This window comes from Ceratotherium simum, chromosome 4 (genome assembly GCF_057802395.1).
Source record: "Ceratotherium simum simum isolate JZ-2026a chromosome 4, ASM5780239v1, whole genome shotgun sequence".
NCBI lineage: Eukaryota > Metazoa > Chordata > Mammalia > Perissodactyla > Rhinocerotidae > Ceratotherium > Ceratotherium simum.
Window position 1 is genome coordinate 13086858 of NC_141903.1, and position 288358 is coordinate 13375215.

The 288358-nt window shown below is 36.1% G+C and overlaps 1 long non-coding RNA gene across 1 annotated transcript; it reads right to left on the reverse strand.

Moving 5' to 3' along the window:
• Positions 1-11114: 11114 nt before the first annotated feature.
• LOC147917202 (uncharacterized) lies at positions 11115-183423 on the reverse strand. The gene is made up of 4 exons (XR_015552070.1): positions 183309-183423; positions 150145-150223; positions 56017-56089; positions 11115-11167 (listed from the first exon to the last, which is right to left on the reverse strand). It is a non-coding gene; the product is annotated as an uncharacterized LOC147917202 (long non-coding RNA).
• Positions 183424-288358: the final 104935 nt, after the last annotated feature.

Consider the following 288358-nt stretch of genomic DNA (forward strand, 5'->3'; position numbering starts at 1 on the left):
CAGATCTTTCACCTCTTTGGTTAAGTTTATTCCTAGGTATTTTATTCTTTTTGTTGCAATTGTAAATGGGATGGTATTCTTAATTTCTCTTTCTGCTACTTCGTTGTTAGTGTACAGAAATGCAACTGATTTTTGTATGTTGATTTTGTATCCTGCAACTTTACCATATTCGTTTATTACTTCTAAAAGTTTTCTGGTGGATTCTTTAGGGTTTTCTATATATAAAATCATGTCATCTGCAAATAGTGACAGTTTCACTTCTTCCTTTCCAATTTGGATCCCTTTTCTTTCTTTCTCTTGCCTGATTGCTCTGGCTACGACTTTCAGTACTATGTTAAATAGGAGTGGTGACAGTGGGCATCCTTGTCTGGTTCCTGTTCTTAGACGGATAGCTTTCAGTTTTTCACCATTGAGGATGATATTAGCTGTGGGTTTCTCATATATGGTCTTTATTATGTTGAGGTACTTTCCTTCTATACCCATTTTATTCAGAGTTTTTATCATAAATGGATGCTGGATCTTGTCAAATGCTTTCTCTGCATCTATTGAGATGATCATGTGATTTTTGTTCTTCATTTTATTAATGTGGTGTATTACGTTGATTGATTTGCGAATGTTAAACCATCCCTGCATCCCTGGAATAAATCCCACTTGATCATGGTGTATAATCTTTTAATGTATTGTTGTATGCGATTTGCTAGTATTTTATTGAGGATTTTCATCAATGTTCATCAGTGATATTGGCCTGTAATTTTCTTTTTTGTGTTGTCCTTGTCTGGTTTTGGTATCAGGGTAATGTCAGCTTCGTAGAATGAGTTAGGGAGCTTCCCCCCCTCCTCAATTTTTTGGAAGAGTTTGAGAAGGTTAGGTATTAAGTCTTCTTTGAATGTTTGGTAGAATTCACCAGGGAAGCCGTCTGGTCCTGGACTTTTATTTTTGGGGAGGTTTGTGATTACTGTTTCGATCTCCTTACTGGTGATTCGTCTATTCAAATTCTCTACTTCTTCTTGATCCAGTTTTGGAAGGTTGTATGATTCTAAGAATTTATCCATTTCTTCCAGATTGTCGAATTGGTTGGCATATAGTTTTTCATAGTATTCTCTTATAATCTTTTGTATTTCTGAGGTGTCTGTTGTAACCTCTCCTCTTTCATTTCTGATTTTACTTATTTGTGCCTTCTCTCTTTTTTTCTTGGTGAGTCTAGCTAAAGGTTTGTCAATTTTGTTGATCTTTTCAAAGAACCAGCTCTTGGTTTTATTAATTTTTTCTATTGTTTTTCTGGTCTCTATTTCATTTATTTCTGCTCTGATTTTTATTATTTCCCTTTTTCTACTGATTTTGGGCTTTGTTTGTTCTTCTTTTTCCAGTTCCTTCAGGTGCATTGTTAGATTGTTTATTTGAGATTTTTCTTGTTTGTTGAGATAGGCCTGTATCGCTATAAACTTCCCTCTTAGAACCGCTTTTGCTGTATCCCATAAATTCTGGCATGTCGTATTTTCATTTTCATTTGTCTCCAGGTATTTTTGATTTCTTCTTTGATTTCTTCATTAACCCAGTCGTTGTTCAGTAGCATTTTGTTTAATCTCCACGTATTTGTGGCTTTTCTGATTTTCTTCCTATAGTTGATTTCTAGTTTCATACCGTTGTGGTCAGAAAAGATGCTTGGTATTATTTCAATCTTCTTAAATTTATGGAGACTTGTTTTGTGGCCTAATATGTGATCAATCCTGGAGAACGTTCCATGTGCATTTGAAAAGAACGTGTATTCTTCGGTTTTTGGATGGAATGCTCTGTATATATCTACTAGGTCCATCTGTTCTAGTGTGTCGTTTAAGGCCAATGTTTCCTTATTGATCTTCTGTTTGGATGATCTATCCGTTGGTGTAAGTGGAGTGTTAAAGTCCCCTACTATTATTGTGTTACTGTCTATTTCTGTTTTTATGTCTGTTAATAATTGCTTTATATATTTAGGTGCACCTAGATTGGAGTGCGTAGATATTTACAAGTGTTATATCCTCTTGTTGGATTGTTCCCTTGATCATTATGTAATGCCCTTCTTTGTCTCTTTTTACAGTTTTTGTTTTAAAGTCTATTTTGTCTGATATGAGTACTGCTACCCCAGCTTTCTTTTCATTGCCATTTGCGTGGAGTATCTTTTTCCATCCCTTCACTTTCAGTTTGTGAGTGTCTTTAGGTCTGAAGTGTGTCTCTTGTATGCAGCATATATATGGGTCTTGTTTTTTTATCCAGTCAGCCACCCTATGCCTTTTAATTGGAGCATTTAGTCCATTGACGTTTAAAGTAGCTATTGATAAGTATGTACTTACTGCCATTTTTTAACTTTTTTTTTTTCTCAGTGTTTTAGTAGTCCTTCTCTGTTCCTTTCTTCTTCTATACAGAATTGATGGTCACTTTAGTTTGACCTCTGTCTGAAAGCTGTACTCTTTAACTCCCCTCCTCCCTCATGTTTTTGATATCATATCTAACCTCTTTTTTGTGCATTTGTATCCATTACATTCTTGTCATGGAAATAGATAATTTTTCCTATTTGTGCTCTTCTCTTTTCCCCTTAAATCAGTCCCTTTAATATTTCTTGTAGCACTGGTTTCTTGGTGACAAACTCCTTTAATTTTTGCTTGTCTGGGAAATTTTTTATCTCTCTTTCCATTTTGAATGATAACCTTGCTGGGTAGAGTATTCTTGGCTGTAAGTTTTTTCCTTTTAGCACTTTAAATATATCATGCCATTCTCTTCTAGCCTGTAAGGTTTCTGCTGAGAAGTCAGCTGATAGCCTTATGGGGTTTCCTTTGTATGTAACTTGACATTCTCTTGCGGCTTTTAGGATTCTCTCTTTATCTTTAATTCTGGACATTTTGATTATGATGTGTCTTGGTGTGGGCCTCTTTGGGTTTATCTTGTTTGGAGCCCTCTGTGCTTCCTGTACCTGGATGTCTGTTTCCTTCCTTAGGTTAGGGAAGTTTTCATCTATTATTTCTTGAAATAGATTCTCTGACCACTTGTCTCGCTCTGCTCCTTCCGGGACACATATAACATGGATGTTAGTGCGCTTGACGTTGTCCCAGAGGTCCCTTAGACTGTCCTCAGTCTTTTTAATTCTTTTCTCTTTTACCTGTTCACCTCGGGTAATTTCTTCTAGTCTTTTGTCCAGCTCACAGATCCGTTCTTCTGTATCCTCTACTCTGCTTTTGAGTCCCTCTAATGAATTTTTCATTTCCAGTATTTTATTCTTCATTTCTGATTGGTTCTTTTTTATATCTTCCATTTCTTTGTTGACATTCTCACTGAGTTCATCTATTCTTCTCCCCAGATCAGTGAGCATCCTTAACACTCTTTGTTTGAATTCTCTGTCAGGTAGGTTGCTCATTTCTGTTTCACGTAGTTCCTTTTCTGGGGTTTTGTCCTGTTCCCTTACTTGGAATGTATTCTTTTGCCTCCTCATTTTGCCTCTTTCCCTGTGCTTGTGTCTACGTATTAGGTAGGTCAGCTTCGTCTCCTGTTCTTGGATAGGTGACCTTATGTAAGTGATGCCTTAGGAGGCTTCCAGTGTGCTTCCCTCAGTTCTCAATGTTCCAGGGGTGACCCCTATGTGGGCTATGTGTGTCCTTCTGTTGTGGCCTGTTTGCTCTCCCTGTAGGCGCCCAGGGAGGCCGAGTTATGCTCCTGGCCATCTATTGTAATGCTCAGCTGCTTGTAGTTGTTGTGGGCCCTTCAGTTTCTTTATCAGGTGTGGGGAGCCCCAGCACAGTTGGCTGCAAGTTCTAATACCACATTTGTGTTGCAGTATTTCTTTTAAGTGAGTAGGCCCCCACCGTGGCAGGTTGTTAGGCTCAGGGCCTTACAATTGCTGTAAGCCTCCAGCCTTTAGGTCTCTTGTCAGCTCTCTGAGGATTGCAGCTGGGTGGGGCTGGCCTCAGGCACAGGAGCACCCAATTGTTTCAGGCTTTGGAAGGTGGGGCAAACCCCCTATGTGGGTCTTTGAGAAACACAAGTCTTCTGCAGATGACAAGTCCTGCCGCCCACAGGTCCACACACACAGTCAACACAGTACTGCCCCATGTGCGTGCCCCGACCTCCCGAAGCAGACCCAGTCTCTCCATGTCGGGAGCCCCACACACTCTGCCACCGCCCCACACTCTCCACCTGCTCCTTGTGCCCACCCTGCCCCGCTAAAGTCGGCTCAGTTGCCAGGCTGTAGAGAACCCAGACACCAATCTATGCAGGCCCACAAGTTGCCTGAGGGCTTGTTGTTGGGTGGGGCCCATCTCTAGGGTGGGCTGCCTGCCCTGGCTGAGGTGGATTAAATCGGTGCTCTAGCAGGTAGGACAGACCTGGGCTAGCAGGCCTCAGGGAGAACTCCAATGGCGTCTGTGTCAGCACGCACACACCAGGCCACAACAATGGCCGCCGCCAATGTCCCAGTCCCTGGAGTGTTCTCACCCCTCACCGAGATGCACTCAGGGCCTATTAGGTGAGTCTCTTTTCACCACAGCACTGTGTACCTTTCTTTCTGGTGATTTTAGAAGGCTTTCTGAAACGGGTTAGTTTGCAAGTGGGCCCTTTAAGAGCCGGTTTTAGTTTCTTTGAGAAGCAGCTTTTCTGGGGGTACTCCCCAGTGTTTTAGTAGCAGGCAAAGTCAGATATTATGCCGCTGGTCTCGATTGTGCTGGGTCCACAAAATGCCCACAGCGGGGGGCGCTCCCCGCCTAAGGGCCCTGTGCCTCCAGGGAGGCTGCGGACCTGTGCGCTGCTCCCGGCGGCCGTGAGGCGCTGCGCTTGTGAAGGCAGCGTTTTTCTCTCCAGAAGGGAGTCTCTGCCTCTTCTACCTCAGTTAGGATTGTCCGTTGTTGCAGGAGTTCCTCTTATGCAGTTTTCAGTTCTGTCTCAGGGGTAATATTTCCAGGAGTAGTTGTAAATTGGCTGTGTCCACGGGAGGAGGAGAGTTCCGAGTCTGCTTACGCCGCCATCTTGAGTTCGCCCCCTCCCAAAATTTTCATCTAACTTGTTTATAGGGTTTTTTTTTTATGTTTCGTTTTCCTAATTCATAAAAATTTTGGTTTTACATCTTGTGAGTGAGCACTTGAAATTATTTTCCAATTTTATAGCTATTTAACCAATGCTATTTAATGAAGAATTCATCATTCCCCTTTCCCACAAGTTGAAATGGTTTAAAATGCCACATTAATCATATGTCAGATTTTCAAAATTATACAGGTCTATTTCTTAACTCTCTATCATGCCACTGTTATCTACTTGTTATCATGTTAGGTCAGCAATGTTTTAATTATTATAGTTTTTATAGTACTATTTTGCTATCTTGTATGTCATGCTTCACCATGTTCTTCTTTGTTTTCTAGATTTGAACATTTCTTTTTTTGATAAATTTTAAAATTATCATGTTAAGTTCCACTGAAATATTGGTATACTTGGGATACATACTGGGATTGCACTGAATTTATAGATTCCTATTAATATTGGGTCTTCATATCCAGGAAAATAATGTCTTTTCACTTATTTAAAGCATAGTGGTGAAGAATGCAACCTTTGTCTCTTTCTTCATATGAGATCTTGGGAAATTTATTTAACCCCTCTGTGGCGCAAGGATTCAATAATTTAATCCATATAAAGCTTTTAGAAAAATGCCTAGCACGTTGTAAACATCTTATTAAAGTCTGTTTAAATTTTCCGTTAAAATAAATGTATGTGATATTTGTTTACAGAAAATAAAACAGAAAAATCAAGCTAGTGACCAGTTATGTTCTCCACTAAGCACCTAAATGTTCATTTGTGGAAAGGTGCTGGCAGGTCCGCTGTTTTCTAGTCTTTGGTTGCATGTTATGCAGGAGCAACAGCTGTACTCACGTATCAGCTAGGTGTGGATTTGAGTTGGAGACCTGCTATGGGTCTTAATTAAGTCAGCTAATCCCCTTTCTAATAATAACTACCTTGCAGTGTTTTTGTGAGAATTAAAAATATTATCATAGCATAATAATGATATTTATCAAGAACTTAGCATGTGCCAGACACTTCAGGCATTATCATTTATTATCCCCACTATCCAAACTGTTAATATCCCCATTTTACAGTTGAGGGAACTCAGGCAGAAAGGTTATGAGACGATCCTTTTTTTTTTGTTAAGTGTACAATGCAGTAGTTTTTAGTATATTCACAAAATTGTGCAGCTGTCCCCATTATCTAATTCTAGAACATTTTCTTCACTTTGAAAAGAAAGCTTGTATCCATTAGCAGTCACTCCCCACTCCTCTCTCCTCAAACCCCCAACTCTAGGCAACTACTAATTTGCTTTCTGTGAGACAATATTTACATTATAAAACTAGCTAATACTCTCAACCACTATGCTATACAGCTTTTCATTTTTCCACAGAAACCAAGTGACACCAAGTAGGTGCTTAACAAGTGACGGGTCTTTGTTTTTTTGTTATTGTTGTTATTTTTCTTATTATTGGGGTAGGACCTCAAACCTGAGAGAAATTAAATATATACCAAAGAGCAATAAAATTGAATGAAAGGATACCCTGCTTTGTCTCTGGCCATGTACATGCACATCAGATTGCAGTGTCCTTTTGACTGATTTCATGACTGTGAAACCAGTAACTGGGTAAATGTCCAAAGTGGGTAATTCCTAACTCAGTGGGCTTATGGACTCTGGTGCTGTGGTCTCTGTCATAACAACACATTTATTTATGGCTATTGCCAGTAGACACCAGTATTTTTAGTCTATGACAGCATCCATTCACTCGTTTGAAAAACTCAAATGAAAAAAATAATCCAACTCCACGCTATATGTTTATTACATAGTTGGGTATTTTTAGTTTCCTGTTACCATAGCAGCTATACATGGAAGCAAGGACATAAACTGAGACATTAGTGCTATGATCTACCATAAATGTAACATTTGATTACACTTAGCATTACATCAACTTGCATGATTACTAGTCTTGTTAGTGGTCTTAGAATTATACCCTCATTAAAAATAAAGCAACATAATTTATCATATTGACCTCTAACAGTACATAATTTATTACTCATGAAAAAGCTCCAGATTGACACCTGGTAATGGTGAAGTCATTTTCTTTACATAATAGAGCAAGGCTGTGGGTGCTCAATGCCAAGTATGCAGATGAAGGCAGAGAAACTCATACAATTATCTGAACGTCATGTTGACAAAATCTTTGGATAGGCAACAAATTTCTACCATTTTTTCTTGATGCTTGCACACCATTTAGACATGTATCTGAGACTACGAATTGTTCAAAATGAAATTCAGAACCTTTAAACCTTTAAATGTCTCTGAAAATATTGCTCAACTTGATTCTAATTTGGACTAAGGGCAATTTTATTAGAGGCTATGCTTATAGACACACTCAAATTTGAGAATGTAGAGTTAAAATCACTCAAAAGGTGGTGACTAAAATATTTTAAATCTTAAAATAAAAAGAAAGCAACCCATAAGAAGTTAAAAAAAAAAAAGAAACTTCCACTGAGACATATATTATACAAAATAAGGGTAATACTCTAATAGTATTTCTGGACTGAAAAGTGAAGCACAGTTAAACATTAATGGACCTCTTCTACATGTAAACATGGAGTTTCTGGCCAGAAAAATCAAAGCTTCAGAAAATGTAAATCTTTGTTTGTTTTTTATTATAAGCATACAAGCCTTTTGTTTGAAATAGCACTCTCTTTCTAAAAGCTAAGAGAATTTGACCAATATATTATGCCTTACCAAGTTTAAATACCAAAGGCAAATTCTAAAGTTTTTCTTTTATCTAAAAGTTTACGTGCTTATAAAAACTAAATATACATCTTCGGCAACTACAAGCTGAAGCAACTGGAATAGGAGATCCTATTCCAGATACTGTAATTTGCATTTGTTCGATCATGTCATTAATTTATAACATTTTAAGTATTTTCTATCCCTTCCTTAATGCACCTGGCATCTTATTTCTGGCTTTAACTGCTGACATATTCTGGGCATAAAGTCCAAAGAGCCCACGATAGACAGAATGACTCCTAAACATTTTTCCTCAAAGGAGCTTTCAAACTCAGAGCCCATCAGGGCACAGAAGGATTTCAAGACTATTTTTGCCAATATCCATTATTTTTCACATTATTCTAGGTTATATTTCATGTCCTATCTAATTCCCTAAAGTGCTTACATCCACTTGGAGTTTTTCCAGAATTCCAACTTTCCATCAACCAAAATAATTTAGTAATGTGCCAACATCACTTGCTAGCTCTCCCTGGCCTCTTTAAAGAAAGCAATGACTAATGAGAAGAAAACTACTTCCTATCTCCTCACCCTGTCTCACTCCCCCCTCCTCCCCTACTTATTCAATCCAAATAATTTTATTTTTAAGTATTTGGAGACAATAGTAGGAATTTCTCTATGCTTGAGAATTAAACTAACTAACCATATAGATGATAGACACATTCTCTTAAGTCCTCTGCATGAGCCTTCAAAAGCATATTTAGCTTTTGGTTCACTTTACTTTTTTTTCCTTCAAATGTAGGGCTGATGATCATTCACAACACCTAGTATGTAGTATTTTTCATCAAATATCACCATATTTGGAGGTTAAGTATATAGATTTTATACCATCAGAAATCTTCTCTTTGAATCCTGGGTCTGCCACTTCTTTGGGCAAATTATTTAGCTTCCCTAAGCTTCAGTTTTCTTGTTTGCAAAATGTGGGAAAATACCAACCTCAGAAGGAAAATTAAATGACATAATCTATGTACAGAACTTAGCATGTGGAACATAACTATAAATGTTAGCTATTATTCTTATCATTTCCAAAAATGTCAGGAAAAAAATCTCATTAATGTCAACATATTAAAAACATAAAAAAACTAGATGAATGCCTACACTTGATCTATAGTTTGGATTTATATAACCTCAAAAAATAGTTTGGGTCATATAAGAGACATGACAATGTGGTTTCCTTGAAAGCAGGGACAAGAGTTCATTCATGCCTAGTTCTATCCTGACAGCCCACCACGAACAAGCTAAATACAGTCCTAGATAAAATGCTCACTTGAAATGATAGTTTCTCTTTACATGTGGAATAAATTCTAAACTCTTTAATATGACAATGAAGGCTCTCATTGCTAAGACTCTGGAGAGCACATGATGCTTCTTGCTTCCTCAGCATCTTAGTTCACCTTCCCAATCATATAGCAGCCTGGCCATTTGGAAGGCTTGATTTCACCCACAACTCCAAGGGGGAGGCCTTTATTCACCTTAGACAATCAGTGTAATTCTACCTCCCTTAACACAGCTTTGGTTTAAGGATGAGAGTGTTCAATCAGGCCTAAGCCAATAAGAATGGAATTCCCCAGCTACCACACTAGTTTCAGGGATGAATATGTGACATAAGTCAGCTAAACCAAGATGAAACACATAACTTTGTTTGATCATTGAATTAGGAGGATCTCGCTCGCTCTCAGGGGGCAAAAATGAGAAAGCATGGAACCTTGTTGTTCTTGACAGCCATTTCTGACAAAAAAGAGAGCTCACCAAAGGGAAGCTGATACCCTAGAAGGCAGGGCAGAGAGATGTAAAGAAAGTTTTTTTAATTCATGTTGTCTAATCACTGGACCAACTCTTACCTGTAGTGTACTTGACCAATACATTTCTTTACTTTTTTAGTCAATTTGAGCATTCTTTTACTTGCAGTCAAAAGTTTGTGAACTCACATAGGCACCAACCAGTCTTCTAGAGTAATGTCCTTCTAGATCTTTCATAAACATTATGGTCCAGCTATATTTGCTGGTTTGCCACTCCCCAAAGACCTCCCACACAATGCTGCCTCTGTATGCTTTTTGAAATAGTTTCCTGTATCAAAAATGCTTTCCTCCTTTATTTTACTCATTCTTCCAATTCCAGCTCAAGTATACTCCCACTTGCAAATCTTTTCATAAACTCTTAGATTAGGCCACAAGTATAGTGATTTGTATCTCTCCATTTCCCATTTTCTAACCTGCAGACTGTCAGTCACTTACGGGCAGGGCTGACGCCACGTTGGTCTATGTGTCTCACCACTGTACCAAGCACAAGGTTTACACTTGGTAACCTCATTGACTTTAACCAAACTAGATGTTTTGGCTACATAGGAAAACTATATTAACAACGGATCTATCTAACAGTTGATGGTGAGGAATTAACATGCTTTGGACATCTACGTGTTAAGCACTATGTTATAGAGTTTTACAAATTCATATGTTATATCATTTAATTTTTATCACAGACTTGGGATTCTCATTTTACAGATCGAGAAACTGGGACTCAGAAAGATAAGTAACTTGTCTAAAATCACAAAGTTTGTGAGGGAAGAGGCCAGAATCAGAATTAAGCATCTAAGTTTGCAATGGGATAGGATCACTCAGTGGGCATACATACATCACAGAATTCCAGACCTGGCTGAATTGGTCCATTTAGTCCAAAAGTCAGAGCAAAAGGATGTTTAGCATTATACAGTCCTCTGTAGTTAAACTGGACCTGTTTCAAAGAACTGAAAGTTTGAGAGGAAATTCATAAGAGCCAATGTGTTAATTTCCCTAACTGAAGTATATCGTTTAAATTTCTATTATTCTTTCATTTATTAAACAAATATTTATTCAGTACCTTGTATGTTCTAGTCTAGGTGCTTGGATACATTACAAAGAAAAATTATACTTCAACAAATTTGATCAACTCAGGGTTGGTGGAGATTTCTCCACACATGAAATGCTAGTACATCAAAAGTTAAATAATAACAAAATAACTTAAAATGTGAATATAATTCTTTGATTTTTTTGAGGCCTCTTATTATTTATCTAAATGGAAATAATAAAAGTGGCAGTTTTATGTAAAGACTCCTTACATTACTTTGGGAGAAGTAATTCACAGAGGTTAGAGGTAGAATCACTCGCCATTTTCCTTTCCTACTTGCCAGAAGGAGTCAAATAATAGAGTTATCCATGGAGGATGTTTTTCAGTTATGTCAACCATAGATTAAGGGAAAATTTCAATGAAATAGTCAAAGCAGAACATTCAAATCTATAATATCATTTTGATCCTTACCTGGGGAAAGGTCTAAGCTGATTACTTCTGTTACACTCCCTTTCTTGTTTTTTCCTAAGATTTCTAAGAAGGGCAAGAAAAAGAAAAATCAGTGTCTTCTCAAATTCTCTTTCTTCAGAGAACTTACTACCTGGACCCTCTTTTGAAAATCAGGCTCAAAGTTACAAGGAATGGATTAATAAATGCAATTTAGGATATAATCAAATCTTACATGGAGAAAGGGGAATTGAAGAGGAAATATATTTAAGTCTTGAAATATAAGATTGAGAGATATATGTCAAAAAAAAGTTTTTGAGAAAAAAGTCTATTGCCCTCAAAACATTAGTTCATCATCAATAGGTTTTTTTCCTTTCTCCTAGCTTTAACAGGAATGCTAAGCTTTCATTCTGAATGATTCTGATTGCAAAGCAGCCTTCTGATTTAATCATTTCCTCTGGAAAGATGCCACTTACTTAACAAGGGTCAAAGTGTGATAGGGGAAAGCAGAAGGCAGATCTAGCTAGAAAATAGATGCCAGTCACACACTGCAATTGAGTTTTATATGCACAGATTTAAAACTGAACAAAATTGGTATCTCTCAAAACTAGATTTGTGAAAACAATTTCCTTGCGGTAAAGATACTGGAAGATTCATTGGTCACATCTAAATAGCTTTACCCAAAGGCAGAAATTTTCCAACAACCTTAATATTATATCTTCATGCCTAAATGCACAATTTTCTTGTGGGAAATTTCATCCACGCTGTAATGAACTAATTCTTAAGGGAATAGCTTTGGAATTTAACACGAAAAAAATTAGAAAGAATGCAAAATTATAGTGTTGGTGAGATGGGAAAGAAATGGGCATTCTCAAAAGCAGCTCAAATGACTTTAACTAGAGTACAATATTTGGAGGACAAATTTTCAACACATATCAAAAATCTTTCAAATAAGCCTATCTTTGATCTAACAATCTCACTTCTGGGAATTTATCCCAAAGAAAGAAATCAGAAGAGGGCCTAGCCACATATATATTTCCATTCACTGGAATACTATACAGCAGTGAAGACAACCTTGGTATTGCTACATATCTGGACATGGATGAATCTTGGACCTACTTCTCTGAGAAAGAAGCAAGTCATAGAAGAATACATACAGGATTATTCTTTTTTTTTTTGTAAAATTCAAAAGCAGGCAAAACCAAACAATACATTAGTTAGGGATAACTAGATGGCAAATTATAAATGAAAGCAAAGGATAATTAAAAATAACATTGAAGATAATAAGGAGAAGGAAAGGCACTCAAGGAGGAAACATCTACGCAGCTAAGACTTAGGATACAAATGTGGAACCACCTGAATTTTTTGAACTTTTGATTCCTCTTCCATAAATGACATCACAATTCTGACATGAAATATGCACTCAATAAAGTGGTTTTGAAAACCAACCTTGTCATCTCAAGGTTTAAGGAAAAGGAGATACTCCCTATTGAAACATTCAGGAGGAGTATAATTAATTAAAAAATACTCATGAGGAAAATATCTATTGATGCTATAAATGTTAGTTCTTCCTCAATAGGTTTGCTCTGCTAGCTTGTGACAGGAAGGCTGAGTGATTAGCAGAATTATTCTTCTTACAGGTAAAGGGATCAGAAAATACATATAAAACATTATGGAACATGCAATGAAGAGGCTATCTTGTGGAAATATTTTTAATGCATTGATAGTGTAAATAGTTCTGTGGTCTTTATTGATCTATACTCTAGATATAAAAGACCTAGACAGATTCAAACCTAAAATATGTTTATTCTTATTAGTATCATGTCATTTGAAAGACAGCAATAGATGGAATCAAAGCAGAAAGATCTGAAATAACATTAAGATCAGGGGCTAAGTGTTCCACGTTAAACAAATGAAGAGATATAAATGAAATAAAAGTGAAATGGGAATTTTCAGGACAGTAAAATTAGTTTAAAATAGTCTTAGAAAAAATATAAAAAGAATACAATATGGTAAATTATAATAGAAATAAAATATATGGAGGTAAAATTTGATTTTAAGATATAAGTGAGAAATTAAACTACAAGTAAGTGAAGTTATAACTAGTAAGTATTAAGTATAATTCCATAAAAATTCTAAATTATAACTGCAGTAAGTAAAGTGGCAGTAGAACTCATATCAAGAACAAAGAAGAAGGTGAAAAAGGTAACAAAAACTTGTACAATGGTGCAAATGTCCATATAATTTTGGAATGGTGTACGATGAAAAGCTGAAAATAGAACAGGAATAGATAAAGGAAAGTAAATAATGACAAAAAGAAAAGGAACTTGAGAAGAGTCACAACTTCAGTGTAGCATGAAATTGAAACATGGCAAAAGGATAATATGAAATTCTGAAAAGGCAAATGACAAAAGTACAAAACACCCAAAATGGTTAAAAAACAAGGCAAAGGTGAAAAGATTTTGGATGATTCTGAAGAATTAAGTTAACAATGCATCGACATAAGTTGAAACATACAAATGAGAACAAATGATTGAACTCTACAAAGAAAATGAATAATGAAAAGCTTCAGGAAGATTTTTGTTAAGCTGAATAAGGTGAGATAAACATCTCACTCAAAAACCAAAAAGAAATAAATGCTTGCTTTAACGGTAGGTCAAAGAGTGACAGAGAAATTGCAGAAACGCTTTTGAAAACATAAAAGGCCAACAGAAAGCTGAAAGTATTAGGAAAAAAAAAAGCTTACTGAGAGAAGGAACTGCTGAGAAAGGCACCTTTCTCAATTATGTATCTGCTTTCTGTTATGAGATGTTGGTACGAAGAATACTACTAAATTGGAAACAATACAAAATGTGATTAAAAAGTTTAAGGATATTTTTTAATATGAGCAATAAACAAATTCAAAGAGAATCAGATGCTAAAGAAAATAAAATTCTATATATTTGGATGGCTGAAAAATTATTAAGCATCCCAATTTGAGACAAGTAGAAATCTGGACCAACCAGTCACAGGCAGTACCTAATGCTTCCAGTATATATTGGATACTTAAAATATAAAATAAAATGAATTGCTGGTACTGTTGGGCATGGAGAACTCTAGGCTACTTCACAAATCCCACCCTACCCTTGTATATATGACTGGACTCTAAATTCATATACTGTTATAACTATATTATGAGGCAATCTAAAGATAGCAGAATATAGGGAATTTATATATACTAAAACAGACAACAGAAAAAAGACAACATTGGGAACCAAAAGAAACAAACACCCAAAAGTTTATTTTTATTTGATGAAAAATTTATCATAAAAGTATTAGTAAATAAGAGGAGATTATTATTATTATAAGAGAGATAAATAGAAAAAATAAAAGAGCTGAAAAGAAAAGCATACCTTTCAAATTTTGTTAATTTTTCTTATCAAAACTTGTTAACATAAACTTAAATCTAAGACAGAGTTCTTGAGATATAACTTAGAAAATACTGAAGTCAGTCTGGAAAGTTAACATTTTACAATCCTGGAAATCAATCACTGAAAAACTGCCTACGGAAAGACCACACAAAATAGGAAAGATCACAAAAGCAAAAGATGAAAAGAAATATCATACATTAGTTTGATAACAAGAAAGGCTGATAATGAGAAAGGAAAGGATGGTTAGAAATCATGCCTGAGATGACACAAGGCTGTATTCCTAAGTACATAAACATCGTTTTGAATCATTTTTCACAAGTTTATACCGGCTGTCGAGAGTTCGTCAATGGGATGAGGTCACCCACTTTTAGCAAGTGGTTGGTAGAAACTGCTAAAAGTCATCTTCGAATTTTACAAGCCTTGAAGAAAGTTTTATTGAGTTAACACAGGAGTTGCCTTTCAAAATTTGCCTGAGGAGTTGAGTCAAACCACGTCTTGATTATCATTTAATCAGAGGTATTTTCAATTTCTACTGGGCTGTTTTGGCAGTATGAACTTAGGTCAGACCTGGGACTAGAATCCACGTGGCTTGACTTTCATTGCAGGGCTTGTTCTGCCTTAACACAAATAAAGTCAGGCAACAAGTGTGAAGATCATCCCTTGAGCCGTAAGTCCAGACAAATGTGTGTTTGAGGAAATGAGATTTTAGAGACACATGACTCTGATACCTTAGAAAGCATTCTCATATACATTTAATTTGATCCTTATAACAACCTTGCGAGATATGTAGAGAAGATCTTAACCCACTATCTCCAATGAGGAAATAGGTTCAAGAAGGTAAGAAAGCTATTCAAGCTAATGAAGAATATGACAGTAAAAATTAAAACCTAGATTTTCTCTAGAACTTCCATAAAGCTACCCCAAAATACTCCCAACATTTTCTCATTCCTCTCTCTCAAAGCAGCATATTAGATTCTTAAATAAAACAGTTAACTTCTTACTCTGAAGAATTTGCATTTGCAGTATTTAAAAAGAATATAGAATTGCCCTAAGTACTTGATTTAAATCTGCATTACTAAGAATTGCATTTATGTATCTGGAATTTAACCATTTTTCTTTTTCTTGGTCAAGAAACTAAAATCTCAGGTTGACATAATTATCGAACATTGGGTGCTCCTATTTTCTGAACCAAGCTCCAGGTCCTCCCTGCTCACATTGCCATTTGAGTTCTCATTCATACGCTTTACATTTGGTACACATTGCCATGCTCTTGAAAGCAATTTTCTTATAGCACAAAAGATTTCTTAAAATGTTACAGTATAATCTAACAACTTTACACACTGTTTAAGAAATATAGAAAAGGGCAACTTGCTCTCATTTGCTTCTCAAATGCCAAACCCATATACAGTAATATAGTTTTATGGAGTGTAGTTTTTTTTTCCTTGGCATTAGACATTACATTACTTTTCAGTGGCATAAACTGAAAACAAAATCACATTACCTGACAAATTTTCAGCAATTTGCCAATACTAAATGTTACTGAGTCCATCAGTACTTGTATATTGAGTTTGTTTTATATGAGTTTTTTTCCTCCCCTATAGCCACTGGTAGAAGAGAAATGCAAAGTGAAAGAAAAACTAGTTTAATCAGTTAGCACAGAATGTAGCTTTCAATGTAAAGAGAAAGGCTTGCTCCACACTAGTAATTTTGTAAAAAGCTCATAGAACATGTTTAGGAACAGGTTCCCAAATTACCTCTGGACATTTGGAGGATTTCTAGAGAGCTAAATGTACATAGAGGATTTTTTTAGAAGATCTCCTTAGATAAGAATCCTATATTCTTATATATTTTTTTCTTATTTCAACAAGATTTATCTTCATATGTTGGACTGTACTTAGGAATTATCAAGGATAGCTGTAGGTCAAGAACCTGTGTACCCCAGCAGAATGGTGGCATCATTAATAGAAACAGTTTTAAATTACATTTGGATTAGGACAGGGTAGGGAAGGTTATGTTTTAAGATTCAGATAAAGGAGCCTGTAGCCAGAATATAAGGGAAGTGGAAAATGTGGGCCATATATTTCACCTGGGCTTGCATATGACTGATAATTGGCTAGGTAAGACAACAGACACTCAATGTTTATTGTACAAGTGGATGGATGAATAGATGGATGTGTCAGTACATTCAAAATGGTGAATTCCAATGCGCAGCTAGAGAAAGGAATAAACTAAAGGTGTTTTTCTTCTTTGTTATGATGCTAGGCAGAATTTTTAGAGATGGTCCACTGCAAATCTTATAGTAATCCTCAGACACCATTCTGAGAAGTAGGCAAATAGAAGAGTTCTGAAGGTGATGTTCTAGCAACCATTTTCACTAGATGTGAATCCAATTGTTTAACCTGTATTATCTACCAAGTCCAAGAATCAGTCTTAGAGAGGGGAAGCTAGGTATTTTAAGAGAGGAACTATAAAAAATGTCCTCCAAATACAGAACAGATTCATTGTATATTCTCATTGAGTTGCATAGAAAAAATAATGTTAAAAAATCTTAGGAGAAAACAGTTCAGGTAGAATATAGGTGTTAATAAGACCCACAGGTATCTTCCAAGACCATATGTTCTTTGGATTGGTAGAAAGCTTAGCCTGTTTTTTTTTTTTTTTTTTAAAGATTTTATTTATTTTATTTTTTCCCCCCAAAGCCCCAGTAGATAGTTGTATGTCATAGCTGCACATCCCTCCAGCTGCTGCATGTGGGACTCGGCCTCAGGATGGACGGAGAAGTGGCGCCTCGATGCGCACCCGGGATCCGAACCCGGGCCACCAACATTGCAGCGCGCGCACTTAACCACCAAGCCACAGGGCCGGCCCTAGCCTGTTTTTTAATACTATGACAATTCCAAAGCACCTTCTTTAAATACCATTGATTATATAAATCCAAAAACCGAGTACATGAGATTTTTAATTTTTCAAGAGAAAATTATATTTATATCTTTATGCAATTAATCAGTAAGTGGGCAAACTAGGCATTAACATGGGTCTATCTAATGCTTCAGAAATGGGTACTAAGTGTGATATTTTAATAATCTAACATAATGCATGGCTTATTATTACAGCTATATATCAGAAATAAACCAAATACAATAAATAAACTCTCCCTGGAATAGAATCTGTAAATTAATCTGTTCAGTAAGCCTCTTACTACAAAGATTTAAAGTGTAATTTAAAAAATTGTTTTAAACAATGGCATGTGTATATTTTCATTTCAAAAATGTCAAATGAGATAAACCAATTATAGTCTTTTTGGATTTTTTCTCTTTGTGCTCGAGAAGTTACTTTCTTCACTTAAAAGAGATCTTCTGATTTTTTTTTTTTTAATTACCACTTCCCAAACTGGTTGATGAATCCTAGAGGTGTAGGATAAGAAATCACAGTAAATCTTCAGCAAATTCTGCCAGATGTGGAAGCAGGGAAGAAAGCTGGCTCATATTTTGGGAGGTGGTCTTCCTTCTATCAAGGTTATTGTGGACATGGCTAAGTAATTCAGGTTAGGGGAGACGTATAAATGTTGGAGAATTTTAAGATGGTCTTGCTAAGGCCACGGGGTCACACAACACCCTTGAGGGTGAGAGAAAGTTTTCTCTTGAAAGGAAGGGATTCCACACCATCAATCATTCTGGGAAAAGTTTAAACCCCAAACTGAAACCAATGACAAGGTGTTGGACCTAAAACAATATTAGGAGAAAAGACAGCCTGACCGGGAAGGTGTGTGAAGCCATCCCTGTGGTTGGGAGAAAACTGTAGCTGGTCATGTGCATGCAAGCCAGCAAGGGTGTCTGAGAGCCAGCGGGCAGAGACCCGCATGTAGTACTTAAAAGGGCTGAGCACCTACTCTGAGCAAAGTGAGACAGGAAAGAGCAGCAGGTGCTCCTAGGAGCCTGAGAGGTGGTGCCAGGAGGGCCCCTTGATGAGGCTAGCTGTGTCCAGGGAAGACAAACTCTTAGCAACAGAGCCAGTGTCCTAGCAGTGAGATGAGTCTGCTGAGTGGAACACAGTGAAGAACCTTTTCCTGAGCATTTGTGCACACTTGTCCTAGAAAACTTTTATTTAGTAATAGCTAAGATCTGAGGTAGGGAATGTGACGGGCCATTGCCAGGAATTAGACTAGTAGAGACTCTGCCACAATCACCTGGGTCCAAAAAGGGAAACATGGTTGTAGTTTGTAGCTAAAGCTAAAGCTCCATAAGACCCTGTAAAGAATCCGAGCCTGGATTCTTGTAACCTACTTGCAAGCCTAGTCTATCTTGTTTATTTACAGCGTTCCTTAGGTTACTGCTAACCAAAATGTGGTCTACAGGCGGGCAGCATCTGCATCACCTGAGAACTTGTTAGAACAGTAAATGCCCAGCCAGACCTACCAAATCAGAATCTCTGGGGAATCCATGTTTTAACAAGTACCCTGGGCCATACTTATGCACACTAATGTGTGAGAAGCACTCCCTTAGACCTTAGCACACCGTGGTGGTTTAAAGCAAGACCTCTGATGCCAGACTGCCTGTATTTGAATCTCAGCTCCACTACTTATAAGCTGTGTGATCTTGGCCAAGTTACTTAACCTCTCTGTGCCTCAGTTTGCTCATCTGAAAAAAAAAGTACCTATCTCAATGTTGTTATGAGGGTTGTTCTGAAGGTTATTTTAAAAAGTAAATAAACTGATATTTGTGAAGTGCTCAAAACAGAACCTGACACACAGTAAGCACATACAACAACTAAATAACTACTCAAAGAACTAAGTCTTCAATTTCCAAGGTACCTATTCTCATTACCTTAGCAGTCTAGAGAACTCATTTAACTTAAGTAGACAATCATTATTGTTTCTACCTATTCTTTGTTATGACTAGGAGAACTTAGACACTTTACTTGAAAATATTTTTTTGCATTCTCTTTTTATATTAGATATTCTTAATTGCTTTTGGGTTGTGATTTTTAGAGCTGCTTTTGAAACTCTGGGATCACAATATAGATATATAAACAGATATTTTATTCAGAAAGCAAAATTGTATTCTTTAAAAAGTTCATATATACACTTCATGAATAGTATTTTTTGAATTTTTGAATAGAAGTTTTTGAATTTTTAAACATACATATATACAACTTGGAGGAGAAAAGGTAAAAAGGATACCCCTGACACCTTCATATTACCTTTCTGCCATCTCCAGGGCTATCTATTCATGGTCAAGGAATGTCATCATATATAATGAGATTAAAGCATTAATGAATGCCCCATCTGTACAGGAGTCTTTCCTCCTAATAAAGTTGCACCTGAGGTTTGTACCCCTGGAGACATTCCTTTGAGTCAAATCATTGCTTCTAGAAAGTTCTTATAAAAATGCTAATATGTCACCCATTAATTTTTTTAAAAGCACTCTATAATTAGGAAGTATTAGATAAAATAAAATACTGATCACCTGGCACAGAATGAAGATGTTAAAGGAACAGGACATAATAAAGAAATTTCATCTGTGAAGTGCACAGGACATCAGACATGGCTGCAGTAGGAAGGAAAGCATGAAAGCTCCCCAGGGATGCTGAGATGGGATATTTAAGTGTGTACATATCATGATGTTTGTGATTACAGACCATCTTGACTACTGACAATTCTTCTCTGGCTGGAACCCCTCCTTTCCATCTCTCTCTTTCCCAAAATCCTTCAGCCTCCCTTTCTGGATTGGTACTACTTAAAAATAAGCAGAGAAAAATCTCACTTTCTCTCCGTTTTTATATTATTATGACAAGGCATTTGCCAGCACCTGTGGAATAGCTATTGTTATTGGGACCCATAGCTTTAATACAATTATGGATTTCAACCCACTCTTTACAGTGTCCCAGGGAAGTTAAATATGGTTCAAGAATATTAAGTGGCTCTAAAAAATAAGATGAATTGTGGAAAAAGAATCATACTTTCAAAAAAAATGAACTTCTAAAAATATTTCTAAAAGTGCAACCTTCATTGATTTTTAAGCAGTTTTATTTCCTCTTCAAAAATGCTGGGGAAAAGTCAATTGGTTTTCTCTGTTTTCTTTTACTTTGCAAAATAATGCTGATTTGAAAAAAAGCCTCAAGTTCTGTGAAATAATGATGTGGTGTGGCTTCTAGCTAATGGTCCCAGTACATTTGTAAATCAGAAGATTTATTCTAGAAGTTGTTAAATAAATATCAGCAGGGTAGATTTCTTTCATTTATTTTGCATAATTACATTCAAAATGGATAGATCTAGCATTTTAAACCAATGCAACCGCCTGCAGGAGAAGGTCTTTTTGTATTCATGGAAACATCAGCATATTGCAAAGACATGTCTTGGTAGGTCAAAATTATTTTGGATATCTACTTACCATCACAAATGAGAATTAGGGAAAACAAAATCCTGTATGGATTGAAAATCAAAATGGCACTTCAGTAATGCAGCGTGTCCTCTAAGTGTCTGAAATTTGTTTTTCTACATGCTTTCATTGTCCATTCTCAAAGGAAATAGGAGGATTCATCCTTTGGAAGATACTTACAGAGGACATTTAAAGATGAAAACGTACAGTCAACTTACAACCAACAAAAAAATGTTTTTTAAAACTGCTTTCTATTCTTTTATCTAACTCCACCCCATCAGTTCTCACTCTCAGAGATATAGACCCCTCACAGTTTGACCCTCGCAATCTTTCTTATAATTAATTTATAGAAACATAAATATTGTCAACCTATATGGACAAAGATCAATTTTAAGTCCATCAACAGTCCTCCCCTATCCTAAGTGAGGTTTTCCTTGAATTTCTCTTGAAAGGTGAAACGAAGCTTTTAGTCTCGTTCTTAAGATTTATAAATATGATTCTATTTCGAAAGAAAAATCTATATGATTCAACACTCAGTTGCTGTCAATTTTCCTCTCGATATTTTTCAGAGGACCACAGACCACAGATTCTAAATTGAGGTCATTTATGAAAAGAAGGCATAACATGTTTCTAAAAGTCAAATTAATTTTATCTCAAATAAATGCTAAATTCCGTTTTCCCTACAAAATTTAGGGGGATGTAATCTTTGCCCTGTTGATACCAATATTTGCCCACTGATATGCTGATGACAGAGACTGTCATATATTTCTAAAGTTGTTCATACCCCTTCCTAAAATAATTTTCAGAAAATTTTTTTCTTCATCAACTTGTCTATTAATTTGTCCAAAACTTTTGGTGAGCTTATTTTCAATCCTTAGGGTGAAATGTATTTACCTACCAAGTATACCATGTCTGGGTCCCATGGTTCCAGGCTTCTTGAAGAGAGTATGTAATACTGGATGTGTGGGAAACAGCTGAATGTTTTCCTAGTGCTTACTTCCAAACATACATCTCAGAAAATGGGAAGTCAGACTTTTAATAAAAATTTACCACTAAGTGAAAGTTAATGAGAAAATAAATGGTGTTTTCAAATATTCCAAGGAAAATACTTATAACAAAGCCCTGACAGTCTCACGGTTCAATGGAATCTCTCCTTTGATTTCTTCCTAAACAAGTGCATGGATGTCGGAAATGCTTCCACGGATGTACACATGCAATATACTACCATCATAAAACACTGAGATGCAGAAGTCAAAAGACAGCCTTGGAAAAAAGATGCAGTGGAGGATTCCTTAATTATTACTGAGTATAAATGGTTAGTTTCACATCACATAGTGGAATAAGTTCACTTAAGCCTGCTTCCAAAGCTTCCATTTAATCAAATTTACTGCTGTCAATGAATTTCCTGGCATTCCAGGACAATATTTGCTTAGTTGGTATAAAGTATGTTAAAGTTTTTTTTTTTTGACGTTTATTCAAATGAGAAGGCAGAGATTATTTCATATCATAACTTGGTACAGAAAGTGTGAGCATGCTTGGTAATTTCTGGATAAGCTGGGGATTTTTTCCTGACTGAATTAGACGTGGACAGTCTGCTATCTGGAACACTGCATAAACAGCATCATAAATACCACAATGGCAGCTGAATGCACGAGATTGTTTTACTTCAAGAGTCTACTGTCATCACAAGTTTCCACTATAATGGTTAGAACATGTATACAAAATTGGGTTTCAGAATATTTCTTGGATTAATAAATGAGATATCTAGTTTTCTTTTGTAATGCAGGTGACTTCATTTTAAAAGAGGATACTAATAACGCCTTTTTGTTTAGCTTTCAGTTCAATAAAGACATTTGTTATAATTTAAAACTACGGAAATAAGGAGAAACTGACAACTACTCTGAATACGTGCTAAAAAACAGTTTTATAATATTTCCTGATGGGGATTCAGCTTCAGTGAAATTCTTATCTACTGCAATTTGGACAGAACACTGACAGACAGTAACTGGTCCATGCAATGAGGAAAAACAGCAACCTGCACATTTTAAGAAACCTTCTGTTAAGGCAGTCCCGGTATAACAAACTCCTCAAAAGAGGTAGGTTTTAACATATACAGTATAGCTTTCCTGAATTTTCCATGCTAATTCTGCAGCCCAAAGGTTTATGTATCTTACGTCAGCTTCCAAACAAAAGATCTTTCTGATGATTTCACAACAAGTTTCCTCATAAGTAGCACTTGGAAATGCTAAAATAAAAAAAAAAGGCTCACAATGTGTGTAGATCAGGCAGAAGAGCTAAAGTTTAATATGTTCTCATTAAGAGGCTATGATCTATTTACCCACATCTGCCATTACTAGGAAAACTTGATGTTTAAAATGCAGGCTGTTGGTTTATTTCATTCTGTGCCCATAGGAAGCATTATTGCAACATGTCCAATAAATTGCAACAACCCTATCTTCCTGGGATTATTATCTGTATTACTGTTGGTAATACTCTTGAAAGAAAGAGCAAATGGGTTGTGGTCTCATCTCTCTCCATTTGCCATTCCCATGGTTAGCAGAGTAACACATGCATATAAAGACATCGTCCCTGAAGGTGCTGTCCACACGACAGTTAAGATAATTTAGTAATACTAATAAAAAAGGCTTCTTGGGTAACAATCCCAAAAGGATCTGTAGCAATATTATGGATTCTTCTTGGCATGTTTTGTCCAGAATATGGTCAGTAACGTCTGGTCTGGTTCTCTCACTTAAACTGAGAAGAAATATGGTCTGGATTCTTCTCACACATCCTAAAAGGTTAGTCAGGAAACTCTGCTGTTATTATGTTACAACTGTTCATTTTGTTCCTACAAACTTCCTTTCTTGGGAGATCACGATATAATTTTATCTAATTCTGACTATTTCCCCTAAAACAAATACAGAGCTAAATACGGAAATTCACCTACTTATAGGCCAGACCTCTCAAAGTGGAGAGAACTGTTTATGATATTAGCTCTTAACACAAAATAGGGAAGTAACGGAGTATTTACTATACATCATTGGCACAAAAATCTATTTATGAAGGTAAATATTCTCATTTGATCTCTTAAGACATTGACACGGAAGATTCATACACCTATTTTGTAATAAGCTAATAACATATAATTATGGATTCATAATGGATAGTTATTATTTAGACTGCCAATTTAGTTGAGTAGTTCTAAATTAGTAACTGACACCTTATTCTTATTTATTAATAATAATAATAAACAACTGAAAAATTTAGTGGCTTATGTTGTACAATTTGATTATATGTCAAGTAAATATTTTCATACCAGATCTGACAGATCAAAGTGGCAAGCATTATCATTATTATTACTATTATCATTTTTACATACATTGTAATATAATGCAAACAGGAAATCAGGGAGTTACAATCAGAGTAAAATTGTGAACATTCTATGTCTTCTAAAAGCCTAATTCATGGAAATATTCGTACAATATTATAAAGATATGTGAACAAGAATGTGTGTCAAAACATTGACTGTAGAAGAGAAAATTAGAGACATATGAATGTCATCAATAAGACTGTTGTGAAATAAATTATGGGCTATCTAGACTATATAATGCTATTTGGAAATTGGGAGTGAATGGGCGGAGGTACTTATACTTTAAAATTTATACACTTATATATTTTTGTATTCTTAACAATAAGCCAGCCATATATATATAATCAGAAATAAACATAGAACATGAAGACTACGATCAATGTTACCCTAAGTCCTACTAGTTTAAAGTTAATACATTCAAAGTATGACATTAATAATAGTAAAGTATTTCATTAAAATTTTAAAACTGAAATTTATGGCTGACTTTAACACAATCTTTTTCTTAATTTTCTATATTCATCAGTGAAATATGTTCTATTGTCTAACAGACTTTTAACTCCTGGAATCAAGAGATGAAGTTTCCATTCTCTCAGTATTCTGCCAGTATCTCATAGAACAATGTGAAACCAAAACAAACATGCCTTATATGTACCTTGAATGAATTTCATGAGAGGTTAGAAGACAATTCAACCAATTCCAGCAATCAGCAGGATACTGCGCAAAACACACTAAAGCCTTGGCTAAGATTCCCAAAAGGTGTGCTATTCTTGGTAAGAAGCAAGCTCACACAAGTCACCAAACATTGTGCTATTGCTGTCTTCTCCAGAGTCTATCAAAATAATGAGATCTCCCTCTGCAAGGGCACCTTTCCTGGGAACCTGAAAAAGGAAATACTTTCTGCCCTCCAAGGAATATGAAACATGAAATTGCATCCTATATGCCCTAAGAGTCAAGATGCTTTGGAATGCTTGCTTCTAGCCAAAATGGAGTAACAGAGACCAGAATTACATTCCCTCTAAAAACATCCAAAAAATGGGCAAAATATATGAAACAATGATTTTCTGGATATTCACTGGATACCAAGTAACGAAGGGCAATGCATCCGGAAAGCAAAGTGAGCCTGACAACTGCCACAGCTTACTGCCTTGAGAAAGTTTCCAGGCTGCAGCATAGGGAGGGGAAACCAGGCCAAGCCTTGCAGAACTCATGAGTTAAGGAGATTGTGCTGAGAGTACAGGGAGCCTAAGGAAGACAGAGTTTGCAAATCAGACTACTGTAGGGGAGAGACCTACACAAACAGAAAACTCCATGAAATCTCTAGCAGGTACCCACAGGTATCTGTCAGGCGATGATGAGTGTGTGTATATAAGAAAATTAGCTGTGGCCAAGAAAATAACAGCCTAAAAGGATGAGAGGAACAATACTCAGTGCTCAGACAGGGACAAAAAAACTATCTGTTCCCAAGAAGCAAACTGGGAAAACCTCAAAATTCACAAGGAATTAGGTAGAATACTCAGAAGAGTTTGCTTCTATAGTGGAGAATAATGAGCCCTAAGCTAACAAGACTATAGCCTTATTAGTCTGCTTAACAAATCTTGAAAACAAGACCCAAAAGGATCAAACTGTTCCTGAGTATCCTGGCTACATCTCAGAACAAACCTCAAGAATATTTTATACATACAAAAATATCCAGCACTCAACATGTTAAAATTCAAAATGTTTGACATCCAATAAAAAAACAACAGGCATGAAAAGAAGTAGAACACACGATCCACAATGAAGAGAAAAACTAATCAATTGAAACTGATGCAGAACTGACACAGATGTTAGAATTAGCAGATGAGGACATTAAAATAGTTATTATATACTATATATATCCAAAAAGTTAAGAAGAGACATGAAAGATATAAAAATAGATTTATATCAAAATTCTAGACCTGAATACAACAATGTCTGAGATCAAAAGTATACTGGATAGACACAGAGAAAGACAAACAGTGTATGACTTCACTCATATGTGGAATATAAACTAACACATGGACAGAGAGAACAGTTTGGTGGTTACCGGGGGGAAGGAGTTTGGGGGTGGGCACAAGGGGTGAAGGGGTGCATTTACGTGGTGACTGACAAATAATGTACCACTGGAATCTCACTATGTTATAAACTATTATGACATCAATAAAAAAATTTTATAAAAAAATAAAGTATACTGGGTAGTATTGACAGCAGACTGGATATTGTAGAAGAAATGATGAGTGAACTTGAAAATAGAGCAATAAGGCTATACAAAACTATATAGAGTAAAAAGAATTTTAAAAGTAAACCAAACACTTTTCAGCTGTCAGATAACATTAAGTGGATTAATACACATGCAATTAGAATCCCCTAAAAGCAGAAAGGGCAAAAAAATATTTGAAGAAATAATTACTAAAAGTTTCCAAATCTGATGAAAACTATAAGCCCACAGACCTAAGTTCAACAAATACAAGAAACATGAATAAAATTATATCAAGGTAATTCATAATAAAATTTCTAACATCCAGTGATAAAGACAAACTCTTAAAACAAGCAAAGAAAAAAGACACATTACCTAGAGAGGAATAAAGATAAGGAAGACAGAAGATTTTGCATTGGAAATAATGCAAGTGACAAGACAGTGGAACAATATCTTTAAAGTACAGTCATGCATCGCTTAACAAGGGGGATATGTTCCAAGAAATGTGTCATTAGGTGATTTCGTCATTGTGCAAACATCATAGAATGGACTTATACAAACCTGGATGGTATAGCCTGCTACACACCTAGGCTATATGCTACTAATCTTGTGGGACTACTGTCATATATGTGTTCCACTGTTGACCAAAATGTTGTTATGCAGTGCATGACTGTACCGAAAAACAAATGTCAACCTAGAATTCTATACCCAGCAAATGTACCTTCACAAACAAAATGAAATAAAGACTTTTATGCATACTAATACTGAAATAATTCATCACCAGTAGATTCACACTACAAGGAATATTAAAAGAAGTCCTCAGGCAGAAGGAAAACAAAACCAGATAAAAATATAGATCTACATAGAGGAATGAAGAGTGTTTGAAATGCCCTATGCAATAAACTTTATCATTCTTTTACAAATGAGGAAACTGAGGTTTAGTGACTGCTAGTAAAGAGCAGAATAACTATTAGAACTCATAGAGCTTTTCCAAGACACAGAAGTGGGTCAACAGATTATGCTAAGCATGTTTCAGGTTGCCCTCCATCAAGAAACCAATGTACAGAAATTGCTTTCTGTGTTGTTATCCTTTGAAATGTCATTTCTGGGGGCCAACCCCAGTGTGTGTGATGATTCTCTGTGGTGTGTCTGATTAATAACTATTTGAATCACTCATTTAACACACCTCTAACTGTCTTTATAAGAAGAAATGCATTTCTATTACAAATGTAAAGCACAAAGTGGAATACATATATGCTAGTCATTGAATATATTTGGATTTCTCTATTAGTCTGTGAACTATTTGAAGGCAGCACCCTATGTGTTCATCTTTTTATTCCTAGCGCAATGCCTGGAACATAGATAGTGCTCCATAAATATTCATTCACCAAATCAGTGAATTAAATAAACTATGTGGAGTGGAATTGCTAGAAAAATAGTTTTCTATCCTTCTCCATAGATTCAATAGTTAATATAATCAATGCTCAACAGTTTCCTTCATTTTTCCTCAATTCATTTCTTCCTTCCTGCCTTCCTTCCTTTTTCTCTTCTTTCCTTTTTTCCTGAATTAAAAAAAAAAAAAAAAGACAGATTTTTAAACTCTTTTATCTGAGCCTGGTCTAGAAAACATTGGACAATAAAATTTTCTTTGGCTTTGATAGTTGAACAGGCAGATGTGCTAGTCAGCTGACCTGAGTATCGTGGTTCACTTGAAGTTCTAACTCTGATAGTAAATTAATAAACTGCTCATAAAACTATAAAAAAGATTAATAACCCTTAAGTCTTAGATTATTTAAAATTAAATTATAAGTACAGGTGATTTTTATAATTTACAGTAGAGGTATTGACATTGCTTTATTTCCCCAAACCCCCTGTAGGCAGCATGATGCTATCTCAAGGAAAGGAGCAAAAATTCAAAAGGTAAATGATTAAGGGGCATAAATTCAAGTTGTTTTTCGTTTCAGTTTTAGTATTAGTCTAAAATATTCCCTCAGCAGAGCTTTTGGACAATTATAAAAAAGGAAACGGGTCATCACTACATTAGTTTTTCTAATATGTAGCATGAAACCATCAGCATTAGAGTAATTGAAGACGCTTCTTTAAAATGTAGAACCCAGTGTTTTTCTCACTGCCTGTCCCCCCTCCCAACTGAATCAAAGTCTCTGTGGTTGGGGATCGAGAATCTACATTTTTAACAAGTTCCTCAAGGGCCTCTTACGTGTTGCAACACTTTAGAATCCAAGAGCAACTACTTAATATTCGTGTGGATACCTTTTATTGTAAGTAACAGAAAACCCTACATCTATTTGGCTCACATGATTGAAAATTTAAGGGGCTGTGGTTGCTGCAGAATGAAGTTGGTAGAGGGCTCAAATAGCTCTTGGTTTCTGCCTCATTCTCCTTACATTGAACTTGTTTTTAATTCTCTTTTCAGTCAGGCTTTTGCCCTGTGGTGGCAAGCTGGCTACATCTTCTCCAGACTGATCATATTTGTACTAAGTAGAGTGGTTAAAAAAAAAAAAAAATCCACATGCTCATTTACTCTCATTGGCTCTAAACCAATCACTGGAGTAGGGGATTTTGATGCTCTACATGGCCAGCCCTGAGTCAGCTGCCTAGCTCTGCAGTGAGAGATGGATTTCTTTTCAGTGGGAGCACATGACGGAAGGAATGGTGATCCAGACAGAAACAGTGTTACATTTACAAGAGGAGCAAATATATGATGAGTGGGGAAATAAATATGTGTGTGTGTGTGCGTGTGTATATATATAGAGAGAGGGAGAGAGAAAGACAGACAAAGAGACCGCTGGTTCCTGGGTAATAAATATATAGGGTTCCATGTAAACTTTCTCCCTAAAGAAAGGATTGGGTCCACATTTCATACCATATTCTCATTAGGAGATCATAAATGATTTCAGCATTACCTTGGGAGTTAGTTTGGGACTGTAGAGCAATGCCAGTGTCCCAGTTTTAACTTAGGACCTTTTCTTTTAGAAGAAAATAAGTTCCTCAGAGGATATACTATTTTGGGGATTTCAAAGAACCTTGTAGTTTAAAAAAAAAAAAAAAGGAAAAGGGAGCTTGGAGAAAAACTGATAACCCAAGAAGAAGGAAAGAAAAACGGAAAATAGAAAATAAAAATCAACTCTACTAGATAAGAGGAGATGTATCATCATAATTTCTTCTCCACAATCTAATTACAATTCCCCGCTGTCTTCTCTGCCAATATCAATACAATGCTTTTTATAAAACTGAAAAATTATTTCGTAAACTGAACCAAAGCAATAATAGACCACTTCGAGAAAGGAGAACCGTGGAATTAGTTTACCTAATCTCAACTGTTCCAGTTACCAGAACATTTTGGTTTCTTTAGCAGGCCTCCAAGAGACCTCTGATCTAAATTTCCTTTGTGTTCAAATATTTTGTAGCTTCTATTCTTTTGAAATGCATGTCTATCTTTTCTCATTTAAAAACTATATAGTTTGTCAATTATATTTAACTAATTCAAACTATCAGCTGTGTCCAGTGAGCAATTCAGAGTCTTAAATTGGAAAACAGGCAAAATATAAATATAATGTAGTTAATTTTAAATAGCTCATACATATTCATCAATTTTACAATTTTGAATTGTATACATGAATAATAGTTTATCATTGAAATAGGTTTATTCTCCACAGACAGACTTGTGAGGATACCCTGAAATTTCAGACTGCTATTAACATAATCCATGCCACTTTCATTCAAAATATATTTGGCCTACATCCTGAGATTTCAGAAATGAAGGCCTAGAATCCTATCTTTAGGGAGTTCAGCTCATGGTTGATGAGACAGATAAGAAATCAAACAGTGTAATAACTGTCATGATAGAAGTGTATATAGTTGCAGGAGTATGACATTAGGACTATTATGTTCTGATAGGGCTCAGGAACTGCTCTTCAAGAGAGCACTCCTTAATATGAACAAAGAAGGATATTAGAAATTAAATTATTCTGACAGGGTAAAAAGGTGTTTAATACAAAGAGAACAGCATGTACAAGGCCCTGGAAGGATGAGTAATCACGGTTCATTCAGGGAAATATAAGTCCCTCCATATGTCTGGAGCCCATAGTTCCTAATGTCATGGAAGAAAAATGAGACTTGAGAGGTAAGCAGTGGCCAGATTACAAAAAACGTTGATTACCTACCGTGTTGGATTTTCTTGAGATGGAGATGGGGCGCCAGAAGGAATTTGAAGACGATAGCAACACTGTTGAGTATTTACTATGCACGAGGCATTGTTCTAAGTGTTATTTAATCCTCAGAGCTTTATTATGAGGGAAACTGAGACACAAAGGCTAATACTGTCTCACTACCCTCAGCCGGTAAGTGCTGTGCTCAATATTAGACCCGTTATATCACTCCAAGAGACTGAAACCATACTGTCCCAATAGACCACAAAGGAATGATTATATTTTAGGCAGAAATATTATTATGGTAGATTTGTGAGGGATGAATTGAGAAGGAGGCAAGACCAGAGGCAAGAATATTGCAAGAATAGAGGCTGGAGATAATAAGAAATTAAATGGAGGAAGTTGTTTGCAGTGAGTATAGAGAAGAATGGATGAATTCTAGAAATACAGAAGCAAGAAAATTTGGGAGAGAGAAGATTCTAGGATGATTCCCAGGGTTATAGTTTCAGCAACCAGGAGGGACTGTCAATGGGGAACAGGCATGCCCTTTACTAAAAGGAAAATACAGAAAAAGAAACAATATTTGAGAGAGGGAAATTTATGAGTTCAATTTTTGAAATAATGAATTTAAATCATCTGTGGATATCCAGGCCAGCAACATGTTTTTAATGATTGCTTCAACTTCTCTCTAAGTAATGGCTTATCACACCAAAAAATGAGTGAGAATCTTTCTTTCATCTGTTCTTTTTCCAATTCAAGTTGTAACCAAAATCAATCTATTATGACCCCCACCTAAATTCCCATGCCTGCACTTTTCTCAACTTGGCTTATCACAAAAAGATAGATCTTCTCACTTCTATTCTTGAAGGAAGCATGAATCATACTCAGTGGAAAAACCATAGCATTGGGAGTCTTAAAATGCTGGGTTCCTCATCTCTCCCACATCTGTAATTCAGTGACCTGCTCTCACTTGAAAAATATTTACAAATATGAGATGACTTCCTCTGAGTCCTTTTAGGTTGAAACTCCAGCTTATTTATTTAAAGAGGGTTTAAGAAGTACTTACTATATTTAAAAAAACTAAATAATAGCAATCTGCAAGTTTCTTTTCTAATTTTGGTCCCTCCTTAAGAAAAAAATATATATATTTTCATTATTTCCTCAACATTAAACAGAGTAATTGCCTTTAAGTTAATTTATCTTCAGCCCTGACAAATCTTTCAGGTTTATTTGTAATCCCGGTGGCAGTTTTTATTTTCTGTGCTACAAAACCTGTCCTTAGGTAGTTCTTTTTCAGTATACTTCTAAAACACAAATATGACCAGCCTTTTCTCTATAATTTAATAGTCTTCGATGGTGCCACAGTGCTAGTAAATCAAGTTCAAAATTTTAAAGTATGGCATCAAAGCCCTTCATTAATTGGCCCTCTGTACCTTTCTATTTCTATCTCCAGCTACTCTCCCAAATATATTACATGTTCCTCCATCAGATGTACCACACTCTCTCTCATGCCTTGGCCTTTGCTAAAGTTAGTCCCTGTGTTTGAAGTTCCTGCTCTGGCAACACAAACACTTATCCCACTGGTACTCCATACTTAGTTAACAAAGTCCAATTTAAATGTTAATTGACACTTTCTCTCTGAAGCCTTCCTTGATGCCCTTTAGCAGAATAAATTGTCCCCTCTTATATTCCAATATCACTTTGTGTATATCTCTATGATACCTTTTCTCACACTGCATTATAACCTAGGTTTTCCCAAACCGGGAAACTTGTATTCCCAGAGGGTATCTTGGAATTCTTTTTGAAAATGTTTTAAGTTTATATTTTTATTTCAATAATAATCTAAAAAAATAAATATTAGCATTTCTAAATCATCTAGTTGAGCATTTATAATTAGGTACTATTTAAATGTTGAAGGCTGTGTTTACATTTTTAAACATGTTGGAGGTATCATACTATTTTTATTGTCGTGTGCTAACAAGAAAGGAATACGAAGCAGACAATGTAAAAATGAAGCAATGTAAAATTAATTTTCCTCAAGTGAAGGCCTAACAAATGTATCTGCATTGCCATACAAAGAAGAGTTCACATTTTAAAGGAAACAAAGGTCATTGTAGAATAGTGTCATTTATAATTTTTGTTTGCTTTATAATTGTCCAAAAGTTAAATACTATTTGTCCATTCAAGTTTTTCTTATGTTCATATTTGATTAACCTTTTAACAAAATTAATTTGTCATCCCTTTTATTTTTCTTTTTAATTTAAAATGGGTTTTCAATTACTCGTTTGAGAAATAATATTATAGTTGTCTTTTTATGGTTTTCTTTTCCACTATATTGGGAAAAGTGATATGAAGAAGAGAAGAGAACTTTTTGTGTTTATCAAAGTATTCCTATACATAGCACAATCCTAGGAATAGAGTAAGGACTAAAAACTTATTACAATACAAACATTTTTTAAAATTGTGATAAAAAGCATATAACATAAAATTTACTGTTGTAGGGCCAGCCCCGTGGCTTAGCGGTTAAGTGCGCGCGCTCTGCTGCTGGCGGTCCGGGTTCGGATCCCGGGTGCGCACCGACGCACGGCTCCTCTGGCCATGCTGAGGCCGCGTCCCACATACAGCAATTAGAAGGATGTGCAGCTATGACAGACAACTATCTACTGGGGCTTTGGGGGAAAAATAAATAAATAAAATCTTAAAAAAAAAAAAAATTTACTGTTGTAACCACTTGTAAGTATACAGTTCAATAGTGTTAAGTACATTCACATTGATGTGCAACAGATCTCCATAACTTTTCAGTTTCAAAACTGAAACTCTAGGGGCCGGCCCGGTGGCGCAAGCGGTTAAGTGCGTGCACTCCGCTGCAGCAGCCAGGGGTTTGCGGGTTCAGATCCAAGGCACGCCCCGATGCACCATTTGTCAGGCCATGCTGTGGCAGGCGTCCCATATAAAGTGGAGGAAGATGGGCATGGATGTTAGCCCAGGGCCAGTCTTCCTCAGCTAAAAGAGGAGGATTGGCAGATGTTAGCTCAGGGCAGATTTTCCTCACAAAAAAAGAAAAAAAAAACTGAAACTCTATACCCATAAAACAATAACTCCTTATTTCTCCTCCCCCACCTCCAGTACCTAGGAACCATTATGTTACTTTCTGTCTCTATGAATTTGACTACCTTAGATACCTTATGTAAGTGGAATCATACAATATTTGTCCTTTTGTGCCCTGCTTATTTCACTCAACAAAATGTTCTCAAGATTCACCCATGTTGTAGCATATGATGGGATTTCTTTCTTTTTTACGGCTGAATAATATGCCTTTGTATGCATATACCACATTTTGCTTAATCATTCATCTATCAATAGACTTTTGGGTTGCTTCCACGTCTTGCCTATTGTGGACAATGCTGTTATGAACAGAAGTGTGCAATTAGCAATTTGAGATCCTGTTTTCAATTCTTAAAACAAACATTTTATGATAACAGGTAAGTAGAGAACATCTCCATTTGCTGAAGATCAAGAGGACCACCTTTAGTGTTCCTTAGATGTTCAAGGCGCTCTTATTTTTGGAAGTACTACCCAACATCATATTAAAAATATTAACATACATCCATGTTTGACATTAAAATGATTTTAAATTGGTGAGGAATTATTGTTTATGGTTTTGTTTTGGAAATTATTTGGCTGTATGTCACTAACAATCTATGATTGGCAGTGATTCCTAGTCACTGTGCATACAAAGGAATTCTTATAAAACAAGGCTACTTAACCTGCAAAGTGTTTTTAAATGTTATGAAATTTTAATGATACCAAACTTAACAATTAATGGAATTGATATGCTATATTATGGACATTGAATTAAAATGCATTGATTTCAAATTCAGGGTTTTTCCCCCATATTTGAGACATACTTTTTTTTTTTCATGTTTCAAGCTTTTTAAGACCCTCAATAGATCATAGGCCCTAAGCACTCAGTACTTAATGGATAAAACACACCTGAGGACCAAATATTACACCTCTAAAACTATGTAAAAAGTAAGCCTCTAGGTTTTAATACAGGATATCAGAAAATAGACTTAGAGATGGTCTTTTCTGAGTGCTGTGTGTCTAGAGTATTACCTTGAGGAATAGAAATATTTTAAAGTTAAAATATATGTTGGAGTCAAGAAAATGAGCAGAAAAACTATCTCTTTTAATAAACTGCAACTGTTCATCAAGTTAGGAGAATCAGAGTGCAGAACAAACAAGGTGGGTGACTCCATGAGACTAAAAGCTTCAAGAAAGCCATTCCATTGTGAGGTAGTTTCACAGACATCTTTATAGCAAGATTTCACAAAGATCCCTCTTGCCCTTAATTTATCTGACCTCCAAACCCCAAATTTCACAACTCATTCTTCAGCGACAGAAGAGGGAATCTTTATCTCAAAACAAGAGAAAAACAAATACTGTTCTATGGAATTTCAATGAAATATATGTCTTCAGAAGGTATTTAACTTTTGAAACACCTTGACACATGTAGATACTTGTTTAAGATGTCATGAAAACATGACCTGATCTTCATATCCTAAAAGAATGGTTGTCCAGTAATTAGTGCTGTAACTGCTACTTGCCAAATGTTCTCAACAGAAAACTGTGAGGCTTGTGTGTAAACTAAACTGACTTTCAATGGGAGTCCTTTAAAAACATACAGCAAGCAATCACACCAAATATTAATTTGCACTCAAACACTTGATGCCACTCCCCAAGACACTCCAATTATCTTTCACTGTTTAAGCCAGAAGACTCTTCCAGGCTTTAAACTAGTCTCTGAAGAGATTTAATTCAATATTACTTACCCAAAAGCAGCCTGCATGCTCTTTTTTTGACCTTCAGGTCAATGAGAGTGACCCAACTGAGACCCAATCAAATCTGAATATGTACCCCCCTAAAGAACTATACACAAGGTTAATTGTATCTTGCTTCTATTTGCTGAATAAGGAATCAATTAAAGAGAATAGCAAAAGAAGCCATAAATGGCTACATGAACTATACAGAAGTGAGCCATATAGAGAAACAGGCTTCTCTTTGCTTCCGATCTTCATAGATCTCTACACAGAAGGAAATAAAACGATGGCAGAGGCATTCTTGTGCTTCCTATCATCATTGTAATCAATTATATTTTACTCTTGCATCAAATTTTGTTATTTGAGCGTCCACAGCAGCCAAAACAGATACCTAAGACTATTTAGTTATTGGTCATATGGCAAAGTTTGTTGGACATGAATGCTATCATGGTGTGTTAATTCACTCATTTGTACAAAAACATAATACTAATAAATTTAGTTGTAACAACCTAGTGTGGGGGTGAGAAGAGAAGGTTATAGTGAAAGTACGGCTATGTATTAACTTTCAAGGTTTCTGTGTGGGCACTGAAAAAATACATATCAAAAGAGTACAATTTATAAAGGAAGATAATAGGAAGAAGAAAAAATATTTTCTATAGGCAATACAAAAAGGGCTGGAGCACCTAAGTCCTTAACATTATGGTCAGTTATATTAATGCAAAAGAGAGAGAAAATATTCTTTAAAACCTTAAAATAATGACAATAACCATTTGAGGGCTTACTATTGCCAAATGTTATTCTAAGAGTTTTATAAGCATCTTTTCATTCCTCACCACTATCCACGAGGCTCAGACAACTTAACTTCCTCAATGAGGGTCACAAAGCAAAGAAAATGAAGGAGCTTGGATCCGAAGTACTGTAGCTAACTAATTGTATTTAACTGTATCTTCTATCCATCTATTATCAAAGATAAGACATGCCGACATAACAATCCAGTATAAAAACAGTGAGTATAAAAGCTTAAAATAAAGTGATAACTGGTGTGGAACAGGCAATTATTGAGACCTCAGAGCAGGGCAAGTATTGAAGCTTTAGAAACAGAGGCAATAATAGGCCAGAGCCAATCATTAAGGCCTTAGTCAACTGAAGGCCTCTATGAGCTTGCAAGTGGAGCCAAGTTTTCTCTAGGCAGTTGATATGTGTTGATTATCCAGAGTTTCCAGTATTAGCAGTTCCTTGGCTTACTCTGGACAAAGCAAATGTGACATTTCACCACGTTGCCTGGGAAGAGATGAGGTTGAAGACTTTTGGCATAAATCTTTGTTTCCTGCATATGGCTACAATAATGAAGTGGAACTCTGACTTTCACTTCTAAAATTTACCAATTATGGTATTTTAGTGTCAGAAATTGTGTTCACTCATTCTATTAAGAGGGCCTCCCTTCACCTCTATAGCTATCAATCCACCTATCCTTCCATTAGTCAATCCTTTATGGAGCTGAGCTCTGTATTGGGGCCCTAAACCTGAGCGTGACTTGTGTGTGTATGTTGGAAGAATACTAATAAACCTAAATTGTTGGTTGAAAATCTCATTCTGATAATCTTCTCATTTTATAACCATACCAAGATTTCTCACTAAATCCTTTGCTCTTGCTTAGGTTAGATATCTTGTTCCTTCTGAAAGTGTAAATGTCATGTTCAATCCAATCTCTTCCTTAGAAAGACTTCAAACTGTTTATCCATTTCTTTCAAAAATAGGATCTCCTTTCCTCCCTCCTTATTTTCCCTCCCAAAATTCCACTGTGTTTGGATTAAATGAGGCCAGTACATCTGTTCTTGTATTCTGTGGCATCTCTGATATAGTTTGTCTCACAGTAGTTCTATTGCTTTTCCCATTCAGGAGATACTACTCACAAAGATGTTAAGCTGAGACTTGAACTATCAGAATCAACATTTGAATCAGGATTAGCTATCAAAGGAAGGTAACCATTAACTAGGCCTCATAAGGGGAATTGGCTTTTCAGAACAATTCTTCCCACAAAAAAGCATGACTAACACATTGAAGAGGAGATACAAAGAGGCATAGAACATGTTAGACTTGTTAAATAGTAGTGGTGTGCTATGATCATTGACTATTATGGGAAGGCAAGACAAAAAGATGCAGTATTAAGTGAGGGAGACAGAAGCAGGAACACACCTGTTCATCATTATTGTACAGTCTCCTGAATTCTTAGTAACCAACTAAAACTATGGTACTTCCTTAATGGCATAACATGTCTCTTTTCAGCTTCTTGCTTTCTTAAATCTCCCAGGTAAAATCTAATCATTTTCTATAAGAGAAATCATTATGTTCTCCAGAATTGTTCAAGCTAAAAATACAGGTTGAGTTTATTGAAGGACTTAGCCCAGTAAGGACTTCTTAAGTGTGTCATATGGCCAAGTTGTACAGGTATTAGTGCATCTTTTGATTGCATACTTCTAAGGCAAGCAAGAGTGAGAGGATGCTTACTGCTTTTACTACCAAAGAAACCTCATCTTGTGTTTGCTCTCCCTGGTATAGGGATGCCCTTATCATCATAGAGTTATTTTTATTAAGTACCATTGTACATGACTGTGTTTGGGGCCAAGCAGAAAGTTCATGACCTACACCTTCTTGAGCTTGCTCTTCAAAAGGTTCTATGCTCTTCCCAAAGGTTCCTCATTTGTTGTCCCTTCTATGAAGTATGCATTCCCAAGAAGTAGTTAGCAGCAATTAGCTGTTATTAATGGATTCTCTGAAAGACTTTCCTGGAAACTGGCCACCTACTGAGGTAAATGACTTTCCCAAAGGGAACTAGGCTAAGCCTGAACCTGGCTTCCAAGTTGCATCCTTAAGCACGCCTGAATGAAAAAGAGTCATATACACCTGGGCAGATAGTGCAGCACTGCTTCAGTCCATAAGTAATGGAGCATAATTCAGAGTACTCTCCACAGGCTCAGTCTGATCCCCAAGAAGTACTCTTCCAACTCCGGACAAACTTGACAAAGCAGACATTTCTGACTGTTAATGGATTTCTCTTCTGCTGGGTGACCCTAAATCATGGAAAGAACTTTGATTTTACTCTAAGTGCAATAAAATAATCGTTAAATAATTTTTTTCAGAGGAGCACCATAATCTGATCTTAATTTTTAATACAATCACTATGCCTCCTAATTTGGGGGAGGCGGTTCTCTCTCCATTTCTCCCACTAAAATCCTAATTTAAACTAACATCATCTAATACTTGGACCACTCCACGCTCCTACTTCTTCCATTTCAATAGCTATATTAATTTTTTTCTCAGCATTTTATTATGAAACTTTTCAAACATACAGCAAAGTTAAAACAACTGTATCATAAAAACCTATATAACTAACACCTAGATTCTATAATCAATATTCATATTGATTTTGAATATCTGTAAGTTAGAGCAATCAAACCATTCCCTGAGTGAACACATTCTTATTGTACTCAGACATAATATCCAAATTCTTTGCCATAGTCTACCAGGCTCAGCCTGATTTAATTTCTAGCTACTATATGACTCCCAATATAGTAGACTAATTTTTTTTTTTTTTACCCCTTCTCCTCTCCATTACTGGTATCCAGGAACACTGCCATTCTTCATATTCTTCAAATGCATCAAGTTTTTCCCTGACTCAGGGCCTTTACGTTAGCTCTTCTACTAGATCTTCCCCTGACCATCTCCTTCTTCTCCTTCTAGTCTTAGCTTAACTGTACCTCCTCAGAGACCCTTTCCCTGACATTCCCTTCTGAAGCATATCTTCTGCCCCCAGTTACTCTTTACCACAATACCATACTTGATTGCATTTATAGCATCTACCACTCTATGAAATTCCCTTGTTTGCTTTTGTGTTCATTTCGTCTCTATCTCATTTCATTACAATGTGAGCTCTACAAGAGAAAGGACCTTTATTTATTTCATTAAAATGTGAGCTCTACAAGAGAAAGGATGTTTTATTCACATCCACATCTCAGGAGCTTGAGCAGGTCCCAGTGCCTACTAGGAGTTGAATAAATATGTGTTGAGTGAATTTATGAATTTCATGAGAAGGCAATCCTTCTTTTGCACAGCTAACTAGAATCTACTATGCTGGGGGAAACAAACAAACAAAATATAAACAGAAGAACCCTAAAACCTGGAACACATAGCCACTCATGTAGTAACTGTCTTCAGCAGTTCATGGGGGCACTTCCTAGGCAAAAGAGGCACCAGTTGACAAAGATGATTCATTGTAAATATGGCACCCCAACCACTGTAGACATAGTTGCAATGGACCTACATCTAGGATACTTATCCACAATGCAAAGAGAAAAGCTAGTTACACAGGTAGGAAAGCACTTGCCTTTTCTTTATTGCATGAACTGTGCAATATGTGAAACTGTGAAATACGCAAAGATGCTGAATTGGTAGCATTGCACTTTCTGTAAAATATTTTTAACCTATTGCAACTATTTTAAATATATCCTTTTAGGTTCAGTATGACATTTCTTCCAAATATTTTGGAGGATATTATTTTCTTCTTCATAACCTTCTTCCTAGCACCATGGAAAGCTTCAGGATAAAAAGAGAACTGTGGTGATTTTCCTACTAATTAGTTGCTCTTATTAAAAAGAGCAAGATAATTGATTTTAGGATGCACTACCCCTTATTAAGACCTAATTAAGCTGTATATCAAAGACTAATTAAATGGCATTATTCCATCTCACTGATGAGTCTTGATGCTTGGTGAATAGATTTGGGTGGTAGATGAATACTCTTGGAATAGATTTCATAGCCAGACAGATAAATATAGACTAAGAAGCTGAGTAAAGGGAATTTTCGATTATCTAAACCTAACACACTTATTGGTATTTCTTGAGCCTGACAGATTGAAATGGACAAAATGAAATGTTTAAATACAAACTCAGCACTGTGGTAGCATGAGGACCAATGAAAGAACTTCTTTGGAAAACTGAAAATTTAAATATGCCATTAATCCTTCTAGCGAAATGGTAGACTGGAGAATTGAAGGTATTTGGTTTGTTTTTTTTTTTTTTGGCTTCTTTTGATGAGTCAAGCTACTCAGTCTTGATGAACCTCAGGTAAGAGCTTAATTACACTAGTAAAGAATATCTGAAAACCTGAGATCATTTTTAAAGTTGCCAATCACCATCTTTGCAAAGTTATTCTGTGGATCTCAGGGAAGAGCGCTAAGAGAATATTATCAAGGTAAGGAATCTGAATATAGTAAGAGCCCAGAGATTGATGGAGCTGTAGTCTAGCCAAATAGAAACTGCCCTTAAAAAATATTTGGAGAGTAAGAGCTATTAATAAGATAAATGTTTTCCAGAATTTTATTCTACATCAGAAATGAATGTTTTCAACAGCAAATCAATCTCTGATAAGTCAATATTTTCTTTGACAAAAAAGATCATATACCAGCATTTCAAATGTTATGTAAATCCATTCATTGCTTTAATCCCATCAAGCTAACCTTGTACTGTCAAGGCTGTCTTCAAGGCAGTGTGATTATAACAACAAAAACTCATCATTTCATTTAATCTATGAGGTCACAACCTCCTTGGATTATGGTGGGTAGTCTCTCAAATTCTTTGCTTCATAATGCAAAAGCTTTTGAATAAATCACAAGATATTTGCAGAAAGAAATGATTTCACTATACAGCTGGGCTATATTTGATTGTCTTTAATAGTTACCTTCACTGGCAGTATAATAATTTGCAAACAATAACATCAGTCATATGTCACTTCTGCACTCATTACCGGCCAAGGTATAACCCCCAGAACCAATAATCTATACTACTAAACATCTAAATTAAATGTCACTCTGTACTAAGTGCAGGTTATTCATTTGAAACTGAACTTTTGCAACTATAACATGTATTTTGAATTATCCGAAGGACATCTACCCTTGAACTCTTTTTGCATTAATACACACAGAAGTGGAAATAGCTGCAACATCACTAAGAAAAACTGTGCAAATAGACAACTGAAATCTCTATTACAGGAAAATGAGTAAACAATTTCTTTTTAGCTATCTTTACAGAACTCATGGGCAGGAGATAAAGGGTTTGACTCAAGGATTTCAAGGTTGTCATTCTAAGTACTTTGTTAGCTTTAACAGAGTTTATAATATTTAGATTACCTTCTAGATGGAGCTTCTATTTCCTTTTTCATTTCATATAAAATTATTGATTTTAACATAATTTTGGATAATTATACACTGTACATGATTGCTGAAAAACAATCAATTAGTGACAACTATAATTCTTTCTTTTGTTTTGCTTTCCATGCTTATTTTTTTCTAATAGAAGTGGAACATGAAGGAAGAGTGCGGATTAGAGGGGTTTAATTAATCTCTCAGGCTTTGTGTCTCAATGGGACAAATCTTTCATGAGCCCAAATAATAAATCCATAAATCTAATCAACAACATTAATATAAGAGTACAGAGACATATTCATTAAGTTCTTTGAGATCCTTAAAGAAAAATACTATCGATATATAGGAGACATATCAAGGGATCATAGAAGACAATGGCTCTGAGAGAAATTTTAAGGCAATAAGGAAATAAAGGGCACTTTATGACAACTGCAGACAGCCAGTCCTCTGGCAATTGGTTCACAATCATTAAACTGAACATATCCTCGTCTAACTGCCCAGGAAATGATTGTTGTGCGTTAACCTTGAATCTGAGCTCATTTTGGAAACAGAAAGTCTCAGGATACTAAGGGAAAACACTTCTTTGCACAGCACACAATACTTCAATGTTAAAGACAGAACAGCCCTTTCCATAGCTGATATATTAGAAGATGAGACAGAGGCTTTAAAATTTCAACCTAAGCTTTGAAGTACAATGGTATTCCAGTGCATGAACAACGGATAGTGTGTCACAATAAAATTATCTAATCAAAATATGCTTTGGTTTAGGAAAACTGACATTGATTTATGAGCAATTTGGAAAGTCTGCATGTCCAAATAACAATCAAAGTATAATGTGTATGATCTCCTCATTGCCACTGGCTTCCACTTGGTGGCAGAGACAGATGACAGCAGCATTTGTGCTTGATTTGGGGGGCTTTCACAGCTTGTGCCAAACCAATTCCCAGCTCAGCAAAGGCAAAAACTCATAAGCCTTAGTAACAGTAACTTGAGTGGATGCTTGCCTCCATCCCTGACACTTGAAGTGACTTGAGGCGAGTAATAAAACTATAAAAAATAAAAGATATGATATTAGAAATGCACTTTAATTTCTCTATTTTAATTGCTGAGTAGAATGATATTATTTCCTTAAAAATATGTGAGAAGCATATTCTAGACAATGTCTCCTTTATAAGTTCTTCTTCAATATTTTCCTTTCTTTTCTTTTTAATTACTTGTATTATTTCTTCTATTATTAAACTATGAAGTTGAGTTTTAGAAAGCTAGAAAAAAAAATGTGGTTCCTTAGCAGACACAGTAGTACTAAAACCTCTTCAAAATATGAACTTTTACCTTTATTTTATTTTCAAAATTCTGTTTCCCCCCACCCACTTCCTATGTGGTATTATTCTATACACTAGGTATTGTACTTGACATTGGTTCACAGTGGTGAACAAAATATATATGCATTCTCACTCCCTACAACTTAAAGTCTGAGGGTTGGAGAGAGACATAAAAACGAATGAAGAAAACCAAACATATAATTACAGTCACTCAACAAATATATATTAAGCACTATTTCAATTATTGAACATGTATTTATTTGGGAGGTTAATCTTCGCAGAAATAAAGATGAATATTATATAGCCCATATTTTGAAGAGTTACAATATCCATTGGGAAATATAAAATTTGTAAATAAATTCCATGATAAGTATGTACTTGGTATTAAGAGAATAAAAGATATAGCACAGAGTGACAAAGTCAGGACATTCAGGAAGGGCTTCAGAGCAGAGGTGACATTTTATGTGGAACTTGTGAGTGGAAGGGGTCTGCAAAATATCTCCTGGTATAGAAGAACTTTCCATGTACCTGTGACACTTTTTTAGAAAATCTTACTAAGGCATTTGGGCTTTGAGGCAATTAAAATTATTGAAGTGTTTTTGTAAAAAAAAAAAAAACAGGAGTGTGACATAAAGTTATATCCCTGAAACAACAATAGAATTATGTGAAATTGGTACTACCAGTAGAAACAGAATACAGGTCAGTGACAAATCAGTTAAGTTCTGCAGGTAGCAGTAGGGAGAGATGGAGACTTAGTCCTGATATTTTGGTTATTCTCTAAGGTAGGACTGAAGTAGAAAACTTTAGCTAAACAAATGAAATGAAATGATAATAATTTACAGGATGAGAGGAATCCAAGCAGGGCTTTATATACTTTTGAAAGGATTGTCCTAAATCAAGCATTCACACTCAACTTATAAAACATGCTGCTCTGGAGCCCAGTCTGGATGGTTCCATTATTGTTAAAAGAGTAACACCCTTCTCCTATACTCTACTATTTATAACACAGCAAATGCTGGGAAATGAGACTAACCACAGAAATGTGTCAAGATAAACATCACAGTTTATGCTGTGTCTGTTTATGGGGTCTGTTAGGTCTCTTTTAAAGCCTATTTATCCTTGTTTTAGACACAATTCTAACAAGCTTTCTTACTTGCTTTCCTAACCTAGGGAAAGTTAAACGCACCACATTATGCCTTTCAAACAATGCTACTGTCAGTTTTCAGAGGCTTTGCATTTTATTCTATAAGGAAGAATTAAAAAATTTTTGATGTGGGGAGAAATTAGCTTTATCTATGCTCCACAGAAAAATTCTTAAAACAAAGAAATCAATGTCTCTTCTGGAATGAATTTAATGATTATTTCCAATATACAGAAAAATACTAACTAGTTGTTTTGTATTTGGCTTAGGATACTGTTTTCTGGTGGTACTCTGCTCCTTTGCGACAGAAAATAGGGTCTCATAAAGAATTTTGTAATCATGATCACCTCTAGAAATGATATTTGATGTTACCAGTATGCTTTTGTTTAGGTTTTAATGTTTAGAGAGGTTTCTATTTCCATCTTATTGATTGTTTTTTAAAGAGGGACTATTTTTTACAGAAGGTGGAAGAATACTAGTTTGGAAAGAATCTCTATGTAAATAATTCACATCAAAAATAACCCTGTTAAAAGTTTAACTGAGGCTCCTGTTCGTCCTTTGCAGACCAAAGGCAATTCTAAAAAAAGAACAGCTCTAAATGCTTATTGGTTCCAGTATAATTATTCTTAACATTCAAATATGTTAGAAAGGATGGACTGCTGAATTAGACCTCTAACATCCCAATGTTCAGAATTTTGACCTGAATCAAGAGATGTATAGCTAAGCCTGAAATTCTTTTAAAATAATCCTTAGTTGCTCAAGGCCTCAGGATCATAATTCATTTGATTTTTTTAGCAGATTTTCACTATTAAGAAATGCAAATATTGACTATGAAAAAATGAAAGCATTAATATCATTTAAATTTGCACAGTGCTCTGGCCATTAGAAATTAATCATTCAGACCATCTTATTCTAGCCCACCATATTATTTTCACAATAAATGTTAAAATTCTTATGTCTTATTCTGAATCCAAATAAATGTAGGCTGTATAAAAATGGTCACAGAATCTTTTTTTTTTTTTTTGTCTTTAAGCATAAGTTTATGGACCAAGGCAAAATAGGACACATCTTGACCCAAAGATTGAATTATAACTCAATGTGAAGCTAGTGTAACTTTGTTTGAGTGAAAGAAAATGTAAGGACTTGAGCTCATAAGAGATGTTCTGTACACCTTAATATAAAAGTGTCTTCATCATTTAAATTATATATGACATTTAGTCATTCAATCAAAATTGACTAAGCACCCAAAGCTTAGGTGAAAAAAACAGAAACAAAAAGTAAAGTCGGAGAGAAAAACCTGAGAAGTGGGTATCATACCCATGGTGGCAACAGGTCTCTCCAAGAGAGAGTCTATCGTCTGCCTTTATTATACTTTTATACCAATGGATAATTTGTGAATTCTTTACAACAGTGAGGATCAAATAGAATTAATTCATTTTGTTTATGATTGCTTTGATGTAATTTTTGCTACAGTATTTCTGACAAATGTATTTTTTTTCCTTTTGGAAAATTTACTTTGGGACAGTTGGCAAAAATAGCGTCCCAGGCCTCTGCATCACGGCAGTTCTGCCCTCACTGTACACTTATTCATCCACTACACAGGGCTAGCTAGGAGGTAAAGAAGTTGCATGAATTTGTCTAATAATAAAATTTCTCTGTGTCTTAATTTTCTCATCTGTGAAATAAGTATTCTATTATTTACTTAAGATTGTTGTTTCGAGGATTAAATGGAATATTTGTACTGCACTTAGCAGAGAGTCTGGCACATGGTAAATGCTTTATAGATATTGTTTATTAGTAGTAGTACTTTTTATGATAATAAGGCATCTGCCCTCAAGTAGTTCCCAGTTAGTAAGGAAACCAGGCATGTGTGCAGTGAAGTAGCAGAACCTGTACATTTAATGAAAATGAATCCAAACATACACCAAAGGAGAAAGAGACATCTTTTTTTTTAACTCCACCACTTTCCCTCCCTCCTTTAAATTAGACTTTACTCTCCATTCTTCCCTAAAGGAAAGTCATAGGTGAAATATAAATAATAACAAGAGAATTTAATTTTTGACTTTAAAACTATCAAGGACTTTGGTCTAGGTAACTTAAATTCACTCCCTTTGCCATGTGACTTTTCACTCTTCCAGTTAAAGGAATAGGCCATATTTCTTCACCCCTAGCAATGGGTCCAGCCATGGGATTTGCTTTGGCCAACAGAATGAGGCAGAAATGACAGTGTGATAGTTCAAAGTCTGAGGCCTTAAGAGGCTCCTTTGTTCCATTTGCCCTCTTATAGTTCTGCCATCTCCATGAAAAGATCACGTTTAGCCTCTGGTCTCAAGAGAAGGATAAGAGACACATAGAGCAGAGCCACCACAGCTGAGCTAGGCTTGCCTAAAACAGCCAATGCCCAACCACCTGCAGAATGGTGTGCCAACTAAATGCTTAATGTTGTATGCCACTAAGGTTTATGTTTGTTTGATTTGCAGTTTCAGTGTAGAAAAGCTGACCAATACAAACAGTTCTGACTTGTTAGGGTATTAAAATTAATTTTTACTTTTTTAAATAACTTTTTATTTTTTCAAATCACTGCCTCTAACCATACTGCCCGATGTCTTCTTCTCATTATTCCATTACATATCAGACATCTTAGGAAAATTCCATAACTGTTTTCTTCAGTCATATGTTAAAAAACAAACAAGTAACAAAATAGTGTGGTACTGGCATAAAGACAGATATGTAGACCAAGGGAATAGAACAGAGAGCCCAGAAATAAACCCTCACATACATGGTCAAACGATTTTCAACCAAGGTGCCAAGTCCATCCAATAGGGAAAGGTCAGTCTTTTTAACAAATGATGCTGAGAAACTAGATAGCCACATGCAAAAGAATGAAGTTGGACCCTTACCTTACACCATACACACATATTAACTCAAAACGGACCAAGGACCTAACTGTAAGAGCAAAACTATAAATCTCCTAGAAGAAAACATAAGGGGAAAACTTCATGACACTAGATTTGGTAATGATTTCTTGGATATGACATCAAAAGCATAGGCAACAAAAGAAAAAATTAGATAAACTGGACTTCATCATTAAAGCCTTTTGGACCAGCCCTGATGGCCTAGTGGTTAAAGTTCGGTGCTCACTGCTTTGGTGGCCCTGGTTTGCTTCCCAGTCGCAGAACCACACCACCCATCTGTCAGTTGCCATGCTGTGGCGGCAGCTCACACAGAAGAACTAGGATCTACAACTATGTACTAGAGTTTTGGGGAGGGAACACAAAATTTTTTAAGCCTTTTGTGTATAAAAGGACACTATCAACAAAGTGAAAAGGCAATCCATAAAATGGAAGAAAATATTTGCAAATCATATATCTGATAAGGGATTAATATCCAGAATATATTAAAAAAATAATAAAAACTCTTAGAACTCAACAACAAAGAAAAACCTCAATTTTAAAAATAGGCAAAGAACTTGAATAGACATTCCTCCAAAGAAGATACGCAAATGGCTAATAAACACATGAAAAGATGTTCAACATCACTGATCATTGGGGAAATGCAAACGAAAACCACAATGAGATACCACTTTAGAACCACCGGGATGGCCACTATGAAAAAAAATCCAGAAAATAATAAGTGTTGGCAAGAATGCAGAGAAATTGGAACCCTTGTACACTGCTGTTGGGAATGTATAATGATGCAACTTCTGTGGAAAATGGTATATTCTTCAAAAATTAGACACAGAATTACTTTATAACCCAGCAATTCCATTTTGGGGTATAAACCCAAAAGAATTGAAAGCAGGTACTCAATCATATATGTGCACATCCCTGTTTATAGCAGCATTATTCACAATAGCCAAAACATGGAAACAATTCAAGTATCCATTGATAGATGGGTAGACAAACAAAATGTGGTATACACACACACACAAAGGAATAGTATTTGAAAAGAAGGAAACTCTGACAATGCTATACCATGGATGAACCTTGAAGATACTGTGCTAAGTGAAATAAATAAGCTAGCCAGAAAGGGACAAACATTGTTTGTTTTCACTTATATGAGGCACTTAGAATAGTCTAATTCATAGGGACTGAAAGTCGAATGGTTAACTGCCAAGGACTGGAGATGAGTAATGAAAAGTTAGCATTTAATAAATACAAAGTTTCAGTTTGGGAAGATGCAAAAATTCTGGAAAATTAATGGTGGGGATGATTGCACAGAGTTGGAAATGTACGCACTGCCACTGAACTCTACACCTTAAAATGGTAAATTTCATGTTATGTATATTTTATGTAAATTTTGCCACAATAAAAAACAAAAAACCAAATAAACACCTTATAAGCAAGCAAACTCCTTTCAGACAAGTTTAAATCTTTAGAATCATCTAAATGAACACTGATCTCCTCCTCTCTGTCACTAAGTAAACCTCAAACTTAGGGTTCTAAAGTGGGGGAAGGTCAGGTGAAAAAGGTAAGTTGTGTTTGTTGCCGATTGTTTATTTTTGTTTTTCGTCTCCTCCTATTCTCTTCTAGTTCTAGCTGTCCAGGTTAAAGTCTAGGAGAAGGGAGGAAGGAGACATCAGGTTTGATTTTAATGGAACAAATCTGGCTTGATCTGGTCTGACTGCTGCTGGTGGCCTCTGCTGGCATCTGGTTTCCACGTATGGCGTGCTTGCCCAAGATCTCTCTCACTCCTCTTGGCTCTGCTCCCATTGCAGCCCTGTGGCAAGACTGCTGATTCTGTAACTCAGCAAGTATCCAAGCAGAGAGTGAGATGCCAACCCCTCTTTAACGTTGCCTGTAATTTACTTTAAAATACTTCCGGTATTTTAGACAGTGGGATATAATGGCTTGTGCTCTGAATTCACTCTTTGGAAACATTAGCTTACATTCGACCTATTCTAATCAGAAATGCATAGTCCAATGGAGGCTAGCGAGCATTTGAAAGTTTTCAATTAGAGATCTACAAACGGCTAAGTCAAGTATTTTAAAAATCCCTGTCTAAATCTTCACTAGAGGGTTTGTTAACTAGGATAAAGTGTACGAAAATAATTTTTCATTTATGAAAAGAGTGAAATTTAAAATATGGGAGTGGCTAAAATGTCTGCCCTTGCATAAACAGGGTAAAACAGAATGAATCTGGCTACCCTCACAACCTAACACATTTAGAGAAATAACTTTAGTCCATGACACTCATCATTCTCTCCTGCCCTTCCCCCCATTTCAAACTTATTGAAGTATTCTGTTACTTGATTCAATTAGAAAATTAGGTGATCATGCCATCAGAGTGTTGTTGCAAACTTTCATGCAACCACTTGTCAAAGTACCCAACAGCCAGAGTGGGAATTCCTCGAGATTACAGAAAGAGGTCACATGACTATCTTTGTGTCTGCTGGCTAACACTAAATGAGTTGCATGAGTTGCAAAATTTGTTCCAGGCACATAGTAGGCACTCAACAATGTTTGTGGAATAAACGAATTGCATAGGAACCTAAAAAACCTATTTTTCATTTGCAAAGGAAGAAATAAGGCTGGACTGGGAATTGAGCAATCAGGAAAATTTTTTTATAAAGTGGAAATCTAATACAAAGGGAAAACTGGCTGTGGATAGCTAGCTAACTGAATAAGTAAATAAATAAACGGTTTCACTGTTGCGTATGCCAGTTTGTAATGGTTAAAGGGCTCATCTACCATTCTCTTTACATTCTTAACCTCTTCTTGGAGTTGGGAATAATGCATCCTCTTGTAAGCACATTCTAGGGGACACTAAGTTAAGCATCTCCCTTGAGCCCAAGTACACCCTCTTCCAAATAGGAGCCCTGTTACTCTCAGGAAGTCGTAGAATCTCAGAAGAATAGCAGCTGCAGCAGCAGCTGTAATACTGAATAGAACCTTAAGTAAATAGCCTAGAAGGCCAGTGAACAATGAATTACAATAAACCAACTATAATTAGTAATAAAAGCCTTAAAATAACTTTACTCATGAGATAGTATTGGTCATATCCTTGCTATGTTCTGGAAATAACAGAATCATTTTTTCACCAATGTAACTACAATGGTAATTAAAAGCTGATTTAGGATCAAAGGCAACCTGAAGGTTATAAATGTAAGTAGCTGGCTCTGAAAGTATAAATATCTTGTTCATATTCACATCTTCACCTTTTTTAAAAAAGTGGGAAAGGGTTTTTGGAGGCTTTTATTTTTTTAAGCTGAACAAAATCAGCTGATAAGTGAAGTAAACCACTCAATACAAAAATATTTTTTACGCCTAAAACATTTAGGGGAGAGAGGACACAAGGCAGCATGAGAAAAAAAAAATTGGCTGTTTATACTATGTTTTTTATCTGGATAGGGAAAGTTTTAATTGCTAATCTCATGATATAAGATGTGACAGAAATTCGGAAATGGCGGTGAATAACATAGGCAAAAGTAGTTGCATGACGCTAAATAGAAGAGGTGAGATTTGGTTAGACCCAGAAAGTTTCTACCATTGCTGTGTGGTAGAAACATCTATTTATCGTTGTAGTTTTCTCACCATTTCATAATCACTTATTGTCATAGATTCAAAAATTGTCTATTTGATGAAATCATCTCTAGATATAAGCACAAAACCACAGCAGTGAAAATGTATCAAAATATTTAAGGGCAATGTTAAAAATTTATGTCATATTCTTAGATTCAGTGCTTCAGAATTAGCATAATATATTAACAGAGAGTTTCCAAGGGAAAAAGAGTATAATCCCATGTAAGTTGGTATTGGAAATCACGAGCAAAACAAAGATCGACTAGTCCTCATGGAGTTCACAGTCCAGCTAAAGAGACAGGCATTAATCCACTAATGACACAGATCCATGTACAATGACAACAATGCGAGGTGCTATAAAAGGGAAGTTAAGGAGGCCATGAAAAGTGTAGGACAGAAGAACTAGCCTAGTCTGGGGAGAGTGGAGAGGTAGTCAGAGGATGAATCCCTGGAGACTCCTTTGCTGAGAAATGAAGGATGACCACTACATAAAGGGGCCATGAGGAGGACGAACAAGGGAGCCTATGCAAAAAAGTTCCATGGCTAAAGGTGGCATGGCACATAAGAGGGACTTACAAAAAGCCATTTTTTGCCCACAAGAAAGATATTTTGAAAATGTATCTGTTCTGTTCGATAGTTAAGCAGGAATGGACAATCTATGACATGAGTATTTCCTCTTCCCTCTTCTGTGCTGCTGGCATCTTTTCATGAGTTACCACATAGCCCCAGAATCTTCCTACCATAGCGCTCCACGAATTCACCAAGGCTAGCAGCAACATATTTGTTAGCCCTATCATAGAGGGATGGAAGCAAGCCTTTATTTATCTGCTTGTCCCCAAGATCCAAGTTCCTTTCACATGATAAGTCCTCAATAAACATTGCATAACTCAAAGCATGAAGGAAGATCATGAACTATGACAGTGACAAGATAATAAGGCTGTGATTTATTCATTCATTTGTTAAAAAATATTATTGAGCATCTACCAACTGCCAAGGTCTCTGGGGGGTAGAGTCACAATCAATACAGAAAAAGCCTTTATTCTTATGGAGTACACATCCTAATTGGGTGGAAAGAGACCATAATAATGTAATTAAATCAATAAAAATAATAGATTATGATAAATGCTATAAAGACAATAAAAAGGGTAATGACAGAATAACATATGTTAGTCCAAAAAGCACTATTAGGTAATATCTGAGCTGAGACATGAACGAAGAAGGAGAACAAGTCCACTTTGGGAAGCATAGCTAAAGAGCAGCCAGACACAGAAATCTCAGGTTGAGGAACGGCTGGAATATTCCAGGTAGAGAAGGAAACTCATGCCGGTTGGAGAATGGTAAGCAAGCAAGAACGGTGTGTCATGGGGCTGGAGAGTTAGGCAAGAGCAAAATAATGCAGGGCCATTTAGGTCCAGAAGAAAAGTTTATTTTAGATTGTCTTCTGAGACCAAGGGGAAGTGAATAAAAGGTTTTACGTAGAAGAATGACACCTTTCGATGCGTATTTTACAAAGATCCTTCCGAATGTTTGGTGAAGAAGTGCATTTCAGAGCTGCAAGCAAGAGAGCGGGAAAACATACCTAACACCAATAACCATGAGGCTCTGTAAATAGAGAAAGTGTCTGTCTGTCTTGGCTGCAGGGAGAAATAAAATAAAGCAGAACAAATATGTCAACATACTGAGGTGAAAATGAAACAACTGCCAGAAAAAGATTATGGCATGATCATGTTACCTAACAAAAACAAAATAAATTAAAAAATGTATGAACAAACAAATGAATGAATGAATGAGTGAATCAAACCCAAACATGAACTGAGGCATTTGTTCCTATAAGGCCTACAAGCATCATGGGTAGACCAAAGAATACCTATCTTCAAACAAGTTCCTTTAATTTGAACTATAACATGTAACATGATCCTATCCCTAATTCCCACTCCATCAGGCAAATATTTTCATATTTTATAGGCATATTGCTTTGAAAGCAATATTTTTCTGTTATCTGGCATAAAAAAATTTAATGCCTCAGACTAATTTTTTGCCTGAACTCCAAAGGAAACTCTTGTAATGATATTCTGATTGATGTCAAGGAACACACTGTTTTAATTCGTTTCAGCTGTGACAATGTGTGCTCATTTCTCTTCTCCGTGAAAGTGCACGTTCTGCTTGTGGCCACCTGATTCTCAACACTGGGTTGTCCACTGTCATGATTTGACCTGGATCACTGATTTTTGACCTTGGCCTTTTGACCTCTCCCATTTCTTACCCTGACAGTGTACGCTCTTTGGCTTCTGACCTAAGCTTTTCTCATTAGCAGGCACTAATGAGCACTTCGGTCAAAGCAGAGAGAAGACCTTGTCACACCTCTAGGTCTCTTGGAACTTATGTACTGCCAAGGCCTCACTTCCACCCCAAAGAAGAGTGAGCTCAAAATACATTTACAAACTTGCCATCACACAAATAAAAGGTTCTACTTTGGATATATCTTACTAACTGTACAAGGGCCCTTAGCATTTGAGTCAAACAAATTTCTACCTTTTTACATGGTATCCTCCATAGAGTTATTGGAATAATATGAATATCCAACATATTCAGAGTATTTATTGTGTTCCAGACATTGCTACGTTTTCCACATGTTATCTGATTTAATCTTAATAACAAGCTCATAAGATGGGTTCTATTATAATTCCCATTTTACAGGTTGGGAAACGAAAACTTGAAGATGTTAAACAGCTTGCCAAGATTATACACTTAGAAAAAGGGCAAAGACAGAATTCATCTCAAGTCTGTGTTGTTTAAAAATCCACACCCTCAGCTACTAGCTCGAGTGTCATCCGGGAAAGAAGAAAGTGAAACACTTACTCCTCCACACTATATACTATGCTTTATTCTTATATTCAAGAAAGATTTAATTCATGTCATAATATGAAAATAGGATGTTTTAAGGAGAAAGTTTCATGTATGAGTCAAAAACTTGATTATTATTATACCAGCTTATCTAGAGAAAAAGATTTAAAATATTAATAACAACATTAATTTTACCCACAGATTATTTTGGGATTGACATAATATCAAACAGCAGGCTAGGTGTTCAAATTCTAAATGACCAATTCTTAAGACAAGTGTCTAAAACTCAAGTTACACCTTAATACATTCAACTGAATTTTAGTGTCACAGCTAACTTTTCTCACTCCTGAGTGAATTATTTTTCTTTCTGTCTTTAAATACGAGGGAAAAAATGTGTATTTTCAAACAAGATGCTGTAAAATTTGCAGAATATTGAAAATTCCCCTTCAAGGCTAGAAAACTCAGTTTCTTTAATAATTCAAACCTTTGTCTTCCTAGGTGGGCTTCACAACTGCAATGAAAAGTTAGGAAGCATGAGACTGCCTGACTCCCCCAGGAAGCAAACTCTTCGTAGCATACCGATCAGAACATTTTTCTCTTTGTCTTCAATAGATCAATAATACTGAGGTTGCCAAAGTATCTATCCAACAGAGGACTCCATTTCAGAATTCATCCATGAAATGTCTTCAAATACAACAGCCGATATTATCTGCAACTCATCAATTTCTTAGCTCCTCTGACCATAGCTGACATGTATCTAACATCAAGATTTCTTATTCCAAGTCTTTTACATTATAGCAATTTCCTTTGGGATTATATCGCAGTAAGTAACATGCTCTTTAGGAACTATTTAATTTTTCCTCAGCTTGTTCTTTTTCCTAACCCCAGCCCACCCCAAATCCCACAGACTTGTCATTTTTAGAGTTGAAGTATTAGCTTTATCATGAAGTTTCTTCTCTATAGGAACAAACAAGCAAAATGAAAGTGAAAAGAATGGATTGAAAAGCCAAAAAAAAAAGCACACCTGGAAATGTCTAGAAAGCATACATACACACATAACACACAAGCAACCCATCTTGTATATAAAACAAGAAAAGACCAAAAAAGTCCATCAAAACTCCACAAAAAATACAGAAATGTCTCATGTCACAGGTTCAAAAGTCAGATATTCCCATGTGTTTTCTGTTTTTTTGTGAGGAAGATCAGCCCTGAGCTAACATCCATGCCAATCCTCCTCTTTTTTGCTGAGGAAGACTGGCCCTGGGCTAACATCTGTGCCTATCTTCTTCCACTTTATATGGGATGCCACCACAGCATGGCCTGACAAGCGGTGGATGACAAGCAGTGCGCGTTTGTGTGCGCCCGGGGTTCCGAACCCGGGCCGCCAGCAGTGGAGCGCAAGCACTTAACCACTACGCCATGGGGCCGGCCCCACCATGTGTTTTTTAAAAAGTAAAATGAATGATAAAAAATGATAAATTCCTTTTAGTTGTAGAATTCTTAATAGTTCTCAGAGTGCTATTACATATGTTATCTCACTGTCTTTTTAAAACCTTTGAACAAATCCTAAGTAACGTGCAATTTGCCTCAGTACTATATTGTGTTTCTATTTTATGGAAGAAAACTGTAAATAAGGTTAGAGGTGCAAAAAACCAAAACAAACCACTTACTAAACAGAGAAAAGGTATCCATGAAGGCAGCAAAGACAGCTGAATTTCGCAAAAGCACATAATTAACTATAGCTTGGAACTTTTCCAAAATCTCATTCACCAACTGGCTAACACTTAGACTGAAACACTGGGTGACAGGAAGAACTCTCAGGGTGAGGGCCACCAACTCTGAGACAGTCATACTCATTAGAACATATCAAGTCTCCCTCCACTATGGACACTCTCTCTCCAGTGCAAAAGGTATAATATATACAACCAAGGAAAAGGACACTCGGTTGTGTGCTCATTTAACAGAACTCCCAAGTCAGGAAGGTTGCTTAGATTGAAAAGAAAGATCACACTAGTGAAAAATGTGAACACATAAAATTGAAACTTGATAGAGTCATAGATGGTGGATTTTATATCTACGTCTATACATGGACATCGATATAATTTTTTAAAAGTTTTCTGTTATTAGTTCCTTCAATCATTTAAACAACTTTCTTTACGCACCGACATAGACACTGGGGGTTAAAAAATGATTATGACACTGTCTTTATCAGCAAGAAGCTCCTGGCATAGAGATGAAATCAATGAGTAGGAGAATTATGATAAGTGGTAAATTGACAGTGTAATGAGGGCCCTGGATAACTAACTTAGCCTGGGTGGAGGGAAGAGCAGCTGTTTGTTTTTTCGATAAACACATGCATTTTTTTTTTCATGTATGTGAGCAGCAAGAAAGGTTAGAATCCTGATTAAGAACAAGAAAAATACCAAATGAGGCTATTGTTGACTTGCATATTTACTTAGGAACAAGAATTCACAGACACTTTGATTGAGTGAACACAGTAGCAACTCTTTTGGTTTATGACACACATGCTGTCATTCCTGGTGATTACCTGCAGAAGAGCTTCAACGGGCTGGGCTGCTCTCAAAACACCACACCGAGCCGTCTGGTTGTCTTCGTTGAATCTAAAAGACAAGAAAAGCATCGTTAAAGCTATCAGCTTATGACACAAAGGTAGCACTGAGAATAAGCGATATGAAATATCCACACCAAAAAGATCTGCCCACCAAACACAGAGAACACCAAGGACAGAAGTGGATTAGTGAGTTTATCTCAGAAGTGACAGGTTTCTGCATTTCAGAAGCATCATGCTGGAGTGGGTGATGGAAGAGCTTTATATGAATAAAACCAAGATCCCCATTCACTGGGAAACCTTGGGTTTCTTTTTTGATCTATACCCAGTTTGGAAATCCTAGATTAACCCGATAGAGCCAGTTTTTCTTTAGTCTCAGTTGCTGCTTCCATGAGGATTTGAGCCGATTCTGAGACGCAATGCCTGTCACTATAACCATTAACAAATATGATACGGAAGAAAAGAAAAATATTTAAAAAAACAAAAAGCAAACTAAAAAAAACCCACCTATAGCTTTTAATAGTTTTGATTTCCTACCAAAGGCCACACTAGCTATTTATTTGTCTCTCTGTTGGGTGACTGTATGCATTTCATCATTTATAGAAAGATAATCAGAAAGTCATTATTTGTCTTAGGTTTGGACCTAATTCAATTCAGTGCAAAGACACACAATGAACAAGCTTTAGGAAAGCTGTGAAACAAGACACTTGATATTGTGTCGATATCCCATGCACATGCCTTTATACTGGGTTCAATCTTCCATGAGACTCTTAGAGAACTTACAACAAACAACAATAACACATTTGTGAATTTCCTTTAATGTTGGTAGCACAAGTTAAAAACAATAACAATAACAAATTACATTTGGGCTTTCTCCAAGCATAAGCATGAGAACGAAGGTGACAAGGCAATATTTAGGAACATGCAGAAGTGTAGAGAAACTTGATGATTTTATCAGGTTTTTGCATTGCTTTGGGACTTTTCTCTGAGTTCAATAGGCAATCAGATGAAAACTGTCAATTGTAATAATTGGAAAATATTTACTTCGCAAAATCTGATGTTGGAGCTCTAAAATGTTTCTCATTCTACCTACATTAGAGTTTCTGGAATTACAGTCATAAGATAAACAGTGGAGATGTACACGCAGATGTTTTGGCCTCTATTTCCAAGGTAACTGTACTAACTGCTAATTTTTAATGAATGTCAGCTCTAGAGAGCTTTGCTTCTTGGATCTAGTTTTTTAAGAAAGAACCTAAAACCCTCTGCATAAAACTGTTTTGATGGGCATGATAGTTCTCTTTGCCTTTGAAAGGAAAACAACAATAATTAAGCACTTAAAGCTTCGATGGATGAGAGGGTTTTTTTTCTATTTTTTAAAAAAATCATCAAGCTCTTTGAAACAGGACCTATATAACTACTTTCATCATAATTATCAACCTCTCAGAACAAATTTTGTACTCTTTATGTAAAATCTGCACGAAATTCCCTAAGTCTTAACTATGGAGAAAATTACTTGCCACCAAAGTTTACCAAATGGTACTGTAAAGAAATACTAAACCCATTAGAATGACATGTTTCATTTACCAGAAAATATTAAAATCCTGTCAATGTGATTTTCATCAAGAAGGTTTTCACTGAAATAATAAAAAATAAATGAAGAAAATCAAATATAGTCATCTAGTTAAATATTCATTTTCTTATCTTTAGGGAGCTGTTTATTACACTTTGAAAACCTGGCCTTTAGTAAAACCTTGTCTGGTTTTAAACTTGTTATCACACCACAGCAAATTCTAAGAGGGCTATAAATTAAGCCCATTATTATTAAAAAGCCAAAATAACAAAGTGTCCTCCTTCCCAATCCAGGAATTATCGAAGGAAACTGTGATCTAAGAAAAAAATATCTAGACAGTCCTTTCAGGGCCAGCAAGTGAAGCTCCTACAGCACAAATTTTAAGGAGGCACTCACTCAGAGTTAGACTCTGCACTTGCATGAAGCTGAGAGCAAGGGCCTCCTTAAATTTTGCAGCCTAGGCACCTCATTTATTTCACGCTGATCCTAGCTCTGAGTCAGTCCTCTGGCAGTTGTGGTAATGGTATTTAATTTAAAAGTTTTATTGATAAACATTAAAACAACAACCATAAAAAATACTCTTCATGTATTTGATAGAACTATAAGACAATATGTTCTACACAACTGCAACTTAAATAAGAAAACATGAATTTTGACATATATAATTGAGAAAATCAATGAAAAGATCTAAAGTAGACAGAAAGGGTAAGAAATAATTACCCTCAGGAGGTGCACTGAAGAGAAGCAAAGTCAGTAGTACTAGGGAAAAAACAAGCAGAAAAGCAGTAGAAAAAGAAAAAAGAAACATAGTATGCAGAGAGCAAAGAACTCAATCAAGAAGACACATTACTCAGTAAAATAAAACAAAAACAAACAATCAAAATGCCTAGGTAGAAAGTGGAAAGAAAATGGTTACATAAACTAGGATTTCAGTCCTTGATGCAAACATAAGCCTTGTCATAGTAAGTGAACTTTGAAGCAAGTTAATTTCTGTGAAACAGGTTCCTCGTCCATCAAGTAAGAAGGATAGAAATCAGAATAAGTAAAAATCACAGCAATAGCAACTGTATTTAAGTACTACCCACGTGAAGGCACTTTGAACAAGCATTATCTCAGTTTTACGACAACAGCCCTGGGAGATAGGTATTGTTCCTATTTTACCAAAAAGGAAATTCTGATGATAACATAATGCATTAAATCATACACACACACACACACACACACAGACACACACACACAGCATAATGATAATATATTACGTTAAATATATAAAGCTCTTAGCAAGGCATCAAGTTGTGGAAGCTCAGGGAAGAGTAGCTATTATTATGGTAAATTAAAAACCTATTTACTGAATGCTATTTTAATATAAACAAAAATTTTTTAAATTTCTTATTTGGATCATTTTAATTTATTAGTTTACCTTTTCCCAGATACCATTCCATTAATGCAAAAATAAGAAGCAAAAGAGGAGTCAATAAGCATTGTCACCAATCTCCCCCAAAAGGCATGATTAGATTTGGGGTTTTGGAAGTCCCAGTGAATTCATTAATTCTTATAAAAACAGAATATCATTGGAGTGTTACATACAAAGGGTGAAGAAGGAGTAAATTGGAGGCCATGGATTTTCATAACAATACAAATGAAATGCTAAGAAGCTTAGCAGGGATAGGAGCTGTCACATTGACAAAGCCAAGGCACCCTCTCCTGCCTGTGACAAATCTAGACTTCAGAGGCGGAGCTGGAAAACAGACTCTGGAGGCAAGACAGACATCAGGATACACCTGGGATAGACAACCATCTTTGTTGGAACAACAAATTTCTTAGCAGTTCGTGAGCTGACAAATAGAAACAAAGTCCCCCAAAAGCTGTTAGTAGTTGTACAACACAGAGACTTAGCCTACAGTTAATACTTTTGTCTTACAGGAGCTTCAGGTTTCAGTTTTAAGTGTAGAGCTAAATACTGTTTAGAAATGTTTTCATTTATTTTTTTCTCCACTTTGCTAAACAAGGATGGTGTTTGTCTAAGGATGGTGTTTGTCTACTCAAAAGAAAAGCTTATAGCCACAAGTCTGTTATCTATACATAGAGGTCCGGAACACTGAGAAATTTAAAAGACAAACAAATAAACAACAACAACAAAAACACGACATAGTTTGATAGGAAACATGACTGAGCAATTTCAACTTGCCCTCTCCTTCCAGGAATACGTTCGAGGAAACACATCACTATTTACTGTGCTGACTCACATTAGGAAGCAGGATGTCAACGGGACCTTAGCTGTTAGTGCCATCGAGGCTATTCTGACCCCTAGTAACCTTGTGTACAGCAGAGCAGAACCCTGCCTAGTCTTTCTGTGCCATCTTCTCATCTTCTGGCACTATATCAGACATGCTCCACTGCTATTCACAGGGTTTTCATGGCCAGTTTTTTCAGAATTAGGTGGCCAGATCTTTATTCCTAGTCTGCCTTAGTTTGGAAGCTCCACGGAAACCTGTCCATCATGGGTGACTCTGCTGGTATTTTAAACACTATTGGCATAGCTTTTAGCATCACACCATCATGCAGCCACCACAGGATGACAACTGACAGATGGGTGCTGTGATTCCCTGACCGGGAACCAAACCTGCGCCACAGTAGTGAGAAAATCTTAACCACTAGATCACCAGGGCTGGCCAAGGGGACCTAGCTGATTAAAAATTATATATCTATATTTTTCATCAGCAATCATTTCAGAAAACAACATAACTGAAGCCAAAATGACAGAGCAAATGTAAGATTACCCCATTCTCATTCACACTATGTAGATGCTACTGTATTGGAAAATTCAACAGGTGGAGTCTAGACAAAAGAATCCAGTAGATTCTTAATGGGTCATGGAGATTTGCCTTTGAAGGTAGCAAATATCCCAAATGCAGTTTCTGGCTTCTTGAGGGAAGTTGTTGTCCTTTGTTGTTCTATGTAGTGAGAATGCTTATGGGACAGGCTTTATTCAGTTTAACAGAAAGTGTTACAGCTGAACCTCACCAACCACAGCTAATGACGCAGATGGTCTGAATCTGAAGACAGTGAAGAGACAAAGTGCTGTGAAACCTGAAGGCTCCGGACTCAAAGGTTCTGGGTGGAGAAGGATAGATTGTAGGTGTATTGGAAGCAGGGCTGCCAGGGAGGAGGTTGCTGTTGACTTTGAAGATGCAGATTATTTTGCTTGGGAAAGGAACAAGAGCGGACAGATTTGGGATATATTTTGGAGAACCAATCAGTCTCATTTCAGAAATCACTATAACATTAGGCATTCTACGATCACCCTAACTAGCATTGAAGCCTAAACCCCAGTCAACTCTATCACATTACCCTAATTCTATCTTCTTCCTAGCCTTTATCAATTATGAAAATATCTTGTTTACTTCTTCATTGTTTTCTCTCCCACTAGAATGTAAGCTTCTAGACAAGAGAATTCTGGATTTTCCACCCCTATGTCTCTAGCACCAAAGAATAGTGCTCAACACTGTTAAGCAATAAGCAAAATATAAAAACAATATAGAAATAACTATATCTTAAATAGTATGCCATAGTTCAGTAAAAAGTTTACTATCTGTTAAATAAGTATATATTACTAAATATACATTTTAACATATTATACATAAAAAGTATACATAATATACATACATGTTTTGAATAACAATGAAATGAAAACCCATATGGCTACAGCTGTCTTAAGATATAGAACATTGCTGTTATCTTTGAAGCTCTCTTCCAGACAGGCAGGCCCAGCTCAAACAAGGGACATAGATCTCTTTCTCCATGAAGAGTCTTTAATTTCTTTGCTTTTTTCTTGATTGATCAGATTTCCAAAAGAGAAAAAGTATTAAACAACATGGTATACTGGCTGGAGCTGTGGATACAAACTTTTTTTGATTATATGCCCAGCCATAAATCTTTTTGTGATATGCATTCATTATGTAACTATTTATTTATTCATGAACTATATACATTTGCTACTGTGCAATGTATTTTACACATTATAAATCCTAGAAGATAATGAAATGTACAAAGTGTACTTTTATAAAAAGATGAAATTAAAATATTTCATAAATTTTATTTATATCATCTATTAATTATACAAAATCAATTTTTTCTCATTAAAGATATTATCATTAGCATTATTAGTGCTATATTCCATTAAATGTAAGATGTATTATTATTTCATGTATCACTAGGGAAGAAAAAATACTGCCAATTTAACTATCACATGCTACCCATCAATCATAAGGTACAACTCTAATTTCAGAGATGTTAAAATGCACACTTTATTTATAACCAATGGAAAGGAGTAATTTTTTTTAAGGGAAAATCCAATGAATATAGTTCATTAGTTTTGAAGATTATGTTTTAAAACCATAATACAACACTTTAACTGCCTTGCTATAAGGTTATTTTAATTCTAATCTTAGGTTTCATGGCTGCCATAGCTAGGAAAAAGATACTTTACAAATATATATATGGATCCAAATATAAGAAATAAAACATTGGATCATTTCTCAATAATAAAAACTTTTTAATGCAATCTATCATTTATGTGAAAGGTTTTAGTGTTGTATTTGCAAATTCTCTGGAAGGAGTACCTTTTAAAATTTTTACAAATGACTTAAAAATGCACTGAAACTTCATATGTGGAAGACTTTAATACAAGTTCAATGATTCTGCATCTAAGTTTGTGTTTGTGTGTGTGTGTGTGTGTGTGTGTGTAAGAGACAGAGGTTTATCTTAGACATTTTTCTTCTTATAGCTGACACACTTATAGTTTTCAGAATGGAACAACGGAAGCATTTTTAAGCATCCACTTCCAAAATGTTTTCTTCATAGCACAAAAACAGTCACTTTGACGCTCAATGTTAAAATGTCACCTTTATCTTGAAAAATTCATTTTTAGTGGACAACTTCTTATCAGATCATAATGGTTTTGGCTCATAATGTGGCTGAGGAAGACTGTACTAGCAGTAGGAGTACAGCCAGCTCTGTTATGTTCTTGTTCACTTGTGCTAATACTACCAATATTATTTATTACCTGTATGTCTTTATAGACATCTTTTAATATGAGCTGTCCATTCTCTGACAGTTTATCATATAATCCTTATTTTTAATTAAACTCTAACATCATATCATGTTGAAAGTGACCTAAAAATGATGGTGTAACTGTCAACTACTCCACAATGTGGAAAGCTTACTATTCTCCAAATAGCCCATGAGCCACATAAGACACATCACCATCTGATACATGCAATGAATATGGGCATGATGTCAATGGATGTATTAATTCTCAGCAAAGTACAATTTCTTTCTCATCGTAATATAAAAATAATCATAAGCAGAAGTTCTCATATTGCCTTCTGGAACCTAGTGAACAGTCCTGTGTGTCTCTGGGATGGGCACACCCTCTGTTCGACAGCACTGGACCAACACTGGATTTTGAAATGGGTCCTAGAGGTGGCAAACTTAAAAGCCAATGGGTGCCAGTTTTACAATGTAAATGGGAAAAATGGGCTGGATTTTGGCAAACTAGACAGTGCATGGCTCATCAAAGGAGGCAACTCCTATAGATAGGCCTAGTATTGCTAGATCTGAATTTTAGTGAGAAACTGGATAGCCACATGTTTACATGAAATTTGTCCATTTGCAAATGCTGAAAAGAAATTCACAGTTTTTATAAAATGCTAGTGGACTAAACCAAAACCATATGTGAGCTGGATTTATCCATGGGACTGCCAGTTCATTTTTTGTAACTAGATATAAAAGAGAGCACATAGAAAAAAGAATATAAAGAGCAAAAGAACAAGAAGAGGAGGAAGAGGAAGAAGAGGAGGAGAAATAAGGAGAAGAAACACATTCTGAGGAGATTACTAAATCAATTATCTTAACCTCTTGAAATAAATGTCATATGCAAAAGGCTTTTTTCCATTTTAATTAAAAAATTCCCCTTAAAAATAAAATTAAGGAAAAATTTCAAGAGCTTCATCTCAAACTGCACTTTATTGGAAGCTGATCCAGGATATATATCATGCAAAACCTTGTAAGCACCAATTTAACTGTGCAATATTAACCATATGTTAGACAGAATAGATAACAAAATTCCTCCCCACCCCCCTTCCCTGCCTGCCTACATTCCTTCCTTCTTTCCCTCTATAATTCTTTCTCTCCTTACTCCCCTGAGTGCCCTCTTTCTCTCTCTCTAGTTGGTGGGAAAGGTTGTCTCTTAAAAGTTATTATAACATACAATGAGCTCCTCCATACAGTTTCTTGAGTTGGTTTTTGGAAATTAGTATATTGAAGGTAAAATCACGTAAAATGATAATAAAATAAACTACTATAGTCGTGCAAGCTACTATTATCATAGACCAGGCATACAATCAGGTTTCAGGCATGTAGTCTTTTTTTGGTGCTAATACTGTAAATCGCTGCTTTATAAAAAGCACTCTTGCCAATAAATAATTTATTCACATTTTAATGTTGTCTTTGCAACACATTCATCATAACAGATTTGTTTTTTGCCAATGTGTATTGGAACATTGCCAACAAGAACTGCTCATAAAAATACGACCTCCCTCATTTTTTTTCCAACGAGATGATGTAAAGAGAGGAACCCAAATAATCCAAACAATGTTTAACACCTTTAGCATATGTTGGAAAGCAAAAATGAAGACTAATGTTCTCCTAGATAGCTCATTCAATGTTTATCTTGATGACTAGAAAACAAGCAGCCGAACAACCACCGAACTGAATTACAATAAAATATACGTTTTTCAGAGAGAGGAGCACAAAATCACTTTTCATTTGGCAGGCTAAGTATGCTATATTTGAACAGAATGTTACATATTCATTTCATTCATCATTTAAAGGCAGATAATCAGGAAGTCATTACGTGGCCTGCATTGGGCAGCTATTCGATTAGAGCATAATCGAGCACTCTGTAATTCAGCCAACGCTGACAGGTTGGGAATGCATAATATCCATCCTAGGTATTTTGAATGTGGGGAAAAGTATGGGGCAAACAGTATTTGCTGGTCAAAAGAGGCCACCAGGATAAAAGAGAAGACTTAAAAAGACAAAAATTTGTTTATTTACTTTTCCTCTTTTTTATTTTTATTTCTTTTTTATTGTTCAGTTAATTTTGCAAACCAGCAATTATAAATTTCAGTAACTTATTTGGGAAATAATCCTCTCTGGACTCAGAAGACTCAACGTGACATTTTGGGTCATGCTGGCATCCTTCTACGGTGCTCCAGACTGACTGTTCGCAGACTCTTAGACACAAAGGTGGTAAATTAAGGCAAAAAACTGCTTTCATCCAGAATTTTATGAAGAGGGGAGCTGGGATTGGAAGTTAGAGTGCAGAAGTGGATGAGAAGGTAGAGTAAAAATTGGATAGATACTGTCAGCACACCTACTTCTTTTAAGTATTGCCAATAAAGGCTGCCATGGCTTTCCACTACTGTACTGACTGTTCCCCGCTTGTCAAGTTCCTCCTCCTCCCTTTACCTTCCTACCCAAATCCAAGGTGAAGTTTCATTCAGAAAAGAAATCTATTATACTGCAGTAGGAAACTTTATTAGGTTTGGAAATATAATCTATTTGGCTGAAGAATTTGTAAAAAGTTACTAATACTTATTCTATTTTTGTTACATTAGTAACTAACTTAGTGATTTTTAAGAGAGGGAGGAGTATTTTATCATTAGTATTTGTATTAGTTTCCTAGTTCTGCTGTACCCAAGTACCACAAATTGGGTGGATTAAAACAACAGAAATTTATTCTCTGACAGTTCTGGAGGCTAGTAATCTGAAATCAAGGTATTGGCAGGGTTGGTTCCTCCTGAGTGCTCTGAGGGAAAATCAGTTCCATGCCTCTCTCCCATCTTTGGTATTCCTTCACTCCAATGCATCACTCCAATTTCTGCCTACATCTTCACATGGCATTCTCCCTGGGTCTCTGTGACTTCATGTGCCTGTCCTCCCATAAGGAACTCACTCATTGAAAATTAGGGGCCCATCTTACCCCAGCATGACCTCAATTAATCACAACTACAACAATCCTATTTCCGATTAAAGTCACATTCTGAGGTAGTGGGAGTTAGGACTTCAACATATCTTTTGGGGGGGATACAATTTAACTCGTAATAGCATTGTTTAGAATTGCTGGCACATGGTAATAATAAAAAGCAGATTGACTTTTAGTTGGTCTTATTACTGTTTTTAAATTGTCTATTAAAAATGCACTCCTTTATTGCCGCCACCTGTGGAAGTGCACCTGGCACTTCCACTGCCCGCTTATGATACCCACTGCCTTGACTTGGTCAAAAGACATATTAAGACACAGGAAATATATGAGGAGGAAGCTGTAAAGAAACTAAATTCTTGTGATCACAAGAATAGAATCAGCCAAGGACAGAGTAATAAAGGTCACAACTAAGAAAGAAGAGAACCTCCCCGCTGCCCTTTATTAACGGACTCCCTCTCCATTTTACTGATATTACAAGGCACATGTCCACATTCAATTAAATATTAATAGAGTCTGGTTCAAAGATGACAACGTAAGAGGATCCTAAACTCACCTCCTCCCATGAACGGACGCAATCTACAGCTATAGTGGAACAACTTCCTCTGAAAAAACACCTAAAAACTGGTTGAGCGACTCCTGTGCACGGGGGAAGGAGACAGGCCCACCTGGAAGGGGGTGGAAGAGGCTGGGACACAATCTTGTCATAAACCCTCCCCCTGGCAGTGATTCACAGTCCGAAAGGAACTCAAAACCTGGATCTTCTCCCCGAGAAGGATCTGAACCCCACATTGTGCACCCCTTACTTCTAAGACCTGCACCTGAAAGATGACCCCCCAAAACATCTAGCTTTGAAAATCAACAGGGCTCATGTCCAGGAGACCCATGGGCTATAGGGATCTGAGAAAAGAGCTTGCCGCTGGGACTCACCTGCCTCAGGCCACAGCGCAGAAGCTGGGATTCTAGGGGCTCCTGCACTTTGCGAGACTCATTTGCTTGACTTGCAGTTAGCCCGCAGGGCAGGCATCTGATTTGACACACATTTGAGGCCTGCTACGGTGCTCTCTCAGGAGCCGACTGGCGGGCGCCATCTTTGCTCTCGTCCTCTGCCTGGAGACGCATGCGCTCTTGTGAGCTTTACCTTACCAGCGAGACCGAGTGGCGTTTGGGAGGAATTTGAGTTCACAGCAAAGCGTGAAATCAGCTGGGGAAGTTGTAGATGGTGAAGAAAATGGAAATGCTGAGATTACAAGTGCAAGAATCTGCTTGGCCACTGTTCCTGTGTCTTCCTTCTCGCAATGGTATAGTCTTTATAGCTTAGAATATGTAACAGTAACAGGATAGTTAGATGGAAGGTTCAGCCAAGAAGTGAAGAAAATCAATACCAAATTCCCAAGTGAGATGCTAAATAAAGATGCATATTTTTCAAAGTAAATTTGTGTAAATCTATGAGATCAGCCTGAATGCCCTTATCTGTATCAAGGATCTGAAAGTACCTGGAGAAGAGGAGTGTTTGTGACTTGAGTTAATGTCTGTGATGAGTCCCACCTATACCAATGAGAGGGACTGGATAAAATGACTCCCACTTCAAGCTTTGTTGGGAGATGCTTCAATGAAACCATTTTAGGGAGTTTGATATGTACCCTTCATGCTTAGGGTGTGTAAGGACTGGGGTCTGACTTGCACCTGAGAAATCTAAAGGTGGAGAAATGAGATGGCTGCTGCTAAATGATGGGTCAGGAATAGGTGATGGCATAAGACAGCCTGCCCTTCTAGTCTGTTGGAGTAAAGGATGTGTAATTTGTCCTATAGATCAGAGATGATCCATGTGTGTGAGAGAACCATCATGGGTGTCCTTATGTCTTGTCCAAGGGATCTAGAGTGGCAAGTGTTGTTCAGTTGATAGAAGCTGTAGGAGGAAGCTCTAAAAGACAGGCTGGATAACAGGGCATTTCCAGCATCAAAAGATCTGCAGGTGAGAGAGGCCAGTGGTGGGGGAGACAAGGATTTCTGTGGAGAGTCCACAAAAGCAAGGAAAAAAAAAAACTATTTTAAATTTCTGCCAGAACCAGGGAATGCGAAGCCACCTCCCAAATTTATCACAGTAAGAATTTTCTTGTCTGTTATCCCCGGCCCCCAACACTCCTCACTGAAGGCATTTCTACCTATAAAAGATTTCACTTGGAGGAGGAGAGAGAAGATTTAACTTTAATCAAATGTAGTGATTTTGTTATTGTAAGAGGATATACATTTTACTATCAGAATGAAAACTGTTTGTAACTTTAAGGACCACAGTTTGGTTGTGTTTTTTTTTTTTTCTTATTAACCCAGAATTGAGCAGAAACTCACGGTGCCTGCCTAAAATTTCACAGAGGAGCAGGGGAAAAAGTAAACCCACTGAGTGAATTGAAAGAGAAAATGAGGCTCAAAAATAAAGTTGCTATATGATTGCAAATCCTATTTGTTCCCCCACCTGATTTCATTCATGTCTATAAATTTATTTTACTTCACCTTTCCTACTTGCTGTCAGTGCTCCATGGAAGGTACTGGACTAGAAGTTGGTGGTACTCTTTCTCCTAGACACTTTTTTAAGTTGCTTGCTAGTAATTGAGGCAGCTAGAATGGGTGAAATAGAAGGGAAAGACGGCTCACTTCCATATCTTTTGACTTTCTTTCTACTTAATATCAGTAACATTCACTTGGCGAATAAGGGTACTTACAAAGGGAATGATCAGAATTTGGGTAGGCTGGGCTGAGCATCCAGCTTATAGAGTAGAAACAAAGTTTTAAAATCTGCCTAGATTCTTCTTCTCTTTGTGTTCTAGCCACAGTCCTCCATGATCAATAATGCTTTGTCTATAACTGTTCTCCTATTTTTTGATGTGCATAATTTTATGATGCACATTATCTCAAAGAAACATTTTAGCCATTTGGCTTTTTGCTTAGAGTTTTTAAAGACTATTTTATGATTAAGACATACATAAAGTACAGATAAATACATTATTTTTACCTCTCTTATTTGTTATGTATGATATATGTAACAATATTTTTATGAGTGCATTCTGGTCCTGGGGCAAAGACACCTTGAATTTTAGTGCCATAGCAAATGCCAAGAAAGTGGCACCTGGAGGAATCCAGAATGTTTTCAGCCTAATTGGTGGTACAGTAAATCAAATATGCCAAAGACCATGAGAAAGTTATAGCTCTGAATATTTATTTTGGAAGATGGATGTTATGGGTTGAATTGTATCCCTCCCAAAATAATATGTTGAAGTCCTAACCCCCAGTACCTCAAAATGAGACCTTATTTGGAAACAGGTTCTTTATAGAGATAATCAAGTAAAAATGAGCTCATTAGGGTGTGCCTAATCCAATATAACTGGTGCCCTTATAACAAGGGGAAATTTGGACACAGAGAAATTCGGACATTCTCGCACAGTGGGAGAATGCAAAGTGAAGACACATTGAAAGAAGAAGGTCTATGTGATTGGAGTGATGCATTTACAAGCCAAGAAATAGCAAGGATTGCCAGCAAAGACCAGAAGTTGGAAGAGACAAGGAAGGATTTTCCCCGAGAATTAACAAAGAAAGCATAGCTCTGCAGACACCTTGATTTCAGACTTCCAGTTTCCAAAACTGTGAGAGAATAAATTTCAGTTGTTTTAAGCCACCCATTTTTTGGTACTTTGTTACGGCAGTCCTAGCAAAAGAATACAGTGGGTTATTGAGGTGCTAGAAGAGTCTGAATTAAAGGTGGAATTCAGAGAAGACATCATAATTTTAGAAAAAGAATTTAACTTATATAAATTTTGGAGAAAATTTACGTCTTGAGTAAGGCCAGGGGAAGCACAACATGTATTCAACAAAATATTCTACAATTCTATGTACTACATGGGTTTCTTTCTGCTCAATATTATCTCAGGGCTTCAAGGGGTCATACTACAGAAGTGGGGTTTGATGGGGGAGCAAGAGTTGAGTGGTGGTAACACATTAAGTTCTCATACAGCTATTATAAAATATCACCTATTTTTATATTTTATTATTACCACTTTTTGTACATTTTTGCCTCCCCAAATTAATTATAGGTTTCTGAGGGCAGAGAACATCCTCTACACTTTGTAAAATCCTCTAAAAATAGGAAATTTCTTTGCACACAGTAGGCACCTAATGAATTCAGAGAAAAGTAAAAATATCAGAATAGTGCAAGACTATGTTTTTGAGTCACACACACTTAAATCCTCTGTATAGGCAGCTACATACTCTCCATTACAAAAGACCAACTTGGTGCTATTTTTTTTTTAATCCACTGCATTTTAATTAGCTTTGATTAACAGTGCGAAGAGCTAAAAGAAAACAGGATCCATTTCTTTTTTTTTTTTTTAGTCAATATGCAGGGGATTTACATTCACTAGTCTAACTCTCTCACATATCACCAGCAGAATTGGGCCCTAAGCAATTTATTCATTTGCAGCCATAATAAATGACTCAGGGGATTGAAATGGTGAAAGAGTCTGTCATTTGAAGATTTGTAGTGATTGGTTACAATAGGAAAATGAATTCCACAAAGCCAACTAGAGTATGTATAATGAATTCATTGCTTCAGTTACCACAAAAACGAAATACCAAAAGGTTTAGTTCCCACATATAAAACAAAAATCACTGGCAATATCATGTGGAAAGCAAAAATGTCAGGACAACTGAATCCAGTGACAGTTACGCATGTAAAACAGTACAGGCTGTTCTGGCATCTTAGGCAGCAAAGATAGTTCATACAACTCCTGAAGATTCTTTGTAATTCTTGTTATTGTCTGTTGTCCCTTAGCTTCACACTTACCTTTTGATACCAATGTTTCTATCCTTGGGGCTGGAAGCCAGAAAACCCTGCTTTCAGATCCCCTTGCCAACTGGTTTCCTCTTAGGTTCTGCCAGTGGGAGGTACCAGTTGCAGATTAGAAGACTACAGCAAACGAGAGGGGTTTTTTGTTTCATTGGTTTGTTTCTCTTTTGCTTTCTTTTTTGCTGCTTATTTCAGTGCCTTTGGCAGTAAAGCAGAAGCAGTAAGGAAAAGAGTGTGACCCCAGGCAGCAGCATGGGTGGCAGGTTCAGCAGCATCGTGGAGTGCAGGCTCTCTTAGCAGCACTGGTGTGGCTCCAAAAGCGCGATGAGCACCTCCAGCACCTCAGCAGCAATTGCAGCCAGATATGGAGCAGCAACTTGAACTTTAAGCAATAACAATTTACCCATTTGCTCCTCCAGCCCTCCTGTATTCTCTCTGCTGCTTTTCCAGCTCCTCAACATCTCCAATTCTTTGTATTAAACCTCTGTCTTCTTGAAATGTCTAGAGTGGTTTCTGTTTTCCTTACTGTACACTAATTGATGCAGCATTATACCAAGAATGTCCCCAGAAATAAATAAATCTGGAATTGGTTACTAATCTGATTGGGCCTAAATGCAGTCATGATCTTATTGCCAGTAAAAAATTGGAACTTGGTAGTCTATGCCATGCAGTGACAACACAGTCATTGAAATTATCCCGTCATCACCTGGGATGATGTACCTATTAATGCTGAGCGTGAAGAGGCCAAGTGACTGCTTCATGGTGCACATGATTACCAGGACTGAGGGAAAGTTAGGTAGCTTCTGATTACACTTGAGAGTTTAAAGAAAGAAAACGCCAATCTCCTGGCTTTAAATTCTCAGCCTGAAATAGAAAAAGAGGTTCTGTGATGGCCCTAATAGAGTCTCTTATGAGGTTGTAGAACTGAGCCACTGAAAATCAGACCCAAAATTTGACCCTATGAGTTGTAGAATAACAACATAAGTTGAATTCACAGCTTTAGCATGTTTCCTATGTAAATATCAGGACAATGGTTAACAAGGAGTAGAACTCTGAAAATTGTCATGAGGATCTCTGAGTGGATTCAGATTAATCTGTAATCTTTGAAACTCCAAATCTCTTTGAGGAAGCAGTCCTTGTTCCCCAAAGAAGAGGAAGGGAAGAGCCTTCCCCTGCTTTAAGAAACTATAATAAGCTCAACTGAGGCAGTTACTTTGCAAGATGCTGCCAATTAATTTCAAGATACACCCTCATCCCAACTTATTGCCTTCCTGCCCCAAATTACAGTCAGATCCCTGTAGGTCCAGGATTATAAAAGCAAAGTTTAGCCTAGAAGGAGATAGCTTATATACTGAAGAAATTGTAAGACTCAGTTAGTTTATATGGGCAGAACTCTGGTAACATGTATGGGAAAGTATTCTGAGATTGTTGCCAAGGAGGACAGAACACAACAATGGATTCAATATGTTAGATTGATCAGGTGGCATGGGTCTAACAGTTTGCTGGGTTGGTTGACTGGAACATTGACTCAATAGTGCTACATAGTTAATGAGGCTGTGATGACAGAACTTCCCTGGAATAATGTTTAAGAAGGAATCCAAAGATTTAGGAGACAGGAGTGCTGCAGTATATTTATCATATGCTACCCACTCCCTTGCCCACCGCCTTCCATATTCCCTGCCAGAGTCCAGAAAATTCTTCACTCACCATGGCATTGAGAAAGCCTGTATGACAGGACTACTAGGATCTTTGAAAAGCCTTATGATGGCTGACCTCTGCAGGTGATTATTATGGAAAGTGACATCACTGAAGGAGCTCCCTGATTTCAGTGGGAATAATGAGGTGGCAGAGATCAAATGGCAAGGAGAGCATAATTACAATAATGGGCAGCAGGGCTGGAGTGGCTGTTAGACTATTTTTTTAAGAATAGATTTTTAGTAGTGGCTAATAAATCAAAGGTCCCTTGGAAGGAAGTAGATTAGAGGTTGGAAAACTATGGCCCGTGGAACAAATCTGGCATGTCAGTCATTTTGTAAATAGTTTTACTGGAATATAGACTTGCCCTTTCACATGTGTATTTGCTATGGCTGCTTTTGCACCACAGTGACAATAGAGATCATATGGCCTGCAATACCTATCTGGTTCATTACAGAAAAATATTTGCCAACACTGAATTAGATGGCTAACCAACTATTGTATTGATTTATATATATAATCAGTCAAACATCTACATCTGGTATACAGAGATTTTACTTGAGTCACTATAAAGGAGATAATGGCCTCTTACCCAGTTCCTAGACCTGAACAGGTGAGCAGATCTGGAACCCTTTGAATGAAAGAGTTTTTGCAGAAATACCCCCCACATGTACACTCCAAGTGACCCAGCCATAGTATATACTGAAAATGTTCCTCTAGACCTTCTGTAAGGTGGACTGCATCTATTTGGCCACATAACTGTGTACTGGGGCAAAGGAAACTTAGATCTTTGGGGAATTACTAGAGATGGGCTCTGAGTTGATGCTCATTCTTGAGGACCCAAAATGCTGTGGTCACCAATAAGACAGGAGATTAGACGATAAATGGAATTTTGGCATGTTTCCATCTTGCAGTTAGCCTAGTGGGGCCACAGACCACCCTGGGATTGTTTACCCAGTTCTTGGATTCCAGTTGGAATAGACATACCGAATAACTGCCAGAGTCCCCGCTTTGACCCTCTGACTCCTGGAGGGAGTGGGTTGTCTTTGGCCCTGGAGTAACAGCAACTTCCTCACCATTCTTTGACGACCTTCCTCAACTCTTTGCTCTCTTTATTTTTTTATTTATTTATTTATTTATATATATTTTTTTCCGTGAGGAAGATCAGCCCTGAGCTAACATCCATGCCAATCCTCCGCTTTTTGCTGAGGAAGACTGGCCCTGGGCTAACATCTGTGTCCTTCTTCCTCCACTTTATATGGGATGCCACCACAGCATGGCCTGACAAGCAGTGCATCAGTGTGCGCCCAGGATCTGAACCAGGCCGCCAGCAGCAGAACGCGCGCACTTAACCACCACACCACAAGGCCGGCCCCTCTTTGCTCTCTTTAAACCTCTTGTCTTAGTCCTTTTAATCTTCCTACTCTTCCCATACCTTTGTATTCAATGCATTGCTTTTAATTCCTCTCTACTTGAAAATATATTACTGATGACTTGCTTACAAACAGCTTGGGGCTTAGAGTCAGGGAGAAAATAATAGGCTCAGATCATAACGGCACCTTCTTCTCAGTTTCCTCATGTGTAATAGGAAGATGTTATACCCAGAGAAACCAAGCTAGTTGCTCAGAATCATATAGATAGTTGCCAAATATGAGTATTAAGAATTCCCGGCTCCTGGCCCAGTAGGCTAGAGATTTTAAACATATCTTAATTGCTTTTTCATAGTTTAGAAAAATATGTAGAATCCTTGGTTGAACTGAGATCTTGTAAAGGTGAATCTCTGGAAAAAGATCCTAGGGTTATGTCTTTTTCTAAAGCCCTACAGTTCCTAGAGCAGCATTTGGGAACTACAGCACGATATATAAGAAAATATGGAGGGATTGCATTACAAGTGCATTTATCTTATGAGAATTCAACTTCATGTGAATAAGGGAGGTGGGGAAATAAAGAGAAAATAAAAACAAATAAATAAAGCTGGTACTTTTGTTTTCCATCCCTTCAATGGGTGTGTACCTTAGGAGCCAGAGTAAGTATGATACTAATTGAATGTTTCTTTGATCAGTCTTAGTTTCTACATGATACTCAGAATGAGAATGCCTTCCTTGCCTTGGGTAAGACCATAAAGATGTGTGATCCACAGAATCAGGCAGAAGTTTTAGTAATATCTTTAAAAGTTATGTAGTTTCACCAGATAGGAAGAATATTTCTTAAAAATGTATGACTCTATCATTCTAAATGTGTTTTTGGAACTATATAGAAAAATATTTCAAAATCTTGAGAGGCTTAAGGATGCAGATTCAGTCAAGTAATGTGGTAGTCTGGGTGGAATAGCAGATTTCTGTGAGATGGTTAGGTTAATTAGGTAGTAATGATATGTCTCAAACTGAAGGAAATGGAGTTTACGACCATCTTCTTTCCTGAGCTATGGAGTTGAAGGTATAGTGACCGTAGGAACGGGCTCAGCCCAGCAACTGATAAAGAGAAATTACCCCGAGTGCCTTCCCATCTACATATCTCTGTTGCTTACTATCTTCTTCATTATTTGATTGCAACTGGCCAAGAAGATATCTCCTAAATTGCACAAGGTAACAATTATTTTCTTAGTGGGTAATATTTTTAACCTTGGGCACATTTACAATGAAATACAAAAATAAAATATTTAAGAGAATAAAACTATAGTATTGAAGAAACTATGTGTGTTTGGTTTTTTCATGTACTTACAATGTATACAAGATTTTGACCTAATAAATTAACTAGACAGTCTTTAAAATGTGAAATTGAGGAATTAATTTAGATGTGTTTTAAGTTGAAATCTTACTGTGCTTATATATAGTATCGAAACATATAAGAAAACTTTAAAATAGCTATATTTATTAGTTTTATTTATGAAATATATAAGCATTACTTAACTTCTTATTAAGGCTCCTCAAAAAATTGAAGTAATTAAAAGGAAATCAAATATATTAAATTTATACATGCAATTTAAAAGTTGCAAGTTCTTTAATTAACTAAATTTATAAATGGGATCAAACAGTAATCAAAGGCTTCCTTAAAGGTAATTGCTAAAATTTGTTATACTTAGAATAGTAACTTTTGTATACTGAATTGAAAAGCTTAAGAAAGAAACAGGTTTATGAATGTGTTATTAATGTACTGAATTTTAATTTAAATAAAGTAAACACCTGAATAATTTTTATGTAGTTCAAATTTGCATGGTAGACAACCAAAAAATTGATGTTTCTCGACTAAGTGTATAAGGGTTAGGATTTTTCACACAGTCCCTTAAACCCAAGCTGACTACTCCAACTTGTGTGCAGCAATATACCAAATTAAAAAAAAAAAAAAAAATTCAACATCAAAGAAAAATCTGGCTGTGTTAAAATTATAGTATATAAAAATGATAGATGTTAAAGTAGCCTTCAACATGGAGTTTTCAAGGTTAATTTTGACTATAAGCCATTTTTTGCTTTATGTAAAACTCTCCGTGTAAAACTAACTTGACACGAAGAAAATTCAGAACATTCACTCATAAAATTTCAGCATTGAAAAGAATCTCGGCCCTCATCAATTCCAACGCCTCATTCTGTGACAAGGGACTGGAACCTCAGAGATGTAAAATACCTATGGGCACAGAGATAGATCATGAAAGAACTGAGACAGGGAGCCAAATCTCCTAGCTACCAGTGCCAATTACCGTTTCTAATTCATAGTGCTTAACCCATCAAGTCTTTCAACATTTGACCCCTGAGCCAGGTCATCATTTTAACCTCCAATTTTGAAATGGGGATCAAGAAATTAACGCCGCATTATACAGTGATATCATCATTGTTAGAACCCAGCCCGCTGAGATCCTAGAGTTGTGTTTTTTCACAAGGCCCCGGTTGCTTTCATTTTTCAACCTGGCACCTTTTGTTGCCACTAAGTATTCACTTGGAGTTCTTTTAAAAGGAAAGTTTCACACACTTCCTATGGCCTCTACTATCTCAGAGAAGGAGTGACATTTGAGAATTCTGACAGTAAGACATCTCTGACTTCAATCACAGAGTGTGAAAATGAATATTTTCCACATGGAACTTTGAAGGTTGGTGCTCTTTTAACATAGCCTTTCAGTTTTACTTGAGATTGACTGCAGGGGAATTGGATGGTAGTTCAAGCAGCACAACAGAGGGTGTTTGATAATCAGTGCCCAGTGTAAGAGGAAGGATGATGAGGCCTCTGTTGCGCCAAGGCAAGGCAAAGCCCGTGGCTGGAGAGAGATAATTGATCCAAAGGAATTTAGTGCTTCCACAGAAGACTTCTATAGTAAATGTGTGTGCTCAAATTCTGCTCTCTAGCTCATATTGATGTTGCTTCCAACTTTTTCTCAAATTTCTGTTGACCAGAGAATTTTAGACAGTACTGATTGGTATTAACTCAGAGAATATATGTGTGTCTGTATACATATATATTCTAATATATAATATATCCTTATATATTATATAGAGAGCTTAAGAAAAGAGAGAAATTAAAAAAAAAAAGAAAGAAGTGAAAGGTGAATACTTTTTTTCTTCTTTGTTAATTTTGAAGAAGAAATTCTTGATATATGCTCAGTAGGACTTCAGAGTTCACAATAAAAATTTCCTTATAGAAACTATGATGGTTAGGTATTGAAGACATTAACCACCTTGATGTTAGATAATTCTTTTTGCTTTTTTCTATATATGTTATAAACTCCACAATGCGTTTGTTATTGTTTTTGCTTTAATCGTCAGTGGTCTTTTACGCCTACCCACATATTTACTATTTCTGATGCTCTTCATTCATTTCTGCAGATTTGGGGCTCCATTTGCTATTATTTCACTTCAGCCTGAATAATTTATTTTAACATTTCTTGTAATGCAGGTTTCTAGAGACAAATTCTCCCATTTTTGATATCTAAAAATGTTTTATTTCACATTTATTTTTGAAAGAGAATTATAATGATAATTATGCTGAATTATGGGATTCTAAATTGACAGCCACCCCACCCCCAGCCACCAGCCCTTTAACAACATCATTTCATTGTCTCCTAGTCTTCCTTTATGATGAGAATTTAGTCACTATTTGTCACTCTTATATATGTTCCCCCTTATGCAATACATCTCTGCCCACCTTATGGATGCTTTTAAAATTTTCTCTTTATCTTTTGTTTTTAACAGTTTGACTACGATGTGTCTGGGTGTATTTATCCAGCTTAGGGATTCCCTGCATTTGGATCTTTATGTTGATGTCTTTCATCAATTGTGGAACATTCTCCCCTATAATCTCTTTAAAGATTTCTGCTGCACCACTGTCTGTCTCCTCTCCTTCTAAGATTGTAATTACATGCATATTACACCATTTGATATTTTTCCTGTATGTCTGTTATTGGCTGAATTGTGTTTCCCAAAAATTTATATGTTGAAGTACTAACCCACAGTACCTCAGAATGAGACTATATTTGTAGATAGAGTCTTAAAGAGATAATTAAGTTAAAATGAGATCATTAGGGTAGGCCCAGTCCAATATGACTGGTGTCCTCATAAGAAAAGGAATTTGCACATAGACATGTACAGAGGAAAGACCATGTGAAAACACAGAAAGAAGATGACCATCTACAATCCAAAGAGAGAGGTCTCAGGAGAAACCAACCCTGCTGACACCTTGATCTTGGACTTCTAAGCCTCCAGAACTGTGAGAAAATAAATTTCTGTTGTTTAAGCCACCCAGTCTGTGGAACTTTTTTATGATAGCCATAGCAAACAAATACATTATCTTTATATGTTTTCAGTTAGGATAATTTATATTGATCTGTCAACTAGTTCACTGAATCTTTTTTATTCTGTCTGCAGTCTGCTAAGTCTATCAAAAAATTTTCATTTTGCATATTGTATTTCTCATTTGTAGCATTCCATATTGTTCTTCATTACAGTTTCCATCTCTCTGCTGAAAGTCTCCATTTGCTAATACATGTTGTCTACTTTTTCCACTAAATCCTTTAGTATATTTATCATCACTAGATCCTGTAACATATTTATCACAGTTATTGTAAAATCTTTGTGTGATAATCCCAATATCTGGGCCATTTCTGGATCTGCTTCTACTGAGTGTTTCCTCTTTTGAGGATCGGTCACATTTTCTTGTTTCTTCACATTTCATAATTTTTGATTAGCATGCTACACATTGTATATACACAGGCAGTAGAGATTGAAGTACATATTTACCCCTAGAACATGGCATGTCTCTCCTTCTCAGGCAACAGTGTTGGGGAGGAGGAGTGTTAATCAATCTAAACATTAGTGGAACTGGGTCTAGGTTTTGCTGCAGCTTTATATAAACTCAGTTCTCTCTTGGTTTCAGATGTTTTGAGGATCCTGGGGAGTTAATACTCTTTTCTCTTCAGTCCCACATCCAGATGTCTCTGCCTGGAGAATCTTCTCTTTACCCTGTTCCCTGCCCCAACCTTTGAAGGATCTTTGCAGTACTCTTGATCAAGGCCTAGAATACCTCAGTGAGATTTTTCTCAGTTCTCTTGCCCCGTCCCCAGTCTTTGAAAGCCACTGGATAACATTCAGTAAGAAACTGGAGGTCCCAAGAAGTTTCCTTTCAGCTCTCATGCCTTGCCCCAGCTTTCAGTTGGTCACTGTCTTGCACTCTAAAAAGGCCTATGCTCCTGGAGGGAGGGGGGAGGTGTCTCTTTCAGTTATAAGTCCACCCCTCTTAAGGATGACTTGTTACGTTTAGATTTTAGTTCATTTAAGCATCTTTGTGTCCTCTGCTCTCAGATGTGCTTTTAAAATTCTATGATTTTGTGGCCCATTTGGATAGTTATCATTGTTTGGCTGAGTATGATCTTATCTTGAAACTTTTTACATAGTACCTAAAGTGGCAATCTCTCCTTGTTAATTCTTAGGTAAGAAATTCAACCATGTTTGAGGGAAGAATTCAACCCTCTATGAAGGGGAATAAACAGAGCACACAGGTGTCAAAATATGTAGCATATATAGAGAATGTCAACTAGTTCGATTTGGTTAAAGTATTTGATATATGAAAGTGAGTTGTAGAAAATAGTAGACATTGTTGTAGATGTCTATCTGTTTGGACAGCATGGTATCCCATCCCTCACTTTAGAAAATACCCTCCGCTTCCACTGGGGGAGCTGTCCCTCACCTAATCCAATTATTTTATTTTGATGGAGTTGTTAATACTATAGAGATAGGCATAAGAACTCAGCCTAGATAACCATAATACCCCATTTTTCAGTCAATAGTACAATTATGAGACCCATACCAAGCTAATTGGTGTCCTTCCTTGGAATTTACATACCCTGAAGAGAAGAAAGATAAAAAAAAGCCAAATCTCCTTACGTTTGGATGAAGCCCATCTGGAGCAGAAAGCCAGAAAGGAGAGATGACCTGGAAGCTAGCTCCACCCTTCTCTCTCTCTGTTTTGTAGGGCTCTTTTACTTAAACTAGTCTGAGCTAGGTTCTGTCACTTGCAATCTCAAGTGCTGACTATTACTAGACTTTCTTTATCTGTAATAAAACATTTAGATTTTAGTTACTCTGTTATAACTATCAAATTGGCTCATGACATAGGTTCCAAAGACTTCTTTTCAAACTATTATCTCTAAAACCAATGCAAAAATGAAGGAAATAACCTTATATAGGGAGCTTATAGTACTGTTACATGAACCATTTTATTTAATCATAGGTCGTTTGTCTACATTATTCTCTTTTTGACCCTAGAATTACAGTGGAACTCTGTTTTATACCTCTCTTTACAGTCATCAAATTACACCCAAAGTTAGCATGTTAATAATGCCTTAGTAATTTAAATTCTGAACAAAACAAAATATTTCACTAGGTAGAGATGACCAAAAGATGGTTCCAATATTAAGCTACCATGTTGCCTTCACTCATTTCATTTGTTCCTTTAGCCAAAAAAAAAAAAGTTTCCTATGATCTAAATACTGCTAACATGTATGGTCTGTCCTCAAGTGAGTTACATTCTAGTTTAGAGAAATAAGATAAATTAATTAATAAATTAAATAATACTTCATAGTAGTTGTCATAGAATTAAATTGTATTCTGATTTCTAAGTTTATTTAATATATGTCTCTCTGATCACAAGCTTCATGAAGATAGGAGCCATTTTCTTTACTACTGCTTCCAGTCCCTACTGTAGTGGATTATATAAATATAATCAGCATTCAATAAATACTTGGGAAGTGAGAGCATAAATGAGAGGCACTTTAAAGTAGAGCCAGGTTACTTCTAGTTGGAATGATTAAGGAAGGCTTTTTGTAGCAGACAGCATTCCACCTGGGCCTGCAAGCCTGGTAAGGATTTGAATGAGTTGGGTTTGAGGCAGGGGAGCAGCATAAACAAGAGCACAGAGGTGCCAAAATATGCAGCATGTATGAAAAATGTCAAATAGCTTGGTTTGGTTGAAGTATTTGATATATGAGGGTGAGTTATAGAAAATGAGGTTGCATAGGAGGTTTGTGACCAGAGGGCCTTTTATTTCAATCTAAGAAGTTTTACTTTTATTTTGGAGACAGTGGGGAGTCAGTGAAGGATGGAGCCCTGGAGAATGAACAGAGCTATGGTACAGGATGATTAATCTGGGAGATGTCTGCAGACTGGATTAGAGTGTGGAGAGATTGGAGGTAAGGGGACAAGTTAGCTATAAATTGCAAGTGAATAACAATGAAGTCTGAAAACAGAGTAAAGGAAGTGAGAATGGAGATAGAGTGACCTATAGTAATTATTCTTACTGTTAACAATTAGGATAGCTACGACAATCATTCATGGTTCCAGGCACTATAATAAAAGCAATAATGCATTATTTTATTGTTTCCACAAAGCAACCTTATCAGGTATATAATATTAACCTTATTTTACACTTGAGACGATGAAGCACCCAGATCACACCTAGCAATTGGTAGAGCCAGAATCTGAACTCAGGCAATGTAACTCCTGAACCTAAGCTCGTAGCATCTCTTAGTTATATAGAAGTTAAATCTAAAGTTCCCAGCAATTCTCCAGATGTGGAGTAAAAACAGAGGGAGTTTCCTCCTACTTTACTGTAAGATTTCAAACTTATAATAGTAATAGAAGGAAAAGTTTATATTTATATTTAGGATGTATTGGGTCTATGATGCCTCAAGGGTATCCAAATAGAGAGTTCTAGCAAGATCACTTGAAATGTAAGACTAAACTTCAAAAGACAGCCTGGGAATGGATATTTAGAAAGTGTTAGCACAGAGGAAATATTTGAAATCACACTTTTGCCAAGACAGAGAATATAGAAAACCAGATCAGAGGGCCAAGAACCAATCCTTTGAGAATGCTTTCACAGAATAGGAGGAGAAAGGGCAAGCAAACAATGAAACCAAAGAGTATCAAGGAGACAGAAGGCGTTATGGGTTGAATTGTGTCCCCGTAAAAAGATATGTTAAAGTTCTAACTCCCAGTATCTCAGAATGTAACTTTATTTGGAAATGAGTCTTTACAGATTTAACCAGGTTAAGATGGGGTTATTAGAGTAGGCCATAATCCAATATGACTGATGTCCTTATAAAAACAGGAAATTTGGGTATAGACAAGAACAGAGGGAAGATGATTTGAAGACACACAGGGAAAAGACAGTTGTGTGGCTGATGTGAAGCAACTAAAAGCCAAAGAATGCCCAAGACTGCTAGCAAACACCAGAAGCTAGAAGAGGCGAGGGAAGAATCCCCCCTAGAGCTGTCAGAGAGAGCATGGTCCTGCCAACACCTTGATTTCATACTTCTAGCCTCCAGAACTGTGAGAATAAATTTGTTGTTTTAAGCCACCCAGTTTTTGGTACTTTGTTATAGCAGTCCTAGAAAAGTAATACAGAAGGCAAACCAAGAGATTCTATTGAAAAACAAACATATATACACATAAACACACACATATACATACACATACAAGACCAGACTGTTTCAAAAGGATGGATGGGAAGGTCAATAGTGCTAAATGTTGTAGTGATGTCCTTGAGTATAAAGACTGAGCAAATTCTCTTTTATTTGATAATTAGGTGCTGCTTAATGATCACTGAGGGATCACTTTCAGTGTAGTGGTGAGAGAAGAAGCATTTTTAAATTCAGATACCTACAGATACCAGACAGTAAACTAATGTATATGAAGCACTGGATTGTAAGATAAGAACAAGTGGTGAAGTCTGTCATAAGCAGAAGATGGCATGCTCCATAAAGGTATTCATTTTTTTTTGTTTTTAATTACCAGGATGGCAAAGAAAAACACATCTGCAGTCCATGAATATGTATCCTTTGTATTAATGAATAAGTGTGTTCTCACTAATTCTCTAAGTCTAATGATACAAGGAAGAGCAGAGAGAGGAGTTTAAGGTTATAGGACCAAAAGAAAGAGGATTTATGTTAAGAATACTGGAGAGAATATCTGCAGGTTGAAGCTGAACATTTAATGCAGAAATACAAAGAAAATGTAATATGTTTTCTGACTATAAAATTATCAGTAATCTTGATAAAAATGTACATAATAAATAATGTCATGCCTCTTAAACTAATCATATCGAAAAGCTATGTTCTTTCTAAGATGATACTATTGTTCGAACATTTTTGAAATAATTTGTTTTCAATTAGAAATTAGTAACCACTTTATGAATATCATAAGAAATTCAACGTAATTATTTAATAGGCATCATACCATTTTGACACAAAATATCATTATTAAACTTAATAATTATCCTGATTCTTCTGACTTGCTTTTGGATAATAATCAAATCTTATCTTAAAGATGAATATTAGCCATGACTGAGGAAAATCCTGAACCAGTTTTGGCAAAGCATTTTTCAAGGAATTTGTCCATTTCGTCTCCTAGAGACATTCACAATACTGTAGTGAGGTCCTCGCTTTCATGCCTTACATTGGTTATTTGTGATTTTTGTCTCTTCTTGATAACTTTTGCTAGTGGGTTATCAATTTTATAAATATTTTCAAGGAACCAAATTTTGGCTTTGTTAATTTTATCTGTTTGTTTTTTATTTCATTGATATCTGGTCTTATATTTTTTCCCAAATTCTACTTAGCTTGCTCTTCTTTTTCCTAGTTTCTTAAGATGAAAACTGACTCAATGATTTCATGCCTTTCTTATTTTCTAATACAGGCACACCTTGGAGATACTGAGGGTTTAGTTCCAGACCACTGCAATAAAGCAAATATTACAATAAAGTCAATCACACAAATTTTTTGGTTTCCCAGGGCATATAAAAGTTATGTTTAGACTTTACTGTAGTCTATTAAGTGTGCAATAATAGCATTATGTCTAAAAAATAATGCACATACCTTTATTAAAAAACACTTTAGGGGCCAGCCTGGTGGCATAGTGGTTATGTTTGCATGCTCTGCTTCGGCGGCCTGGAGTTCACAGGTTCCGATCCCAGGCACGGACCTATGTACTGCTTATCAAGCCATGCTGTGGCAGGTGTCCCACATAAAGTAGAGGAAGATGGCACGGATGTTAGCCCAGGGCCAATCTTCCTCAGCAAAAATAGGAAGATTGGCAACAGATGTTAGCTCAGGGCTAATCTTCCTCACCAAAAAAAAACACCAACTTTATAGCTAAAAAATGCTAACCATCATCTGAGCCTTCAGCAAGTCATAATCTTCTTGCTGGTGGAATATTTTGCTTCCATGTTGATGACTGCTGACTGAACAGGATGGTGGTTTCTGAAGGTTGGGACAGCTGTGGCAATTTCTTAAAATAAGACAACAATGAAGTTTGCCACATCAATTGACTCCCTTTTAGGAACAATTTCTCTGTAGCATGCTGTACTGTTTGACAGCATTTTACCCAGAGTAGAACTTCTTTCAAAATTGGAATCAACCCTCTCAAACCCCACCACTGCTTTATCAACTAAGTTTATGTAATATTCTAAACCCTCTGTTGTCATTTCAACAATCTTCATAGCAGCTTCACCAGGAGTAGATGCCATCTCAAGAAGGAACTTTCTTTGCTCATCTATAAGAAGCAACACCTCAGCCATTAAAGTTTTATCATGAGATTGTAGCAATTCAGGCACATCTTCAGGCTCTGCTTCTAATTCTAGTTCTCTTGCTTTTTCCACCACACCTGCAGTTGCTTCCTCCAATGAAGTCTTGAATCCCTCAAAGTCATCCATGCGAGTCAGAATCAACATCTTCTTAACTCTTTTTAATGTTGATATTTTGACCTCTTCCCATAAATCATGAATGTTCTTAATGGCATCTAGTATGGTGAATCCTTTCCAGAAGGTTTTCCATTTACTTTGCCTAGATCCATCAGAGGAATAATTGTCTACAGCAGCTGTAGCCTTACTAAATGTATTTCTTAAGTAACAAGACTTGAAAGTTGAAATTACTCCTTGATCCGTGGGCTGCAGAATGGATATTGTGTTAGCAGGCATGAAAACAACATTCATCTCAGAGCACATCTTCATCAGAGCTCTTGGGTGACCAGGTGCATTGTCAATGAGCAGTAATATTTTGAAAGAAATCTTTTTTTCTGAGCAATATGTCTCAACATTGGGCTTAAAATATGCAGTAAACCATGTTGTAAACAGATATGTTATTGTCTGGTCATTGCTGTTCCATTTATAGAGCACAGGCAAAGTAGATTTAGAATAATTCTTAATGCCCTAGGATTTTTGGAATGGTAAATGAGCATTGGCTTCATCTTAAAGTCACCAGCTGCATTAGCCCCTAATGAGAGAGACAGCCTGTCCTTTGAAGCTTTGAAGCCAGGCATTGACTTCTCCTCTCTAGCTATGAAAGTCCTAGATGGCATCTTCTTCCAATAGAAGGCTGTTTCATCTACATTGAAAACCTGTTGTTTAGTGTAGCCACCTTCATTCATTTTCTTAGCTAGATATTCTGGAGAACTTGCTGTAGCTTCTGCATCAGCACTTGCTGCTTCACCTTGCACTTTTATGTTATGGAGATGGCTCTTTTCCTTAAACCTCATGAACCAACCTCTGCCAGCTTCAAACTTTTCTTCTGCAGCTTCCTCACTTCTCTCAGCCTTCATAGAATTGAAGAGAGTTAGGGCCTTGCCCTGGATTAGGCTTTGGCTTAAGGGATTGTTGTGGCTGGTTTGATCTTCTATCCAGACCACTGAAACTTTCTCCATATCAGCAATAAGGCTGCTTTGCTTTCTTATCATTCGTGTGTTCACTGGAGTAGCACTTTTAATTTCCTTCAAAAACTTTTCCTTTGCATTCACAACTTGGCTGTTTCGTGAAAGAGGCCTACCTTTCGGCCTGTCTCAGCTTTTGACACGCCTTCCTCACTAAGCCGAGTCATTTCTAGCTTTTGATTCAAAGTGAGAGATGTGCAACTCTTCTTTCACTTGAACGCTTAGAGGCCATTCTAGGGTTATTAATTGGCCTAATTTCAATAATGTAGTCTCAGGGAACAGGGAGGCCTGAAGAGAGGCAGAGAGATGGGGGAATGGCTGGTCGGCAGAGCAGTCAGAACATACGCAACATTTATTGATTAAGGTCATTGTCTTATATGGGTGCGGTTCATGGTGCCCCCAAACAATTACAAGGGTAACATCAAAAATGACTGATCACAGATCACCATAACAAACATAATAATCATGAAAATGTTTGAAATATTGGGAGAATTACCAAAATGTGACCCAGAGACACAAAGTAAGCAAATGCTGTTGGAAAAATGGTGCTGATAGACTTGTTCAAGCAGTGTTGACACAAACCTTCAATTTGTAAAAAATGCCATATTTGTGAAGCACAATAAAGCAAAGTGCAATAAAATGAGGTATGCCTGTATAGACATTTAAAGCTATATGTTTTCCTCTAAGCACTGCTTTAGCTTTGTCCCACAAATTTTGATATATTGTGTTTTCATTATCATCCAGTTAAAATATTTTCTAATTTGCTATTTTTTCTTTGACCCACAGTTTATTTAAAAATAAATTAGTTGACTTTCAAATATTTAGATATCTTTTGTTGATATCTTGCTATTAGTGATTGCTGATATAATTGTGTTTTGGTAAAAACATGTACTTTGTAAAATTTCATTCAGTTTTGAAATGTATTGATACCTATTTCACGACCCAGCATGTAGTCAATCTTGGTGAAGTCTCTATATGAAGACTTTATTTTGAAAGTAAAGTATATTTTGTAGTTTTGGGGATTAATATGAGTTTTGGGGTTTATAAATGTCAGTTAGGTCCAGTTGATTGATAGTTGTTTACATCTGTATCTCACTGATTTTCTTCTTTTTGTCTGCTTGCTTTATCAATTACTGAGAAATGGATGTTATAATCTCTGACTGCAAATTTTTCTATTTCTCCTATTGGCTCTATCAGTTTTGCTTCTTGAATTTTAATGCTCACTTATTAGATGCATATATATTGAGGATTGCTATGTCTTTCAGATGATATATTTCTTTTATTGTTATTCAGTATCCCCCTTTATATCTTGTAATATTCTTTGTTTTGAAATTTACTTTCTTGGACATTTATTTAGCTGTGCCAGTTTTCTTATGCTTATGGTTTTCACAGTATATATTTTTTCTATTATTTTACTTTCAATCTATCTATATCTTTGTACTTAAAATGCATGTATTATAGACAGCATATAGTTGGGTTTGGCTTTTTTATCATTCTGATAATCCTTCTCTTTAAATGAGATATTTAGTTCATTTACCATTCCTGTGGACATGTAAAAGGAGGTGATAAAGTCATTGAAAATAATTTAAAAAGAATTTCTGATATATGTGAGCAACAGTAACTTTATTGGAATAAACATGATTATTTTGAAGGAGACAATAATGCTACATTAATAAGTTAAATTAAATGGACCAAATTTCTTTACAGGAGTGTCCTTCATTTAATGTGTAATGTATCAACGGAGTGCTTTGACACTTGGCTTATATTTTTGTTTGTTTTTTCATAACTTTTCATTATGCCTTACTTCTTCACTGTATTTTAAGGCTTTCCACTCCATGTTGGAGAACCCTCCCTACGTCCTATCACATATTTGATTATAGCTAAGTTTCTAGAGATCAGATGGTAGCTTTTAGTTTATGAGAAGCCAAGAAAAGGCACATGTCTCATATTTTTATTCAATTAATTTTGGCAGGGCTGCTTTTTGCCAGCTTATTCACTTCACATGTGAACAAGAAAAGAAAACAATAAATATTTTAAAAAATAACAGACTCTCCATGGAGTCACATTATATTTGGCTTCTGTGGAATACATCTGATTGTAGATTTGACAGATGTAAATTAATATGGTAGTACCAATGAACTCATTTAATGACATATTTTTCCTTTAAGTACTTTTATTTTAGGAGCATTTATTCTTAGTATACTGAAAGTTTTTTAATATTTGTACTTGCCACTCTAACATTAAATGGCTCTAATTGCTGTGTTGTTCTACTGTAGATGGAAGTGGGTAGGGCCATAATATTTGAGTTACTTGCTATATTTTCTGTGCAGGAAACATAACAATTGCTCTCTAATTGGAAGATCATAATAAGCAGGGAAAAACACAATGTAAGAATTCATAAATTTGGAGCTTAATGAATATTTACAAAATATTTCTTGTCCTTATACATTTGATCATAATCATATAGCTATTGCCAGAACCAGAAGTAAAAACCAAACCATCTGGCAATAATTTTAATGTTTTTCCCATTACAATAAATTCAATAAATTTTATCTTATAATATTTTCTCCTTCTTTTTGTTAGTATGTAGGTCAGCCTTTATCATTCTTAGCTGGAATAATACATGTGTTCTAATTTGCTTGCCTACTTGTAGTCTCTTCCTACTGTAATTAATCTTAAACAATTTTGCTAAACGATTTTTCTTAAACCAAACTTGGATCATGTTGGTGACTTCCATTGTCCCATTAGTCTAGGATGCTTTAAATGTTTCTATCATGTCTACATTCAAAACTGTCACTATCCAAATTCAGAACAAGTGAGCAGCAGAATTCTGGCTTAGAATCTTTCAGGCCTTTGTCTTCTTTCGGTTAGTTCTCAATCGTGTCCTTTGTTCATGTAGCAATGAGATTTAAACACTAGTTCCTGTCAGGTCTCATCTCTTTCGGCTTTCTGTCTTGAAAGACATCATCATCATTTTTCCCCATTTGAGTTTGAAAACTCAACTCTCATTTCTAAACTTCTAGTAAAATTTCCCTGTTGTTCTCTCACACAATAGTGCAGAGGCCTTGTGTCCACTCTAGTTCTAGAAAATTACAAGGCTCTCAATATTATAGCAGAAACTCGAACTTCACCATGATATGATTACCATTACGACTGGCTCTAAAGTCAAGGTGCAAGGACCCAGTCTGAAGAAGGATATAATTTCTTTTTATTTTGAAACTTTGTATGTATTAGACATAATTTAGGTTGGAGGGGGCTACAGATGGCAGAAACCCAATTTAAACAGGGTCAAGTACAAAAGATAATTTATTGTTTCAAATATCTGGAAGTCAGATTTAAAGCTAGCTTTAGGTCTGGCTGTATTCAGAATTCAAATAATGTCAACATGACTCTCACTTTCTCTTTATCTCCTTATTTTTTCTGCTCTGCTTTATTCATAATGATGTTAGGTAGAGAACCTATATGTTCAAATATTTCCCTCAAAAAAACCCCAAGATTGACTATCATTTGGAACATTTTGATCAAAAGCTCCTTACTGATTTGTAGCATGGAATGAAATTCTCTTATTGATTTTTCTTACCCTATTTGTAGAACATTGTTAGTTATCTAACTAAAATTTATTCCCTTCCTCTGTCCAACTCTTAGGTGAACCTTGAATTTGTCAAAATATTCATCTTTCCTCCGTGTGATTCAGGGAACAGTGATCCTATTCTTGGCCCAAGGGTAAATCCTGACATGTCTAGGCCAAATATTATAATCCCATCCCTTTTGGTAGGGAAGAGTTTAGGAATGGGCATGGGAACTAACTTTGGCCAATGAGATATGAAGTATAGTCATCTGGGAGTGGAAATGGGGTCCTAGAAAAGGCTTCCTGCTACTAAGAAAAATAAACAGGAGGAAATGCTCACTTTATTTTCCCTTTGGATATTCTCACTTATGAATGTGATTAATAGTACTAAGGCGGTCACCCAACTAATGACCTAAGCATGATGACACCAGAGGGAGGGGAACAAAGTCAAGAAAAATCACAGAGAAAGAGAACTTAAAGCCTAAGGAACTATGCCTGGAGCGAGCACTGCCTCTCTCCTTCCACATATTTGGGCTATAAACGCCTTTATTGTTTAAGCCAGTTTGACTTGACATTTTCTTTTGCAAGCAAAAGCATCTTCATTGATATACCTGTGATGCTTCAGGGGTCCATGCGTGTATGTTTGAGAGTGTGTGGCTCAGAAAATTTAGATGGAAACAGGTGCGATTCCCAGATTAATGATTTAAAGTTGACCCCAACAATTCCTTCTTTAAAGAGCAATAACTATGAGTTCCCATTGAAATATGGGCTTTGCTCAACTAATCATTTATTGGATATAAAAACATAGTTATTAAAAATCTAAAAACCTGAATCTCATAGAACACAGAAATAGAGAAGAAAAATATATTGTACAGGTATTATTCAGCAATAACAGATGCAAATTCTTGTTCACGTTTCTTCTACTGGGAGTGAGAATAAATTGAGAAGAGTTGTGTTTCAGTATTAATTAAAAAGGAAAGGTGGTATTTTTTATTGAATTCTCTCTTGGGGACTAATAATTTAGCTATGTCTAAGAATCATAATATCTTCTTGGAAAAAAGTCAAATGATTAAAACACATTTCATATAATATGGTAAAAAATAATACCCATGGAGTAAAAAGGTGAAAAAACTATTAAAGAAATCAAAGACCCTGAATAAGAACAAATATGACTCTAAAATTTCAAATATTCACATACTGTGGTTCCTTTCAACTTATAGAAGTGTGATGGGGTCAGAGGAGAGAGCCATTAGGAAGACAGAAAAACTCGCAGAGGGAGAGAGTAAATGAAAAGGAAGGAGAGAACATAAATGAGCTTATTTTCTAAAGTGTGTCAAGTGTTTAGTACATTTTTGGTTATATTCAACACAATTAGAAGGCTTAATAGTAGCAAGAGATCCTACAGAGACAATAGATGATCGATAGATAGATGATAGAAAGATAGAAAGATAGATAGATAGATAGATAGATAGATAGATAGATAATAGATAGGTATATCTAGATAGATATTTGTCCTTTCTATAACAGCACAGAACTCCCCAAGACCCAAAGTTAACTTTACTGAAGTTCACTAAATGGAGAAATATCCTGCCGTTGTGATCCCTTTGCTTGGCAAAAGAGGAAGTCGGAAGCTGTGATGAAAACTCGGGTGGTATTTAGCAGCTTTCCCTGGTATACAGCATTTGGCTAGGCAGTGATATTTCTCTGTTAACTCCATCTCTGATCCCCTCCCTACTTCCCTTTTTGAATGGCATGCTCTGTCTTGAAATGTCAAGCCTCACTGTGCAATTATGTAATTCAACCTACACTAATCAGGTGATTATGCAATTAGGAAAATCCTAAGGTTTTAGCTGATTGTTCCTTAATCTTGCCTGGATGGCCCTGACTGTGGAATTCTGCGCAAAGCTCTTTTTCCAGAACTGGACAGCATCTCATAGAGATTCTCTTGTCCAGTCCATCACCTCTGAAATCGTTTTTGGACTCTGTTTCTTTGGACTATGAAGATTAACAAACCATTGTTGTAATTCGATGTTGGCTTAATCATGTGCCAATACGAGTTTTCCCTACTTAGTCATCCTGCTCACTTTCTTCACTCAGGATTGGTCTTCGCATTGTTCCTGCTCCTATTATTTCAGGACTATTACCAGACACTACATATTGGTGCTAATAAGGTAAATGAACTTTATTTACAAGAAAAGAATGGTGTGCTTTTGTAAAAATCTACGGTCTTCAAAGGCTTAATCCTCCCAGGAAAGAGGTGTACTTGTCATTCAGACCTACAAGGCTTTAAAAGGTGACACCATTCATTTATGTTTGATTTCACATATTTAAACCGTCTTTTTTTTTAACTCTCTCTTTGTAGTTTCAAACTAAAGAATTTGTTGCTGCTGATATATGAACTAATTTCTCATCATGGGCTTCCAAAGCGGCCGTCTGTGCCAGTATTGAACTTCAGAAAAAAATATAATGATGCTAGCACATTGAGTTAGTGTCTGTGGCAGACAGAGGTTAATATCATATTGCTGATTATTTTTTTCTTTAGGAAAGCCACGTCATTGTCTCCTGACAAAGCTTACACCATTTCTACTCCAAGTGTATTCCATGAACCAGTGCCAATATGAATAGTCCTAAGCTGTTTGCTACTGGTCTACAGTAACAGAACTAAAGAGATTGAGAGTAAAGGTGTACAGACATATGGCAAATTGACTGATTTTATGTCTAATGAATATAATAATAATAATAAAAATAGACCCTGTGGGGGAAAAAAAGAAAAGAATGGTGGAGAAAAAGAAGCATATAATGAAAATGTGGTTCAGTAGATAAAATGGTAAAGATAGCCAATTTCCACATTTGGGAAATCATAACCAAGTAAACATTACGCATGGGTGACATGCAATTGCATGTGTGTGTGATGCAGTGGCCCCAAATTAGTTATTCCAGTCCTTCAACTGAACAAACAAATGTTTGAGATATCTGATTACATTAATCATCAGAAGAAAGAAAATGTGATAGTGTTATTTAACAAAATTAAAAGATAAAAATTAAGTTGCATTCAGCACGAGTCATTGAAAATTGGAATATGTGACTAAGATTTGAAGCAGACATCGTTCTGTAAATTCTGTCCATTTGTCCTCAAACTTTCCCTTTATACCCAACCTGATTGATTGATTCATACTAAGGGTAGCTTCCAGGATTATGTTTAGATTAGTTCTGTGAAATGTATTCCACAGAAAAGCAAACAAGAATAAGGTTAGGTAAAAAATGAACAAAACTCTATAACCTCGAGCCACGCCCTGGTTCTGAAATAAACAGCAACAGCCAATTTATATATAGACCAAGATTACAATTTAAGACATCTACCTTGTTATTCTTGTTATTCATTATTCCCCAAGAGAGGAAACAGGAAGTCTCATTAGAGAAATTTAGCAATCTACTTTTATGTCCTCTATTGGCTTTTTATCTATACCCCTGTGTTTTACTTTTTAGTGCTTGTTCTAAGGATTACAATGTGCATCCTTAACTTATCACAGTTCACCATATATTAATATTATTCCATTTGTATAATATACCACTTGTATGTATAAGAACCTCACAACTGTGTAATTCTATTTATACGCTCCCATCTTCTGTAATATTACTGTAATGCATTTTATTTACATATAATTATAAACCACAGATACATTACTATTATTTTTGCTTTAAAAACAACCAATTATCAGTTAAATACATTAAAAAATGAGTGTAAAAATCTTATATTTACCCACATATTTACAATTTCACAGCTCTTCATTCCTAGGGGTAAATCCTTTTCCTTCAGCCTAAAGGACTTCTTTTAACATTTCTTATAGAACAGATCTCATGGTGATAAAAAAGTCTTAGCTTTTATTTATTTGAAAATATCTTAATTTTGCCTTCACTTTTGAAGGGTATTTTTATTGGACATAGACTTCAAGGTTGACAGCACTTTAAAAAAGTCATTCCATCATTTTCTAGCTGGTATTTCCCCCTGTATGTACTGAAGTCACCTCACCCCCAATCTGGACACTTTTAACACTTCTTTTCCTTTATCATTGCTTTTCAACAATTTGCCTATGGTTTACATGGGTGGTTTTCTTTCCATTTATCCTACTTGGGATTTGTTGAGCTTCTGGCATCTTGTGTTGATATTTTTCATCAGATTTGGGAAAGATTTCAGCCATTATTTCTTTTTCTTTGTGTATGTGTGGGTTTTTTTTTTGTTTCTTTCTCCTTTCATTCTAGAACTCCAATTACACATATATTATATTGCTTGACATTTTATCATAGGTTCACTGAGGTTCTCTTCATGTTTTTCTTTTCTTTTTTTCCAGCCTTTTCTCTTTCTGTGCTTCAGATTGAATAGTTCCCATTGCTCTATTTTTGAATTTCTGTTGTCTTCCTCTGTAGTGTCCAAATTCCTGAAAAGCCTATTCAGTGCATTTTTCATGTCAGATATTTTATTTTTATTCTTGTATTCTTCATTTGCTCCTTTTTAAACACTGATGTTCATCATCTCTTCACTTGTTATACTCCATTACATCCATCATTTTTTCCTTTAAATTCTTGAACCTATTTATTTATATTTAATGTTCTTGTCTGGTAATTCCAACATCTCTATTATCACTGTGTCTATTTCAATTGACTATTTTAGCATTCTCAACTCTCTCTCCTGTTCCCCCCACCTCTCTTTTATGGGTCACATTGTCCTGCCTTTTTACATGTCTGGTAATTTTTTATTAACTGCTAGACAGTTAAATGCTGTATTTTTGAGAGTCTGGATTGAGTGGTATTTCTTTAAATAGTTTTCAAGTTTTATTCAGGTGGCCAGTTAATTTATTGATGACTCCATATGATTCTGTTGAGGCTTTGTTTTATGTTTTGTTAGGGAGGCTTTAGAGTAACCCTTATTCTGGATCTAGAGTTGCATTACTACTAAGGCATGTCCATTGGGGGTCTTGGGTGATCAGGATGAATGACCTAATTTGAATGACCAGGGTAATCAGCAAAATCTCTCCATTTTGGCTGGTTAGAACTCCAAAATCTCCAAGCACTGTGCAGTCCCTGGAATATTTGCTCAGCTCAGAGCTCCTCAGTCTCTGACAGATCTCTTGGTGTCTTGCCTGAGCATGCATAGTTTAATATTGGGCCAAAGATACCAAGGGGTACAAATGCAGATATTTTGGGCTGATTCTCTACACAACTTTCTCCTCTCTTCTACTGTTCCATAATTCCCAGTTACTTCAGCAGTCCTGAACTCATCTCTACCACCTCAGCTCAATGAGTATTGCCACAGACTTTACCTGCCTATGCTGCAGTGTGGAAACTGACTGCAGGCAGAAATCTGGGACAACTGTGGGGCTTGCCTCATATGTTTCCCTGCTCTGAGGGATTACAATCCTGTATTCCTGTTGTCTAAATCTGAAAACACTTACTTTATATACTTTGTCCATTATTATAGTTGCTTATGGCATGTGAGCTAGTACAATAATAATTACTCCATCATGACTGAAAGTGAAACTTCATTAAAAATATTTAAACGAGTATTTTGCATTATAATGAGATCAGGTCAAGGTACACACAGGAATTATTACTAAGGATAGAGTGCTAAAGTCTCCAAAGTCTACTTTAAAGCTGGCATAATAAATTATAAGATAGTCCTGCATTTATAATTTCTGAGTACTATAAACATTTATAGGGACTTTTCCAGCTCCATTAGATTTTTTCAAAACGAACACTAAAAAAACTTGAGTGTCTACATATAGCAAAATAAAGTATCAGATGTTATATACCTGACCTTTGATATTTTATTGATATTACTAAGTTACCTCCTTTTAATATACTGGACTCTTACAATTAAAATGAAAAAAATATTGTATATAATTATGTATCTTTCTCTCTCTCTCTCCAAATTATCTATTATAATTTTATGTGCATATATATACACACACACACACACATATATATCTCCAGACCATATATTTGTCTATGCTGCAATAAACAACTTGAAAACACAGGCAACATCTTATTTTCCATTATGCTGGCACACAGTGGCATTTTGGTATTTTAAGGTACCAAAAAATGATTTGCCTAATATTTTGTGGTTTTGTCCGTATAGACAGTCTTTATAGACATTTAAGGCAGCATTTCCCAAGTGCACTCCATGAAAACAGAACTCCAACATGGAATAAATTTGGAAAATTCTCTGCTATATCCTTCTATATATAGGATATACCCTTCCCTTGGAGGCTCACAATTCACATCAGCATATTAAACCCACTGAGAAATCTTCATGTAAAGACATGAATAGCTTTGTTTAAGCTTTTCCCAAATTTATCTGATGGAGGACCCTCTTTTATGCTTCACTCATTACCATTTTGAGGTTTGGAAAATACTTTAATTATGTATAGTAATGGTAGTATAATAGCAAAGTTTTCTCTAACTTTTTTTTTTTGAGGAAGATTAGCCCTGAGCTAACGTCTGTGACCATCTTCCTCTACTTTGTATATGGGACACCGCCACAGCATGGCTTGACAAGCAGTGCATCTATCCGTGCCCGGAATCCGAACCTGCAAAACCCAGGCCGCTGAAGCAGAGCGTGTGAACTTAACCACTACACCGTTGGGCTGGCCCCAGTTTTCTCTAACTTTTGAGGACAAGAGGGAAAGTTTACATTGCATAAAATGATTATATAAAAGATAGTAGAAGAAAACTTATTATTATAAGAAACAGTGACTCTGGAGGAAACCACTCATCTCGAGACTGAGATACAAGTCAAGACTGAGAAAGGTTACAAACTGGACAAAATACGTTAACACTTTTATCTCTTTCCCCAATTTGTTTTTATGCAAATCCCTGGGTTCCCAGTTGTGTCATGAGAACAAAACATTCTTGCTATCAGCTCCTGGGTAGGGTAGCTAGGAATCTGATTCTCAGCCTTTTTTTCCTCATGCCTTTTTTATGCCCAGAGTATTGCTGGATGAACTCCAGAGAATCCCAAGGGTCTTCAAAGTTTGAAGAGCACTGGGAGAGCATTCCAAATGAAAAAAATCCTCAAGAGTGGATTTTATGGCACATGAAACAGGATAAAGAAGGAAATTCTTTGTTTATTTGATGATGGGCCTCTCAAAACATTTCTCAAATCATATCACATAATTAACTGATTCTTCTTACCTACAGTTGCCAATAAGTATGGTAGATTAAGGGGGTACTCTGGTCTTGAGGAAAATATAGCATTTGGGGGCAGAAGACCTGGATTGAGGTCTCTCCTTCACTAATTAATGCTATGGGACCTGGGACAATTTATTTAGTCTATCAGACTCAGTGCATTTACCGGTAAAATGAGACTAGTAAAACCTGGCTCAGAGGTGTGCTGTCAAAGAAATACAAATGTTGTGAATGTGTTCTTTAAATCATGAATTTTTAAACCAATATAAAGACTTAATATTATTATTTTCTAGAAAATATAAAATATGTGTTTGGAGATAATACTTCATGTCATATTTTAGCATGCCCTGGAGCACACTATTGTTTTGTAGTATCTTTTCATGGATGTTTGTATAGCAAACAGCCTTGGAATATAGAAACAATGTTTTTTCTAGGGTAAAGGGCATGATTCCTTAGACCTTGGAAAAGAGAGATAGTGTCTCCCTTTGGAATAAAGAACAGGCACACTTACTTTTCATTATAAAAGATTCAGTTTCCCTAAGACCAGGGTTCCTCTCCGGTAACACAACCCACTGTGTGTGCAGAAGTCACTCGGCATCACCCTGTGGAACTTGGAGCTCTAATAACTGGCATATGAAATGCTGATCCTCTGGATACTGCTATTTCTATGATAAATAAAACTATTTTTTTCTGATCCAAGTTTTACATGAAGGCTAAATTGACATTTTTTGACAGTAGGCAGGCATCTTTCTGGAATAATTTGTGTTTATTCTAGCCTAGAGACAGAAATCTGTAGTTCACATGACCTTGGATATTTTATTGACATAATTAAATTATTTTCTTCTAATATATTTGAATCTTGTGATTAAAAGAAAAACATATTCAAGATTCTGATTTTGGTATGTTTTATATTTATTTCCTAGCCAACAATAGATGGAGAGGCAGTGAAGAGGATGCTGTATTAACCTGCACTCTTTAAAAAATATATTCCAAGAAAATTCTGTCTCTACAAACTAAAAGGAAATTTTGATCTTCTTGCTACTACATGTTATATAAATAAAAACCAGCAGATCCTTCAAATTAGGATTATTATTTTTAAATAAATAAACAAATATTAAATAAAAATGAGGCAGTCAATGACCTTAAAATTAATTCACAATTCTCTAGGGATTCTAATATGTCTCCACTTAAATATTTTTGATTCTAGCTGGAAACAAAAGGAAAAAAATATTTATCTACTCTATCTAGTTTTACAAACAACGAGCTCATGAGATTCTTGTTAGAGTTTCCAAATCAAGAACGCTGAGATGTACTTAATTAATTAGTGAGTTCATTTGAACAGGGACATCAGAGACAATTTTTCCATGTTTTTACTTTTCGTAAAAGGTCTCAAGACATTTAACCAATACCTAGTGAAGTCATTCTTTACAGTAAAAGATAAGAAGGCAGTTATAATCTTAGGAATGGGAACATCCTGTAGACACATGCACATTTCTTCACCCTAAAGCAGATTTAATTCTGTTCCAAATAAAAACAAATAGGGAGGACACCACCTCTCAAATTATTCTCGATGGTCGTTGGACTATAAATCCCTATGCCTGGAGTTATCAATCTCCCACAAGCACAAGACTATCTCTTTGCTCCAATTAAATGTGATCCAAGCAAACTCTATTTTGATCTTGAAGCTGAATTTCAGATCGACTTCAATAGGGAAAATAAAGTAAGAAAATAAATTAGAAATTTATTTTAGAAATTCTAATTCAGAAGATCTCATATTTTCCGTAATTTCTTTACATAACTGAAGCACAGAGTGTGGCAGGATTTGCCCCTCAGCTTATATAGCTATACAATGGTGGGGCCATTATGGAAACTTTCCAGATACCCAAACAACATTCTGTAAGACTAATTGTGACATGGAAAATTAATACATTTATGTTTCTTTCTTGTCTGTATCTTTCCAAAGGTTCAATTATTATGCAGGATTTAAAGAGTTGGGGAGGGGATTGGATTTTAAAAATTATTTTATAACCAAAAGTCCAATATGTTCTATTTAAGAGAACAAACTGAGAAGCTGTAATTTGTCTGATTTTTGAGTGTTCCAATATGAAGCTTTATTGGATTTTCAATTATAATTAACAGAATAATAACTAAAGATGTAAACAGAAACAGAAATGACTACTATCAAACACCTGCTTCATAATTATTTGAACAACAAAATGTTTTTGAGTCTCCCACTTATTTATAATCCTGGCATGTTTTTTTAAATGCCTGTCTATGTATCAATCTGCTTAATTATTTTACAGCTCTCTATGAGACAAAAACAGCTCAAAAAATAATCTGATCCAGGTGACAAACTAGATGCAATAAGACTATTACTGGGAGGTAAGTTTACGCAAGTAAAGCTGAAAGACTAGGCCAATGTAAAAGTATTTGAAACTTCTTGTGAATTAAATCCTTAGTCAAAGGGTATTGCAATGACCCCAAAATGTCAATTTAGGACTTAGATTCAGTGGATTCATAGTAATCTTATAACCGAAAAGTGGGAATGACTTGGAAACTATCTTTAGGGAGATATTGCTGAATAAAAGCAGGCCTCTGCCATTCTTCCATAAAGAAGGCTATGTACAATTTTCATTTGGCATCCTAACAATCTTATATTTGGTTTGAGCAGTACATTTTCGTTTCATTCATCATTTAAAGACAGATAATCAGAAAGTCATTACATTGGCCGACACCAGACCCTTCGCTCGATTGTATCATAATTGAGCACTGCAGAGCGTGTGCCAGATCTAATGGATAATGAATATATTATGTCAGTAGAACCGCCTCAGTGAAGCTCCAGGGGAATAGACAGAGGGGGTTGTGGTGGTGACATATAGAGTCACAGATGTTGCACTGATTTACTGGTGGAGTGATTGTGTAATTAGGTAATCAATGATGGGTACTGCGCTGTTTGTGGGCGTCTCACTCTGCAAATGGAAAGAGTATATGAGTGGACAAGTCACCATTTATTCAACATAGTTTAGAAAGACCAGACTTAGCTTGGAATTGAGCCTATAGTTATTGTTAACTATTGCAGTGCGGATGTCTTGGGATAGAAAGATTAAGATGTAGACACAAGACTGGTTATGTTATAATTAGAATGCGTAGCACAGCTCTTGTATTAATTACCTTTTCATCATAGCCTGGTCAGGGTGCTTTTTCTTTCTATAGAATAATGAAATTAATGCAGAAGTATACGTATACTCTCATTCCATGATGTTCCACTTAGAAAACCTCCTTTTCATTTATAATTAACCATATTCAAGAGTTGTTCAGGCCTAAGAAATACTTAAGCACATAATAATAATAATAGCAATAATGTTGATATTAAGAGTAATATTATTATATAAAATTATTGAGTTATTTGAAGTTTCAGCATTTTCTAATTACTTTACAAGAATTATCTCATTTATTCAAAACAGCCTAGTAGATAGATATTGTTATTATCATTATCCCCCTTATACAGATTTGGAAACTAAAGCATACATTAATCTAATAATTTGCCAAGACCACAATGTAGTAAATGGCTGTGATAGCTTAATTCAAAAATACATACTTATAACTACACTGTTTTAATATCTTCTTAGCCTGACTCAAATCCATTGATGCATGGTTCTTATTTCATTTTCTTTTGTAAAGTCATATTCTCAGAATAACATTTATGAAAGGTATGCTAGAGAATATGCAATGTTATAGATTAAAAAAAGAAAACCAGGGGGCTGGCCCAGTGGCGGAGTGGTTAAGTCCGTGCGCTCTGCTTCGGCAGCGCAGGGTTCGCGGGTTTGGATCCTGGGCGTGCACCAAGGCACTGCTTGTCAAGCCATGCTGTGACGGCTTCCCATATAAAGTAGAGGAAGATGGGCATGGATGTTAGCCCTGGGCCTATCTTCCTCAGCAAAAAAGAGGAGGATTGGCATCAGATGTTAGCTCAGGGCTAATCTTCCTCACACACACTAAAAAGAAAACTAGGTTATATATTAAGTTCAAGGACACAAACCAAATAGTGTTACAGGTATGATAAGGATGCAGATCTTTTGATCCATGGCCTTCTCTCTACTACACTGAGCAATTTGATAAAATAATGTAGAGCATTTAAAGTACTATACTATTACCATTATTAATAAACAAACTAAATGTTTCTCATTACAGTTTGCATAAACATCAGATGTTCCATCTCTTATGCATAAGGATTATGGCATTTGGGTCCATTTACCTAGGTAGTGATTGACACATTTATGCCGATCTAGACACTCTACGATATTGGTTAACCAAAACAAGAAGATAAGTTTTTACAAAATAGTGTGTAATGTCAATATTAAAGGAGTTTACTTCATATTTAAGTGTGTGCAATGACAATCTGAAGAAGAATTTTACTCATGAGAGATTATCATTCAGTAAAAAATTACCCAGCATATCATGTTTAGAACCAAGTGATCAAGTGGGGGTGGGGGCAGATAATAGAAATGGAACCATAAGTGATTCATATAGTGGAGTTATCAGACATAGAGTTTTAAGTTGCTAAGATTAATATGTATCAAAAATAGATGAAAAAATGGAGATTTTTACTTGGCGAGTAGGACCAATATAAAACAGTTAAACAGAAATTGTAAAACTCAGGGCCAGCCCCAGTGGCCTAGTGGTTAAGTTCAGCATGCTCTGTTTTGGCAGCCTGGGTTCAGTTCCTGGGCATGGACCTACACCACTCTGTCAGCAGCCATGCTATACTGGTGGCCCACATACTAAAAAATAGAGGAAGATTGGCCTGGATGTTAGCTCAGGGTGAATCTTCCTCAGCAAAAAACAAGAAAAAAAAAAAAAGAAAGAAATTGTATAACTCAAATGTGAATTATCTAGCATTAGAATAGATATAGCAGAAAAGAGGATTAGTAAACTGAAAGCTAAGTTAATAGAAAATATTTATATTGAAGTACATGAGTAAAATTAAAGAAGATTAAAAAAAAGAGTAAGAAACACATAAGACATGCTTGAAAGGACTATCCTACATATAAATGAAATTCCAAAAAGAGAAGAGGATGAATTAGTTCTCTCTTGCTGTGTAACAAATTACTACAATACTTAGTGGCTTAATATAAGTATTATCTCACAATTTCTATGGGTCAAGAATCAAGGTAAGGATTAGCTGGATGCCTTTATTTCAATGCCTCTAGTTAGATTTCAGTCACACTAACAACTAGGGCTTCAGTCTCATCTGAAAGTTTGAATGAGAGGATCTGCTGCTAAGCATGCTTGTTGGCAGGATTCCATTTCTCCTGGGCTGTTACACTAAAAGATTTAGTTCTTTTCCAGTTATTGGCTAAAGATCACTGAGCTCCTTGCAACGCGGGTCTCTCCATAGGGCAACTGATACCTCAAACCATGGCAGCTGGCTTCTTTAAAGAGGAAGTGAGAAAGAGAGAGATCCCAAGACTAAAGTCATAGTCTATTTATAATCTAATCTGCTATTATTTTGACCATATTCTGTTCACTAGAAGAAAATCACTATGTCCAACCCACACTCAGGGAGGGAATTACAGAAGATCATGAATACTAAAGGAAGGTATCATTGGAAGCCATCTTAGAGACTACCCACCACAGAGAGAATGAAGCATAAGTAATATTTGAAGAGATACTATGGTGGATATGAGAAGATGCCTCTCAGATCTCTGACTGTAGAAAACATAATTAGCCTACAACTGATCTGAAAATATCACCTCGTTGGTACCAAGGCCATAGTTCCAAATGGCTGTTCCCAGACAATGACTATGTCCTGCATGGATACTAAGACAGGCATCTTTCTGGGGGAGACAAGACTCTTCTGGGTGATTTTGGCTCAAACGATCTTGGCAAACTTTCCTTAGGACCTCACTGCAGTCTAAGATGCTTTCATTCAAACATCTTCTTCTTTCTCCTTTACTCAGGATCATACATGAATTGTGGTCCAATAGCTCTTTTACCTTCTTCTGGATCCTTAGTATTTTCTCTCATAGACATTTCCCCTAATAAGTTTCTTACACATTATCCTGTCCTTTTTTTTCTTGGAAGACCTAAACTAACATAGATACTGGCTAAAAATATTCCAACATTGACATACGTAAAGCCATGGATGGAAGAAGCTCAACAAACTCCAAGCAGAACAAAAACAATTCTGAAATCTAACACAAAGAAAAAATATTTAAAGCAGCCATAGGAAAAAAATATCCATTGCTTTCAAAGAAGAAATAAGCCTTATAGGTGATTTTTCAGAAAAAAACTATGAAAGCTAGGTAACAATGGAATGACTACTTAAAAATGCTAAAGAAAAATATCTGCCATGTTAGTATTCCATAACAAATAAAAATATTCTTTGATAATTATGGTAAAATACAAAAATTTTCAGATAAACAAAAATGAGAATTTGTCACCAACAGACCCATATTCAAAAAATACTAAAGTTATTTTATACTCACGTAAGGAACATGATCCCAAATGGAAACGGTAATTCAGGAAGAAATAAAGATCACTGAAAAGGGTATATATGTGTTAAATCTAAATGAATATTGACTTAAGACAATAATAAGTTCTTGTGTTGAAAACACACACATTATTAAAACATATGACAAAAGCAGCACAAAAGGAAGTGGGGATGTCAATGGATTTAAAGTACTGTAAGGTTCTAAAAGTATAAGGAGTTATAAAGGTATTATTTTAAGGTAGATGCTAATAATTTAAGAATGCATGTTGTGATTTCTAGGGTAATCACTAAAAGATTTTAAAATAAAATTAATTAACAAAAATGTATAATTATTCCAAGAGAAATAAAGATAGGCAAAAAAATGAAGGAAGAAAAGTTGGAAAAAATATAAAACTAATAGCAAAATATTAGATTTAAACACAAATATATCAGTAATTACACTAAATATAAGTGAACTAAATATATTGGTTAAGAACTAAGATTATCAGATGGGGAAAAAATAAAATGTAACTACTTGGTCTGGAGTATATGATACACTTAATAAATGTTCATAGAATGCATAAGTTAGACACAAACCCTCCCTACTAGGTCTACATTGAATTGTAGCAGGAAATGGTTATATATGACATGCCAACAGGCAAGGAACAAATTTTATCAACTCCACCTTATGTGTTCTGATTTGGGGGATAATGTTAACTTCTTATAGCAAAAGTAAATATTCTATGCTATTAGAAGACAACAGCACTTTCATACTAGCATAGTGACAGTCTATCACAGTATAGTGTCCTAGCTCATGTACTTTGCAAAGCAATTATGAGAAGGAGTAAATGATACCTGAGACTTCACTGAAATTCAGCCTATTCTAGATGAAGAATCACTGGGGAAACCTTGATTTAAGTGAGGAAAAACATCATACTTTTGAAAATCCTAAAGAGAAATTTATGAGGGCAGGATGTAATACTTTAAAAAGAAATGGCAGGATATAAGAATTGATATTCTCAAATTTGGTTATATAATCATGGGACTGTTCCATGATTGTCAAGATTCAATTTCCTCTGGAGTTAGTAAAATAACTAAACTTCATTCCTTCATAATCACTGCCTCCCTTATTGTAATCCTACATACAAAACCAAAAATGACCTCCCCCTTTCACCTCCTTAATCCTCTACTTTTGAGGATGGGATTGGAGGAATTTTCTAATGTGACTCCAGCCTGGGAGGGAGGCAGATAATTTTAGCAAAAGAAGATACAGGAGAAATTCTAGCATATTGTTAACCTTCATAATAAAAAAAATCCAATTGTCTTCAGATTCACCCCCATGATGGCCTCTGACCCTCCTCTTCTTCATCCTGAAGAATCAAAGGGTCTTTTTCATCATACTCCAAATGTTATTTTTTACACCTCAATATTTATGTTACCCATGCTATGCAATCTGACAGCTTCTAATAAATTGGCATCTGTCCAGTTATTCTGTGGGCTATCAACATGTCCTGATTTTCCTAGATATCTATAATGAAATCCTTACTTCTTATATTAGAATATTCTGGTTCTGGTGAAAGATTACTGGCAAAAAGGATCTGATGGGACCTTATTTATTTATTTTATTATTTATTTGTAAATGTAGCAGAGATAAAATGTCTACCTTGCTCGAAAAGAAAGTAATTCCAGGGGAAGAAAAGAAATTAACTAAGCTTCTAAGTGGGTTCAAGATGCCTGAGATAAAGTAAAACAATGTTCCTAGATTATTCAGACCAGAGAAATACGATATTTTAAATCTCTCAAGGGCAAATAGTTTTTCTTATGTGGAGCCTGTGTTGAACTACTCCTTTCCTCATTTTCCATTTTCTAAACAGCTTTGCCCCTGGTAGCCAAGTGGACTACACATTATGGCCAAATGTGTGATAGAGGTGATTTTTTAATGGGATTTTTCATTGTTAAGGAATTAGTGACAACCCAGTTTCATAGCACCAAGCCTTATTCTCAGGATGAACTGTCATTTCATTCATATCAGTCAAAGAAATTTCTTCTCCTTCTACAGCAAAACTCTGTGTTCTCATAATTTGAGAACTAAAACATTGCCAACAAAAGGCCTCTGACAACTTTATTGTCTGTCATAAGTCAATCTGGCAAGATCAAGTGACAAAATATGAAATGTCAAATATATACTTCTGTTAAAATGATAGTATTCACTGTATATTTAGTACACCTATTTATTTTTTCTAACCTACCAATAAGCAACAGTGCTTGATGCTTGATGGGTAAAAAGTGACATTGCACAAATAAAGCAGAAAACAATTTAAAACATATCATTTTTTAAGAAAATCGAGTTAAGGTTTTTTTTAACAATACCAACACATAGAATAATCACACTAAGCAGGAGATCTGAATATCACAAGTATATTATGAGGCCTTGAATAAGGTTGACCTACATGAAATGTTCATGTTCTAAAGTCAAAATGACTGAATACCAGCATTTCAAATGATTATTCATCATAATTATCAGGTTAATCTCATTAACACGCATAGTTCTCCTATGATATAGATTTGGGGCATATAGTATGAAATCTAATTTGTAATTTCTGAAATTATAGAGGCTGACTAGATAGATAGTGATACCCAGGATACATTCATAGTCATTCTTAAAGAACACTGATGGGGGTGCAGCCATCATCTTCCCATAGGAAATGTTCAAGACAATAGAAGGACTGAATGGATGGACTTTATCATGTTGTTATTAAAATGAGGAAGATTAGGGAAAATGGGGATAATAATAAGAGAAGATCTTTATTTTCTCATAGTACAGCAGAGTAAATTGCCAAGTCTTTGTCTACACACTAGCTAGAACTTTGCTGTTTTTGCTGAAAGGAATCACTGCCTTTTTCTTAAGATCTTGAATTAGGAGGCCAACAATCATTTTATTTACTGATAATTTCCTGCTTTATTTTTCACCTCAGTGCTTGTCACCTTTGACAAACAATATCTTATAATTCTTTATGTGTTTATTGTCTATTATCATCCTACATTGTAAGATCTCTGAAGGCAGGGAGTTCCACTGCTGTTTTCTGAACAATTAAGATAGTATTTGGCATTCACTTAGCACTTAATAAATCATTTTGAACGAACAAAAGGAAGAATATAAAGAAAGAATAAGAAAGACAGGATAAGAGAATTAAAGAGGAGGAAAACGCATAAAATGTGATGGTAAAAGTGAACTAAACTTTATAAGTAATCACAATCATTATAAATGGAACTTACAACACCTAGCTAATATACAGAGCTTGTCAAAATGAACTAAAATAAACAAACACACACCCAAACCCTATGTAGTATACAATTTATATAAGCTAAACAGGGATACGGAAAGATTGAAGAAAAACGAGAAAAGATTTACTATACAAATATTAGTCAAAAGAAGCATTGTAACTATTTTAACATCAGACCAAGAAATCATAACATTAAAAACATTATTAGAAATAAAGAGGGTTACTGTTTAATAATAAAAGATTTAATTCAATAAGAAGGTAAAAGAATTTCAAACTGTATAAACCTAATAATGTAGCCTTAAAATATAAGCAAAAATGTATAGAATGTGATGAGTCCACAATCATACTGGGGAGTTATAACATATCTCTACTATTAATTCAATTAAATGAAACAAAAAAAAATAGAGAAAAAAAATCTAGTAAGAATAGACAAGATTTCAACAGCCTATTTACCCAACTCAATCCAATGGACATATAATAGAACATTTTTCTCAACATTATACAACAGACATTCTGCTCAAACCTACATAGAATACTGTATTTAGAAAAGCAAATGCTGGGCCAGCCCCGTGGCTTAGCTGTTAAGTGTGTGTGCTCCGCTACTGGCAGCCCGGGTTCAGATCCCGGGTGCACACTGACACACCGCTTCTCCGGCCATGCTGAGGCCGAGTCCCACATACAGCAACTAGAAGGATGTGCAACTATGACATACAACTATCTACTGGGGCTTTGAGGGAAAAAAAAGGAGGAGAATTGGCAATAGATGTTAGCTCAGAGCCAGTCTTCCTCAGCAAAAAGAGGAGGATTAGCATGGATGTTAGCTCAGGGCTGATCTTTCTCACACAAAAAAATAAATAAATAAAAATAAAAATAAATAAAAAAAATTAAAAAAAGAAAAGCAAATGCTTTCTAAGCTATAATACAAATAGCTCATTTAAAAGCATTGGAATCACACTGACAATATTCTATAATTGGATAAAATCAAAGTAGGAAAAAAAACTAAGTCTCCAAAAATATTTTTCTAAATTTTTCAAAATATATCATGTGTTAAAGAGAAAATCAAAATGAGAATTATGAAATAGTTATAAATGAACCATGTTGTAAATAATGATGGGATGAAGTTAAGTCGCAATCAGAAAAAATCAGAGCCTTAATACTTACATTAAGAATGAAGAAAGCTGAAAAATAATGGTCTAAGCATTTATCCAACTCAACAAATTAGAAAATAAACAACAGAATAAATCCAAAGAAAAATAAAAAAAGGCAATTGTACAGAAAATAGTAAAAAATAATAAGAAGATAGACTAGCAATGGTCAGTCACACCAAAAGTTGGTTCTTTGTAAAGGTGAATAAACACTTCCAAGCAGGCTAGTCAAATAAATTTTTTTAAAGGCAAAATAAATAATCTTTGAGATGAAAGACAGCAGAGCAAAAATTAAAAATATAATGAGAATAATATTTTAGGAAATAGACAAAAAAAAAATTTCCGTAATGATTTAACTTACTAAAAGTGACTGAGAAGAAATAGAAAACATCAAAAGACCTTTAACTATTAAAGAGATTTAATTAGTAAATTAAAAATACACCCAGAAAAAAGACACAAGGCCCAGATAATAACTTCGAACAAATACTCAAGGAATAGTCCATAATTGAAACACAAACTCTTCCAGAGAATGGCAAGGGAACAGCTGTTTCCAAGTTCTATCATATATCAAGCAAATGCATCCAAGTTAGCACAACTTTTAATGGCAAGATAAAGAAGGATATTTTGATAAAGGACAAGTACAGGCCAATTTTATTTTTAAATATATAAAAAACATTTGAAATAAAATGTTAGAAAACCAAATCCAGCAATATAACAATAATAATAGTAATAATGATAATAATAATTCATGATTAGTTGGGTATTTTTCAGGTATGCCAAAATATTTTAATACCAGAATGCTGATTATTATTATTTTATGTAATGTATTAATTGATACAATAAAAAACATTATAACATATACATTTTAAAAAGTAATTTGATAGAATTTAATAGCAATTGATAATTAAATAAAAGACTCAGGGAAAATGGAATATCAAAAATACTGACCTTATAAAAAGTCATCTACTAAAAAAACCCTTACATTCAATTTTAGCACCATCATTCCCTAAAACACCTAGTCCACCTGGTACTAGAAATATCTGCTAAAGCAATAAATAAAGAAAAAGAAATGGAGGTTATAAAAATTGAAATGGAAGATAAAAAAATTGATCTTTCTCACAAATGCTAAGATTGTCTCGTTGGAAACTTAAGAGATCTTATAGAACAAAAAAAGTTTAATAAGAATTCAGTGAGGTTGCTGGAAAAAAGATTAATATATAAAAATTATCATACACCAAAAATAAACAAGTAATATAAAAGAAAAATACAATTTACAATATTAACAAAAACGTTTAAGGCACTTATGATTAAAGCTATTTAAAATATACATGATCTATGTAGAGAAAACTGTAAGATTTAAAAAATAAATCCTAAATTAACAGAAAGATGTACATTGTCCAAGGATTGGGAATGTAATAATATAAAGATATAAATTATCCCCAGATTTCTGTATAAATTCAATGAAATTCCAAATTCCCTAAAGATGATACTGAAAATTATATTGAAGAATAAGAAGCCAAAAAATAGAGGAGATATCTAGGAAAAATAAGAATAAGGAAGAATGACTTGCCTCATGAAATATTAAGATTATAGAAACACCATACTAACTAAGAGACTGTTGTATTGGGACAGCAGCTGGGGCAGCAGCAGAGAGAGGTGAATAAATGGTAATAGAGAGCCTAATTCTTTAACAGCACATACAATAGATCTTTCTGTGATAACAAAAATGTTCCATATCTTTAATGTTCAATAAAGTAGTGACTAGTCATATATGACTAGTGAGTACTTGAAATGTGGCTAGTGCAACTGAGAAACTGAATTTTTTTATTTTGCTTAATTTTAATTAAATTTAAATGTAAATTGCTACTATAACTATTGGTTCCCACATTAGACAGTGCAGCTCTAAAAGCATGCATATATGGAAACACATAACATAGGACACTGTGGGTGAACAGGATAGGTGATAAGAACATGGGTTACCCATAACAGGAAAGACATGGATCCCTACCTCATAAAATACACAGCCCAAATTTCACGTGGATTAAATCAAAAATAGGAAAAACAAAACTTTATTATATATAGAAGAAACTATAAAATAGTAACTTTATTATTTCTCTAGAGTACAAAAGACTTTCTAAAATAAGTCATAAAATGACAACCAGAATGAATTAAATTTTAAATCTTGTGTGTCAAAAATAACCATAAGCCAAATGAAAAAGATAAACTATAGTCAGAAAGATGGTATTTGTAATGCATGTAACCAAGATAGTTTTTGTGTTCCCAATAAATAAAGACTCCTGAAATCCATTTAAAAAACAACAAAATGGAAAATGGCAATTCACAGAAGATTCTATGTGGTGTCAATATGCATACGAAAGATGTAGAATCTCACTAATTGTCAGGAAATACAAACTAAACCAAATTGGAATTTCCTATTCATCAAATGGACGAACTTGAAAATGATTAACAACACCGGCAGGGATATAGATCTATAGGAATTCTTACACTTTGCTGGTAGGAAAGTAAATAAGTATAACCGCTTTGGAGAGAAATATAGCAAAATCTAGTCAAGTTGAAAATGCATATAATTTGTCACCTACCAATTCCATTCCTAAGTAGACTAAAGAAACACGTTTACAGCCGTAGATGAGAGGAGCATTGCTTATAATACTGAAAAAGCGAAAACAACCTAAATGTCTACAACAGAAGAATAAAGAGTGGATAATCCTACAAGTATGCTAAGAAAAAAGAGCCCTGAAGAAGTACAATGCAGTGTGATTTCATTTTAGAGTGTTTTATTTTATTTTGTTGGAGTGTGTGTGTGTGTATGTATGTATGTAATGTAATATTATATATCATACATATTAAAAGTATGAAGAGATCTTTTGGAATGATAAACACATTTCAGGATAGTTGTTACTTCTTGGGAGAAGGGAAAATAATGCGCTTACATAATGGTATACACACAAATACACTCACAAAATAATACTATGGGTCCGAAGTTAGAATGAGGATATAACTTCTGAATTTTGTCTTTTTTTAAATCTCCAAATTATACTATTCTTTACTCTGTTGCAGTTCATTTGTTCCCAAGTGCATACCAGGAAGATTAGAATGTCATTCATCTCTCAAAAAGGTCTTCATTTAAATTGACAATGAACTGTTAAAAAAAATGAGGAACGGGAAGAAGGGAGGAATTGAGGCAGCAGGGAGGGAAAGAAAGAAAGAAGGGAGGGAGGAAAAGAGGGAGAGAAACTGTAAGGTGTCTTCCACAATCTCCATCTATCACGCCATTATCATGATTTTTTTGTGTATTTCAGATCTATCCATTTAATATTGTTTATTGACTAATAGGTGTATAGTTTTAAATTTATAATTGATATCCCTCTCACTTGAATTTTACTGTTTCATCAAGATTCTTCATTTTTTTAATATAAAATTTGATGTGAACATTCTATCAAACATTATTGAATTCCTTATATTAGTCCAAGAAGTCAAAGATAAAGCATCATTTGGTGAGTGGAAAACCTACTATAGGCAAGAGGTCTTTAAAACATCTCTCACTATCCTTTTCAGTGGAGAAAAAAAAAAAAAAGAAAACACCATGCCTCCAATTGCTGCATTACATTCTTAATTTCAGTATTACATGGCCGTCTAAAAGCATTTCACAGGTGTTTGTTGGAACTCATTAGACTATTTGGAACTCCTTCATGCTCCCTAAAAGGCAATTAAAATGTGTCTGCAAATTACCTCATGTGGGCCAAAGCACAGCTGCCTCTTCCCCCAGTTACTACGCAGTGTTTCCAAACACCAGAAAACTGCTTGGAAACCATCAGTTTGCAAAGGCAAAAAAGGGCCTTTGGGTGGCTTCCTTTCTTCTCATCCCCAGATCGGCCCATTCACTTGGGGTCTGTTGCCAAAACACAAAACAAGGCTGTTAAATGACAGAGTGGCTGATTACAAAGAGAGTTTGAAGGGTCTACGGATACAATAAAGACTTAACTGATCCAATGAACTGGTGGATTCTGCTTTTAAAATCTTTTTCTTCTTTAACAAGAATCACACAGAAGTGTGGGTTGGCCTGTGAGGTTACTGAATTGAGAATTCTGTGACTTAAGATGGAACACTGGCTTTCTCTGGCTGCTAATCTCAAAGTGTCTAAGTATTATCTGCTTATTTCTACAAATAAACTCATCACGAGTATATGCTACTAAGATCCATTCTGCTTATGTAATCCTATATCAGGATTACAGGAAAAAGGTCTTCTCCATTCTGGAGAATTTTACTTCTGCAATCATGAAAGGAGCATTTATTGAGCAGTCGTGAACATCCTCATGGCAATCTTTTGCATTAACTACTCTATTTAATCCCATTGGGCAGATCCCAACACTGAGGCTTAGAAACTGTACAGCCAGAGAGTCAACGGGCATCCAGTAAAGTAGGATTCAAATAAGCTGATATCAAATCATAAGAACTTAATCAAACATGCATCCAAAGTAACACAAAATGAGTCTCAAATAATTCTATTTATATCAAGCTTTTTCTTTGTCCAATTTTTAATTAGAATTATTTCTCCTGAACTTGAAGTACATCAGTTGATTTCACTTTATAACCAGGTTTCTTGATTTCAATTAAATCATGATAAATCATGTATTTTGAAATGGTATAACTAGAAGTAAAACAAAAATTAAGGAATAGGAAACTGCTATTTATTTTCCCAAAATTTTGTGCCATAAAATCAGCATGTGTAATTATACTAGTATCTAAATGTTGAATGTCACCAAAATGAATTATTTTCATATTTTAAAAAGTTCTGTTCAGGGGCCAGCCTGGTGGCATAGTGGTTAAGTTTGCGTGCTCCACTTTGGCGGCCAAGGCTTCACAGGTTCGGATCCCAGGCATGGACCTACGCGCCAGTTGTCAAGCCATGCTGTGGCAGGCGTCCCATATATAAAGTTGAGGAAGATGGGTGCAGATGTTAGCCCAGGGCCGATCTTCCTCACCAGAAAAAAAAACAAAGTTCTGTCCTCTCATCAGAGATTAAGCCACAAACTGGTATTTTTGCAGCAAGATGTTAGGTATAAAGCAAGTGAAGTGAGATATAGTTAAAGATATTCATTGAAAATGGCAAAATAGTATGGAAGAAATTTAATATTTTTCCAGATAGCATGCAAGGCATAGACTTCCAATGACTTAATTGTAATGCTGGTAGAAATAACTAAATGATGACTGCAAGCTATTTTCTAATCACAAAGTGCTAAATAATAAAAGTTAGCTAATTACCATTAAAAAATACATAGATGATTACCGGAAAGTAAAGAATGAGATGACAGTGATGGGTTTAATGTCTAAATTAGTAATCATCATAACTACTTTATTGATGGCCAATATATCTTCTTTATAAATGAAATTTTAAAGAAATTATATCAGTACTTGGCTATACTTTAGTCTGCAGCACAAAATTCCATATGGCAGAAGTGGAGGTGAGCAAAACCAACTTGCTATGGCATAAAGCTTGAAGGATAGTAATATGTAGTGACTCATGTTAAACTTAGTTTGTGATGTTTAGGTCTTCTCAAAAATGTAATTTTAGCTCCCTATCTATCATATTAATAGAGTTAATGTTTTCTTTTTTTCTTTTTTTATTTACATCAGGCATCCTTCTTCATGAAGGTCTTCCTGACTACAGCAACTCCCAATGACCTTTCCCTGTGCTGAGATAAGTATATGCTATAATTATCTTGCTCTTTTTTTTTCTTTATATCACTCATCACCACTTGGCATTATGTTAGATATGTATGTGTGGGTTTTTTTTTCATTATCTTTGCTTCACTATACTCCACACTAGAATATAAATTCATTGAAGACAGGGATTTGGTTTCTTTTCTCCCACTGTAGTCGCAGGACTGGCTCTAATAGGTCCTCAATTATTTGCTGCGTTAGTAAGGAAATTAGGACATTCCCTGTAAGTTTCCCAAACAATTACTAGTAGAACTTGTTTACGGTCATCATATTACAAGATCAGTCCTTGTTCTTCTTCAAGTCCAGAAATTCAGTCTTCTCAATTGGCTCATAATTAATCAGGATCAAAGAGAAATGACTCATGTTATTTAAAATTATAAGATACAGATGTATAAACTATCATGTCAAAGATTGAGATGGCTAGGAGGCACCTAAATCAAAACATCACCTAGGCACTTGGATTTATAAGTCTAGGCATCACACTAGGCTAGAGATTAGATATGAGAGTCATCAGTGTATAGGTGATATTTAAAGCCACTGTTGAACTCTTATCTAAATATTTTATACTAATATATCTCCTCAACTAAATTTTAAATTCAGCTCTGGCCACACTGGTTTGTTTTCTTTGGTTATTTTAGATATGCCAAGTTTGCCTGCATGTGGATCTCTGCATGTAAAGAATGATATCTTGTCTTACCTCCCCCTTCTTTGCATCCTCCCGTCTGCCAGGCAACAACACATTCCCTATCTTCTTTCTTGCTTCATCCTAACACATTTTCTATTCTATTTATTTCCTTATTTGTTCATTGCCTTCTTCTCACCTCACCTACCCTAAAGGAATGTAAGCCCATGAGCTTGGGGGACTTTGACTTGCTGTTAAATTCTGGAATTGTCTAGCACAAAAGTTGGTGGAATAATTGAATGAATGTTGTTTTAACATTAGTGTATTTTCTAAAATCTGGATAATAATAATACAGGCCTGTAAAGAGAATAGAATAAATGTAGGTAAAGCACCTGGAACATAGGTTCTTAATAAATGGCAAGTATAATTATTAGCATCAAATGTTAATGATTTACACGTATTTCTTCAGATCATTTTGATGAAGAATATAATTGTAGGGAAAATTTTAAGTAAAGTGTTTTCAAAAGTGTCACCTGAAATCTGCCACAGAAGCCTAAAATAAACGTTGTGTTAAACATACAGAAAAACCTCCTTTTTGAGCTTTTCATTTTAAGCGGTGTTCTGTAAAATATATTCATCATTTTGAAATATTGATTAATTGCCTTGATTCCTTAACTTCCTAATTTAGTGTTTTGAAAAATGGTTTCCATTTTTGGCATTTATTTTGCAATATTTTATCTTCAACTGAACTTTACCTAGGTTGTCGTCAGAAGTTTTATGTGATAGAGTTAGCAAGCAAAGTCAATATTTGGCAACACTCATATGCACTACTTATAAATACACTCTCCGACATCATTTCAGCAATCCATAACAAAAGATGGATGGCGCCAAACTACGCTGTTTTATTACACTCACATAAGCATGGTGGGCTTTAATAGAAGAAATATACACATTTAATGCCTTAAACCAAAGCTAAAATAAATATCTCCAATAAAACCCACTGATGTCATTCAGCATGTATCAAGGAAGGATACAAACGAAGAAGGTAAAGCAACTTCAACCCTCTCATTCACTCTCTGGATGAGATTTCAAATTGATTCTTTGTCAGGGAAAGCACCATGACCTAATGACATACATAAAGAAAATTTGATATCCCTAACACCAACCACTTTCTTGAGTTCTAAAGCCAAAAAGCTAAAAATTATCCATTGCCCATTCAAGATTTCAGCAGTAGTTTCTGTATCTAAGCTTAGATTCTTATCGCCTAATCCTAAAGCCTAATCCTAAATCCTAAAAAAATCCATTTATTTGTTATTAATATATAGATATCATGCCAACTATAAAAAGCAGGTGGCTGTGGTTATTTTCCTTCCTTTGTCAACTTAATCTTGGTGGATCCTGTAAAACTTGACAAGAACTCACTAAATATAAGATACCTGAAACAATTTATAAGATTATCCTCAGATTTACAACAGTGAAATTAGATGTTGTATTCAGAGTTGATGATTAATTTTATGTGTTAATTTGACTGGGCTAAGGTAAAATATTATTTCTGGGTGTGTCTGTGAGGATTTTTCCAGAAGAGATTAGCATTTTTATCAGTAGACTAAGTAAAGAAGATTGCCCGTACCAAGGTGGGTGGGCATCATCCAATGCATTGAGGGCCTGAATAGAACAAAAAAGCAGAGGAAGGGCAAATTTGTACTTTGCTTGAGCTGGGACATCTATCATCTCCTGCCCTCAGACATCAGTGTTCTTAGTTCTTGGGGCTTTGGACCCAGACTAAATTATACTGCCAGCTTTCCTGGTTCTCTAGTTTGCAGATAGCAGGTTGTGGAACTTCTCAGCCTCCATAATTTTGTGAGCCAATTTTTATAATACATCTCTTCTTATATATATACTATCAGTTCTGTTTCTCTAAAGAACTCTGACTAATACAGATCCCTATGCCACATCTTAAATTACCTTTGAAATACCAAAATGTACATTTTGGGCACAAACTTGCTTAGAGGATATCTTGGTAGAATATCTAAAAATCTCTGAGCATTAAAACAGTTTATACAAATTTTAAAACAGTCTTCCCTCATTAAAGCAATTATCTATGAGTTCCTTATGTTCACATCCCAGTGGGAATATTTTGAACGAATCCATTAAGGAACCCATTCCCTTCCCTGTCCTTGAGAGCCAGTATCTTAGGCCAGTGGTTCAAACACCTGAATGGTCATCAGTATCATTTCAGAGAGCTTTAAAATATATTGAGTCCCAAAACCGTTTCTAGTCCTATTGAATCAGAACTCTGAGGTTGAAGTACAGAAAATAGATATTTAAAACAAACAAACAACCGCAATAACAGCAACCTCCTATGCAGAACAGAAATTAAACTACTATATGATGCTTATATACCCATCAGAGTCGCTGAAATGAGATAGAAAAATGACAAGTGCTGGTAAGGATGTGGAGCAAATAGAACACTCACACTGCTAGAGGAAAATTTGATATAATCACTCTGGAAAACGATTTGACTGTGTCTGCTAAAGCTGATCTTATGCATACTCTGTGACCCAGTAATTCTAATCCTGGGTGCATATTCAGCTGAAATGTGTACATATGTCTACTAAAAGATATGTACTAGAATGTTCATAGTGGCACTGTCTGTAATAGTCTAAAATGGGAAACTACTACAATATCCATCCATATCTGTATCCACGGACAAATACATTGTAGGAGATCAGAATTTGCCACCCTACAATGTGTCTCTTTGACTTGATTATTTTTAAGAACAAAAGACTCAGAAAGAAACTCGGACCTTCCTTCTAGCTGCCTAAAAGAATTTAAGACAGAAAGCCTGTCTCAGGAAGGATCTAATACCTAAGATAACTATAATATGAACTTGGTGTGATAGACAGGGAGGAACCTAGCAAGGCCCATTTCATCATACTCCTCTCCATGTTCCATTGTCTCTGCAAGGTATGGTAAACATTTGTTTACCAAACATTTGCTTTTCTATCTCTATGTGAATTGCCTGCTTCCCCTCTGAAATCCCAAACCACTACCCCCAACATCCTCTTTTGTCTTTAGTTGAAGATGGTATTTAAGGTGACGGCTTTAGCCATTTTGGCAAGTTACTCAGTTTTCCTGGGTTTGTCATATATATACATGTTATTAAATCTGTTTGATCTTCTCCTGTTATTCTGTGTCATGTCAATTTAATTCTTAAACCAGCCAGAAGAACCTAGAGGGTAGAGGAATAGTTCTTCCTACCCTACAACATCATGGCGTATTTAACCAAAAAGATATCATGTCTTAATGAGAATGAAAGAGCTATTATTACACTAACAATATGGATAAATCAAACATAATTTTGAGTCAAATAAGCCAATTACAAAAGAATTCATTCTGTTTGACTACATTTATATGAAGTTAAAGAAAATACAAAAACAATTTATGGTGTTAGAAGTCAGGATAGCAGTTACCCTGGGTCAGTGGGAGGGTTATGACAGGAAGGAGGACACAGGGGCTTCTTGGATGTTGGAAGGGCTCTTATTCTGCATCTGATGGCTGGATGAGCCAATATGTTAGATTTGAGAAAATTCCTCCCGCTGTACCCCTACGACTTGTGTACTTTTATGTATATATGTTAAATTTCAATAAGAAGCTTAAAAAAGAACCTTCCAATGTAATTCTACTGATGAATCAATATACTTGTCTAACTTTTAAATTTTTTCCAGGCTCACCTCAACTGTTCCAGAGCATTCTTCCACTGTAGAGTACAAACCCTTTCTGCCATATGCGAAAACCTACTTGGGAAAGAGATTTTGCAAGGCAAGGAGTACGGGAGCTGATATAATCCTTATTTTGAGATTTTGCTAAGGTTCTATTTGAGAGTCTAAATTTGGAAATATTACCATCACCCAATTTTCTCAAACTTTAGTGTAAATAATAGGTTTGGAGTAAGTTCCAAGAATCTAAATATTTACAAACACTTAAGATGATTCTGATGCAGGTAATCTATCTATATAGGTCAGGCTTTCAGAAAAACTGACTTTGAGAGAAAAAATGAATCTTCCATGTGGACAATCCAGGCACTGTGGACCAGGGACACAAGGCAGTCTTTGATGATGGAAGTCTTTCATCTGGCATCCCTGAAATCCTTATGCTGCAAGTGGCTGAGCTTGTGCCTTTCTCTAGTGTCTGACAATAACGTCGGTATACTTTTTTTGTGTGTGTGTGAGGAAGATCAGCCCTGAGCTAACATCTGTGCTAATCCTCCTCTTTTTGCTGAGGAAGACTGGCTCTGAGCTAACATCTATTGCCAATCCTCCTCCTTTTTTTCCCCCCAAAGCCCCAGTAGATAGTTGTATGTCATAGTTGCACACCCTTCTAGTTGCTGTATGTGGGATGCGGCCTCAGCATGGCCAGAGAAGCAGTGCATCGGTGCGCACCCGGGATCCGAACCCGGGCCGCTAGTAGCGGAGCGCGTGCACTTAACCGCTAAGCCACGGGGCTGGCCCCATGTTGGTATACTTCTAAAATCATAGAGTAGGAACTGGTAAGATTCTAATAGATTAGAAAGAATTGGCTTAGATTAAAATATTGTCCAATTTTATTAATAATGCAAAGATTTACAAACGTTCATTATAAGCCTCCTATGTGCCAAGCACTCTCTGTAAGACTAAAACATGCATCGTGTGTGATACGTGGTCCCTGTCCCCATGAATGTACAAGGATATCTCTTTCAGTCCATTTTATCAGAGTTATAATCATTTACTTGTTGAAATCTGGATAGTCTTGGGCTAACAGTCAACAAAATATCTCATCTGACTATTCTCTAATTTTTAAAGCATTTTCTTACACTGTATTGCAATGCTTTGAAATTATATCTTTTCTATAACATAGTTCATCTATCTCCAAAGAGGACTAAATCAAAAGAGAAATTTCCACAAGTAGAGAAACTCCACAAGCACAGTAAAAATAAATTGACATGTGGGGCCGTTAAGATTGGCATGCTCCACTTCAGTGGCCTGGGCTTGGTTCCCAGGCGTGGACCTACACCACTTGTCTGTGGCCATGCTGCGGCAGCAACCCACATACAAAATAGAGGAAGATTCGCACAGATGTTAGCTCTGGGAAAATCTTCCTCAGCAAAAAAAAAAAAAAAAAAAATGACATGGATGTTGTATAGTCAAGGAAAAAATTCCAAGAAGATTGTAGATCTCACAATAAAATGCTTGACAATAAAAATATTGAGTATTAAAAATAACTTTGTCAACCTATCTGAACTCTAACTTTACACGTTAAATAGAAGATTGTTTGACAGTCCTTGCATATTCAAAATTGGAAAAATTTAATTGAGAATGAGTGTTCACAATTTCTTAATCTCCAGACCAAACATTCAGTTGAATTGGTGAGTTTTTACAAGCATTCTTATTCATTCTTTGGTTTGAGAACATTTGTTTCCACTGGTCACAATCTCCTAATTGGACACAGATATTTTAATATTTAAATATTGCACATGTATATATTTTAACTTTTAAAATAATCTGCAAATAATTTCTAGCTTTGGGGGCAGAATAGATGTTTCAAAAGCAAATTAATTTTAGAGGCATCCACCAAATTCCACTTCCAAAGAAAGAATATGAATGGAAAAATGAAGGTGTACAAAATAGTTTGCCAAGAGGAGTAAAATTTCAATAGTTAGTGATTTAATCAAAGTATATATTCATATAACATTTGAATATGAATAACTGTTTTAATGATGATTTTGATGTTAATTTGGATTAAGAAAAAACTTTAAAGATAGGGATGTTTATGCTATAGTTATAAAAAGGTGTATGAAATAGCTTATAACATAAAAAATATATTTACTTTAATTGGATTATAGTAATGTGTGTCTGTGTGTATGTATGCATGTGTATAAAGAATGGGGAATGTAACAACTCATTTAGTTATCATCAATTTATGACTTCAGCAAAACCAACCCAGGAAGTATGGTAATGTTTTCAGGAAATGGATTGTCTCTTTCTTTGCCCCACCAGGAAATCCTTTCTGAAATGCCTCAGCTGTGAAAGCTCTTCCCACTGTAAGGAGGTAGTTCTCATTCTACCTAATTCAATGAGTCTACCTTACTCCATTTACACCCAAATGTAAACACTGATTATTGGAGCATGTTTGTGTGTGTGTGTGATAATGTGTGTGTGTGTTTGTGTGCTTTTTAAAAGTTGTATGATTGGTAGGATTTAGAAACATGGAAACAGATATAACAACTTTAGGAATTGGTTTTCAGACACACACACACACACACACACACACACACACGATACCATCATGAGCTTCCCAGAATGCATGTTTTAGTTTTTATCTACAAACAAATGCAACAAACAGTTATGATATCAAAGCACCTAGCAAATTCAATGGGAAAATAATCAATCAAAATAGGCCTATGATAAACTATTGACTTTTTCTTGTGTTTGAAACATAAGTCAAAAAGTAGTTTTCTTAACTGAAAGTAGAAGAAGATGTCAGGCAATGAAATAAGTCACAATCTGGAGGAAATATGAAGAGGACTGAATAGGATTCAGCGAAAAAGTCACTAGGGAAAAAGCCAAAAAGAAGGAAAAGGAAACCTGACGCAGAATGGAAAGCAAAATGAGTTTGATGGTTTTAATTAAATGTAAAGGAAATAGTAGGGGGAAAAGGAAAACTTCAATAGTGTAAGCATAAGACTGCCTCAGAAAGTGACAGAAATTAATCCTATCAACGTCACATTTGCATATCCATAGTAAAAAATAACAATGGTATTTTTGTGACCAAAAATATATGCAAAGCAGTCATTGTGATAGTTCAGTAGCTATTTTTGAAATGGAAATTTCCTTAGAATTTGAAACAGCTCCTTCTTCAAAACACCAAAAGGCATCAGCCGCTACTTCAGACTACAGTCTTTTTTCAATGTGATATGCAGGGTTTAACCAGAATATTCTCTTTAGAGGCAAAATTTACCCCTCTCTGTAAAAAATTGATAGTTTCTTTCTATGTGTATTTGAGATTGCTATAAACATCTGAAATGACTAATTAAAAAAACTGCATCAGTGCCGTGAAGTGATACAGTTATGTCAGTTTGCTGCTTACTGCAATAAAAAAAAAATTTGCAAGCTCTGGAAAAAAAACACAAAATTATATCTCAAGTGGAAAAGCTAAGTAATTTTATCATCGGTACCATGCACAAAAAAACTCTTGATTGTTTATTAGTTGTGACCCCTTTTGTTTATGGCTGTAGAAACTCATATTTCTGTCACTGATTGTGTGCTTCTATTCAGCACTAACATTTTAATAAGAAAAAAATGTTAAATATCAAAGTAATAGATGAGCATTCCTCTAAAAGCCAATTTCATTAAATACCATCAGTATTAATCTTTCTAAATCTTAATTACAGCCTTTTGACATATTACCCCCCATTTGACCTTTTCTGCTCAATTCCAGTAAAGAACTGTAGGACAGATGGGGATACCAGCCCATGTAAACCTACAGGAATGCATCATTTTAATGCTACTGAGCAAATGGGGATGGTGACCCAAATTATATTTTATTGAGGAGTCAATGAGACCACATTTTTCTCAGTGATCAACTAAGCTCAATCTGTTTCAAGATTAAGACATCCCAAATGAGATGCCCATAAGTGTGAGCAGATAAAGTTCTAAAAACTGGGGCCTTAAAAAAAAAATCTATTCTGAAGAACAAAACTTCCTGAACTAGATATGTCCCGTGAAATTTAAAAACAATTAGCAATGGCAGCCTGTAATCGAACAACTTGAAGCTCAGTTGAAAATAGTAGGGACTGGCAGTTCCAAGATTAAAAAAGTAATGATGCTGCTATTAAGCCACATTTACACCAATCAATAGCTCAAAAGCATCCTTATTTTGCTAGAGCCACTGAATAAGCACAAGCAAAATCTTTGAGGAAAGGGGGCTCAGGAAACTTGTTCCTAGGACCATGTAGAAGATCTTTGCTACTAGGCACCAGAAATCTGAATCGCAATTTGTTTAGTATAGTTACCTTTTCCCATGTTTTTTCTCCTTTTTCTTGCTGTCTGTCTCCCATTTATAACCCATACACTTCAATTTAGTTCATTGATTTCTTTTTCTTTTTAAAATCTTTGTATTTTTTCCCCTTTTCCTTGACCTTTTTTTTTTCTGTTACATCATCTTCATGTCCTTAGATCTACTGGTCTTTCTCTTCATTTTTTTCAGCAGTAAACTGGTAAGAAAATGAGGAGAATACAGAAAGCCCAAGAGTTAAAAATATAAGTAATTTTGAAATTATCGTGTATGGTGTTTCCCCTAAAATCTACCTTTAAATTTTAAATATAGGGTGGACAACCTGGATAATAGATTACCACTATTGTCAAGATTATCACAGTTTCGCAATTTCAGAGTGCATCAGTAAAAACATTTAAAAAAATTATACACAGAATCTAGACTCTCTAGGAGGAAGCCTATGATTCCAAATGTATAAAATTCAGTATAAAATTGGGGTATTTAAAAGATGTTTATGATAGTGTCTTTTAAATAAAAGTGTGATTAATGACCTTCTTGCTTTCATATGGGAAATGGGCAAAGAAGATTTGCCGAGAAAGAGAGCAAAACTCTATAGCCTCTGGAATTTGAAAATTACAAGGTTGTTTCTGCCAGCCTGCTTTAAGGAGATCAAAGGTAGTAATCAAGTGTTTGTATTGAAGAAATGTTTTCTTCACTTTGCAACACCAAATCAGCCTTTAATTCTGACCCACCGTAGAGTTAGAAACAGACTAGGTAAGTAAGATATATAGGTGAATGAGGAGGTGGGTTGCAGTCTGCTTTCTGTAACCTGAAAAATCACCCCCGCTCCGAATGTTAAAATTGGGGTAGTGTCCCCAGTGTATGAAATTCTGCCATTTAGATTCATTCTTTAGGCTTCTTCTTTAAGCTAACTTCTCTCATTGTCTTTTTTAAGAGGAGACATTCTGCAGATAACACATTAAGTATCATAAACTTGAGTATAAAATTTTATTTTTACTAAATCTATTTGCCATTACCTATTGAGGTTTATTTTGTGTTAGACATACATCATGCTCAACACTTTACAAATATTATCTAATTTAATTTCAAAGTAACTCTAAGAAGAGGAAGGGAGAATTTTACTATTAATTTTTCTACTTATTTACAGGGTTAAGCTTAGAAAGCATGTATTAATCCCCCATGTCACACAGTTACTAAGGGACAGAGCCAGAATCTAAGCCCAGGTCTGCAGGGCTCCACTTCACGTGGTTAAGCTAACCACTACACTTTACTGACTTTTCTGTTATTTTAGGTCGATTTCTTCCTGGCCTGGAGACCTAGTCCCCATGAAACATTTATTTGGGGTCACTGAACTGCTGAGGTGGTTGCCATGTCTGGTTGGCATCTGGGGTGTTTTGGAAGGAGGTCATTTCAGAGGGGATTGTTTTCAGAGACAGGGATTGTTAAAGAAGCAGGCAGAGCCTGAAAATGAGTTTTAGAAAATTCCCCGAGATCCACTGGGATGAAAAGCATAGGAGGCAATTTTCCATGTGCACATGCAGTCCAAATTTTTCTTGTTAGGTCTGACATGGAGCACTATTTCCATAATGCACATTAATAAGACAATTTTCTTGGAAAAATAAACAGGGCTGCTTGCGTGGCTCATTCAACTCAATTTCCGTGGGAATACAGTGGTGTGGTGCACTCTGAAGAAGGATGGAACCCTTCCACAGCAGGGCTTTTAACTTGGAGGTTCACTGCTGACCTTTAACATGTTTTTTTTATAACTTCCCTTAATCCATAGTGTGGAGAAAACAACTTTCCTGCTCTTCAGTTCTCTAGGGCTTATGTGCTCATGTTGCGCTAGTCATGTTGCATTAGATGTTGCAACTAAGAGGAACTTAGGTGATGCATCATAATGAGAAACCCCAGGAGGAGAATTCAAAAGGAGGAAATGACAGGTGGAATGCAAAGAACTGGACACCTTGAAATTACAAACAAATGATTCTCATGGAGATACCTTACTATTACCTCATGATGCTGAGGGCGCACAGTTTTGATTTAATTCTAAACATGTTTCCTGGGTATCTGGAAGGCACTTTATTAAGCACAGAGTGTGTATAAAGATGAACTCAACATGATCCTTGCCCTCTGAGGGCTGATAATCAAGTGGAAAAGAAAGACATGCACATGAAGGGGCATAGTAATTATTATGTAGTGGTTCAGAGCATGGATTTGGGTTCAGATGGACTTGGAGTAGTGTCCTGGTTCTGCCATTTATTAGCCATCGGACCAGATCAAGTTTTTTATCCTCTCTAAGCATCAGTTTCCTTATCTGTAAGATAGAGATAATAATATTACTCATCTTACAGGGTTATTTTAAGGAGGACTGAGCACAGTGTCTGATTCATAGCAATCACTCTGTAAACTTGTAATAATATCGTTAGAGGTAACATCACTAATAATAACAAAAGGTAGTCTGAGTTAAGTAGATTAAATGAATGCATTGTAAAATGCTGTGAGTGTAGAGAGGAGCAAGGAGCAATCTTAATTAGATTAGGGAAGTCTTTACAAATTAGAAGGTAGCACTTGAAATAAGACTTCAAGAGTGGGAAGGATTTAAATAGAAACAAATAATATTGATGATGAAAATGCCAAAGAAAAAAAAAACTTATAGAAGTAGAAATGAAGACTGTGTTCATAGAAGAATGAAATAGTCTGATTTGAGTAGGGCACGGGAATGTGGGTAAGGCTGTGAATTTAGGTAGTGGAGGACCATATTTAAGACATTAAACACTGAATTCTTTTCTTAAAGTAGCTGATGTTTGTGAAGTAGACTTTTTGCAGGATGTCAATAACAGTAATGCTGAAATAGGATTTGTGATAATTGGGGAAAAGCTGAATTAACAAAGTTAACAGATGTTTTAGCTACAGGACTTTTCATAGCCTTTAAAAAGCCACTGTGCACTGGACTGAGAAGGCAGTATACAATGACTTGTTTTAATATACCATGGAACATTTTTTCATGGTATGCCCATTTAGGAAAACAATTTGGAAAATACTCTTCCAAAAACAATGGAAAAGCTTTCAGAGACTTTGAGCACAACAATGGCATTTATTTGGTTTCATGTGTAACAAGCTTATTGAGAAATCTTCAAATCATTGGTGTGTAAAAATGAAATGATTTTCTTTTTTTCCACCTATTGATTTCAACCCTACCAAGTTCTCCTATCTGGCTATTTAACAATATCTTGGATAGATTCTGTGACATTCTGGATAAATTTTGATATTACAACTTCAAGCTGTCCACTGTAAAATTTTAATCTCTTAACTGATTCAAAGCTTGTTGTCCCCTCCTCCTTCTTATAGGCTCAAACGCGTTTAGTGTATGAGAGTGGGAAGAAGAAGAGAGGAAAATTCAACTCTTTTTGAAATTCCTTGAGGCTATAGCCTGATCATTTTATTGGCTAATGCCGATTACCACTGTTCCTGTGTGGCAGGCATCCTTAAGCTGGCTCTCATAAGTACATGCATATGGATTCTTCAGAGGGCCCCACACAGTTTCAATATTTGCCAGATCCCTTGACATGGGAGCTTCAGCTCTAAATCATCTCTTCCACTCCTTTATCTCCCACCACAACTCAAGTTGCTGTGGCCCTCTGTGGGGGGAGCCAACACAATGCCTTAAGCCAGCTAATTTCCTGGTGCCTACTTGACCTACTGGGAATTCACATCCTTGGTAAGATAATAGGTGTGTAGGCTGTGTATTTCACCTGAAATATCGTACCAATTCTCTATCCTCCACTCAGATTGGCATGAGCACAGACCAGTAAGCTTATTACCTAAGCAGAGATCTAACCAGGGTACAGAAGGAATGCTAATTCCTCCTTCTCACTGACACTTCCAGTCTTTATGAGCGATTCACCTGGAGACAGCTTTGCCCACCTTAAGCACATATCTACTTGGCTGTCTAAGGAAGAAACACCTTGTGGAGAGCAGAGGAAAACATTGTACCACAAGTTCTTCACTCTCAACAAGGCCTGGGACCCTGATGCTCCCCTTCCTTTCTCCCATCCACTCTTTACGTTGACAGTACGAAAGGGGCTAAGGGGGGGTTGTTGTTGATAGGAGAAGGACTGGTTATGTTTGTGCTTGGTTAACCCTGAGTCTTCTGGCCTCACAGGTTAGAGGCTCCTTAGCAGCTCTTTTTTAGTACACAAAGTGCAGAATTCTTTGAATTCCCACTCAGACTGTCCTCAACCTCAACACTTGGATAACAAGAAGGGTCCTAGTCAACATTCTGCTACAAATGTTGAAAATACTAACCTAAAATTAATTAAATTAAAATTAATTAAATTTTATATTCACATTTACACATACATACATAAACATATGTGAGTGTGTGTGTGTGTGTGTGTCTCTGTATCCAAATAGAGCAGAAGTGTAGTGGGCCATGATAGACATGTGGTGTGAGTGAGAAACAAACTATGGTTGTTATAAGCCATTAACATATTTGAGCTCATTTCTTACTGCAGTAGAGCCTAGCCTATCATGACTGATGCAGATGTTAAGTGTTTAGGAAGAAAAAGAAAGTAGGGAAGATAGATAGTGAGTGCTGCAGTGTGAGAGGGGGTGGTATTTAGGGTTTTACTAGAGAAACCAGGGCAGGCCACACTGAACTGTCGTTTCATCTAAAACCCAAAGAAGGTAAAGGAACAAGTATGTTTGTGTGTTAGATGGTGGTGATTTGAATTTTTCTTCTCAAGTCCCTAGTTTGTCCATCATGAGACTCAGCTGAGTTCTTGACCTTAGTTGACATGAGATACCTTTGTAGCCTTCCAATCATTTCTCTTTTTGTGCTCAGTCTCATTAGAATGAGTTTTGTTTCTAGCACCATAACTTAGCCCATTCTTTTATTTCCTGCAAATGAAGAACTGTGACCAAGACTAGAAAACCGGATCGTAGATATTCTATCTGCCATGATATTATCATGATTATATGTGTGTGTGCGTGTGAATATCCTGATATGGGTCACTTAAAAAACATACTGAAGCTGAGGCTGAGACTGAAGCCTTCTGTCTCCTGTGATTTACAGTCATCTAAACATGAAAAATTTTAAAAAAGAAATTTTGAATGAGAGAAGAAAGATCTTCAACTGGAGAAAAATAACTCTGTGAACATAGATGTGGATGTCTAGTCTTAATGTGAAATGACCACTAAAAGCTAAGGGTCTCTTTTCATAATGTATCCCTCATTGACAGGCAGCTCTGTGAAAGAAAAGCTTGTTTTAATGAGAGCAGAGTGTCTCACTCTCTGCAGACACTCAATCAATAATTGTGGAATGAATGTTGAAAGCCTATTTTTCTGCTCCTACTGGTAGACAAGTGTTCTTGTTTTTATTTTGTTTCCTATTATTTGGTAGTTGTTTATTTTTCCTGCCCAACATCAAATTCCCTCTCTTTTAATAAGAGTTATGTAGATTTTCTAGGAGAATTGGCTTTGCAAGTGTTGTTGGTCTTGACACTTAAGAGTCTCGACCTCACCAAGCCGGAAGATAAACACACAACCCAAGACCAGTCCCACTGTGTCTCCTGGATGTGTGATTTCTTAGTGGAGTAATGCAAAAGAGGAGAATTGTAGGAGCTGATTCTCTCATGTGCTGTTGTCCTGTTATGGCAATCCATTAAATTCTGTTTTCCAGATACATCAGAGTCATCCTGGTTCCTATACTAGCCAGTGCTCAATTGCTTGGCATTTTCCAGCTCTTCTTTTAATTCTATTCCATGGTTACCAACGAAGCAAAACAACAATAAAACTTCATCTTTTTAATCTCAATTTTATTGCAAACAAAATAAGCCTAATGGATGTATTTTTGAAGAAGAGCTATTTGGAATATCTTGGAGACTGTGACAATTTGTGATGGCCCTGCTTTACCATTCAAGCCAGAGTTCTACATTTCCTTCACTTGGGATCCCTAAAACCTGTTATTCTAATCCTCCCCAGGACCACAGGCCCATTCTCCCTTAGGAGATCTGGGCTTTGCCAGCACTTACCCACCTCTGCCTCTCTGTAATTTAGCTTTTCTGTTACTGAGTACCCATATTGCACGTTTAGTGCAGACATATTCAGTAAAGCAATTGAAATAAAATTCTGATACTTAATTTATAAAGACATTGCATGGCTTCCTCTGATTAGAGGGTTACAGAGTGATGCTGGGAAACTGCTAAACCCTGTTCCTAAGATCTAGGGCCAGGTCAGAGACAATCGCTTACTCATCCCTTATAATGTGAAAAACCCCTGCTCCTATCTGCTGCTGGAAGTTTCCAAAAAGGGGGAATGAGATCTGGATCTGTTTACAAAATGAAGCACAAATGGTTATGCTTAAAATCATTGTTGTTTTCTTTCTTCTATAGCTTTTCGATGAAGATAGTGGGAAGACACATGGGCTACTTTAAGTTAGAGGTGGTCACAGAAATATCTTCATTTATAACTTTAGCACGTATTGTGAGAGGCAATTTCAGGTAATACAGAACACGCCTAGGAGCTCTCAGTCTAATGCCTGTATCCCTGAGCTAGTTACTAGAACAATAGATTATGGCAGCTTATGATTTAAGCAGCCTTAAAGTCTGTTGGTCCAAATTTCCACCTATGCATTCTATAGCCTGCCTATTACATAGTCAGTGTATCAGTCATCCCACCTCTCCTTACTTATCTCCAATGATGGGGATCATCCATCTACAGCAGGCAGCTTATCTCACTTTTAGATGGGCCCATTTTTTTAATGTTCTAATTTAATTTATAAGTCCTTTATAATTTTTACTCAGTGGTGTTGGATCAACTTTCTAAAGTAACACAGAACTCTCTGTACGGTTTAAACATATTTTAAGTTATACTCAGACAAAATCTACTAGCTTCTCTTGAAAGCCTAAATGTTAGTAAGTTCCTAATAGCCCAAATAAACTAATTAGGAATTACAATTTAATTACACATTAATTACACACTATTTTCTTTTTAATTAGTGTCACTTAAGGTGAACTGTGACTACAAATTTGTTTCTATTGATTGTGATCGTAATAAAGCCCAACTTAGAGTAATACCTTCTTTTTTTTTTTCCTTTTTTAACATTGCTCAATGGATTAGTGTGGTTTTACTTTCCTTGCTGCCTTTTCTGGGGTATTGTACCAAGTGGATTAGAACTTCAAATGCTACAAAGATAGAAAAGAGCTTTACTGTAAAATCCAAGACATGGGTAATTATCACCCAGGTTTTTCAATGATTTTTTTGATGTTTAGGTGGAGCTTTGAGCAATAAAAATTTTTTAAAAGGAGATAATGAAAAAAAAATTTTTCAATGTCTCATCTATTGATTTTCTTCAGATGTTTAAAACCTCAGTGTGACTTAAATTTTATGAAATGGGGTCACTGACATCTCAAAAACTACAACAAAAATATATACTGAATAGCCTGTGGACTGAAACACATAATTGCCTAATGAAAAGGTTATCCGCTGTGTTAAGTCCATCACTGGCAGAAAATTTCTATTACTTCTAAGAGAACAGATTTAGCCGTATCTTTAAAGAGCTCAAATTTTATGTTGACTGGAACTTGTCCATGAGTATTACTATGTTCTATTACCAGCTTATGGTATCTAATTTATAAAGTCAATTTACATGCAAAGCTTTTTGTATTCTTTGTACTACTTAAATTCATCATAATGCATTTATATTTCCTTTGTGAAATCACTTCCTGGCTCCTAGCTATTCAACACATAACTATTTAAACAAAAGAAGCTAATTTCAATGGTTTTTCCAATAAACCAATTTTAATTCAGCAACAGGGTCTATAAAACCTTAAAAAATATATTCCTTTCTAGTAGAATATATTTACGGGTTGGGAAAGATCATTCATTCAAGACCACTATCAACATAGTTAATAATATTTTCTGGCATGGTTAACAGCTCATACCAAAACTATTCATAACGGATTGAGGGGCCTGAGAAACCAGACAGAGCAAATTGACATGATTTTTTAAAAAGGAGGAAGTGGGGTGGGGCATGAAATTACTAGTGCCTAGAAAAAATTCTCATGCTTAACTCTGGTGCTGATTTGGAGGAGTGGTTTTTATGTCTTATTGGTGGATGTATGCCTATAATCTCTTGTTCCCCTCTAATTCCCTCCCCTGTGACTGACATAATGACCTCCTTCTTAATTTGCAACCCACACCTCATTCCTCTTGTCAGCAGACTTTCTGAATGGATACTCAGTAGTTTCACTTGCAGTAGTCTAAGCCTGATATGTTCAAACATATCAAAACATATTTCAGTAAAGACAATCTGGTTACCATACGAAGCCCATCTATTTTTAAGAGAGAATTTTATTAAATATGATTTAAAATAACAAAATGAGAACAACTTTCAGAAGGTCCTACAGAACGTTTTTCAAGTTCTGATTTTCATCACCATAAATAACTGATGTCTTGATAAGGAAAACAGACGGTTCCGAGCTAGATGGGATATTGTGACTCTGTAGTGAGTTTGAGCAAGTAGAGTTATCCAACACTTGCTGGACACTCTCTCCCTGCTATAATGAATCATAGATAATATGAAGTGCAATGTATTCTAATGTACTGTAAATACCACGACAATTCAGGAAATAGAATCAATCTGTTTCAATGGTTATTTTGCAGGGTGTGTGTGTGTGTATTACTTTATTGAAAAGCCTCATTAACTTAAGGGCACTATGCCAACGATGTTAGAAAAATCCTACCTCCTAGTGAGGTTTCTCTTTCCATTACCTAAATAAAGTTTCAGATGTTGACAGGTAGATGGTGTATAATCGAGATCTTTACTGGAGTAAAAACAAATAAACATAATTTCAATTTCAACTGAAAACTATATTGTTCAATAGGAAGGGTTTTTTTGAAAAATCTATTTCTTTAGAATTTGTATCCATTTCTTTAGAATTTTTTTGTAAGTAGAATATCAACGAAAAACTATCCATTTGGAAACAAGCTTCTTGAAATTTCTGATTCTACACCTTTAGTTTTTAAGGTGCTTTTCAGTTGTCTGATACGCCTCAAAAACTCAAAACAATGTTGAAAACCCAAAATACAGTTAACAATAAAAAAAAATTTCTCATGTGTGTTATATTTTCAGTTTGGAAATTATTCGTAGAACTCATACTAAAGGACAAAGTTTTCCAGTAATTGTATTTTTTTTAATTAAAGTCAAACCGGTATTGATTTATTTGGTGAGTTCAGAAGCATGAGAAGGATGGGGAAGGTTAAAGAATGAATTGTTTCCTTTAAAGTGCACTGATAGTAGTACAAAGATACATTGAGTTTTAAACTCTGAATATGCAGTCTCTATAGGAATCATTTGAAGCTATTTCTGCTCCTTCTTTTGTTTAATGATCTAGAGTCTGAAAATGAGAATAAGGAATGCCAGTTTGGTTTCTCTCTGAACAATTCATATAATATGCCTGCAAAACAGGAAAACAACTTTGTACTTCCAGATTATTTGATATGCCTGATTTAGACCTTATCAAAATGAAACGGATGTGAAACTGAATAGAACAAAAATTAATTAGAAACCTAACTCTGTTATATGATGAAACATGCATTAGGCTTTCTGAATCCTGAAAGATATCCTTTCATGGACTAAACGTTGGCAGACGATGTTCAGCGTTGGTTCAGAAAGTACAGTTCTTTAAGGCCCCATGATTAAAATCTTCTCAGATATTTCCTTTGTTTATAACACAGAGTGCTAGCTATAGTCATAAAGTAATGAAGGCTAAATATACTTGTAACTTGGTACAAAGTTAGGTAACAAGTAATTATTTGCTTTTCTATTGTATTAGAAAACATCTTTTACTGGTGTTGAGTAACATTGAATTAACAAGATAGAGAGAGTTGTCGGCAGTCACAGCGCAAAGAAACACATCAGGAATTTATTATATTTGGATTTATCAGTGCATAGAAATTCATGATGTTTAACTTAAAGGCAAAAAGAGCAGAACACTTTGAATAATAGCTTGAAGTGGATGATTAGCTAAGGGGATGCAACATTTAATAGCCAAAATAAATTACTATAATTATTTTATTACCTATGCTAACTGATTCCATTGTTTTTATTGAAATAACAGCTCCCTGAGGAAGGGAACGGTGCTTCAATGAATCTCAGCTGCAGGCTTGTATATTCTTCTACAGCAATCAAAAACAATGAAAAATAGCCTTCATTGATAATACTCTTAACGTCTGCATTTCAGCACTTGGAGAAAATATCCTACCCAAGTCCAAACATCTGGAAATATCTGGAAGCTTCTGGAAAGAAGAGAAAGCCTATTAAAGACAATACAGTTATTTTTAGGGCTTTAGTCTCCCATATTTGCACTCTTTTACTGGTTCACGCCCTCACTGTATACGTCTCTTTTTCCTTTCCATTTTATTTTCTAGGAAAGATCTTCTTGAGATTCTGATATACCCTCCTTCCAGCAAAAATGTACACACATTTTGCATTCTTGCACACAAGTTTCTTAAAGTAGTAAAAAGGAGGTGAGATGAGTCAGGGTGCCAGAGACTGTGTAAAGTTATGAATAAAATATTGTGTATTCCTAAAAAGTCAGTGTTACTTAAAGATTTGAGAAAAATTATTTTGAAAAATGAAAAACAGATGCATATGGATTATATAAACATTTCCACAGGTGAAAAAAGGAATTTCAAAAATAAATTATGAATTTGTAGAAGACGATTTCCCTCCCTCGTTTCACACCCTCAGATTCCTCTCCATCTTTCCTTCCCTATTCTCTGTCTTTAGGGGCATTTCGTGAAAGAGATTGATACATGTTTCTAACTTACTTCTTCAGTTCCTTCCAATGTTCTTCATTTTCAGATGAGGAAACAAAACATCTTTTGCCAATGTAGGAGGTAAGAAAGATCCCAGAGAGGGAACAGAAAATCAAAGAAAGGAGAAAGAATCTTCTTAATTTAGGAAAAGTGAGAGGTAAGTTATAGAGCAATACTTTTATTCAAGTTTGAAAGTTTCTGACCAAACTCTTTTTTTTGTTAGTGAAGTAAAGTCAATGTTTAAGTTTTTCCGTTTAAATATGCCACGCTTCTTATGTAGATATTTCCTTTGATTTGGGTTACGAAAATATTCTGAGATTCAAATATTTGGAATGGTTTCCTCCAAGCCCTTGCCAAAGTCTCTAGTTCAGCTTTCACTCATTTACTCATGTATTCATTTGTTAAACAAACATTTGCTGAACCCCATTCTAATGCAGATACCGTGATAGGTTTTGGAGATACAAAGTTGGCATCCTGGCTGCCTGCAAGGAGTTCAAAGTCTAGAGGTGAACAAATAAATAACAAGTAATGCAATCACCAAGCACTTTTATAAGAAACATGAACAAAATGTGTGGGGAGGTTGGGAGGGCGGAGGTAATTGAGAAGGAGTGGGTGGAGGGGTGGAGATTGTGGGTGAAGGGGGAAGAGATGACCTGGCATGGTCAAGGAAGAAATAAGATGTCTCTTTATTCTTCCTCAAAAAAGAGGACAATATGTGAAATAAAGGATACACCTTAATATTTATCTTTTAGAATAAGTTGATATTCCATAAGCTACAATGTTAAATATGCCAGATACTTAGGCTACTCTAAGTGCAGCTGGCAACTCTGTCTTTGTAGAATTGTTTGATGGAAACTGGGAGGCATTATTCACACATAAAAACCCCGATCCAAGCAATGTCTCCCACCTGTTTGCCAAAGGGTCTCTAATTCACCCAAGAATCATTGTATCAAGCAATAACACTAGAAGACAGGCCTTTGTTAAGTACATGCATTGCAGCATCAATGCATTATATAATAAAACTATAGCTTTCAAGTTATATTAACCCCACAAGGCACCTAGCAAGGTTTTGAGGCAATGGGACATAGTCCAGTCAGAGGGCACTTGAACTTTTCAGTTGCTTTTGTTTAATTTGAAATACTCTTGCACTTTCGTTTTCTGTATCTCACCCCAACACGCACACGTAAGCGTAATTATCACCTCTTTAGTGGAGCCTCGCCTGTCCACTCTATTTAAAGTATGTTCTTATTATTCTCTATTTCACACTGTTTCCTTCATAGCAATACATCCATTTATAATTTATTTCACTTATTTACTTTTTACTTTTTTTTAATGACTCTGTCAGTAGATTATAAACTTCATATTCACATGACCATGTTGTTTTTTTAAATCATTGTTGTACCCAGAATCCCTAACTGTTCAATAAATCACTGTGAAATGAATGAATACATCAATGGAAGGATGAATAAATGAACAGAATCCCAAGTTGGAGATCTGATGACTCAAATATTCCAAATGACATGAGTGGTTGGGTGGTTTAAAACAAGTAATAATTAACTAGACTTGGGAATGGCTTCTGACCTGTCCACTAAAGCAATAAGTGTGTGAATTTGAAGCCGTTTTAGTTAACATTTCTTCTTCATGCTCTTCTAGACTCCTGTATTTCCTTATGGTTGAAAGAATTGTATTGCAATACTTTGGAATATCTTTGTATTGAGATATTTTGTCTCCTTTTTTTTTCTAGAATATGTAGTAGTAGTGTCATTGCAATATCCATCCAATCTCTTCATGTTGAATTCAATTGTGAAGATGCTCAACTAAATGTCTCAAGGTTCTGAAGAAAACAGTTGAGTCCCTCAGGGCAAGCACCATTGAATTAGGAATAAAGGTCTTAGAGGCAAACTTACTTCTCTCATTTCTGCTGATAATGTTTTCCTCCACATTCTCACATAGAAAACAGGTTTTGATGTAGTTGGGAGAGGATATAACTAGGTGTCTTTGAAATGAGAGAAGTTTTTCTCTTTCTTATATCTCCATTTTCACAATGGGCCTAGTTTATTCTGATAGTCATATCACTAGATTCTGCTAAATGTTCATCACTTCAAAACCCCCTAAGGACCAGAGTTACTAAAAGGAAGAGTGTTGTCCTAATGTTAAAGTTAACTACTGAATTTTAGATTGTAATAGGTAAATATAAGTCAAGATTTTTTAAAAGCAGAACAAACATTGTAACAAACAATTTGAAGGTTTCAGGAAAAAAGAGGTTGAACATACAAAAATAAGTACAAAAATGTCTTGGGAAGACTGTGCTTATATTATTTTTTATGCAATAGGGATGACTTTTGAGTGAGCTTCATGATGCATAGTTAGAATTCACTATTGAAATACATACATGATACTTGTAAATTTCAATAAATAGATAGCTACCATTTGTTGAGCATGTAGCTAGGTGTATGTTACATGCATTGTTTTCATTCATAGGACAGCCATATTTTATGGAAAAGATAACTAAGACTCAGAAACATCAGTGAGTTATAGAAATAAACAGACGAGATTGCAAATTGGGACTGAACTGAATCTAACTAATTGTACCATCTATTCTTTTCCCTTTGTAGTATTTTGCTCTCCTTTTGGGAATTTAGTGGAGACTGAATGACACACCCCAAGCTCATTCTAATTCTGAGGGAGACAAATAAGGGTGAAGTGAATCAATAAATCATAATTTCTGTCAAATGATGCTACCCATCCCAGAGGATCCTGGTGAAGCTCTGAAAACCAGGTACTGACTGAAAGAGGCAGGCTCCTACTGGTGTCTGTGTGTCTACCAGTAAAAGGTGAATTACTAGACAGGTCATGTTGACGGTACCAATGTCCAGAGAACGGGCCAGAGCTATAGGCCACTAAAGTGAGAGACCTTGGACATAGAGGAAAGACCTTAGGGGCATTATGCTACAAAAGATAGAAGTGAGATAGAGGCTTGGAAGGGAGAGATGGAAAATAATAATAAACTTCTAATCCTGTCAAAAATCCTAGGAGGTAAGAATTATTATCTTTTATACCAGAGGAAACTAAGGCACAGAGAGGTTAAGTGGCCTGTTCAAACGGAATATAATATTTAGTAGAAGAATTAAAATTTCAAAGCAGTTTTATCTACCTCCAAAGCCTGGTGCTTTTCATTTTGCTAATAATTTTTGGTCTATATTTGACTGGGTTCAAATATTTAATTTAGTATCCTTAAATCAGCATTTAACTCTTTAGTATATGTAGGGAAAATAGGAAAGAGAAGGAATATTGAAAGAGATTTCTTTAAGACAGGGTTTTTCAGCACTGGCACTATTGACATTTTGGGTGGGATCATTATTTTGTAGGGGAGGGCTGTCTTCTCCATTGTAGGATGTTCAGCAGCATTCCTGGCCTCTATTCACTAGACGAAAGATGCACTGCACCCCCAGTTTGACAACCACTAATGTCTCCAGACATTGCCAAATGTCCCCTGTGAAGCCAAACACTTCCCTGCCCCCTTTGAGAATCACTACTCTGTAGGAGCCAGGGGTAAAGCACAGGGCCTAGATTCAAGACACCCATATTGCAGTCCTGCTTCAATCATTTGCTCTTTCTGTGAACTTCAGAAATTCTCGAACTTATCTGAGACTCAGAGACCTTATCTATATAAACTGAGAAAATTATGACCTTTTAATTTATTTTATATAATAATTAGAATAACCAAAAGTAAATGTGAGGCTTGATGTGGAAATACCTTAGATATATAAAAGTACTATCTAATATAAAGGGGCATTATTATTACTTGTTTGTGGAAAAAATAAAGAAAATAAAAATCAGAAAACAGAAATTTAGCTCATTTTAAGGAATATTCTTGGTTCCTTAAAATTATCGGATATCATAGATATAGCAGTTCTAACACATAACAACCGAGGAGACTGTTTAAAAGTACCATGCAAGAAAATCTGGTGACTGTAATGGAGCTTTTTGATAATCTAAAAGTTGTTAGTCTCTGTCCAATAGGTGAGACATGAGAGTCCACTCTACTTTCAAACAATCTGATGTAGAACAATAGAAATGGCCCTGTTCTTCTGGAATTGTAAAACACTAGACCCAACTGAGCTAATTTCTAATTTCAGATCTATCAAGAATTAGTTTAGTGACCCTAAGCAAGTCGTTTGATCTTTCTGAATTCTATTGTCTTTATCCATTCAATGGTAAGTAAATTACTTATTTAATTAATTTCCAGTCTAATTGGGAACACTTAGCAAGATAATGTATGTGAAATATAAGTGGTAACACTTAAAAATATCAAGTGCAACACTAAACCAACACATGTTACTAGAACGGTTTTTCAGCATACAAAAGCAAGGGTATTTCAGAAACAGCTGCTTTAAACAACGAGGTACTTCTATCTTTTCTAAAACCCTAAAATAGACTGTGTACTCCACGTGGGCCTAAAGAGACTAGATTTAAAGAGCAAAAGGATGAATTGACTCTTCACAAATAAGAAACTCATGTCAAACAATCCTCTGGTTACCCAAACTATAACTCAAAACATCTAAAATCTCCAGAAATTTGCAATTATAAACAGTTCAATTCTCATTTCTCTACATTCCTTTTGCAAAATGAAAGTTTAGGGGCTGGCCCGGGTGGCATAGTGGTTGGGTTCGTGTACTCCGCTTTGGTGGCCTGGGGTTTGCTGGTTCAGATCTCAGGTGTGGACCTACACATTGCTTATCAAGCCATCCTGTGGCGGTGTCCCACGTATAAAATAGAGGAAGATTGGCACGGATGTTAGCTCAGGGATAATCTTTCTCAAGCAAAAAGAGGAAGATTGGCAACACATGTTAGCTCAGGGCCAATCTTCCTCACCAAAAAAAAAAAAAAAGTTTACCTAATCGCACCTTGAGTTGTAATAATTCTAAATATTAGTCAGGTTTATAAGCTCCACAAGCATAAGCAAATGGTCAATAGAGGAGAGCATGCTCATTAAAATTACCAAAGGGAGAAAAAAACACCTGTAACAATCAGAAATATGATAAAAATGTCAAAAGGTACATGAAAATAGCTGTGCTTAGTTTGGAATATAAATAATTTTTTACTACAGTATGACAAGTGAAAATATGTTTTCAATATTTGAAAGATAGAAAGAAGACTAGGAGTATTCAAGTGGCCCTTCAATAATGATATCTTTATGCCTAGAGGAAATGTCCTTTCTCTGCACTTTAGAACTTTCTTTCCTGATGATATTTTTTAAAATGAAATAAAATATACTCTCTTATTGCCTTTCTTGAGCCACTTCAGTTTGGCCAAAGTCTATGATAGTTTGTTTCCCTGAAACCGAATGCTTCAATGTCACTTTAAAAAAAGATGTTTTTATCCTATTCTCTTTTCAGAAGTTGTGCCTTTCCAACGGCCTCCTATATTTGTATTTTTTTAACTTTCTACCTTCCATACATCTACTACTTCTTGATTTATTTGCTTCAGAGTTCTGGAGATGTTGGACAGACAGCTCTGATGAGCCAAAGATAGAGTAAAAATTGCCACGGACTTGAAGGATGGTGGTTCAGCACCATGGACAACAACAGCAGATTTGCTGCTCTGCCAGGGCCAGGCATATATTTGAATTTTACTATTTTAAGCCAACTAATAAGATTGTGCAAGGTCTACACTCACAAGAAGTAGTTTATTTGCCAATCTTGGCTGGACCGTATTCTTTCTCTGCTTGTTGGATGGAGGTTCCTTATGCAGTTCTAAGGAAGAACATAAGACTTTCAAATAAATGAGAAAAGAGCTTGCTCTGTAAACCACAAAGGGAAAGTGAGACTTGACCAAAAAAATGTGAACAAAGGGAAGGTAGCCTTGGCCAAACAAAGAGGATGCAGTCGTGGCCAGTGAAAATCTCATAACACCCTAGACTAGAGTCAAATGGCTTTTGTGAAGCCCTGGGCTTCAAATGCTTGAGTCGAGATGATATATATTTTCTGAATCATAATGTGATGATAATATCTCTTATTTTACTTCTTATATCTTTGTACTGTAAGTCAAACATCTCTTTGGACTTCCTTTACATTTGCAGCAGTATATTTGTCTTTTGCAAGAAATCTTTACCTGGATTTAGAAACTAAGAAACAAAGTAAGCCAGTCGTCATAGTTCTCTGCTGCAGGTTGTGGACTCAGAAATACTGCTGACAGATTTCTACCAGATCTGGAGAGCCTTCAATATAATCCTTTAAATGTTTATTGAAGGTTAGTACACACATCTTTCCTTTTCATTGTAGAAAGGATAAAACCCGTACAACAATTGTATTTTACAACAGCCCCTTCTCGGCATCATAAAACTGAAGTTGTAATTTAGGATTGATAGCTACAGAAAAAAAACAGGAGTTCAGGATTTTTCAAGTTTAAGACAAACACTTTGCACATGCACCAGTTAAACCTCCAGCACTTACAATCCTGTGAAGCAAATTCAGGCCCTGGAGCTTGATGGGATAAGCACTACAGGTACTTTATAACAGCAAGTGAAATCATCAATTTAACACATTTGATACATGTGCTGTTCAGTTTTCAAAAAGTAAAAGGAAAGCTAAAGGAAATGAACATGGCATATGACTCGATGCTAAGCATTTTGAAAATGCACATCTAGAATCGAAACATAATTTATCTTGCACTTACATGAGCATTCTAGACACCTCTATGCATAGTCAGCAAAGTGCCGTGAACTGGCAATCAGCCTGGAGGGATGTGAGGTCACTGACCAGCTTGTAGAAGGGAGACCTAGCATTTTTGTAAAAATTTTGATCAGTAATATGAAGCCGGTGTTTCCCACCTTGACTAAATTCTGACATTTGGAGGGTTAGAATACTGTATAAACATAACTTTGTGCCCTTTGAAAAACTGGCTAATGTCTCATTCTCCTGGTAAAGATAATATTTCCAGCTTAGTCGATTTTGAGAGCAAAAGCACACTATATTTAATGTTAGATAGCAAGAGAAATAATCAAGAATCAATCCTGGTTAAGAATTTTATTTTGAACATCAGCAGTTGAGTTGAGTATACATGACATTTATAATAAAGGAAAAATAAGAAACAACCAACTCAAGTGTCCAAATAATTGGGAATAGCAGCATACAAAAGGTAAGTATCAGTCAATATTATTTTTAGCTTTATCCATGAGTGTGTACCATGTGTCAAAGACTTTGCAATGTACTTAGGGTCTAAAATGAAGATAGCCCTTACCCACAACGTAACTAAATTTTTTTTAGTCTAATAGGGAAAACAAATAAATTTTGTGATACCATACATAGTAATATAATAATGTATAATCTTAAAGAAAGTATCATAGAGGATAGAATGATTAGTATCTGTTGTACCCAATCTATGGAATAAGGAACAGTGTTAAAGACAAGAAGGTCTAAAGGAGCAAGGTGGAGCCTAGAAAGTATGACTGTGTTGGGAAAGGGTAGATCAATAGATTATGTGGACTACATATGAAGGCAGGAGTTTGATGGGAAAAAAAATCTTGGATGTGACATAACACTGAAGATTTTGAAATAATAAAACTATGATTCAATTTTAATAAGCCTAACTGTTAAAGAAGTGGGGCAGATTTTTCAGTATTGGCCATTAAATCCATGGTGGAGACGTCAGTGGTGATTTGGTGGGGGTATCAGTGGCTGAAAGCAATTGAACCAGCTACGTAACTAATGTGTAGTATAAGTGAGAAAGAAGAGTCTGACCTAAAGACATGGCATGGAATAACAGAAGGAAAGGATTTGAGAGAAATTAAGAGGATAAAACTAGTAATCATAATTGTAATAATCAATATTCAATGGAAAGATAAAAAATTCATCTACCCAATAACTCTTGGGCCAATTACCCCTGTGAATGACAATGTTAAGTCCCACCATGAAAAATATCAGCTTTCCAAGTAAGTGTAAGGATCAGTAAGAACAAAAATCATGTATTCATAGAAATACAAGCAGGAGAAGAAACCATATTAAAATGATGCCTGATTTCTACAAAACCTGAACAGAGCATTGCCCATGTTTCTGAAATTTCAGTTTAAGATATATATACTCAACAAAAATGTGTAAATAGTCATCAAAACACATGTACTAGAATATTCTTAGAAATTCTATTCATAGTAACCTCAAAATGGAAACCATCCAAAACCTATCATCAGTAAAGTTGATATATTAAGTATGGTATATTCTCACAGTGGAATACTATGCATCAACGAGAATAAACAAATTATAACCTCACAGAAAAATATAGATAAATCTTATAAACATAATTCTGAATTAAAGACGCCAGAGACAAAAGAGTGTATACTGTATGGATTCTATTGATATAAAGTAAAAAAAAAAATCATGATGTTAGAAATCAGCATAGTTGTTATTTTGGGAGAGATAGTGACTAGGAGACACAAAGAAGAATTATGGGGCTCTGGTAATGTTCCGTGACCTCTGTTACTTCAGTATGATTAGTTTGAGAAAATCTATCTAGTTGTTCCTTTATGATACTTATGTGGTATACTTTTCTATATTTATCTTATACTTTAACAAAATAGTTTTAAAAATTATATGTAGTGAAGAAGAGAAGAAACAATCACAAAGAAATGGGTTGTTGCTGAGCAAATGCAAATGGATCTCTCAGATAGGCCTATTCTTATACCTACCTAATGTGTAACATTATACGTAGTAAGACAAAGAAACAAATCAGGCTCTCTTAGGGTTAATTACATCACTAGTTTAAAACATTCCTCAAACATATATTCTTCTGACTTTGTAGTCACCTACATGCTTTCAAGAGTTTAGGGTTACACAAATTGCATCAAAAAATTGCCCACTGGTTGCTTTTTGTGTGTGTATAATCATTCCAAGGTCTTGTGTGGGCTGTCCATGGAAACTCACAAGTGGTCATGGATCGGAACAATGCACTACTTTATCCCCTGGAAATAATGGCTTCTAGCCAACTCATGAGAATACTGAAACTGCCTTGTATCAGACTCCCTGCTGTGCATTAGAATTTCAGTTACAGCTGCTACCTTGTTATAACACCCACATTTCATCAGTCACAAGGCCAGCTTCACAGAAAAAATGCCCTCTATTCATTGTCTAATTATCAACTTCACATACCTTGGAAACAGACTATAGCTCAAACATGTGTATGATTCAAAACATTATTGTAAGATTTAGATCTGGAACAATAAAAAATTTCCAGTCACTCTTAATGGGCTCATCTAACAGAAAAATAATGATGGCATAAAACTGGCATTTTTTTTTAAATGTAACTTTTTAATGGACAGATTTATTAGTAGAAATATGAAGTGATTTAGATAAATGGAAGGAAAAAAATCTAACATGGAACAAGGTGGGCCAAGAACTTGTTCAGAACATTGGCAGCCTGCCGAGCATACCTCTGGAAGGGGACATGCAACTTTAATCTTTATTATGGAGTAATAATAAGTGGCCTGCTTCTGAACACCATCTGCTCTCAATGAAGCATTGGAGTTACAGGCTGCTCACTCTGATATGCCCTTTACCCTTGCTCTTCAATTTCACCCAAAGTCCCATTTTGAAAAGTTAAGCTTTAAAGTTTATTATAATTAATATTCTTTAAAAGAACTGTTTATTTTTAACGAATGACAGAATGGACAGCTGAGGTTCCTTCTTCGACCCTGAAAAGCAAGCCAAATGCGAGGAAATGTTATCATCTAACTAGACATCTCTATTCAGGTAGAAGACAGAAGAACTTTCAGTTGGGTGCTCAGTGAATCTTCGAAGGTTAGACACTACATCACCTCTTGAGCCTACCTGTTTTGTAATATAGATGCTCAGTTTAGATTAGTGATAAAGAGATGGAGACAGACGTCCAGCTCTTAATACAAAATAAAAAGAAGGTTGTGCATTCTGGTTCTAATGTTATAATATCCTAAATTAAGCAAGGCATTTCTAATTTCATTCATTTTATTGTGCCCTATTGATTGTTGTGCTCTACTGAATAGGGTACATCACCTCAAGTTACTTAGATTGTGTGGGAGGCTAGAATAAACCAGTGATGCTTTATAAGACACATCTGACCATAGATGACTACGAATGCCTGGTAATACACGAGATTTGTGTGGATTGAATAGTGTCTGCCCAAAATGTATATCTGAGTCCTAACCCCTGGTATTTGTGAATGTGGCCTTATTTGGAAATAGGGTCTTTGTGGATATAAATAAGGATCTCAAGATGAGAACATTCTAGATTTATGATGGGCGCTATATCCAATGACTGGTGTCCTTATAAGAGAAAGGAGAGGGAGATTTGAGACACAGAGACACAAAGGGGAAGCATCTAATGATGGAGACAGAGATTAGAGTGATGCATCTACAAGCCGAGGAATGCTAGGGATTGCTGGCAGCCATCAGAAACTAGGAGAGCGGCATGGAACAGATTCTCCTTCAGAGATTCCAGAAGGAACCATCCCTGCAGACACCATGATTCTAGATTTCTGACCTCCAAAACTGTGAAAGAATACATTTGTGTCGTCTTAAGCCACCCACTTTGTGGTAATTTGCTATGACCGCCCTAGGAAACTACTACAGGGATAATTACTGTTAATTTAAATTTTCTGAGAATCTTTTTGTGAGCTTAGGAAAAAGAGATTCACTGGTGTTTGGAAGACACTGGCTATTAAGTAAACCTAACTGGCTTTGCCCTCCTCCCTTATATTTCACATTTTTTACTCAGTCACTCCTCTTCCTTTGCCAAGATATGTTAGAGAGAATGCTTAGAAACCAAAGGAATTGCTTTTTGAGGGCCATTTTCAAGACAACATGATAAAAATGAAAGATTTCAGAAAATTCATGGTAGTTATTTTGGTAGAACCTTTAGAGAGTCTATGGACAATACGATATAAGTGAAAAGATGGCACTGCATTTCATATAAACTAAAACAACACCGGAGGTACAAATGTTCTCCTGTGAATGTGTTAGCACTGTGGTTTACTCTGATTATGTAAATGAAACGCATTTCCCCCAAAGACAATGTACATTTACCCATGAAATCGGCCTGCCTTTGTATTTTCCTGATTAGTGTCACCATAGTGTCTGGTAACTTTCCTAAGGCAAGCTCCTACCACCCAAATAACATACGTTACTATTTCCTGAAACTTCCATTCCTAGGGCCTCTCTGAGAGGCTATCACTAAACTACCGTCAAAATGTATACTTATGGCTCAGCATAACTCAATTACCCTGACAATATTTTTTATATTTATCTTTTACTACTTAAACATTTATTGTTCTGTTCCTTAAATAAAACTGTGGAGCAAATCAAAAACAATTTATTCCTAATATGCAAGGCAGTAACAAACAACCTCAATCCCTTAAAAATGAGAATACTAAAGATAATGTTCTAAGAATCTCTGTCATCAAACAGAATTTTTAAACAGAGTTATGTTTTAAGATCGAAGCACTTCTCTTTTAAGACTATTCCTTATCTTGTGAAGTTGCCCTTGTGAAAGACACACAATGACAAAAATTTGGGGTTGATAGGGGATAGATGGGGGAAGCAGAAAGAATTTCAATGTTAACAAATATTTTGAAGTTTTCTTTTCACTGACTCTAATGACATATGCATAAAGGAAAATGAACCGAAACTGTTTTAAAATAATAATTGGTGCATAGCAATGAAAGCCATAATTTAGACATAAGAAACACTTTAATGCAATGAAACAAAATGTGTTTAAAAAAAACAAAAACAGAACAGAACTTCAGCATTTCTCACAGGACTTAAAGGCATTTAAGAGATATTTGAGAATCAGTAAGATATAGAGGAAGTCACAAGACCCGGATAACAAATCTATTCTGAATATATTTTAACTCTTAGCTGTCAACTTATGTTTCTTTGCTGTATCTTTCATTCCTTATCATGCAGGACTGAGGGAAAAGGGTTTCTATATTAGTTTTTCAGGGCTGCCATAACAAGTTACCAAAAATTTAGTGAATTAAAACAACAGAAATTTATTCTTTCACAGTTCTACCAGCTAGAAGTCCAAAATCAAGATGTCAGCAGGGCCGTGAAGGTTCTTACCTCTGAAGGCGCTAAGGAAGAAGGCTTCCTTGCCTCTTCCCAGCTTCTGGTGGATCCTGGCAATCCTTGCTGTTCCCTGGCTTGCAGACACATCACTCCAATATTTGCCTCCATTGCTTTCTTCTCTGTGTCTCTGTCTCCTCTGAGTCTGTGGGTCTGTGTGTCCTCTCCTCTTTTCATAAAGACACCAGTGAATGGATTTAGGGCCCACCCTAATCCAGTGTGACCTTATCTTAACTAATTACATCTGCAAAGACTCTATTTCCAAATAAGGAGGTCATTTGGGTGGACATCAGTTTTGAGGGGACACTTTGGGAGTATTCAACCAAGTATAGTTTCTGATGCTGCTATCCTAAAACCACCCTCCTTATTCTTTTATCTCCTTGCTAACTAAAGAAGAGAAAAAGAAGCAATAGTGTATCTTGATTCTTCATGAACTCTTAAATAAGGATGGAAAAAAAATTAATTATTTGGCCTATGGTTATCTGAGGGTTTGCCTATAAGGCAAGAAGGGCTATTATTACAATCTCTGGTGCTAGTTGATCCAGGGAGTTAGAGAGTATGATGTTGGAAACCCAAACTGGCTTCAGTCTTTCACAATACCATGAACTCTGGGAAGTTACAGACAAAATGCTAACTCTTAGAAACAGTGGTAAATGAATAAATTCAAACCTATCACCACTAACTGAAAAATTAATCCAACATCTGCTACAGATGAGTAAATGAAGTTGCCTTTATAAACACCAGCAGTTCTTTCAAGTAACCAGGACCATCTGTAAATTATCTATGTTTTCTTTTTCAGTTCACATTAATTATTGTCATTTGGAATAAATATAAACAGTTGATATCCCTAAGGAGATTTGGTAGTCTTCTTCCATTTATGAAAAGTCACCGATATCTATTCTTTCCAGGCAATTTTCTATTCATGACCTTTTGATTCTGCAGTCTAAGTATGACGGTAAGAATACTTTCATGTTAATTATATTAGCTAACAGAAATATACTGATTATAAAGAGCTGACATAAACACTAAACATTTTTCATGTATTACTTCACTTGATGGAAAGAATCCACTGAATTAGGAACTTTAATTCTCCCCATTTTGAGGATGAGAAAATTGAGGGCAAGGAGATGAACTATACTCTCCAAGGTCTCAAACATAGTGAGTGGAGGACCTGAGACACAAAACCAAACAGTTTGAGGCCAGAGTTCATGTACTTTACCGTTACGCCATGCTTTATCTCATATTCTCTTACACCTCAAATTTGCACACAAGCTGCCAGAAACCCCTAGGAACTTCTCTCATTTTAAACCTTGCAGGAGGTTTCTCTGCCCTTGGCCTTTTGCCATGCTACTCCATCCCCAACCATTCTGCTAGATTTCTTCTCCTTTCAAAGCCGGCTATTCTTTGCAATCTCTCTTCCAGGACACTAGTCTTGCACCTGGCTCTACTTTCTGAATCAACAACCTCCCAAGCCCCACTCTCCCCCAAGCTATTTCCTTGCCACCTGCCTTAGTCAGCTCGGGCTGCTATTACAAAATACCATACACTAGGCGGCTTAAACAACAGACATTTATTTCTTATGGTTCTGGAGGATGAAAAAAGTCCAAGATTAAGGTGCTGGCAAATTCGGTTCTTGGTGAGGGCTCTCTTCCTGACTGGCAGACAGCTACCTACTCCCCAGATCCTCACATGGTAGAGGGGGAAGCTCTGGACACTAATCCAATCATGGGGCCCCATCCTCATGATCTCATCTAAACCTATTAGCTCCAAAGCCTCAACCTCCTAATACCATCACATTGGGGGTTAGGGCTTCAATGTATAACTTTGGGGGGCACACATACAGTCAGTCCATAACAACATCCAAATAAAAAATACAGGACTACATTTTTTTGTTGTCAGGTTTTTGTTACTATTCTAAGAATGGAGAAACAGAAGGGTGACAAACATAGAAAATTTATAATTTCATGAAAAATTATCCTGTTTTTTCTGGATTTTTCTTCATGGAAACCTTAAATAATATCTAAAAATCATTTAATTTTAAAGGACTGCTTGAATTGGCTTCCCAGAACTGCAATGGTCAAAACCTAAATTGGCTGGAATAGAGTTAAATTCATTCATGTTTGAAAATTTTTTGCTTATGTTTTCTTCCTTTGAGGATGGGATCATTAAAATCTGTGGGATGCTCAAAGCCAGACTGACCTGTTTTAGGTTCCCCAGAGCAAGCCTTGGAATCTCTCCACCATCTTACTCACTTAAACCTGGGAGACGTGCAAGGTCTGCATGTTTCCTCTTGCTTCAGGGAAGCCGAAGGCCAGTTCTCCTCCTGTCAGGACCTCAAGAATTGTCCACAGCAGAGTTAGCTGCATCCTTACTTAGGCTTGTTTTACTCCATCTTCCTAAGTTTCACCTTTATAATTTTACGCTCTTGAGGTGCTACTAAATTACTGATATTCCTGCTTTTACTTTATTCTGCTTAATAGCTTCTTTAGAGCAGGAAAAGCCCAAGGGACGCTGGTGGCCCAATACCAAGGAAAGATCAGTTTCTTGAAAATGAGCTAAGGAGAAAAGCATCTTAGTGACAGTACATTTCTTTCCAGTACAGTGTTCTGAAAAGGTGGTAAGTACAAAACCAGTGAAAATATTTTAGGTAATGCATGGATGAACATACCACAAATTAAAAATTGTGTATTTATTATAATATACAGCACAAAAACACAATTAGTCTATCATATCTATGTTTGCTTCTTACTTCTTGGAACAAGGCAAAGTTAACAAAGTGAGTAGATCTAAAGGCAATGTAAAGAGGGGGAAACACTAAGTAATTCTATAAGTGGTACGTTGCAATGGCAAAACATGCGATGGTACTATGTGGATGACAGAAGTCTGGAGAGTATTGTCTTAAAAGATCAAGATACTCATTAGGAGCAGGAAACAAACAAACATGCACGTTCAGACTTAGACGTGAGATGGCTCACCAGCTGGGTCACCTTTGACAAAATTACTATAATTCCTGTGGTCTTCCTCAGTTTCTTAATCCAAAAATATGGAATGCCTTTCTCAAAGTGCACTTATGAGGATTAACAACATGACTATGTGGTAGGGCCAATAATAGGTGGCTAGTAAAATTTAGTTTTCTGTCTTCACCTTACATCCATCTGATAAAATAATAAACATACTAAGTGATGTTTATGAGTGGGCTTAGGTCTATAAATGTTTTCATTTCTCCTCACTCCCACCTCTACTTTTTCGATGCCGCAGATGACCTCTATTAGTCCTTGAAAACAGGATTTATTCTCAGAAGATTTTTGGATTCATATTATGAAGGAAAAAACCCACAAACTTCAAAATCTTTTAAAATCTGTTCTAAGCTGTTTTGTTTCTTTTGGAAGATGGGCATTGACCACTCTTATTTTCCAATGGCTGGTTTAGAAGCTGGGTCACAAGAGGTTAAATTCTTAAAGAAATGAAAAATATGTTGCCTTTTCCAGAAAAAAAAAAAAATCTGACTGTCAGTGAAAATAAAGCAATGTTCCAGTAATATTGAATAGTTCTCTAGCAATTTTTCAATATTCATCAGTGATAAATCTTTTATAAGGGATGTAATTCAGTGGTTCTAAAATTTAAATACACTTTTTGAACTATCTGCTAAGTAAAAAATTGATTTTTATGTGAATATGGAATTATTTGGCTTAAAATTATGTAATAATTGATTGAAGCAGTAATCATTTCAATAGAGGGATATCTGCATAATTTTTAATGATTCCCTGCATAAAGTATGTGAATTTCTTGAAACTTTTGTTTTTATATTTAACCAAAGGCTTATTTGCAAAACACTTCAAAAGAAAGCAGAGTTAGCTTTCCTATTTTAAAAAATATGGCTAATAATTACACATAGAAACATCTGTATATTGTAGGTTTTAAAACTTAGAGAGTAGGTAAAAAAGAAATTAATCTTATGACTCGGACCTTTTAAAAAGTTTTCAATATATATTTTTGAGAGGATATTTATCTACTGGAACTAAAAAAAAAAAAAAAGCCTAAGATACTGTATATACTCAGGAGATAGATAGTCACTAAGGAAGCTTAGAGAAGATTTCTCCTGGAGGAGATAACCTACTCATACTGGGACTTTGAGCTGAAAACCCTTTAGAGATATTTCAAGGAAGAAGATATTTCAAAGGCAAATGTAAGTTGTTTGGGACGCACCATGGGAAGAAGATCATGACTACATAATTTCTAGGAAGGGAACATCACAATGTTCTTATACATTCACCTGGGTGATTTATCTCTATAAGTTTAACGTCTAGAGAATGAACTCAAAGAGATCTTCCTTTAAAAAAACATTACAAATATAGTACTCAACAAAAAGAAATCTATCAAGCCTTCCAAGTACCCAGAGGATAATTTAATCCTACAATCTAAATTTGCCTAATTTAATGCCTAAGTTTAATCCTACAATCCTCAAGGAAACCATAACAGTGAACAAGAAGAGTAAAGGAAATGATCCATTACCCATGAATATAGCCAACCCACTTCAATTTGCACATAAGTGGGGGAAAATATTCCCAAACCAGCAGATATTTGTGTTAGTGGATCTGAGGAGATAAATCATATTATCATTTCAATATACTTAGAAAAGTAAAATTCTCAAAATTACTCAATAGAAGAGGAATTTATAGATGCTTCATTAACACGTTTATGTTTATCTATGTAAATCTATTCATATCTATCAATCTATCAATCAATTATCTATCTATATGGATAAATAGAACAATAGATACTTTAGCCCAAAGCCAGCATGTTACTGAATGGGGAGACAATGGCTGAATTCTCAATAAAGACAGGAACATTTCAAAAATGCCCACTAACTCCATGCTTTTTAAATATTTTGTTGATGATGTTATCAATGTAACCAGACCAGAGAAAACAATTAGAGGCTTAAAATTGGAAAGAATAAATAAAACTACCTCTGTGTATAAATCATAAGATAATATACTTAAAAAATTCCCAAAGCATTGATTTAAAAATACTATCTACAATAAAAATTCAGTAAAATAGCAGAATATAATTAACATGAAATATCAATAGATTTTATATATCTTCAAACAATAATGAGTTAGAACAGATAATGAAAGGGAAAAACCTCATTTCTAGTAGCAAATTTAAAGAATAAATAGCTAGGAACAAAGTTGATAAAAATGAGCAAAGCCTATATATATAAAGACAATTTTTAAATTTCCTGAAAGATCCAAAGTCGAATAGGACAAATGGAAGGCCAAACTAATTCTTAGATAGAATAACTCAATATCATAAAAATGTCAACTATCTCCAAGTTAGTAAATTTATTATAATCACAATAAATATAGCAATTTATTATCTGGAGCTAGACAAGTTTATTACAATGACCTTGTTAAAAAACTATACCAAATAAGAATAATAAGAGAAAAATCTGAAAAAGATAAGCAGTTGGGAGGAGGGGCAGGATAGACCTATCAGAAATTGAAATCTACTAGAAACCCTCTATGGTGTACTTTTTTTCAAAAAGTGTAGGTATTGGCACATGAATAGTCAGATAGCTATGTTTTAGAATCGAAAAGTCCAGAATTCTTATGTATGTTTTCAGTGACATCTGAAATCACTAGCAGAAGTAAACTTTTTAATCAGTAATATTGGGACAACTGGATAGTCATTCATGAAATGCTAAAACTGGACCTAGATCCCACAATTTACTCCAGAATATTTCCAAATGGATTAAAGATTTTAAAAACTACAAGCAGTAGATGTAACTATGAATGGATTACCTTATAATCAAGGAATGGAGATGGGCTTTAAGCATTCAAACTCCAGAAGCAACAAAAGATAACACTGATATATTAAGTCCTAAAAGAAAAATAAAACACCATAAATAAATTACAAACAGAAAAATATTTGGAAATTATATTCCAGGCAAACAATTTATCCTCTTAGCACATAAACAGCTCCTAAAAAAATTCAGAAGAAAATGGGTCGAAAATCCTAATGTAAAATTGGGCAAAAAATGTGAAGAGAGTTCCAGGAAAAGCTAAGCAAATGGCACTTAAGTATATGAAGAAAAATGATCAGTTTCATTCATAATAAGATATATAAAAATTAAAATACAAAGAGATGTAATCTCTCACCTATTAAATTGACAAAAATTCAAGTTTTACAATAAGTTCTGTTGACAATGCTGTAGAGGAAGAGATTCTCTATAATGTTACTGGAGTGACTACAAAATGGTGTAACTCCTATAGAGGACAATTTGGCAATATCAAACAAAATTACATAGCATTAACCCCTTGACTCAGCAATTTAACTACAAGGACTTCATTCAGGAGGGAAAGAAAACCATCCAGATATGAAATATCAAGGCAAATGGTTATTCATATGAGAATTATTTGAAACAGCAAAATGTTGGAAGCAATTCAAATGTTTAGCATTAGAGGACTGGTTTAATGAACTACTATACTTCCACGAAGAGTGTATTACACACCTGTAAAGAAGAATGAAGACCAGTATTTATGTCCTGGTAACAAATGACCTCCAGGTTATATTAAATGAAATTTTTAAAGAAGTGGGGATAAGAATACACATATGCGGGGCCCGCCTGGTGGTATAGTGGTTAAGTTCGCATGCTCCACTTCGGCGGCCTGGGGTTTGCAGGTGTGGATCCTGGGCGTGGACCTACGCACTGCTCATCAAGCCATGCTATGGCAGTGTCCCATATAAAGTAGAGGAAGATGGGCACAGATGTTTGCCCAGGGCCAATCTTCCTCAGCAAAAAAGAGGAGGATTGGCAACAGATGTTAGCTCAGGGCTAATCTTCCTCACAAAAAGAAAAAAAAAGGAATACACATATGCATGTACTTGCTTATTTTTATAATAAATAAACACTGGAAAAGAAATAAGAAATAATAAAAATGTTTACTTATAAAGGGAATAGAAATTAGAATGAAAACAAGAGTTCTCTGACAAAAATTTAAAATAGTTTTCTCTTTTAAACCATGTAAATGATTTTACTTGTATATTAAAACAAATGAATCATGAGAAATAACTCTAGAATCAAAGTAAAATATGAATAAAATTCTATATAAAATTTGGTTTCATCATTATACAGATATAAGGTAATATAAGTTTATGATAATCCATTACTCTGACAATATATCCATAGTAGTATATATTCTAAGACAAAAAGAAAAAGAACTACAAAAATGTCTTAAAGTTCACTTAGTGGTTTTATTTTTAGTGCATTGTTGATATAATTATGAAATGTAGGATAAATCAAATAAATATATAGAGTAATATTAGGAACCAAGCATTTCAACATGAGAAAAAAGAACCAAATATAAAATTAAAGAAGTTAAGAGAGAAAACGTATAAGATTAGATTTATATCAGGAATATAATATATAGTCATGAATATATGGCTTTAAGGATTAAAGAAATTCTTCCAAATTTAGTTAGCATCACAATTATCATTCATATATAATTGACTAAAACACACATATTATGAATTTTTGAAAAATAGTTATTAAACACAGAGAGTAAATCTCTCTCTCAATGAGATGGACAGTGAGGGTGGGCTGCTATTTTGATTCTCAACATCAATTACAAGTACATTTTGAAATGTCCTTTGTTTGTCACCCCAGAGGTTTTCGTTTTTGCTTTTGTTTTCTCTTCTGGAATAATACTGTTAGGAGATTTAGGACTGGGATGGATAAAATATCTGGCTTTCTTTTGTGACTTTAGGATAAGGCAATTATGATAAAGAAAGATCACAGCAGGGTTCTTGGGCAGATCAATTTTAGGAAGGGATCCATAGAAAAGTTGGGATTTGGGAATCAAGTCCCTTTAAACTTTCCATGCTTCTGGACCCTTTAGAAAATCTTTATGACTCAGGAGTTCATGTACCTAGATTGAAGCCTCCTGCCCTAAATCACCCCAATATAATTTAATCATGGGCTTTCTTCTTCCCTTTCTGTTCTTATCTCTTTTTAGAATGCAGTTACTCACAATGAAACAAAAAATCTTTCACTATTGAGAAAATTCTGGAGTATACCTACATGTGAGCAGATAATAGATACTGCACATAGTGATCTCACTTTCATAATTTCACTTTGCTTTTCTCTCTAATGCTACCCAATTTATTATCTGTTGCCAGAGAATTATTGCTCCTTAAATAACAGCGATATTAACAAGAGGTATTTATTGATTGTCCACATTATGTCAGGGATTGTACCAAGATACATCATTTGGTCCTCATATGTCTTAATAATCTGAATTCTACAAGTGAGTGTTCTAAGCTTGGTGTAGCAAAATAGTATTCCTTGTCCAAGGTCTTACAACTAGTAAAACAGGATTCAATACATATCGGACTTCAAACTATGTGCTTCTAATCACTGCACTGTACTGTTATGATTGCTTGGTTTCAAGATGAAACTTTGTTCTTCCATATTTTAGGGGCTCTAATATTTCCTATATTGTATTGAATACCTCTTTATCTTGAGTTTGAATGAGTCAGTTTTATATTATGTGTTTCAAATTCCTTACCTCTAAAACACATGGCTTGGCCAAATGCACAGGTTGGTCCATTCTGAGGTTCCCTTCCAGCCCTAAAGCTCTATGGCTCTACAACTTCTTCTTTAGTCTATAGCTTATAGGAAGCTTTTCAGATAAAATAATTATTAAAGCAACAAAACCAATCCACTAATCTTTTCCTTTCTGGCTGATACAAAAACTAAATCGAGTTATAATTTTATTCTGCCTCTTGCTTCTTGCCACTCCCTTCTCCCCCCAAATTTGCCTTTTAAAAGCTGCTGCTTCGTTTTTTCTACGATTCCTGCCCCTTTACTTGTCACTGATTTGCAAAGACTCAAGGAAGCCTGCCAAATAATTATTCTGAAAGTCAGCTTTAATATTTGTTAATATTTGTTAACCTTTTCAGCAATAAAAGGCTGATACTATTAGAGAAGGCATTGGCTCCTCACAGGAGCTATTTCCTTATAAAATAGTTGTAAAAGAGTGAAAAGGCCTCCAAAATATTTTCCTCCCTTTTCTGCCGTGATATCTGAAATATTTGTTATTGGAATTATCCCATGAAGACACTGAGGTTCCAGTAGGCTCCTACTAAAATGCACATATGTTAAATGAATGAAGAGCGAGGGAAGAAGATATAGAGGAATAGGAGAGTAAGCCAGAATCTTTTAGTAAGTTATTAAAATGATTTCACTTAAATAACCACTTCACACAATCACGGAGATCCTAGGGGAACAGGGCACCAACCAGGTAAATTTGAGTGAGAAGACTGGAGAGATTGCCTGATGAAATGAGTGGTAGAATAACTATTGGGAGGCAGGGAACAGCCTGAGGGCATTCTGGTGAAATGACAAATGGAACTGGGAACTTTGCCTACTTAACAATCTCGCCCAAGGCCAGCCTATCTATGGAGGTCATCTTCTTCAACCCCAGGCCTGCAGACTTGAGTGCATTGAAACCGCTTAGAACAGTTGGGTTCCTATCCAATACCTAAATATCTCCAGTGAAGGAGTTCCAATAACCTTGGCTCAGAGAGAATTTATCACAAACTGTTTACTCCACATCTTTGAAAGCATAAATACTCAAAGCCAGGCAACAATAAGAACTCTTTATAAACTACGCCACTGCCACTCTCTGAGATGACTCGGCGCTGCACAAGCAATAAAAACACAATACACTTGCTCTCCTGCAAATTAAGCTGTGAAGATCTGCCTCAAACCTTCTACAGAGATTTCTCAATGAAAGGGGAAGTGTCTGCATACTCAGCCCAGTGGTACACTCACAGCACCAAGATTTCTAATTACAAAACCTGTTCTTACTAAAATAACCCTCAGGCATGCACAACTGCGGAAACCCCACTGATAACTGGATTTCAGCTCTCTTCAAAGGACAAGACCTTGGAAGAGGCACGGGGTGACAGATAAGAGTTTGGAGAAACACGCACAGAACAGGTGCACACATCTACGTATCTATGAATTTTTGAATAGCGGCTCTGTCAGAATATCTAAATACTCAGCCAAAACCAGCACATCAGAAACAGAAATGAGGAAGGATTATGATTTATTACGTCCACCATCTCATCCTACCAACGTGCATAAACTATCCCTAACAGGCAAAAAACAGTACAAAAATATATGATCAAGAAATGTGTTCTCCTGCCTTTGACAATACTTGCTGGCTAGGGCTCACCTAACAGCAGTCTTATTTATTAGAAGCTGCTTTATTCCTGCATGGGGGCAATAACATTAATATGGGTGGCAAGACACTAAACTTAAAATATGCACTGGCATGGAGAATTAAAGCAGAGATGCAGGTCCTCATTGCTCTATTCACCTATGGAGGAAAATATTAGCACACGGCTTTAATGGGCTTTTTCTATGACCAATTTTTGAAAGTAAATCATGCAAATCTATAATATCACCATAGGAAGTCAAGTTATATGCACATAGCGTTAGGAAACTTTCAATGCTCTTTTATGGTTAAAGAGAGGGATATAGATTACTTGATTTTCATTTGTCAGATTTTTTTCTTTTTAAACAGACATGGGAGTCAATCATTCTAAGGTGATTCCCTTTTTAAACCTAATCCCACATTCATACAGCAAGCCTTAATGAGTCCACTAGGAGTAAACAAATTAGTCTCCAGGATGTATTATGCATTAATTAATCAAACTAATAGTATTGTATAATGAGCAATAGATGAAAATTAGTTCTAACTACAATACTCACATACAAGAAGAGAACTGGAGAAAAAATATGGTGTAATAAAGAAAAATCAGTTTCTATAAATATAAGTTAAACAACTCTGCTTTCCCTCTACACATTTCAGGATATTCAATGGCAAAGAGAACATTCAAAGATGGCCTTTACAGCTGAGATGTCTGTGTGATAGAGAAGCTGGGATGAGGAAGACAGCAGCTTTGAATAAGAATACCTGCAGGTCTAGAGGAGCACTTAGCAAACTATTGATTGCAATCTACTTTTGTATGACTCAGGAGCAAATAATTGTTTTTACATTTTTAAATAGTTGAAAAAAATCAAAACAAGAATAATCTTTTGTGACATCTGAAAGTTACATGAAATTCAAATTTCAATGTTCAGAAATAAAGTTTTATTAGAACACAGTTGCACATTTTTGTCACATATTATCTACGGTTACTTTTATGCTACAACAGCAGGTTGAGTACTTGTGACAGAAACCTGGCCTGCAAAGTCAAAAATGTTTGCTCTCTGGCTTTTTATAGAAAAAATCTGCCAACTCTAGTCTCAAGGAAAAAACCCTCTGCAATGATAGGACCAGTGCATGGATGGTGCAGAAATATATCTTAAAAATTAGAAGAGAAGGCAGATACTATCTCACGTGATGCACTAGATACAACACAACATCACTTCTTGCTCTTCCTGCCAAATCTTTCAGTCCAATTTTGACAAAAAATCGCAAAACTCAAACAGAGGGACAACATACAAAAGTGCCCGCCTGTACTTTTAAAAAATGACAAGGTCATGAAAGACAAAGGCAGACTAAGGAATCCAGAATAAAGGAGACTAGCGAGACATGATAACCAAATTCAACATGTGACCTTGGATTGGAATGTGGACCAGATCTTTTTACTTTTTAAATTTTTTGGCCAGAAAGGACATTGTTGTAATAATGGGGTGAAATTTGAACAAGCTTTGAAGAGTAGATAACAGTATGGTATCTAAGCTAGTTTTTTGTTTTTGATGATTGTAATGTGGTCATGTAAGAGGAGGTCCTTGTTCTTAAGAAATACACATGGAAGTATTTGGGGATAAAGGAGCTCCAAGTGTACCATTTAGTCTCAAATGTTTCAAGAAAAAAATGTGTAAAAGTGTATGTGTATCTGTCTGTCTATCTATATCTATATCTATATCTATCTATCTATCTATCTATCTATTTATAGACAAATGAGATAAAAAGAGATGGAGAAGAATATGCAAATTTGGCAACATAGGGGAATCTGGGTAAAGGATATAATGGAGTTGTTTGTACAATTTTCTATAAGTCTGAAATTATTTAAAAGTACAAACGTTAGAAGACTAGGATGAGAACGCTTCTGATTGCTTCTCCCCTTTCGTTAATGTGAACCACAAACGGCTACTTCTTCAGCTCCTCCTTATTAGTAATCTTTGGGTTCTGATTTGTTACTTGGTGAGGGGGCTTTGTACTGTATCATCGTAACTAATCTGGAACTGCCTTTCCCAGATTGCCTTTCCAGCGTGGTTCAAAGTCAATGTTGGACACAAGAGGAATTCATACATTATTGGAAGGTAGAAGTGAAACAGCGACCGTTATTTTTTCCTTGCAAGTCAGTGCAGACTCCAGGCATTCAGGCAGTTCGCACATGCTGTCACTGATCTAGTAGCTTACTTTGTTGGTGTGGGACATCAGTTAGACCCGTTGGTCCTTCAGCTTCCATCTGATCTCCTCCTTCAGTGTCTGCTAGTCCTAGATTAAATGTGTTTCAATTTGGTGGTGAAGAGTAGAGCATGGCTCCTCCTGCAGGTCACCCTGGCAGGAGTTGCAGGCAGTGTGAGACAGACATGGACTCCCGTGTGTCCTGGCTAACCGCTACACCCAGTTCTCCTCTGTGACTGTCTCCACCAGCTCCCAGAGTTGTGTGAGGTCTAACCCCTATTCTAAAAATCCCTTATTCTATACCACTTACAGTGGCTCTGCTCCTCCCTCAAACTCTGACTCATACCCTTGGTTTCCTGAAATAGAGCAAAGGTGATTTAGCAAGCACTTGACCTGTTCATCTCAACTCAAGTCCCATGTCATTCCCTTATCCTTTGAAAGCATCTCATTATCTAGAACTGCTAGCAGAGTGTACTGAGAACTGCATAATAATAAAAATGAATGAAATCGCCATTTATTGAGTGCCTACTATGTGAAAAATCCTGTGGCCCATATTATCTCTAAAATTCACTAATATCCTACAAGCTAATTATCATCCTTATTTTTACGGATGAGAAACTGAGGGTCAGAGAGATTAAGTCACTTGTCCAACATCTCACACCTACATAAGGGCAAAGCAGGAACTCAAGTGCAGTTCTGTTCAAATCTGAAGTTCATATTTTTTTTATTGCACCAAGCTGTCATCTTAGGAAAAAGAAGTAGCCTTCTCATCCTCTAGAGGATATTTGCTTTGTGACTGCCCAGAAATAAACTGAATCTAAATATTTCACTCTTGCTTATTCATATCATAGGGTTATATATCTGAGGAACTATAACAACTGGATATATATTATCATCTTTATGCTTTCCTTACGTCCTAGAAAAGAAAATATCAATAGTTGCTGATGCACAGTGAGAAATATCACATAACCCTCCACTAAGGAGCTATTTAGTTATTCTATACATGTAGACAGTTTTACTCAACTTTTTTTGACCTGCAGACTTTTTCACCATACTACAAAATTTTGTTTTCATAACTCAACACTTCTTTTGATGCACTTCTATATCTATGATCTCATTTAAGCTTTATAATAACGAGCCTAGGAAATCTATAGAGCTTGTGTTATTAATGTTTGTTTTACAGATGTAGAGATTAAATCCTAAGAGATTACACAAATCATCTTAAGTGGAATCTCTTGTTTTTGTCTACCTGGTTTCCTTTCTCCCTTCATCTTATAAGAGCAGATTTTGCTTGAAGACTCCTCTTCCTATGCAATTTTTAGTCCCTATAGTTTGTCTGGGGCTGGTTCCACCCATCCTAACTGGCAATGGGAATATTATTCAGACCTGGAAAATCATCATATATCATGCACTTGATCACAATGATGTGCTCAAAATGGGCATGTAACACATGCCAGTTTATTCAGGGCTAATCTCAGAAGGAAGACCATGAAGGCGGCATCTTCCTCCCCTGAACTTGGAGCTCAAAGAACATAAGCCTCTAGTTGCACTGGTCAACACAGAGTGAAGAATGAGCTTGAAGTCAACACAGAAGAAAAGGTAAGATGTAGAGAGACAGTTTCACGTTACTTGAGCACCCGGATCCAGCTATACTTAGAGGTAACTACCTTAGAATTTTTCAGTTACATTGAGAATAGATTGTCTCTCTCTCTCTCTCCCTCTTCTTTCCCTCTTCCTCTTGTCTCTCCTCCCCTCCTCTCCTTCGCTTTAACTAAGCTTTGCAGGCACAAGATTAATAATACTAAATAATAATACATGCCAAAATTCCAAGTCTTAATTGCTGGTCTGGAACATAGGTATACTGATATATAGCATATAGAATTTCTCTAGTACCAAGAGACTTCCTTAGAAAATGGCACTTGTTTCCCCTTTGGTTGAGATATACTTCCAACCCAAACATTCATTTCAATTTTGCTTTTCTAGAGAATTTTCTCTCTTGAATATCCATTGGAAGAATAAATGCTTGTGGAATCTGACATTTCACTAAGCTGTGTAATTGCATATGTAGTATAAAGGATACCAATAAGGCAAGATTGATTTGAGTGCTATTTTTCTGTTGCAGAAATCCAGTTGGTTTATGCTATAATCAAAACCCAGAGACTGAATTATAACATCAGTCATCAATGTCTCCCTTAATCAATTATTTTTACTATGTTTAGGGAAGATTTATAAGCAAAAACAAGCATTTCTGAATTGTTTCTGTGTGTGGTTTTCTTTTCATTTCCTGTTCTTTTGAACTAGAGACTAATAAATCTTGTACAGTACTAGAGCAAGAATTCACTATATTATGATGAAAGAGAACTGAGAACATTTTTGTCTGAGTGATGAAGGAGCAGACAATACATAATTTATAGCAAAATAAAAGTGATACTGTATTATACTATAAAGCTGTCAATTGGATTATCACTGAATAAGCTGTTCAGTGTTTACTTGTGTGTAACTGATATGTTGAACAATAAAGACTCGTAGAGTGCAATCAGAAAACAACTTTATTTTTGCCCTTCACTGCTTCTTCAAATGCTTTTCATGCAACCAGTTCTTCTGCACCTAGAAGAAATCTTGGGCAGGTCTCATAGCTTAGCTCCTTCCCTTTACTTGACAAACCATGCTTCAGTCTATCTCAGCCATAAAAATCATCTCCTTTTAGCAATTACTTTGTCCACTCTGTTGTATTGATCACAAACTGTAAAGGTCATTCCAAGTTAAAAGTTTCTCCCAGTGGACCCTTCTTCCACCAGCTCCCGCCTTCCTCTGGCTGCCTCCTGTAGCAGGAAGAGGACACGTGGTTGGCTTCTTTATTTTTCTGCCTTGGTTGCTGCTCCTCGTCCTTCACTCACTAGGCTGCCTATGGCTCCTCTAAGATGAAACAGAGGAGGGAGGGGAGGATGCTGACAGGAAATATCTCTCTGGGCTGACACTGTGTAATGGGGTGCTGGTTTCCTCCGGAATTGGCAGATGTGTAAAGGTAATTCTTTTTTTCATGTGTGCTCCCCTTTACTCCTGGCAGATGTCCTCCACATTCCTCTTACTTGGGTGGTACCTGTCCTTCAGCCAGCTGTTTACCACTCCTCCTCAGTTCTGCACCTCGCTGTGTACTTCCAGCCTCTTCTGCTGAGGTCACTTGTCATTGAGCAGATGCTCTCCAGGGAAGAAGCCTTAAGCCAACAATCCCACTGTGGGATGCCATGTAGTTATCTTTGACTTGCATTTGGAGAGAGGGTGGTTTCTTCCAAATGAAACCCTCTTCTCTGCTGCCATAAGACATTTCAGGTAGCCTCTGCTGTAGCCTTTTTGTTCAAGAGTTAATCAGACTCCAGTCCACCATGTCCACTAAACTGCAAGAGTCACATCTCTAGACTCCATGGGGCCTCCTTATAGCCTTTTTAACTAGGTTTGGGAGGAAGTGAAAACCATCAACCCATCGTCCATCAGGAGTAATTTTTTTCAAGAAGTTCTTTTGTTTCCAACCTGTTGGCCCTTACAAATTCAAACTTTTTATAAGTTTGGCAAAACTAGTTTTAAGGCACCTCTTTCTTTGTAAGTCCTACATGTATAATCTAGCTCCTCCCTTTGGAATTTGGATAGCTGGGACCTACTTTCTTAGAGCTTTGGTTAAATTTGTGTCATATTAAACAGCCCATTGATGTGAATCTCTTCCACTCAAAGCAGTTTCACCAAATACCATAGCATTTTCCATTTTTAAAATCATGTTCTACAGTTAATCAATCTGTAGTTGTCCATACATGTGACAGTTAGGAATAACTAAGAAACTATTTTTACCTTGCTTGTATACATTTAATGTCTAGATTTAATTTTCAATCAACTAATCTACTTGATACTTGCATGCTGAGTGAATTACATATCTCTGAAAGAATAAATGAACTAACTCGTTGTAGAATGTGAGGAAATTTCCCAAAGGAACAGTTCCCATGAAATAGGTGCCTCCCAGTATAAGACACTCTGCCACTAACCCCAGGAGGATAGATCTTGAAAAGGTTTCTTTTGTTCTGCTCTGACTAGCTATAAACTGAGACATATACTGAAATTTTGGTTTCAGGGATAAGCAAATCCAAGTGGACTACTGGTTATTATATCAGGAAGAAAATCAACACACCTGGTTACAATAGCAGAGTGGTTCTCAACCAAGGATGATTTTGCCCCCTAGAGAACAATCAGGCAATATCTGGTGACATTTTCGATTGTCACAACCAGGAGAAGGGTTCGGGGGTACTGCTCATATTTAGTGGGTAGGGGCCGAGGAAGCTGCTAAATATGCTACAATGCACAGGACAGCTCCCACAACAAAGAATTACCTGATCTAAAATGTCAATAGTGTTGAGGTTGAGAAACTCTGCTTCACATGAGGAACACACCATAAACTATAAACAAAGGGCAACGGATAGAAAGACTTTGTAATTTTCAAACATTTTCATTACCTTCCTTTCTTCCATTTATTCCATTAGGAAAGAACTTTATCAAGTGTATGTTGATCTTCCAGTACATAAGAAAGCAAATTCAAGGAAATCTTGACGCCCCTACCACACCCCACAATCAATTTTAAAGTGGAAGAACCCTAGCACAGTGAGCTTTAAAATGGTAGATTGGGTATTCGCCAAAGAATTTTGAAAAATCATATATGTCTTCACACATTTTTAAATTGATATTCAAATTTTTAATTATCAGTTGTTTAGAATTGCAAATTACATATTTTCCAGAAGTGAGGTATATTACACATGTGCTTTAAATATACATTTGTCAAAAGTTTATAGCTTCAGATTTAGTTCACTCAACTGAATAAGCCAACTGGCAAAGCTCATCCTCCTTGTCAAACCAGTCCTTCCCATCAAATGTAACTTCAATCAGAAAAATGTCTGACTCTTTAGTTTTTTATTTAAAAAAATTATAATGTGCATCCCTGTGACAACTTTCTCACTTATTAATTCTTATTTAAGATAAATTGGTAAAAATAAAGGCAGGAAAGAAGGATAAAAGGAAGGAAAGAAGTTAGTTTACCAGTAGAATGTCAGCTTCAAATGGACAGGGATTTTTGACTATTGCTCACTGATATGTTCTCTGAATAGTAAGCACATAGTAGGTGCTTTATAAGTATTTAATACTGGATGGAAGAAGAGATGATAGGTAGATAGATAGATAGGTAGATAGGTAGACAGATAGATGATAGATATAAATAGATAGGCACAGAGCTCCACCACAGGTGTGTAGCCAGGATAAAATAAAATGCCTCATTCACTTTACCAAATCTCTACATTCTCAAATTACCCCAGGGAGTCTTTAGAACCTGGGGCAATATATCATATTGAGATTCAGACTGGGTGGGAGTTCACCTTTTCTAGTACAGCACAAGATGAGCACTGTGCAAAGGGAGCTGGGAAAGAACTGGCAGACCACAGACAGGTTCTCAAGAAGGCAATTTTGAAAAGCAAAACAGTTAAGAAAATGAATTGCTCTAAAGCTGTCTATGCCCATGTAACCTCTGGACACTCTTCTTATGCCACAGTTTGAAGACCAGTCCACTAAAGATTAGGGAACGATATATTAACGATGAAAGCAAAGCAGGCCAATAGGCCTATAGAGCAAAAAGGGGGTTGGCAATCCAGGATTGGGCCAGATCAGTGACCTAAAGATAGGATAAGCAATAGTTCTAGAGAAAAAAGGAAGACATTCCAAAAGAGCATGGAGCCTAATATAATTGTGCAGAGCAGATGGAGGGGGGTGTAAAAGTGGCCCTCTGTGTCATTTTGCACGCTTTCTTTTTCCTTATAGAAATTCTCTTTCCTCGACATGACATTAAATATTTATTTGCTCATTTGTTTTCCACCACTAAGCAATGTGAAGGTGGGCTTTTTGTCAGTTTTTTTTTATAGCTTTGTCCCCAGTGCCTGGGATAGTGCCAGGCAAATCGAAGGTGCTCAATCAATATTTATTGGATAAATTGTAAACATCCTACCTTGGAAATAGTTGTAGACCAGGCTGAAGGAAGCAAAATGGGTCTCTGTCTAGTCCTTGAGTGACACTGGGTTTGTTATTTAACCACCCCGGGGGTTTCAATTTCTTCTAGATAAGAAAGTGGGAGCTAACATTCACTAAGATCCTGTCCAGTTATGTTTTCTGATTCTAACTAGGAATGGTTATCTGAAAGTGTTCACAGGTGTTCATGTTTGTATGTGTGTGTGTTATGTACATGTTTTCTAAAGAGTAAAATTCAGAAAAAAGTAATGCTATGCATTTTTTTAAATGAGGAAACTATTGTAGGCTTATGTGACAGAAGAAAGAAGGCAAAAGAAGTAGTGTAGGTAAAATATTTGACTTGGTGGGGTGAGGAGTAAAGGCCTGCCATAAAGAGAGATGAAATAAGAGGAAAATATGATGGGAGACTGTAAAAGTGGTAGCATATGTGAAGTAGGTATGGAGGACTTGCATATTCTGCAGCTTTTATATTATTAATAGTAATGTTATTTTGAGCACATGATTATCTTCTAATAACAACAATAGTTAAAATATTTAGGCCAAGAATTCTTGTTTTGGAAGGTAAGTAACTTCTAATCTTAGTATTAGCAGAAGCAGATACACTATTTTTTAAGAAGTACCATCAAATAGAAAAACAGATTTACTTAAACGAACTTTAAATGTGAAAAAGAAATAAATGCCATCAATTAATCTTTGTGTGGAAGACATCTTAAGAACAGAAATGATCAATGGGTAAAATAACTCAAAAATCTTTAGGAATTCCAGTAATTCTTTTGATATATACATAGACTAGGTGACATACAAAATTGCTAATAATAAAGCTACTAAGGGTTGGCAACTATGTCTCAGTGATATATAAGCATTATTTCACTTAATTCTTTCAGCAAATCCATGACATCGGCACTATCAGTTTCCCCATTAAGCAGGTGAAGAAACTGAGGCATAGGAAAGGTCAATAATAATCCCTGAAAAAGCTGGAGCACTAGACTGATGCCTTTATACAAGGTTGTATCTAAACACTTGCCAAATTGACTATACTTTGTCATAGGCTTTGCTGTCTAGACGTGGCAATCTTCCTCTTAGGAGAAGATCTTATTTGAGGTGCCCAAAAACCTAGAATAGCTTAAGCCAGGCAAACTCTTTGATTGAAAGTAAATTATAACCACTGTTTGTCTGCTCACTTTTACTTTTAATCTACATTTGTGTGAGAGTGCAGAGATGAAAGCCTTGTCAGTCACAGGTACACTTAAAAAAACCAATCCAAAAGCAAAAGAGAGTTCTAAAAAGATTCTACAGCAGCAACATGAGCTAGCCCCAAATGTCGATTTGCCATTCAATTGCTTTTCAAAAGTTTGAAAGCTGCTTGTTAACTGTGTGTTTTTCTAATATAAGATTTTAGGGTGTTTGTTATTTCTAAGTAACATGACGGAGTTGAGTATTTTCTTTTATTGAGATGTCAGTAGGAAAGTGTTTTTATTTTGAGATGTCAGTAGGAAATAATCAATATAATTAATCATTATGACATTTACTAACATTTAGATATTATCACTCTTTTTAATTGTGCTAACATTTTATTAATTAAAGGACATACATAAGCACAATTGTTACAGAACTTCAATAATGTTTTATGTTTGATTAGTGGACACCATCCTTTCCATTCCATGATTTTATCTTCCTTTCCCTAACATGAAGAAGAGGTTTCATTTGGGTAGTCTTCTGTCTGTGGTTATTATAAATGTGCAACATCATGTAAATATTACATAGGGAGGAATATATACATGTATTTTCTATAGAATTTTAAGAAGGTATTAGGCTTCTCTCCTATGCAAACTTAATAAATGTTGAAACCCACGTCTCACTTTCTGCATGGAGCAAACTCTGTCTACCAGATAGTAACTAAAAAGGAACTCCAACTTTTATTTGCATCTCTTGAAGAACACTGAAGTTCCCACACCGCTATTTCTAGAAGCCCTTCCCTCCACTGTCTAATTTTTTCCTACCTCATCCTTATTTTAAAGGCCTTCAAGTCCTGAAAACTTTGTTGAAGCATCTCCCCCTGCTCTCTTCACTTCTGAAAGTCCTTCTTATTTCCTCCCATTCTCCTAATTTTGAATCACAAAAGATTCTGGAACCGTGCTAGCAAATGCTTTGTTTTATTTGGGGGGGAGGGGGCAACAAGAGGAGAGAGGAACACAGTTACTACTCAAACAATAATACATCCTATTTCATTGCACCAATAAAGAGGGCAGGGTCCCAGACTTTCCTGATAAGTTTCTTTTAGTCTTGCAGTTGCAATTAGTTCCCAGCCTCCGGCTTCTTCCATGGCTTCCTGAACCAACCTCATTTATCCCCCAGAGAAACCAGCACCATTTAGAGCTGAGGTCTGACTGTCGGCTCTATGAGACCCTGAGGAAATAGCACCAGGGAGGCAGGACCACTCCTCTCATGTCTGAGTTCCAGGTTTGTGGAGCCTTGCTTTCAATCTTCCCAGTTCTGATAACCCTGACCACTATCTTTGTTCACCCAGCTCATGAGGTGGTGGCTACACCCTGCAATTACTATCATGTGCATTGTCTCAGTGGTCCTTTTGTGCTGATTTAGTCCTCTAACATCTGCAAAATCAGTTCCTTATATTAAATTCCATCAGTAGAAATACCTAGTGTGTTTTCTGGTTTCCTCACTGGAGCTGGATTGAAACAGGGCTGGAGGATGCTAAAAGTGTAAATCACTCAACTATTACTGGAAAAACTTCACACTGTATATGTTAAGGAGGACACTATATGTTCTGATTTGGAATTCAAGGAAGAATCTTGAAAATTACTGTTGAAAACAGTTACCCAATTCTGAGTTCAGATAAGGGTAGTTTAAATTGTCAAGTAAATGGAAAATCTCAACTCACTATATATTTCTATATTTTAAGATTGATTTTAAAAGATAATATTACACTGTTGTTCATTAAATAATTTCAAGTTCTTGAAATATATCAAATTTTATGGAAAAGTTTTATAATGTCTATAGATTTCTATCATTGAGTCCCAGAGGCTCCCAAGAAAGAAATTTAAGGCAAACTATTTCTTCATATTTCTACATCTTATGGAGGACCAATAATTTTTGAGGCCTTCTGGAAATTTACTTATAAAGTCAATAACAGCTAAAACTATATTGTTTTGCCCTTTACCTCTAGGAAAACAAATAATGTGTGGCAAATGACTCTCCTTTTATAAGTGTTTAGCTAATATGATACTTATAATATCATCTTATGCTTGAATAGAGTGTTATTATGCACAAAGTACTTTTGAATCTATTACCTTCCATATTCTTATCCAAGCCTATAAATCAGGTATTTCCTACACTTTCATTTAGAGAATCTATGACTCAGAAGGATTCAAGAATTTATCCAAGGCTCCAGAGCAAAAGGTAGCACCTGCTCTTACACTTACATCTCAGAACTTTCCATCCAGGTACTACTATGCCTTGCTCCATTGTTGTTCACTTGACTCTTCTGTAGAAGGTATATGATCAAACATGAGAATCTCATGACGGCCCAACTATGTTGAAAACTCCAAAATTAACAATGTTGAAAAAAACATTATCACACTTATTGCATGTGTGTGTGTGTGTGTGTGTGTTTTTAACTGGGTTTAACAGAAGGTTTATCAGAGATAGGGCTCTAAGAAACCAAATGGAAGGGATAATTACCTTCAGGGATATTTTATTATTAAAAGGTATAATGAGAGGTACTATGAGAGTAGATTAAACTATTAGGGAACCTGCCACAAGTGACTTTGTAATTTGAAAGATCATTTATCATTTTCAATCATGACTTTCAGTTCATTTCTCTGGGTGATTTTTCAAAATACTCTAAAAATTCTCATTTTCTTTGGGATTGCTAAATAGATAAATTACTCTTCTTTTTCAGTAGAGAAAATAAAGGTACATTTGATAACTAATCTGGTTATACATATACCATTTGAATTTACAACAATATCCTTAAAATTTATCTTTGTATGAAGTTATTGGATATCCAATTCTTCTTACTTTAGAAATCTGTTCCTGAGCCTGAATTTACTTTAATTAATCTCTTGGTCTTTTTAAACTCCCCCCAAAATAGTTTACAAACTATTGGCAAATCTTGAACAAAAAGTAAACTAAAAAAAAAAAAAATCTATATAATTTTGACCTATTGATAAAGATTTAAACATATATATTTTTATGTATATGCACACACAATGTTTTGACAGAAGCTGCCAATTTCCTACTCAATATCAATTTCCCACTGCTTCCTTACTAAGGAATACCTACATTACTAGAAGCAGCAATATATCCAGCTAAAAATTATATTTCCAATCCTCCTGTACAGATAGAGGTGGCCAATGATGTGTAAACAACAACCATTTGGTGGGGCTTCCTAAAATGACTTCTTTTAGGATAGCTTACTCAGGTGGTAGGTTTTTACAATTTTAAAAATCAATTTTCCTCCTTCTCCTCCCATCCTCTTTCCTCATTCTGACTCATTGACGTATGATGGCTGGTGCTACAGTATCCATATTGTGGGTGGTAAGACAAAATTAAGAAACAAAACTGCATTCCAAAAGAGAAAGCAGATTTACAGAAGAATCATGGGCCTTTGAGGAGCTGCCATATATCCCTGAACTGCCTGTGTTGAATTTTTGTTGTGAGTAAGAAAAGCCACTATAATTTCAGATCTTTTACTAGCAGCTACACACAATTCCCTAATTAACATACAAAGTTTCTAAGATAAAGGGTGCTCTTCTGCATTTCTAGTGGGAGTATACACTGCTATACAGTATGGAAGATTAATCAGCATGAAACACCAAAAGTCTATAAAAGTACATACATTTTGACTTAGCAATTTCATGTTTAGTAATTTATCTAAAGGAAATAAAGTTGAGTATATTATGTATTTATAGTGATGTTCAGCCCAACATTGCTTACATCTGTTGGAATATTTAAACCAACATGAATGTTCAACAAAAATAAAAATGGTTAAATAAATTGTAGTAAAATTGTACACAATTCAGACACTAAAAATGATTTGTGTAATATTGTGACAAGGAACAATATTATGACACTGTGAACTATTTTAAAATGGCATAGTACGTTTAAGTACATTAAGTGTACAAGATGTACATTATGATACTGACAACACTAACCCATAAAAAATCAAACTTATGCATATAAAACTATCTTCATGGACATACGCCCAAGAGTTGACAGTAGTTATCTCTGGGTGTTTCAGTACTGAGTAATTTATATTTGGATGTATCTTTTTTTTAAAAAAATAATTTTTCATAATAAACATGTATCCCTTAAACATTAAGAGAAAACCATGTTGAAAAAATAAAGTTTATTGTTACTGATATTGATGCATGACTAGAACTAGCTAGGTTAGAGAACTGAGGTCACTATGATCCTTATGAAGATTCCTAGTAAATATGTAAGCTGCCTTAGTCTTTGTCTGTGTAACTGAGAAGAAGTTTGAAAAATTTCCTATGGAATAAAGACAAATTTCTTTGATTTCCTTTTGGTAGGGCTTTATACACAGTGCTGCTCTACTAAATTACCATTCCAGGTGGACAGCAAGTGACAATAGTAGATACTTTCTTATTGCAAAATATGATGTATCAACTTGGCCCTGAAACCTCTGAGAAAATAATTCGTATCTCACCCCAGTATCTGGCACACAGTAGTCTTTGAGTACATGAGAGTTGATTGTACGTGCAATTGTGTTCACCTTCTTTGAGTCCCAGGATGTTGCTAGGCTCTTTCTTTGGTATGTCCTTTTAAGGAAAATTTTCTTATTCCTGCTTTACCCCACAGCACCTTTGGTAGATAAAATTGAAAAAGAAAAGATAACACGAATAGAAAAATAATATATCTGAACCAGGTAGCCCATCCATGTAGGAACTGATTGAACTATTGTGGTTAGTGCTGTTTGACAAGCATTTCCAGTTCTCAGCCACTTCTGGGTGCGCAATAGGAAAGCACTTGCTGAGCCCCTTATTGTTGGATAGGGTGATATGATTAGGACTGGCCAATGAATTATGAGCTGAAGTGACTTGCCAGCTGAGCATTTAGTTGCCTGTGCAAGACCCTCCAAAGCCCTCTTTCTCTCTTTTCTTTGGGATGGCAACCAAGAACCTTCAAGATGTTGGTTGCTCAGTCATCTTGGATTCCTAAATGACTACAGTGAGCAGAGCCCCACTTCTCTTCAGGTCTTCAACAAATGTATGGTGTGATCAAGAAATAAATCTTTGCTATTTTAAGGCACTGAGATTTTGGAGTTGTTTGCCACTGCAGGATAAGTTAGATTATTCTGATTATATACAATATATCTCACCTTGTGGAATACATGTTTAAAATTTTAAATTATACCCATGAATTCAGCAATGAAATGGGACTCTATTATATTATTATGAGTTTATTTTGAAAGAAAAAATACATATGTGCATATAGACATACATACAAACAACATTTTTGAAAAAAAATCAGCTTGGATCCCACCATCCAGAAATAGCTTACACCAGTTTTACGTAAATGTAATTTGAAGTATCTCTTTATTCATATATACAAATAGAAAGATAGATAGAAACATATAGACACAAATAATTTTTAAGTGATATTACAGAAAGCATTACATATGAGTTTACTTGACTATATAAAGAAAAAAATGAAATTGAAAAAAATTAAAATTAAAAAAATTGTTGACTTTTAGAAAGAATTTTTTTTTTTACCAGAGATTCTAGTTCCCTTTTGAATGCATTGAATATACTTGATAATATTAAAGAATGATTAATTTTTAGGTATGAATGGTATATATGGTCATTCTAATAAAAAGGGTTTTATGTCAGCATTACATATTGAAATTATTGATGGTTAAATTATATAATGTCTGCTATCACTCAAATTAGTTTGAGAAAGAATGTGGTTAGAAAAGTAGAAGGAGTGAAAGTGCCCATAGGTGGATGGTTTTGGCACTGGGTAAAAGATATAGGTGGACTCATTATATAGTCTATCACTTTTTTTTTTAATATGACTTTATTTTCTTTTTAGAGCAATTTTAGGTTCACAACAAAATTGAGAGGAAAACAGAAAGATTTTCCATATACCCTCTGCCCCCATACGTATATATATAGTCTACCTACTTTCATGTATGTTTGTAATTCTCCATAACATAAAGTTAAAAAAAAAGATTCTAGTTTCTGAAATGTAAGCCTGTTTATTTAAAATAACCCGGGCACCCCACTAAAGGTCTCTCTCAAACACACGCTAGTCAGGCAGGCGGAAATGTCGGGTGAAGGCTTTGAGGAAGTGGACAGATGTCCGTTAGGAATTGGTATAACAGTGCTGAAACCAGTGTCAGTTGTGACTGCAGCTTTCCAAGTTTCCATAAGCGGGTGGTAATGCTGCAAACCCAATTATCCAGCCTTCTGTTCTGTTGGCTGACCACTGGATTGATGATAGAGCAAAGGTAACAAAATTAAACAAAACAGGGATTTCGTATAAAAAGGATTTCTCTCCGCCTTAGTGATAAGGTGTATTATCATCATTATAAAAGGTTTTAACTAAGTGAGGTGTTTTATATCACCTGTAAAATACATTTTAAAGTGCTAACCTTGAGAAGAATAACCCTGATTAATTATAGTTCCCAATAATTAATTCACTCTTTTAAATTTTTTATCCAATTATAATTCTTCTTCCTAGCCGGTTTCCACTGTAATCGCTCATGTTCTGTAAGAATAAAATACCCAGAAATGGACCTAATTCGGCAAACTGAATATAGCAGCACTAATTATAAAAGTAAACTATACAGAATGTGAAAAATAATTTGACAGATTTTTTTTTTCCTGTGACAACTTAAGGAATTATTAGGTTCAATTCAAATGTATCCCTTTTAAAGTTCCACATAGATACTCTCATTTCTGCATACATCTCTTCAGAGCGGCTGGGATTTAAGCTCTTTGAAACCACTAGTTTTTTTCTTTTCCCCTGTAATCCCCAAAATAATAAACATAAAAAAATTCCACATGCACACAAAAGCAAAACAAAGTAACAAAAGAAAGAAATAATATATACATAAAAAATATATATATATATAAAATCATTGTTAGTTGGGAACAGTCAATCCTTTTGCAAGGACTTCAAGAAGGAGTTTTTTTAACAGGAAATTGAGGGCCAAAATTTACCTTCAAATTACCAATTTACCAAATCAAATTACCATCTGATTAGATGAGAATAAACCGACAGGGAATAAAGAGAAAGAAGCAACGTAGCCCAATTCACCTGAACAGTTAAATTGTTATTGGGGTAGCAGAGATGAAGAAAGCTTTGAAAAACTTTTTTCTCGATAGTGAAAACTGTGAATTCAAGCCAAACAGGTTTTCATTAAGAAATATGATAATCAATTTGCTTTAGAAGACTAGGAATTGTGTTCGAAATTACTTGTTATACAGTTTGGGGGCTGGAAGTATCATATATTAAGGGAAATAATTAAAGGGATTTGGAGAAGAGTGCTAACCCTTTGGTGGTGCATCAGAGAAACCATTTATCACCACAGGAAATCTTAGAGATTGATGGCATAGTGTTAATATCAGAAGCTAAAAAGTTGGATTCCTCAGGTGCTCAGAATCTATCTGGGATGGTGTTCTGCAGAATGATCAAATTTTTCACCAAGAAGTTGGAAATGTGAACTACTAAAGGCCAGCTGAGCTATCCTGGGATTCAGTTCCCTGAGATCATTCCTAAATGTAGGTACTGGAAGGTATTAAGGAGCCCATCAGTTCTCCAGTTCTGAAAGTTGGTACAACTGAAATTTACTTCAGGCTAACATAGCAACTATCTTCCTTCAGCAAACCATCTTACGTGAGGTTGAAATGATGGGAAGTAAGTAAGAGCTAGACACTCCAAAAATGGAACCAAGCAAAATGGTCTGTGATGAGATATTTGAGATGTTAGAGAGAGGGATCTGAATTCCATAAAATTATATATTTTTATCAGATGATAGATTTTTAAAAATCTGTCCTTAGTTTTTCAGCAATTATTCCTTTGAAAAATACCATCTGGGTTTCCAGGAGCTAGGAGTGGAATAGGTGAGTCCACACTTACTAAATACAGAAAAATTGGCAATTGAGTAATCTCTAGAGAACCAGTGTGGTACCCTAGTGTAGTGACTGACGTGGATCACCTTAGAAAGCCCGGTCAGAGAAGAAGGAATAAAAATTAGGGATAAAACGAAGGGATAAAAATGAAGCTTATTAGTTCCTTTCTGATAAGGACATTCCCCTCAGTAAATGACACTTATAATAAGCAGAGAAATCTTTATTCCTAGGTACATCATCTTTAGTTCAATTTACCCTGTTGTAGAGGCATTGCCATTTTGTTTTCAATCTGGGGCTATAAAGGAAACAAGAAGGATCTAGATTTAGAGAAAGAAAATTATAATATGCAAGGACCTCTGCTTTCAAGGACAGAGCAAGGTATACATACTGCTTGCCCATCTAAAGTTTAAGTTATTCGGAGACAGGAAATATACACACACCAATATCACAGATATTTGAATGTCTTTATAAGCTTATAAATATCAGGCTATTATGGCATTATAAAGGAATGTGATTATGTAGCTGTATAATTTTTCTACCATTATTATCCCCTCATTTGCAGTTGAGAGATTTAATACTTGCTGCATGCTCTCTGACTTTGCTAAATCTGACAACTCTCTCCTTGGATCTCCTTGCCTTTCAGACCTTCCATACAACACGGGAACTGACTCAGTCGAACCCATGGCTAAAAATATCAGCATCCTGTTTGTCTTTTTAGAAGGCTCTTCTGATTATGGACCTGCCTTTTCATTCATGGCTTTGGTTAATCACTTTTAAATCCACTTTCCTAGTCTGAGCAGTCTTAACTCAAGACTATGAATCTCTTCAGTTTCTGAATACCTACTCTCCCTTGACCGACTGATCCCATTGCTTTCTGAACCTTATTCTGCAGAAATAAAAGGGGAGAAAGAAAGATGATTACCACATCCAGGTAAAAACTCTGGTAATATATCTTCTATCTTGAGATAAATCAATAGCCAAGAAAAATAAGGACTAAAAGAATGCCTAAACTCTCAAGAGTGCCCAAATGCTCTCCATATCCATTCTGGTTCTGAGTTGTCCATTGGCCATTTGACAACCAACCTATTCATGGTGCACGGCTGAAACAATTCTTTGCACTTCAAATTAATGTCACCATTCTCTGTGGTACTTTTGAAAACAGAAAAGTGTGTTTCATATTTATTTCCTTACCTCATATTTAAGCAAAATGTATGAGGTAGATATCTGAGATGGTTTTGACTGATAACCTAAACTGTCACTGGTTGGTTGTCAAATTGTTAGAAATTAATAGAGATTCTAAACACTTTGTTTTTGTGTGCTTGTGTGGGTATATACATATTCCATAGTGGAGAACTAATTTGAATCCCAGAACTCTGTGGCTTCAACAACGATATCCTTTTCATTACGTTTCAAAGCAATAAAGCATTCAGAAGTCATTCCTCCTGGTAAGGATAATTAAATTCATGTAAGTGGGGTTGTGCTATATAAAATAAAATTATATCCTTTGAAATTACACCTCAGATTTAGAAGATTTTTCATAAATTTTTGCCATGCAAAAGACATAAATAGTAAAACTTAGTACCTCAGTGATGAGAGATGAACTCAGGAAGTATGAACAGAAATATTCAACACTGAGTTTCTCTCTTGCTCTGTTGGGAGGCTGGACTAAACAACGATGTTGGTCTGGGAGATGAGCATAGCATTTGAAGTCAACATTTGGATGGGGGTAATTTTAACCACAAACAGAAACTATCAGAGTGGAAAGCTCTATTCGCTGAATTACCAGCTGAAAGCACTCTTTATGGAAAACATACACAAAGTCCCCTAACACAGTATTGATGGGCACAGGATGAACCACCACTCAGTAGGCACCAAATCCATTTCACTAATTCCCCTGGTCAGAAGAAAAGACACTAACCTAGAATGGGGCCAATCAGCAAAGCCACGGTGTGCCATGCAAGCTGTACACACCAGCAAATCCATAAATCTATTGTCATTGAAGTAGTCTCTTTATTTAGAGAAGAAACATTTTGAAAAGTTCTATTGTCTATTAAAGAACTATAGAGGTTATTAAAAAGCTAATTATCTAGAACTAATCTATTTTTAAGTGAAATTATTTAAAATATTTTTTCTGGGCCGGCCCCGTGGCTTAGCGGTTAAGTGCGTGCGCTCCGCTGCCGGCAGCCCGGGTTCGGATCCCGGGTGCGCACCGAGGCACCACTCCTCCAGCCATGCTGAGGCCGCGTCCCACATACAGCAACTAGAAGGATGTGCAGCTATGACAGACAACTATGTACTGGGGCTTGGGGGGGAAAAAAAAATCTAAAAAAATAAAATAAAATATTTTTTCTTTTGAGGAAGATCAGCCCTGAGCTAACATCCATGCAAATCCTCCTCTTTTTGCTAAGGAAGACCGGCTCTGAGCTAACATCTATTGCCAATCCTCCTCCGTTTTTTACCCCAAAGCCCCAGTAGATAGTTGTATACCATAGTTGCACATCCCTCTAGTTGCTGTATGTGGCACGTGGCCTCAGCATGGCCGGAGAAGCAGTGCATCAGTGCGCGCCCGGGATCCCAACCCCGGCCACCAGTAGCGGAGCGTACGCACTTAACCGCTAAGCCATGGGGCCGGCCCTTAAACTTTAAAGTTAATAATAATAATAAATATTAGTTACTTAATATTCATACTATTTACATGAATATATTATTTAATTTAATTATATTTAACTCTCACATTAATTCTCTAAATTGAGTATAATTATTGCTATTTAATAAATGAAATAACTGAAGCTCAGGAGATATGTCCAGCTTCCCACGGCTGATCTAATAACCAAATCCTCCTTTAAAACCTGTAAGTGTGTGGATAAAAGGAATTGAAATTCAGATTAATACTTTTTCTTTATATCTAATTCATAGGATAATTTAGGGATCCAAATTCTGAAAGTTAATCCATGTTTTCTAATGATCCAACTATCACCTTTTACTTTTGAAAGGGTAATAATCATACCAAACAATCATGAGGACAAGTAGTAAAACATCTAAAGAGAAAAGCCAACTATTTCAATGTTTATTCATTCATTCATTTATTCAAAAAATGTACTCAACATTGTAAAGCACTGTGCTACTTAAGCAGCTTTTTTCTAAGCAGTAACATAGACATTCTATTTCTTCCTCTCACAATAATAAGATACATTCACTGCAAAATTAACTCTGGTTTTCTTTTCCTGAAGTGAATTATGGGTATGTGATAACCTGAATAATATTTAAGACTTTTAAGAGGGCTCCAATACTGAAGGAAACAGAGTCAATTTAGTATGAAAGGAAAATGGACAATTAGCCCATTAACTCTTTATTAGATTGACAGCAGGAGGTTAATTGCTAGCTCGATAGTTTTAACCATAACCATGGTACTCTGAGGGCTTGGAATACAGGAAGAACAGGATCATTTGCTTAGAAAAACTCACAGATAAGTCACCTCTAAAAGTTGCTAGTTGAAATAAAAAAAAAAAAATCCATCGACATCCTATTTCGAGATCTAGCCAATATATAAGCAGTTTATGGTGCCTGCTCCCAGCCAGGACCAGGAAGTAAAGGCCCAAACAGGGGAATCCTGTAAGACAAGTTTCCATCACAAATGGTCATAAATAAGGCACTTAGCAGATGGAGGATTACTTTGAGTTGGAGACGCTCTAACATCTATATTCTCTTTATCCTTATAAAAGCAGCTTGATGCTTGAGAAAACTATTTTGCTATTTATTTTATGAAAAGTTAAAAAAAATTATTGTTCTAGGCTAGAATGATGCTATATTTCCAGACATTCTACAGGGTTAGTTCTATAAGAATTGTACTCTAACTTCACTTTCTTGGGCAATCTAGGCTATAATATGATTCTGGATGGAAGCCCAGTGAGTATCATTAGAAGGCTCTGAAGTATGTAAATACCTATAGACAGGACACGGAGCAACAACTTGACATTTAAGCAAAAATTGCATGATTCTTTGTCAGTCACTGAGACATCTGAAAAAGGAAAGAGAAAAAAATAAAGAAGATAGTAAGATTTTTTTTTTTTTTTTGGTGAGGAGATCAGCCCTGTGCTAACATCTGCCAATCCTCCTCTTTTGTTGCGGAAGAAGACTGGCCCTGGGCTAACATCCGTGCCCATCTTCCTCCACTTTATATGGGACTCTGCCACAGCATGGCCTGCCAAGCAGCGCATCGGTGCGCACCTGGGATCCGAACTGGCAAACCCTGGGCTGCAGCAGCGGAGCACGCGCACTTAACCGCTTGCGCCACCGGGCTGGCCCAGGTAGTAAGATTTTTAACAAGGTCATACTTTTCTTATCCATGTGGTTAATTAATCAACTCATTTATTCATTCATGCCATAGTACAAGTACTGATCATCTAGTGTGTGCCAAAAATTGAGTTAGGCAATGTGAATATAATATAATGGTTAACAGGATACAGTCTCTTCCCTCAGGGACTTTAAAGTGGAGTGGTAAAGATACATAAGCAAGCATACAATGTAGTGATACAAGTGCCAAGTTACTGGCAATTTTTGCTTAGGCAGGACATGGGGTTCAATATTGCTGATGACAGGAGCTGGATAGTACCAATTTTAATTCACACAATTGCACTTAAGGCTAAGATGCTGCTGGGAGTAGAGGTGGTCACCTTTATTCATATCTATTTTCACTGATATAAATTTCATCTCTTATGTAATTTAATCAATGAAAATAGGGAGGAATGTGAAAAAATAAAGGTCCCAAACATTTCTGATTGAAAAGTTTGCAAGATAGGATAAAACGGTCTGAAAGAGGAACAGAATAAAAGAATATGGGAATCTGAATATTTTCTCCCACCGGAGCACCAAGGTCTCACAGACCAATGGTGACTCTTGGTACAATGTGGAGACATCTGAATGTAGCTTAGCCTTTTCTATTTGGATCTTTTCTTACCATGGAGAAAAAAGATGGTGGGGTGTGTGTGTGTGTGTGTGTCTGTGTGTTTGTGTGTGTGTGTATGTGTACCACTAAGAGATGTAACACTCTGGAGCCCAGATAAGTTTGCTGAGGAATACTTATTTCATAAGGATGCTTCTGCCTGGGGGAATTGCAGAGGTGGGGTTGTGGTCTGGACCACATTGGCAGTGAGGATGGAGAAAAATACCTGGCTTTCAGAGATGTTAAAAGGAGTTTATTAGTTATCTTTTTCTGCTTGACAAATTAATCCAAAATTTAGCAGCTTAAGTCAACATTTATTATCCCACACATTTCTGTTATCTCACACAGCTCACAAGAATCTGGTCTTACCTTAGCTGAATGGTTCTGGTTTAGGATCTCTCAAGAGGTTGGGATCATGACGTTGAGCAGAAATGCAGTCATTCTGAAGGCTTTAATAGGGCTGGAGAATTTATTTCTATGTGGCTCACCCACATACCTTGCAATTTAGTGCTGGTTGTTGCAGGAGGCCTCAGTTCCTCACCATGTGAACTTCACTATGAGGTTACTTCAGTGTCCTCATGGCTGTGTAGTTAGTTTCCCTCTGAGCAAGTGATCAAAGAGAGTCAAGGGGACCCTGCCACGGAAGTTACAAACCATCATTTCTGCACTACCAGGGGTCAGAGAGGCTACCCTATTCAATCTGAGGAGACTACACAGAGGTATGAATACCAAGAGGCAAAATCATTGAGGGATATTTGGAGGCTGGCTACGACAGAGGAAAAAGTGAAGACATTTGTTTATTGACAGTTTGGAGATGAGAAAGAATGGGGACATCAAGTACATAACTCAGGAGTATGGCTTTTGTTAGTATCACTGCTTTTGTTTAGAAGTGTTTTGCATTTGCACTTTCCTGCTGAGTATTTGTTAATATGTATACATGACAACTATTATTTCTCTAGAGAAAGTCACTGGTATGATGTTAGATCACAGTGAGGTCGTTAATTTGTATCATCTCCTGGAGAAAGGGAAAGAAAAGTATCCTAGGGACTGTTATGAAACCAACTATTTCTACAAGTTAATGAAACTAGAATGTCTATATCTCTAAGGTATATCAAAGGTGTAGAAATTGAGAATTGGTTAGTAGTCTTTAGCACTAGAGAACAAAGTTTAGGGTTGTATGATATGAGAACTCCTGATTTTCTCTAAACCAAGCCTTCTCAAACTTTGCACTATTGACATTTGGGCTGAATTATTTTTTTATTTTGTATTATTGGGGGCTCGCCTTTGCATTGCACAATATATAACAGCATCTTTTGCCTCTGCTCACTAGATACTCACTTTCCTATCACTGTGAAAGCAATATGATTCTAGACATCACCAAATGTCCCCCTGAGGTGGAAGGTATGGAAGGGGTAAAATCACCCTTGGTTGGGAACCACTGATTTAAGCATTTTTGGCTAGTTTTTAAAAAAACTTCTGGTTAAGACTTTGAAAAAATTATGTTAAAATAAAAATCTGGCTTTGGTGAAAATCTTGTGATTAACCCACCTGCTCAAAAGTCAGTGCTTGTCATGAAAAAATAATTTCTCTCTAATTCAGTTGAAAATACAGGGCAGGAAACTCATTCAGATAATCAAAACAAAATTTTATGTTAGGCCAGCCTTCAAAAATTGAATGCCTGCAGTCTAAGCCTTCTAATAATTTGGACTTTTTGGATTGGAAAAGGCACCTTCTGATTTCCTTCATTATTGAACTGAAGTAAACATGAAATTGCATGATGGGACAGAATAGAGACCCACACTTTGAGGAGTATGGCCTAGGAGTAGTATTAAGGAAATACTTACAGGAAAAGTCAAGTGTCCTTCTTAAAAATGGCCCTATAAAGCAATTCAAGTCTTACTGTTGTTCCCATAAAAGTCCTATGGTTATTCCAAGTCAGGATGAAATACAAAACTTGAGAAACCAGTAAGAATATATCTCTGCCCTTATTTGTAGAAAGCATGACAAACACATTATTTCCTGCTGTAATGAGTAAGGCAGATTGCACAATAGCTAGTTGATTTCTTCCAAAATGTATAGCATTAAGGTTATTTTATACATTGCTAAAATTTATTATCGAGGAGTAAAGCATAGAATGACTTTAAGAATGGAAGAGCAAGGAGCTCTGTAGACCATCTTCCCAGCAAAACAACCATAACTAGTGAAAACTGTTAACAACCACCACCACCACCATATAAAGTCTGAAAATTGTCTAAGGGCAAGCAGCAAATGAAAACCAATTATTTAAGAAAATCTGTTAAATCTTATTAAGAACAGCAAGAGTCTGTGTTATTTGAACCAAGAATCTCACCCCCACCCCAGTTTAGCTTGATGGAAGCCCTACCCAGGGAAGGTGCCGCCAAGAACAAAGGGCATCCTTTTTCCTCAGCTCCTAGTCTAGAACCATGGTTTCCCTGTGGGAGGGTTAGGTCACCAGCATTTTTCATCCTCCCTAGCTCTGTGTTGCAATAGCAGCTGAGAAGTCTGGAGCTATCTTCCTCGACCCATTTCTCACTGATAGGGCAGAAACTCCACTACAGGAGTGGCAGACTGAGAATACCGGGGTACCAGTTGCCCTCAGCACAGCTCACTAGTAGGGTGGAGGTTCTATGCCAGGAGAGGCAAGCTGAGGAGATCAGTGGCTGCCAACCCTACTTAGCACCCCACTCCTAAAGCAGGGGCATCACTCTGAGAGAAGGCCACTTTTCTCTTTCACTGCTACAGAGCAGTGGTGTAGAGATTTTGCCTAGGGAGAGAGGCAGGCTGAAGAACAAAAAGCTTAAAAGTTCTCCTCAAGAAAACTATATTTAGGGTAGTATGTGGGGAAGTTCAAGACTAAGGGTGTGGTCAAAAACAATGGAGATTTTGGGGATAAGCAATTAAGAGGAGGCTGGTAGTTCCATGAGAGCAATGAGTTAAATTGTAAATGAAGTAGAAGTTTCCTAGGGAGAACCAGGGAAAGAATCTAAGAAGATTTCTCTTGGGGTTGGAGCAAGCCTCAAAGTCTAACCCAAAGACTACCCCTTCAAGGGGACTGAATTTAATTGGATTAGGCACTAGAGCAATTTATGCCCTGAGGCATTGTTGAAAACAATACAGCTATCAGCTGACAATTAATGGAGGCTAACAGCTGGGTGTCATATCAGCAAAGGCAAACAGTTTAATAGAGAAATTGGGGAAAGAGACTGTCAAAGAGAGTCCTGCTAAAACCACTGTCACCGCAGAGAGACTATGTGCATGCCAAGACTGCATGATCTGAGGAGTCACCTCAGAGGCTGTGCACTGTAGGGGAAATAACCTTCACTAAAATGGTCCAGCTAAGTCACTAAATAACTAAACAAGAAAATAACAGCAAAAACAAGACTCTAAATGTAGGGATCAGAACCTAGACCTTCTACAATGCATTTTCTAAAATGTACAGTTTTCAACAACAACAAAAATTACTAGATATACAAAGAAACAGGAATGTGAGACCCATACTTAGGAAAAAAAAGCAGATACTAGAAACTGCCATTGATGGGGTTCAGACGGTGGACTTAGCGGGTATAGACTTCAAATAAGCTACTATAAATATGTTAAAAGAACTAAAGAAAATCATGCTTAAAGAAGCAAAGGTAAGTATGATGATAATACTTCATTAAACAAAGAATACTGATAAATGACAAAGTTATAGAAACTCTAAAAAGGAACTAATTGGAAACTATGGAGTTTAAAAGTACAAAAACTGAAGTGAAAATTACAGTAGAAAGGCTCAAGACTAGATCTGAGCTAGCAGAAAAGAGAAACAGTGAACTGAAAGATAGGTAGATAGAGATCAGGCAGCCTGAAGAAGAAAGAAAAAAAGATTGAGGAATAATAAACAGAGCCTCAGAGAATTGTAAGGCACTATTAAACATATCAACATATGTGTAATGAGAGTATCAAAAGGAGAGGAGATAGAAAAAGAAGAAAGAAAAAATATTTGAAGAAATAATGGCTAAAAATTTCCCAAATTTGATGCAAAACAGTTATTCACACATTCAAGAAGCTCAACAACTCCAAAGAGGATAAATTCAAAGAGACCTATACCCAGACACAGTATAGTAAAAATGTTGAAAGCCAAACACAGAGAAAATCTTAAACCTGCAAGAGAAAAACGACTCATCATGTACAAAGAAATTTGAAAGAGATTAACAGTGGACTTCACATCAGAAACAATGAAGGCCAAAAGGCAACAGGATGACATGTTAAAAGTGCTAAAAGAGAAAAATTGTCAACCAAGAATCTTATTTACACAGCAAAACTATTTTTCAAAAATGAAAGTGAAATAAAGACATTCCCACATGAACAAAAACTGAGAGAATTTTGTTGACATGGATCTGACCTACAAGAACTACTAAAGAGATTTCTTCAGGCTGAAAGAAAGTGAATCCAGGCAGTAATTTGAATCCACATGAAAAAATAAAGAGTGCTGGTAAAGGAAATTATGTAATTATAAAAGACAGTATAAGTGCATATTTCTTTTCCTTGCTTCTCTTAACTGATCTAAAAAGCAATTGTATAAAAAAAATGCAAATAATTTTATTTTGGGCCTGTAACATATAGAAAACTATTTGATAATAAAAGGAGGAGGCAGGTGGAAGCAAAACTATTTTGAAGTAAGAAAATGTCACCAGATGGGAACTCAAATCCACAGGAACAAATGAAGAGAACTAGATATGATAAATAATAAAGTTAATATAACAAATTCCATAAATATACACTTGATCTCTTTTCTTCTCTAAGCTTCTATAAAAGACATATAATTATATAAAGTAATAATTATAACAATGTCCTATTGCTGCTGTAACATATATAGATGTAATATGTATACAATAATAGCAAAAACTGAGAAGAAAGAATAGACTTATAGAGAAGAAACATTTCTATATCTTATTAGAATTAACTTAGTATAAATCTGAACTACATTCTCATAAGTTAAGATGTGTATATGGTAAGCCTTAGTGCAACCACCAAGAAAATAACTCAAAAAATAGTGAAAAATCATTAAGGGAATTAAAATGTTACACTAGAAAATATTCACTTAATCACCCCTGCCCCCCAAAAAAAGCTGTAATGAAAGAAGAGAGAATAAAAAATACAGGAGACATATAGAAAACAGAAAGTAAAATGGCAGATGTAAATTTAACTATATCAATAATAACATTAAATGTGAGTGGATTAAATAACTCAATCAAAAGGCAGGGATTGCCAGACCGGATTAGAGAAAAGAAAAGAAGAGACTAGAAAAGAGAAGGAAAAAAAAGAAAAGAAAAGATCTAACTGTATACTGTCTACAGGAGATATACTTTACATTCAAAGATGAGCATAAGTTGAAAAGAAAATGAGAAAAAAATGATACATCATGCAAATAGCAGCAATAAGAACGCAAGATTGTAATAAGAAGGCTATAGCAATATCAGTTAAAATAGACTTTAAGAGAAACAGGGAATTCAACAATACTAGTTGAACACTTTGATACTCCACTTTAAATAATCGTCAGAAGAATTAGGCTCTTAAGGAAATCAACAAGGAAATAGAAGAATAAAGTAACACTAAGAACCAGCTAGATCTAATAGGCATCTATTAAACATTCTAGAAACTACAGCAGAGTATATATTCTTTCAAGTGCACATGGAATATTCTCCAGGACAAATCATATGCTACACTACAAAACAAGTAATAATTTCAAATTATTTAAATCATGCAAAGTATGTTTCCAACCAAAATGAAATTAAATTACAAATCAACAACAGAAATAAATTTGGGAAATTCCCAAACATGTTGAAATTAAATAGTACACTCCAATATAAGAAATGAGTCCAAGAAGAAATCACAAAGGAAGTTAGAAAATATTTTGAGGGGCGGAGTCAAGATGGCGGCGTAGGCAGACTCTGAACTCACCTCCTCCCGTGGACACAGCCAATTTACAACTACTCGTGGAAAAATTACCCCTGAGACAGAACTGAAAACTGGATGAGAGGAACTCCTGCAACAACGGACAATCCTAACTGGGGTAGAAGAGGCAGAGACTCCCTTCTGGAGAGGAAAAACGCCGCCTTCACAAGCCGCCAGCTTCACGGCCGCCGGGAGCAGCTCACAGGTACGCAGCCTCCCTGGAGGCGCGGGGCCCTGAGCCGGGGAGCGCCCCCGCTGTGGGCATTTTGTGGACCCAGCACAATTGAGACCAGCAGCATAATATCTGACTGTGCCTGCTACTAAAGCATTGGGGAGCACCCCCAGAAAACCCGGTTCACAAAGAAACTAAAACTGGCTCTTAAAGGGCCCGCGCACAAACTCACCCGTTCCAGAAAGCATCCTAAAATCACCAGAAAGAAAGGTGCACAGTGCTTCGGTGACAAGAGACTCACCTAATAGGCCCTGAGTGCATCTCGGTGAGGGGTGAGACCTCTCCAGGGACTGGGACATTGGCGGCGGCCATTGTTGTGGCCTGGTGTGAGCGTGCTGACACAGACGCCATTGGAGTTCTCCCTGAGGCCTGCTAGCCCAGGGTCTGCTCCACCCGCTAGAGCACCGATTTAATCCAGCTCAGCCAGGGCAGGCAGCCCACCCTAGAGACTAGCCCCACCCAACAACAAGCCCTCAGGCAACGTGTGGGCCTGCATAGATTGGTGACTGGATTCTCTGCAGCCTGGCAACTGAGCTGACTTGAGCGGGGCAGGGTGTGCACAAGGAGCGGGTGGAGAGTGTGGGGCGGTGGCAGAGTGTGTGGGGCTCCTGCCGTGGAGAGACTGGGTCCACTTGGGGAGGTCGGGGCGCTCACACGGGGCAGGACTGTGTTGACTGTGTGTGTGGACCTGTGGGCGGCAGGGCTTCTCAGCCGCAGAAGACTTGTACTTCTCAAAGACCCACATAGGAGGTTTGCTCCACCTTCCAAAACCTGAAACAATTGGGTGCTCCTGTGCCTGAGGCCAGCCCCACCCAGCTGCAATCCTCAGAGAGCTGACAAGAGACCTAATAGGCTAGAGGCTTACAGCAATTGTAAGGCCCTGAGCCTAACAACCTGCCACGGTGGGGGCCTACTCACTTAAAAGAAATACTGCAACACAAATGTGGTATTAGAACTTGCAGCCAACTGTGCTGGGGCTCCCCACAGCTGATAAAGAGACTGAAGGGCCCACAACAACTACAAGCAGCTGAGCATTACAACAGCTGGCCAGGAGCATAACTCAGCCTCCTGGGCACCTACAGGGAGAGCAAACAGGCCACAGCAGAAGGATACACGTAGCCCACATAGGGGTCACCCTGGAACATTGAGAACTGAGGGAAGCACACTGGAAGCCTCCTAAGCCATCACTTACATAAGGTCACCTATCCAAGAGCAGGAGACGTAGCTGACCTACCTAATACGTAGACACAAGCACAGGGAAAGAGGCAAAATGAAGAGGCAAAAGAATACATTCCAAGTAAGGGAACAGGACAAAACCCCAGAAAAGGAACTTAGTGAAACAGAAATGAGCAACCTACCTGACAGAGAGTTCAAACTAAGAGTGTTAAGGATGCTCACTGATCTGGGGAGAAGAATAGATGGACTCAGTGAGAATGTCAACAAAGAAATGGAAGATATAAAAAAGAACCAATCAGAAATGAAGAATACAATACTGGAAATGAAAAACTCATTAGAGGGACTCAAAAGCAGAGTAGAGGATACAGAAGAACGGATCTGTGAGCTGGACAAAAGACTAGAAGAAATTACCCAAGGTGAACAGGTAAAAGACAAAAGAATTAAAAAGAGTGAGGACAGTCTAAGGGACCTCTGGGACAACATCAAGCGCACTAACATCCGTGTTATAGGTGTCCCGGAAGGAGAAGAGCGAGACAAGGGGTCAGAGAATCTATTTCAAGAAATAATAGATGAAAACTTCCCTAACCTAAGGAAGGAAACAGACATCCAGGTACAGGAGGCACAGAGAGCCCCAAACAAGATAAACCCAAAGAGGCCCACACCAAGACACATCATAATCAAAATGTCCAGAATTAAAGATAAAGAGAGAATCCTAAAAGCCGCAAGAGAATGTCAAGTTACATACAAAGGAAACCCCATAAGGCTATCAGCTGACTTCTCAGCAGAAACCTTACAGGCTAGAAGAGAATGGCATGATATATTTAAAGTGCTAAAAGGAAAAAACTTACAGCCAAGAATACTCTACCCAGCAAGGTTATCGTTCAAAATGGAAGGAGAGATCAAAATTTTCCCAGATAAGCAAAAATTAAAGGAGTTTGTCACCAAGAAACCAGTGTTACAAGAAATGTTAAAGGGACTGATTTAAGGGGAAAAGAGAAGACCACAAATAGGAAAAATTATCTATTTCCACGATTAGAACGTAATGGATACAAATGCACAAAAAAGAGGTTGGATATGATATCAAAAACATAAAAGGAGATGAGGAGGGTAGTTAAAGAGTACAGCTTTCAGACAGAGGTCAAACTAAAGTGACCATCAATTCTGTATAGAAGAAGTAAGGAACAGAGAAGGACTACTAAAACACTGAGGAAAAAAAAAAAAAAGTTAAGAAATGGCAGTAAGTACATACTTATCAATAGCTACTTTAAACGTCAATGGACTAAATGCTCCAATTAAAAGGCATAGGGTGGCTGACTGGATAAAAAAACAAGACCCATATATATGCTGCATACAAGAGACACACTTCAGACCTAAAGACACAAACTGAAAGTGAAGGGATGGAAAAAGATACTCCACGCAAATGGCAATGAAAAGAAAGCTGGGGTAGCAGTACTCATATCAGACAAAATAGACTTTAAAACAAAAACTGTAAAAAGAGACAAAGAAGGGCATTACATAATGATCAAGGGAACAATCCAACAAGAGGATATAACACTTGTAAATATCTACGCACCCAATCTAGGTGCACCTAAATATATAAAGCAATTATTAACAGACATAAAAACAGAAATAGACAGTAACACAATAATAGTAGGGGACTTTAACACTCCACTTACACCAACGGATAGATCATCCAAACAGAAGATCAATAAGGAAACATTGGCCTTAAACGACACACTAGAACAGATGGACCTAGTAGATATATACAGAGCATTCCATCCAAAAACCGAAGAATACACGTTCTTTTCAAATGCACATGGAACGTTCTCCAGGATTGATCACATATTAGGCCACAAAACAAGTCTCCATAAATTTAAGAAGATTGAAATAATACCAAGCATCTTTTCTGACCACAACGGTATGAAACTAGAAATCAACTATAGGAAGAAAATCAGAAAAGCCACAAATACGTGGAGATTAAACAAAATGCTACTGAACAACGACTGGGTTAATGAAGAAATCAAAGAAGAAATCAAAAAATACCTGGAGACAAATGAAAATGAAAATACGACATGCCAGAATTTATGGGATACAGCAAAAGCGGTTCTAAGAGGGAAGTTTATAGCGATACAGGCCTATCTCAACAAACAAGAAAAATCTCAAATAAACAATCTAACAATGCACCTGAAGGAACTGGAAAAAGAAGAACAAACAAAGCCCAAAATCAGTAGAAAAAGGGAAATAATAAAAATCAGAGCAGAAATAAATGAAATAGAGACCAGAAAAACAATAGAAAAATTAATAAAACCAAGAGCTGGTTCTTTGAAAAGATCAACAAAATTGACAAACCTTTAGCTAGACTCACCAAGAAAAAAAGAGAGAAGGCACAAATAAGTAAAATCAGAAATGAAAGAGGAGAGGTTACAACAGACACCTCAGAAATACAAAAGATTATAAGAGAATACTATGAAAAACTATATGCCAACCAATTCGACAATCTGGAAGAAATGGATAAATTCTTAGAATCATACAACCTTCCAAAACTGGATCAAGAAGAAGTAGAGAATTTGAATAGACGAATCACCAGTAAGGAGATCGAAACAGTAATCACAAACCTCCCCAAAAATAAAAGTCCAGGACCAGACGGCTTCCCTGGTGAATTCTACCAAACATTCAAAGAAGACTTAATACCTAACCTTCTCAAACTCTTCCAAAAAATTGAGGAGGGGGGGAAGCTCCCTAACTCATTCTACGAAGCTGACATTACCCTGATACCAAAACCAGACAAGGACAACACAAAAAAAGAAAATTACAGGCCAATATCACTGATGAACATTGATGCGAAAATCCTCAATAAAATACTAGCAAATCGCATACAACAATACATTAAAAAGATTATACACCATGATCAAGTGGGATTTATTCCAGGGATGCAGGGATGGTTTAACATTCGCAAATCAATCAACGTAATACACCACATTAATAAAATGAAGAACAAAAATCACATGATCATCTCAATAGATGCAGAGAAAGCATTTGACAAGATCCAGCATCCATTTATGATAAAAACTCTGAATAAAATGGGTATAGAAGGAAAGTACCTCAACATAATAAAGACCATATATGAGAAACCCACAGCTAATATCATCCTCAATGGTGAAAAACTGAAAGCTATCCGTCTAAGAACAGGAACCAGACAAGGATGCCCACTGTCACCACTCCTATTTAACATAGTACTGAAAGTCGTAGCCAGAGCAATCAGGCAAGAGAAAGAAAGAAAAGGGATCCAAATTGGAAAGGAAGAAGTGAAACTGTCACTATTTGCAGATGACATGATTTTATATATAGAAAACCCTAAAGAATCCACCAGAAAACTTTTAGAAGTAATAAACGAATATGGTAAAGTTGCAGGATACAAAATCAACATACAAAAATCAGTTGCATTTCTGTACACTAACAACGAAGTAGCAGAAAGAGAAATTAAGAATACCATCCCATTTACAATTGCAACAAAAAGAATAAAATACCTAGGAATAAACTTAACCAAAGAGGTGAAAGATCTGTACACCGAAAACTATAAAACATTTCTGAAAGAAATTGAAGAAGACACAAAGAAATGGAAAGATATTCCGTGCTCTTGGATTGGAAGAATTAACATAGTTAAGATGTCCATACTTCCTAAAGCAATCTATAGATTCAATGCAATCCCTATCAAAGTTCCAACAACATTTTTCACAGAAATAGAACAAAGAATCCTAAAATTTATATGGAACAACAAAAGACCCCGAATAGCTAAAGGAATCCTGAGAAAAAAGAACAAAGCTGGAGGTATCACACTCCCTGATTTCAAAATATACTACAAAGCTATAGTAACCAAAACAGCATGGTACTGGCACAAAAACAGACACACAGATCAATGGAATAGAATCGAAAGCCCAGAAATAAACCCACACATCTATGGACAGCTAATCTTTGACAAAGGAGCCAAGAACATACAATGGGGAAAAGAAAGTCTCTTCAACAAATGGTGTTGGGAAAACTGGATAGCCATAGGCAAAAATGAAAGTAGACCCTTACCTTACACCATACACAAAAATTAACTCCAAATGGATTAAAGACTTGAATGTAAGACCTGAAACTGTGAAAGTTCTAGAAGAAAACATAGGCAGTACGCTCTTTGACATCAGTCTTAGCAACATCTTTTCAAACACCACATCTGACCGGGCAAGAGAAACAATAGAAAAAATAAACAAATGGGACTACATCAAACTAAAAAGCTTCTGCACAGCAAAGGAAACCATCAACAAAACGAAAAGACAACCTAACAATTGGGAGAAGATATTTGCAAACCATACATCTGATAAGGGCTTAATCTCCAAAATATATAAAGAACTCATGCATCTCAACAACAAAAAAACTACCAACCCAATTAAAAAATGGGCAAAAGACCTGAACAGACATTTCTCCAAAGAAGATATACAGATGGCTAACAGACACATGAAAAGATGTTCAAAATCACTAATTATCAGGGAAATGCAAATCAAAACTACAATGAGATATCACCTCACGCCCGTCAGAATGGCTATAATTAACAAGACAGGAAACAACATGTGTTGGAGAGGTTGTGGAGAGAAGGGAACTCTCATACACTGCTGGTGGGAGTGCAAACTGGTGCAGCCACTATGGAAAACAGTATGGAGATTCCTCAAAAAATCAACGATAGAACTACCATATGATCCAGCTATTCCACTGTTGGGTATTTATCCAAAGAACTTGAAAACACCAATTTGCAAAGGTACATGCACCCCTGTGTTCATTGCAGCCTTATTCACGATAGCCAAGACTTGGAAGCAACCTAAGTGCCCATCAAGGGACGAATGGATAAAAAAGCTGTGGTATATAAACACAATGGAATACTACTCAGCCATAAGAAACGATGAAATCCAGCCATTTGTGACAACATGGATGGACATTGAGGGCATGATGCAAAGTGAAATAAGTCAGAAGGAGAAGGTCAAATACCGTATGATTTCCTTCATTAAGTAGTAGATAATAACAACAATAAACAAACACATAGGGACAGAGATTGGATTGGTGGTTACCAGAGGGGAAGGGGGGAGGGAGGAGGGTGAAAGGGATAATTGGGTACATGTGTGTGGTGATGGGTTGTAATTACTATTTTGGTGGTGGACATGATGTAATCTATGCAGAAATAGAAGTACAATGATGTACACCTGAAATTTTTACAATGTTATAAACCAATGTTACTGCAATAAACAAAAAATTAAAAAAAAAAAAAAAAGAAAATATTTTGAGATGTATGAACATGAAGACACAACATACCAAAACTTATGGGATGCAGCTAAATCAGTGGTTAGACAGAAATGTATGGCCGTAATACCTGTATTAAAAAATAAGAAAGATTGCAAGTCAATACCCTACCTTTTACCTTAAGATGCTGGAAAAAAAGAGCAGACTAAACCTAAAGCAAGCAGATCGAGGAAATAATAAAGATTAGAGTGGAAATTAATGAAGGAGAGAACAGGAAAGCAAGAAAGAAAATCAATAAAACAAAAGTGGGTTCTTTGAAAAAGCCAACAAAATTGAAGAAACCTTTACAGTGACAAGAAAAAAAGAAAGAAGGCTCAAATTAATACAATCAAGAATGAAATGGCGGTCATCACTATTGGGCTTCCAGAAACAAAACGGATCATATGGAATACTCTGAACAACAGTATGCCAAGAAACTGGATAACTTAGAAGAAATGGACATTTTCCTAAAAAGACACAAAATACTGAAACTGAACTAAGTGGAAACAGATCTCAGTAGATCTATAAAAAGTAAAGAGATTGGATTAGTAATTAAAAATTTCCCATGAAAAATAAAATGCAAAGACATAGATGGCTTCAGTGGTGAATTCTACCAAACATTTAAAAAATAATTAATATCAAACTTTATGAACTTTTCCAAAAAATAAAAGAGGAAGTAACATTCCCCAGATTATTCTGTGAGGCCAGTATTATCTTCATATCAAAACCATACAAAAATATTACAAGAAAAATAAAAACTACAGATGAATATGTCTTATGAATACAGGTGCAAAACTCCTCTACAAACATTAGCAAACTGAATTTAGCAACCTTTAAAAATAATTATACAATATGACCAAGTGGGATTTATCCCACATCATACTTAATGATGAAAGATTGAATGCTTTCCCTAAGATTGGGAACAAGACAAGAATGTCCACTTGTACCACTTCTATGCACATTGTACTGTTATCTCTAGCCAGGGCAATTAGGCAAGAAAATGAAATAAACAGCATCCAGATTGAAATTGGAGAATTAAAACTATCTATATTTGCAAATGATATGATCTTGAATATAGAAAATCCTAAGCAATCCTCTAAAACACTATTAGAACTAATAACTTAGCTTGGCAAAGTCGCAGTATACAGGATGAATATATAAAAATCTATTTTATTCTATACAGCAATGAACAATCTGATCATGAATTTAACAAAACAATTTCATTTATAATAGAATCAAAAATAAAATAACTAGGAATAAATTTAACAAAAGAAGTGAAAACTATGCAATATTGTTGAAAGAAATTAAAAGAGAGATAAATAAATGAAAAGACATCCCAGGTTTGTGGATGGGAAAACAATATTGCTAAGATGGTAATACTTTCCAAGCTGATTTACAGATTCATCCATGTCAAAATCCCCGCTGGCATCTTTTGCAGAAATTTTTAGGCGGATCCTAGAATTCCTATGGAAATCTTAGAGATACAGAATAGCCAAAACAGTATTGAAAAAGAATAAAGTTGGAGGATGCACTCTTCCCTACTTCAAAACTTACTGCAAAGCTACAGTAATCAGGACAATGTGATATTGGAATAAGAATAGATATACAGATCAATGGAATAAAATTGAGAGTCTAGAAATAAACCCTTACATTTATGATCAGTTGATTTTCACCAAGACAGTTCAATGGGGAAATGATACAATGTTCAACAAATGGTACTATGATAACTGGATATCCACATGTAAAAGAATGAATTTGGACCCTTTCTTCATATCATAAACAAAGAGTCAACTCAAAATAGATCAAAGACCTGAATATAAGGCTAAAATTCTCCTATAAGAAAATATAGGAGGGCTGGCCCTGTGGCTTAGCGGTTAAGTGCGGGCGCTCCGCTGCTGGCGGCCCCGGTTTGGATCCCAGGCGCGCACCAACGCACCGCTTCTCCGGCCATGCTGAGGCGGCGTCCCACATACAGCAACTAGAAGGTTGTGCAACTATGACATACAACTATCTACTGGGGCATTGGGGGAAAAAATAAATAAATAAAATTATAAAAAAAAAAAAGAAAATATAGGAGTAAATTTTCATGACCTTGGGCTAAGGCAAAATCTTTAAGCTTAGATATGACACCAAAACAAAAGCAACAAAAGAAAAAAGAGATAAATCATATCTCATTAAAAATGAAATCTTGTGTGCTTCAAAGGATACTATTAAGGAACTAGAGATACCCACACAGCGGGAGAAAATATTTTCAAATCATACATTTGATAAGAGATTTGATTACAGAATATACAAATAAGTCATACCTCAATAATATAAAGACAAGTAACCCATTTAAACAATGAGCAAAGGATCTGAATAGACGTTTATCTGAAGAAGATACACAAACGACCAACAAGCACATAAAAAGATGCTCAACATCATTAGCCATTAGGGAAATGCAAATCAAAAACACACTGAGTACCCCTTCACACCCCCTAGAATGGCTATAATGAAAATGAGAGATAATAAAAAGTGTTGGTAAGGATAGGGAGAAAATGATATCTTTACACATTGGTGAGAAAGTGTAGTCACTCTGGAAAACAGTCTGGCAGTTCCTCAAAAGGTTAAAGATATGATCCAGCACTTCTACTCTTAGGTATATACACCTAAGTGAACTAAAAACATGTGTCCACGCAAAAACTTGTACACAAATGTGCATAGTAGCAATACTTATCATAGCCAAAAAGTGGAACCAGCCCAAATATCCACCAACTGATGAATGGATAAACAAAACGTGATAAATCTATACAATGGAATCTTATTTGGCAATAAAAAGGAATATGGTATCAACACTATTATAGGGATGGGCCTTGAAAATATTAGGCTAAGTGAAAGAAGCCAGTCACAAAAGACCACATATCATATGATTCATTTATATGAAATCTCCAGAACAGGCAAGTCTATAGAGACCAAAAATATATCAGTGGATGCTTAAAGCTGGGTGGAGGGGGACTGGGGGAAATGGGGAGTAAATGATGAAGGGTACAGTGTTTCTTTTGGAGGTGATATGATAAAATGTTCTAAAATTAATTGTGGTTATGGTTACACATTTCAATGAATAGACTAAGACTCATCAAATTGTACACACCATATAGGTGAATTTATGGTATGTGAATTATATCTCAAAAACCTGATAAAAAAGAAAAAAAAATTAAATATTTAACCAGATATTTAACCAATATTTAACCAAATATTATAATTTGTTTGTTATATACATAAATTAACTTCAGTGGATAAATTGCACTAGTGTCAAGTAAAGCACTTTTGAAAACTATCCCAGTAAAGCTATTTTTTAAATCAACAATTGCAACCATGATATCTAACATTTCTTGAATGCTAACTTTGTGCCAAGCACTGTCATCAGTATTTTCCATTTTTCTTAATTTTTTGCCATAACACTGCTGGGTAGAGGATATCATTATATCCATCCTCAGATGAAAAAACTGAGGTGAACAGAGGTTTACAAACTTGCCCAAGGTCAGAAATAAAAGATTAAAAAGCTGAATTTGGCTTAGTATACATTTGCATCAAGGCTTTTTTCATTAAGGTATTGAACTTTGGTGTTTCTGAGGGTGAAGAAAGTCTAGTTAAGCGAAGCAAGTGTCCTCTTTTTTTTGCTCTTGATTAATCTTAAATATGCTTTGGTTCTATAATGATGTATTACTATTTAGGAAATGTACAGAACATCATGGCTGGATCAATGTAGTTTCTCTTATACTCCACTTCTAGATTGTGAGTTCCTGGAGAGCATAAACAATATCTCATATTTGGTTATTTCCCAACTCCCTGTAGGTGGTATTACATAGAGTAGGTATTTGATAGATGTGTGAGGAATTAATTAAATCAGAAAATATCACAACAGGTAAAGTTTCAGTTGATAGAGTTTGTTGGAAATCTCCATCTTCTCTATTTTCGTCATGTTAGGCAGAACATTCCAACCATCTACAGGCCATTGCAACATGTGGACTTGTGTTTCTGAATCTTTGATGCAAATCTATATGCTGAAATTAATCATAACTGTGCAGTAGGGGGGATTGTATGAGTTAAATCATGCTAATGAACATGAAAAATTTTCTGACAGGACAGAATTTCTAGAAGAATTTTAAGTTCTAATAATCTGAAATTTTAACATTTTTCTAAAAGAAGCAATTTCTATCTTTCTCAGAAATTAAACATTTCATTTCAAAATTTCTGTAATAAACATTCTGGTAACAGTTTTAGTCTCTGTGTCAGAAGCATGATTGCTTATTATATATCAAAGCTGGGCTCTCATTCTTTAAAAAAGTGTAAGAATGGGACTTCTCAAATTTGAAGTTTAAATAATATCAATTTTTCATGTAAACATCTTGATTCAAATTATAAACATAAACTGCCCTCATTAAGTCTTTTAGCTTATTGCTTAAAGTGTTTTATTTAAAACTGAGAATCTTTTCAGTATGCCTATTTAGTAGTGAGTGATACTTTTGCATTTGTACGTGTCTTGAAACAGCTTTTGTCCCAGGCTACATTTTCAAGAATGTTTATATAGCAGAACAACCTTGGAAGATAGAGATAGTGTCTCCTTCTGTGGAAAAGGGTATATTTTTTTCCCGAAGAATACAAAAAAGATAATTTCTCCCTCTAGAGCAAAGACTGGGTAGCTTTGCTAGCACTGTCTTTAAAAGATTGCCATTTTCTAAGGTCAATGTTCCTCAGAATGACACAAACCCAGCATGTGCATAGCATCCACTTGGGTCCATCTTGCCACTGCCCCATGGGACTTGGAGGTCAAGAGGAACTAATGCAAACATGAAGTTATGCTGCCTGTGGTGCTGTGAGTAATAAAGTCATGTATCTCTGACCCAGAAGACTTATGTTTCTGTCAGCATCTATGAAATGTTGGCAATCTACCTTGGTAGTTTGAAAGTAGGGTAAAATCTCAAACCCTTCACAGTTATTCACAGATATAAGCTTCTAAACATGGACTCACACAATGTTGATATTCTTAACATAATATGTAAATATTAATAAAAATACACTGCCAAATCCACATACCTAACCTCTATGACAACGATCATAAGAGACCAGCATGATATAATGTGCATCTTGGTCATCCATGGTCATCATTTTACACGTTCATTTATAAATCATGGAGTTTTGTTACATGCTTTCTATTTTTTGTGAAAAAACATATATTTAGTTCCAGCATATTAAAATTGCAGTTTTATTTGTATATTAAAATGTTAATATATACTCTCAGAGTTTACTATCACAGAAAACAATAAGCAAACAAAAAACCAAGTACAACATCGTACGTATAAATGCTTTTACCAATGGTTTCTTGTCAGATTTGTGGGCCTCCCTATTATTATCAAACTCAAAGCTTTTGTGTTGGCTAAAACCCACAAGCAACACACTTTTGTCAGCTTAAGCCCTAATCCAAGAAAAATTGCAGTCTTGAAAAAATCACTGTCTATGCCAGTATTAGACATACTTTTCAATAAATAAATCTGATCATGCTATAGAAGTAAATAGTTGTATATATTTATTTTTTCCTTTTTGTTCATCTTTCTAGTTTAAATAGTGTAAGGTGAGAAGGTGAGGACTATTCTTCCTTGTGTTCTATACCACCAACAAACAGTGTCTACCATAATAAATGTTAATTGAATGAATGAACTTTGTATGTTAAGAGCTCCTACTGCTGCCATGCATTAGGACTATTCAACTACTGAAAAATGGCTTGATTTTACACATTCAGATGGTAAGTCCACCTGATATCACTAGAGAAATTAGTGTTGTAAAAGCTGTTTGAGAAAACATACATAGGAAACTCTGGCCAATTCTATTCAAGGTCATCTAACTAATTTGAAATATCATTGGTTCAAGTCAAGTTTATCACATATACTTCCCGAAGGTCCCTGCACTGCCTAACACAATTTAGTACTAAACAGTCAATGTTTATAAAATACCCAACCTTCATGAGTTGACACATTCAATAATAACCATGGACAAGACCCTACCTATAAGGGCTCAAGAGCTGAAACTGACAGGAAGGCAGGCAAAACATAAACAAGTGAATTGCAAAAGCAGATGACTTCCACCATCTGCTTAGCTTATTTCTGCTCGCATTTTGCCAGGAGCCTTTTGAGAAGACACGGAACCATGCTGGTGCCCTCCATCGTATGTTCTCTCTCCTTTCCATCTGTGATGCCCTCTCCTACGCTCAATGACATTACTTTGGCTTTGCCCTTCCCTATTGAAATACACAAGATAAAGGAAGGGAAAGGAAGGGGCTTCATCAGCCCACGAGAATGTTGAGGTTGAGGATAAGATAGGATGTTGAACAAGTTCCATCTTTAATGGGAAAAATGAGGAAGAAAGTTAAAATAAGGTCTAATATACAATAGGCTATACGGACACTCATTTTTTTATTCAGTAAACATTTACTAAATACTTGATGTGTGCCTACTGTGGTAGGCTCTGGAGGTACAGGGAAAAAAAGGGAATGGAGGAGAAAAAGCCTAATCCTTGACTTTAAGAAGTTTAAAGTTTATAGCTTAGAGAAGGAGGCAGAAAACAAGTACATAAAACAATTATAAATGATTATACCTGCTATGTAAGAAACAATCTCAAAGCTTAGATACAGAGTTTCAGGGAGTGGAGAAAACTACTATGCGTAAGTTGGTTAAGAAAGACTGCAACTGGGCAGTTACACTTAAGTTGAGACCTGAGTGGTGAGAGGCAGTTCAGTAAACAAGTAGTTTAAGGTACAAACGGGAGAGGGGCAACCTGAGGAAAGGTTTGGGAGAGGAGGTAAGCGATCATCGAGAGGCAAGCACAGATCATGCTAAGTCATGAGGCAATGTTGAAGAGTCTGATTTTATTCTAAGTACTTATGGAAGCCATTGGAAATTTTTATTAAGGAGGTGACATAATCAAATTTACTTTTAAGATCACTCTGACTGTTGTATCTAGAGTAGATTGGAGGGAATCAAGTAAATTACTGGGAAAAAATCATGGAGCAGTGGTGGGATTTTAAAGAAGAAAAGTTTGAATGGTGATGGAGTTCAAATAAGAGAGTAAGAACAAAAGGTATTGGTGTTACCAGAGTCACTTGTCACTTTTGGCAATGCCACAGTGCTAACAGTGTGGCAGGATGACAAAATTTGGCTGGGGAATATATTTTCTTTATGACAACCTATTCCTGATTCCCCAGGGGAGTAATGGCTACTTGTTCTATCATTCTACGCGTGACCTGAATTCCGCAGTGAGATTTTCATATTTATATTTCTTGACAAATATTTGCCCACTTCTAAACAGGAAACATTGAATACATCCAGAAGATCATGATAGTGGCTGTGATGGCAGCTTCTGGGTCCTGATTATTTGCTATCGCTGTTTCTGATGCTATCGTCCTAAGGTCAAATATGCTGGAAGGATATTGCGGCTCTCACACAGCCACGCCAGAGTGCTACAGTCCTTCTCCTTTCATTAAGATAACAAGGTAGGCTCTCCTTGTTCAATGCCGCTGACGACGGCATTACAAATGGCACCAGTTTAAATGCCTTGTACAACATTGTAGGGGGAAAACCACAGCTTTTTCAGGGCTGAGAAGGAGCACTGTGTATCTGCTCATTATTAAAAAGGAAGAGTGTATTTCACAAAATATGGCCTTGTGGGCTAAAGCTGTCTTTCTTTGTTCGTTGGAACAGCCGAGTGTGGCTTTATATCTTAGGCCAATTATCATCCACCGTTTTTCAGAAACTGACAAAACCTGTAAAATGAGCAATGATACAAAGCAGTATACCATCCTGCAGTTTGCTCTGTACCCTGCATTTGCATCTGATTTTGGTGTATCTCTACCAGGAGGGGTAGAAATCTCACTACAGGGACAAAAGATGCCTAGTATGAGAACAACATACAAAACAAAGAGCTGCTAATTCCAGCTGCCTCTCATCTCCTTGCTGGACAGCTCTCCTCAAGAAGGGGCCCTCTTCTATCCATACCCAACATTAGTATTTTGCCCTGAGATGATGGGATTAGCCGGGAGGAAAGCTGTATGTCCTGCTACCCTTAAAGAAAGCCCTCACTCTAGCCTGAGTTTGAGGAACGTAACCTTAGTTTTCACTGAGAACTGCCAGAGCTTAACGTGCAAAACAAACCATTGGGGTGTATGGAGTGATTTCATACAGGTTTGCTCTCACAGGAGAAGAACAAAGAGTCAGAGATAGAAATGAATCGTGACTCTCCGTCAACAAGGCACTGTGTTCCCTTCAGTTTATTGCTTGTTCAGGCCCCCAGAAACCCCAGGAAGCCCAGACACACTGTCCTGCAGGCTACTGTTGGCGGCACTCCCCCTGGGGAAGACAATATAGGAAGTGCAGGTTAAAAATCAAAATGAGACTGAATAAAGAGTACGAAAATTTCTGCTTTTTTTTTTTCCATTTCCACAACATACATGAAATTCACTTAGAACATACCCATAATAAAAAGAGAAATGATCAAAGGGATGTAGAATAGAGCCTGCTGAAAACTGATTTTCGGATACCCTGTAACTTCCGCAAGAGAAAACATTGTGTCAAATGTGAATTAAATTTGAACAACAGCCTTTCAAATGCAAATCCTTCGGAAGAGATGTCATTGATATACAACCTCTAAAAACCTTTCAAAAGAAATAAAATGGATAAATGTGATAATTAAGATCTCTATTCATAGGAAAATGATCAGATCACATTTGTTCTGAAATGTTTTTGTACCTGCAACATGGAAGGCAGATATAAAAAGTAAGGATCGATTTTGAAATTTGCAGGTTGGAGGTGAAAATGGAATGATAGCTTGTCTGACAGAGGCAAGGATTTGCCTCTCGTATGCTAAGACGCATTATTATGCACCCATAATTGCCAAGGCTCCCACTGACCTCTATCTACTCTTCCTCCTGCAGTCTCCGTTTCAGCTCTTCCTACAACACCCTCCTCTTAATGCAAGGTGTAAGCTACTCTGCTATCTGCAGCTGCATTCTGCCAAACAGTAGTATTTACGGGAAGCTGACTGGACTCCTTGAAAATCTAAGAAGTACTGCTTTACATTGAGTTTTTTTGGAATGAGAGAGTTATATGCAGGTTTATTAGGAAGTGATCTCAGGAGACACATCTATAAGCAAATGAGGAAAGCAGGATTAGGCAGAAGGAGAAGACAACTGACAATGCGGTTGTACCAGAATTCTCAGCTGATCCTAAAACAAAGAGGGGGTCTGGAGCTGGGCTGGTTCTTTAGGGTTGTCACACTGAGGTAAGTGGTGGGGGGAGAGGGATAAAAGGCTTTTCATTCCTTCATCTGCCAATCTTTGGCCACAGCTGTCCCCGGGAGAGGGTATTCTTGGGGGAAGCCAATCTCGAGGTCAAGGGCATTTCCCAGTGAGAGATGCAGCTGTGATCTCTCAGCAGATGCAGAGTCCCAGAAGCTGGGGGATGGGTGAGAGGATCCAGGTAGCACAACAATATCCACCATAGTTGTACATGATGAAATTTAAGGACCTCCTCTCCTAAGGATTCCCCCTCACCAGTAGGACATTATCATTTCTTTTTTATTAATTATTCTCACTAAAGGACCTTTACCTCAGAAGAGAAAATACATGATGCTATTCTCTAAAATTTATACCTGACTATGAATTACTTTATCATGTCTTTTCTAACGACAATGCTAAGAGCATATTTATGGCTGAATAAGGAGAACAGCCCAGGATATAGAGGGTGAGAGAAATCCTTGGTTGAGAAACCCTGTCAGAGTAGAGAAAGAGCGTACTAAGACTCTAGAAGAGCGTCATATCATGGATGACAAGGAGAGGATGCTAAGAGAAGAAACAGGCTATTTGGATTTGCCCACCATCAGTTCCGTACCTTCAGAGGATAAGTAAGGGGAATGGGGGTGAAGGGAAGAAAAGGGAGTAGGCTGTTACGAAAATTTAGATTCACTCTTTCCTCTCTGATTGATTTTTCCAGCATTACTCTTTCTAAGCTTCTATTCCAGGAGTGGAAGTCAGGAAACATGCAAGACAGAATATGCTTTGGGTGACAGTGTTGCTACACCAAATCTTGAGCGTTCTGTGGTTCTACGGTTTGTTTTCTGATCTCAACCATCTATGACTCTGTAAGCCCTTGTAGTTTTTTGTTTCTTGACCAGACATTTAAAATGCTACGTACACCATTCGTGCCTCCATTCATATTCCCATTTTCTTTGGGAAAATAGTAGCTAAAATCTGGGAAAGCTGCCTTGCAGGGCATTTAAGGCACACTTTTCCTTGTTATCTGCCTGGACTTGCCTAAATTGCTGATGGTATTTTTTTGGCCAGATTTGTTAGTGAAGTGGCCAAACGTTCTGAGGACAATTTTGCTCTTGTGAGATTTCTTTCAGCTGCTTTCCTGCATTGATGAGGTTCAGAGGGTTTAGAAAACCATCTGAACTCTTGGGATTTTATTTGAACCAAAACCCAAACTTTGAACCCTTTATGGTTTTACACATCACAAGTAAATGTGTCTCCTGCCTTGATATTATTCCCTCTGGTTCCCTCCTGACTCTTTGTCCCTTGAATAAAACTGAACAGTTAGTTGGAGATCAAAACGTGATCCAAGGGTCACCTCCAATTGATGACCCTCTCTCTACAACAACCACTTTAATTAAAGACCACATCTATGAGCAACCACTTTTCCATGGGCCCTTGGATGTGTTCTCAAGACAGATTTCTTTCTGTTACACAGCAGCTGCATCCTCTTGCTCTGAAGAGTAGCAAGTCCCAGTGGATCACAGATCTTAACCCCATGACAGGCCAACCTATTTATGCTGGCTACTAATAATGACTTATGTTTATAATGGCCCTATTCATCCCAGAGGCTCACTCACAGCACTCCACTGACCACATGTGTGCTCTTTATACAGACACGTGTCTATATACACCCACATATCACAACTGCACAAAGGTCTTGACTGCTGTGGCTTTAATCAGCCCTTTCTTCCTTTTGCTTAGCTTCAGGTCCTGATCCCTGGGATTAGGGAAACCAGTGCACCCTCCTCTTTATCATTGGAAAAACCCAGAATTGAACAATTGAGAGTCCAGCTCCCCTCACTTTGTTGCTTATTAGGGTCTGTGTACATCAGCCACTATGCTGCAAAGCAAGTTGAGAGAGACCTTGTGGAATATATATTTAATAGTGGGAGACTCTGCTCCCATTTTATCTCTTCCCCTTCTCTCCTTCCATTTAATGAACCAATTATTCTGACAAGGAGGAGAATGTTCCCTTCCTAGCTCCCTCTCACTTTGAGCCTTTATTCCCTGCTTCTCTAAAGTGCTGCCTAATTTGGCATAAGACCCTATTGTAGGTTATTTTTACATTCACCATGAATTGTGTAAAACTATTTCAGCACTTTGGAAATTTTTCTTTTAAAGCAGGAGATATTATTTTATTCCCATGTGACTGACAGATGAGATGTGATGGTAAGAAAATGTCCAAACCTGCATATATACTCAAGTGTCTTCTTTTTATTTAAAAACATTACAGTTTATTTTCTATAACAGATTAAACACAAAGAAAAACACATAGACCTCATATTAATAGATTCCCACTTCCGTTTTTGTTGAAATGCTTAAAATGTAGCAAACCTAGTTTTTCTCATTGAAAATTTTGTAGCTATTCATTATTCATGATAAAGCACGATAGAATTTTATTAATTTGCACGTTTACTTTATTTGCATGCATAAAAATCTGCAGAATTACTACTGATCACCAAATATTTTGAGGGTAAAAATTGAAGCAGATTTCAATAGCGCTGTCCACACTATTTTTCTTAAGGATTTAATCGTCTCTGTTGGGTAGATATCTTGATTATTGATCTATTTTGCACGGCATAATCTGAATTAGATGATGATTGCTCTTTGTCTTATAGTTTTAAGGGTTCAGTTTGTTCTACAAATAAACTGAACTGAATGACACTGTTGTGATACTTTTAATTAGAAGACCTGCGATCAGTTTAATTTTTAATCAATAATGAGTGCTAGGCACTCTGATAGATGATAGCTTCAATAAGATGAACAAGAAACAGCCTCTGTCCTCAAGAGGCTTCTGGACCAGTGGAGAAACAGACTTTCTGAACTCACAGATGTCATTAGAGAAACATGGAAGATGCACCTACTTTCTTTTGCACTTTCAACACTCAGATTTACTTTTAAAGATTCACTGGTTCCTCTAATATCAATCTACACAGTTAGGGAGGAGTTGACTCTACCCCCTTCTTCTAAGAGTCTGCGTGTGTCCCAGTCCTGGCCAACTGGATCATTCCATCCTCCTAGCCACAAGAATGGATAATTATCACAACAACCAATCAGAATGTTTCCTGGGAATTTTTCCAAAGCTAGAGGGAAAGAGCATGCCCTTTCCACTGAGTTTGCTAGGCTGATAGAACATAAATCTGAAGTTCTTGGTGCCCACATTTGGAAATTAAGCCACCATGGCAAATGAAGAGTTAAGAGTTGGAGAGAATCCTAATAATATCATTTGAACATTTGGATCTAGCCATAACTAAAGCCAGAAATTCTATGAACTTTTTATTAGGGCAGCTAATGCGTGTTTATATATATGCATCTTATACATATGCCTATATGTATGCCTGTGTTTTGTTTGGTGTAGTTTGAATTGGAGCCTATAGATTGCAAACAAAGAATTCTAAGAATATGGGCCCAAAAAGGAGGCAGTAAAAGATTTCTGGAAGAGATTTCAGATGGAATGTTTATACCCTACCAAAAGCACGAGTGGAAATGTTGATTTCACTTAAGTCTAGAGATCAAGGTTTAAAGAAACCCCAAAAACTAAGAACCAGTTTTACATGAGCTCATATTTAAACTAAAGATCATAGAAACTTTTTGTTGGAAAATACATAAGCAATGTTCCTGCTCATGTATGCCTGTTTCGTATTTATTGAGTTCTTAGTTATAAAATAACCTTATCCATAAGTAAGAATTTGATGAGCCCAGGGTTGCTAAATTACCCTTAGTAGACACATGAATAACTTTCTTAATTCATTCTGTGGCTGCAGCAGACAGCACTGATACCCTATTGAAGAAAGTAAGTAAAACTTTGCTCTGAAAAGTAATTGTGCCAATTGACTATATTTAAATGTCAAGACAATAAAATATGTTATGAATTAATGCTTCAGGGCAGCATATGGACTAAGTGACATTTCGTGATCTCTTCTATTTCTACAATCCCCTGAGTCCATAAGGCTGTCTTCCTCTCCCCAGGACATTTCTAACTAATGTTACCATATGACCGGTTAGTTCTCTGAGTGTAGGTAAGTAAGCCACACTCCAAACTCGAGGGTACCTGTTAGTCCAAATTATAGATTCTCTTCCTGTTATGTTGCATGTGTTTCTCTATCTATCAGAAATAATGGAATGAAGAATACAATTGGAAAGTGTAATAAGCCCTTGAAATAAACTTCTCTTATATTCTACTCCAAATCCTCCTGAAACTGTCTCTTGCTCCACAGTGACCAGCTGAGCAGGCTTTGACCAGCTTTGGGCAGATGCAACCAGAAAGAGCTTTGCCCTGAGTTCACATTGGTATTCCTCTTGCTTCTTGTCCTGGGGCTTCTCTGAATGCAAAGTGTAGAGCCTGTGAGAACCATCTCAGTGTTCATGCTTGTGCAAACAGAAAGTGCAGGGGACTTGATAGTAGGAGACAAATGCAGGTGAACAAATGCTTCCCCCTTCTTGCCCCAGGTGGATAGTACTGAGAAGCATTTCATATGGCTATTCAGAAGGTCATAGGGGAGATTAAATTGTATCTCCAGAGCCATTGAGCTCTGTGGCCAGCTTGACAAGCATCCTAGTATTCTTTTTTTTCTTTCTGTATTCCATCACTCCATCCTTCACAACTCTGTTATTTCCACATAAACTGTTTACACGTAAATGTTTGCCACATTTTCTGCTTTGGGAGATAGGGGTACCCAGGCTAAACAGTACCATCAATACTTTTTTCTTTAGAAGGCATCTAAAGACACTGATATTCTGATGTCCAGTTTCAAATGACAGCATTCTTAAAACTACTCTGCCATGCTACAATCAATAAAAGCTAAACAAAAGGGAGAAACTGAGAGAAATATGTGCCTTTGAAACACTATTTGAACAACAACAAACATCTCAATTTAAAAATTTTATTGGCAATGCAGACATGGTTCTAAATAAAAACCCTATAAGAATTATTCTCAATACCGTATCCTCGTGAAATTCATTTCACAAAGAACCTAGAATTCTTGGAATCTTAGAATTTATACCCATACTATTCAACTTGCATATATCTTTGAAAGATGATTCTCATCTCTGCTTGAACACTTCCAGTGACCTGCTGATTGTTAGGTTCTACAAGGTAAAAATATGGAGAAACGAATAAAAGAGTGTCATTTACTGGTATAACTTCCTTTGAGAAAGAAATTGACGTTGGGGATCTTATCAAGATCATATTTTAAACATGATATCAGAGGTTCTATTGTTAGACTTCCTAGGTTTGAATCTCTTCTTTAACTCTTACTAGCTTTGTGACTCCAGACAAGATACTTAAATTCTCTAAACCTCAACTTTCTCTTCTGATAAATGGTTATAGCAAAACCTACTTCGTGGGGTTCTAGAGTATTCTAGTATTCTAAATGAGAATATTTTGGGAAAACATTCAAACTATGCCTGTCATGTTAGTAGGCACTAAATAAATGTGAGTATTTTCCAAGCCAGAAAATAAGAATTTATTTACAGTCTAAAGAATAATAATAAACTGTATTTTTGCAAAATGGAATAAAAGAGGAAAAATAATATAAAAGATATCACACAATTTTACTATGTAACTAGAATGATGCAACTTTAAAGGGTGGTATCTAATTAAACTGAATTTGGGTGCTCCAAATAACTCAAATTCATTTCTTTAACTCATCTAATATAAGCATTATGTTGCTAAAAATATATAGGTTTTAATCCCAGATTCCCTGAATATGTTACAACATTTTACCTTCCTTTGCATTGCATATACACAATCTAAGAAGAATTGGTTTTTAAAACTGGTTTTACAGAGAGATACAGATCCATCTCATATTAGACAACATAACCTATTGGTTTGAAAATTTCACTAATAGAAATAAAATCAAAGCTGAGTTAAAAGGGACAAAGGAAAATATTTAAATCTAGTAAAGCAAAGCCAGTAGACGAGTTGCAGTACAAGATTCAATGGCTATTCCAGAGTCTGCTGTTAATAAAATGGGTAGCCTTCAGTAGGTAACTTAATTTCTCTTGGGTTCAATTTCCTCTAGATCAGATCTAGTCTAAAATAAATGGGATGGCATTGATTATCTCTGAGGACCTTTCCAATTCCAAAATGTCATGATTCTATGATTTTAAGTTCCCTTTTTATAGGATAGATCAAAGCATAAATAGACTGATAAACTTTTCTTTGTATACAAGTATGGTTATGCAGCAAAATCACTTGTTTCTGACCTTGATCTTGACATAAATAAAAATTCCATCAAAGAAATCACAGAAAATCAGAAGGAGTCCAGTTCACTATGAGGCATGCTGTGTTTCTTTTGAAAAAGACACATGACATTTGGTTTGGGTTTTCTGAAGCTGTAATAACATCAAAACCCATGGTAGAACTTCAGTAATAAGGCTTTAGGGTTGAGAAAGGCAGAAAGAAACCAGATAAGAAAGATTTGTAATTAGCATACCAATTATTTGTAGGTAAGTAGGTGTTCCTGAAGTGCTTTAAGGCGTTTAAAAATGAATATTCTCATAAATACTTCAAGCACTTCCTTCTTTCTGGTTTATGCTTTTAATACATACTAACGTTGAAGAAAAAGATTACCATTTAAAGACAAATGATTCTTCAAATCTTTTTTTCAATTTTCTTATTCTGGGTTTGTGGACATCTAAATAAATGAGTTTGGGGTATAGTCTTAAAATATTGTTCAATGATATGATCATAATCTAATAAACAGTGAACAAAACTGGGGAAAGATTCTGTGCTTTGGGAAAATGCCCAAAGAAGAACTCCATTTTTGTCTCAGAAAAAAAAAGAATCCATCTTTGCAATAAAAGAAGAGAGGCAATAAAATATGAAATGGCTTTCCCACCAAAATGGCAAACACCAAAATGCCTTTTGCCATCCTGGATGGAAAAATTATTTAACAGATTTAGGCAACTTCCCCACAATTCTCTGGATCAGATTTCTAATTATTACCTGTCTGATTTTATCAAAAGTAGTTTTGAAAAGTTGGCAGTCTCCTATGGAATAGTAATGGCAAATGAACTTGGAGGTTATGGAAGGAACAAATGCCACCTATTGTTTGATTAATTTGACAAATTAAATTCATGAATCAGTGGAAAGAGACCTTCCAAACTCTCACATCCCCACCCTCAGAAGATGAGTTCTAGTATCATAATGGGGGCAAAAATTAATTGGAAATTTTAAGCAAATTTTGCTGATTTTGAAGTAATGTTTTTATAATGCCATAGGTGGTTATGTTATGGTTTTATGAAAATTAAAGATAATTACAACATAAAGTGTCAACACTTTTTTTTTGTTGCGCAAATGAAGACATCTGCGATATGAAAGACAATGTGATGTTACCTCTGTCAAGCCCTGCAATTGGAACTCCAATCTTGGTATATCATCATATAAGTGGAGATGTTTTTAAACAAAGCTGTTTCAATATAACAGCATCTCATAACTTACAATCAGCATTTCTTTGATAAAATGGAAATAATCACCTCAAAGGCAATGGATATTTCATGCAGACCCAAAAATAGAATTTGCATTAAACTGAAAATTGGCCCATGCTTCACCACACAGTAATTTGACCTAAAGATAACATTCTTATTCCTGCAGCTACAACATGTGAGTTTCAGGCAATGAAAACATCTAAGAAACACAATGTGGAGTAGATTCTATAGTGTAAAAATGTCTCTGTCAAGTTCCAGTGTAACAAAAGACAGAACTCCATGGGCTTAGCAGTGTTAGTGTAGGTTCTCACCAAATGCACTGTGACAATAGGAAGGGTAAACAGAAAAAAATCTAGGGAATCAAGGTGTCTCATTTCCCTTGGTGCTTCATTTCTTGCTAAGTAATTTGTGGCATTACTAAGTTTAAGAGAAAATGAACTTGAAAATGAATTCCCATGCATAGTGGTCCCATGAAGCATTTCTTCTACGCTTGGCTCATGGACCAACACTATTTGAAATGTGTACTTAAGTGCTAGAGAACAGATTGAGGAGAGGATGTAGCCCACTGAACAGACAAGTGGTAGACACTCATATGTTTTATTAAGGAAAGTAGAATCTGGAAGGTTTAGTGAAACCCATGGAAAAGGAAAGAAATCAAGAAAAGTTCAATGAATTAAGTGCTTTAAGAGAATTGGCATGTAATAGAATTAACTTTTATTTACCATTCATAGTACTTAAATCAGGTACTCAACACTAGCTTCTTTGCATCATGCAACAAAGCACAGAACCTGTTGTCTATAAAAATAAAAACAGAGCCATATCTTATGAAAATAATAACTCCTTGTCAACCCAGCTTCCCTCTGCTGCCTGGTAATGAGAGAGTTTGACACCATCTGACACTTCACACTCATATAAAAATTTCAAACATATCATGCAAGAGATTCACAGATCAATCCCTACTTCCATGAAACCATTGGAGTGAAACAGAAAAGCCACTCTGAATGGGCCCAGCAGAGCAGAACACAACTAAATGCAATTCTTTTTCTCTCACCTGTACTGGAGTTGGTGCCTAAGGAAGAAGGTTAGATGATTAATGGTAACATTGAAGATGGTGGTTCTGACATGACACCATCACCTAGCACACTTTTTACACACTCAGATGCAACACCAATAAGCATTATTTGAAAGTTGATCTTGATTAAAAACACTGACCTTCATCTATAAATGCTTGCACTGTGCTATAGGACTATGACTGAATATAGGCCTTTGAAAACAAATTACTTAATATTTAATAAGTTCAGAATGTTTTCTTTGGAGGAAGGAGTCAAGATGGCGGCGTAGGCAGACTCGGAACTCACCTCCTCCCGTGGACACAGCCAATTTACAACTACTCGTGGAAAAATTACCCCTGAGACAGAACTGAAAACTGGATGAGAGGAACTCCTGCAACAACGGACAATCCTAACTGAGGTGGAAGAGGCAGAGACTCCCTTCTGGAGAGGAAAAACGCCGCCTTCACAAGCCGCCAGCTTCACGGCCGCCGGGAGCAGCTCACAGGTACGCACCCTCCCTGGAGGCGCGGGGCCCTGAGCCGGGGAGCGCCCCCGCTGTGGGCATTTTGTGGACCCAGCACAATCGACACCAGCGGCATAATATCTGACTGTGCCTGCTACTAAAACACTGGGGAGCACCCCCAGAAAACCCGGTTCACAAAGAAACTAAAACTGGCTCTTAAAGGGCCCGCGCACAAACTCACCCGTTTCAGGAAGCACCCTAAAATCACCAGAAAGAAAGGTGTACAGTGCTTTGGTGACAAGAGACTCACCTAATAGGCCCTGAGTGCATCTCGGTGAGGGGTGAGACCTCTCCAGGGACTGGGACATTGGCGGCGGCCATTGTTGTGGCCTGGTGTGTGCGTGCTGACACAGACGCCATTGGAGTTCTCCCTGAGGCCTGCTAGCCCAGGGTCTGCCCCACCCGCTAGAGCACCGATTTAATCCAGCTCAGCCAGGGCAGGCAGCCCACACTAGAGACTGGCCCCACCCAACAACAAGCCCTCAGGCAACGTGTGGGCCTGCATAGATTGGTGACTGGATTCTCTGCAGCCTGGCAACTGAGCCAACTTGAGCAGGGCAGGGTGTGCACAAGGAGCGGGTGGAGAGTGTGGGGCGGTGGCAGAGTGTGTGGGGCTCCCGCCATGGAGAGACTGGGTCCGCTTGGGGAGGTCGGGGCGCTCACACGGGGCAGGACTGTGTTGACTGTGTGTGTGGACCTGTGGGTGGCAGGGCTTCTCAGCCGCAGAAGACTTGTACTTCTCAAAGACCCACATAGGAGGTTTGCTCCACCTTCCAAAACCTGAAACAATTGGGTGCTCCTGTGCCTGAGGCCAGCCCCACCCAGCTGCAATCCTCAGAGAGCTGACAAGAGACCTAATAGGCTAGAGGCTTACAGCAATTGTAAGGCTCTGAGCCTAACAACCTGCCACGGTGGGGGCCTACTCACTTAAAAGAAATACTGCAACACAAATGTGGTATTAGAACTTGCAGCCAACTGTGCTGGGGCTCCCCACACCTGATAAAGAGACTGAAGGGCCCACAACAACTACAAGCAGCTGAGCATTACAACAGCTGGCCAGGAGCATAACTCAGCCTCCCTGGGCGCCTACAGGGAGAGCAAACAGGCCACAGCAGAAGGATACACGTAGCCCACATAGGGGTCACCCCTGGAACATTGAGAACTGAGGGAAGCACACTGGAAGCCTCCTAAGCCATCACTTACATAAGGTCACCTATCCAAGAGCAGGAGACGTAGCTGACCTACCTAATACGTAGACACAAGCACAGGGAAAGAGGCAAAATGAAGAGGCAAAAGAATACATTCCAAGTAAGGAAACAGGACAAAACCCCAGAAAAGGAACTAAGTGAAACAGAAATGAGCAACCTACCTGACAGAGAGTTCAAACTAAGAGTGTTAAGGATGCTCACTGATCTGGGGAGAAGAATAGATGAACTCAGTGAGAATGTCAACAAAGAAATGGAAGATATAAAAAAGAACCAATCAGAAATGAAGAATACAATACTGGAAATGAAAAATTCATTAGAGGGACTCAAAAGCAGAGTAGAGGATACAGAAGAACGGATCTGTGAGCTGGACAAAAGACTAGAAGAAATTACCTGAGGTGAACAGGTAAAAGAGAAAAGAATTAAAAAGACTGAGGACAGTCTAAGGGACCTCTGGGACAACATCAAGCGCACTAACATCCGTGTTATAGGTGTCCCGGAAGGAGAAGAGCGAGACAAGGGGTCAGAGAATCTATTTCAAGAAATAATAGATGAAAACTTCCCTAACCTAAGGAAGGAAACAGACATCCAGGTACAGGAAGCACAGAGAGCCCCAAACAAGATAAACCCAAAGAGGCCCACACCAAGACACATCATAATCAAAATGTCCAGAATTAAAGATAAAGAGAGAATCCTAAAAGCCGCAAGAGAATGTCAAGTTACATACAAAGGAAACCCCATAAGGCTATCAGCTGACTTCTCTGCAGAAACCTTACAGGCTAGAAGAGAATGGCATGATATATTTAAAGTGCTAAAAGGAAAAAACTTACAGCCAAGAATACTCTACCCAGCAAGGTTATCATTCAAAATGGAAGGAGAGATCAAAATTTTCCCAGATAAGCAAAAATTAAAGGAGTTTGTCACCAAGAAACCAGTGCTACAAGAAATGTTAAAGGGACTGATTTAAGGGGAAAAGAGAAGACCACAAATAGGAAAAATTATCTATTTCCGTGATTAGAACGTAATGGATACAAATGCACAACAAAGAGGTTAGATATGATATCAAAAACATGAGGGAGGAGGGGAGTTAAAGAGTACAGCTTTCAGACAGAGGTCAAACTAAAGTGACCATCAATTCTGTATAGAAGAAAGGAACAGAGAAGGACTACTAAAACACTGAGAAAAAAAAAAAAGTTAAAAAATGGCAGTAAGTACATACTTATCAATAGCTACTTTAAACGTCAATGGACTAAATGCCCCAATTAAAAGGCATAGGGTGGCTGACTGGATAAAAAAACAAGACCCATATATATGCTGCATACAAGAGACACACTTCAGACCTAAAGACACTCACAAACTGAAAGTGAAGGGATGGAAAAAGATACTCCATGCAAATGGCAATGAAAAGAAAGCTGGGGTACCAGTACTCATATCAGACAAAATAGACTTTAAAACAAAAACTGTAAAAAGAGACAAAGAAGGGCATTACATAATGATCAAGGGAACAATCCAACAAGAGGATATAACACTTGTAAATATCTACGCACCCAATCTAGGTGCACCTAAATATATAAAGCAATTATTAACAGACATAAAAACAGAAATAGACAGTAACACAATAATAGTAGGGGACTTTAACACTCCACTTACACCAACGGATAGATCATCCAAACAGAAGATCAATAAGGAAACATTGGCCTTAAACGACACACTAGAACAGATGGACCTAGTAGATATATACAGAGCATTCCATCCAAAATCCGAAGAATACACGTTCTTTTCAAAGGCACATGGAACATTCTCCAGGATTGATCACATATTAGGCCACAAAACAAGTCTCCATAAATTTAAGAAGATTGAAATAATACCAAGCATCTTTTCTGACCACAACGGTATGAAACTAGAAATCAACTATAGGAAGAAAATCAGAAAAGCCACAAATACATGGAGATTAAACAAAATGCTGCTGAACAACGACTGGGTTAACGAAGAAATCAAAGAAGAAATCAAAAAATACCTGGAGACAAATGAAAATGAAAATACGACATGCCAGAACTTATGGGATACAGCAAAAGCAGTTCTAAGAGGGAAGTTTATAGCGATACAGGCCTATCTCAACAAACAAGAAAAATCTCAAATAAACAATCTAACAATGCACCTGAAGGAACTGGAAAAAGAAGAACAAACAAAGCCCAAAATCAGTAGAAGAAGGGAAATAATAAAAATCAGAGCAGAAATAAATGAAATAGAGACCAAAAATCAATAGAAAAAATTAATAAAACCAAGAGCTGGTTCTTTGAAAAGATCAACAAAATTGACAAACCTTTAGCTAGACTCACCAAGAAAAAAAGAGAGAAGGCACAAATAAGTAAAATCAGAAATGAAAGAGGAGAGGTTACAACAGACACCTCAGAAATACAAAAGATTATAAGAGAATACTATGAAAAACTATATGCCAACCAATTCGACAATCTGGAAGAAATGGATAAATTCTTAGAATCATACAACCTTCCAAAACTGGATCAAGAAGAAGTAGAGAATTTGAATAGACGAATCACCAGTAAGGAGATCGAAACAGTAATCACAAACCTCCCCAAAAATAAAAGTCCAGGACCAGACGGCTTCCCTGCTGAATTCTACCAAACATTCAAAGAAGACTTAATACCTATCCTTCTCAAACTCTTCCAAAAATTGAGGAGGGGGAAGCTCCTAACTCATTCTACGAAGCTGACATTACCCTGATACCAAAACCAGACAAGGACAACACAAAAAAAGAAAATTACAGGCCAATATCACTGATGAACATTGATGCGAAAATCCTCAATAAAATACTAGCAAATCGCATACAACAATACGTTAAAAAGATTATACACCATGATCAAGTGGGATTTATTCCAGGGATGCAGGGATGGTTTAACATTCGCAAATCAATCAACGTAATACACCACATTAATAAAATGAAGAATAAAAATCACATGATCATCTCAATAGATGCAGAGAAAGCATTTGACAAGATCCAGCATCCATTTATGATAAAAACTCCGAATAAAATTGGTATAGAAGGAAAGTACCTCAACATAATAAAGACCATATATAAGAAACCCACAGCTAATATCATCCTCAATGCTGAAAAACTGAAAGCCATCCCTCTAAGAACAGGAACCAGACAAGGATGCCCACTGTCACCACTCCTATTTAACATAGTACTGGAAGTCCTAACCAGAGCAATCAGGCAAGAGAAAGAAATAAAAGGGATCCAAATTGGAAAGGAAGAAGTGAAACTGTCACTATTTGCAGATGACATGATTTTATATATAGAAAACCCTAAAGAATCCACCAGAAAACTTTTAGAAGTAATAAACGAATATGGTAAAGTTGCAGGATACAAAATCAACATACAAAAATCAGTTGCATTTCTGTACACTAACAACGAAGTAGCAGAAAGAGAAATTAAGAATACCATCCCATTTACAACTGCAACAAAAAGAATAAAATACCTAGGAATAAACTTAACCAAAGAGGTGAAAGATCTGTACACCGAAAACAATAAAACATTTTTGAAAGAAATTGAAGAAGACACAAAGAAATGGAAAGATATTCCGTGCTCTTGGATTGGAAGAATTAACATAGTTAAGATGTCCATACTTCCTAAAGCAATCTATAGATTCAATGCAATCCCTATCAAAGTTCCAACAACATTTTTCACAGAAATAGAACAAAGAATCCTAAAATTTATATGGAACAACAAAAGACCCCGAATAGCTAAAGGAATCCTGAGAAAAAAGAACAAAGCTGGAGGTATCACACTCCCTGATTTCAAAATATACTACAAAGCTATAGTAACCAAAACAGCATGGTACTGGCACAAAAACAGACACACAGATCAATGGAATAGAATCGAAAGCCCAGAAATAAACCCACACATCTATGGACAGCTAATCTTTGACAAAGGAGCCAAGAACATACAATGGGGAAAAGAAAGTCTCTTCAACAAATGGTGTTGGGAAAACTGGATAGCCATAGGCAAAAATGAAAGTAGACCCTTACCTTACACCATACACAAAAATTAACTCCAAATGGATTAAAGACTTGAATGTAAGACCTGAAACTGTGAAACTTCTAGAAGAAAACATAGGCAGTACGCTCTTTGACATCAGTCTTAGCAACATCTTCTCAAACACCACGTCTGACCGGGCAAGAGAAACAATAGAAAAATAAACAAATGGGACTACATCAAACTAAAAGCTTCTCCACACCAAACGAAACCATCACCAAAACCAAAAGACAACCTAACAATTGGGAGAAGATATTTGCAAACCATACATCTGATAAGGGCTTAATCTCCAAAATATATAAAGAACTCATGCATCTTACCAACAAAAACTACCAACCCAATTAAAAATGGGCAAAGGACCTGAACAGACATTTCTCCAAAGAAGATATACAGATGGCTAACAGACACATGAAAAGATGTTCAAAATCATTAACTATCAGGGAAATGCAAATCAAAACTACAATGAGATATCACCTGACGCCCGTCAGAATGGCTATAATTAACAAGACAGGAAACAACATGTGTTGGAGAGGATGTGGAGAGAAGGGAACTCTCATACACTGCTGGTGGGAGTGCAAACTGGTGCAGCCACTATGGAAAACAGTATGGAGATTCCTCAAAAAATCAAGGATAGAACTACCATATGATCCAGCCATCCCACTGCTGGGTATTTATCCAAAGAACTTGAAAACACCAATTTGTACAGGTACATGCACCCCTGTGTTCATTGCAGCGTTATACACAATAGCCAAGACTTGGAAGCAACCTAAGTGCCCATCAAGGGACGAATGGATAAAGAAGCTGTGGTATATATACACAATGGAATACTACTCAGCCATAAGAAACGATGAAATCCAGCCATTTGTGACAACATGGATGGACATTGAGGGTATAATGCAAAGTGAAATAAGTCAGAGGGAGAAGGTCAAATACAGTATGATTTCCTTCATTAAGTAGTAGATAATAACAACAATAAACAAACACATAGGGACAGAGATTGGATTGGTGGTTACCAGAGGGGAAGGGGGGAGGGAGGAGGGTGAAAGGGATAATTCGGTACATGTGTGTGGTGATGGGTTGTAATTAGTATTTTGGTGGTGAACATGATGTAATCTATGCAGTAATAGAAGTACAGTGATGTACACCTGAAATTTTTACAATGTTATAAACCAATGTTACTGCAATAAACCAATGTTACTGCAAAAAAAAAAAAAAAAAAAGAATGTTTTCTTTGGTGTTATAAAATTCAATTTGTTGCCACTTATTTTGGGTGTGGTTAACAGAAATTTTAGAAAGAGAAAACAATATTCTTTCATTGTAGAGTATATAACCCTGTAATTAAACACAATACTTGAAAAAAACTCTAGTGTCCTGGGACATTATTGGAAAATACTTTGCTAGGCATTCCTCTGACAGAAAACTTGCCAACATTTCCCTAAGACATGATTTTTGGAATCCATTAAATAGGCTTAATGGTCATAAACAAATTGTTTTAAAGTAATATTTTGAATGGTGCATTTGCTGGAATGGTTTGGATATTCAAATATAGTGAGTTTAGTTACAAGAGAGTGTTTCTTTTTGGATGATCTGTTAACTGCAGATGCTGAGATTGCTGTCTGTAAGTACATACAAACAGAAATGGTTTCTATGTTTAAATGAGTTGAACTGCATGGACTCTGTATTTCAGCTAGGTAAAAACTGATACTTTTTCTCCAATTCCTAGGTGCAGCATCTGTCACTAAGTGAGAAGGATTTTGTCAGGATCCAAAACACTCACCACAAAAGAGGGGGCTATTTTACTGTAATCAGAATCTTAAACAGATCCATTAGAGCTCATTATAGGTATTTATTTCTTAATAGGAGTGCTCTGCTACTGTAAAAATCCATATATCTTTACCCAGTTGGAGAGTGACTGATGACTGGTGACTGGTGTCTATTTGGATGTCTCACTGTCTCTGAACATACCATCAGCTCTCTACATTTCTGTTCCTTCTAAAGCCTCTCAAGGACTTAACTGGAGCTCTACGTGTGGTAGGAATCTTATTGTGTGAGTACTACTGAACTTCCAGTTACTTTTGGCATAAGGTAGTAGCTGTGAGCAAGAATTCAAAAGATAGAGTATCCAGGTCTGAATCCTGATTCTGAAAAAGTCTCTGTTGCATTTATGCAAGAGGTTCTCAGAAGTATGTACCAAGTACTAGCATTGCTTGGCTGAGGATATGCAAATGTTCAGCTTGACTAACTGATGCTATCATACTAATTTCCAAAGTGGTTGTACCAGTAGATATGCTCACCATTGCTGGATGAGAGTACCCATTGTCCCATATCTTTGACAACATTTGACATTGCCTGACTTTTTGACTTTTATGCTCATCTGGAGGAAATGATATTATCATGGTTTATATAATGTGGTTAATATGGTTGAACACGTTTTCATATGTTTATGAGCCATTTTTTCTTCTTTTTTTGTGTATTACCACTCATTTCTTTTCCCCATTTTCTATTTCATTGCTTGCCTTATCTTACTGAATCATTTGAATTCTTTGCATATTGGGTAATTTACACAAACTTCTAGAAGCTCAGTTTCCTTGCATTAATATTAGGATAATATTAGGATTTAATAGGTTGTTGTGAAGCATCCATGAGTTAATAGATTTTTAAATGTTTAAAATGTTGCCTCGCATAGACTAAGAGCTAGTTAGTAAATTATTACTAAATATATTTTTGCTATGACTAATTATCTTTTATGAGACATACTAGATGAAAAGCAATTAGTAGCTAAAGTTCTACGAAAATTTCAATATACCAGCTCCATCTTTCCAAGTAGGATATACAAAGTCACAAGACACTGTTGCTCTGACCCAAACAATAAAAACAAACTAAATAACATACAAAAATCACAGTTTATTAAAGCCTATTAGAAAGCAGAAATCACAAAGAAACTTAATAAAATAAAAATTTAAAAAATACCAAACTCCTCCTAAGACAGAAGCAAGCCATTGCTGCTTTCCTCCTTGACAGAGCACCAGGAAGAGGTGGAAAAGCTCCATAGAGTTTTTAAGTAAAAAGCAGCCAAAATTATCAAAAAGTTAGAGTCTAATATATGGTATTCCGGTACGGTGGTTTACTAACCCAGGGAAATCCAGAAACAATGGAAATCTGCACCCACATTCTTTTCTATAGGTCTTCACCAAATGTTGATGAGAAGGACAGAAGGCAGCACAGGACAGCTGAAAGAGACTCTTTCTGAGGCAAAAGTACATGTGGCTCCCTAATATCTGAGGGTAGAGCCGGGAACTTAGAGGAATCCCACGGACAATTTAGTCATTGCTCTGAGTAGCTGGAAGCTGTTGGCTACCACTGAGAGAGGGGCAAGAGAGCTGAGATTGCCCCTCCACCTGCCCAGCCACCTATGAAACAGGCTCACAGAACCTGCTGAAATCAGAGGGTAAGGATTTAGAACTGAGAGAAACCACATGGACACTCTGAGCCTCATCCACTTTGTATGAAGCGGTGGCTATCAGTGGCTGTATAGCTGGAGGTGGAGCAGGAAAGCCAAAAGGAATTCTCCTGAGGCAGAGGCACACAGGGCCTGTTGAAGTCTGAGGGCAAGGCAGGAAGAAAGAAGTCTGAGAGACAGCCCACAGGCAGTGAGGCTCTTCATGATGTACGAGGCAAGAGTCATTTACAGGGAGCAGAGACAGGAAAAAAACAGAAACACTCTAGACATTCAGATCCCATGTCAAATAATTTTAAGCTTGTGGTGAAATGAATCTAACCAAAGGAACAAAAAGCCCAGACTCATTTCAAATACAGACTAGACTAGAACTAGATTGACAACCCACATACTTATGGTCAGATGGAAGAGACATGATCTTTTCTAGTTGTAGATATTATTTACCTTAATTTTTATGTATGTTGGAAATTCAATAAAAAGTTATGAGACATACAAATTATCAAGAAAATGTAATCTATCACCAAGAGAGGAAATGGTCAATAGAATTAGACAAGATATCATCAGATGTTAGAATTTTTAGAGAGTAATTTTAAAATAACTATGATGAATATGTTAAAAGGTATACTAGGAAAAGGTTCACAACATGCATAAGCAGATAGATAATTCCAGTGGAGAGATACAAACCATAAACAAGACCTAAATGGCAATGCTAGAAATTTTTAAAAAAGTGACAGAAATAAAAAGAATTCCTTCAGTGGGTTTATCAGCAGACAGAGAATAGCACTGGATAGTATCAGTAAGTGTGAAGACAGATCAATCAAACAAAAAGATGAACAATGAAACAGTGTATAAGATCTGAAGGACAATATCAATTGGTCTAACATATGTGTAATTGGCATCAGAGATGGAGAAGAGGGAGAAAATATAAAGAAGTGATATTTGAAGAGATAATAACCATGAATTTCTCCAACATTTATGGAAGAATTCATCCCACAGTTCAGTAAACTACAAACAGGATAAATACAAAGAAAACCAAATCAAGGGACATCATAGTCAAACTACTGAAAAGCAAGGATAAAGTGAATATCTTGAAATCAGCTAGAGGAAGAGGACACATTACATACAGGGAAAAACGATGAGAATGGCAGCTGACTTCTCATCAGAAACAACAAAATGACATCTTTAAAGAGCTAAATAAATAAAAGCATACCTAATTTTATTGCACTTCACTTTATTGTGCTTTGCAGATATTGCATTTTTTATGATACCTTCCACCAGCAAAAAGATTATGACTTGCTGAAGGCTCAGATGATGGTTAGCATTTTTTAGCAATAAAGTATTTTTTAATGAAAGTATATGAGGTTTTTTTTAGACATAATGCTAGTGCAAACTTAATGGACTACAGTATAGTGTAAACATAACTTTTATATGCACTAAGAAACTAAAACATTTGTGTGACTCACTTTATTGAGATATTTGCTTTATTGTGGCAGTCTGGAACCTAACCTGCAATATCTCTGAGGTATGCTTGTAAATCCTATATTCTATATCCAGCAAAAATATACTTCAAAACTGAAAGCAAAATAAGGCTATTTTCAGAGACTAAATCTGGAAGAATTTGTATCCAATAGTCTTGCTCTACAAGAAATTATTTAAAAAAATTCTTCAGGCTTAATGAATATGATATCAGATAGAAAATCAATTTTGCAGGAAGGAATGAAAAACATCAGGAGCAAATGTGTCAATAAATGTAAAGGAACTTGATATATAGAGATAGGAAAATAGGTAGATTGATAGACAAATTGATAAATGGATGATAAATATTTTAAATCTCTTTAAAACAATATTGACTATTTATGTGTAAACAATATGATATGTATTTATAGTATATGGTAAGGTAAACTACATGAAAACAAGAGAACAAAAGGCAAGAGGATGATAAATAAATGTATACTATTGTAAGATTATTACTTATTGACAAAATAGAAGAATTTTTTGAAGTTAGCCTGAGAACTTAAAGAAATACATTCTAATATCTAGAGTAAACAATAAAAGTAATACAGAGATTCATGACTAAAAAGATAAAGAGGAAAAAATGGAATACTTAATATGTTCTATCCAATAAAATAAAACAAAAAAAGAGGAAAAGAGAGATAAAAAGGATTTGGAACAAAGAGAAATGAAACACCAAGATGGCAGACTTAAACCCAAATGTCTCAATAATTACATTAAATGTAAATAGACTAAAAACCCAAATTAAAAGACAGATATTGTCAGAGTGGATGAAAAAGAAAGACTCAACTGCATGTTTTTTAGAGGAAGCACAATTTAAACATAAAGATAGAGATATGCTGAAACTAAAAGGAAAGGAAAATTATGTCATACAAAAATTATAAAAAAGCTGGTGTGGCTATAGTAAAGAGTAGACTTCAGGATGCAGAGTATTCCAGAGAAAAAGATAAGCATTTCAAATTACAAGTCAAATCATCAAGAAGATGTAACAATCTTAAACAACAACAATAAACAATTTTAAGTGTGTACCTAAAACCGCAGCTTCCCAACACATGAAGCAAAAATTGACAGAATTGAAGAGTTAAACTGAAAAATCTGCTCAGAGTTTCATAACTTAACACTGATTTCTTGGGTACTGATAGATCAGAAGCCAAAACATCAGTAAGAATATAGATGATTCAAACAACATTATCAACACACTATGTATCATCAATAGAATACATATCCTTCTCAATTTCACATAGAACATTTACCAAGATAGACTATATGCTGGGCCATAAAAAAATCTTAATAAATATCAAGGACCATAAACCTACCAAATAAATTTGCTAAAGATAATGTTACTAAATTTGAAACACATAATAGGAAGTTATTTAAAATATTTAGGAATAATTTGGAAATTAAACAACATACTTTGAAAAAACTAATGGGCCAAAGAAGAAATCACAAAGAATAGTCTAAAAATAATGAACTGATAGACACTGATGATACAAACACAACATATCAAAAGCTGTAGGATATAGCTAAAGCAGCCCTTAAAGGCAAATTTATGAAACAAAAAAATAGAAAAAATAAACAAAGACAAAATTTAGCTTTTTTGTTTCTTTGTTTTTGGTGAGGAAGATTGGCCCTGAGCTAACATCTGTTGCCAATCTTCCTCTTTTTCCTTGAGGAAGGTTGGTCCTGAGCTAACATCCGTGCCAATCTTCCTCTATTTTGTATAAGGGATGCTGCCACATCATGGCTTGATGCGCGGTGTATATGTCCGCACCTGGGATCTGAACCTATGAACCCTGGGCTGCCGAAGCAGAGGATGCGAACTTAACCACTATGCCACTGGGCTGGTCCACAAAATTTAGTTTTTGAAATGTTTAATAAAATTAGTAATCCTTAATAAGAATGACCCAGAAAAAAAGGAAAAGACACAACTACCAATATCAGGAATGAAAAAAAGGATATCCTACAGATCCTATAGACATTAAAAGGATAATTTGTCTATGCCAATAAATTTAATAATCTGATAAAATGTACAAATTTCTTATAAAACACAATTTACCATAACTGACACAAAACGAAGTAGAAAATCTATTAATTCTATATGCATTAAAAAATTTTGTTTTAGGGCCAGCCCCGTGGCTTAGTGGTTAAGTGCGCGCACTCCGCTACTGGTGGCCCGGGTTCAGATCCCGGGCACGCACCAACACACTGCTTCTCTGGCCATGCTGAGGCCATGTCCCACATACAGCAACTAGAAGGATGTGCAACTGTGACATACAACTATCTACTGGGGCTTTGGGGAAAAAAAAGGAGGAGGATTGGCAATAGATGTTAGCTCAGAGCCGATCTTCCTCAGCAAAAAAAGGAGGATTAGCATGGATGTTAGCTCAGGGCTGATCTTCCTTACAAAAAAAAAAATTTTTTTTTTATTTAGAAACTTTCAATAAATTTAAAATATAGCCCACCCAAAAACTAGAAAGATCATATAATAATGTAGGCTATACACTGGGATATGTGTAAAACTTGGTTATGGCAAAAGAAAACCTAAAATGATGAAGCAACTATGAAATTTATATATATATATCTATCTCCTAGATGTATTATACCATCAGCTGTATTTTACTTTCCTAGCCTAGGATTGTAGGGTAAGAGAAGGGTAAAAAGGAAATTAATGTTCATTTGCTATATATAGTATGCTAGGCATTACAGTATAAGTTTTTAAGTAGGAGGGCAAATGATTTCTACAAGGAAATGTACCCTTTACTATTTTTTCTTGACACTTTAGGTCCCATAAGTCTAATTTGGCCTAATGTATGGGAAGACTGCAAGGAATTTCAGGGATAGGTGGTGAATTTGTATGCATCTACCACTCTTAGGGCTCAAAGAGATCCAATAATTTACATGATGTCTTAGAACTACCTAGTTAGGATAAATGGAGGATTTAGACCTAAGTCTACCTGATTCAAAAGCTGTGTTCTCTTTGATACACCCATACTATAGCTTGTTTGGTAACTAGTGATGATAAGCAGAACTACTTGATCTACTTTCCAATTTTCAGAACTTTTCCGTAACTTCATTATACCACGTCTAGTTTAGGTAATAGTGCAGACTGAGCTACTAATTTACTATTTGAATCATCTTACTACAGTAAATGCATAACTAACAGCATCAAATATTATATGTAGTTTACATGGAGAGTAAAACATTAAGTTCTGAAGCAAAAGAACTGCCCTGGAAACAAGGAGATTCAAGTTTTTATGTAATCTTTGACATTTATAAATAAATCTCTCAGACTAAGTCTCCTCATCTATATTTTAGTGATGATTTTCAATACTTTAGAGTAAGGAGTTGAGAAGCCCTGAAGTCCGTGCTTGTTTCCATTTGGGAAATTCTATTCTTAAAATATTCAGCAAATAAATACACCACCACCAATGACAACAAGAAGTTTCAAAAATCACAAGAATCAATAAGCTCAAGGACTTCTTTGGTTCAGGAATTATTGTAGGATATAGAAACTGAGATTCATCAGTCTACAAATACTTCCCGAGTGTCTCTCATGTGTAAGTGGCATGTTATAATAATAATAACAATAATAACAACAACAATTATAATTACAACAATACCTAATACATACATAGGTTAGGTCATTCTAAGATTTTACATTTACTAACTCATTTAATCATCACAACTATCCTTTGGTATAGTTACTATTATACCCATTTTACAGATGAGAAAACTGAGCCTCAGACACATTAAGTAACCTGCTCAATATTACATTCTAAGAAGTGGCAGAGCTGGGAATCAAACTGTCTAGCTCCAGGGTATGTGCTCTTAATCACAATGTTGTATAAAGACTTTTTTTTCCTATTCTAAAGAAACTTTAATAATAACATGAAAAATAGAAACAAACATAAAAAGTGCATACTTATCAAAATGATTTGGTATATGTTTCATGATCTTAAAAAAGGACAACAGTAAGGCAAAAACTCTTAAAAGGGGCAGCGTAAAGGAGAATTTCTTCAGTTGGGCCACTAGCAATGAGTAGGACTAGGAGAGGCAGAGGGTCAAGGTTCTGAATAGCTAAAATTTAGACATTTAAAAAATATTTTAGCTTCTATTCATTCTGCTTTAGCTTGGCTGATGTTCAGATGATGGGATGTCTGTGTGTTTCAGGACAGGAAAGCACATAAAATCAGTCTTCTAAGAAAGGATGGACATTTATAATGGCGCAATTTTTTGAGTTGGTTTTTTTTTGAAATGGTGGATCTTTCTCCCCCTTATGTGATTTAATAACTAATTTGAAGAACAGCAATTGAACTAGAGTTTCAGGATAATAACTCTTCTGTCTCAAATGCCTTGGTATTCAAATGTCGAGGTTCAAAGAAATGCATGCAGCTTCCACTATCTAAAGGAAGGTTTTTTCCCTCCGGCAAGTGATCCCATTAAAGTAGAATGTTTACACTTATGAGATACTCATTTCTTCATTCATCACTGGTGGGTTTGGCTAACGGGGACTAGGTAAGAAAAACTGGGAAGGCTCCCACCCTCCCTCCCCACAAAAAATATTTATCTTCATCCAAGGATCTATAAAACATCTTCATGCCTTTTTCCTTTAGTTGCAAATGCAAATACTGTAGGAAAGGCTTATACATGTAGCAACTGTAGTTGAGTGAGAATAGTTTTTCCAGGCCACTTTTCTCTGGACTACAGAGAGCTGGAAATAAAGCGGCCTGGGCTTAGTGCCAGGTCTGCTCCTGTGTTCGAAGGATCAAACTAGTCAATAACTGTGCAAATGCCTTGTACACTCTGACATCTACATCACTGATTGTTAACTTTTGGGGGCCATGGATTCCTTTGTGATTGTGATGAATGCCACAGATTATTTATGTGAGAAGAATGCACACATCTACACATCACCACCACAAGCAGCAACAGAAGTTTGCATCTGTTTTCAGGGGATTTGTGGACTCCCATAAAGAGGTAGGGGTTCCATTGACCCTAAGTTCAGAACCCCAGGTCTATAGTAATGTAAGAGATTATTATTTTGAATTACAAGGAAGAATCTTCTGAAAAGGCAGCACAGGATGCAACTCTACTCAATTTCCTCTTTCTCATTTTTTGAGTACCTGATCACAAGCCAATTTTCTTTTCCTTTTTGTTATTACTTCAATAATAACTTTAAAAATAATTACTACAATTAAATTACTGAATTTCATTTGATTTATTATCAATATTTAATATAAATATTACTTTCAATATTGATATATTAAATTCCTCAAATGGATATTGTTAAGACTGAGGTTTAATTTTTATTTCTGTTCTCATCATTACCACCACCAAATTATTTTCAAGAATTTTTGAATAAACATCCAGATTTATAGGCTTAAATTAGTTGATTTAACATTTCAATGACTCAGACACTATTTTCCATTCTTATCTATAGTTACACATCTAGAAAATATTTTTAGTGATGATTCCTAAAAAAAACATGGGAGTTTGAATCTGCATTAAAACAGATAACATCTTGAACTGTTTCTCTTTCCTTCTCTCTTTCCTAGCCCTACATACACCCACCGTGACACCGTGTCCTTCTCTTTCCGGTACACTGACTTTTTAAAGCACTGTGGAATCAGATACTTCTTGTGTTGACAGGATATATATTGTGATTTTATATTTTTTATAAATTATTTTTATAAAAAATTTTAAAGCTTTTTAAATGTAATTTGAAAACTTTACTACGAATTCTCGGTAGACATTTCTGCATTTCATCTCCTACTAGATTCCAGTTTAAAACAACCAACCAGGGGCCAGCCCGGTGGTGCAAGCAGTTGAGTGCATGCGCTCCACTGTGGTGCCCCGGGGTTTGCCAGTTTGGATCCCGGGCGCGCACTGACACATCGATTGGCAAGCCACGCTGTGCTGGCATCCCATATAAAGTGGAGGAAGATGGGCACAGATGTTAGCCCAGGGCCAGTCTTCCTCAGCAAAAAATAAAAAAAATAAAAATAAAAGAGGAGGATTGGCAGATGTTGGCACAGGGCTGATCTTCCTCACACACACACACAAAAAAATAAATAAAACAACCAACCAACCAACCAATGTAGCTTGGTTCTTGGCCTGGTTAGAGTTAAGATTCCTTTCATAAACCTCTGCCCTTTTGTCCACTATGTCATTTTGATTTTATTTGAAACTCAGAGTCAAAAAGTTATAATAACTTATTACATGTCATTGAGACTATTGGCTAAGCACTTTGAAATAAAAATAAAATTGGTATATCAGCACAGTACAACTTCCCCAAGTTGTAGGTGGATGAAAAAATCTAAGTGAAGAAAATAAAATATAAGAGTTTTTAAAATGATCTTTGAGGCAAGGAGAGATGGCCTTCTAAACTTGAGGTCTAAGTTATAGTGTTAATTGTAAAAAGCAAGTTGTATAATCTCACTAAAATAATATACACACAGGGCAGGCCCGGTGGCATGGTGGTTAAGTTTGCATGCTCTGCTTTGGTAGCCCGGGGTTCACTAGTTTGGATCCCGGGTGTGGACCCAGGCACCACTCATCAAGCCATGCTGTGGCAGGTGTCTCACATACAAAAAATAGAGGAAGACGGGTACAAATATTAGACATGTGTATATTATTAACAAACATGTGTATATTATTATTATTATTATTTTATTTTTTTTATGTGTGAGGAAGATTGGCCCTGAACTAACATCTGTTGCCAATCTTCCTGACACACACACAAAATAAAATAATAATAATAATAATATGCACATGTTTAAATAGGTATAAAAAAAAGTATGGCAAGAATAATGTCAAACGCTTAAGAGTGAGAAGGAGATTGGCATGGGTTGTGGCAGACATTTTTAATGCATGTTACACATTCCTACATTGTTTGAATTTGTTACGATAGTATTAATAACATTTGAATTAGTAAAAGCTGGTAACAATAACAAAGGAGTAGAGGTTATGCCTTCTTTATCATGACTACTTTTGTTCAATTTTACAAAGTACTAAAAATTTCCAAATATGTTTTTAACTTTCAGTGCAATGCTTCTCATGCTTGGTCATGAGAATGAGCAGCTTGCTCTGCCGTTATGAGATTATGAAATGAATAGAATAATATATAACATGGAACCCGATGAGACATGCTTGAGCTATAAGGAGAGTCATATGTTACAGGCTGCCAACTAAACACAGTATTTTCAAGGGTGGTACCAACTTTATAAATGCAAGATAGCATTATGAACCATGTGATTTAAGGACTCCAAAGTAGCCCCAAGAAGAAACAAATGGAACTTTAGTATCATCCTAGGATTTTAAATGCAGGATTTTAATTATACTGACATCATTATGTCATTGTAAGATATTTTTTCAAGGAATTAAAGATTTCTGACTCTAGATATATGTTGCCATATACGTAAATGATACCTGTGCTATCAAAGAGCATATGAATAAATTAAATGAAACACAGTATGTTAAAGTCTTCTAAAAAAGAATAAAATCTGGCAAAATATTTATGGATTTATATTTTTTGATCCCTTCAATTCAAAAAAATCACAATAGTTTGATCACTGATGCCATGTACTTGATTTGTCCAGAATATTGAGAATAGATTGGCTGGTAAATATCTTTATATAACTCAATCCCTGAAATGTCTATCCAACATTAAAATTGATGAGCATGGCATTCAGGCAAATGCTACCAGCCCTTGGGGAAAAGCACATCGTGGCTTCTGTTACAATGCTGAGAAACTGGACTATGCTATGTCCAAGTCATGAGCCTTTTTGGCAGTGCCAATTTCACAAAAAATTGGCTTGGGAAAATAATTCTAGTTCTTTTTCCATAGACAAATTCATGAACTAAGTAAAGCTTCAGATTGTTTGCTCTCATTGAAAATGCTTTCTAGCTAGCTAGGTACCTAGTTAATGAGGTATGTTTCAAGCTACTTTGGGTATCTTTTAAGACTTAAACACACCTAGGAAACCCTGTATATGAACTGCTAGAATTTTACAGAACACTTGTTTTTAAATACTCATTCTCTTAAGGTTTCAAACCAGCAATTTAGAGTTTGTCATGTATTTTGGATAAGCTCTAGGCAAAATATTACTCAGCCAACATACTAATCTGATATTGATAAAGAGCCACAGTTGTGTGGGGGTAGTGGGGGAATTTGAGTAGATGGAAGATTGGACTCAACTACATGTTTGTGATTGTGTTGGCTAATTGAGAGCATCAAAGACATTCTCAATATTTTGCCAAAATCCAAGCGGAAAATGTACAGAATACCTGAGGGAATTTTTGACTCAATACCCTCAATGGGTACAAAAAGACTAGGGACTGGCTGGAACTTCAGGGAAGAGTAAAAATGAGATTGGTCCGTTCCTTTGGGCAAGCATGGATTTTTGGATGAACTGTGTATGCACTCAGTGGTCACAAATAAACACTGGAGTCCCTCCTAATTACCCTAAGTTTGTTTGACCGTATAAATTCATGTTCTTTGTCCTTGACAGTGGTTGAATACCGAATTTACTAATAATTTACTGATGGAAATATCTTTGGAGTGCTAACATGTAATCTTGTTATAGATAACGTAGCTAATATGTAACGTGTAGTAGCTATAGACAAGCTTTAAACTTTCAACCCTTTGTTCTGGCTGTAAAATGTCAGTTGGACCCATTTTGGTCCTTTTTATTACTGCATCAAAACCATGCTGTGAATTTGTAGCTGCCATAAATGCTTAATGTAAGAGCTCATTGTGCAATAAAGTGTCAGAACAGTGTTTTTAAACACGTTTTTAAAGCAACATTTTACAGCTTACATTTTTTCCCACTGCGTACTATAAAAAGTACAGATTTTCAATGTCACATACATAAGAAGCACATAATCGTTCCTGGGAAAGCCAAGTACGGTGAGAATTAAACGATTCCTCTTCAACCTTTTTAAAAACCCTGCTTTTTCTCCCCCATTTGGTGAAGCCGCTCCTGTCTTCCTCGAAGGAGAAAACTGCAACCTCGAATGAACATGGTGTATTCAGAGATTAATTTGGGCGCTTTGACTCTCAATTGATTTAAACTTTATTTATTTATTTATTTTTTTGTGAGGAAGATCAGCCCTGAGCTATCATCCATGCTAATCCTCCTCTTTTTGCTCTTTTTTGAGAAGTGGTGTTTCCGTACACGCCCGGGATCCGAACCCGGGCTGCGAGTAGTGGAGCGCATGCACTTAACTGCTAAGCCACGGGGGCCGGCCCTGATTTAAACTTTAAACGTGAAGATGGGGGCCGGCCCCATGGCTTGGTGGTTAAGTGAGCGCGCTCCACTGCTGGCGACCCGGGTTCGGATCCCGGGCTCGCACCGACGCGCTGCTTCTCCGGCCACGCTGAGGCCGCGTCGCACATACAGCAACTAGAAGGATGTGCAGCTGTGACACACAACTATCTACTGGGGCTTTGGGGGGAAAAAATAAATAAATAAAATCTTTAAAAAAAAAAAAAAAAAAAAAAAACGTGAAGATGAACATGAAGAAAAATAGAAAGATGTGGATCTCTCATATTTCAACTCAGATTACCTTGCATATCATAAAATAACTTTATTACATATTTACCACCCAAACTCTCTTTTTCTAAAGATGGTATTTCTCTACCAATCTTGTTTGAGTTGAAATTTTATTTTCATCTGAAATCTCTCTTCCTGTCATCCTACCAACATTCTCATTCTCTTACCATTACAAAAATTACCTTATTTCATCTGATGGTCACTTGGTTGTCAACACAACCTTGAGTATACCTTGAGGTTTTTTTCTTATTTTCCGAATTATTTCTCATCTTGAATTAATTGGCAGTGGCCAGAGCTTTCTGGCAAACAAATGAAGTAACAAATTTTTAGTATTGCCACAGATTGTTTCATAATCTTCTCCGGGGCTGGCAGATGAGAAAATATCCTTCTTGTGGAATGATTCCCTCTCTGCTTGAAAACTATTACGTATGATTCTTAAGGCACGAGAGAGGAAATGTTGTCTGTTATCGTTCACCATTACATCCCCAGGAATTTGGGCACAAGGCTGAGTCCATAGTAGGCACTCAGTAAATATCTGTTGAATATATGAATGGATGAATTTGAATAAATGAATAAAATAAAGTATGTTCACACAATCATTACTGTTTTTTTTAATGTCCAAGAAGTTTGATTTAAGATTTGCAAGTTCTCACATTATCATAATCCTTGAAATAATGACAAAAGTTTGTCTTAGGATCAAATTTAAAGGTAATTCACAAAATAGACTGGACTTTTAAGTCCAGAAAAATGGTTCAACTTCAAAGAGTTTAGGATAGTTTTCTTTGATTTGAGTCTTTTTCCCCCCCTGACTCAAACATGAAGTTTCCTTTTTTCCCTAACATAACAATACAAAATCTAGGCATCATAAAATAGAAGAGTTCTTTGTGGAGTGGACTGAGCAACCAATTAACATCTTTGACTGTAAACTTAACTAAAAAATATCACATTTTATAGCATAATGACTTCCATAAGAGACATAATCCTTTGAAACTACATAACACCACTAACTTTTGAACTACTCTTGGTAAACATGGAAATAAGTTGGTGATTCATTCTTATTCAGAGGAAAGCATTTTATTTTTTTAAAGCCCAGAGAAAAGTGCCAACTATAAAATGCCAAAGAGATTAAAAGGAAGTGCAGACATTCATGAGAAGCCTTTAAAAAAGTTACTTTTACATTCCAACCAATTTTTTTTTTTGGCCACATGGCATATATATGTTTAATATGCATGAAGTTGGCACAAATGTTTTTTTTCCTTACTAGCTAGTGACAACCTAAGCACTTGGAATGCACAGCATTTTTATGTATCCTAAGGTAGGACAATTTATTACTGATTTAATTTTTTAGAATGTTTTCTAACTATAGAGGTTGAAGCTTTACATAACCCTCGTACCTCTAGCTACACCAATCATTGCCTGAAGTTTGTCATTTATAATTTCTTAGAAACAGTGACGCCAGGGAAAATCACAATGTAATAGAGACTAAAAAAGGACAGACCAAAATATTTAAACTCTCATCAGTTGTTTTAGCCCTGGCTTCTGTTAGTTTTTATCTTTCTTCTTTCAGATGCTGAGTATATGAGTGAGTGCATATTTAAAAAGAGCACTAATTTGTTGTACTTATTTTGTGAAAATTTAAGTGTTCCACAGATTTATGATATAAGATAATAAATTCTATCTCAGGAATCAACCCTGGATTTACTTTTACTTCTCTTAAGCTAGTTTTACTCTATAATTTTATGTCCTTTGACCTTTAATGTGTTGAAATTCCTGAATTACTTTTATTCGAAGCATCTCTGGGTTGATTAGTTGTTCAACCCATGAAATTCTACTTAGGAAGTCAAGGTATTAAAAATGATCAGAAAATGAATATTAGCTTTTAAGAATTAAATCCTCCAAACCTCCCATTCTGAAGTGCTAAATAAATAAAATTAAATTAAGAGAGTGAAGGCAGATTGACAACAATGTTCTAAATTCTTATTTTCTATTTGGTTATAAATGGTATATAATATCATCGTCTGCAAAACCATCCTATTGAAGACTCGGCAACACAAAAGGAAAGAAAATAGAAGAGGCAGTAAAGAAGGAAGCTTCTCAGGGCAGAGCTTCTGGAGAACACCAGGAAGTAGACCTTGATGTGACTACATTAATACCGGTCAATAAGATTCTTAGTATTCAAGCACCAAACCTGCTATAAGAGGTCCCGGTAGATTACTCCCTTCCGTACTGATATCAAAAAGTAGATAAATTGCCTTGTATCAAACTATCTAATGCCTTAAGTGGATTATACTTCAGATGATCACAAAACCTTTGCAGTCCTCCCTTCTCTTTTGGTGGTGTTCATGAATGATTACATGCTTCTTCTTACAGAGACAAAGGCGATGTTTCCCCTAGCACAGAAACTCATATATATTTTTAACAAAAAGTTTACTAAAAGCTTTAAGCATGATTAAAAGAAAGCATGTGATTTTTACATTTTGATTTTCCATGTTTTCATGCGTTCAAGATGGAAAACCAAATACCAAGACAAGGAGTTGATATAGGTAAAATTATAGTTCATTTCTCCACTCATTTTTTTTCCTCTTATTCAACAAATATTAAGCACTAGGCACTGATCTGGGTACCAGAGATATAGCAGAGAGCAAAACAGATAAATACAGACAATAAATAATTAAACCAATAAATGTACTGTAGATCGGGTGCTTATACGTGAAATAAAGAAAACTAAGTCAAGGTTTGGCAATGAGAGACGGAGTAGTAGTCTTATTACAGAGAGTGGAGAAAGATTCAGAAATCTTAGTTGAGTGAGAAAGAAGCCACGGGACTACACAAAGGGTAAAGTTCATCAAGCAGAAGGAACAGTGAAGAAATGATGTGCATTTTCACCTACATTAAAGGACCCACATCTCTATTCAGCATAAAATGCATTACCCTTCGACATTGCTATTCTACTTCTAGACATCTGATATGGGTGATATACTTGTATTTACATGTACGGCAACATTAAGAGTGAATGTTGAAGACAACCTAAGTCTTCATCAACAGAAAGGATATTTAAATAAATTGACTCATCTACTGTATAAAAAACTCAGCAGCCCTTAAAAAAATAGGTAAATTGATATGCATCGGCATGGAAAAGTCTCTAAAAATATTGCTTTGTGAAAAAGTTAGTTACCAAAAAATGTTACAAAAAAAAGAACTTGATTTTATTCATATTAAAAATTTATAAAAATACAACTAACACACGCACACTAGGTATATACTTTCAAAAAATTGAGGATATTTATAAAAATTGATAAATGTGATCATCTCTGTGGCTGAGTGGGGGAGCAAAAAAGACTTTTGCTTTTTTTGTGTATGTTTTTGAAACTTGCAATATAGTACAAAAATTCCATTTATTAATTCTCATGACAAATAATGAAAACCAAAAAAGATCCTGCCTAAAAATATGTAATGGGTGACAGTCTTTGTGTTAGACCACTCCATTAAAACAAAAGTATTTTTTAAAAATGTTTAAATATAAATATATATTAACTATTCTTACCATATAAATATGTTTACCAACACATGGGTGATTAAACAAAACATTAAAAAAGCAACATCATTCTGCATATCCACAGTACCTTTAATGTGAAAGGGCTTGAAATTTTTAAAGGTAATCAACAACAACATAAAGAGAATATATTTTAGAATTTAGAGAGTGTATTTTAAAATTTAAAGGGTAGGAACGTCACATACTTGATCAAAAATATTTTAGGGGCCTGTCCCATGGCTTAGCGGTTAAGTGCGCCCGCTCCACTACTGGCGGCCCGGGTTCGGATCCCGGGGCGCACACCGATGTGCCGCTTATCTGGACATGCTGAGGCGGCATCCCACATACAGCAACTAGAAGGATGTGCAACTATGACATACAACTATCTACTGGGGCTTTGGGGAGAAAAGGGAAAAAAAAAAAAGTAGGAGGATTGGCAATAGATGTTAGCTCAGGGCTGGTCTTTCTCAGCAAAAAGAGGAGGATTGGCATGGATCTTAGCTCAGGGCTGATCTTCCTCACACAAAAAAAAAAATTTAGATTTTTTTAATATCTAAAGAATGTTATAAATATTTATCTTAGGTCTACTAACTACTGGCGTTACTAACTATTGGCATTGCTACGTAGAGTCCAAGCAATCAGGAGCAGAAAGAAAAACGTGGAGCAGTTAAATCACGTAAAACAAAAGCAAGTTCAGTTTGAGCCTGCTCGCTGGTGCCCTTTAACTGCATATGATAAGTAGTTCTAATTAGTAGTTTAGTGAATTTATAATTTCTCCACAATGTCAGTAGTTAGAACCTTTAATTTTCTTTAAATAATAAACTGTATCCATCTGGGCCTTTTGTTTGCTAACCAATAATTCAAGGAATCCTTGAAATTTGTTTAGAAATTGGTCATGTTTTGGATCTTTAAAATTCTGCAAAAGCCAAGTTATACCTGTTCCCATAAATGGCTTTACCTGTGTGAATTAACACATATGTGGTAGAAGCCAAAAAGAGCTGCTATTCTTTCTTAACATATGAATTTTTTATTGGGCAAGTGTCCCAATAGCACTCCAAAGTAAACAGAACAGCTAAAGTTGGTTTTGATTAAACATCTTAGAGAGGATAGTTGCTGGAGAACATAAAGTAAATGAATGATCAGGACCTTTGCAAAGCAATGTATAAATAATTTCTCTCAAGCATTCTGTCTTATTATTCTATTAGTGCAGTGTGGTTTCGCTCAGATTTGATTTGTTCTCAGCCCATCAGCATTCTCATGTTCGGTAGTCTAATCAGCTATAATTCAGCCAGCGTTATGACAGTTGAAGAACCTGCTTTAGACCTTACTGTGCTAGTATTTCAGTACCGTGGTCAGTAAAAGCTGGTGCCCTAATCCGCGGATGGACCTGCTCAAGCGAATTGCTAGATGCCAGCGCTCCAAGCAGGTGGCTGTGCTCTTAATTAAGTGAGAACATCCTCCCTGAGGGGCTGGGATCAATTAGATCAGGCTGTCTCTTACAACAGCAGCCACTTTTTTTTTGTTTCCAGTGGAGGCCGATTGAGTCTCTGACCATGAGGGAGGATACAGTTCTAGCTCTCAGGAATGTCTGAGAGGCGAGCTGTTCCCAGTGCTATATGTCTTCTGAATTCCATTCAGAATTGTGTGTGCATGCACACACACATGTGTATGTGTTTACTTTTTAAGAGAAAAACGCCAGAGGTGGATGATGGGGCACTCTAGAAATGCATGTCACGTTTTTAGCTTCCACCACACACAGCAATCTAAGCACAGATGGTTCTAGAACATCATTTTGTGATGTGAAAGAGGATCACGAGACTTGTATGTCAGAGGGCCTGATATTGGAAAGTTATAAAAACCACACTGAAACATAAAAATATGAGAGCTCTGTGACTCACAGCCTGGCATGGCCACTTGTGGCATCTAAGTGATGGATGTGGGTATTTTGCCATAACCGGAGATTACGACTAGAAGTTGAAGATTTCCAAGAGTTAGAGATCATAGAAATGAGCGAAGAAGGGAAGAAGGAGAAGAGGAAGAGGAAGAGAGAAGAACAAATAAGAAAAAATGAAATCAGAAGCAGCAGCTGCAACAGCAGCAAAGGCCGTCACCTGCTGCTGCTCCTTCTTTTGAAATCTATTTCTTCTCTTGCTTGTCTCCTGAGTTTGATTGGCAAGTTCATCAGGATGAGGGGAAAATCACCTGACAAATTAAGGCACCGGTTTCCTTATCAATCACAGTGACAGACAGAATGGACTGTGGCTTTTGTTTGTGGGTTGGTTTGGCAAGACTTCTCTGGGTCAATTTCATCTCAGTATTTGCAATTAAGTGTCAAATGCAATAGGAAAAAGAAATTGCAGGTGGGCATGTAGATGGATTGACCACCATATTATTTTTCTACTTTAATAAATTATTTGAAAATGATGCCCTCAAGAATCATAAGCTAAGGGAGTGCAGTGTATCCTTTGGAAATACATCAGAAAAAGGAAAAGAAAAAATATTTGTACAGATACTGGACAGAGGCTTTACATAACTTTGTAAACCAAACTATATTGTAACATTATTTCTACAAGGTGACATGCAATACACAGGAAGGATTTATCCCTCAATGGATAAAATTCACGTCAGCACGGGTAGGACAGTTCGTGTCCAGGCTGGACCTAAGCTTGGCTGTGTACACATGACATGGATTTTATTAGAATAATTCACAAAAAGCAAAACAGAAAGCTTCCATTTCTAGTGTCCTCACTGACATAAAATCTACACAAGTACATGGCACAAATAGCGAAACAAATTCAATTTTGCTTTTGCCATTCATCATCTTCGAGTACCCAGGAAAGAACACTATTTTCTTTACAAAAGTATGTCTCAGTTTTGACACGGGTTCTTTAACACTGGCTTAGAAAACATTAAAAAAAAAAACTACATTATAAAGGGTTCTACAAATATGTTATGCAGGAATAAACTCATTGGCTATTCAATATCCTGTCAGATGCATGGATCTGGCATCTTTCAGAAGTAATAGCCTGATTGGCTAAGGTTTGTTGATGCAATCAAAACTATAGCCTCCATACTGAAAATTGTTTGATAAATGTGTGTTTTCCCATTTTGTTTAAAAGGAACATATTATGTGGGCAGCTACCTTTTGAATGATATTAATGCCAAAGTGAAGCTTTATATTACAAAGTAAAATGAAGCCAGCGTTTAATATCAGGCTGAAAAGTATTGTTATGCAGCAGGGGGAGTGGCCTTTGACTTCAGCAAGAAAACTGATTTATATAATAAAATGCAGAGAGACAGCCTTTAAAAATGCGAACACCCTCTTTTTTTCCTAGTGAGGAAAGCCAGAAAAGAATGATATATGTATGTTTATAGAAAGTACCCCAAGGAGAAATACCCTCCAAGGAGTCATCCCAGTAAATGCTTAAACTTCCCTTAAAGTTGGGTGAAAAAGCCAAACCCACAGATGGAAAAGGTATATTCCGTCAAGGAGCTTGGGCCAGGACCCATCTCAATTATTTAGTGTAAGTACTAGAGAAATCCAGGCAAATAGAGCAAATTCAATGGGATCGTTGCACTTGGTGATCAGGTTACCTTGCTGGAAACATAGGACACATGCTTGTCTGGTTTAAGATGGATTGTGGCAGAGGAGGAATTTTGCTGATATCCAAACAGAATTTTAATGTGTGCAAAGCAAATAAGAACTTGGGGGGAGGAGGGAGGAGACTCACTGTCAGTATGTCAGGATTTGTACTGATCCACCTTTCTATCAAAATTTCATATCTGACTGCCCAATAATATGGGCAGTGGTCAGGTCCTACGCAGCTATGCCAAAGATAATCTTTGTCAGTTTATCTCAGTATGTGTTTCACTGTCCAGTCCAGAAAAGAGATTTGTCATGCATAGCCACGGTTCTATTCAATAGGGCTCTATTCCTATTGTAAAGATGAGCTATCACTAGGAAAAACTCATCGTGAAAGAAAGAGAAATGAAAGAGATTTTTAATATTGCAAAGTAAAAAGTATAGTGCTGGTAATGGATTTTAAAAACGTATTCAAGTCAATTTAAATATTCTCTTAAATATACAATACAATGTTCACATATACGCTATTGACAATCTTCTAAATTAAAGCAAGTGTGGATAAAATGAGAGCCACTTGAATTTGCATTGCTTATCAAACAGAGTGAGATAAGCACTACTGCTTTCAAAATTTTACAGTAGAAAAATGTTTATCTCTGGCTTTGGACTTGGTTTCTCTAAGACTAGCAACAAATGGTGCCAAATTCTACTCTCAAAGCTTGCTTTGTACACAATCTACAGAGAGAAGAGGAAGCCAAAGATCAAAGCTTGGAGCCTTCAAGGAATGTATTAAAATATATTATAAGCTCTTGATTTATAGAATATATGAGATTAAAATCCCAAAGCAAAACTTCTGCTCCTTGCTTTATGATGTTCTAAGTGTTCTCAGTAGCTTAGTACTGATTTGATTTTACAACATTGAGTTCCCCCAAATTCCTGACCATTATTACTGCCAGTTGCTAAAGTCATAACACTGCCATGAGACATCACTGAAATGTATTTCAAAATCCAGTGACAATACGTTTTGCCCTGTCATAGCAACCTATAATCTTTGAATGTCCTCTAATTCAGACAACATGAGAAGAAATCAGGGCCATAAAAGCTTTTTCTGCCAAATGCCTGTTTTCTCTTGGTGCTGTTCATAATCTTTGAAGAAAGAGATGTGTACAAAAATGGAGAAATTGACTAGTGAGTCCATTCTGATACACGCCTTATTTTACCATTATGTCACCTTCTTGGCTTTGGGTGAACTTTCTGCCCTTGCTAAGTATCCAATATCCCTCAAGATTCATAATTATTAAATGAGCATCATATGTAAAATGCTTCACATCTAGTAATTACTGACTTAGCAGAGTATAGCTACTTTTCTTTGCAATTAAGGGATAGACTATGCTATTTGACTTTTGTTGTATCTGAAGGTCCTGGCAAGATTTTCCAGGAGGACAAAAAAAGGAATTGTTTTTGTCGTTGCTGTTTTTTAATTTAATTTTGTATATGTTTAAGAAAAATGCTTTTTCTATCGCTTCCACTCGAGAGAGATGAGATGTGAAATGTGAAACATTCTGGAACTCAAGCCACTAACTTCACTTTTGAGTCACAGTCTACTTCCATTTCTCATATTTTCATCCCAAATGCACTCCCTGTAGAGCTTGAAAAGTTTGTGACTGTCCTCAGACATTCAAATGCAGCTCTGTTTGGCGGTCAACTTGTTGCCGTTGAGAGTAGAATCTGACACATGCCTTGTTTTCTTAATTCTGTAATTAGTCTTTTCCCATCCCCCAACCTCTCTGATTCAAGTTCAACTTTGTCTCTCTCTGTTTTTATTTTCATGATATCTAATAGGTTCTCAGGGTCCAAATATTATAAATTAACATATATTAAGTGCTCAAACACATGAAACTGAGCAAAAGTGATTAATAAGTCCTTAAGAAAAAAGTCATTGTTATTTAAAATGGAAGCAACCCGATAGATCAGACAATGCTCTGCATTAGACAGCCAAGTCAGTTCAGTTCTACTTTCAGTTCTGCTGCTAACTATGGCATGGATTTTGTCCTCCTCTGTCAAATGACTCACTTGAGTGAGATATTCTCAAAGATCAAGTGCTGGAATTCCATGATTCTGAGACATGCAACCCTCTGCTTTGCACCAATGGCCATATTTCTGTGTGCACGTTAAAAATAAATAACTTTCTTGAGAAAAGCTGTCTCTTTGAAAACCTAGGATTCCATATTAGCCAGACGTCAGCTGGCTTTATCTTCCCAATCATATGTATAGATAAGATACACTTCTTTGGGAAAATCCAATTTCTCCAGATTCCTGCATATTCCTACAGAGCTGACATTCTCAACTCCTTCGGTGCCAGCTCTTTCCTCTAAGTTCAGTTTTTTTAATTTATTTATTTTTCCCCTAAAGCCCCAAGCGATAGTTGTAAGTCATAGTTGCACATTCTTCTAGTTGTTGTATGTGGGACGCGGCCTCAGCATGGCCGGAGAAGCAGTGCGTCTGTGTGCGCCCGGGATCCGAACCCGGGCAGCCTGCATCGCAGCGCACGCACCCAACCGCTAAGCCACGGGGCCGGCCCTCTAAGTTCAGTTTATGGTCACCTCAACGCCATGTCCATGTTGCCTTTATTCTGTGACACTGACTCAGGTAGGGAACGCCTTCTGAACTGTCAGCAAAACAACAATCTTTGCACAATATTTGTCTATATGGCAGTGTTAACTGAGGGTTTAAGAAGGATGATGGAGGCGTTAACATTGTAGCAACAAAAACACCTGGAAATCATATACAGAACATCACTTTTTAAAAATGTCTTCGTAAAAATAGAACTACCATACGATCCACCAATTCCATCTCTGGGTATCTATCTGAAGAAAACGCAAACACTAACTGAAAAAGATATCTGCACCCCCTATGTTCATTGAGGCATTATTTACAATAGCCAAGACATGGAATTAACCTAAGAGTCCCTCAGTGGACGAATGGATAAAGAAAATGTGGTGTATATATATGTATATATACACCAAAATGGAATATTATTCAGCCATAAAAAGTGAGAAAATCCCACCATTTGCAACAACATGGATGGACCTTGACAGGCATTATGCTAAGTGAAATAAGTCAGAGAAAGACAAATACTGTATGATCTCACTTATACATAGAATCTAAAAAAACCCAAAACACCAAACTCACAGAAAAAGAGATCACATTTGTGGTTACCAGAGGTGGGGGCTGGTGGGCTGGGGGGAGGGGGAATGGGAGGAAGGTGATCAAAAGGTACAAATTTCCAGTTATAAGATAAATAAGTACTAAGGATGTAATGTACAACATGGTGACTGTAGCTAAAACTGCTGTATGATATATAGGAAAGTTGTTAAGAGAGTAGATCCTAAGAGTTTTCATTACCAGAATTTTTTTTCTTTTCTTTTCTCTATATGAAAATGTCTCTATGTGAAAATGTTAATTAAACCTATTGTGGTAATCATTTCACAATATATGTACGTCAAACCATCATGCTGCACACCTTAAGCTTATACAGTAATGTATGTCAATTATTTCTCAATAAATTGGGAAAAACAGTCAAGCTCACAGATAGAATAGTTGGTGGTTGCCAGAGGCAGGGCGGGGGCGGGGCGGTGGGTGAAAAGGTGAAAGGAGTCAAAATGTACTAACTTTCAGTTATAAAATAAATGTCATGGGGATGTAATGTATAGCATGGTGGCTGTAGTTAATGATACTGAATTATTGCATATTTGAAAGTTGCTAAGAAAGAAAATCTTAAAAGTTCTCATCATAAGAAAAAAAAATTCTGTGACTATGTACGGTGATGGATGTTAACTAGACTTATTGTGGTGATCATTCACAATATATACAAATATCGTACCATTATGTTGTACACCTGAAACAAATATAATGCTGCATGTCAATTATACTTCAAAAAATTAAATACAAAAAATAAAATAAATTAAAAAAATGTCTTTGGATATATTTCTTCGCCATCTCCTTTTTCCCTCCTCACCTCTCCTAGGTCATTTATAATGCAGAGCAATTTAGGTATCACTTTATTACCTTGTCTCCTGCTAACCAGTTCCTGGAAGAGTCTCACCTACTACTTTAAGCGGCTTCTCAAGGTATTTCCTTAAGCGCAATTTGCTCTCTAAGGAGAATTCTAGGGTAAGCATGTAAAATATCTTTTCCACTATGTTTGATACATATCTAACCATTCCCTCTCTCTGTTTTTTCAGTTGTTCTAATGAAGCAGCCATAAAAGTCATCAGTTACTGACAATGATTGCAATTCATTATTTGGCTTACTCTCTTCTCTCTTACAGGAAGACAAAGAAGAGGCTATGACTATAATCCCTTAGAACAACATAAAAGGGGAAAAATGGGTAGCAACATGAATCTCTTCACCTAACACTTCTAGCTGTGTGGATGTGCCTTTGCATAGATGTTTTCTCCAAGTAACACCTCCTGGATCTGAAATATCCAGTAATTACTTTGTTCTCCACTTCATTTTCTTTTTCACAGGCATGACTGCTACTCTTTTTCTGTCAGAAAATTCGTGTTTAAGAGGACACAGGCACGAGCATATTCTACCACACTATGATTGGTTTCCAGAAAAGTTGTAGAAGGATTTTGTTTTGGTTGTTTTCAATTATTGTTTTGGCAAATAGAATCCCATTGACTGGTGACTCACATTACTGTCTCTAAGATGATTTATCCGCACTTATGTTTGAACAATTACTGCCAAGAGTGCCTTTCGTTTTCCTCCAGATCCTGTGTCTCCTCCCCTCTTGACTTCCTGGAAAATAGTTAAGGATTGGTAATAAAAATTTAAAGGCACCAGAGGAGCTAGCTACTTTTTTTAAAAAGTGGAGAGGAAGTACACCTCTTATTTTCGTAACTTGGATCTTGAACAATTAGAATGACTCCCACTATTTAAATTTTCACAAAGCTAAGAAAATCACAAAGACCGATGTTTATTTGGCTTTTTGCAGACAAGTGAGAGACATCGACCTTCAAGTTCTATTAACAACGGGATTCCTCTGTTATACAGAGGTTTAGAAAAAATGGAGAAGGAAAACTTTTCTTTCACTTTCAAAGACTCCCCCTTCCTGCCCCCAAAGGAACAAGAGTTGCATTGAGAGATTCAGCCCTGACTAGTACGCTGGATGGTGTGTGCTTTTTGACTGTGAGGAAAGTAAGGAGAGAGTACACCTGGGTCCAAGGAGAGATGTGTTACAGTATTGTCAAAGGTAACAACGGCTTACTATTTACTGATATTCACCAAATATCAAAACATTGCTCTAAAATATTGCTTCAAAATACTGCTTTGCATCTTTGAAAATGCAAAATGTCAGAACAGAGATACAAGATGAATGCTTAAAAGTTCCAACTCTTCTCTTCTACCTTCAAGGGAGCCTAGAAACTTTTTCAAAGCTACCTTGCATGGGTTCACTCATGTTGACTCCATAGCCCCTGAGTCTAAACTGGCTTTTTCCTTATTTCATTAATACTAGAGTCAGGGCTTAAAGCCACATGATGCACTCATTCACTCAGTATTTGCCCCAGACTTAATACGTGTGCTCTATTTACAATGTGGCAAATGCTTCCTTCTCTTCTTTCTTTCTATTCATTCTCAAGATTCTAATGTGAAACATCATGCTTTTAAAAAAAGCTAATCTTGGGGCCAGCCCTGTGGCTTGGCGGTTAAGTGCGTGCGCTCCGCTGCTGGCGGCCCAGGTTCGGATCCCGGGCGAGCACCTATGCACCGCTTCTCCGGCCATGCTGAGGCCGCGTCCCACATGCAGCAACTAGAAGGATGTGCAGCTATGACATACAACTATCTACTGAGGCTTTGGGGGGGAAAAATAAATAAATAAATAAAATAAAAAAAAAATTAAATAAAAAAATTTAAAAAAGCTAATCTTGGCATCTCTTCACATGTTTTTCTCTTTTGTGGTGTTTAAAATTTTCATTTCTTAACATACTTATGTTTCTCTCTCTATTCCTCTCTTTTTCTCTCTCTTAAAAAAATGGAATCATTGAAAAAAAGATGTAACAAAAAGAAACCAGAGAACGAGGAAAAATATAAAGGAGAAATAGAAAATTGCCATTTTATATGTGATGATGGCCAGAGTATGTGTGTGTGTTTGGGGGGTAATGTAGGATTAGGGTATTTTTTTCTGTTGTGTCCCAATTTTAATAATGGACCTCTTTCCGATAGATATATGGTCTTATTTTATATCAACGACAATTCTGTAAGGTAAACAGGGAACGTGCTTCTCCCCTCACCTATTTTAGAACTATAGGAACCACAGTGAAGAGAGATTAAGCAGTTTGCCTAAAGCCACAAAGCCAGTCGGAGGCACAACTGTGACTAGAACCTGAATCTGATCACACCATGCCCACATCTTTCTGCCACAGACCACGCTTTCTAAGTAATTCAGGTCAGATCCTGCTTTGTCTGTGGCTCAGTGTCTCTTTAAACCAGACTCATTAACAATGACTGTTCTCAGCCCCCTTGGAAACATAAATTGGCCACCTTCCCTCCACGCACTGAATATCTGATGGCTTTTTGTCGCATGCATACATTTCTTTGTACTTGTCCATAATAAATCTCATGTTGTCCTTCTATGACCCTGCATTTGTCATTGTTCAGGTGATTTCAATCATTTTTAGCTGTGAGTCATGTAAGCAAGCTCTCTCTATGTTACCATCAGTTATAAGTTTCATCAATATGTTTAGTGCTGCACCACCTCCCAGAGATAAAGGCATTTATTTTGTTGGGTGGTTAGGAGGAGTGGTGAAGTTTCTCTTTGATACTCAGATTATCTACTAGGGAAAACAGGTGGACTGTAAAAGAAGCCACTTTCTTACTCATTTGAAATTCTTTCTCTTACCTGGAAATCCATCTATGGCAGGTGATGATGGGGCTGTAGTCAGCAGCTTCTCCACAGTCCAGGACACAAATAATCCAAGGGGACACGGTGTCATCTGAACCTCAGAGATTATTTTTAAAAGACAGTTTATGGCAAAAACCTCACTTGAATGAAGGGAAGGGGTCGCTGAGGGCATTGACTGGTTTTATTTTTGTGGTTGTTAACTGCCACAGTAAGTGAGGGAATTACCGACTTACATGGGTATTACAAAGGCTTTACCAGGGATGGCTGAAGACAGCTTTCTCTCTCTCTCTCTTTTTTTCTCCTAGAGAAGGAAATATGATACTTGTCTCTTAAAAATGGGTGAAGCTCTAAAATTGCACATGCTTTTTGTTTCAAAGAGTTAAGAAACACTTATTAACATATTGCATGGGATGAGGCATATTGTTTAGTTTCCACTAAGCTTACTAGCTGTGCAACTTTGGGCAAAGGCCTTCTTTCCTCAGTAAGAATGCAGAATAACAAAATATTGTAAAACATAAAGTGCCTTTTGAGATTGTTGTGAGCTTTGAGGTAATATTCGCACAGCATTTAGCATAGTGCCTATGATCTTCATATGTGGATTCTGTCAGCAGTGATTGTCCTCATTCCACTTTACAAACTGAAATCATCCAGAATCCTCCTATACATGGAAGATATGTGGGCTTGCACTTGCTCATAAGAAGCACTGACATAGCTTCAAAGCAAGCACATAGGAGTCGTTCTTAGTGCTCTTAATAGGACATAATTGGTTCATTAAACAAATATTTATTGCATGCCGACTTCTTGCTAAGCACACTTCTAAGGGCTTGGGATACATCAGAGAATAAAAGAAGAAACTCTTGCCCTTGTTGAACTTATCATCTATTCAGGTGACCCAATATCAAAACCTTGCTCATTGAAGAAATATTAAAAGGAGATGGGATATTATAAATGTGTTCTAAATCAAAAGAGAGAAGTTGAATAATTGAAGCTCAATTCTCCCCAATTTTAAAGGAGATGTCCTCCAGTACAAAGTGACTTTTTCGTGGCTGACATTTACTCTTCGTAGAGGTTAGTGTACGTAAGGCTAGATTTTGCTTGTTGCTTAAGTAGATTGTTCGGTGGTGGGTCTTGCTTGTATGATCTCATGTTCTGAAAAGCATACATTAACCAGTTCATAATTAATTTGATCAAACATTCAAGATTTATAATTTATGTATTCCTCTTTGTACCCAGAAGTAATAAATAATGAGCTAAGTGTGTAGGCCCTATTTTATTTTTCCCTCAATTGTAGCCTCTGAGTCAACACTTTTCTAACCAGAGCTTGTCTTAAATACAACCTCCTCTTCCTGGACACACAGCAGTTTTTTGCCTATTCCTGTGGAAAGAATGAAAGTGGCCTTCCAGATGATTTACAAGCTTAAAATTATATCTTTAAGTGCACACACATTTCACCATAGAAGAAGACAAAAGTGAAAAACAAGATACAATTCTCTCTTGATGCAACTTCTTGTTTAGAAACAACTCTTAGCTACACTTTTCCAAGGTTGTCATTCAAATTCCTCATTTGAGAACAATGTTGGGTAGAAACTTGTTAAAAGATAACTTCATATTATTCATCAAGCACCCACTGGCACATAACTTTGTAGTACGCACTATTATAGAAACAAATGTGTTTGTTTTTCTATATTACATATTTATTCTTCTACTGAAAAGATTTTCCTATTCCCTGAAGGCATCACTTTTATGCATCCATTTAGTCAATGAAAAAAAACTATAGGTATGTTCTACCTATTGTCACTCATTTAAAAAATGTGAAGACTCAAGCAAGGAATAATTAGCTTTGGTTGCAATATGGTTCATCCTTTTACAAGGAGGGTAAAATGGTGTTTTTTTAATTTATTAATTGATTGTTGACGTTGTCTGTTCCATAGGGGTTAAATATTTGAGATGCAGTCGCTTTCAGGAATTGTAACAATAGAAATGCCGGGACGAAAAAGACCAAAGAAAGAAAACTAAAGAGTGTTGTAAGAAATGCTCTGTATTTAGGAGCGTTTTGCTATCTCTTGTAGTAGAGGGGCTTCGGGATGGCCGAGTCCAGTGAACGTTCTGAATGGTTGTTTTACCCAGCATTACCAGGAAAATCACTGTGCTGAAAAAAAAAGTTTTACAAATAACTGAGGCTTAAATTTGCAGCACAAGACATTTTAAAGATTTTAAATATTTTGGCTGAAAATGTTTCTCAATGTATTCCATTCTTCCCTGCTGTCTTATAGGATATGCTGAATATAATGAAACATTTTTATTGATGAATTTGGATCAATATTACAAATATTACATTTGTATTACAATTAGTATTGTATTACATCAGTATTACAAATCTTAATCAATTCACGCCCAATTGAGATACTCGAAAGTACTTATTAATGTTAACGTGGACCACTGTGTATTTAGCATAACTTGTCTTTTCACTACATGGTACCACAAACATTTTCTTTTATATTTTTATCATTAATATATCTTTTGTCTTTTTTATGGCCAGCTGTTACATCCCATGGTTGTTTATTCTAACTGCCTGTTTTCCTATTTATAATTAACAACATTAACAATTAAAAACCTGTTAAGACATTACAGTTTCATAAAACACTTCCACATCATTTTCACAAATAATCATATCAATCTTAGGAGAAAAAGTAACAATCATATACACTGACTTACTTGAAGCCTCTTATACCCTCTCCAGAGGAGGAAAAAGGACCAAAATCTTTAGGTTTTTGGGAAGAAGCTTCAAGTTGAATGTAAAGAATGGGTTTCTAAGAATTAGAAAATTTACAACAATGGACTTTACTATCATACCCTTCGTCATTCTATTGGAAATGATGATCTTCAACAATTAGAACCAACTGGAACTGAGATCTTAACTTCACCTGCTGAGAGACAAAGTTAGCCTTCAAAAGCTTCTAAAGCAACAAGCCCAGAATAGAATTGCAGAACACAGGGAAACCCTCAAAAAAAGATTACTCTAGAAAGCCAATCTGTGGATTCTGGAAAATGATATCCTTGTCATGGTACAATATATATATATATTTTTTAAAGATTTTATTTATTTTTATTTTTTCCCCCCAAAGCCCCAGTAGATAGTTGTATGTCATAGCTGCACATCCTTCTAGTTGTTGTATGTGGGATGCGGCCTCAGCATGGCCGGAGAAGCGGTGCATCGGTGTGCGCCCGGGATCCGAACCTGGGCCGCCAGCAGCGGAGCGCGCGCACTTAACCACCAAGCCACGGGGCCGGCACGTCATGGTACAATATTATTATAACTAGGCAAAATTAGGATAGTGGGAAACAGAGACAGGTTATCTCCTGGCATAGATGAGTGACAAAGAGATCTCTAGAGAAGAAAGTCTGGTTGATGTTTGCAATGAGGGCATCTTACAGGGATGGGAAATTGGGAAATGGGAGATTATATAATTTCTGGCATTAAGCTTGGAAGTCGAGGTCTCTGGTCAAGGTCAAGGCTCTCAGGCCCCCACTAGCATGATTAGTGAAAAATCAGAAATTTATCCAGTATAATGTAGATTCTCTTCAAATTTATTTGTATTTTTAGTACTTTGGACCCTAAAATAAGCTAAAGTATAGTCTTTTTATGTAAAACCAATATGAAACTTCTCTGTCTAAAAACCATTAGCTAATTAAAGCATATATTGAGGTTCTCATTTCTAACTCCAACCATCAACCAATATTTAACCCAGTATTTGTGTATTTGTCATCAAAACCTTACCATAGCCAAATCCTTTAATCTTTCCTTATTCCTCAAACTACCTGCTGTATGCAATTAGGTAGATTCTTCCGTCTTTTGGGAACTATTCTTCAAGTTTAATTATTAAGACTTTTCTTGCTACCTCACTGGACTTGCCGTCTTGGTTACCTTAGCAGGCTCCTCTTCTTCCTCTATCCCCTTATGAGTCCACACTAAATTGCCGAGGCCTTGTTCTTGGGTCTCTTTCCCAGTCTTTCTCAGCCTCTTTCTTTTTTTTTTTTTTTTTAAAGATTTTATTTATTTTATTTTTTCCCCCCAAAGCCCCAGCAGATAGTTGTATGTCATAGCTGCATATCCTTCTAGTTGCGGCATGTGGGACTCGGCCTCAGGATGGACGGAGAAGTGGCGCCTCGATGCGCACCCGGGATCCGAACCCGGGCCGCCAGCATTGCAGCGCGCGCACTTAACCACCAAGCCACAGGGCCGGCCCTCTCAGCCTCTTTCTTAGTAACTGTTCAATCCAATACAGAGAGCCTCATGATGTATTTATCTCTAGCTTGAAACCCTCTTGCTAACACTAGATGTGCATTGCCTATTGGACATTAATAACTGGATGCATTACAAGCAAATCAAACGCATAATCTCTACCTCTATATTATCATTTTTTGATATCCCAATTTCTATTAATGAAAGCACTGTTTCACTTGTCTTTCTCACAACTTTTAGTAAGGAAAGAAACAAAAGTAACGCTCTATAAACAATGATTCTCTTACCTCAGTATCTTTGCATCTATAATTCTTTCATTCTTACTGATTACGACATCTTATTATTTCATCACTAGTAAAATAGATAGCTGTGGTTCCTTATCTCTATTGTCTTTTTCCCCAATCTTTCCTACTCATGACTGCCACAATAATCTTCCGAAATACATAACTCTGATTGTGTTACTCCTCTACCCCAAAACATTCACCACTACAAATCCACTGAATCACAAACTCCTCAGTCTATTGTTCATGGTTCTTTATACTCTAGCCTTAAACCACCTTCTGAATCTAAATTCACTTATTCCACCACATGAGGCCATACCCAGACTCTGCAGATAATTTTACTTTTCTTTGCATATGTTCTAAACTTTCGTATTTTATTCTTGCCTTCTGCCTGAGATATCAGCTTGCATAGATGCTTTGTGAATGTCTTCTTCTTTTGCAAATATCCTTCCTCCAACCTATGTGACATCTGTCTAGTTGAACGCTCCCAGAACTGAGCCAAGGGCCTTACCCATAGGTTTTCAATAAATACTTATTAAATTCAACCGAATTGAATGGAGGTTCTTTCACAGACTCATAATAAAAAAGTTAAACATACACTGGTCTTTATTTTCCTTCTGTAATTGGTCTTCTTTAGTATTCTTCTTCTCCACCCCTACGCTTTTTTTTTTTTATTTTTTATGTTGCAAAGGCATCAACTGAAAAGAAGTTAAAAGACACATGGGAACATCTGCTCTCAGAAGCCACTTGAAAAATAAGTATGTCACAGAATGGGGAAAACATCTGTGCAGTGTTCATGAAATTATTAGTCGTGCTGTAGGAAAATAGCAGAGAGAAACACACACACACAGAAAATATGGAAACAACTCTTAGCAAGAGATACTGGAGCATCCAGTTGGAGACCAGAGTGCTACTTTATTCCTCCTCAACCTTGTGACTCAGTGTTTCTTCAGAAGGTGGAGAAGAGATACTCTGTCCATCAGTTTGCATTCCTGAATCAAAAATATTCACAACTATAACTTCAGCTGATTAGTCCAAATGAATTATAAGTTTCAAAATGCCAACATTATATCCCAAATGATACAAATAATCTCATAATTAAGAATGATGAACTATATGTAGATTCCAGGAAGCTACCTATTACTGTAATAAAAAAAGCTAAGTTAGCATTAGAAGATGAGTTCTGTATCTGGATTTACAAGTAAAATCGACTGCTTTAAAACAAAATATTTTAATTTTTATTTGTTTTATTGAATTTTATTAAATTTAAAATAAGTCTGTGTCCCTTGTATCTTAATTACATTTCATCTATGTAAGTAGAGCTACTGTTCAGACCTGGCCTCGCTCAAACCATGACACTGCTACAGACTACAAGGAACCTTTAGTCTATAAATAACCTAAATCTGGTCCTTATATAAGATAATATTAAAAAACTAATTTGTCCTCCTTCTCCCTAAAGTACAAATAACATAGACTGTTTTCACCAGACTATGATCTTACAGCCTTCACAGGTCCAAAAATCTGTTTTAATCAGCTTTGTCACAGATTCGCTTAAAATTCTGAGAAATGTCCAAAACTAGGGTATTTCCTGTTACTCATTTTTGGCCTTGTGGGGGCTCTAAGATCTTAGTGTAGTTTGTTCAAGGCATTCATCTTCAGCTTACTGTATGCTTTAGAATTTACTTGGAATATGTGGATTAAAGCTACCAACCACAAACAAAATACCAAGGGAGCAGTAAGCCTGATATTGTTTTTTCTGAAATATACGGTAAGGACAGGTCATTTAGAACTGGGAGACATCATCATCATCTAATCCAATCGTCTTAGTTTATAAATAGTACACAAGAGTTAATTCATAAGGCAAAGAAACTTGCTCATGGCAACAGAGAAATGGCTGGATGTTGGATGTCTTCTCCACGCCTCATGCTAAAAGATTTTAAACCACCTACCACTTCTCTTAAAGTTCTTTGTTATATGTATAACTTAGTTATCTTTTCCTAACTTTAATTCAAAAAGAAAGGAGGCCACCTTATTTTTGTTCTTCAGAAATACATTATCTTGGAAAAGAGATGAATTAGAAGAATGATGAGGTTGCTCTCCTCAGATATGAAAACGACTGTCACAAGGAAGGACTCATTTTAATCTGTGTTGCCCTAGAGGGCAAAACTAGGGCCAGTGGTTGTAGGAGAGAGGAAGGCAGATGGTAGCTCATTATAATGAAGAATGTTTAAACATTAACATTAAGAATGGTCTAGTAATTAATATAACTTTCTTGTAGTGGAAAGAATGCTGATCCCTGAAGGTGTGCATTCAGAAGGCAAGAGGAATAGATGTTAGGGATATTCTAGAGAATATTCTAGCACTAAGTTTGCACAAAATTACCTCTTTATCAAAGAAAAGTTCTTTATTTACTCATTTAGAGTTGAAAGCTATGATGGCAAATAAATTAACTTAATTAATAACTTCCCCCTCTAGGGAAGAACAGGAGCAGTGCTTTTAGAAAGGTGTGTCAATAAGAATGTGGCAGGCAGAATTTGGAAAGAACTGAAGAAATGGGGACAAATCTCATAGCCTTTTCTTGCTTTACTGTGTAAAATGGAAGGGACTGTAATACATGCCTTATCAGTGGTTAGGCTCAAATGTAATATGAGCTAATAAGGTTAGTGATTTTTCTTCAAAGCTTTGCCCTCTTGAACTGTCAAAGGAAGAGGAAAGAGACTCATACTCAATCTCATTTGAGCAATAAAGAGTTGAGTGATGTTAAGCAAGTTACTTTCCTCTGTTTAGTCTGTTTTCTCTCTCTCTTTCTCTTTTTATTTTGGTGAGGAAGACTAGCCCTGAGCTAACATCTGTTGCCAATCCTTCCCTCTTTTTTTTTTTTTTTTGCTGAGGAAGATTGGCCCTGGGCTAACATACATGCCCATCTTTCTCTACTTTATATGGGACATTGCCACAGCATGGCTTGACAAGCCATGCATCAGTGCCCACCCGGGATCCGAACCTGTGAACCCCAGGCCACTGAAGCAGAGCTCACACACTTCACTGCGCCACTGGGCTGGCCCCTATTTAATCTGTTTTCTCATCTCAAGAGTTGATTATTTGAGAAATATCATACTGTCCATTTTAAATACTACAATTCTTTGGCTCTAAACCTGCCTTCTTCCTATTGCCCAGATTGAGGCCAATCTTGGAAAATGACTAGCGCACGTGTCCTTAGTTCAATATTTCCTCCCCCCGAGCAAAAAAAGCCGTTATGAAGATGGATCATTAGGACTAAGAAAAGTGAACCTTGAGAATTCTACAAAAGGAGGAAATGTCTTAGCAGAATTTCCATATTTATATACTCCCAGTGTTTTTACTTAAATCAGTCACAGACCATGAAATGGGGCCCCGGGGACTTTAAGGCTATATGATCAGAATGACTGTATGTTTCACTTCATCTTAGGCCCGGGAAAGATAAATATTCTTCTTACACAGCCTGGCACCAAGGGATAATAAGACTATTTCCCTATGGCCTCCTGATGGGTCAGCATCCTTCTGAAAATACTTCTTCTACAGGGTAAAAAATAAAGCTCCATATATGTGAAATAATTTGAGCTCTTTAGAAGAAAAATCCAGGATAAATTTTAGCTATTATTTTTATCATTATTATCTCTCACTCAATCAATATAATTTGACACATTATATTCCCTTTAGGCCCATGGAACTTTTTTCTGAATATTGGTTCATAAAAATTCACATATAATAAAAAATTCTGTGTGCCTGGAAATTCAGTGAACTCCATCTTTTATGGCAAAACTGTTCCTTCTGATCATTAAAAAAATCTATTTTTTCTTGGATGTTTGCATTTCCATCAGTAGAATGTTCTATCAAAAACAATCTAAGATACAGGTTAGTGGAACAGAAATGATTGTACTACGATCTGTTTCTATAATCCAATCTTGCATTTCAAGATTTCTTTCAGAGACATTAATTTCTCCATGTTCTCTTCACAGAGCTGAAACTGGTCCTTTTTTTTCAAAAAGGTATGAAGCTTTTCAAGGGGTGCCATTTAAATGCTGAGAGCATCAAATTCAAAAAAGAGGAATCCTTGCAAGGACTCCATAATACCTCAGTTGCAATTCATTGCAAAGATTAAAATGAATTGTGTATGATTCTTCCAAAGTGGTACTTATTAGTATATTGCAAAGGAACAGGAATTACAAAATAAGTGAGAGTCTTTTCAGTTACGTAAGTCACTTCCCGGGAATTAGATGCTTAGGGATACTTTCTTATCACAATGGAGTTTTTAATTGCAGCATTGCACTAAATTAGAGAATGGCTGATACTTGCATCTCTATTTTAACTAAGGGGAGATAGTGCTTGCGTATCATCCAACCTAAAATTTAGATGTTTTCACTATATCCTTAGTATGTACAGAAAGCCAACTTTGGTAGTCACAACTTCTAGAGCTTAGAAACTGGTTCATCCAACAAGGTTTCTAAATAATTAATGGTTGCATAATTGCATCCAAAGTACCTTTCTAGAATTGGAGTAATAGAGAAAAGTAAGACATATTCCCTTGCAGTCTGAAACTATAGACTTGAGAAAGAAAAACAGACATATAAAATATGCAATCCAGATGTCAGCTGTCCCCACATACTGTGTCCAATTTTATTGTTTGAAATCCCATACAGTACTAGAACATCTCTTGGTATTTGCTAGAAAAATTCTCTCACACCAAAAATATAAGTGAAGTCTATAGTTTTTTGCTTAAAATTAGGTGGTAGAAATAGAGGAGGGGTTTATACCTCACGCCTTACTCCCAAAGACACAAATGTCTCCATCAGGTATCATCATGTAATCCTAACCTCCTCTTTCTCACTGGGTAGAGAAAAGGCATAGGAGGTGAGGGCCAGTCAGGTTTTCTCAGCCACTCTTCCAGGCATAATGCTCTCTGGTTCTGGTTTCTTTAATCACTGATTCCCACATCTCTTCACTAATTGTGGAAACCAATTCATCCCTTTCATGGCCTCTATCTTCAAACTTATGCACACACACCCATTATCATACTCCAGAAAGTGAAGAAATATCCATCACCCCTTAAAACCATGAGTTATTAAAAAAAAGGATATAGAAATAAATCTGACAAAAATAGAGAGACAGTTATCTTACAATATAGATTAGATAAAACACTCTGAAGGCCAGAGAGAGAACTTAATTTAGCTGGTAGGGTGCATTTGAGCACAATTTAGAAATCTGTATCCCTAGCATCAGCAGCTCCCATTTGCATTACCATCTTTGAGGTTCTGTCATTCTCAGAAGGGAAGAAAGTGAGAGAAATGCTATGATTCTTTTTAGATGATATTAATGGCAACCTAGAAGAGTAAATTCAACTTCATATGCCTGTGTGGGTGCATATATAGATATATGTATATACATATATATTTTCAAGGATGTCCTAGTATATGGTAACAGTGATAGGCTTTGGTTAGGATATCTGGGAGACAGAGGGACAAGCCTAGTCATGATATTCGCAGGCCCTGGGTTAAGAGAACAAATGGAGGCCACATACCACTTGTCTCAATGTTTAAAAGTTATAAATCAAGCTAACAAACCTGTTAAATAAAATATAGTCTATCCCTTCCTTTGACAAATATATCTATAACAGGAAAGTTGAAAAATAGGTGCAAAGCTACAGTTTTATGACTAAAAGTCAACAAAATATCAAAGATGACTGAATTTTATTATGATGATGATGCATTTCTTGGTGTTTAGTCGAGAGGTCAGCAATATTTGGAGGAGTAATAAAGACATAGATCATTGTATATTTATTACATAAAATTATTTTAAATAAATTAATAATAATTGAAAAAGTAAATTAAAAAGTAGTTATAGACACTGTATATATTTTTTGTTTATTTTAATAAATAACAATAATCATGATTAAACATAATGATATAGATTATTATAAATTTATTCCACATTTTTTTTTCATATCCTCATTTACAAAATTCCCTAATTATATTGTTATAGTCAAGAGTTTTTTCCATAATCTGTGTTCTATTTTCCATATTCTGTGTTCTAATACAAAGTTAGGCAAAATTTCTTGTATCATATAAATCATGGTTACTTATATAGCAGACATTTTTACTGTCTCCTAAAGTACTATCCAGATTAGAGGTTGAAAAGTGTTTTCTGTAAAAGGCCAAATTGTAAATACTTTAGGCTTTGAGGGACATTTGGTCTCTGTAGCAACTATTCAACTCTGTCACAGTCATGCGAAAGCAGCCATAGACGGTATCTAAATGTATAAGCATAGCCATGTTGTAACAAAACTTTACTTATAAAAATAGGCAGCAGGCTGGCTTTGGCCATAGTTTACTGATCCTTGATCTAGATCCATGCAGTATGTCTTACATTTTCTTTAAAATTCTTCAGTGCTGAGATATTATAAAGAACATGGATAACTGTATACATTGTTCAATTTTTTCAAATCTTTCTTCAATGGAGAGTATACATTGATATATAATGGCAAGGAAACTGTTTATATAGAAATTAGTATTATTTTACTTGAATCTTCTTCAAAATTATGCAACCATTTTTGCTTTCTTATTATAATTTTCTTATATTTTGTTGGAACGTCACTTATGTTGCATATTTCATCGGGTCTTTTGATATATAAATTTAAAAAAATTAAAAGAATAAAACTGACAAAAATAGAAAAAATAAACAAATGGGACTACATCAAACTAAAAAGCTTCTGCACAGCAAAGGAAACCATCAACAAAATGAAAAGACAACCTAACAATTGGGAGAAGATATTTGCAAACCATATATCTGATAAGGGGTTAATATTCAAAATATATAAAGAACACATACTTCTCAACAACAAAAAAACTAACAACCCAATTAAAAAATGGGCAGAGGATATGAACAGATCTCTCTCCAAAGAAGATATACAGATAGCCAACAGGCACATGAAAAGATGTTCAACATCATTAACTACCAGGGAAATGCAAATCAAAACTGCAACGAGATATCACCTCACTCCTGTCAGAATGGCTATAATTAACAAGACAGGAAACTAATGTTGGAGAGGATGTGGAGACAAGGGAATTTTCATACACTGCTGGTGGGAGTGCAAACTGGTGCAGCCACTATGGAAAAAACATGGACATTCTTAAAAAAATTAAGAATAGAACTACCACACAATCCAGCTGTTCCACTGCTGGGTATTTATCCAAAGAACAAGAACATGAAAACACAAATGTGTAAAGATACAGGCACCCCTGTGTTCATTGCAGCATTCTTCACAATAGCCAAGACTTGGAAGCAACCTAGATGCCCATCAAGAGATGAACGGATAAAGAAGATGTGGTATAAATACACAATGGAATACTACTCAGCCATAAGAAACAATGAAATCTGGCCATTTGTGGCGACATGGATGTAACTTGAGGGTATTATGCTAAGTGAAATAAGTCAGAGGGAGAAAGTCAAATACCGTATGATCTCACTCATAAGTAAAAGATAAAACAACAACAATCACATAGAGACAGAGACTGGATTGGGGGTTACCAGAGAGGAAGGGCGGAGGGAGGAGGGTGAAAAGGGGGGTTAGGCACATGTGTGTGGTGACAGATTGTAATTAGTTTTTGAGTGGTAAACATGATGTAATCTATACTGAACTCGAAATATAATGATGTACACCTGAAATTTATATATGTTATAAACCAATGTTACCGCAATAAAAAAAAAGAATAAAACTGTTTTAAAAAGTGATATTGCCAAACTTAGATCTATTTAGGCTTACTTGCAAATCTTTTTTTTGCTAGCATTATTCATAATCATCAAAATGTGTGAAGAACGGTAATTCCAAATTAATTTTGTTTTCCACCAAAGATCTTGATACATTCCTTTTATATAAGAATATTCTGTTGTTTCACAACTCTTTTAGTGCATATCATATATTGTCTAAATTAATTCTTATTGCTTTAAAAGAATTTAGTCCTGTTTCATCAATTGTTCAGGAGTTTTAGTAAGGTTAAATTTGATAAACGTCTCATCAAGATATTCCATCTTATAGCAGATCCAGAAAACATCATATTTACTATTTGAATTCCTTCAAAGCCTATTCACAGTTAAAGCCATGTTTCCTAGTAACCAATTCAAACCATGCACCATGTCTACCATAAAGCATGGTTCTGGATTTTCAGTTAAAATTCTGGCTTTTATGCCTCTTTCTTTACTGGCTATGTTATTTCCCTTATCAAAGGCTAGCATTAGACAATATTTTAAATCAATGCAAAAAATTAAAAGGTGTCTTTTCAGATCTTCATGTAAGTCAAAACCTGTACTTTGCAAGAACAGGTGTAAACCCAATGACATCATTTCTACTCTTCTTTTTCTTCTTTTGGAAGTTCAATAATGATCTAACTATAAGGAATACTAGATGTTCAAGATAACTTTTCTCTATGATAAAATCTCCATGGGTAGTATTTACTGTTGATTAAAAATTTTTTTGTATGATTTATTCTCTCACTTTATTATTCATTAAATGAATATTCACATTTGAATTTACTATTCTAGATAGTGACAATTTGTTTCTTTTTTAAAATCATTTTTATATGTTTGCTCATTCTTTTTTTTTTTTTTTTTTTAAGATTTTATTTATTTTATTTTTTCCCCCCAAAGCCCCAGTGGATAGCTGTATGTCGTAGCTGCACATCCTTCTAGTTGCTGTATGTGGGACTCGGCCTCAGGATGAACGGAGAAGTGGTGCCTCGATGCGCACCCGGGATCCGAACCCAGGCCACCAGCATCGCAGCGTGCGCACTCAACCACCAAGCCACAGGGCCGGCCCTGTTTGCTCATTCTAACGTCATGTTTCAAAATATTTCTATTAGGCCAACATATTTTTCATCATTTCCATTGTTGCCTATTTTGTGTGAAGTTTCCTTATGCTTGGCTAAATATTGCACACATAATGTTCTTTTAAACAATCACACAAATGTTTTGTATCAGACAAGGGTTTCCTTGTCTTTGTTAAATACTATTCATTGTTTGCTGTTTATCAGGCCTCTTTTAGTTTTAATAATGAATGTGGTACACATGTATGTATGTGTGTGCAAATGATATTCTGTATTTTTTTAATTGAGAATCTAAATGCTTCCAGTCACAAATATGATTTTTGGCCAAAGCCAATCTTGAAGATTGGTATATACAACAGTAATAGCTACACATATTTTGTCTTTAAATTTACAGCATAAAAGCATATTTCTAAAGTTTCTTTATCCATTGGAAATAATTTTGGTGCAAAATTAAATACTTTATCTTTTTGCCATCTTAAGCCAATGGAAAGTGTAATTATTATTTGAATCAGATTTTGTTTTTACTAGAAAACATTACTGCACTGTCAGAGAAACGCGGTGGCTGTGTTCTAGGACCATTGTCTAATAAACCTAAGACAACTCCAGTTTATTCTACATTTCTTGCCCAATTTGATGATTTTGTGAACATAATTTTCTTTAGCTTCTAATGGACAGATGGAGATGCGATTGTCGCTTTTGAATTGTGAATTTGATGTAAATAATCTTTTTTCATTCTCAGTGTATTTATAATATTTAAATCTTTACTAAGTAAAGCATATGAGAATGCAGACAACTATCTGACCTGCTCAAATTATGGACTTGATAAAAATAATTTTCTTGTTCTTCCTCCGTATTTTGAACAGTAATTAAATATTCATTATGTAAAGAATATGTAATGTCCTTTTAATGAATTCTTGGGTCATGTTTGACAGAAGTCTACTTACCTTCATTTGTCAAGATTTTAAAAATTTAACTAGACCACCTCTTTGATGACTTGCCTTTTCTTTTAACTTTGTGCCTTTTTTCCCCTGAGCTCCAGTCTGATATTTTTTATTTCTATTCCAATCTTGACTTATACACAGTCTCAATACATAAAAAAGTAATTGAATTTGATGCTTGCAAAATTTAAATATAATTTTATTAAAAAGACAAATGAAAGGAAACGTATATTAAAATCAAAGCATTTTTCACACTTTCAAAATATTTTATTCTAAGATGAATTATTTATTAAAATTGAAAAGCAAAATATAAATGAGTTAATAAATACCATAATTGTAAACCAAATTATTCAAATAAAACTGAAATGCTTTACTTACATTTCTGATATTTAACTTAATGTTTTAAAATAGTTTTATGAAAAGAAAATATAACTTTAGCATTCATTGTCTCTCTAGTGAATAATGTACAAAATCCATATCACACATCAAATATATTTGTATAGATTTGTGTAATATAGGAAGAGAACAAGAAATAGATATTTAGCACTACTGGGAAATTATATTCCATCATTCAGGAATCTGTTATATGTATGCTAAGAGAAAGGACTTGAAAAGTTAATTCATCTGTCTTTCCTCTTATTTAAATGCTTCCCTGCTCAAAACCTCCCTGTACTCCCAGGCAGTGTCCATCTTCAACGTCGGCCGCGACACAACTCACAACCTTCAGAGCATTTGAACTCAGCTGCCTTTTGTTTCAAGACATTAGGCAAGAGACATGAAGAAGCACTTTCCTGGGGCCTGAACTGTGATTTTAGGGGTGATGAGCAGCCCCGTGTTAGCATTAAATGCCAGAACCTGAGAATAAAAGCATCTTGTCTTTTGTGTGTGTGTGTGTGTGTGTGTGTGTGTGTGTGTGAGGAAGATCAGCCCTGAGCTAACATCCGTGCTAATCCTCCTCTTTTTGCTGAGGAAGACCGGCTCTGAGCTAACATCTATTGTCAATCTTCCTCCTTTATTTCCCCCAAAGCCCCAGTAGATAGTTGTATGTTGTAGTTACACATCCTGCTAGTTGCTGTATGTGGGACGCGGCCTCAGCATGGCTGGAGAAGCGGTGCGTCGGTGCACGCCCGGGATCCAAACCCGGGCCGCCAGCAGCGGAGTGCGCGCACTTAACCGCTAAGCCACGGGGCCAGCCCACATCTTGTCTTTTTAATATACCTATTTCTTTGTGTGTTTGAGACGTGCAAGATTCTCTAAAACATGTGGAACAAGGCAAGGATCCTCTTACCCATACCTATAAGTCTTACTGCTGGGGGACAAGGGTAGTAAAGAGAACTACTTTGCATTATATACTCTATCCTATGGATTTTTTAAACCATATGAATGTACAACCAAATCAAAAAATATACATGACTCATGTTGAGTTTTCCTAGAAGTAGATCCTAAAAGAAGAAAGATTTTTAAGTATTTTATTGAGAAATGATCTCAGGAAACATTGGTAGAGAGGTGGGGAAGTAAGACAGGAAAGGGAAGGAAGCCAATAAATTGTCCATGAACAAACAGCCACTGTGGGCAACTGGGGCATAATCCCACGGCGGGGCTCTGGGAAGCAGTGTAGAACACACGCCTCAGAGTTATTTCTCCTGAGGAACAAGTGAGGGGAGGTATGTGTCAATCAATTCCCTTTGGTCATTAATTGAGCATTGACTCCCAAGGGCATTAGTACCCTGGCACTTCCAGCCTGCCTTACGTTTAGGGAGAGTTGGGCTCCAGAGGACAGACATCTTTCAAGCCAAGAGTCCCCAGTCCTGAGAGTGGCAAGTCCAGTTGGCGTGCTCCAAAATGGTCTACTGGGAGTGGGGGTGGGAAAATATGAGCAAAGCACGGATAGTGTCTGCTTCAACTTAAAATATACATTTTTTAAAAAAAATTAAGAAAAAGAAATATTTGCATATTCAGTGCATGTCGAGTTAAATATGAAATCAGAGTCTCGCTTATTCCCCTGGTCATGTGAGTCAGATGTAGTTTTACTGTGGTGAAGGAACATGCATTAGTATTTGCAAATATTAGCAACTCTTAGATCCACGCAGCGTCATTGGGGCTAAACTTACATATTTTTTTTACCATACAAAGATAGAATGTATCATTGCACAATAAATAGGAACATTTGTGATCTTGGCTACTATTAATGGGGCTGTATTTATAAATTTAGCAGCATCTTTTCAGTATGTTTTCCCAACATACTCCAAGGGCCTTTATAAACACTTTGTATACATTTGCTTACAAAATCCTTTAAAACCAAATCAATGCTTTATCTTTCCCATGCCTCAGGCCAGGAAAAACCTGCAAATCTCTGAAATTGTATAGAAATACACCTATTCTCAGTGGACCTAAGTGGCCTTCTCTCTCTCTCTTTTCATAAAATCTTTAAAGAAAAAAAATATATAAATTAATTGTCTCTCCTTTAATGTCATCAGAAGTATACCATCCCCAAAATTGCTTATTGTTTTTAAAAAGATTGGTCTTTTTAAGAAAAGAAAATCATAATTTTGAGAGTCTGGATTTGATGTTCCTTAAAAAAAAGTCAAAATGCATGCAGTAGATTAATTCTTATCAGTAATAAAGCCATGACCTAAAATCTTATCTAGAATAAGTCACTTAGAATGAATAACCAATAATAGTACATTTGGTTGGTCCATTTTCTTTTTCCATTTCAGATATAGTCCAAATACTTTTCTTCTAATTTTTGGAGCTCTATTGTCAAACATAAGAAATATCTGCTCCTAAAATCTTAAGGTATAAATCTTCCACATTATGAATCGTATTATTTTTTTTAAAAAAGCAATAAGCAAATAAAAGATGCGGATACATATAACCATTACTGGTAGAAGTAACAAGTGTTGCATATGTAGGTACAGCCATAGGTTGCAAGAATGTTCTTGGGTGATGAAAATTGCTCACATAAAATTACACACACACACACACACACGTGTAATCACACACACATATAACCATTATTTATATGTACATATATAAATACACATATATATATGAAAATAAGTCACTGGTTTTAAAACACTCCCTCTAATTTTTTTTTTTCTAAAGAAGAATAAAGATATAGCCGGTAAACTCCAAGCATGTAGCAGTAGAAAAAATAATCTGGCTGTCTCCTCACAACATAAAACATTTTCATCACAAATTTAATTCACTGAATGTTTTTATTTCTCTACCAGTTAAGAAGAGTTTATGTTGTGTCTCATAGAGAAATTTCTCCCTTGCAGTAAGATATTATTTAAAATCTAGGAAAGGAGGAAAATGTAGTGTGGGATAGGCAACATGCTGCTTTTTTTCCCAAGTGTCTACAAACACAGATTTCAACATAATTAAGAAAAAAATAAAGTACTCAAATATAGAATTGCCACATACAAGGAATACACAAATACAAAGTTACCTGTTAATTTGCATAAAAATCCTTCCCGCTTCCTGTCAGAGCACACAGTTTAGAAACAAATTTGATTTCCATGCATGTTGGACATTTCTTGTTTCTCTTTCATATTATTGAAAGTGTTCTCATCTTCTGATTATTATTCTATCTACTGTAACAATCCTTTAGTAGCATGCCACATGGTCACTATAGAACCATGGGGATGCTATCAGCAGAGGACCATGAACTCAGGAGTACATAAGAATGAGGAGCTAATGAGGCTAAAATCCATTAACGTGATAAATTCCATTGTCTAAAGCCAAATGCAATAAATATTTTTAAGAAAATTAGATACTGAAGTACAATTGTTTCTATGAGATTTCTTTTGACCTTTCTAATCGTTAAAAAAGACATCCTTAGCTCTAGCTACTCATAAAGATATAAGAACTCAAAAGCATGGTCACAACTGATCCATAGATATTCAAGATTCAAATAACCTTGATTAAGACAGATTGGAAGATTGGAAACCAAGAAATAGTTTACTGGGTGATTGGTGATATTTAAGTAGAAAATAAACTACAGCAAAACAATAATTGTGAGTTGGCTACTTGATCTATACAGACTTTTTCAAGGAGTATAACAAATTTTAAATTTTAAGTTTCAAGGAGTATAACAAAATTTTCTGTAAGGTGCAGACAAATACAAAGCTCAATGTCAGATTGAGATGTTTCTGATCTTCTCTGGAGGAACATGTGCTTGGTGATAAAAAGTAGCATTTAAATGATTTTTTTCCCAACGGAGTAATATATAAACCATTCTTCTTTCTTTTCCTCATTCTAAATGCTAGCGCTATTGAAAATGGCTTTAAGTTACTTTGGCTTACTTGATGTCCAGTTTCAGGGTAACTGAGAAACATTCAGGTTATACCTCCCAAGGCAAAGTGAGGTAGCGAGCTAAGAATAAGCTAACCACTCAAGATCTTTTAGGTCAAAGGGAAATACTCTCTCCTACACTGGATGGCAGAGCTCTCTAAAACCAGGGCTCTCATGTCTCCACCTACATCATCTCAGTTATCTACATAATTGCTCTAATGACCTAACTTTGTTAACACAACATTAATATCCACTTAGATACCTCATAACACTCTCTAAATTCTCTTGGATGCCAGTAAATCCAATTTTCATGCCTTCAATGCTTGGTTTTGGGAAAATAAAACATTTACTTTATCAAAGCCCATGTAATGCCAAAAAAAACCCACAACAACTTTGCCACAAATAGCTAAAATACAGACTTCCCAACTATACCCATTGTAAAAAGTTCAATGAATATGTTAAATATTTATATTAACCTCCTTTAAAAGCAGAAATCAAGCATTATTCAAACCATCATAGTTCTAAGAAACCTGTCCTCAAATGCTTATCAAAATGGTATTGCTCAAAAAGGTTCAATTAGATTAAAAAAGAACACAAACAAATATGGGTACTTAATTTATTAATAGCTTGATTGTTACTAGGATATTGGAAACGTGGGCTCTGTGGCAGAGAGACATGCACACACAGTTCTAATTAACACCAATCACAAACGCTAATGGTAGAACCTACTGCTTAAGTAAATGAACATCCTTACCCCTGCTGCTTTGAAGAGCCTGATAGGCATGCACTTTATTGACAAAGTAAGCTAATTTACAGAGTGATTGTCCAAGAGGGAACTGCTGTTTATTTGCAGAGTTTTTCCCATTGAACTCACAGGGCAAACATTGCACTTAAATTGTTAATTAAAATATCAACAGACAAAAATGTAAACATTGGATTTTCTTCAGAGTAGAGTGACATATACTCATTCTGAACCAAATCCTGAGATCCTCTTGATCATTGATTTCTGAGGAATGAGAGTAAGTTCTCTGAAAAGGTTAGGTGGCTTAGCTTTATTTGTACCTAAAGAATAAAACTTATTAGGTTAAAACAACAAACACTGACTTTCAGCTCATCCACTTGGAGTAACAGAAAACCTAAGGAGGTCTTCACTTTCTTTATGCCTTCAGTGGTAGCCATCTGTGTTTACCAGATGTGACCATCCTAAACTTAAAGAGCTTAAGGGTGGAGTGAAAGCTGGCTGCTGGTGGCGCAATTTTCTTAAGAGATTACAGTCAAGACCAGGAAGGAAAGAGGCCCAGTGTCCTCTTAGCTCCAAAAGGAAAATGCGTCTCAAATTTGAAACAAAAATGTGTTTGGCTTTTTCTGAAAATGTAAAAGTTAATTCTGGAAACTGAGACTGTTATTAGTGTAAAATTTTGAATTAAGTGGATTAGTGTACTGTTAGTTTGACTTGTTTTAGTTGATTTCTTACCAAGGTATTTTATTTACCCTATCTCCTTGGGTTACATAACCAAAAGAGATCCTTACTTGGTTCCTTTTTTAGAAAGAAGAATGTATTGGTGCTGTTCTGAATCAGGTCTCGAGTTTTGGAAATGCAGCTGATGATACAGGAAGCATGACATTAAGTGCTGTAAAACCAAGTACTGCTCCTGAAATTCACTTCTCTGGACCTCACTGTACTTTTCAAATTGAGTTCTAAGGAAACCCAGAGCTGACTCAGGAGTTGAGAGAGATGTGGAGGGAATGCAATTCTAGGAGATCTCCTTTGCATCCACCAGAGCAGCAGATTTTTATCTGTATCTGGTAGTGACATTCTACCCAAGAGCTAGTTTGAAGAAAGGATTCCATAGCTGGGGGAGGGTGGTGGGGCGGTGGAGCAGAGAAGAAGCTCCTGGACTAGAAGACTTAAAATTTCCCTTCAGCTATAAAATTCATACTCTGAATTTTTAAATGAATATTTTAAATGACAGTGAATTCTTTAGAGGTATGTGTTGTGTGTGTGTGTGTGTGTGAGACAGAGAGAGAACGAGAGACAGACTGAGACGTTGAACTGATTGATTTCCTTGTTTATGTGCATGTATGTTTCTTATCATATGAAAAATATGATGGGCAAAGCAATTTGCCAAGTGATTGGATGGTTTGTATTGCCCATTTTCCCACAGTACCAAAATACTAAAACAAGTACTTAACCAAACAAACAAAATAAATTATCCAGTGCTTTTCAGTGAACTTGGGAAGTGAGCTGATGGGCCATGTGTTATGGTTTTCTCATCTGTGAAATCCCATCCCCATCACATAGAATTGTTATGATGTAATAAAACAAAAAATTTCAGCATCTGGAGGTACCTTGGTGCTCATCTACTTGAAGCTTTTAATTCAGTGCTATTCAATAGCACCATAACATGAAGTCACAAATGTGAGTCATAGATATAACTTTAAATTTTCTAATCAAGGTCCAAATCAATTCCTTTACGTTCAGAACTATCCCACCTGCCCAAGACCACTGGTTGGTCTCCAGGTTCGGTGGAACATGTCCAGGAACCAAGAAACAGTGCTGAAGAAATGGAGCTGTCTAGAGCTAGGATGGTTCTGGGAAAAGTGTCAGTTCACAATGAGTAACTAATAAAATGGCAACTTAAAACTCAAACCCCTTTATGACAAGAAATCTACTAGTAGTAGTTGAACATTTTAAGGTCTTATTTGCTTTTTTGGAGACCTGAAGTGACAACAAAACAATGTTCTTTCTCTCTGTGAATTTCCATAGCTCTCTATGTATTCTACTATAATACCATTTACAGTGATGTTCTATAATTAACTAATTTGTATACCTAATTTCCTGTGAGTATGATGAGGACAAGGGGCTATGTCATATTTATCTTTTTATCTACACTTCCAAGCACAAGGCCTGATACACATTAGGTGCTTAATAAATGTCAAAAAAATAACTGACGACTTAAAGAGAATTTATATTTTTTAAATGTCAAGATGAAAAAATGAAAACCAAGCATTGTTTTCATAACATTGTTTCTTATTATAAATGTAACACATGCTTGGAGCTGGCCTGGCGGTGTAGCGGTTAAGTTCAGCGCATTCCACTTCGGCAGCCCCGGTTCTTGGGTTCAGATCCCGGGCGTGGACCTACACCACTCATCAAGCTATGCTGTGGCAGTGACCCACGTACAAAAAAAAAAAAACACAGAGGAGGATGGGCACACAGATGTTAGCTCAGGGCCACTCTTCCTCAAGCAAAAAAAAAAAAAAAGAGGAAGATTGGCAAAAAGGTGTTAGCTCCAGGCCAATATTCCTTACCAAAAAAAAAAGAAAAGAAAGAAAAATGTAACACATGCTTTATGATGATATTGGGGCCTAAGGCAGGCCAGCCCAAAATATCCCACAATGGTATATTGATTATTTTGAGTTAAAGTTACTTAAGAAACAGCGCAAAAAGGACACTCTGACTGTCCTCTGTCTCCCTGAAAGCAGGAAATCACTCTCCAACATGAAGCGTGCCCTGCCTGTGCCTGGAGGCTGAGAGAGACCTCCTTATCACCAGAGCTAGAGAATTCAGGGCCACGAAGCCTGTATAAACAAGCTTTGTTACTTTTACTCAGTTACTACCTCAAGCCTAAAATCTGTTTTAATTCCTCTCTTATTAGGTATCCCAAACTAAGTTTCTTTGTCCTGTCATGCCTCACAAATTTATTGTCTCTTTGTGTAAAAGATATATATATATATATATACTGACTACTTTCTGTGCATAATTTCTCTGTGATCTCCAGTACCTACATATTAAATTGAATTTTTTCCTATTAATCTGGTTTGTGTCAATTTCATTATTAGTCCAGCCATAAGGACACAAGAAGGGTAGATAGGGGGCTTTCCCCCTCCATGACAATGAATATACAAATTATTAAAAAAGAAAAATTATACATAACCTCAATATTGCTGCTATAATTTTTAAACCCTCTGATATTTTATCCTTCTAGTATTTTTTTTTCATATGCAGGCCACAAAGACATATGCCATTTTTTACTCCAAAATTTCAGATTATATCTGTGTAAGTTTCTTTAGCCTGCTTTTTAGTTAAATATTTTGGAAAATCTTTTCTATGTCATTATGTATTATCCTACTTCTACTGAATGAAGTGGGCTCGCCTCCTGGTGAGTTAAAATAGACTCTACACCAATGGAAGTTGTCTCACAAAGTAAAGTGTACTTGCAGCAAATAGGAGGCCATGAGGAATCACTTCCAAAGTCATGGCGCCTCCGAACAAAGGAAAGCAGGAAGTTTTATTTGGTTGGGGAATGAATATTCAAAAGGGAGAAGCAGGTGCTCACTTGCACAGGCTCAATTAGAGAACATGCTTTCACATAATACGGCCTAAGCTCCTCCTGAAGAGATCTTTGCATTAAAAATAAGGCAAAGGTCATGGGCATAGCTCTTGTGGTGAGGCTTGGTCAGTTTCAAGATGGCTCATGGTTACATCTCCTTAACATAGAAACCAAAAAGAAACAACTTGGAAAAACAGTTAATTGCTTCCAAACCCAGCTTTGAGTTTCTCAAGGCTCCTAGTTGGTGACACTACCACATCAATTAAAAAATTCTTTCATATGAAAAATTTTAAACATATAGAAAAGTAGAGAAAATAAAATGAGCCCAACTGTACCCAATGCCTAAGTTTAGCAATATCAGTGTTTTGTCATTCTTGTTTCACTGAGTCCCTCATATTTTACCACATTGCTGTGGACTGAATGTGTCCCCCTCTCCCCAGTTCATATGTTTGAAATCCTAACTCCCAGTGTGATGGTATTAGGAGGAGGGGTCTTTGGGGAGGTAATTAGGTTTAGATGAGGTCATGAGGGTGGAGCCCCCATGACAGGATTAGTGCCCTTTTAAGAAGAGGAAGACACATCAGAGCCTTTCTCTCTCCCGTGTGAGGACACAGTGAGAAGGTGACCATTTGCAGGCCAGGAGGAAGAGAGCTTTCATCAGAATTTGACCTTGCTGGCTCCCTGACCTCAGACTTCCACCCTCCATTCAAGATGGACATAAACAATATTATAGCTAAGTTTTTGTTCCTGTCAATATTTGTTTCTTTCTCTGATAAATTCTTAAAAGTAGAACTGTTAGATCAAAGGGCTTGCAAAATTATGCTTTGGTTATTTATTGTCCAATAGTCCTCCAAAATTATTGTAACTATTTATAACCTATGTATAATTTAATATTTTTGCCAAGCTGATAAAAATGTATTTTATTACTTTACATTTTATTACTTGCATTTTTCCACATTTAATAAACATATATTTTTTTTCTTTGAGAATTACATATTAATGTCTACTGGCCATTTCTCTAGGGCATATTTGATTTATGCTTACTGATTTGTAAGACCTATTTATATTTCAAAGATATCAACATTTTGCAACATAAATTGCAAATATTTTAACCTATTTTTGATTTGTCATTAATTTTGTCATATGAGAACTAAATTATCATATGATTATATCTATCAACGTATTCCTTTATGGCTTCTGTTTTTGTTTTCATTAAAGCAAGTTTTCTCCATTCAAATATTATATATATATTTATGTTTGACTATATTGTTTCAAATATTTTTATTTTTTTTTACATGTATATCTATTTCATCTGGAAATTATTTTGGTGTAAGTTACAGGTTATGGATATAACTTTATTATTTTTTGCAATTATGAGTTAATTGTCTCAATGCTATTTATTGAGCCATCCATTGTTTCCTTATCTTTATCACATTTTAAATACTAATATGTTGGGATAGAGTGTTAAATATATATAGCGTGCCATTGATCTTTCTCAGATATTCCTTCAGCAGTACCATATCATATTACTGTTGCTATTATTATTCTGGTTGTGGTTTTATGTTATAAATTCTCACTAGGCAAATTCTCATCCATTAGGCCCTTTGAGATTTTCTCTGCTAACTTCTTGTATTTAGAATTCAGATAATTTCCAGTACTATTTTCAATAATATTATCTTGATTCTATTCTTAAACTCCTGAGTTATTTGAAGGAATATGTCCCCTCTTTTTGCATCCCTCCCTCACCACTGTATGCTAAACCCAGGACCCACTGATGCATCTTTGTAAAGAACACAAAAGTGTTTCAACCATTCCCCGCTATTCATGCCTCTGTTGCCCTCTGTCGCCCTAGATGCTTCATGGTGTTGCCTACCCGGAATCTGACCTCTCTGCATAGCTGACAACATAATGTTGATTTATCAGTATGTTTATATATTAATCAAATAATCAAGGGATTAGACATTGTCTCAATAACATACTGAAACAGGCCCCTTCTAGAGACATAATTTAACTCAGTTTTCTCTAAATTTCAGTTACTTGTATACCACTTCCATATTTTTTGCCACTTCCACATACAGTTATACTATTAATTGCTTAATATATTTTTAATTAATTCACTTTTTAAAAAAAACTGGACATGCTTTATCTTAAGGAAATATGTATTCAATAAAGGGTTGGTTTGTTACAACATTTTAAAAAATACACATTAAAAGAAATATGTAACTGTTGAAACTAAAAATGTTCCTCTACCACAGAAAGCCATCTCATATATCACATACCATGCATGAGTCAGTGTGGGAAATATTGTCTTAATTCAAAGATGCATACCAGTGGTTCCCAAACTTATCTACACTTTCAATTACCTGGGGATCTTTAAAAATTCTTAGCCTCAAGCCACTCTCAAAACCAATAAAATCACAATGTATGGGAGTGGGGCACAGGCATCCATATTTTTGAGGCTCCCCAGGTGATTTCTTGGAAAATACTGTTTTGTATTGTTTAAACCACCCTCCTCTGTGACTGTGTCTTGTGACCATGTTGGGATTCTTCCCACACAAAGTGGTCAGTGCAGAAAGCAAGCTGGAGAGTGGTCAAAACATCAAAGTTTTCTAGCTTTCTGATCGTAAGTTAGTTGGTTTCTCTGATCCTTAGTTTCTTCACCAATACAATGTTATAAACCAATGTTATTGCAATAAAAAAAAAAAAAGTACCTCTCAAAAAAAAAAAAAAAAAAAGACATAACACACTTTGCCTTAAAGCAGCTTTTCTTGAATCCTCTTTGAGATCTGCCTGCCTCAGACTGACCTGCAGATGTTTGTTAAGATACAAGTACTCATTGTTGCCTGTTCCCTCCACATCTGCTGGTACTGAATCTCTGGGGGACGGACTCAGAAATCTGCATATTTACAAAGTACCCCAAGTGATTTTTATATACAGTAAAGTTTGACTTAATTCTGAGTCCTAAAAGTTGAAGGATATGAAGTATATGAAAGCACGTTACAAACTGCTACATCTGCTATTGACATAGAATATGATTAGAAAACCAAAAATAAAATGCTATATTGCTTAAATCTCTTCTTGCCTTCATCCGTTCTCCCATGCCTTCTCTGATGTTGATGTTCTATTTTGTACTGAAACGCACAGTTGCTTACTTGGGCAAAGCAGGACTAGAGGGAAAATTGCTTCATTCTCTGGCTAGCAGTATTTGTGCTCCTTGGTAGTTAACAGAAATAAACCTCGTGCTGGGAAGTCTTTTCAGAAATGGATTCCTCTTCCTAAATCCTTACTACTTTGCAAGTGAAGGGAGGGTGAATCTATTGTAAAGATGGCATTCTCATCTAACTAGCGTGTCAGAAATCTGAATTAGAAGTTTGCCAATCCTGCAAGAGAACCAAGGTCTGAATGAGAAGCCCTTGCTTAGATTTCACACACTTAGGTGCAGATCTGAAAGGATTTGCTTTTGTCCTAAACTTTATTAATCATTTAGTCACTGATGAAACTATAGCAGTGATTAATCACACACATAATCTACAACAGCTCTTCTGTTGGACTCCTAGTCCTGATATAAATGATAATGTCAAGGATTAATCCATTCTACTTACCTTAATCCTCTATTTTCATTCTCTCTCTCTTTCCCCCCAACTTCACCCTGTTTACTCAGCTTTTGCACAGAAGACAATTGGAAACTGAATGATTAATAACAGTGACAGAAACTTGACCAAGGGTTCAACAAACCATGAATAAAAACATTGAGCCCAAGGTCAGCACAAGTTACATTTGTGCTCCATCCTCAAACAGCAAAAGGGGTACAGTGGGGGTGTGGGAGAAAAGCAGTTTCTTCAGGCATTAATGCCTTCTCGCTGAGGATAATCTGAATACAGCATGTCTGGCCATTTCCCCCCAGACACCTTCTGTTATTAGACTTGCTGTGTAGGCCACCCAGCCCGGTAGAACAGCCCACTTCAGCAATTTCAAATCACAGTTAAATGCTGATGCCTCCAGGGCTTTGCCTACTGAAACAAAGTGAGCTGGCAAGTTGCAGAAGCTTCCCTAAAGTGTGATATAGGATCGTAAATTTCACATGCTGGCTGTTAAGCCACATAAGTTGTAGTCAGAACATCTTACAATCAGCGCACCTCCAGGCCTTCCCGTCAGGGCTGAGAGGGCACCCAGCTCAAATCGACAAACAGCAGCCCTCAGTATTGATTAATTAGGGGCCAGTCAATGCTGGTTTTGAAACTTCCATGCATCTGATGGAGGATTGTGTTTAATGTGAATGATGGACTCTTACGTTTCAGGAGGAATATTTTAAACAGAGGGGCCAATGCAAAGCCACACCCTAGCAAACGCTCAGTAAGTATCAATTAATGATGAGGCCCTCAGAGGGTGGCTCCAGTAAGTGGAGAAGTGAAACTTGCCACTGTATTGGCAAATCAGATACCAAAGAGCATAAAATAAATATGTGGCACAATTTAAAAAAAGAAAGTCATTATGTGAAGAATAGTACGATTCTGCTACATTAGGAAGCCAGTATTGGCCCAACACAAAGTGAATAAAATACCTGGGTCATTCACCTAACCTATTTGTCAAGACTCGGCTTTGTAGCAAACACCAGGGGTGCCATAGGGGTGTCTGCCCTAAAGGAACTTGTGTTTGATAAGGACAACCACACAGCAATAATCATCAACTCCTCCTCCTAAGAAAGTGACCATAAATGTCAAATCTCCTTTCACTGAGAACCACTTGGAGTGGAGAAAACATCTTTTGAGTCCTACCCATTTGCATGTCAGTCCGAATAAAAAAAGCATCTTGCACAGCCTAGAGACTAAATATTTGCTGATCATGTGACAGGTACCCAGTGGTATTTTGAGCTTAATAGTCAAGAAGTTGACAAAATGAAATAAAACCCAGTATATTTTGTGATCAAAATAGGCGAAGGCAGAATTTAAACAAGATAAAAATTCAAGATAAAATGAATAAAATATTCTAAGCCAAAACTACCTTTACTTTGAATTCATTGAATTACAAGCACCTTCTGAGACGTTGATAATGACAAGATGGTATTTTATTTTGTTAGTTAAATAGAATTTTCAACATCTACATTCAAGTTCATGGAAATACTTTCAGTGATAATTACTAAACACGCCAAGTGCATTTATAAAAGCCGGCATGTATGTTGATAGTAGCAAATGTCTATATTTGGGATGTTTTATATAAACATAGACATTCAGTAATTATCACAGTTGCTGTTCATTTCAATGGGGGGAGACAGCACAAATGCAAGACCAATCATTTCATTTATAAGACAGAAAGTATGCTTTTTGGATCACAATTCAAGCTAACCACATAAATTCACAGTAGCCTCTATTTCTTTAAACAAAAAATGTATTAAAATATACTCACGTAGGCAAAGACACACAAGTACAGCTACCTTAAAACAGTGTATCTAAGGAGGAGACATTATAAACATAATTTAAAGGAATATTTCACTGAGTCAAATCTCACAAATACATTTATTAATGAAATAAAATACTTAAAACTCAGGGCTGCTGAGAGGTGGAGAGTTCATTGTTTAGAAACTCTGCATTGACCAAAATTATAACTTTCATTCTACTCTCTGACAAGAAGACATTGGATGGAAAGTAAAGAATTTCATTGCTCTGGATTTGTGTCCTGTAGTCAATAATTAAATAATAATAATAGTAATAATTTACCAATTCCATAACAAATATAATAAGGACATTGATAACAGTAAGAGCATAACAGCAACTTCCATGAACAGAATCCTTATTAGATGCTTACACATGCTGTTCAAGTCTTACAGTTTACTCTGGGAGATCCCAGGGCCAGAATGGAAGCACATGTTCCAAAATGATCTACTTCTCTTAATATGGCTTCCATCAACTGCTTCTATGTTTCCTATTTTGTTTTCTTGGACCTTATCTTCATTTCTACTTCCATTTCCTTCCAATTAACTATCCTTGTGAAGTTGTGAATGGCCTTCTGAATGATTGTCTCCCAGTTGCTGAATTGTATAATATCAACCACTACTATTGCAAGATTTTTGGCAGAGAGGAAGTGTAGTGAGATAACTGTCCCAATCAAAGCAGAGGAAATGTCGAGGTCTGTGTGGCCCAATCACTGATGGCGTGAAAGCCAGATGGAGTCTAGATTTAAGTGTAAGAAATAGGGGGCACTGAAGGTTTATGGGCAAGAAACAAGTGATAAAACTTGCACTGGGGCTTGAAGGTAAAGCTTTTCCCTTTGGATCTTTTAATTTTAATACTTGTCTGTGCCTGTACATCAAATAAAATTAGGTATATCTGAACAACCATCCCAATCTCAAATGTTTATATATAATGACATTTAGTTAGCTTACTTGAAATGAGAATTATTGCACACGTTATAATGAAATCTTTGCCATTATCCATTCCACATATCTGTATTAACTGTTCATAAATTCTCTGTGTGTGTTTTTGTGTGGTAAATTACTGTATCAAAATGCGTGATATCATAAGGACAAGTTTCTTAGCAAATCTGTGAAAGGAATACATAAGTATTCAGCATCTGTCACCAAGCTTGACTTTCCAAAAGCCATGAGGTCTAGGCAAATGCTTTTAAGAATGAATCACAGATTATATTTACTAAACAAGAATAGTAAAATCTATATGGACTTTTAGCTGTTGAATATCTCAGTAACTCTCTACTGTGTGACTTTCTCTTGGCATTCTTGTTCGGATGCTTTCATTTTCACAATAGAAAAGATAAATTTTCTGTTACTTGAAAATCCAGATCATATAGGTAGAGCCAGGTCTCCAAATAGCATATACATCTCACTTGAAATCCCCAGCTTTGGAAACTAAGAAAGGTTGGACTAGGACAGATGATAGGATAGGTTCTAACACTGTGGGGGGGGGGGGGCGACCAGGGTCCAGAGCCTAGGTTGGAAGGGTTGTCACACTTGTTGGTTGACTGTGGGGCTATTAGCCAGCACACAAATAGTGTAAACATTTGAGTATCTTTTGTATGGATCTGATGGTCTATTGATCAACGTGGAACTGGCTGTTATGCTAACACCAACAGCTTTCTATCATTGTCTTAACAGCTACCATTAGAATGTGTTAGAGGCACCATTTTGAACAAGTGATCACTTTCCCAGGTCCATCCCAGTTACCCTTCATTGAATGAAAGAGTGGGTTAGCAGTGATTTTCAGATTATGTTCCTGCGAATTCACAATGGTCTCTTTGACCAGCATGAAGAAGGAATTTGGAGTGATGTGGTGAGACGGATCCCAGGAGTCAGGCTTTTAAGTATTGAATCTCTTCATTCACTAGAGTCATTCTCTTATTTTTTACTTGAAACATTCAGATTCAACAGAAAATTTTTGTTAAAACAGAAACAAAGGGAGAGTGCTACTCTCACTCAAAAACAAAAAATAGAAAAAACAACAGGAATAAAAAGAAACAAAGACAAGAAACACATTTGTGAAAGAGAATATTTAGGGCAGTGAAACTACTCTGTATGATACTATAATGTCTGATACATATCATTATCCATTTGTGCAAATCCATAAAATGTACAACATCAAGAGTGAACCCTCATGTAAACTATGGAATTTGAGTGATAATGATGTGTCACAGCAGGTTCCTCAAATGTAACAAATGTACCATTCTGGTGGGGAATGCTGATAATTGGGGAGGCTATGCATTTGTGGGAGCAATGGGTATATGGGAAATCTCTGTATCTTCAAGTCAACTTTGCTGTAAACCTAAAACTGCTCTAAAAAATTGTCTATTTTTTAAACAAAGAAACACACTTTTAAAACCATTGCTCTAGTCTAAAGTAAGAAACAATCCTAGAGAGGATGAACGCCTTGCCTTAGGTCATCCAGCTCTTAAATGTCATACCTGATGAGTTTCCAGAGATGGGGATTATAATTTTGTTTCAAAACACAATCACATTTTACAAGATGGCAAAAGCAATGAATCTTTTTGTTGTGAGAAATGTTTCTAAATCTCACATCAAACATGCACACAGGAAGTGAGTCTCATTCCTCCTCCTCTAGTGTTTCTTCCATCGCACCTCACTGTCATTCAAACAGCCAAGACTAAAGGTGGAAATTGAACTTTTAGGAGATTCTTATTAAATTGCAAATATGTTATATGATTGGAATAAAATATTAATTGTATGGTAAATATGAAGTACATATTTCAAAAGGGAGAAGAGAATGAAGTATTGATGAAGGTTGGGAGATTGGTAGTAGGAATAGCTAAGTCTGGAGAGGGTGAAATAGGTTCAAGAAGGAGTTTAGAGGACTGAGAGTACCAGAAGATGCTACAAGGATGAAGGGTGCACACACATACATAACCTAGGGCAGGAGTCCTGAAGACGTTCTTAATACCAATAAATAAATAGTAACTGCTTGGGACCTACCTTATAACTATAACAGAAAAAATTAAATAGTTATAGATATTATTTAACACGTATTTTTTATTAAATGACAGATAGCTGCATTTCTTAGTAAATAGATGCTCCTCATTATTTTATTCAGAAAGGCCCAGCACAAATATAGCATGTATGAACAGGAATACTTTCTAGAATACAGAAAAATTGAATTTGAAGAATAGAAGGATACAACTTTTTAAAATTGGCATGTTATTTCTTTCTTTGCCAAATAAGAGGCCCAGGTGCTAGCTAAAGCAAATCAACCATTGAGGACAAGTAACAGATAATTAGTTCTTATATATATTTTAAAACTTTTAGATAGATTTTCACTAAATTATTATGCCTTGATTTCATGGACCAATTTCTCATGACTTGCTACAGCTTAAAGCCAATACATTTTATTATTGGGAAATGATGAGTTTCTTGGGATTGTGATTTTAATACTATTTCAGGACACAATCTCATTTTACAAGGTGGCAATAGAAATGATATTTTTGTTGTGTGAAATGTTTGTGAAACTCACACAAAATGTGCGCATAGGAAAGCAGACCGTGGCCACTTGCTGTTCCTGTCATTCAACTTAGTATCATTCAACTTAATAAACGTTTTTGAGGGGACATATAGTGCTTTGAGGCTTTAGCTTTGGGTATTTTGGTAAGAATGCACACACAAAAATGTTAGGAACAAAAAAACGATTCACGTATCATGAATGCTATAGAAGAGATGGTTGGGACTGACAGAAGGAGAATCCCACATATCCCCTATCTAATGTAATGAGCAGCCCCAGGAGGAATGGCCTCAAACTGAGTTTTTAATAATGAGAACCATAGATTCTGATAGATAGGGAGAAAGAGTCAGTCCTGGGCTTGAAAATTCACATGAGCAAATTCAAATGACTTTATGATGAGTAAAGGCAGAGGAAGGCAGGCAATTTAGCCTGACTGTAATTGAAAGCCTGGGTCTGGTGGGGTGAGTGATATGGAAGAAGGGAATGTGGTAAAGTGTTTTGCATTCTTGAAGCAAGAAAGAAAAATGTATCCAAATAGTTAATTCCGTTGATTTCTTTGGTTGAACACAATTGTTTCTTGCAACCAGCAGATTTTTTCCACCTGCAGAAGTGTGTGGGTGTGGGACAGGGATGTTGTATAATTAGGACATGACAGAATGCACTGGACTACCTTTTTTGCAAAATTAGCCTAGCTTACTTAATTACTTGATTACTTGAGAAGTTACTTAGAAACCAACTCTCTGGGACCGTGTTTACAGGAACTGTAACTCAGACCTAGTACTGAGCAAAATCTGATCACAGCCACTCCCATGCTCCCTTCTTCGGCACCTACAGAAAAATGCAAGCTCTTTAGCTGGGTTTTCAAGCTCCTCCATCATCCGGCCCCTGCTGACCTCTCCTTGCTCTTTTTCCAATTTCTCTATCTGAATAACTTTTACTTCTCTTTATTGATCTGTTTCAGGAGTTGACTCCTTTGGGAAGCCATTTATGATTGCTCCTCATTCCTAACAGGGCTTTCTTCCTCTCTAGTATTCCCACAACAACCTGTAGCTGTTTCCATCATTGCATTTTCTGCATTACTGTATATTATCTGTTAATGTGTACTCATTCTACTAGACTGTCTTTCTTATCACTGTATCTTCAGTTCCTAGCACAAGGGTTTCCATAGATTCAATATTCAGTATATACTTGAGCTAAGGGAAATATTACCCATGAATAGCTTTGATTTTTTCTTTAGGTAAACTACCCTTGTGTGGTGATAAATCCAGTTGATTATTTACTAAACTTTCACGCATATTTTGGGGATTTAGATCAGGTATTTTTATAAGGTTAAATATAATATTGTTTAATTATATGATTTGTTTCCCTATTCCACATAATATTAACTTTTAAATGTCCGGGGTAGGTCCTTACAGACTTGTCTACCAAGCACTTTTGTCTGGAGATTGCCCCTCAAGCTTCACTCCATCCACATGGTTATTTTAAGACCTGTTAGGTTAGTTAAAGTGGGACCCCATCATCTAACTACAGTTGACCAGTTAAAAGGAGGCACCTAACCTGAGCTGGAATGACGAGTCCCTCCCTAGGAATTCTGGAACTGAAACTTAGAATGTGTGTCGGTCTCTTTTGGAGACACTAGAATATAAGATGCAGTTCTTGGCAACTAGGTTTCCTTCAATAAGGACCAACGAAGCATAGAAAATCTTTTTACAGAAAGAGAAGACTGACCCTGATCAGTAGAGAGAAGAGACAAGATATGAAAAGCAAGTCCTAAATATGTTAGAGTTTGTTGTTGCAGCAATTTTTCAGGCCCAGCCATATTCTTGTTCTTGGGATTCATGAATGACCCAAGTATCCTTATAATAAATCTGTACTTTTGCTTAAGACAGTTTGAGTCAGATATCTCTCACTTGCAACAAAGATCCAAATTGTTAAAACATATTAAACACGGTCCAAGTTTCTCTTCAAATTATGCATTTTAATTATTTTTCTGATACATGACACATTTTTCTTAAAATATTTCAATTGGGTAATTGCAAACTTAATTCTGGCAACTAATTAGTGAGAAAGCAAGGTCTGTGAAAAACAACCATTCCTACACTGCATGTGTAAAGAAGGAAATTAGAGGCAATTTAGAATTGTAGAAGCATAGAATGAATGAAGTTCAAATCCTTAATTTTAATGTTCTTTCTTTTTGTTCTAAAAACTCATTTAAAATATTAGACCCTCGGTGGTCACTAACATTAAAAGGAAGGAAAAACATTTGTTCTCTAATTAAAGACAAAATGTATTCAGAAATTTTGGTCAAATTTTATGTTTTCCTAATTTACCTAGGATTTTTTTCCATCATCTCTTCATGTTGTTTGTGTGATGATTAGAGATTTTTATAAAGACTAATTTCGATAATAATCATTTCTCTCTGCTGCTGGAGAGTACTTCCCTCCTCAATGCACCTCATAAACATTTCTTGATTAAACCTTCCAACAATTCTCGGAAGGAAATTGGGTGATATTTTCCGTGACTGCATGGTCTCCAAGGAGAGACTCTATTGGAATAAGCCAGTTATGAGGACAGCAAGTATATCTATCAGCAGAAGGATAGAAATTACAACACCCCAAAAGTCATACTCCTATACTATTCAAACAGGAAGTCACTGCCAAATGAACATTTAGCTAATTCCCTAATGAAGTTCTGGCTGTGATTATAAGATGAGAGCAACAAAGTCATACAGTGTATTCGATAGATTTTTTTCATACATTTTTGTGATTAAATGTTCAAACATTTTTAATTTCATAAAGATATTGATTTATAAAAACTTTGCTTTAGGTTGAATCTAGCTGCCAACCAACCCTATGCGTGTGTCTGTGTACGTGTGTGTGAGAGAGAGAGAGAGAGAGAGGAAAGAAGAAGAAGAAACAGCAAGAAATATCAGAGTCATATTGTGTGTATGTATGTATGTATGTATGTATTTATTTTTTCTGAGGATGATTCGCCCTGAGCTAACATCTGTTGCCAATTTTCCTCTTTTCTTGCTTGAGGAAGATTAGCCCTGAGCTAACATCTGTGCCAGTCTTCCTCTACTTCATATGTGGGTCACCACCATAGCATGGCTGACGAGTGGTATGGGTCCACGCCCAGGATCTGAACCCGTGAATCTGGGCTGCCAAAGTGGGGTGTGCTGAACTTAACCACTATGCTATGGGGCTGTGCCTGTATTTATTTTTTGATGAAGACATATCAATCCAGGTTGGGTGATGAGGACATATATGTTTTATTCTCTAATAATGATAATACATTAATACTACATATTGTTCATTTATATTGCACTGTTGCTCAATATAATTTTCTTTTGGGCCACATTTATTAACTCATGTAATTATTCAAACTTTTTTTTGAACAATCTGAAATATTTCAGGCTTTAGGTTAGGTTATGGTAACTCCATATTAAGCAAACACACAAATAAAAATAAATGGATCTTCCCTGCAGTAAGATAGGGTGAGGTGACTTACCCTGTGCTTTTAAAGATTTTATTTATTCAGTTTTTTCCCCCCAAAGCCCCAGTAGATAGTTGTATGTCATAGGTTCACATCCTTCTAGTTGCTGTACGTGGGACTCGGCCTCACGTTGGACGGAGAAGTGGTGCCTCGGGGCGCTCCCGGGATCCGAACCCGGGCCGCCAGCATCAGAGCGCGCACACTTAACCGCTAAGCCACGGAGCCGGCCCTACCCTGTGCTTTTCAGATACATTAAAATACTGTTACTGAGAAAAACAGTTTTTAAAGTCGAGACCAAAAAACTCACTAAAGGGATAACTATATTTTTAGTTATATTTCAGATTTTTAAGGCTGGAGTAAGTAAAATAGAATTTACGAATATTTGGAGGAAACCGCTTTAAAGAGTTAGAAAGACCACAGTGGATCTTCTCCAACTGCACAGATGTGTATATTAGTAGTCTTGAGTAAACTCTATGAGTGACATGATCCTCTTTTCATTGCATGGTCCAGGACTGCTGGCGACACAGGAAGTTCCATGCACTTCTTGAGGAAGGATGCATGTGCAAACTCTGACAACTATTGCACAGTTTAATCTGCTAAATCAATGCTCAGAAGATGTTGGTTTGACTCCTGCTTTACAAGAGGTGGAAACACTTCACTGCTGGGTAATCCGTTGCTTATTTAAATATTCACATTTGTTTATGTCACATGAAAATGTTCATTGCCAATAGCAAAACTCAGGATTCAGGTACATAAATTCATATTAAGCATATTTTACATAGAATAAATAAGAAATAGGGGCCAGCCCCGTGGCATAGCAGTTAAGTGAGCACGCTCCGCTGCTGCCGGCCCGGGTTCGGATCCCGGGCACGCACCGACGCACCGCTTGTCAGGCCATTCTGCGGCAGCGTCCCACATAAAGTGGAGGAAGATGGGCACGGATGTTAGCTCAGGGCCAGTCTTCCTCAGCAAAAAGAGGAGGATTGGCATGGATGATAGCTCAGGGCTGATCTTCCTCACACACACAAAAAAGAATAAATAAGAAATAAAGTATTAACAAATGCAAGTCAAGGAGTTTTAGTACTGTGGTGGCAGCAGTGTGTTGGCAATCAGCACTAGAGAGTGTTTTGTGCAGCGTTCTACAAAGGCCCAAGGTGGTGAGAATCTAGGAAAGACTTTTTGCTATTATTTACCCAAGCCAGATAATAGGATGCTCTATAGACAAATCTCTGTAGCACCATCTAATCTCTTCTTCGTTCACTGTTGCATTTATGGACAGATAAATGGATTGATTCGTTCATTCATTCATTCTTTTGTTTATATATGCAAACATTATCTATTCAGTACCTGCTCTACTATGTCAGGCACTGTACCAAGCGTTGAGAAAAAAACAAATACAACATAATATTTATCCATCATTCATTCACAGTTTAGCAGATACCCAACAGATGGCAAGGTAAGTACAATAATACTGATGTGTGGAGGCTATTAAAGAAGTTCATAGAAGGGCCTAGATGTGAGGGGTTCAGTGTGGGCCTAAAAATATGTTGTGATATAAGAATCTTATACTCCTTGATGCAGAAACGTTTACAAATGTACTGTTTTCTCATTGTGAAGAAACGTATTCAAAGGCTTTGAGATTTAATAGGTAAATAATGATAGTCTTGGAGATTAAAAAAGAAAGAGTCTGGAGTTCCATATGCCATCTTGGATAGGTGTCTTAATCACTCTACGTCTCAGTTTCTGTATACTTAAAACAGAGATAATAATAATTGCCTCATTAGTGTTTCTTGAGGATTATATATGAGTGACTATAAAACGCTCATCTCAGGCAGTCACTATTATTATTTCCAACAATTGCTGCAGCTAAAGAAAAATCTTTATACAAGATTCTGGGCTCAATACCAAAGATAGAAAGTAGAATGGAACACACTGTTTTCCCTCAATTTATAATCCATTCAGATGGTAGGACACAGACATTCAAAAAATAATAAAAAAGGTAACACAGTATTTGCGTTCCATGTTACTAGCTAGAGATGCTCGAGGAAGGAAAAGTCGAACCACTTGTTAAAGGAAAGATGGGGATTTTAGACATATGGCAAGGAAGGTGGTAAGTTTTGTTCAAGACTCCCTCCCCTTAAAGAAAACCCACAACTATTTAAAATACATGAAATCTTAGAATTAAATCTTTCACACAAAGATAAAAAATAAATTTCTTTTGAGGTAATTTTAGATGATTATTTGATCTCGGAATGAATAACTCTAAATGAAGAGTAAGTGTTTTTTTAACAGGACAATAAAAATATAATTTAGTACCAGACTTCCTGATTTCAAACTATATTACAAAGCTATAGTAATTAAAACTGCATGATATTAGTATAAAAATAGACACATAGATCAATGAAACAGAATAGAGAGCCCAGAAATAAACTCACGTACATATGGTCAATTAGTTTGTGAGAAAGAAGCCGAGAATATACAATGGGGAAAGAACAGTCCCTTCAATAAATGGCACTTGGAAAACTGGACAGCCATATGCAAAAGAATGAAACTGGAACCTTATCTTACACCATACACAAAAATTAACTTAAAATGGATTAAATACTTAAATTTAAGACCTGAAACCATAAAAATGCTAGAAGAAAACATAGGGGGTAAGCTCTTTGACATTGGTCTTGGCAATGATTTTTTGGATTTGACACCAAAAGCAAAGAAAACAAAAGCAAAAATAAGTGGAACTACATCAAATTAAAAAGCTTCTGCACAGCAAAGGAAACCATCAACAAAATGAAAAGACAACCTACGGAATGGGAGAAATATTTGCAATATTATAAGGGGTTAATATCCAAAATATATAGAGAACTCAATAGCAAAAAAAAAAAAAAAAAAGAAAATCTGATTAAAAAATGGGTAGTGGAACTAAATAAATATTTTTTCAAAGAAGACATACATACAAAGAAGATATACCTGGCCAACAAATATATGCAAAGATGCTCAATATCCCTAATCATCAGGGAAATGCAAATCAAAACCACAATGAGATATCACCTCACACCTGTTAGAATGGCTATTATCAAAAAGACAAGGGATAACAAGTATTGGTGAGGATGTGGAGAAAAGGGAACTCTTGTGCACTGTTGGTGGAAATGTAAACTGGTGCAGCCACTATGAAAAAAGCATGGAAGTTTCTCAAAAACTTAAAAATAGAATGATCATATGCTCCAGCAATCTCACTACTAGGAACAGATCCAAAGGAAACGAAATCAGGGTATCGAAGAAATATCTGCACCTTCATGTTCACTGCGGCATTATTCACAGTAGGCAACACATGGAACAAACCTAAGTGTCTGTCAAGGAATGAATGGATAAAGAAAATGTGATACACAGCACACACACACACACACACACACACAGACACACACAGAGGAATATTATTCAACTATGAGAAAGAAGGAAATCCCGCCATTTGCAACAACATGGATGGACTTTGAGGGCATTATGCTAAGTGAAATAAGCCAGACAGAGAAAGACAAATACTTTATAGTATCACTTATACGTAGACTCTAAAAAAAAAGTCGAACTCAGAGAGAGTAGAAAAGTGGTTGCCAGGGGCTGGGGAGTGGGGAAAACAGGGGGAGGTTGGTAAAAGGGTACAAACTTTCAGCTATAAGATGAATAAGGTCTGAGGATCTAACATAAAACATAGTGACTACAGTTGATGACACTGTATTATATAAATGAAATTTGCTAAGAGAGTAGAACTTAAACATTCATATATATGTGTTAATTAACTAGATGGGAGGAGTCTTTTCATAATGTATATGTATATCAAATTATCACAATGTACACTTTAAATATCTTATAATTTTGTCAAATAAACCTCAATAAAGCTGAAACAAATATATATAGTTTAGCTGTCCTGAGAGGTTTATATTACGAGTAGATATGGAATATTGTTCTCTTTGTCCAGTCCCCATTTTTGGGGGGAACTGTGCTTTCAACCCATTCCCACGATTACTATGGGAAGAGTGACTGATGCAATGTCACTTTTTCTGCCTCTCTAGGATTATATTCATTTGTCCTGGGAAATGCAGCTGATCTATCCTGGACTGGTAAATCCCTACCCCAGGATTTTATCTTGGAAATTAAGGAAAGTGAAGCAGACACTTACGGTACACACATTAATTTGAACTGAACTGTATGCTGAGCTTGGATGTCTAGGAAAGGTAGTGACTGGTTTTAAACACTAAGTATATTTTTACTAATCAGGTTGCTATTTTGCATTGATGAAGAAGTTGTGAATTTTAGCATTTATAATCCAATCACATCATTTGGGGATTGGTAATAAAGCATGGCTTATATGATGTATCCAATCAGAGATGAAGACAGGGAACACGATTGTCTTCTATAATTTTGTTATAAATCACGAAATGTATAATTTTCATGCTAATGTGCAATGAAAGCTTACGAGAGATGTGTGTGCTAGGTTGGGGTTCACTCTTTTTTCTACTTTATAAGAGACAATGGAGCATTTTTATCTGGTTGTTGCTCAAAGACAGGGACACTTGACAGTGGAAGGAAGTAACCATTAACACCAGAACCTGGATTTCACAGAGGACCACATGATTCCCAAATCCAGCATAATGTGTGCAGTGTTATTTAGGCAATCTGAAAATAGACTTAGAAGTGATATTCAGCTGGGACCCAGAATGCCTCTTTTGAGGAGCTTGACTTTCAGGAATCATATGTTAAGCTAACATCAGGTTTGCTGTGCTCAATTCCTTCTGGAAGGGTCATCTTCTTCTATAGGGAGTTTTTGCCATCAGCCAGATACAGTGGTAAATAATTTATGAATATTATGGCGATGATGAGGATCATGATAAAAGAAGATGACAAAGAAAAGTAAAAAGAAATAAAAATTAAAATGAGGGATAAGAGGAGACAAAGGAAGAGAAAAAGAAACAAGGAGAGAAGCCCAACAACTAGGAACTGCACCACCTTGTACTTCACATACATTAGCTCTTTGGATTCTCACAACTCTAGGAGGTAGTTATTATTCCCTCCATTTTACAGATAAGAAAATGATGTTGAGAGAGATGAAGAGACTCTCCAAAGCTGTATTGGACATCTGTTGTTTCTGATGCTCAGAATCAATTCACCCATCCCCATTCCACTTTTTTCCCAATAAGAGCATTCCAATTTTCCACTTGTGAGCCACTCATCATTCACTCTTATTATATGTGCTTAAGTTGGAGCTCCAGGAAAGAACATATGACTCAGACTTATGCTTGTCCCATCAATGCATTCCATTCCGCTGGCCTCAGTTATTGGCTCAGGGACGCATCTATCAGGCTTAAGACTTTTGTTCAAACTATTAGGCTGAGAGAGCTCTCTTTTCCACTGAGCTTGAACCTGGGAGCATTTAGGATTGGAACGGCTAGCCTCCATCAAGTCACCAAGTGGAGTCCAAGAATGAAGTCAATAGAGAAGAGAAGAGAGTTGGAATATAGATAGAGAGTGGGTCTTGGTGACACTGTCAAAATCTTGAAATTAACCATGCCTGAAAACTACATTACTCTGTCAATTTTAGTTACATGAGGAATATATTTTTCTTTTCCTAATGTTTGTGAGTGTATAAGCCTGGGTTATTCTCTCACTGGCAACAGAAAAAATCCTGACTGATACATAAAGTCAACTATGAGTTAGTGGCAAAGAGGGTATTCAAACTAAAATTCTCTGACTCCACCACTTATGTTCATACATAATGTACTGTACAATTACTCAATTTAAAGGGAATTTCTAATGCAAAGGATATGACTTAACAAGGGGACTACTCCTAATTTTGACTTGGCTTGTTATAGCACCATTGTTTTTTTTTTGAGGAAGATTGGCCCTGAGCTAACATCTATTGCCAATCTTCCTCTTTTTCTTTTTTCTCCACAAAGCCCCCAGCACATAGCTGTATATCCTAGTTGTAGGTCCTGCTAGTTCTTCTATGTGGGACGCCACTTCAGCGTGGCTTGATGAGCAGTGAGTATGTCCACGTCCAGGATTCGAACCGGCAAACTCTGGGGGCTGCTGGAGTGGAACACGTGAACTTAACCGCTATGCTGCCCGGCCAGGCTTGACCAACTTTTTCTTCTTTTGAAAAACCTGGATAGTAATATTACCTATCTCATTGGGTTGTTGTAAGTAGTCAAAGAGATAATTCATGTGAAATGACTTGAATAATTACTGGCATGTGGTAAACACTCAATTTACATTAGCAATTGTTAGAATTATTCATAATTCTTATAGCATTGAGTGTGCCAGAGAACAGCTCTAACTATTTTCATAATTTCTCTCTCCTTTATATGATAAGACTCATTAGGATATCATTTACTTGGGTCCTAATTTTTACCAGTTCTTATCAAATCAAACAAAACAAGAAGATAAGAAATGCTAAATGCAAATGCTTTATACCTTACACGTTTGTGTAAAAGTTTTATCTGGACCATTCTTTTAAGGGAAGATCTTTCAAAAAAATCAGCTCACAACTTTGGTATTTTGGTATATATAGGGTCAAGAAAGCCACCACAAGGGACTTTTTCAGGTGTCAACATAGTGACATGAGATTCAGATAAGTTTTGCAACTTTGAGGACTTATTTGGATCACTATACACTACAGATGCATCCTCCCACTCTGCTGGTTATGCTAAATTTTTAGTTTTTGTTTGGAATGAAGGTGCATAGAAAAGGAAAGCAGAAATTGAGTTGTTTCAAGGGTAGTGGCAACAACAGATAAATGCAAAACCAGACCACTCTGAAAAAAAAAATGGTCGAGTTAGTCATGCTTATGCCAAGCACACAGAATTAACCTGATTCTAGTTGTTCACAGGCAGAATCAAGGTGAAGAGTATGAACTACAAGCTGCTAGTAACTCCCATTGGACAGGGACCACGACATGTCAAAAGGTCCATGTAAATTCAAAACTTGAAGCCCTAGAGGTATATTGAGAAATATTCTGGTAATATTTTTCAAGTCTTTCCTTGAATATCACTGACATTCTGCTGGGGGAAGTGAGGACAAAAAAGCTCTACTTAATATCTCCCAAAAGCCACAGGTGCAAGCTGATTTCTGGAACCAGCCTCTAGAGACAAGCAAACATTATATTACAACAGATGTCATTAGACGTACAGAAGGTAGCATAAAATGTTTAATTTATTCACAAAGTGACATTTTATTTAGTGCAAATAGGCAATTTGGGCATTTACCGGAGGCACTTTCAGTAATAAAGGGGTGTTACTAAAATAGGTTGGAACACCTGACATTGTTGTCTTTATAACACAAGTTGCTGTTCTTTGGCTGTGGCAGAATTTAACCATAAAATGTAAAAGGTCTAGTGTTCAATGACCTTCCTAATGAATATATGCTTCTCCCTAGTCCAACACTACATGATACCTCCCCTAGCCATAAGCTTTGGAGGTCAAGTTGCTGTTAGTCTTTATTATTATGCATCAGTGTTTCCAGAGTGATTTTTGCATAGGAGTGTTTTTTGGAGATCTGCATTAATTTACTGCTATAGTCAAAGGTTAACTATGCTAGTGAATGCTGTGCTTAGTTGAACACAGGGTCACTGTGTACTTTTGCTGCTCTGACAATTTATATCTGTTTATGGTATCTGGCAATATGGCTTGATAGCGAGGTCATCCTTAAACATTATCTATTTTATATATTCTCATCAGCCCTCTAAACATTAAATAACTGCTATATAATTCTACGAGTGGGAATTTTTTTCTCTTCTCCTTATTCTTTTTATGTCTAAGCTTACTATTGAATGTACACAAAGCATATTAGGAATCAAATGACATGTTATGACAAGCAGCTATCAAGTGCACAGCTTAACCAAATATAACTGAGTTTATTTCTTATTGAAATTGCAAAGGAAGTAAAACTTGTTTTCTCTGCGCTCTTCTTTCCAAGCATGGATCTAGTTCTCAACTTAGTCCCAAGATCCAACATAAACTTCATGTCATCTCCTTGAAAGAGAACTGAATACATATCCATCCTTGATGCCTAGGGCCCACCAGAGTTTCTGATAACTAAGAGATGCTTAGTACATGTTTTCTGAACTGAGCTGAGGAACAACTTTATTGTGTAACCACTTCTGGTATCTTTTTACTTTAATAAATGAATCTTGAGGGTGTAAACTGAAAGACAATCTCTAACTTTGGATTTCAGATGCTAATAAAGAAAGATATTCTGAGACCGGGGATTTTGGTGCATAGCTTTTATCGCGTCTAGGACCAAAGCCTGCTAGTAAAGCTAGACTTGAATGATATCTAACTCAAAAATAAGATAAAACTAAAATCTTACTTTCTATGACTATGTAAACTATCCACATGGTATGCCTTCATGCTGAGAGAAATAACAATTCTTCAAAAAAAGACTTCAACTAGTTGTAAAATATAAGCTTCATAATTAGGAAGCTGAGAGAGAATCCACCAAGCATTTCACTATAATGACTGCTGATGTGTTCTGTTACTGTGGTGGATGGCGTTAGGGGCCACACATGGCTTGTCCATGCAAGCTTTTCAGGACATACCACTGCCACTAGAGCATGATTACTGCTCTCACGCAGGTTTTCTGAACACCACCTACGAATATGGAACACAACCATTCAAAGAAAGTCTGAGGCGCTTCTCCACCAGATTTGAGTTGCTTAGTATAATAGAGCCACCTGTCAAAGCTGAAGGCCTGCTTTCCAATGAAAAGGTAGCCTACAAATGATGGCTGTCCAGGAACTGTGTTCAGCATGCAGCCTGAGCACGAATGGTGGGCCCAAGACACTGCCCCCTGTCATCTCCTTTCTCCTGAGTCAGCAGGGACCAGAATGCACAGGGATCCTCTATGCGCCAATTATCAAAGAGCACAGATTTGTTGATGCTACTTCCTACTGGCTCACAAGAAAAGAACTCTCAACAAGAGGGACAGGGAAAATATATTTTGAAGCCCTTTTTCCTAGAGGACTTCAGAACACTGTGAATAAATTCTAAGGCACTAAGGTACTAACAATAATCTCTGTTGGGTAAACTTAGGACAGTAATCAGAAAAAAAAAATCCTGAATCCTACTTTCATCTATGGTCAATATGAGTTACCACTGGTTTATTGGTGAGGGCAAATAAAGACAACCACCTAGGAGAGGATATAACCTTCAATTACACAACTCTCAATGAATTTCTTTTAATTTTCTGAAAGTGGTATGAAATTTTTATCATTTCACTCTATTTTTGATGTTTCTTGGATGTGCATATTTCACATGCCTCCATGTCTTCCTATAGAACCACCAGTTTAATCAGCCAATTGGTAACGCACAAGTGATCACAAGTGGAATTCTGAAATAATTCCATCGTTGTTATATTGAAACACTTACACTTTAGGAAAAAAATGATATCATTTGCAGAAGAACAGCAGTTATAATACTGAACTTAATAGTCAAATAAATATGAAATGAGAAACTCTCCTGCAACACATTCTTTCGTGGAATCTGGCCTCTTCCCACTCCTCAGAAAACTCTGCTGAAAACACATTTGGAATCTGTAGCAATAAAACTCATTCCTTTGCGACATCAGTCAGCACTGCAGATAGACTATTATATTGTAATTTTATTGGACACAAAAGCTAATATGATTAGATAGACTTTTGAGTTGTTTGTAATGATGATTAGGATTATGATTGTGGCCAATCTGAATGGTATCCACTAGAGCCATGCAGTAAGATCTCTTAGCACAGTTTAAAGCATCCACGTCATTTACTCTCAGGCAAGGGTGTATGTTCCAGCCAGTACTCCACAACACATTTCAACAATTTTGAATTGCAGTAAAATCAAGATTCCGTAAGGGCTCCTATTCCAATAAATGCTTCTAGAAATAGCAATTATTGGGGTATGTGAGTGTATGTGTGTGTGCGTGTGTGTGTCTGTGTGTGTACATGCATTCCCCCACTGAGTTATAAAGCCATAATTCTTTGCATTAATACTGAGGTTTTAGAACCTCAGTAATATATCCATTGCTAAGACACCACACAATGGGAGTCTTAGAAGTGAGTAAAAAATGTTGAATAAAGATTAGCCTTGCTTTAAGCAGCATTACAAATATCTGATTCTGCATTTATTTTTCAATTGTTCATAGTTACTCTTTTATTCTGTACTCTGCATGAGACTTCTATTTGACCCCAGATTGCTCATTATTATAAGAAACACAACATAAAAGCCTACCTTTCTGGATTCTAATATCCACCAGTAAAACCCTGGAGTTGTATAGAAATAGATACAGGTATTGATTTCTCTCCATAAAGATCATAGGGAATTCATGACTTCTTGGCCACTTTTAATTAGCATAAAACATGCTTTGTTGAGTGAAATACTGGACCTCTGAATCTTTAAAGGGAAATTATTATAGCCATACTAGAAATATAATAATCCAGGGAGTCCAGGTAAAACTTTCTTCTTTTAAAAAATATGCTCCCAAATTCTTTATGCTGAAGTTAGGCTGCAAAATACTTTTCTTTTTTCCCCATGGTATTACATTTAGTTTTTCTGTACATTTAAACCATGTCTACAATTGATTGAATGGTTCAAAGCAATACAATGTTATTATAAAGCTTTTGCAAGACTGTGGTGATGTTTTGTTCTGCCCTCGTACATTACTTGTCACTGTGGAAAATGTACCAGTATAAACACTGAGGTCTTAGCAGAGTAGAGAGATTGTTTCCAAATGCGTGCCTGGCACTAAGGAAGATTTCACACTGAATTTGAAACTATAAGGTTCATTTTGATAAGAAGGCTCCCTATTTTATGGTAGAAACAGACCAGTACAAGCCCCTTCCCACTCATGACCACTTGTTACTTAGGAAAACGATATATACATCAATGAAGCATCATCTTTGAGAAGTTACAAAAATTCCCCTCTGAGGCAATTAATTAAAGTAGAAACACTTCCCTCAGATTTATAACCTTAACTCCACCACAATTTACTGCCGATCTTAAGTGACAGGTAGTCTTAGTCGGATAGCACGGTGTTTCCCAAAGGCTCAATGGCAAGATCAATTTTAGTTGGCAATAACATTTGAAAAATATAGCATGCAAAAAGTTCCCTTTTCTAGTTTTCCATTCTTAGTACATCAAAGAGAAAAACTCTGTTTATGTCTTCAACATCTCTTTAATACTTCCCAATCTCTCTGTTTAACAAAGAAAAGGCCTTAGGCTCGGAGTTTTGGGCAGATAA